Here is a 288,358-nt window from a genome sequence, read left to right on the forward strand (position 1 = left end):
GTATAACAATACAGCACCCAGGAGGGAGAAAACTTGTGTGTGACCTCAGCTATCACCTTTGCCTGCACCAGGAGGCTAACCAGGAGGTCCTGAGTCTGTCCATATGACCAGTTCATCACATCTACAACTGGCATTTGAGAAAGCCAACACATCAAGGTTATCTATAACAAAGGAATCTCACAGAGTCTATGTCACTCCCCTGCCACCCCCAACAGAGCTGGTGCTGGTATCTGCTGCTGGGAGACTTGAGGACAGGTCACATCTCTGGGTCCCTTGCAGACATTCCCCAGCACCAGCCTGTAATGTGGCAGCCCCACTGGGTGGCTGGACCTAGAAGAGCAACAACATTCATAGTAATCTGGTTCTCAGGGACTCCCACACCTAGGGGAAGGGAGAGGGTATCACATCAAGGAAATACCCCATGGGACAAAATAACCTGGATGGCAGGACTTATGTCCCAGATCTTTCTGCTTCTGGGAAGTTTCTTTCAGTAGAAGCACAGTTTCAGTGCTGGGTTTAACAGGGAAAGTCTGACAGTCTACCCCAACACTCAGGCAGCCCTGGTGCTCATTAAGGATCTTGGAGAAGGAAACTTCTTTCCCCCCTCATCCACCACTGCAGACAGAGCTAGGGCTTTTCCTAGAGGAGACTGGTATGTGTACCTAGAGGCAGCCCTTCTGGAATACTTCAGGGTAACTGCATCCCCACAGGAGGAGCATCCTCCAAGTACAGGTTTACATGAGAGGTAGAGTCACAATTCTTTTCTACTTGAAACATCAACATTCCTGCAGATGCAAAAAGGTGTCTTTCTGATCTGAATAGTTGAAATACTGGGTCGGGTGTGTGTCTGGGTGTGGGATGGCATTCCTGCTGGCCTAGTAGGGGAGCTGAGGTAGATCCAATCCTTCCTTATGATAAGACTTCAGTTTGTTTCACTGAAAGCTCCCCCAGCTATCTCTGTCAAGGCTAGGACCTCTTCCCACCATTGAATTTACCCACCTGCTTTAACTACAGCTAGTTTTTAATCCATGGACACCTCCCCTATTGGCATAAAGCCTGAACTGTTCAACCCAGTAAATAAAACACTGGGGGAAAAATAAATAGATAAGAAAGTACACACCACAGGGGAATGAGATAAGCTTCAAGTGACCTCTGCCATTCCAGTGCTATAGGAGATAGTGAACTTGCTCACACACTGATCACATTGCTACTACAACCAGCATCTGAGGAAGACTCTCCATAACCAAGGAACAAAGACTCTTTATAGCCAAGGAACTCATACAGAGTCTTCACCCCTAAAAGCACCAAGATCTGAATTAGGCTACAATAAACTATAAACATTAAAGTCACATCCTTAAGGGGAAAAAAGAAATAAAAAAAAGTCAAATCAAAATTAAACTCAAAAATAATTATTAGAAATAGACTACCTAAATGAGAAGGAACCAGAAAAATAATTCTAGTAACATGACATAACACAGTTCTATAACACCCCCAAAAGATCACACTAGCCCTCTAGCAATGGATCTAAACCAAGATGAAATATTTGAAATACCAGATAAATAATTCAAAAGATTGATTATTAAGCTACTCAAGGAGATACCAGAGAAATGTGAAAACCAACACAAAGAAATTTAAAAAACAATTCAGGATATGAACGAAAAATTTCTAAAGAGATGGATATCATAAAAAATAGTTAGAACTTCTGGAAATGAAAGACACACTTAGGGAATTACAAAATGCAGTGGAACATTTCAACAATAGACTAGAACAAGTAGAAGAAAGAATTTCAGAGTTTGAAGACAAGGCTTTCAAATTAATCCAACTAGACAAAAAAAAAAAAAAAAAAAAAAAAAGCAAAAAGAATCAAAATAAATGAACAGTCTCCAAAAAAATATGGGATTATGTAAAACACTTAAACCTAAGAATAATTGGTGTTCCTAAGGGAGAAGAGAAAGCAAAAGGTTTGGAAAACCTATTTGAGGGAGTAACTGAGGAAAACTTTCCTGGCCTTGCTAGAGATTTAGATATCCAAATACAAGTAGCTCAAAGAACTTCTGGGAGATTCACTGTAAAAGATCATTACAAAGACATATAGTCATCAGGCTATCTAAACTCAATATGAAGGAAAGAATTCTAAGATCAATGAGACAAAAGCATTAGGTAACCTATAAAGGGAAACCCATCAGGCTAAGAGCAGACTTCTCATCAGAAACCTTTCAAGGCAGAAGAGATTGAGGTCCTATCTTTGGCCTCCTTAAACAGAATAACTCAACCAAGAATTTTGTATCCAGCAAAAATAAGTTTCATAAATGAAGGCAAAATAAAGTCATTTTCAGATAAACAAATGCTAAGGGAATTTGTTACTACCAGACCAGCCCTATAAAGAAATGATAAAAGGAGTTCTAAATCTTGGAGCAAAAGCTTGATATGCACAAAAGTAGAACCTCTTGAAAACATAAAATTCACAGGGCCTATAAAACAATAACATAATGCGAAAAAAAAAAAAAAAAAGAAAACCCAAAGTAGGTAACAATTAACATGATGAATTGAATAGTACCTTATGTCTCAATATTAATATTGAATAAAAATAGCCTAAATACTTCACTTAAAAGATACAGATTGACAGAATGGATAAAGAATAACATACCAAATATCTACTGTCTTCAAGAGACTTATCTAACATGTAAGGATTCCTATAAACTCAAGGTAAAGGTGTGGAAAATGATATCCCATGCAAATGGAAACTAAAAGTGAGGAAGAGTAGCTATTCTTATATCAAATAAAACAGACTTTAAAGCAACAACAATAAAAGAAGGTCATTATATAATGATAAAAGGCTCAATTCAGCAAGAAGATAGTACAATCCTAAATATATATGCACCTAACCCTTGAGCTGCCAGATTCATAAACCAATTACTAGTAGACCTAAGAAATGAGTTAGATAGCAACAAAATAATAGAGGGGGACTTCTATACTCCACTGGCAAGCACTAGACAGATCATTGAGACAGAAAGTCAACAAAGAAACAATGGGCTTAGACTACATGCTAAGACAAATAGACCTAAGATATTTCCAGAACATTCTGCCCAAGAACTACAGAATATACATTCTTCTCACCAGCACATGAGACATTCTCCAAGATAGGCCACAAGTCTCAATAAATTTTTAAAAATTGAAATCATATCAAGTGTCTTCTCAGTGTCATTACAAGTGTCTTCCAACATAGTGGAATAAAACTAGTAGTCAACTCCAAAAGGAAACCCTAAAACTATACAAATACATGAAAATTAAATAATTTGCTCCTGAATGATGTTTAGATTAACAATGAAATCAAGATGGAAATGAAAACATTCTTTGAAATGAATGATAATAGTGATACAAGTTATCAAAACCTCTGGACTACAGCAAAAGTAGTGCTAAGAGGAAAGTTTATAGTGCTAAATGCCAATATAAAAAAGTCTGAAAGATCACAAATTGACAATCTAATGTCACACCTCAAGGAACTAGAGAAATAAGAACAAACTGAACCCAAAGCTAGCAGAAGAAAAGAAATAGTAAAGATCGGAGCAGAACTAAATGAAATTGAAACACAAAATACAAAAGATCAATGAAACAAAAAGTGGTTCTTTGAAGAGATTAGCAAAACTGATAGACCATGAGCTAGATTAACTAAGAAGAGGGAAAGTTCAAATAAGCTCAATTAGAAATGAAACTGGATACATTACAACTGACACCACAGAAACACAAAAGATCATTTGAGAGCACTATGAACCCCTCTATGCACACAAACTAGAAAACCCAGAGGAAATGGATTCATTCCTGGAAACATACAACTCTCTTAGATTAAATCAGGAAGAAACAGAAACCCCAAACAGACAACAAGCAGTGAGATTAAATTAGTAATAATAAAATAAATTCCAACTAAAAATTAAAAAAAAGTCCAGACTAAATAGATTTATAGCTGAATTCTACTGGACATTCAAAGAAGAATTGGTACCAATCCTATTTAAACTACTCCTAAAGACTGAGAAAGAGGGAATCCTCCCTAAATCATTCTATGAAACCAGTATCACCCTGATACCAAAACCAGGAAGTGATGTAACAGCAGCAACAACAACAACAAAAAAACTACAGACCAATTTCTGATGAACATAGACGCAAAAATTCTCAACAAAATACTAGCTAACCAAATCCAACAACATATTACAAAAGATAATACACCATGATTAAGTGGGTTTCATACCAGGGATGCAGGAATGGTTTCATCTCAGGGATGGTTTAACATACACAAGTCAATAAATGTAATATATCACATAAACAGAAATAAAAATAAAAACCATATGATCATCTCAATAGATGCAGAAAAAGCATTCAATAAAATCCAGCAGGCCTTTATTACAAAAAGTCTCTCAACAAACTAGGCATAGAAGGGACTTACCTCAAATTAATGAAAACCATGTATGACAAACCCACAGCCAACTTCATACTGAATGGAGAAAAGGGGAAAGCATTCCCTGTGAGAACTAGAACAAGATGAGGATGCCCACTTTCACCACTTCTATCCAACATGGTACTGGAAGTCCTAGCCAGAATAATCAGGCAAGAGAAAGAAAGGGAATCCATAATGGAAAAGAGGAAGTCAAATTTTCACTGTTCACTGGTGATACGATTATATGCCTAGAAACTCCTAAAGAGTCCACCAAAAGACTTCTAGATTTGATAAATGAATTCAGTAAAGTCTCAGGTTATAAAATCAAGGTACACAAATCAGTAACACTGCTATACACCAACAACCACCAAGCTGAGAATCAAATAAAAAACTTAATCCCTTTTACAACAGCTGCAAAATAAAATAAAATGTCTAGGAATATATTTAATCAAAGAGGTGGAAGACAGCAACAAGGAGAACTACAAAACACCACTGAAAGAAATCACAGATGACAAAAACAAATGAAAACACATCCCATACTCATGGAATGGAAGAATCAATATTGTGAAAATGACCATACTGCCCAAAGCAATCTACAGATTCAATGCAATTCCCATCAAAATACTCACATTGTTTTTCACAGAACTAGAAAAAAAAATCGTAAAATTCATATGGAGCCAAAAAAGAGCTCAAGTAGCCAAAAAGAATCCTAAGCAAAACAAAAACAAAAACAGACAAACAAACAAACAAAATCTGGAGGCATCACATTGCTGGACTTCAAGTTACACCACAAGGCTATAGTTACCAAATGGCATAGCGCTGGTATAAAAGTAGGCACACAGACCAATGGAACAGAATAGAGAACCCAGAAAGAAAGTCAAATACTTACAACCAACTAATCTTCAGCAAAGCATACAAAAACATAAATTGGGAAAGGAACACTCTACTTAATATATGGTGCTGGGAAAACTGGCTAGCCGCCTGCTGAAGAATGAAACTAGATTTCTATCTCTCACCCTGTACAAAAATCGACTTAAGATGGATCAAAAACTGTAAGAACTGAAACCATGAAAAATCTAGAAGATAACCTTGGAAAAAGTCTCCTGGCCATTGGCCAAGGCAAAGATTCATGACTAATACCCCAAAAGAAAATGGAACAAAAACAAAAATAAATAAATGGTACCTGATTAAAAAGTTTCTGCATAGCAAAAGAAATAATCATCAGAGTAAACAGACAACTCACAAAATGGGAGAAAATATTTACAAACTATGCATCCAACAAAGGACTATTATCCAGAATCTATAAGAAACTCAAATCATCAAAAAAAAAACTCATTTGCAAGTGTGCAAATGATATGAATAGACATTTCTCAAGAGAAGATACACAAATGGGAAAGAAAAATGTGACAAAAAATGCTCAACATCACTAATCACCAGAGAAATGTAAATTAAAACTATAATGAGATGCCACCTTACTCCTGCCAAGAATAGCCATTATTAAAAAGTCAAAAAACAATAGATGTTGGTGTGGATGTGGGTGAAAGGAGAATGCTTATACACTGCTGGTGGGAATGTAAATTAGTATAACCTCTATGAAAAGCAGTATGAAGATGCCATAAAGAACTAAAAGTAGATCTATCATTCAATCCAGCAATTGCACTAAATCCACTCAAAGGAACAGAAGTCATTATACATGCACATGTATGTTTATGGCAGCACAATTCACAATTGCAAAGACAGGGGACCAACTTAAGTGCACCAACACCAATAAGGGGATGAAGAAAATGTAGTATAGGTCAGGCGCGGCGGCTCATGCCTGTAATCCCAGCACTTTGGGAGACTGAGGCAGGCTGATCACGAGATCAGAAGATTGAGATCATCCTGACAAACATGGTGAAACCTCATCTCTACTAAAAATACAAAAAATTAGTCGGGCATGGTGGCAGGCACTGTAGTCCCAGCTACTTACTTGAGAGGCTGAGGCAGGAGAATGGCGTGCACCCAGGAGGCGGAGGTTGCAGTGAGCCGAGAACACACCACTGCACTCCAGCCTGGGCGACAGAGCGAGACTCCGTCTTAAAAAAAAAAAAAACCAAAAATGTATTATATATACACCACGGGATACTACTCTGTCATAAAAAGGGGCAAATAATGTCTTTTGCAGCAATTTGGAAGGAGCTGGAGGCAATTATTCTAAGTGAAGTAACTCAGAAATGGAAAACCAAATACCATATGTTCTCACTTATAAGTGGGAGCTAAGCTATCAATACACAAAGTACACAAAGATATACAGCGTGAAATAATGAACTTTGGAGACTCAGAAGGGGGACAGTGGGAGAGGGGTGTGGGATTTAAAAACTCCATACTGGAGTACAACGTACACTCCTTTGGTGACAGGTGTACTAAAATTTCAGAATTCATCACTATATAATTCATCCATGTAACCAAAAATCACTTGTACCCCAAAAGCTATTGGAGTTTAAAAAAAAAAAACAAAAAACCAATTAAGAAAAGAACAAAACCAGCCAGGTGCAATGGCTCATGCCTGTAATCCCTGCACTTTGGGAGGCCAAGGTGGTAGGATTGCTTGAGGTCAGGAGTTCAAGACAGGACTGTACAAGCAAGAGCCCATGTCTACAAAATTTTTTTTTAAAAAATAGCCAGGTATGGTGGTATGTGCTTGTAGTCTCAGCTACTCAGGAGGCTGAGGCAGAGAGATCATTTAAGCCCAGGAGTTCGAGGCTGCAGTGAGCTATGATCACACCAATGCATCCCAGCCTAGATGACAGAGTACAAAAATTCACATGATCCTCTCAGTAGATGTTTCTGTTTTCTATTCACATTGGACCAAAGGTGCAACACTATACTTATGTCACAAATGGCAAGTGCATACAAATTGGAAGACTGAGAGCCAATTATCTGTAATGATAAAGTGAAGATGGGATATGTTTTATAGTAGGTAGATATGGGTTCTGCCAAAACCCATTAATATTCCCTAATTTGGAAAGAGAGGGTAGGATCCAGCCAGAGGAGAGGCATTTCACCTCTCTCAATTCATAGTTCATAGTTGTTGGCCACCAGCCTTAGAAGTTGTTGCACTGGAAATTCCTAGATGAGAGAAAGCCCAGACAGACAGTGATCCTTCTAGAACTGGGAAGAAGAAATTAGTAAGAACCTATATGTAGCCACATCAACCATTGGTATGGCAGCCAGGCCAAATAGAAAATTATGTTCTGCAAACCAGAGCCTGGTTCAGAAGCTTCTTTGAGCATGGAGGAGATGAAGTTCCCCTGCTGACACAGCCTGCAGCCCCAGCCCTGCACCCACTCCCTTCAAGTCCTGGGACATTGAATTAGTCAGGTAAACTTCTATCAACAATCTACCCAAGTTAAAATCCAGGGAATAAGACTCTTAATATTCCAGGTGAGGGGTTTCAACAAGAATCCGACAAATTTTCTTGGAAACATTAGGGTTGGGTTTGTCATTTTGGTTCACAAATTAGTTAACAATTAACATGAAATTATGAAAATATTATATACCCTAAAAACATGGAGGAAAAAACTTCATTCAAAAGGTGGAGCATGAGGATACTTATGAAAGATTTACTCTAAGAAAGATTTAGGCAGCTTCCACTTCATGGTGTATATAAAAGTCAAGAAAACATGGAACTGATTAAATTGACAGTGAATGATAACATTCTAAGGTAACAAAGAGAAACTTGGCTGAACTGAGCTAAACGAGTGTAAGGAAAGTAACAATAATCAAAAATGAATTTAAAGCAGAATTAAAAACAGAAAGAGAAGAATCTGTATTACTAAAATCATGTGGAAGACACACTTGAGAAACCTCTTCTAATGTAAAAGAAAAGAACAAAAATACTACAATTATGAGATGATGAATATGAAGAACATCAAATGGAGGCCTAGCAGAGAAAACTGCTGCAACAAACAGAGTAGAATCAATACTTATTTCAATAAGTAATAGAAGAAGGCTTTCTTCAGTTAAAAAAGACCTGAATCCACTGAATGATGACTTACATGTTCCATACAACATAAATGAAGAGACAATACTAGTTAGACATGTCCAAGCAATTCTTTAACATTCAAATGATAAGCAAAGAATTTTACAAATATGCAGGATGGAGAAAAATAAATAACCTGAAAAGGAACATAAATTGGGCTGGCCTCAGTCTTCTCTATGGCAGTAAGCGATAGCCTATAATTATGTAAGTTGACAAAATTTTAGGAAAAATTGGTCTTTTGCATTTGTGAAGACAGCAAATATATTATCAGCTATAAGAATTCAGAAAGCATATAACTATATACCCATCCTCCAAATTTTACTCAAATTCATGATGAGACAACTGGATTTCCACATGTAAAAGAATGAAGTTGGACCCCTACACCATCTACAAAAATTAACTCAAAATGAAAGAATGACTTAAACATATGTACTAACACCACAGAACTCTTAGCAGAAAACATAGGGGCAAAGCTTCATGACACTGGATTTGGCAATGATTTCTTGGATATGACATCAAAAGCACAGGCAACAAAAGTCAAAATAGATAAACCGGACTACATCAAAATTAAAAATTTGTGTATCAAAAGACGTTATCAAGAAAGTAAAAAGACAATCTACAGAATGGGAGAAAACATTTGTAAATCATATAACTGATAGGGCATTAAAATACAAAATATATAAAGAACTCTACAACTCACCAATTAAAAAATGGGGAAAGGTCTTGAATAGACATGTCTCTAAAGAAGATCTATAAATAGCCAATAAGCACATGAAAAGATGCTCAACATCACTAATCATTAGGGAAATGCAAATCAAAACCACAATGAAATACCACTTCACACCTGTTAGGATTGCTATAATTAAAAAATTGGAAACTAACAAGTGTTGGGGAAGATGTGGGAAAATTTGAACACTTGTGCACTGCTAGGAGGAATGTAAAATGGTGGCGCCAACGTGGAAACTGGTGTGGCAATTCCTCAAAAATATTTAAACATAATTATCATATGATCCAGCAATTCCACTTAGATATCTGTACACCCATGTTTATAGCAGCATTATTCACAATATACAAAAGGTGGGAGTGACCATGTCTGTTGAAGATGAGTGAAGAAATAAAATGTGATATATACATATAATGAAACATTACGTAGCCTTAAAAAGGAAGGAAATTCTAACACATGCTATAATATGAGTGAAACTTGAAAGACATTATACAAGTGAAATCAGCCAGTCACAAAAGGACAAATATTGTATGATTTCACTTATATTAGGTATTTAGAGTAGTCAAATTCAGAGTCAGAACATAGAATGGTGGTTCCCAAGAGCTGTGGGGAGGGAAAATGGGGATTTAGTGTTATATAGGCACAGAGGCCGGGCATTGTGGCTCACACCTGTATTCCCAGCACTTTGGGAGGCCGAGGCTGGTGGATCATGAAGTCAAGAGATCGAGACCATCCTGGCCAACATGGTGAAACCCTGTCTCTACTAAAAATACAAAGAATTAGCTGGGCCTGGTGGCGCACGCCTGTAGTTCCAGGTACACAGGATGCTGAAGCAGGAGAATCGCTTGAACCCAGGAGGTGGAGGTTGCAGTGAGCCGAGCCGAGATGGCGCCACTGCACTCCAGCCTGGCAACAGAGCAAGACTCCATCTAAAAAAAATAAAATAAAAATAAATAAACAGGCATAGAATTTCAGTTCTGGAGAATGAAAAAGTTCTGACAATGGATGGTGGTGATGGTTGCACGACAGTGTGAATGTATTTAATGCCACAGAATTGTACACTTGAAAATGGTTAATAGGACCAATTTTGTTATGTATATTTTATCACAATAAAAAAAATCTCACAATCCATACAGAAAAAGAAAGTACATAATATGGTAAGGAAACATACAAGCCAGAAAACATAAGAGGATAGAAGCCCAAAATGTCAATCATAACAATAAAGGCCAATGGGTTAAACCCCCCATCGACTTCAAGATGGAACAAGATTATTACAATTTTCTGCTATCTATAATAAACATTATGAGGTGTATTAGTCAAGTAAAAATTTTTATGTACCATTGCTAACATTAAGAATAGTCAAAGAAGTTGGCAAGAATACAATGGTCAGAGGAGGTTTTAATACACCCCTTTCAGTCCTTGACAGATCAAGTAGGCAAAAATTATTAAAATAGAGACGTGGACAATGGTGTCAAGTGCTAATAAGTAATGTGGAAAAACCACAGCAAAGAGAACCTTATTCTTTTAAAAAAAACTGTACTCGCCATATCCTTTGGCCAGAAAGCAAAACAATTTTTAAAAATGATGATTATATATAAAATAATTCCAACTGCTTGAAAAATTTTAAAATTAATTGAAAAACAACAACAAAGACACTCAAAGACATTTTGGCTGATCTAATCAGGTAAAAAGAAAATAACAATATGCAAAATAGGTATCAAAAAGATATAGTCACAGATAGATATTACTCCGCTAAACCTTATTCTGATCTATTTAAAATCAGAATAAACTGAATGATATCCCAGAAGAAAGCTAATTAGGAAAATTGACTCAAAAGAAATAAGAATATTTTAAGGGAAACCACTACAGAAGAAATTATAAAGTTGTTAAAGTATCACCTCTTTAGAAGATTCTGGGCTCAGTTGACTGGTGATTCTTTTAAGCTCCCAGGGAATACAGTTCCCATGTATGTATACATATTGTTAAGGAGCACCAGAGAAACACAGAAAATACTCCTGGGTGGCTCAGGCCTGGAATCCCAGCACTTTGGGAGGCCAAGGCAGGCACGTTGCTTGAGCCCAGGAGTTCAAGACCAGCCTGAGCAACATGATGAAACCTCATCTCTACAAGATATACAAAAATTAGCTGGGTGTGGTGGTGTATGCTTGTATACCTAGATGCTTGGCAGGCTGAGGTAGAAGGATCACCTGAGCCCAAAGAGTTTGAGGTTGCAGTGAGCTGTCAGAGTGAAACCCTGAGAAAGAAAGAAAGAAAGGAAAGGGAAAGGGAAAGGAAAGGGAAAGGGAAAGGAAAGGGAAAGGGAAAGGAAAAAGAAAAGACTCCTGGGTTCATATGGCCAGATTTCACAAATGAAAACCTTTGTCATTTTTGCTGTTGATCTTTTTTTAAAGTAAACCACATAAAATGCTACTCATAAAGTTGAAGTCTCCTTACTGCCTCATTTCCTTCCAACCACTTCCCTTCTCCTGCCTAAACAATCATGGTCATCCCTGAATCCTTAAGGTTCTGAGATAAAGATGGCATTTTTAATTGATGGGGACCAAATAAATGATGAAGCAAATAGTGGAAAGGAAAATGCTCTGCTGGTCGGAAAAAAGTAAAGCCAGGCCCCTATGTCATTCCACGCACCAAAATAAATTCCATGTAAATTAAGAAGTTAAATATAAAAACAAATCATAAAAGAAACCAGAAGTAAAAGGAGGTGAACATTTCTCTCCACTTGTGTGCGTGAGGAACTTATGCTGAAGGTACTGAAAATGTTAGCTAAGTAAAAACTTTAAACTTCAAGATTAGAAAACATAATTTTATAACAGGATGAGCAGAGAATCTGAAAAGGCAATTCACAAAAGAAATACAAATGGCTAAGAAGGATAAAACTATTACATCTCTAGTTACCAAAAACATGCAAATGAAGTCCTAAAAATGAGATATCCCTCTTGTTCAACCCTCTGACCCCCCATATTTTGATGATTTGGCAAAGATAAGGAAAAGGACAGTGTGGGGGATCTGGTCCTATATATTAACAATGACAGTCTAAACTGATACGAAGATTTTCATTAAAATTGTCAAAATCATGCTCATTGACCCCATGAATCTGTATCTTAAAATTTAACTGAGGGAAACATGGGAAGTATGCTAACTCCCTGTATGCCTCATTTACAAGAGGGATAATTGGACATAAACTAAATATCTAATAAGTAAACATCGGGTAAATACATTATAATACAGCCATATAATACAAGGCTCTGCAGCTTTTAAAATAATATGGAAAAATAATAATATCAGGAAAATGTTTGTGACATATCAACAAATGGGAAAAAAGCAGGCCACAAAACATTACCCACAGATGGTGAAAAGGTTAGGCGTGGTTATCGTGGGGTGGCAGAATTGCATTTAAGTTTTCTTTTCCATGTTAGTCTTTCATGTATTGTCTTTTTTTTTTTCCTACAACTGATGCAGTATTATTTTTATAATAAAAAATAAATAATATACAAACAATAAAGCTCAATATTCAGAGCAGATAGCATTAAAGTTGCTCAGGGAAAATATATAAAGTAGAAAGGAAAGAGGGCAAAGGATAGAATCTTTATGTGAACAACTAGGTAGAACTGAGTCTGGTAATATTTATCTGTTCTTAAAACAATGAGACTTTTCCATCCACCTTAAGAGTGGTGTATATAATGTGCAATTCAATTTGCTTTCTGGTCATTCATCTAAGGCTTCCTTAGGTTTCCATAATTTAAACACAAATGTCACTCTAGACAGATCGCACTCTTTCCCTGAGGGCACCCTTAGCCAGAATCTTCAGGATCCTTCTCTCCCTAGAGAATGGTGCAGCCAGCGCTCCTGGTTTCTCTCCTAGGTTCCCTTGTAGAGCTCCAGACGGAATACACACACACACACACACACACACACACACACACACACACACACACACAACACACACACACTCCCCAGTTACCTTTCTCCCATACTCACCCTTCCAAAACAATTCCAAAAACAGAAGAGAGAAGGTCTTTTGTCTAGGGTCAGAAAGTCGTTTTATCATGTAGTCTCTCCAACTCCTCCCACAAGGAGGCTACGGCCTCCTCCCCGATTTTGCTCCAGGGATTCTTCAGAAAAGTGGGAGGAGAAAGCAGATTACAGGCATTCCTCTATAGGAAATGAAAGATTGAAAGATCTTCAAGGACAGTAAGGAGGGAAATAATCTTACAAAAGTCACATTTCTTCAGTTATATTATTAGTTGGCAAATGAACTGGATCAAGTGAAAATATTTTCTTGAAACATTTCATATCGATTTCATTTTCTGGAAAAGGTATAGCAATATGAGATATCTCTTGAAAAAACACTTAAAATTTTTTTTTAAATAAAAGGGACCTCTCATGTTGCTATTTAAAAATACATAAATGCTACGCTTTTTCCAAATACATAAATGTGCATTAAATTCTTATTTTAAAATCTTCGACAGTTCCTAAGTGGTATAATTTATTGAAGCTCTATTACATAGCAGTTGGCATTTTATATACATGTCACTTAGTAATCATCACAGCAATTACAATAAAGATGGTATTATTAACATTTCATCTGACATATGAGGAAAATGAGAATGTTTCTGATTCTAAAACTACAATTTACATGATATTGATAAAACTTCAGAGGGTACTTACAATATATTTGGGGAATATTTTGAACTATTTCAAAGCTAAAAGTTATTAAGCATCAAATAAATTTAATGAGGAATGCAAAAGAAAATTGGTGGTGGTTGGGAAGCCCTGGTTGTTTACTCTGGGCTTTGAAACCTGGCTGATCTGATATGGGCCTACTGTGTGCCAGGCAAGAGGATATGTATATGCATCCCTTTACTGACAGCAGCAAGCCTACTCTCTTCAGGTAACAGGCTTTAGCCAGTGGCATAATTAAAGCATGGGGTGAAGAAGAGTTTAGAAGTTGTGACTTGAATTTCCATGAAACTCTAGCAGAAATCCTAGCCTGAGCTATCATTCTTAAGAAATTCTTCCATAAAATAAATCATTTTCTGTTACTAGGTAGTTTCCAAAACTTGGATATCTGAGGTTCTCTCTAATTTCACTAAGGGCTTTTACCTTTGACTTCAAACCCCTCCCCTAATCCCTCCTACTTCCCATCACCTATATCCCATTCAGGCCAGACTCTGGAAAGGCTCAGGCTTGAGGAACCCAGTTCACTGATCTTCGACAGCCCCAAGCCTACTATGGTGCCTGAGCCACAGGAGGCCCTCAGTGAGTATTTCTTGAATGTACTTGGCAGAATGTCAGGGTAATACTTTCCCCAAAGCAAGTGATCTCAAAGGGCACCCTAGAGATATGGAGAAGAATTTTGCCACCTTCTTTATGAGATCTTAACTGAACTGAGCCCATTAATGAATCTTGACAAACTTCTCAGTCAATTCATATTATTGACTGGCAAATATATTCCTGCACTAATTCTGGAGAAAACAATCTCAAATGTTTATAAAATATAGGGAGAATCCTTAATTAATTAGAATCCTTCTAAAGGCCTTCCTCCAGATGGGGCCTAATCAAAATGTCTGAGCCTTGGCTTCCAGTGTCTGTTCTCAATTTGCATTCTTGTCCTGAAAACCAGGGAGGTGTTGGAACAATTTCTAACTATCTGTGAAAAAGAAGTGACACTTTTTCTCTTGAATTAACTCTCACAGGAAGCAGGGCAGAAGGGGCAATTAAATGCTAGGCTTTGACACATGAAAGATAGGGTCTAGACCTAGCACTGCCACTTACTGTAACCTTGAGAAAGTTATGTAATGTCTCTTAGCTTCATTGTTTTCATCAATAAAGTAGGGATTATAAAACTACCTAATAGAGTTGTGAGAATTAAATGATGTAATAACCATGGAATGCATTTAACATGGTGACACGGTGCATGTACTCAATGGATGGCAGTGATGACCATCATGTCATCATCACCACCATTAAACAGAGCCTGAAGAAAAATAAGACATGCTATCTATTTTATTATTGTACTTTTAACTTTTTTTGAGAGAGAGTCTCACTCTGTCGCCAAGGCTGGAGTGCAGTGACACGATCTCAGCTCACTGCATTCTCCACATCCCAGGTTCAGGTGATTTCCGGCTAATTTTTGTATTTTTAGTAGAGACAGGGTTTCACCATATTGGCCAGGCTGGTCTCAAACTTCTGACCTCAAGTGATCTGCCCACCTCAGCCTCCCAAAGTGCTAGGATTACAGGCGTGAGCCATTTATCTCTTTTAATCGAGCACCTAGAATACTTACCAAAATAACTGATGAATAAATAAATGTGATTTTTCCGTGAAATAATCTCTTGAATACTAGAAAGTAGCTGAAGAAACCTTTTGTGCACATCTACCTAAGGATAAATTTGAAGCTATTTGGGGAGGTTTGAAATGCTTGAAAGGAAATTGAAGATATACAAAGTCTAGGTTAGCATCTGTTTCTCAATGGTGTGATTTTATTACCTCCTTGCTAATCAATTTTATTAGTGATTTTATTCTTCTACTTAATTCACTCTAATATTCCACATAACCAAAATAACACTAACTTTACTCTTTAGTGAAATTTCTTTTTCAAAATTCTTTGCTGCTGCTCTGGGTCTTCAATCTTGCAATTCTTCTCCTCCTTATCAGCTAAATCCTTATCGAGCCCTTCCCTCTCCTGGGTACTGGATTGGGAAGATCATAAATTGTTTCATGATGACATTAGTAAATCAATAACTAAGGAATTCAACAGCCCAGTGGCATCCAAGGCATTTTCTGGTCTTGAAGATGTTTTGGAACCTACTTAACAATAAATACCTTTTTCGAGGATGTGGCAGGATGAATACATAAATACAACCAGCCTGTCAAACTTTCCCCTTAGGCTTTACTCTCTGTTGTTTTCAGCCATTTATGCATTCCTCCAGCATAGCATTCCTCTGACAAATCAAAGGTAACCTATATTTAGTCAACATATGAGAGACACCTTCTGAGTTATCTAGCAAACAGAAAAACCTAAACATTGATCAAACACCTAATGATCTTTTTTCTTAATGTGTTTGATGATCCTCAAATGCCTAGAACCAAATAGACATCATTTCTCAACCTTTTATATGGTGTTTCCATTAGATGAATTATTTTAAAAGACCTGAAGACTACAATATTGGTGACTATGTCAAAAATTTGTCCAAAGAATACCATCATAGGATAGACTGCCTCTCTATTGAGACAGGGAGATATCTCAATTTTTTAAAATCACCAAATTCATTCATTCTACAAATCAGTAGGCTGAACAGTACCATAGTAATAAGTCTATAGGTACATGGACAAGATTATTATTTAATTAATCTTTCTTTGCCTACCTCCTTTCTCAAGGTAGACATCTTTAACCCTATAAAAAAGGGATCAGTGCTCTCTTAAATATATTCTCATCCTAACTACAACTTTACACAAAATGGTGAGATTAGATAATGAGAAGGTTAAGGTGAAATGAAGGTTTTTCTAGTATCTATACACAGCTTTCTCAGACATAAATAATCAAAAGTCCTTTTCTCAAATTGATTTTGTGGAAGAGTATCCCTCTTGAGTACATTACTGAATAGACTAAACTAATCATGACTGCCTTGTGTCTGGGCATCCATTCATTCAGAAATGTAGTAAGTGACTACTGTGTCCCAGATACCATGCTAGTTTTTAGGGTAAATAAGATGAATAAGATATGGTCCCTGCTTGCCTTTGAGTTCAGTGTAACAATAGAGCTCATATGAAAGAGTAATCTGAATGCCCATGACACACTAGGCCCAGTGCTATGGATTGGAAAAAAGAAAGACATGTACTCTGTTGTTGTAGAGCTTATGGCCTAGTAGGGAAGACATCATCATTTATTAAATGACACAATAAGACTTTCACAGAAGGCTGGGGGTGATAGCTCACACCTGTAATCTCAGTACTTTGGGAGGCTGAGGCTGGAAGATCTCTTGAGCTCAGGAGTTCAAGACCAGCCTGGGCAACATGGCAAAACCTCACCTCTACAAAAAAATTAGCCCTGCATGGTGATGCATGCTTTCAGTTCCAGCTGCTTGGGAGGTTGAGGCAGAAGGATCACTTGAGCCTGGGAGGCGGAGGTTGCAGTCAGCCAGGGTCACGCCACTGTTCTCCAGCCTGGGCAACAGAGCGAGACCCTGTCTCAAAACAAACAAAACAGAGTTTGATGGAAAAGTATAGGTTGATTACAGAGAACATAACAAAAGTATAAGTAATAACAGAAGTGACTGGCTGATTTTGATAATTGCTAAAAAAACTGTTAAGATACAGCAACAAATGAAACTCAAAAACAAAGACTTGTGAGTTTTAAATTATTTTGTAAGCAGGGTATTCTTTCAAACAACAAGTGACAAAATGTCTCAGTGGGAGACCTCAGGCTTAGTTAAATAGTTAGAAAAGATCAACAATAAATGGAGATTTGGAGCTGCTACCCATGATTTCTGTCTGGCTTCTCCAGGTGATGACTGAATTATTCATTAAATTAATAACATACACTGATGACTCTACCAGATCTTGTCTACCTAGGATCTTTTGACACACACTTTGAGACACCTGTGACAGGCTGAATAATGTTCTCCCCCAAAGCTATCCATATTTAAATCCCCAGAACCTGTGGATGTTACCTTTTATTGCAGAAAAGGAATCCAGAAACCAGCACTGCTGACATCTTCATTCAGGCCCCTTAGGACTCATTTCGTAGTCTGACTTCAGAGCTGTCATAAAATAAATTCATCTTGTCCAAAGCCACTAAGTTTGTGGTAATTTGTTATAGCATCAATAGAAAACCAATGCAAGACCCCATTACTTATGAAAACTAAGAAGGCCTTTGGGAGTATTTTTTAAAGAAAAGTTGGTTTGATTGGCATTTCCTAACCACTGGTCTTTCTGGCTGCCATTCTTCCTGTAAAAGCAAAATACTCTTCATTTTCTTGCTCTTCCTTGGTTATAGTATCCGCTCAGAGGAAACTATCAAGAAAAAATTAATTACAACAAATAATTTGGAAAGAATATTATTTGGAAGTAAATTGCTGCCTTTGCCAATTTTCTTCCCTGTCAACTTCAGAATTAAGTTTTCCAGTCTAACCATGCTGCATCAGAGACAGGCATATTATAGATATTACAATTCATTTCAGGTCACTGTTTTGCTATTTTATATTATCAAGGAAATGGGGTGGTGTGTGTGTAAGTGTGAGGCCTTAAGGCATCTGCTGATCATAGTTGATCTTTGTTTTCCTCAAAAAGAATCACCAGTGTGGTGAGATGTAGTATTTGATGTAGTCCTCAGGTCATTCAGTACCCACTGAAAGCATTAGAGGGCAAAGGGAGTTGTTTGGCAAATCACATCCTAGTTGTAGACAGTGTAAGGCATGTTGTAGTCCTTCTTTTTTTTTTTTTTTTTTTTTTTTTTGAGACGGAGTCTTGCTCTATCGCCCAGGCTGGAGTGCAGTGATGAGATCTCAGCTCACTGCAAGCTCTGCCTCCCAGGTTCAAGCCATTCTCCTGCCTCAGCCTCCCGAGTAGCTGGGACTATAGGCGCCCGCCACCATGCCTGGCTAATTTTTTTTTTTTTGTATTTTTAATGGAGACGGGGTTTCACCGTGTTAGCCAGGATGGTCTCAATCTCCTGACCTTGTGATCCAACCGCCTCAGCCTCCCAAAGTGCTGGGATTATAGGCGTGAGCCACCGTGCCTGGCCAAGTCCTTCTTCTTTTACATTGATGTGGTGACATACAACTATAAGAATAAAAGTGACTCCAGGAAGCAAATTAATCTGTTGTATTATCACCACCAAGAACTGCTTAGCTTGAATGCTTCTAAAGCCGTAATCATCGGATGTGACAGATATTCACCAGTTTTTATGGGTCTCCCAGTGGTGAGCGAATATCTTGTTTGCCTCTGCCCCTCTGGATCCACTCCTCCTGTGGTGCTGTGCTCCACAAGGCTCACCTTTACAGACTCTATTAATGGCTTCCTTTTGCATAATGCTTTATCTTACATGGTTTCTAGAAGCTCTGCACACATACTGGTAAATCACTCATTAATTAAAGTCCTCCAAGTTGACTGTGTGCTTTTACATTCATACACCATCATTTCATTCCATTTCTTAAAGTTATATTTTGAAGCAAAGCAACTGTATCAATCAATTCTATTCAAAATCAATTGTTCTTCAGGGTCTAGACTGAAGTTCTTTTAATACTAATTTAGCTACATCTGCCCTTCACATTTTTTAATAAATATGTAATCTTTTCTAAGCTTCATAAGATAGCTCAAGAGTCTTGGCTGAAAAGTTGTCTAAATGTTTCCACAAATGCAAAGCTCTTTTTGAAGATAAATTGAGACTTGCAGGTGGGCAAGTTTATAGACTTTCTCCATGGGGAAAAGGGATAATTCTTCATCTGGGTGGGATTAAGAGATTTCTATATTTTTGTAACAGAATATCAATAGTCTTCACTTTAAAGTATGACATGAAAAGCATTTAAATCCCTTTAATTAGCAAGTACTCCAATCATTCACTGGAAAATTTAAACATGAAAGGACTTTGATCCAGTAAAAATTTGCCAACATTTTGTTCAACATTATTGAGATCCAATCACCTCAATCATAGAACTATGTTTTTACTTCGTCCTATGCATATGAAATTATATATATACATTTCCCTACTGAAGGTATTTACCTCCATTGTTTTATTACAACTAATAATGCTGCAATGAACATTCTATACGCATGTATATCAGGCAAGTACCAAGGCAAATATTAAGGGCAGTATGTTTCACTTTTTCCAACTGCATGTTTTGATCCATTCAAAACTGTGAAATCATTTTAGTGTGTCTTCACTAGTGTTCTTTATGAAATGAAATAAAACAAAATATAATGCAGTGCAGATATTAAGGGTAGTAGGTATTGTTTTATAACACCATTTCAATTATATATCTATGTGTGTATATATATATACACACACACACATATATGGGTATGTGTGCAGGTGTGTGTACTGTGTGTCACAGTATAAAACTTTTTACAGTGGGTTATAGTAAAAATTTCTGAAAACACTCTTCCATGAGATATACATAGAAGCAGAATTTCTGAATCCTAGACTATGTACATTTTCATCCCCACTCGCTGACAACCTAGTTGATGAATAAATTTATGCTTCTATCAGGATGTCACTAAATTCCTTTTCTTCATAGCTTCAACATTTGATATTCTGACTCTTATTTTCCCAATCTAATGGATTTTTAAAGATATCTTCATGTAGTTTCAGTTTGCACTTCCCTGATCCTGTAGTGAGGTTGAGCATCTTTTCATCTATGAATTATAAATTGCCTAATCATAGTTTTTGTAAACTTTATTGCTTTTATCTCTGATTTGCAGTAACTCTTCATATAGTCTGGATATTAATCCTTATTGCTTATAAATGTTGCCCTAATCTATTGCTTTCTTTTTTTTTTTTAAGTCGGAGTCTTGCTTTGTTGCCCAGGCTATAGTGCAGCGGCGTGATCTTGGCTCACTGCAACCTCCCCGTTCTGGGTTGAAGCGATTCTCTGGCCTCAGCCTCTTGAGTAGCTGGGATTATAGGTACATGCCACCATGCCTGGCTAACTTTTTTTTTGTATTTTAGTGGAGATGGGGTTTCACCACGTTAGCCAGGCTGGTCTCGAACTCCTGGCCTCAGGTGATTCGCCCACTTTGGCCTCCCAAAGTGCTGGGATTACAGGCGTGCGCCACTGCACCCAGGCTGCTTTCCCATTAACTCTGTAGAATGTTCAGTCATATAGAAACAAGTTTTAAATTTAGATCAAGTCACATATATCGATTAAAAAATAATTTATGATTTTTAGTTCTTGTCTGATACATCTATCCATTTTCCAAGGTCATAAGAATATTCTATAACTTTCAAATAGTTTTAAAGTTTTGCTGTTTTTCATTGAGGCCTTCAATCTATTTGGAATTTATTTTTGTTATGGTGAGAAGACTTAGTATCAATAATTGTTCACTCTAATGTGTCATGCTATCTTTAACAAATCTCTGTTATGTTCTATTGATCTATTTGTCTACTGCTGACCAACAATACAGATTCGTAAGTTTTTATATCTAGAAAGTCAAGTACCTTCTGTGTGCTCTTCTTTATCAGAGTTGTCTTGAATATTTTTGGATCTTTGTTTTTCCATTTGAATACTAGAAGTATTACTCCAGGTTTATCAAAACATCTTAAGATCTTATTGCTCAACTGACAACATCTCTGGCTGATACTGCCTCAAAAAAACCAAATGGCTCCACCACTGTGAAGAAAAAAGCAGACTCATCAAAAGTATGGCCTCCACCTTGTTTCTACCTTCCAAGTTCCATTTGTATCTGATTGAAGGAAACCAAACTTCACCTGGCTGCAAGGGGTAAACTTATCTGCAAGAAATTCAGAAAATGTACATTTTAGCTTCAAAGCTTCTGTAGTACAAGAAGATAGAGTAGAACAGTGGATTTCAAACTATGGGTTGGAATCTATTAGCGGGTCATGATATCCATTTATTGAGTCATAAATGGCATTTTAAAAAGTGAAATAGAACATAAGTTATTAGTGTGCCTAGCAAGATTAAGTATTATTGCATAAAATATATACATGTTTATGATTCATAGATATTTTATATGTACATATATATTTATAAGTGGGGAAGTATGACAGGATGAATATATAAAACACATTTCTTACTGTGGGTTATGATAAAAAAAAAAAAAAGGCTAAAGGCCAAGGTACCAGGAAGGTGAAGAGATGCTGTGTGCCAATTTACCATATCTACTATAGTATCTCTTATTTTATTAAGGAAGCATCCTTTTATTCCTACTCTACTAATAGCTTTTATTTTGAATGTATGTTGAATGTTGTCAAATAATGTTTATTTTTCTATTGAGGCAATCATAAGCTCTTTCTCCTTTGATATTCTACATTGATGGATTTTCCACAATGCAGTGTCTTTGCATTTTCCTCATTCTAGAAGTATTTGGATAGTTAACTTTTGTGTCCATCAGTCTACAACTTTGCTACAACCCCTGTCCACATATTACTTAACTCATTAGCAGGTTCTGCATTTGCCCAACTTGTCAAAGCTACTACTGTAGATTTTGAGACATTCTGGGAGAACAAAAAAAAGGCCTATGTTTTATGATTCTTTATTAAATTCACAAGAAGCCAAAATATCTGCATTTTATTTAGTTAAAAAATGTAATCATTTATAGGTACTTTTCCAATTTAAGAACCAATGATAAAGAATTTGTATGGAGAAGTCCTAATGCGAGGCTGTTTCTTAATTCTGATACAGTAGTGACATTATTTCAATATGTATTTGTTATGAATATAAATCGCCTACTAAAAGTATCTTCATCAATTTGCCCACCATAAAAATATGTGTCTGATTTATGGTCACTTAAGCAGTGCCTCAGAAACTCATTTTCTTCATTTATTTGCCTCATTTTGTTTATTTGCTCATTTTTAAATACTAAAGAATATCTGCATTGCTTGGAAGTAGCCAAATAACAAGTATTGGTTTTACTGGGCTGTGGTTATAACTCATAAACTCAGAAAATTTCAACATGGTTCCTTTCAAAATATCTGTGTGATGTAAATGTTTTGAACAAGCTGCTAATGAGAACTTTCACCCTGGAAACTCTGGGGTTTCTTATATATCTTACATTTACTTTTCTTGCTTTATTTTAGGAGAAAAAAAATTTAATTTTGAATAGAATAAAAAAAGGATACTTTCTACAAACCATCTGCACAATCAAAATACATTACCTATCAATGAAAAGTTTTCCAATAATTTAATCAATGCAAATATACACATGTACACATTCTCTACATCAATAGTATTCAACAGTTATTATCAAAAGGAGGAAATTTTGATTTTATAAAGGCAGTGGAAATAAAAAAAAGTAATTACTAAGTTTTGCTCAAGGACCATCTAGAAAAAAAATTTAATGACACATCTGACATAAGGAACTGATGGCCAGCTGAGCCTTATTAAGTAACACGTATTCAAATTGTAGATCTCTCCCTCCTACCTTTCACCCCACAGCTAAGAAAGGAAACCCAGGGATAGAACTAATTGAACTCTATTAGCCAGAGGCAATCGAACCCAGTGCCAATAGAGAGATGCACTTCCAATTGATCTTCAAATGGAACAAAGCCGTAACACTGGTTTTCTCTCAATGCTGGACGTATGGGTGATACATTTTTTAATTTCTAGTTTCCAAATTTTCTGTAATGAGATATATTACTCTTATAATACAAAGAAAGCACCAACTAATCAAAAATTATGTATATGTTAGTTCAGTGTTTTAAATGCCCAACCACCATTTAAGAAGAACGTTTAAATGTCCTTGTAAGTTCTTCCTCTCTTCCTATTCTGATGTTGAGAAGGTGTCTATTTTCCAGAGAAAGTGAAGCAGGATTTGACAATTTGGGAGTTTGGGTCAGATTTGCCTGGAGTTTGCAAAAGTTATACTGGGAGGAGTTCCGCAATCTCCCTGATGGCTAGAAACAGTAATATTTACTAGGTCTTACTGTGTCTAGGCCAATGTTCTGGGCACAGCAGAGAAAAATAAACAGTAGCAGAGATGGCCTCTGTTTATGAAGAGCCCAATTAATAATCAAGGGCATAAAAGACATAAAAATAACAATTACAAAGGTACATACTGATACAGTGGAAACCAGAAGTCAATGTGCAAGAAAACATGACAGTATTTGGAGTCAATTGGGGTGATGCTTCCAGCACTTCCAGAAGCAGCCACAGTGACGTCTTCTATTTACCTCTAATTCAATTTCTTTTTCTCCAAGAGGTTAGTAGAAATGGAAATTCTGAAAACACAGAAATTTTCCTCATTGGGAAAGTGACCTAAATCAGTGCTACCTAAGCTTGTTGACTCTAGGTTTATATTCCTATTTGAGATAGTATTCACGTTTCATGGGAAAACATGTTTTCAAGACATGATTTTAGGAAATCAAATGTAACATTCACTTGAAAGTTGGTAGCACTTAATGAAAAACCAACATTTCCTGTGAAATTACTGAACCTTCCATTCTGATTAAACAGGTCGGGGCTGATCTAGGACAAGTTCTTAAATATTGTCCAAATCCCTCATGGTACAATACTGAAAGCAAAACAAATAAAAATTTATCAAAGATAATTTCATTTTCTCCATTATTAAAAACTGCACCTTTTTTTTCCCTCCAGGTGCTCAACATGTCACTGTTTAACTGCCCTCTACTTAAGGCTTTCTCATTTACTATGCATGATTTTGAAGTACTAGAATCTCAGATGGAAATTTTTCTGGATGTGCATATTAGTGGGAAAGGAAGAAATCACACACTGTAGTATCCAAGGGAGCTGATAGGCAGCCAGAGCTACACTCCTGACTCTGAGTAAACCGCTTTGGTACATCTGGCTTTTCCTAATGAATCATCAGTGGGACTCAAGGCATGAGGAGCCCAAGTCAACCAGCAGGCTGGGAACCAAGCTGAGGACTCTTATTTCATCAGCTGAGAAAAAGCTGGAGGGTCTCGGGACACATAGATGACCTCTGGGTGCTTTTTCCTGGACACAAAATTAAAATGCTGATGTTAACCTGTACCAGAAGATTCCTGAGTAGCAACTGATAGGGGCAAATGTCCAACGTGGTGTAAAGATTAAATCTTAAGGATAGCTTATCTTACCCCATCAAAATAGTGAGAAGTTTTACATATCTGCCTTTATTTAGATCATGATGAAGGAAAAGCGACATTATGAAACCTCTAGAAACAAATGAGCCTACCACTCTGGCATGTGGGTTTGGGCTGTTCGGCCAGATGTTATGATTCTGAGCAGAACTTAAATTCTAAACAAATTAACAACTATTCTCTCAATGCAGTGATGTTGTCTCTCATGAAATCTCTTCTCCAACTTCTGTGCCTAAAAACATCAGTCCACGCCGGGTACCATCTATGTACGTTCAAGCCAAGCCTCTCTTTTTACAACTCTCTTAATATTCATGGAAGAACCTGCCTTAGCCAGAGGCATAAAAGATGATCCTTTGCTTCTTAGGGGGAATCTGGGGCTCTTCACTTGATCATCTGAGTCTCTTCATCTGCATCGTAAAATTCTTCCTCTTCCTCACTCTCGCTCCCTAAAGAACTCTCCTTGTCCACACACTGAAACAGGAGAGAAGAAAAGGGCAGGGAAATGATGTCATGACATTTCTGAAACGGAAACTACCATCTAGCTATTCAACTGACAAATGTATTTATATGACATCTATTTCCCCAATAAATAGCCCCTAAAATATTCTAGGAAAGCTCATGAATCATCGATCATCTTTATTTCTCTGAAAATCAGCTGCTGTTAGATCCCACCTTTGTTTTCCAGCAGTTTTGCTCAGTTCTATTTAACGCAAACCTTCCTTTTTTCAATAACTGCCACCATCCGAGTGGTATAATAATTAAGAAAAATATCACACCTGTGGGGGGTCCAAGGCCTGTAAAGATAATGCTTCTTCTCCCAGCCTGCGATACGAATACACCTGAAGGTCGGAGAATGTTTCGAGCAGCGGACTGTTAACGGTTTCTGGCAATAACAAACTCAGGAGGCCGGAGATCAGGCCAGTGGCTCCGAAGACAATGAATGGTAAAGACCATTGCACATATTTCTGCAGAGGTGGGTAGTGGAATGAAAACAAACCAGAGCATTAGTTTCCTTTGCAAGTAACGCAAGCAGTCTCATGACTGAAAAACTGTCATGTTTACCACCCAGTTCATGACCTCCCAGTAGACTACACTATAAACCACTTCTTTCCACATGAAGAATTATCCTGGGAAATCAGAGAATGATTCCTCAGGCATATAGATATGGGAGTGAGTAAATAAAAGAACAGTACTGGTTTGCAGATCAGAAGCAGTAATTTCATGCCTGGGGTGGGTACTGCAGGAGAAGAGGCCAGGCTGCCTCTGAGCAGGCAGGCCTATATGGCCAGAGTTGACAGGACATCTCGTAGTTCAGCTTCCATTCCAGGTGAGCCCACTTTGCACAGAGGCACCCCAAAATACTTGCTGATGATGAACTTTAAAGTTCTCAATCCTGGAATTGGCCAAACCATCCCATATACCTTAACACCATAACTGAGAATTCCAGGGATTAAAGGTGTAAAAACTCTTTTAAAAACCCAACCCTACCATATACATATGGCTTATAAGCTTCTAAATTGAGCATGGTAGAGGGCTGGTGAAACAAGCAATTGTTTCAGAGATCCAAAACATATTCTCAGGAAAACAGAAGCATTTCATCACAAACAGGTTCAAAGAAAACATGAAAAACAATTGCTTCCAGGGTGCTTCTCTGGGGCTTTTCGGAGCTGATCAACATTCTAGAATTCCAGCTAAGCTTTATGATCTTCTGGTTTAGGCTTCCAAATTCTGTGGGTAGGTTCACTACTAATTAGGATTTCCCCTCAGGCAATTTTTTCCTGATTTTTTAAAGTGAAGAGGGCCGGGCGCGGTGGCTCAAGCCTGTAATCCCAGCACTTTGGGAGGCCGAGACGGGCGGATCACGAGGTCAGGAGATCGAGACCATCCTGGCGAACACGGTGAAACCCCGTCTCTACTAAAAAAAACAAAAAACTAGACGGGCGCCGTGGTGGGCGCCTGTTGTCCCAGCTACTCGGGAGGCTGAGGCAGGAGAATGGCGTGAACCCGGGAGGCGGAGCTTGCAGTGAGCTGAGATCCGGCCACTGCACTCCAGCCTGGGCGACAGAGCGAGACTCAGTCTCAAAAAAAATAAATAAATAAATAAAAAAAAATAAAGTGAAGAGATAATGGAGGAGGTAGAAAAGGGAGAAGGTGGAGGAGAAGGGAGAGATGGAGAGAACCAAGCAGAAGATGGGGATGAGGAGGAAGAGGGAGGAGGAGAATCTTTCATCTCTAGCCATCTACATGCAAACATATGTCCAGCACTGTGGGCCTGTTTTTGAAACAAGGGGAACACACACTTTCCCTTCTTCTAACCTTATAGGAAGCAACAGAGACACAGTGCTGGGTATTATAATGTTCTAGGATAGCTATCCAAAGTCAGATATCTTTAACAGTACCTATATTTTGCAGAATAAAACACAGACCTAACATGACTCCTTCAAGAAGGGTCTTGTGACCTAAAATTAACCATGAGACATGGAGATACTCAGAGAAGGGAAATGTACTGCACCTCAGAAAATGAAAAGGTTACAATGGCATTTCAGAGACCTGCCTAAGTAATGAACAGTTGTCTACAGAACAGGTCAACAAGTCCCACATCAAATCTAGTTGCTTTCAAAATGTCTCAGCTGGGGAAAGTCACAAATCAAACCAAGGAGAGACTTGCATAAGGGTCCTCTGGGTTCTTTCACAGAATCTGAGCATTTTAAGATGAAGGATTTTAGGGCTGTCATTTAATCTGATTCCCTTTCTTTGACTATAACAGTTGGAAAGTTTCAAAAAACATATTAACAGACACAGTGCGAGACATATTTCTCCTCTAATATTTTCCAAGAGGTGTGTTCTTGGGGGAAGGTATTTAACCTCTTTCTGTAGCATTTCTCATATTTAATACAAGGGTAACAACAATGCCTACCTTTTATGGTTACTATGAGGACTGCATGTGATGATATGTAGAAAGTGCTCAGCATAGAGCCCAGCACACAGCAGAAGTGTCATACATACTTATTAGTTGACTAACTTTTTCATGGGGACAGGAATGGGGTACACTGGCAATAGCAGGCCCTCCAACGAATTCAGATGAACAAAAAATCAGACCCACTGGAGGCAAATGAATCCTCGATAAGAGTCCGTCTGCCCTGACGGAGTACTATCTAAAAGGGACAAGGTTCACATTTGTGTCAGCAGATCTTAAATGACATCTGTTCATCACCTCTTTCTACTCAAAAGCATAAGCATTTCCAAAGCAGAGAATCAAGAAAAACAAAACTAGAAGGTACAAACCAACCAGTGAGGGGATGAAGGGAGCAATAATCCCACCAACTCGGGAGAACATGGAACAAGTTCCAAGCCCAACATTCCTGAAAAGCATAAGGAAAAATACATCAGTAAGTTCTAGCGGGGGAATTAAGAGACCCTTGGGGGGCAGCAGTGGGCATGGAATAACATGTCCTGAAGTGGAAGCACAGGATCATAGAGAACAGTGGGTTCTAGAGCTGCCTACTAGACATTCCTGAGATGTTACGAATGTTCTGTAATTACCCGGTTCCATGTGGAAGCCACTAGACACATGCACTACTGTGTGCTTGAAATGCGGCCAGGAAGGATGAAGAACTGAATGTCTAATTTATTTAATTTTAATTAATTTACACTTAAACAGTTACACAAAGCTAGTAACTACCATATGGGACAGTGGATCCACAAAGGATGATATAGAAAAGAGCATTTGAATATTTTTAAATTAAAAGTTCTCATGGGTTTTTACGCCTTAGGTCTCTTACAAAGAGCCAGGGTTTTATGATCTGAAAAGGCTGCTCATTTATTTAAACTCAACTAATTAACAATTAACGGGTCAAGCATATAAACAGAAATTGACTAAGTGTGTACTGTCAGGAAACCAAGAACACCTTTATAGTGAGTGCAGTCATAAAAAAGGTAGGAAGGAGAGACGGAAGGAGAGAGAATGATAATTAATGGTTTTGGGTAGAGGGATACAGCACTCTGTAATCCCAGCTGAAAAGTTCATACTCACATTTGCTCTCAAAATTGTCCCAGTTTGGACAAAATCATCATGCTAGTTTTATAGCCAGTAGCCACGTAAAGTAGGTTACAGGACCAACTAGGAAATTACTAGCCAATGCAGACACTCTGATCTCTTACTGGGAAAAATAATTTTAAATTAACAGGCAGAAACAACCATGAGGCTTCTTGCACGGATAAGGGAAGGAGGATTGTTTGGAAAGATCCTCTAAAAGACTGAGAAAGAGCCAGCTGAGAGAATACCTGCCCAGACCACAGAAGCAGTTCTGCAAAGCCTCAGCTGCACCCCCATCCTTCAAATTTGGGTGTGTTTCTTGCTTTCAGACTTATTTTATAAAGGAAAATTTAGGCTGGATATTTATCCTTTTCAATATAAACGCATCCTATTCATTAAGAACCCAGCTTTAACAATTGCTGTTTAACTCTGATATTCACTTGTTACTATATGAAATTATCATTTTAAAATGTGTCTATTTTGTGTTAAAATGGAGGCTCTGTGAGAATAGGGAGCTTGTCCCCTTGTCTGTGATGTGTGATACAGGATGAGTGACTGAATAAATAAAATTCACCAAAAGAATAACAGCATCTGCGCACTGTTTGGGTGATAGAATATGCCTAGCATAGAGTACTTCTCTTACAACTTACACGAAGGAATTCAGTCTACCATAAAGTGACATTTTCCTAGCAGAGCAGGCAGAGAGCAGTCTGCAAAGGCAGGCTCTTAGCCTAAACTGCTTGCTGAATTACTGCTGCCCCACACTAACTCCAGAAGCAGATGAAATAAGTACCACACCTCTGTTGGTGCAAGAATGGACGACAAAGTGTAGAATGTGTGAAGAATGAGGCTATGTGAGACACATACCTGATGACTGTAGGGTAAAGTTCAGAGGTGTAGATATAAACAATGTTAAAGGCAGCACTGATGGTCAGCTTCCCCAGCAAGGACAAGGAATGGCTGTTCACCACTGCAAACACACCTGTGTCTGAGGAGGACAAGAGAAATGCCTGTGAGACCCACAGTTAAAATAATTCCTCTAAATGGCACATTTCCTTTTGATGGAGCAGGCGGCATTCATGTTGATCTCAAAGAGCAAAGAGGTAGTATAACCACATACACATTCAGAAGGTTTAGTAATCACACAAACACACACAACTATTTTTTCAGTGTTTTGGCTCTACCCTTGAAAACTTACATACTGGTGTCATTAAGTGTGATAAACTTTCACTCACTCCTGAATGACAGAGTACCCTGAAAACTTCTGTACTGTCATAAAGTAAGCTTCATGGAAATTATAAGTTTCATCTTCCAAGGGTATAACTTGACTCTCCTTTCTTCCCTCTTACTCACATAATCAATGATGTAAAACAGTGGTCTGCACAACAAGCCCTGATAAATACATGAGACAGAGGTAAGCTACAGAAAAGCTCTTACATGCAGTTTGTATCCCCTAGTGTTTCACTGAGAAGGTAAGGAACAATGCCTTTCAATTACTATCAGAAGATCAAAGACATTAATGTTCTTTCTTTCTTTTTTTTGAGACAGAGTCTTGCTCTTGTCTCCCAGGCTGGAGTGCCATGGCGCCATCTCTGCTCACTGCAACCTCCACCTCCTAGGCTCAAGCGATTCTCCTGCCTCAGCCTCCTGAGTAGCTGGAATTACAGTCAACTGCCACTACACACAGCTAATTTTTGTATTTTTAGTAGAGACAGTGTTTCACCATGTTGGCCAGGCTGGTCTTGACCTCCTGAACTCAGGTGATCCACCTGCCTCGGTCTTCTAAAGTGCTAGGATTACAGGTGTGAGCCACTACGCCCGACCAATGTTCTGTAAATAACAAGAATCTAAATATGAAATTACTTTTACTCAACTTCTCACTTGAATTACTAATCAATAGTAATATTTTAGTTTCTTAATGTAATGCTTTTATTTAAAATGCAAAAAATGTATTTTATGTCAGTTCATTTCTTTACCAAAAATGCTAACAATTATCTTATTTTTTTTCCTTTATTAACATTATACTTTCTGGGATTCTACAGTTTAATGATTTTTTTTAATAAAAGTTTAACCTCTCCCCTTCAATAATCATTTGCCTCTACCTTCAAAATAACAATTTACTCCTTATGAGGCAAAAAAGTTCTCATTGACTCTGTTGTACTTCCTATCGTTCCCTATCAAACGTCCCAGTGAGTGACCACCACTCCACTTCCTCCAATGCACCTGCCCTGGCAACTTACAATGTGGCTTCCAATACCATCCTCTCCTTAAATTCCTACTCTTGAAGGTCAGCAGCAATGTCCTCATCACCAAATGTAATTGTGTCTCATTCTCCTTGACATTTCTGCCAGAGAGAACACTCTCGCTCCTTCCTTAGGAATGTATGGCTCACAGAAACCACTCTACCCCTAAACAGCTGAAATGAAATATGCTTTCTTTCATTTGACCTCCACTGCCCCTACTTTCCAATTCATTCAACTGGTGTGCCTCAGACACTGCCTTGTGGCTGCTTACTTTTCCATCTTGCCTGTCCATATTGGGATTTTGAGTTCTTTCAGACCCAGGTTGGTATCTTCCTTATATTTGTGTTCCTAACTGCACCTCCCATAGCACTATGTACACTGGTGCTCACTAAATATCTGCTGAATTAATACATGGAAGGACTACAAGAGGGATTAATTTAGTGAATAGAACCTGTGTTCATGGTCTCTCAACTTGAAAGGAGGGAGGCATAGATATGCCCCAGTCCAAAAAATAAGTTTCACCTTCCCTGCTTAACTATAAAATCATCTTCTTTAAAGAGTATGCCCTCAACAGAGTAGTCCAGACTCTGCCAAACTCCACCTTCTGGGGCAGCTTTCTCGAACTCTTCTACCAGGTTATTTGGAAGAAGGTGTTAGCTCTTCTAAGTCCTGGATATGTATTTTTAAGCCACAAGGTGCTTCTGATAAAGAATCATGTCTTTCAGCATTTACCCTGATATACGTTTCTCAACTTTTGAGATCTAACAACATTTTCACTTAAACCAATAATAAGGGCAAATTAAATTCATCAATTATTTTCCAGAAAACAGAATGAGTTGGGAAAACCTATTGGATAGCATTGAACCAAACAGAAATATGCACATTTGCTTGATTGTAAATGATCTCTGGGACTGTTTTCAACCCATACAGAATGGCATCTTTCAGAACTGTATGGAGGCACTACACATCTTTAACAACAGGCTAAAGAACTGCCATCCTTGAAATCTGGATTCCAAGGGTGTGTCACAGAAAGTCTATCTTCTTAATATCCACAAGATCCAAAGCTAGATGAAGTTTTCCATGACAGGGTCAGGATAGCTCTAGCTGTAGTCCATTTGGGAAGCCTGGCTCCAGGTACATGTCCACAGAATGCGTGCATTAGTCCAATGCCCCATCTGATGCTTAAAACTTCTCTCATATGTGCCTGCCAACGGGGTCTGCAGTTGCCACTTAAACCAGGGAAATTCACTTTTTCCTCAAGATAGCCCATGTCCATTTCAGACACGTTTGATTATGAGAAAATTATTTCTTATTCTTTTTGGGACTTCTGCCTGTGTGGCTGCTGAGCTGCTGGTCCTGGCAAATGCTCAGGAAGGCTTTGCAGCCATTAGACTGGCTCCCTGGATTCTTTATCTGAAAATCAGGTATTATTGGCTGTTACCAACGAATGTCCAAAGTGATGGTCTAAAAAAAGAGCGATTTAAAAGACATAAGCAAAACTAAACTATCTTTTTAAAAAAGGAAATCTCAAAACACTTGTATTCTTCAAATTCTGAACTCAAGGAGGCTATAAATTTATTCCAATGAAGAAACTACTAAGGACACAATTTTCAGAACTATTTTTCTGGAAGGTTTTTCAGAGACCATTTGGGATCACCAGAAAAAAATGTCTTAGTATGACACAGTCACACTTCACCGACCCAAAATAGCAAAAATTCAACTTTGTCATCCACTTCATTCACTGTGTGATTGCAAGCAAATTGTTCATTTTGATCGTTCACATGTTAAAAATCTTTAAGACAGGTACAGGTCCTCTACTATGATACATAAATGGGGTAAGAATTACAATTCATTTTGCTTCCCTTTGACTTTTTATAAAAAGCATATACACACAAACTTCTGTCACCATAGTTTCACCTTTTCTAGAATTTCACAATAATATAATACTGTTTGTAGACTTTTGTGTGTGGTTTCTTTCACTTAGCATAGCAGGACATAGTTCATTCCTTTTTTTTGTTGACTAATATTCCATTGTATTGATATACCACAATTTGTTTATCCATTCATCAGCTGAAGGGCATTTGAGTTCCTTCCGGTTTGGGGATATTATTAACAAATTCACTATGAACATTTGCATCAAAGTCTTTGTGTGGATCTAGGTTTCCACTTCTCATGAATAAAACTGGGTCATATAGTAAGCACTTTAAAATAAGCTGCTAAATATTTTCCAGAGTGTCTTTACCATTTTGTATTTTTACTAGTAGTGTATATGAGTTACAGGTCCTCTTTATCACCAACACTTGTGATCTCTGTAATTTTTGTCATTTTAATCAGTGTGCTGTGGTATCTCACTGTGGTTTCATTTTTATTTTTTAGTTTCCATAAGTTATTGAGGTACAGGTGGTATTTGGTTACATGTGTAAGTTCTTTAATGGTGATTTATGAGATTCTGTTGCACCCATCACCTGAGCAATATACAGTTTTTGTAGTCTTTTATCCTTTTTGTAGTCTTTTATCCCTTGCCCCTTCCCACGCTTCCTTCCAAGTCCCCAAAGTCCATTGTATCATTCTTATGCCTATGTGTCCTCACAGCTTAGCTCCCACATATCAGTGAGAACATATGATGTTTGGTTTTCCATTCCTGAGTTAATTCACTTAGAATAATAGTCTCCAGTCTCATCCAGGTTGCTGCAAATGCCATTAATTCATTCCTTTTTATGGCTGAGTAGTATTCCATTGAATATATACCACAGTTTCTTTATCTGCTCATTGACTAATAAGCATTTGGGTTGGTTCCATGATTTTGCAATTGGGAATTGTGCTGCTATAAACATGCATGTGCAAGTATATTTTTTGAATAATGACTTCTTTTCCTCTGGGTAGATATTCAGTAGTAGGACTGCTGGATCAAATGGTAGTTCTACTTTTAGTTCTTTAAGGAATCTTCACACTGTTTTCCATAGTGGCTGTACTAGTTTACATTTCCACCAGCAGTGTAGAAGTGTTCCCTGATCACCCACATCCATGCCAACATCTACTGTTTTTTGATTTTTTGATTATGGCCAGTCTTGCAGGAGTAAGATGGTATTGCATTGTGGCCTTGATTTGCATTTCCCTGATCATTAGTGATGTTGAGCATTTTTTCATATTTTTTTGGCCATTTGTATATCTTCTTTTGAGAATTGTCTATTCTTCTTCTTGGCCCACTTTTTGATGGGATTGTTTGTTTTTTCTTACTGATTTGTTTGAGTTTGTTGTAGATTCTGAATATTAGTCCTTTGTCAGATGTATAGATTGTGAAGATTTTTTCCCACTCTGTGTGTTGTCTGTTTACTCTGCTGACTGTTCCTTTTGCTATGCAAAAGCTCTTTATTTTAATTAAGTCCCAACTATTTATCTTTGTTTTAATTGCATTTGTTTTTGAGTTCTTGGTCATGAAATCCTTGCTTAAGCCAATATCTAGAAGGGTTTTTCCAGGGTTATCTTCTAGTATTTTTATAGTTTCAGATCTTAGATTTAAGTCCTTAATCCATCTTGAGTTGATTTCTGTATAAGGTGAGGAATGAGGATCCAATTTCATTCTTCTACATGTGGCTAGCCAATTATCCCAACACCATTTGTTGAAAAGGTTGTCCTTTCCCCACTATGTTTTTGTTTTTTTTTTTTTTTTTGCTTTCTTGAAGATCAGTTGGCTGTAAGTATTTGGCTTTATTTCTGCGTTCTCTATTCCATTCCATTGGTCTATGTGCCTATTTTTATACCAGTACCATGCTGTTATGGTGACTATGGCCCTATAGTATAATTTGAAATCAGGTAGTGTGATGACTCCAGATTCGTTTTGTTTTGCTTAGTCTTGCTTTGCCTATGTGGGTTCTTTTTTGGTTCCATATGAATTTTAGAATTGTTTTTTTCTAATTCTGTGAAGAATGATGGTGGTATTTTAATAAGGATTGCACTGAACTTGTAGATTGCTTTTGGCAATTTTCACAACATTGATTCTACCCATCCATGAGCATGGAATGTTTCTCCATTTACTTGTGAGATCTATGATTTCTTTCAGCAGAGTTCTGTAGTTTTCCTTGTAGAGGTCTTTCGACTCTTTGGTTAGGTATATTTCTAAGTATTTCATTTTTTGGCAGCTACTATAAAGGGGTTGAGTTCTTGATTTGATTCGCTGCTTGGTTGCCATTGGTGTATAGAAGAGCTACTGATTTGTGTACATTAATCTTGTATCCAGAAACTATGCTGAATTATTTTATCAGTTCCAGGAGCTTTCTGGAGGAGTCTTTAGGGTTTCTGAGGTAAACAATTATATCATCAGCAAACAGTGACAGTTTGACTTCCTCTTTACTGATTTGGTTGCCCTTTATTTCTTTCTCTTGTCTGATTGCTCTGGCTAGGACTTCCAGTACTATGTTGAAGAGAAGTGGTGAGAGTGGGCATTCTTATCTTGTTCCAGTTCTCAGAGGGAATGTTTTCAACTTTTCAGTATTATGTTGTTTGTGGGTTTGTTATAGATGGCTTTTATTACATTGAGGTATGTCCCTCGTATGCTGAGTTATAATCATAAAAAGATGCTGGGTTTTGTCTAATGCTTTTTCTGTATCTATTGAGATGATCATGTGATTTTTGTTTTTAACTATATGGTGTATCACATTGACGTGCATATGTTAAACCATCCTTGCTTACCTGGTATGAAACCCACTTGATCGTAGTGGGTTATCTTTTTGATATGTTGTTGGATTCGGTTAGCTGGTATTCTGTTAAGGATTTTAGCAACTATGTTCATCAAGGATATCAGTGTGTAGTTTTCTTTTTTGGTTATGTCCTTTCCTGGTTTTGGTATTAGGGTGATGCTGGCTTCAAAGAATGAATTAGGGAAGGTTCCTTCTTTCTCTATCTTGTGGAATAGTGTCAAAAGGATTGGTACCAATTCGTTAAATGTCTGGTAGAGTTCTGCTGTAAATTCGTCTGGTCCTGGACATTTTTTTGTTGGTAATTTTTAAATTACCTTTTCAATCTCGCTGCTTGTTATTGGTCTGTTCAGGGTATCTAATTATTCCTGATTTAAGCTAGGAGGGTTGTTATTTTTCCATGAACTTATCCATCTCTTCCTAGGTTTTCTAGTTTATGTGTGTGAAGGTGTTCACAGTAGCCTTGAATGATCTTTTGTATTTCAGTGGTGTCAGTTGTAATATCTCCTGTATCATTTCTTAATGAGGTTATTTGGATTTTCTCTCTTCTTTTCTTAGTTAATCTTGCTAATGATCTATCAATTATATTTATCTTTTCAAAGAACCACCTTTTCGTTTCATTTATCTTTTTTATTTGTTTGTTCTATTTCATTTAGTTCTGCTCTGATCTTGGTTATTTCCTTTCTCCTGCTGGGTTTGGATTTGGTTTGTTCTTGTTTCTCTAGTTCCTTGAGGTATGACCTTAGAATGTCACTTTGTACTCTTTGGGTCTTTTTGATGTAGGCGTTTAGGGGTATGAACTTTCCTCTTAGCACTGCCTTTGCTATATCCCAGAGGTTTTGATAGGTTGTGTCATTACTGTCATTCAGTTCGAAGAATTTTTTAATTTCCATCTTGATTTTGGTTGTGACCCATTGCTCATTCAGGAGCAGGTTATTTAATTTCCATGTATTTGCGTGGTTTTGAAGGTTCCTTTTGGAGTTGATTTCCAGTTTTATTCCACTGTGGTCTAAGAGAGTGCTTGATACAATTTCAAATTTCTTAAATTTACTGAGGCTCGTTTTAGGGCTTATCATATGGTCTATCTTGGAGAAAGTTCCATGTGCTGTTGAATAGAATGTGTATTCTGTGGCTGTCACATGAAATACTCTGTATATATCTGTTAAGTCCATTTGTTCCAAGGTATAGTTTAAATCCATTGTTTCTTTGTTGACTTTGTCTTGATGACCTGTCTAGTGCTGTCAGTGGAGTAATGAAGTCCCCCATTATTAATATGTTGCTGTCTATCTCATTTCCTAGGTATATTATTATTCTAGGTATATTATTATTTGTTTTATAAATTTGAGAGCTCTAGTGTTAGGTGCATATATGTTTAGGATTGTGATATTTTCCTGTTGGACAAGGTCTTTCACAGTTACATAATGTCCCTCTTTGTCTCTTTTAACCGCTGTTGCTTTGTTTTATCTGATATAAGAATAGCTACCCCTGCTCACTTTTTGTGTCCATTTGTATGAAATGCCTTTTCCACCCCTTTACCTTAAGTTTATGTGAGTCCTTAATGTGTTAGGTGAGTCTCCTAAGGCAGCAGATAGTTGCTTGGTGAGTTCTTATCCATTTTGCAGTTCTGTAAGTTTTAAGTGGGGCAGTTAGGCCATTTATATTCAATGTTAGTATTGAGACCTGAAGTACCCTTGCATTCATTGTGCTATGTTTGCCTGTGTACCTTGGGTTTTTTGTTGTTTTTGCTTTTTAACTTGTATTTTGTTTTATAGGTCCTGTGATTTATGCTTTAAAGAGTTTCTGTTTTGATGTGTTTCCAGGATTTGTTTCAAGATTTAGAGTTCCTTTTAGCAGTTCTTGTAGTGGTGGCTTGTTAGTGGTGAATTCTCTCAGCATTTGTTTGTCTGAAAAATACTATATTTCCTTCAAAAATGATGCTTAATTTCACTGGATACAAAATTCCTGGTTGATAATTGTTCTGTTTGAGGAGGCTGAAGATAGGGCCCCAATCCCTTCTGGCTTGTAGGGTTCTGCTAAGAAATCTGCTGTTAATCTGAGAAGTTTTCCTTCATGGGTTACCTGCTGCTTCTGTCTCACAGTTTCTTAAGATTGTTTCCTTCGTCTTAACTTTACATAACCTGATGACAATGGGCCTAAGCGATGACCTTTTTGTGATGAATTTCCCAGGTGTTCTTTGTGCTTCTTGTATTTGGAACATCTAGGTCTCTAGCAAGGCCAGGGAAGTTTTCCTCGATTAATCCCCCATATATGTTTTCCAAACTTTTACATTTCTCTTCTTACTCAGGAATACCAATTATTCTTTGGTTTGGTCATTTAACATAATCCCAGACTTCTTGGAGGCTTTCTTCATATTTTCTCATTCTTTTTTCTTTGTCTTTGTTGCATTGGGTTAATTCAAAAACCTTGTCTTAGAGCTTTGAATTTCTTTCTTCTACTTGTTCAATTCTATAGCTGAGACTTTCCTGAGCCTTTTGCATTTCTATAAGTATGTCCAATGTTTCCTGAGGTTTGCATTGTTTTTTATTTAAGCTGTCTATTTCCTTGAATATTTCTCCCTTCATTTCCTGTATCATTTTTTGGAGTTCCTCGCATTGGACTTTGCCTTTCTCTGGTGCCTCAGTTTAATAAATAACCTTTTTTCTGTCAGAGGGAAGATCTAGGCTGAAGGCTGCTGTTTAGATTCTTTTGTCTCATGGGGTATTCCCTTGATGTAGTACTCTCCCCCTTTTCCTATGGATGTGGCTTCATGTGAACCAAACTGCAGTGATTGCTGTCTCTCTTTTGGGTGTAGCCACCCATCAAGTCTACCTGGCTCTGGGCTGGTACTGGGGGTTGTCTGCACAGAGTCCTGTGATGTGAACTGTCTACGGATCTCTAAGCCGTGGATAACAGTGTCTGTTCCAGTGCAGGTGCCAGGAGGGTGCAATGGACTCTATGAGGATTCTTAGCTTTTGTGGGGTTTTTGTTTGTTTGTTTTTTGAGATGGAGTCTTGCTCTGTCGCCCAGGCTGGAGGCTGGAGTGCAGTGGCACAATCTTGGCTCACAGCAATCTCCGCCTCCCGGGTTCAAGCGATTCTTCTGCCTCAGCCTCCCGAGTAGCTGGGAGGTACAGCCACATGCCACCATACTCAGCTGATTTTTATATTTTTAGTATAGACGGTGTTTCACCATCTTGGCCAGGCTGGTCTCGAACTCCTGACCTCGTGATCTGCCCACCTTGGCCTCCCATAATGCCAGGATTACAGGCGTGAGCCACCGTACCCAGTCAGTTTTTGTGGCTTAATGCTCTATTTTTGTGCTAGTTGGCTTCCTGCTGGGAGGTGGCACTTTTCCAGAAAGCATCAGCTATGGTAGTATGGAGAGGAACCAGTGGTGGGTGGGGCCCTAGAACTCCCAAGATTATTTGCCTTTTGTCTTCAGCTACCAGGGTGGGGAGAGAAGGCTGTCAGGTGGGGGCAGGGCTAGGCCACCCTCACAAGGGATCCCTGTGGCCTCCTTAGGGACCCAGCGAGCTCCCAGGGCCTTTCCCGCTGCTTCCTCTACCCCTATATTTTTCTGGCTGTCTTAATTGACTCAGCTCCAGGTAAAGTGTGAAACTTCTCCTGCAAACAGGCCTTCAGTTTCTCCAGTGGGGGTGTGTGTTCAGGAGAAGAGGATCTCCTTTTCCCACTTCTGCAATTGGGGCACTCAGTATTTGGAATGTCTCCAGGTCCTGCAGGAGCATTCCTTCAGAGGGACTGTGGGTCCTCTTGGGATTGCTGGTTTCTTCTTGTTGTCAATCTGGAGCTAAAGTTCATGATGCGAGCCTCTACACAGTGCTCTGTCCATCTGAGTCAGAGCTGCAATCTAGTCCTGCCTTTCGTCTGCCATGATGATCCTGATATTGTGGTTTCAATTTCTATTTCCCTAATGTCTGAAGATGTTGAACAACTTTCCCCATATTTATTTGTCATTTTTATATCTTTTTGGAGAAGCATCCATTCAAATCTTTTGCTCATTTTTTCCTTATTATTAAAGTCCTTTCTATATTCTGGATACAAGTCTTTTATCAGATATATGTTTTACATATATTTTCTCCCAGTTTGTGTCTTACTTTTCATTTCTGTAATAGTGCCTTTTAAAAATCAAAAGTTTTTAATTTTATGAAGTCTAGTTCATGAATTTTTTTTCTTTTCATGCTTTTTGTGTCCTAGTTAAGAAATCTTTGCCTAACTCAAAGTCACTAAGGTTTTTCTCCAATGTTCTCTTCTACTAGTTGTATAATACAGTTTTAGCATTTACATTTCAGTTTAACAACCATTTCAAGTTTATTGCTGCATATAATGTGATTTATAAGTTGAAGTTATATTTTTTGTATATGGAGATCCAATTATTTCAGCACCATTTTTTAAAAAGGTTATCTTTTCCTCATTGAATTAACATGTCATTTTCATCAAAAATTAATTGACCATGAGCACTTTTCTGTATGTACATTATGACTGAGCAAAATATTTTTATTTTTAAAAAGTAAACGAAATCTCAGCTCTGTCAAAAAAAAAAAAATCAACTGACCATATATGTGGTTCTATTTCACACTCAGTTCTGTTCCATTATCTGTACAGACATTCCTATGCCAATATTGTACTGTCTTGATTAATGTAACTTTATTATAAGTCTTTTTTTTTTTTTGAGATAGAATCTTACTCTGTAGCCCAGGCTAGAGTGCAGTGGCATGATCTCAGCTCACTGCAACCTCCACTTCCCGGGTTCAAGCAATTCTCCTGCCTCAGCCTCCAGAGTAGCTGGGATTACAGATGTGCACCACCACGCCCAGATAATTTTTGTATTTTTAGTAGAGATGGGGTTACATCATGTTGGCCAAGCTGGTCTCGAACTCCTGACCTCAGGTGATCCACCCGCCTCAGCCTCCCAAAGTGCTGGGATTATAGGCATAAGCCACCATGCCCAGCCTGTTGTAACTCTTATAATCAGGTAGTTAAGTTCTTCAACTTTGTTTTTCCATGATAAAATTATTCTGGATAATCCAGATCCTTTGAATTTCCATATAAATTTTAGTATTGGCCGGATGCAGTGGCTCACACCTGTAATCCCAGCACTTTGGGAAGCTGAGGCAGGCGGATCACCTGAGGTCAGGAGTTCAAGACTAGCCTGACCAACATGGTGAAACTCTGTCTCTACTAAAAAATACAAAAAATTAGCCGGGCGTGATGGCGGGCGCCTGTAATCCCAGCTACTCGGGAGGCTGAGACATGAGAACCCCTTGAACCCAGAAGGCAGACGTTGCAGTGAGCCGAGATCACACCACTGCGCTCCAGCCTGGCCGTGACAGAGCAAGACTCCATCTAAAAAAAAAAAAATTAGTATTAACTTGTCAATTTATATCACCAAAAGAAGACTGCTGGAAATTTTATTGATATCACACTGAATGAAGATAAATCAATTTGGGGAGAGCTGATATCTTAATGGCTTCTGGTCCATGAGCATGATAATCTATTTATTTATTATTACGATTACCAATTCATTTAGTTCATCTTCTTTAATTTTTCTCATCAGCATTTTAAAGTTTTTTGTAGTCATATACATATTTCATAAAATTTATCCCTACATTTTTCATATTTTAATTTTATTATAAATGGCATTGGTTTATTTCAGTTTTTAACTATTTGTTGCTAATATGTAGAAAGAAAATTGTTTATCACATGACTCTGCTAAGCTCATCAATTAATTCTTACAGATTTTTTTTTTAATTTATTTATTATTATTATACTTTAAGTTGTAGGGTACATGTGCATAACGTGCAGGTTTGTTACATATGTATACTTGTGCCATGTTGGTGTGCTGCACCCATCAACTCGTCATTTACATCAGGTATAACTCCCAATGCAATCCCTCCCCCCGCCCCCCTCCCCATGATAGGCCCCGGTGTGTGATGTTCCCCTTCCTGAGTCCAAGTGATCTCATTGTTCAGTTCCCACCTATGAGTGAGAACATGCGGTGTTTGGTTTTCTGTTCTTGTGATAGTTTGCTAAGAATGATGGTTTCCAGCTGCATCCATGTTCCTACAAAGGACACAAACTCATCCTTTTTGATGGCTGCATAGTATTCCATGGTGTATATGTGCCACATTTTCTTAATCCAATCTGTCACTGATGGACATTTGGGTTGATTCCAAGTCTTTGCTATTGTGAATAGTGCTGCAATAAACATACATGTGCATGTGTCTTTGTAGCAGCATAATTTATAATCCTTTGGGTATATACCCAGTAATGGGATGGCTGGGTCATATGGTACATCTAGTTCTAGATCCTTGAGGAATCGCCATACTGTTTTCCATAATGGTTGAACTAGTTTACAATCCCACCAACAGTGTAAAAGTGTTCCTATTTCTCCACATCCTCTCCAGCACCTGTTGTTTCCTGACTTTTTAATGATTGCCATTCTAACTGGTGTGAGATGGTATCTCATTGTGGTTTTGATTTGCATTTCTCTGATGGCCAGTGATGATGAGCATTTTTTCATGTGTCTGTTGGCTATATGAATGTCTTCTTTTGAGAAATGTCTGTTCATATCCTTTGCCCACTTTTTGATGGGGTTGTTTGTTTTTTTCTTGTAAATTTGTTTGAGTTCTTTATAGGTTCTGGATATTAGTCCTTTGTCAGATGAGTAGATTGCAAAAATTTTCTCCCATTCTGTAGGTTGCCTGTTCACTCTGATGGTAGTTTCTTTTGCTGTGCAGAAGCTCTTTAGTTTAATGAGATCCCATTTGTCAATTTTGGCTTTTGCTGCCGTTGCTTTTGGTGTTGTAGACATGAAGTCTTTGCCCATGCCTATGTCCTGAATGGTACTACCTAGGTTTTCCTCTAGGATTTTTGTGGTATTAGGTCTAACATTTAAGTCTCTAATCCATCTTGAATTAATTTTCGTATAAGGAGTAAGGAAAGGATCCAGTTTCAGCTTTCTACTTATGGCTAGCCAATTTTCCCAGCACCATTTATTAAATAGGGAATCCTTTCCCCATTTCTTGTTTCTCTCAGGTTTGTCAAAGATCAGATGGCTGTAGATGTGTGGTATTATTTCTGAGGACTCTGTTCTGTTCCATTGGTCTATATCTCTGTTTTGGTACCAGTACCATGCTGTTTTGGTTACTGTAGCCTTGTAGTATAGTTTGAAGTCAGGTAGCGTGATGCCTCCAGCTTTGTGCTTTTGACTTAGGATTGTCTTGGAGATGCGGGCTCTTTTTTGGTTCCATATGAACTTTAAAGCAGTTTTTTCCAATTCTGTGAAGAAACTCATTGGTAGCTTGATGGGGATGGCATTGAATCTATAAATTACCTTGGGCAGTATGGCCATTTTCACTATATTGATTCTTCCTAACCATGAGCATGGTATGTTCTTCCATTTGTTTGTGTCCTCTTTTATTTCACTAAGCAGTGGTTTGTAGTTCTCCTTGAAGAGGTCCTTTACATCCCTTGTAAGTTGGATTCCTAGGTATTTGATTCTCTTTGAAGCAATTGTGAATGGAAGTTCATTCATGATTTGGCTCTCTGTTTGTCTGTTACTGGTGTATAAGAATGCTTGTGATTTTTGCACATTAATTTTGTATCCTGAGACTTTGCTGAAGTTGCTTATCAGCTTAAGGAGATTTTGGGCTGAGACAATGGGGTTTTCTAAATATACAACCATGTCATCTGCAAACAGGGACAATTTGACTTCTTCTTTTCCTAACTGAATACCCTTGATTTCTTTCTCTTGCCTAATTGCCCTAGCCAGAACTTCCAACACTATGTTGAATAGGAGTGGTGAGAGAGGGCATCTCTGTCTTGTGCCAGTTTTCAAAGGGAATTTTTCGAGTTTTTGCCCATTCAGTATGATATTGGCTGTGGGTTTGTCATAAATAGCTCTTATTATTTTGAGGTACGTTCCATCAATACCGAATTTATTGAGCGTTTTTAGCATGAAGGGCTGTTGAATTTTGTCAAAAGCCTTTTCTGCATCTATTGAGATAATCATGTGGTTCTTGTCTTTGGTTCTGTTTATATGCTGGATTATGTTTATTGATTTGCGAATGTTGAACCAGCCTTGCATCCCAGGGATGAAGCCCACTTGATCATGGTGGATAAGCTTTTTAATGTGTTGCTGAATCCGGTTTGCCAGTATTTTATTGAGGATTTTTGCATCAATGTTCATCAGGGATATTGGCCTAAAATTCTCTTTTTTTGTTGTGTCTCTGCCAGGCTTTGGTATCAGGATGATGTTGGCCTCATAAAATGAGTTAGGGAGGATTCCCTCTTTTTCTATCGATTGGAATAGTTTCAGAAGGAATGGTACCAACTCCTCCTTATACCTCTGGTAGAATTCAGCTGTGAATCCATCTGGTCCTGGACTTTTTTTGGTTGGTAGGCTATTAATTATTGCCTCAATTTCAGAGCCTGCTATTGGTCTATTCAGGGATTCAACTTCTTCCTGGTTTAGTCTTGGAAGAGTGTAAGTGTCCAGGAAATTATCCATTTCTTCTAGATTTTCCAGTTTATTTGCATAGAGGTGTTTATAGTATTCTCTGATGGTACTTTGTATTTCTGTGGGGTCGGTGGTGATATCCCCTTTATCATTTTTAATTGCGTCGATTTGATTCTTCTCTCTTTTCTTCTTTATTAGTCTTGCTAGTGGTCTGTCAATTTTGTTGATCTTTTCAAAAAACCAACTCCTGGATTCATTGATTTTTTTGGAGAGTTTTTTGTGTCTCTATCTCCTTCAGTTCTGCTCTGATCTTAGTTATTTCTTGCCTTCTGCTAGCTTTCGAATGTGTTTGCTCTTGCTTCTCTAGTTCTTTTAATTGCGATGTTAGAGTGTCAATTTTAGATCTTTCCTGCTTTCTCTTGTGGGCATTTAGTGCTATAAATTTCCCTCTACACACTGCTTTAAATGTGTCCCAGAGATTCTGGTACGTTGTATCTTTGTTCTCATTGGTTTCAAAGAACATCTTTATTTCTGCCTTCATTTCGTTATGTACCCAGTAGTCATTCAGGAGCAGGTTGTTCAGTTTCCATGTAGTTGAGCGGTTTTGATTGAGTTTCTTAGTCCTGAGTTCTAGTTTGATTGCACTGTGGTCTGAGAGACAGTTTGTTATAATTTCTGTTCTTGTACATTTGCTGAGGAGTGCTTTACTTCCAATTACGTGGTCGATTTTGGAGTAAGTACGATGTGGTGCTGAGAAGAATGTATATTCTGTTGATTTGGGGTGGAGAGTTCTGTAGATGTCTATTAGGTCTGCTTGCTGCAGAGATGAGTTCAATTCCTGGATATCCTTGTTAACTTTCTGTCTCGTTGATCTGTCTAATGTTGACAGTGGAGTGTTGAAGTCTCCCATTATTATTGTATGGGAGTCTAAGTCTCTTTGTAAGTCTCTAAGGACTTGCTTTATGAATCTGGGTGCTCCTGTGTTGGGTGCATATATATTTAGGATAGTTAGCTCTTCCTGTTGAATTGATCCCTTTACCATTATGTAATGGCCTTCTTTGTCTCTTTTGATCTTTGATGGTTTAAAGTCTGTTTTATCAGAGACTAGTACTGCAACCCCCGCTTTTTTTTGTTCTCCATTTGCTTGGTAAATCTTCCTCCATCCCTTTATTTTGAGCCTATGTATGTCTCTGCGTGTGAGATGGGTCTCCTGAATACAGCAGACTGATGGGTCTTGACTCTTTATCCAGTTTGCCAGTCTGTGTCTCTTAATTGGAGCATTTAGTCCATTTACATTTAAGGTTAAGATTGTTATGTGTGAACTTGATCCTGCCATTATGATATTAACTGGTTATTTTGCTCGTTAGTTGATGCAGTTTCTTCCTAGCCTCGATGGTCTTTACATTTTGGCATGTTTTTGCAATGGCTGGTACCGGTTGTTCCTTTCCATGTTTAGTGCTTCCTTCAGGGTCTCTTGTAAGGCAGGCCTGGTGGTGACAAAATCTCTAAGCATTTGCTTATCTGTAAAGGATTTTATTTCTCCTTCACTTATGAAACTTAGTTTGGCTGGATATGAAATTCTGGGTTTAAAATTCTTTTCTTTAAGAATGTTGAATATTGGCCCCCACTCTCTTCTGGCTTGGAGAGTTTCTGCCGAGAGATCTGCTGTTAGTCTGATGGGCTTCCCTTTGTGGGTAACCCGACCTTTCTCTCTGGCTGCCCTTAAGATTTTTTCCTTCATTTCAACTTTGGTGAATCTGGCAATTATGTGTCTTGGAGTTGCTCTTCTCGAGGAGTATCTTTGTGGCGTTCTCTGTATTTCCTGGATTTGAATGTTGGCCTGCCCTACTAGGTTGGGGAAGTTCTCCTGGATGATATCCTGAAGAGTGTTTTCCAACTTGGTTCCATTTTCCCCCTCACTTTCAGGCACCCCAATCAGACGTAGATTTCGTCTTTTTACATAATCCCATACTTCTTGCAGGCTTTGTTCATTTCTTTTTCTTCTTTTTTCTTTTGGTTTCTCTTCTCGCTTCATTTCATTCATTTGATCCTCAATCGCAGATACTCTTTCTTCCAGTTGATCGAGTCGGTTACTGAAGCTTGTGCATTTGTCACGTATTTCTCGTGTCATGGTTTTCATCTCTTTCATTTCATTTATGACCTTCTCTGCATTAATTACTCTAGCCATCAATTCTTCCACTTTTTTTTCAAGATTTTTAGTTTCTTTGCGCTGGGTACGTAATTCCTCCTTTAGCTCTGAGAAATTTGATGGACTGAAGCCTTCTTCTCTCATCTCATCAAAGTCATTCTCCGTCCAGCTTTGATCCGTTGCTGGCGATGAGCTGCGCTCCTTTGCCGGGGGAGATGCGCTCTTATTTTTTGAATTTCCAGCTTTTCTGCCCTGCTTTTTCCCCATCTTTGTGGTTTTATCTGCCTCTCGTCTTTGATGATGGTGATGTACTGATGGGGTTTTGGTGTAGGTGTCCTTCCTGTTTGATAGTTTTCCTTCTAACAGTCAGGACCCTCAGCTGTAGGTCTGTTGGAGATTGCTTGAGGTCCACTCTGGACCCTGTTTGCCTGGGTATCAGCAGCAGAGGCTGCAGAAGATAGAATATTTCTGAACAGCGAGTGTACCTGTCTGATTCTTGCTTTGGAAGCTTCCTCTCAGGGGTGTACTCCACCCTGTGAGGTGTGGGGTGTCAGACTGCCCCTAGTGGGGGATGTCTCCCAGTTAGGCTACTCAGGGGTCAGGGACCCACTTGAGCAGGGATTCTGTCCCTTCTCAGATCTCAACCTTCGTGTTGGGAGATCCACTGCTCTCTTCAAAGCTGTCAGACAGAGTCGTTTGCGTCTGCAGAGGTTTCGGCTGTGTTTGCTATTGCCCTGTCCCCAGAGGTGGAGTCTACAGAGACAGGCAGGTTTCCTTGAGCTGCTGTGAGCTCCACCCAGTTCCCAGATTTTTTTTTTGTATGGATTTTCTATGAAGGTGATCATGATGTAGTCTGGTGAATAAAGACAGTTTTGCTTCTGTTCCAGTTGAAATCCCTTTAATTTCTTTTTATTGCTTTATTATATTCACTAGTACTTTTTGTACAATGTTCCATAGAAGTGCTAAGAATGGACATCCTGGACTTTTTCCTGATCTTAGATAAGTATTCAGTCTTTCACCAGTAAATGTGATGTTTACTGTAGGTATTCCCTTAATACTTTTTATCAAGTTAAGAAAGTTCCTGACCTCGTGATCCACCCCCCTCGGCCTCCCAAAGTGCTAGGATTACAAGCATGAGCCACCATGCCTGGCCACTAATTGGCTTTTGAATGTTAAACCAACCTCGTATTTGTGGGATAAAACTTGCTATAGTCATTGGGTACTGCCTCTTTTATGCAGTGCTGGACTCAATTTGCTAATACTTTGTTTAAGATTTTTACATTTATATTAATGAGAGATATTGATCTGTAGTTTTCTCTTCTTATAATGCCTTTATTTTGTTTGGTTTAGGTACCAAAGTAATTGCTGGCCCTTAGAGGCTAAGTTGGGAGAGTTATTCTCTCCTCTTTCTTTTCTGGAAAAGTGTGTACAATTGATGCTCTTTCTTCTGTGTTTCATAGAATTTACCAGTAAAGCCATCTGGGCCTAGAATTCTCTTTGTGGAAATGTTTTTAACTACAAATTCAATTTTTTTTTAGTGGTGCTATTCAGGTTATCTATATGTTTTTAAGTAAGCTTTGGTAGTTTGCAATCTTTCAAGAAATTTGCCCATTTTACCTAAGCTGAATTTATTGACATAAAAATGTTCGTAATATTCCCTTATTAATGCCTATAGGTTCTATAATGTTGTCCCCTCTTTCATTCCACATATTGGTAATGTGTGTCTTCTTTCTTTCTTCTTTATTGTCCTGGTTAGAGGTTTAATCATTGTATTGGTCTTAAACAACCAGCTTTTGGTTTCATTGACTTTTCTCCATTGTTTTGCTTTTCATTCCATTGATTTTTTTGCTTTTATATTTATTATTTTCTTCCTGTGCTTGCATTGTGCTTAATTAGCTCTTCTTTTTAAAAATTTGTTATCTACTTTCCTAAGTTGGAAGCTCAGATCATTAATTTGAAAACTTCCTTTTTTTTCTGATACTTAAAAGAATTATATAAATTTCCCATTAAGCATTACTTTATCTGCCTCCCATAAACTCTGATACAGTATACTTTATATTTTTTTGAGACACAGTCTCACTCCGTCACCCAGGCTAGAGTGCAGTGGCGCAATCTCGGCTCACTGCAACCTCTGCTTCCCGGGTTCAAGCCATTCTCCTGCCTCAGCCTCCTGAGTAGCTGGGATTACAGGTGTGCACCACCATGACTGGCTAATATTTTTGTACTTTTAGTAGAGACAGGGTTTCATCATGTTGGCCAGGTTGATCTTGAACTCCTGACCTCAAGTGACCCACCCACCTCGGCCTCCCAAAGTGCTGAGATTATAGGCATGAGCCACTGTGCCGGGCCGATACAGTATATTTTATTGTTCAGTTAAAAATATTTTCCAGTTTTCCTTGTGATTTTTTTCTTCAATCCACATGTTTTTAGAAGGGTGTTGTTCCATATCCATGTATTTGAGGATCTTCCAGATACCTTTCTGCTGGTGATTTTTAGTTTAATTCTACTCGGGTCAACTAACTTGTTTTTGTAAATTTTCAATTCTTCTAAACTTATTGAAACTTGTTTTACGGCCTAGAATAAGGTCTTTCTTGGCAAACGCTCTGTGTGCACTTCAAATGGAATACATATTCTATTGGTTTAGGGTAGAGTGACCTATAGATTAGGTCATATTGGTTGTTCAAGTCTATATTTTCTGTTTACCTTTCTATCATTGAGAAAGTGATACTGAAGTATCTGTGTTTCTTAGATTTGTCTATTTCGCCTTTCAATTCTATATGTTTTTGCTTTGTGTACTATAAATTTATTACAAGTATACAGTTAAGACTGTTGTATCCTCTTGATGAACTTACCACTTTCTTATTATGTGTTTATAGTTTTCATCAAATTTGCAAAGTGTTTGAGCATTTCTGTAAATACTTTTTCTTTATCCCATCCTTCTAAGACTAATATTACATGTATGTAGGCCACTTAATATTGTCCCACAACTCACTGATGTTTTGTTAGTTTTTTATTCAATTTTTTTGTTTCATGTTGTATAGTTTTTTAATGTCTTTAACTGATCTTTTCTGTTTAGTGTTTAACCTGTTGTTAATCTCATCTTCTGTATTTTTTTCATACATTATATGTTTCATCTCTAGATGAAAGTGTGTCTTTTCTTTCCTTTGACTTCTCTGCTTGTATTCTGCTTGTATTCTTGAGCACATGGAGTACATTTATAATAGCTGTTTTAATATTCTTGTCTCTTAATTCTATCATCTGTGCATTTTTGGTTTTGTTTCTATTGATTTTTCTTCTACTTGTGGGAGGTATTTTCCTGCTTATTTGCATGCCTGGTGATTTTGACTGGAGGCTACACAGTCAATTTTTTTTTTTTTTTGGTTAATGTTATTTTTTGGGGTGCTGAACTTTATTGTTCCTTTAAGTCTTTTTGGTCTTTGTTCTGTGATGCAGTTAAGTTACTTGGAATCAGTTGATCTTTCTGAGTTTCGTTTTTAAGCACATTTATGGCAAAAAAAAAAAAAAAAAAAAAAAGCCTTTTCCTAAAATGACTCTGACCTAGGAGGTCTCTATCCAATGCTCTGCGACCGACTGAAGAGAACACAAACCATTCCTGTACTCAACAATCCAAGAATTGTTCTGCCTGCCACTTTCTGGTGATCTCCCCTTGGCCTCAGTAGTTTCTTCAAATGCATGCTCAAATCAGTAAGCAGTCAAAGACTAGGAGGTTTCTTCTGCAGACCTCTGGAGTTCTTCCTCTGTGTATCTTACTACTCTCCAGTATTTTGCTCAGCAAATTCCAGACATCTTGGCTTCCCCAGGCTTCAATTTCTGTTTCTTCAATTTAGTAAGAATGCTATGATTTATTGGGCTTCCCTTCCCTGCACTGTGGTTTGGCAACCATGAGCTAGGGCATTTTCAGAGCCTACTTTGTTTATTTTCTCCACTCAGGGATCACTGCCTGTCCTATGCAGTCTGTTGTCCAATGTCTGCAAATCAACATTTCTTATGTATATATTTTTTCTGGTTCTATTGTTGTTTAAAGCAAGTCAGCTGGTCTCCATCACTATCATGGCCTGAGTTTAAAGTTCCCACAGCATTTTGCTGTCAATTCTCATATAGTACTTTTATTATTATTTTTGAATCCCTAATTACTCTCATTAGATTGTAAACTCTTTGAGACTAGGAACTAAATTTTGTTTATGAATAGTATCCTTTGTATCATAGACACTAGAGAAGTCAAATAAAGAAATGTGCAGACCAACGTTAGAAAAAGAAATGAGATACGAAGGTGCCACTAGGGCTGAGTCTAAGAACACTGCCTCACTAAGAACCGTGTTTATCACGCCATGACCTCCTACTGTTCAGATTCTCTGGCAGGACCACAACTGCCATAAACCTCATCAATGAGAGCCCAGTGCCACTCTGACAACCCAGGTTCTTCAACACTGGCCAATTCCCATCAGGCCTGCACACCAAAGAGTTAAGAACTGGCTTTAATCAGGCAGCATTAATCCTCTGACTTTAGCTTCATTATTTACAATGAATACCTTGGTTCTAAAACTCTTATCTGGCCAGGTGCGATGGTTATGCCTATAATCCCAGCACTTTGGGAGGCTAAGGCAGGGGAATCACTTGAGACTAGGAGTTCCAGACTAGCCTACAAAAAAATGTTTTTTTAATTTTAAAAATTAGCCTGACATGGCTGGCACATGCCTGTAGTCCCAGCTACTCAGGAGACTGAGGTGGTAGGACTGCTTGAGCCCAAGAGGTCAAGGCTGCAGTGAGCTATGACCACACTATTGCAGTCCAGCCTGGGAAACAGAGCGACACCCTGTCTCAAAACAAACCATACAAAAAAACCTCTCTTATCTAAGAGGAGAAAACAGCATTCCCAAAAGAGGACTGACTTTAGAGTTAGAAGGAATCTGAATCCCAGATGTGCTACTTACTTGCTATGCAACCTTGGATGTGTTGCTTGACCAATCTGGGCTTTTGTTTCTTTATAAAAATGGGGATAATATATAATACCTTCTGTATATAAAGAGAATCTAGCACTTGATTAACACTTAATAAATGGTAGCAAGTGTTCTAAGGTTAATTAGAATCCTCCACACAAGCACAGAATTCAGGTAAAATGTCTGATTACTAATCTGGGAAAAACATTAGTGGCCACCTGCTAATATTACTCCCAGAGGAGAACATTTACTTCAAGGCCAACCAGCATGCAAATATGTACTGGGCAGGACACTTATGTCTAATAATTATAAACCAAAGGCTGAGGAATGCCAAACAATTTATTTTCTGGCTTCCTGGCTATCTCTTCTAGAGATACATTATCACAGTCTCCACAAATGCTTCTGACACAGAGACCCACATCAAGTAGAGGTGCTAAAAAATAATGATGGGTAGAGGGTCACCTGCGTTAGCAGAAAGGCAAGACTGAAGGCATGTTTGGTAAGGAAAAGTGAGGACAAAGGAACACAAAATGCAAACAGAAAATGAGTACTCTCCAAACTAACACAAGATGCTACAGAATTTTTCAAACTGCTAGGTCATTTTCTTTATATGTACTTATTAGAACTTTTACAAATGTAGCCTAAACCTTTGAAAAACTTGAGATTAAAAAAAAGTCATCAAAATATTTTAAAGAGTAAATGCAAAAGGTTTAAAGAAAGTTTAAAGAACAAATACTATTTATCTGAAAGAAGAGAAAATTCAGGCATAGCTGGAAGTCTTTGCAAGCATAGAAAGGATTATACAAAAAAGGTGACCATATATTCTCTCTCTAGTGATGAATTAAATGAAAGACAATGGGCTCAATGGTAGTGGAAGACGATAAATTTAATAGTAATGGTTATTAAATATAGAAATTATTTATTAAAATTAAGTAGTAGAAATATTAAAAACAGAAATAATTTCCCTGGAAGTCTTTTTTTTTTTTTTTTTTTTTTTAATTGAGACAGAATTTTGCTCTTGTTGCTCAGGCTGGAAAGCAATGGCACCATCTGGGCTCACTGCAACCTCCACCTCCTGGGTTGTAGCCATTCTCCTGCCTCAGCCTCCCTAGTAGCTAGGATTACAGGCACCCGCCACCATGCCTGACTAATTTTTGTATTTTTAGTAGAGATGGGGTTTCACCATGTTGGCCAGGCTAGTCTCGAACTCCTGACATTAGGTGATCTGCCCCCCTCAGCCTCCAAAGTGCTGGGATTACAGGCATGAGCCACCATGCCCAGCTAAGAAATCGTTACAAACAGACAATACATCTATGTTTTCTAAGTATAACAGAGGTAACATATTCCTGAGGCACATTCGTGGAGTGTCAAAGACACTCTGCTATGCTGTTTCTTATCCAGTGTCCACCAAGGGAACAATCAACAAAGGGTCCAAGCTGCTCTCTTAAAACGGATTATAATCAAATAGAGTGGTACTTGCTGGTCTGGAGGGGAGACCATACATCTGCCTTTACCATAGATTTTTGTCTTGTTATTTATAAGAAGAGATCATTTCAAGAAAGGGCCACATGTAGAGTCCTAGGGGATGGGTTACCTGGAGTGTGCAAATAAGTGGGAGGGGAGGAAACACATTAATTGGCCTGGCTTATGAAGATGTGACAGGTTACAGGTGTGTTTACACGACTAGTGAAAAGTTTTTCTCTATGAGGCAATAAACAGAATGTTGGACTATTGCAGGCAAAAAAAAAAAAAAGAAAAAAAAAACAACGAATTCTCAAGGTGCCTCTGCAAAATAAAATCTGCTGAATATAAAACTACAACAATTTGAAGTCCATCACTGTCTTACCAGAAGACAAACAAAACTGACCACCTGGTTCTACAAGTCTATGGTAGGGCAATAGCTGGGGAGCTCCTCCTCTACTTCGCATTAGCAGGGGCACCCATTTGCTTAGAGAATAAAAAATGGGCAAATTTACTCAGTTCTCTAGTTTCCATGATTCTATGAAAATCACTTTAAAGCTGTTCTAAGTATTGGGTAAACTCTAAGTAGTGAGCAATTTACACTAGAGACTCAAGGTATAGAACCTCACGTGGCAATCAATAGCAAAGTAGACATACTGGAGGGTTATAAAACAGGGAGAACACACGGCCTTGGGGTCTTTAATGCAACATGCACAAATGAATCACAAGGAGAAGCAATTTACCAAAGGAGTATTTAATACCTGATATACTCTGACATAAAATGAATTCTTCATGCATTTCCAGTAGTTATCAAAACTTTACATCAAATCGTCTCATAAGGATTGCCACCTGGAATGCAAGCTTCATAACAGAACCCTATCAAAATCCAAAAGCCCCTAAGACAGGGCTCTTGTTATATCACATGCTCCAGCTTCAGAGAGTTGTTGTGACTCACTCCTCCTTCTAGAAAATCACGACCAAAAACACAGTTCCCAAAGCAATCGCTGACATACCTCAGGTGTGCTAGTGAAAAAAGAGATTGAAAACCAGCAATAGCTACAGAATGTCTACACAGGGGCAGCAATCAGGTTACATTAGAATGCTAAAGGGATCCTTCTTGAAGCTGTGTTTGCATAGCAAAGCTACACATATATAAAAATGCCAGTTTCCTAACTAGGTGTTTTCACATTTATATAGGACTAAGAGACTATCCATTGTCACCAAGAGTGAATACCATTGTTCTTGTTGTTGTTGGAGTTCCTTGAGAGTCATGCTGGAGATGTTGAGGGGCACCAAAGCCACCTTTGAGAACCAGGGGCTCTGCTCTCCAATCTTGTGGTTGGCTGTAATGACGAGTGCAATTTACAACCTTGGATGAAGTTTCTTTCTGTGAAGAACTAATCTGTCTTCCTCATCATCAAATAAACAACTCTAACATCACCAATACTACATCTCAGTTACCCCAGATGGTAGCTTAATAGCCTTAAAGAATTAATAGTGCACCTCTAAGCACATTATTCACCCAGAGAATAGCTGAAGCAATGGAAGGAATCTGGCCCATTATATCCCACACAATTGCTAAACAATAAGCAATCACAGAAATGAAGCATGCCATATGGTCATCTCTCCACTATATTATGATTCATTGTAATAAAAGTACTGTTCAAAACCCTTGTAGAAATTTGAAAGGCATACCTTTCTTTTCTGGAAGAAACATTACAATAAGACAAGCCAGTCCTCCTAGGCACAGAAATGCTGATAATGTTCGCTTCCGACCAAACCTAAACAATAGAAAGAAATTACACAGTTCTCTTAAGAACCTTATAAATTAATCTGTTTCTTCCCAACCTTCTTATTTAAAAATCTTCAGTTTCATTATATATGTTCATCTCCTTTTAAGGCATAAGGGGCAAATGTGACTGATAGGAAACTGACCAGGACTCAAAATAAATAACCACTACAAAACAAAGGGAAAGTTGCCGGATGGCAGGATTAAGTGATTTGTGTGGGAAAAGAGCATACATAGTATCATTCTATCTATTTCCATGAGTGCTAAGTTTCAGACACTGTTTTAAATGTTTACCATCTATTACCTTATTTAATGCTAATAAAAATCCTGTAGGCATGTACTATTATATTCTCCATCTTTTAGAGAATGAAACTGAAACAAGGAGAATAGTCTTACAACTTCCTTTATTTTCTGGTTACCTTTTCTGGTTTTATGCAGTTTAAAGTTTTGGCATTTTTTTTAAAGTCAATCTCTCTTAAAAATACACACAGAAAAAAAAAATTTGTTAGTGGGTTACAAATAAGTGAAATGTTATTTCATACTTATTGAGAGAAGCGATTTTGAAATAAAAGCCCTAGTCTTGGAAGAAATATATTAACATTAATAAGTCTCCCTTTTCTAGGGGCTTACAACATGCCAGGCACTTTTACTAGGAACCTCAATAATTTTGATAATTTTGCCAGTGAATTTTACAATCCCTGGTTTGAGAGTAAGTACGAAGGGAGGCTTAGTGAAGAAACTTGTCAAAGTCATACAACGAACACATGGCAAAGACTAGATCTGAATTCAGGTCTGCCAGATCACAAAGGTAGCCTTCCTTCCCTCTGCTTCAGATTTCAATCCTAACTCTGGGTGGTGCTAAGAAGGTCTTAAGTCTTCTTTTCCAGGTCATTTTGCTTAATTTAACAGTCAATATGGAAGGCCTTTCAAGTAACACACACCATGCTAGGCAAGTACCAGGGATGCAAAGACACATAAAATACCCCATGAACAGCTTCCTTGTAACACTTTTAAATGGCCCCAGAGGTATGCACAGGGTGCTAGAGCAGCACAAAGGAGAGGCATCTGGCACAACTGGGGGTACTGGGAAAGACTTCTGAATATAATACATGATCCAGCTCTTGTATCATGATGAGAGTAAGCTGTAGCCTCTACCATAGGGATCAGCAGAGGCAACTGGGAACACTGCCTGGGAGACAAGCCTTCAATTTAACAGAATCCAAACCTACCCTTCAAAACACTCTCGGCTAAAACATCATGACAATAGCATTAAGCACAATGCCAAAGGAATTCTGAGTTTGGTTGGAATGATTATTTCTGGAGAAAAAGAAATGGCATAATTCAACTGATTCCCAGCTCATGCAGAATGGGATTTTTAGGTGGCCTGGTCAGGGGCTAAGTAACAGAAGCAATCCCAAAAATTGAGGAAAGGGGGCTCTATAAAATAATGTTTAAAATCTATCTCAAAACTGTGCCCACTGACAATGAGTAAAACAGTATATCTTCTGCCTCCTCAACAAAGTAAGGTGGGCCATAGAAGATAAGAAAAGTCTTTCTAGTTCCTTCAATTATTTGTCTTCTTGTAAGAACTTCAAAATATTTATTGTTAATTGGGTTTATAGAGTTTCATCTACATAGAGCTAATAATCTCATCTCTGGCGACTAACAAATTACATACAGACTACTCACAAACCCTCTGATGGTAATATTCAATACTATCTTGGATTTTGATATTCAATATTGAATTGAAACCTATATAAAAACTCGTAAACATGAAACTCAAGAAATCCTGCACTAAGAAATGAATTCTAACTGTTTTTAGATGGAAAGAAACTAATCACCACAGAGCAATCAGCTGATACTGCATACAAAGACAACACCATGTAGATATGCATGTGTATCAGAGGGCATATGTGTGTGTGTGTGTTCTCTGTGGTGCACTTCATATTCATCCACACTTACTCACCATTTTTGGTTAATCAAGTAGATACAGAGAGGGTAAGATGGAATCTCTATGAGGCCAGACAGGGCCAGGTTGGCATAAATACTTCCACCTAGATCACCCGCACTCAGAGTTAGGCCATAATACACCAAGCTGCACACAAACCTGCAATTGGGAGTCAAAGGACCAGGAGGTAAAAGACAAGAAGGACAATAGAAAACTACATAAGAATTTGCCAGAGAAGATTCAAATAGTGGTTCAATATGGTGGCTTGATCTGCTGCAAGCAATAAGCTTGTCTCTCCTACTAATTTTTCTATTATAATCTAAATTTCAACACTAGTTAAAAACAAAAAATTATGGGGGCTTGGAAATAATTTGAGCTATGTCTACATGTTATATAAATCAAATGGATGGCCAGCCCCTTAAAGAGGAAAGACATTGCATGTGCTTTCAGCAAGCATTTTTGCAATTAATAGAACACAATGACCCTATTCTTTATTTAAGGCAACAATTTATGGAACACTTGTTATAATATTATTGTTGTAATATTATTGAAATGATTCCAGAAAAGAACTCCCATTGAGAAAGCCAACTATGGTCTTAAGAACATGAGCTGAGAAGTGACTGGATCTTCAGTGGGTCACCTGAAGGCCCGAAATGACTGGCACTCCAATCCCCAATGATCCAGACACTTCCCATTGCAGGTTTTAACCCCATCCTGCACTCAGTAGGTGTATATGACACAGACTCCCAGAACAGGAAAGAAAAATTAAAGGTCACAGCAAAGGCAGGATCTTCTAGGAGGAACAACTGAGGAAGGGTCACTTAAAAAGCCATTAATTTATTGATGTACACCATTCCTGAAACAAACAGGGAGCTCCTCTTGGGTGGCAGGCATTGTGCAGGGCACCAAGCCTCTCTCCTACAATCCAGGAACTAAAGAGCTGAGGAAGCCAAGTGCCAACCTAAAGATCCAAATCAGGGCTTCCTCAAATACAGTAATGGTGGTAGTAGGAACTTCTATGCCTAGGACACTGCATTATTAAAATAAAACAAAACAAAATAGAATAGAATGAACAAAAACAAAACCCTGAAACTGGGCTTTATAAGAATATGAATATGTTTGGTAAACCACAAATTTCTATACAAGCAGTAAAATACCGAAGCTTTGTTAAGTTCATCAGTTTTTATGCTTTTGCAATGCAGTTTGATCAGTGTTTATTAAGGGGACGTTCTCATTTGCTTCCCTTTAGCTTTCCTTAGAGAAAGTCTAATGAGCTGTGGCTATAATGAGATCAATCAGGAAAGTGAGTTTTATTTCCATCTCTGCTTAATCTCAGAAGTGGGCCAAGTACTCCAGACTGTGGTAATGTAAGGAGAGAGAGATGTAAGGAAGTGGGACCCCCAAGCTGGAGTGGTTAGTAGTCCAGCCCTCCCTAGCAAATGAGCCAGAAGTATTATGCATGACTTCTTGCTGAGATGAAGTGTTATTCATATACCAAGGGCAACAGGCAGGATCGTAGCCAGGACATCACATGTAAGGATGCAAGGTGACACTGCATTGTCTATTCTCACTGTCTTCCAGGTATCTTGCATGAAAGCAGAGGGCAAAATAAATTTAAATCCATGTAGTTTTCTAAAATGTTTTTAAAATCCTTTATACCTGCAGAAGAGACTTTCCTCTTACATAATGCTGTTTCCCAGTTAGTTTTCTGTGTGTCTGTTCTGCATTTACAATAGAAATTCCAGACACACACACACACACACACACACACACACACACACACACACCTATTTAAATCAAGCTGTGACAGTATCAAGTCAAGGCAAGAATAGACAAGCCAGTTCAGGACAATAGTGGAATTTAGTTCCCAGCTGGTGATGAGAGAGAATGGGGAGAGCATGAAGCATGGAAGGCCCATTGTCCCCAGGGCTGGGCCTCTGCTCTGCAAGTTGCCTTCATCACAGAGTTGGTCATTGGGATCCATAATTACAACTATTAAAATCATTTCAATCCTCTTTATGTCCCCCAAACAAAATTTAAAATGCTTGTGTAATATTTAACAGTATATTTAGAGCATCAAAGAACTACTTAAAAAGGCACTATTGTGGAAAATAACCAAAGAAACAGATGTTTAACACAGAGATATAACTTGAATCCCCAGTTAAGGCTTTCTTGAATGACAGATCCACAGAGAAGATTTTAGAATTTTATAGCATCTTCAAAAAGAATGGCAATATGTGGAGTGACTGTCTCTATTATCACATGTTTTAACATTCTCAGCCTCAGGGAAGAAGTTTATTTGGCTGTGTAAGAAATAAAATGAACAGGGACAGTCTCCCCAGCCCTAAGTCTAGGGTTTGTTTGTTTATCCATTGAAGGCCAGAACCCAGAAGTTAATATACATGGGGAAAAAGATAAAAATAGTGAATAATCTGCAACAAGTAAGTGGTTCCTCCAAGGCAGAGATTGACTAACTGTCTATGTGATACGCAAACATAAAGTTTTATGGAGCCCTAAGTACCTGAACATACTTTGTATTTGTTTTTGAATAGTAGAACCTCAAATCAGCAGCTCCTATGCTGTGTTCTCAGGTTTGGCTTTCAGCGGTTTTCTTAATCTCCATGCCTCCAAGCCTCAACATTTATTATGCATCTGTGATATTCCTAGCACTGTGATGGTTTTGTGGGGAAAAGTAGCAGCTGGTTAACATGGCCCCCAACCATACAGGTGGCAGCCACTGCTTGGGTAGAAAAAGAGAATATGATATAGAAAAACATCTTTGCAGCTTCTTATTCTAAAGCTACTATTCTTTGTAACTTTATACATAAGATCCCTTTCATATAAAATCACTTTCCTTTATCCCTGCATGAAATGTAGGGTTCCACGCAGGCTTCGTGGCAAATACATATAAGCCACAGCACAACTGTCCTTTAGGCTAGTAGGTATGATTTTGCCCAGATAACACTTATGGCACATTAGCAGTATGTACAATATCAAAACACATGTGCAATCCACAAATTGTATGCACCCATCCATTTCTCCTCTTTCTACAACTTCATTCTTTAAATGAACCCATCTTGAACCACTGAATGCAACTTACACTCATGCTGCGAGCATTTTGAGAGGCAGGTGGGAATAAGCTAAACGACCAGAAAAATCAGGTTCAGAAAGTGCTCATCAGTTCAATCACTGATTTACATATGTGGCTTAGGGTTCCTCACTTCAAACTCCTGGGGTCCCATCTGTACAAGGGATCATATTTAGCCCACCTCAGTGAGTTAGTGAGTGGGAGTGCCACAGAACATGCAGCATGAAGCACCACAATCAGAATGTGCTAGCAAACTGCGTGATGCCAACGCCAAAGGTAAGTATTTTTAAAGTCCTATTTAAAAACTCTTCTATTTCTAGCATGCTTATTTGCCTTCTTTCCTTTTTTGCAGCGGAAGGGGCAGGAAGGCTTAAATATTTATGATAAATACCTCAACAGCAAAGACATGCTTCTGATGTCTACTTACTTAAGCTCAGTGGACCTGCCCATCAGGCACCATCATCTGCTGCTTGAGAAAGACAGGGCTGCGCAAGAAGAAAACCAGGCACTAAGAATTAGGGGCCTTGCTTTTAAGAAACAACCTCAAGCTAACAAAAGAGGTAAAATTCTCTGTACCCTGAAGAAGGAGCAGGATATCAAGAGAACCTTGAGCAACCTTAGTTAAAGAGCAACAGAATACGCCTTAGTATAATTACCAGATGAACATCAGGATCAAAGTGTGTCCTAAGAGGACCCGGTAACGAAACAGATCCAGGAAACTTCCAGTCTCCCTGCAGCTCCTGTTGGCGGGGTGTGTTAGTGAGAATGTGCACTTGAGCTTGCGGTTCCTCTTGGCAATGAGGTACAGAGCCTCTTCAGCCTCACTCAGTCGACCCTGGGAGTATAACCAACGAGGTGATTCAGGAATGAATCTGAAAGAGATGTCATTAAAGGCTGTATATTCATATAGGCACACGTGCACAGGAAGGAGACAAATCACCTACTCAGTACGTGGATTCCTGCACCACAAATGGATTCCGTGTTAAGACTTAAAGTTTGACTCTCCCAATGACATATGAAAGGGCTACTTTCAACAGCATGGTAATGTTAAATGGTAGTCTACCGCTGAAAACCAAGAACATGCTTTTACAATTGCAGTTTAAAAAGCAAACAGTATGTATTTATTTTTAAATAAATTTTAATATGTGAATTTTAATATGTTAAATATTAACATTATTCAGTCTATAGGACTGAATAATGAAAATTCTTCATAAAGCACAGGTCAAAGATATGGCTCTAAATCCTAGCCAAGTGTTGTTTGAATAATACTGTAGAGACAAAGGGTTTTTTTAAGTTCTAAAAAAGCCTCACAAAGAAGATGGAAATCTTTATTATCTCATCAGAAAAAAAAATTTAAACTAAAGTGTTTTTAACATAGTGACATGTAGGAGGTAGAGATTATCTTAAGACTACACATAAAGATGAAACCAAGTTTAGCAAAGCTACTTTTGAGTGTTTACTGCTTCAAAATACTCAAATCACCTGACACACTGGCTTTAAAACGTCCTGAGGATATTTCCTGATCCCCCAAGACCTTAAAGAATAAAAGTTATTTCCTGATCAACTTCTAGTTACAACACAACAGTTATTTTCTAATGTAACTACAAAGTGTTGGACAATTATATTGCCACTGATATATTCGAAGAGTTTCAAAACTTAAATGTTACGTATCTTTTTCCTCTTCCCCATTTTGCCTACACTTTTAGAGGTCTTTCCAAAGACAAAACCAAGGCAGGAATATGGAAGCCTTGTTTACAAGACACAAATCAAGGGTTTTTTTAAAATCTTATTTGACATTATCTGCCTAAAATGAAACTTCGATGAATAAAACTGGCTATTTAAGGTGCTTTATAGAATTCACTGCGCCTTCTAATAAAGATAGTGAATTAGCAACAAACTCTACAGGATTTGGAAACTTAATGGACAGCCAGTCTGTCAACAACCATTTATTGAGCATTTCAATTTTGTACAGAGCAATGTAATGGTGCTGAAAGGAAAGACGCTGGAAACCAAAAGGCAGGAGTTTTACCAGGAGCTTTGCTACTGGGGAAAAGAATATTCATGCACGATAAAAAAGCAGGAACAAAGGCCATCTACAATATCCTGAAAAATCCTTCCATTTACTTCTTCATTGTCATTTGATTGTTATTACTGACAAACAAATAAATAATCAAGTAACATTGTTCTGTTGAAGTTAGGTGTGCAGGTTATGAATGAGATTTATTGGCCCTATCTATAGGGCCAGATAGGAGCTATTATGTAAAACCACTTGATTATGCCTAAATGAAAGAGGACTACTATGATAAATATTGAGAGAAAATATACGACAATAAAAGTTAATTATTTGGGGGAGGATTGTGAGGAATAAAAAAGAACAGAAAATATGCCAAAATATTCACAGTCATTATCTTTGGGTTATATGTCATTTTCCCCTACCCTTAGCCTCTCTGTGTTTTCAAAATTGTTTATGAGCAATAAAAATTACTTTTAAAACTTTATAAATCATTTTAAAGATGGTATTTGAGAGACACGAAGGCTTTAGAAATTTGGCTCTGAGTTAATAAAACTATTTCTACCTGGCAAAGCGTTTATCTTGATCATGAAAATCTTAGGACCTTATATTTCTCTGCATTTTGCAAGGCCAATAAGCTTGCTTATAAAGAGGGTCACCTAGTTGCCAGTGGACAGATTTGGAAACAGAGTTCCAACACATGGAGACTATACATGCAAAACAGTAAAACACGTTTTTAAAAGAGCGAGCAGGCCTTTGAACATGCCGTCCTCTACAGAGCAGCAGGGTCATCTGTGCCGTGGGCTCCTCTGAAAGCTAAAATGCTAATTTAACGATGTTGCCCCACTCAAAAATGCTCCTTGAATATTAAAGGTGGCAAACCTTTGTAAATTAAGGGGATCCTGGTTTTCAGGAAAAAAAAGTAAATCTACTGATATTGAAGTATTGTGAAAATGAGGAATTTTTCAGCTAGGTAAAAATGTTTCTGATAAACAAATAAGGTATATAATGTGGCTTCTTATGTTGCTGATGAAAAATTCTGAAGGTGATTCCAGATGTTTTTGTACCAACATTTGAGCAATGTCCGAGGATCTACTGTGTGGAAACCCCTGGCTTTGGTACTGGGGAAAATGTAATCATGGAGTAAAGAGCCTGCTACTATTGGAGAGCTCTCAGTTTAGAGAGAATGTCGCTCCAGTATGAGGCAGAAACACAAGGACCACTCAGAGGGTATGGGTGAATGCCGTGGAATTCAGAAAAGAAAGAGAATGACTTGTAGCTGAGGCTATGAGCAGGAAAAGATGGGGTGGACGGCATTTGAGCAAATCAGGACAGTGGCGTACTTATCAAATAAGAGGATCTGGGCAGGTTGTTGAAAAAGCAGGCACAGCACTGAGTAGCAGCATGGAGCAGAAAAGCATCAGGAACAAGTAGTGCAGTGTGCCTGAACATGGGATGGGAATAAATTAGGAAAGATAAATTGGAGGCTGGCTGTGGGAAGCCTTACGTTCCAGGCTCAGTGGAGTAAGTAAATATTTTAGTCTCATGAGTTCTTTTCTCTCTGCTTTCTATTTTTCATGACCAGAACTCACTTCCCAGTGAGGAGATGTCTCCCCCTAGCACTAAGCAGTAACTAATTCAGACTATATATTCAAAAAAAGAGCAGCTCAGAACATCTAGTGAAGTGGTGCTACTGTTAAAGGGGAGATGAGAGCCCGACAAGATGGAGAAGTAGGAAATTTACTAAACGTTTTTTAAAAAATTTATTTATTCATCAATATTTACATAAATGTTTATTAATTCAAAGTACTATAGTAGGCATCCATTTATTACTTTCAAAAATTGACAATATATAAGTTAATAAAATCAATTAGTTTCTTCTAATAAAATTATCTCACTCGAATTTATGTAACTAAAATACATTTAATAATTTTTATTTTTAAAATACAGGGTACTTCTACTTTACTCATTTTTGCACTTGACATTCTCTTGCTTTCAAAAATGTATGAAAAATTTCAATTTAGTCCCCACCAAATCTCAATTTAGAACTCGGATAAAGAGCAAATAAATTAAAGAGTTGTCTGAATTAAAACACTACTACAGGTCTCCTTCACTTTATGGAATAGATGAAGGAAGGAAACACTGGCTGAAAATTTTGTTTATGTTAAACATTTTGATGATCACCATCAGAGATCTGATATCTCAGGGAAGAAAAGCCTTTCATATACCACATAAAAACTTCTGCCGGGCGCAGTGGCTCATGCCTGTAATCCCAGCACTTTGGGAGGCTGAGGCAGGCAGATCACCTGAGATCAGGAGTTCAAGACCAGTCTGCTGACCAACATGGAGAAACCCCATCTCTACTAAAAATACAAAATCAGCCAGGTATGGTGGCGCATGCCTGTAATCCCAGCTACTCGGGAGGCAGGAGATTCGCTTGAACCCGGGAGGCGGAGGTTGCGGTGAGCCGAGATTGCGCCATCGCACTCCAGCCTGGGCAACAAGGGTGAAACTCCAGCTCAAAAAAAAAAAACAAAAAAAAAACTTCTGGTGAAATGGGCTTACTAAGTTGGTGGCTTGCCTGTAACATCTGGGCGTCTTAGAGGGCCATGGTATGACACCTTGGGCAGTCATTTACAGAGTCCTTCCCTGACCAGGGAATCATCCTGCCACTGTTATGAGGTCCTGCACTCTAAGGATTTCTTCTGTATCTAAGACTCTTCCAGAGTCAAAATTTAGAGCCCCTGAAATGACACTAATCTGTAAGATGAACAGTTGTCACTACATATCCAATATGAGTACACTGTTCTACAAAATCATACCTCAGTCACACACCTAGTACATAATGTGATCCAGCCTGAAGACCTTTAAGGTTGAGGCGTTAGGTTAAAAAAGCAATTGGTTACCTATGCCAACAAGGTGAAGGTTACAATGCAGTCTATTGAGAGGTTATTTTAAACAAGGGATACCTGCATTCTGAATTAATTAAGCATCTCTCTTCCCAGGAGCTGCCAAGAATTGGAGCACTTGCAGAATTTAGTTCTTCACCAAAGTCAGTGCAGGCAAGCTCCTGAAAGGGAATAATGCTGCTCATTGACCCACATCTTCTTAAGACATTGCTTTGGCTTTTTAAATTAAAACGCCAAGAGGAAAAACTACTTACAAAGATAAGAGAAAGACCACTGTTCCCTGCAGGTTAACCAGAACGGCTAGCGTCCTCCAGGAGCGGATGAAGTATCCTAACAGGGCATATTGGGCAATGCCAACTGCAAAGAAGAGGCCGCCAATCGATCCTAATTCAGGGAAAAGAGAACTGTCACTGGAGAAAGCACCATCTGCGGCACCATTTCCAACCCCAAGTCACAGAGCCAATTTCTTCCTGGTGAGATGTCAGCCCTATGCTGGCAAGTGTAAGAGGCACACCAGAAAAGAAGAAAAGTCTACACTAAGTTGAACATCAGTGAATGAAAGTATTATAGAGGTCAGAAAATTAGTGGAAATAAAGGGAGGACAGACGAAAAATACAAACTATATGGGGACATACACATTTTAAGAATTTGTCCAAAATGCTTTCTGCATTGCCTGTTGTACTGACATTTGCCTGAACCTGTGGGTAAGGCTTGGAAATACTTTTGCCATAGGGGTAATACAGTTTTTAGGTCATGAGGTTATTGCAATACCAAAACTTAATCTTTATCACACAGGCTGTCCTTTAACTTTCTTTCTTTTTCTTTTTTTTTTTTTTTTTGTTTTTTGTTTTTTTGAGACAGAATCTCGCTCTGTCACCCAGGCTGGAGTGCAGTGGTGAGATCTCTGCTCACTGCAACCTCCATCTCCCGGGCTCCCGGGTTCAAGCAATTCTCTGCCTCAACCTCCCGAGTAGCTGGGTTTATAGGCACCCACCACCACACCTGTCTATTTTTTTTTTTCTTTTTGTATTTTTATTAGAGATGGGGTTTCACCATCTTGGCCAAGCTAGCCTTTAACTCCTGACCTTGTGATCTACCCGCCTCAGCCTCCCAAAGTGCTGGGATTACAGGCGTGAGACACCTTGCCCAGCCGAAGTTTCTTAAATCACAACTCACTCTCCCAATTCTCCCTACTGCTTTCTCTACTTAATGTATTACTATAGGATACATGACATTTTGTATTTATCTGTTTCCTGTCTGTCTTTCCCAAGTAGAAAATAAGCTCCCTTAAGCATGGATTTTTGTCAGCGTGATGATGGAAAAATATCAACCATGGAATTATAAAGAACCTTTTACACTTTTTGAAATAAATATTGAGATGGGTATTAAACCCACAGGCTTGCCCAATATTCTTGCAAATTCTGTACCTCTAACCCACTTTCCATAACTGCCACTATTGCTATTAGTGGTAGTAATAGCTATTATTTATTAAGCATATTGGTTTTGCATACATTGTCCTATGAAGTAGGTACCATTATCAACCATATACTAAAGTGAAAAATAGCTCAGAGTGCTTAAGTGAAGCTGCTTAAGGACACAGAGCTGTAAGCAGCAGGGCCAGGATTTGTGCCCAGGCCTGTCTGAGGGGGAGGCCTGTATTCTATACCATTCCTCTCTTCTATCTCCCCTCTATGGGAAGGCAATTTCTGTGGGCATTCTGCAGTGACAAAACTTTGTTGATCTTGTTACAAAATAATAATCTTGTAATACATGTGTTTCCTTTGATTCCTATCCATAGCTTATTACTTTATAACAAATAAGTAATGGCTTGTATACTGTTTGACCTAGTGAGGAAAGGGAGAGCTAGAAAGGGAAGCTGATGTGACAGCATATTCAGAATATGTGGTCCAATGAGTCGTGGGATGAGGACAGTGCGAGTTTCCTGGAAATTTAAGACAGTCAATAGCTACTACGTGTTCACTGCTGTAGATCAAACAGCACCTGGCTTCCAAGAATAAGACTTCTTGTCTGTCGTTGCTCAGAATAGTCCTGAGCACTCAGTATCCCTTGACAACAATGTAGGCAAAAACAAGAAAGCCCAGAGGATGGGATGGTTTCAGAGGGACCAAGTTCAGATGCCAGTTCTGCTACATACTACTCTGACCTTGGGCAAATCACTAAATGTCCTTGAGCCTCAGTTTTCTTATTGGTGAAATAGAAATAATAGTGCCTACCTCAAAGGGTAGTTTTTATTAGTTTCAGATGAAATAATGCATGTTATACAAATGTTGGTTATATTGTCCTAATGTAATCTGGATTTAGCCCTTCTATTTATTAACCTCAAAAAAAAAAACAAACAAACAAACAAAAAAAGGCCATCTAAACCCCCCTGTTGAATCTATCACAGAATATTTTCTACCTGGTTCTCATTCCTAATTCCAAGAATGCCCCACCTGCTGTGGGAGAACTGACTTCCCTGACTTCATCTCTGTGGTTCAAATGGGGCCTGCCAATTATAGTTCCTTTAACTGCAGGGTGACTTTAATCAGCTGAGCTGATCAGAGGCCTTACCCAAGATTTTAAATACTAGACTTGGAGCTGCTGGGCCCTGCCTCTGACTACACAGAGGAAGCTTCTCAGAGAGGATAGGGAGCTGAAATGAGAAGCATCTGACTTCTGGTTCTGGGCATCTTCAATGCCTGGCTCTTCATGGTCTAGTTATCTTAACCAAATGATTTCCCCTTATATATGAGCTCATTAGAGTTGAGTCTCTCTCACAATCAGTAAGATCTGGCATCAACTGGACATGATGGACAAGAAGAAATGATTCAAAGTTATCTAGTTTGGTGACCTTAAATTCTGTGATGACATAGGCAGAGGTCTCAAAAAATAATGTAGCTTTTAGGTGGAAAGAAAGTAATAATTTTTTATTTAAGGAGTCAATAATATTCACATCTAATGTCTAGCAAGAAGCTGCACATATACGCCTGTAAATGACAACAGGGAGAAGGCGTAGAGATGAATATAATAAGGCTCTATGCTATTTGGTTTAAAAAAATTAATAAAAAAATAAACATTTCAAGTCATCTCTTCTGGAGTATCATAGGTGGCTTTATAACCATGTACATGCCTTTACGTACTAGGCCTATTTTAAAATTTATTCCCTGCTTATTTTTAATTAATTTCAATTCTGCTATTCCTGCTCAGTTTGCACTAGTAAAAGCTAAATTTCAGCAGGCTAGAAAAGAGTATATAGTTATGACTTCATTTTTGTAAATGGTACCAGTAATCCATCTGGTTTTCAAATAAAGACCATAAAGTCTCCTTGAGTTCTTTTGCTCTCCCCATCGCTGCTTGTCCTTTAGCAAGTCACTTTCCCACCAAAATCCAGCTCAAACACATCCTCTTTCTTCTCCACTGCTTCCATCTTGTCTAAGTCACCACTGGTTTCATGTGGCCAACTATAGCAGCCTACTAAATGATCCCTCAATTTCTGTACCTACCAGAGTAATCTTTCTGTATATGAGACCCTATCACTCCTGTATTTAATATGCCCCACTGGCTTCCCACTGTACTTCAAGTAAAAAAACAAATTCCTCATTTGGCCCATCACAGGCCCTGCATCATCTGGTCCCTCCCAACCTCTTACTTCACTCTTTCCCTAACTCTCTACCCTGTAGTCATGAGAACCTTTTCAAAGAAGTTCCTTCCTGCTTCAAGTCCTGGGTTTTTGCCATTCCATCTAGCTAGAATATTCTTCTCCCAGAATTTCACAGGTCTTCCTAATCATTCATATCTTAGATCAAATGCCCACACTGAGGTTTTCTCTAACTATCCTATTTAATGTAGCTACTCCCTATAATTACTATCTAGCCCATTACCTTCCTTCATTTTCTTCATTGTACTTCTAACTTCCAGAAATTATTAATTTGTTCCACCTTTCCTAAGTACAGCATAAGCTCCATGAGAGCAAGAACCTCCCTCAAACCATCCTTATCTTTTCCACCTTTTTATCTAAAAAAAGCAGTGTTTGGCACATGGCAGAATCCATTTAATAAATGAATGCTGTGGAACAGACATGCAAAGGAAAAGCTCTGGAAGCATACACAGCAATATGTTAACCACGGTTGTCTCTAGGGGAATAGGACTATATGTATTCTTTAGTTTGATGAAGTGTGCATATATTTCTTATTTTTTACAATGAGCATTGTTATAGGAAGACATTAATATAAGAAAACAAATAATAAATATATTAATACGGAATTTTTCACAGCTTCAGTATTTTTTTTCACTTCTTAATCATTTTTAGTCAATTAGCTGAAAATCCTTTTTGTTAAGTACTACACTGCAAACAGGTCAAAAATGGATGCTTGCAGTTTGTACTTGTGCTTTTTTGTATATGTTTACATATTGTTTTTTACACATTGCAAATATTATTTTGTAATAAGCATAATTTTTCAAACTAATTTTCATTGCCAAATAATCAGGCTATTTCCAGCAAATCCCCTATTGCTGAACATTTATGCTTTTCTCTGACTTCTTGCAATTCATAAGCATATTTGAAGCCACAGGTGTAGATAAAATCATTCTGGAAAGAAACCAGCTTGCAAAGAAAGACCAAGGACAAAACCCTGGGGAAGACCTCGGGTTCATGAGAGAGGGAAGGAAGCTACTCAAAAAGAGTTCCAGGAGCTATCAGAGCCTTACTTTTGCCCTGGGTGCAGGGCTGTATACTGGTCTTCAGGGAACTCTCACACTTGCTCTGAATTTCACATTGAATTTGGCAACCAACTGGTTTCACTGTTACAGTTTTTCTTCCTCTCTCCCTTTTCACTTTGCTACAGAAATTTTGATAGTCTCATCTTAACCCAGCATCAAGGATAAGAATGAGAGGTCAAAACACTTCAAGGGGACTCTTTTCAGTGGCTTTAGGCAACTAGCAAAAGAGCAGGAGACCAGGGTTGGTCCTTTCGCCTAACACATGCAACAGGACAGGAAAAATACTTAGATAATCTGGCAGGATGGGAGTGTATACATCTGTTATAAAACAGCATCTTCATGAACAACTAAAATCAAATATAAATACTTTAATAGAGAAATGTAAGAGGTACAAGAAAAATATGTATTCATGGTGCTCTACATGAGCACAACTTTGGACCTCAGAAAAACTGAAATCAAAGGAGAGAGTGCCTTTATCCCTTCCCCGGATACAGGGAGCAGGCATGATCACCATCATTACCAACTTTTTAGAAAGTCCCAGGAAATTGGCCATACTATTTAGAAAAATGACCCTAAAGTCTCAATGCAAATTGAAGACTCAGAGGAAGCTCTTTCACTCATCCTAGGTTACAACCAGTTCCAAAAAGGCTTTAGAAGTTGCTACAGACAAGGTGAATCCTAAGGCAACACTGTAAGACCAGAAGGAAGCCTGTCTGGAGAGGCGTGTGAAGGAAGCTTGTGTCTCTTCCTCCCCAGCCTAGTTCTAACTGGTCCTACCCTATGGATCCTTCCACTCGACAGCAGTTTAGTGGAGATGCAAACAGAGCACAAGTCTACTTTATTTAGCCTGTGTCTTCCAGTTTGATAAAATAGCCCATACAACTTCAAAAACAATACCAATTAGAAATAACAGGTTGACCAGGCCAGCACTCACATGAGGTGACATGCTGAAGTTCCAAGAGGAGAGTCTTTGGGAAACAGCAGAAGATGACCTTGGTGTCATCAAGACCCAGGATGTGGTTCTGGCCCTGTCAGTTATCAGCTGCTGAAAACGGGCATGTCACCTCACCTCTCAAAGGCTCAATTTCCTCATCCATAAAATGAAGGTAGGAATCCTTAACTTGTAAACTCTGGGAATATTACAGATAGATGTCAAATGCCTAGCATGGTAGCTGGTACATAAGAGATGGCTGGCACTGTGCATCAGGTTCTAAGGAATGGCATTCTCATATAGATCCTCCTGCAGACACATTTCTATCAGTCACACAGTCAACCTGTTTCCCATATCCATATAAGAACATCCATGGGAAACATTCAATCATTGTCAAGTGAATGAAAGTAAAAGAAACAAAAAGTTATCATTGCAAACCTAAGTCTATAAAGTCTTACACACAATATTTGAAGTCAAACAACCTTTTAATTAAAATCATTTATTTTATTATCTATGTAGTTCTTCAGAAAATAATGGGATGGTCAAAAATAATTCAGAATACAGTCTCAATTTTGGAAATTAAGTATCAATAAAGAAATGCTACAACAGTACTATGTTGACTTGAGAGCAGTAAAAACAAAAAAGGGTGGTGAAACAAAGATTTAATAAACTAGAATAAGAAGGCTGTAAGAAAGGAGTTTCTAGTATTTCCTATGTCTGAACTATTTTTCAGTTTAAGTTGTAAAAAGCTGCTAGTGTCCTTCTGAGGAAATCAATACTCTCCACAGTAATCTGTATGCAGTCCATGAGGCGGGTGGCAAGCTCACATGTGAAGCAGGCCCCCAGGGAGAGTGTCTGCAGAGGAATATTAATAAAGTGACTTGTTCAGGGTCATACAGAACAAACTCTGAAAAGCAAATCTAATAGTTGGACAAAGTACCTGAAGTCCAAATGCATTTCCAGACTCTAGGATTAAACTGGGTCCCTATAAGATTTTCTGGAGCTGCTCACCCAGTCCAGAGCTGCATGATTTAAGCAGTACCTGCAAGTGCCCAGTAGGCGGTGCCCACACATTCATTAAGCAAGACAAAGGCCACCAGCGACATCCCTCCATTCATCATGCCCACCAGGAAGCGAGTTATTGCAAAGAACTCATATGAGGGGGAAAATCCATTTGCAATTGCAAATAAGATGTCAAGAGCAAAACCTAGAAAGAGAGAACAATATTCAATAATCCAGAGGCAAAATAGCATTTGATCAAAGTAATAAATTACATTCATTAGCTTATAAAATAAACGTTTGTAAACTTAAATTTTCTGAGCTGGTTTTTGTTTTGTTTTGTTTTGTTTGAGATGGAGACTCGCTCTGTCACCCAGGCTGGCGTGCAGTGGTGCGATCTTGGCTCACTGCAAGGTCCGCCTCATGGATTCACACCATTCTCCTGCCTCAGCCTCCCGAGTAGCTGGGACTACAGGCATCCGCCACCACGCCTGGTTAATTTTTTTTTTTTTTTTTGTATTTTTTAGTAGAGATGGGGTTTCACCGTGTTAGCCAGGATGGTCTCGATCTCCTGACCTCGTGATCTAACCACCTCGGTCTCCCAAAGTACTGGGATTACAGGCATGAGCCACCATGCCTGGCCAGCTGGGTTTTTTTTGTTTGTTTGTTTTGTTTTTTTTTAATAGCTTCTCTTGGAAACTATTTTTTTAAAAAAACATAAGGTTTACCTTATTACATGATTTCTGTCAATCACAGACAGTTTTCAATTATTCACAATAATGCTGGAAAATGAAAAATCCTTGCTCATACTCAGCTTGTCAAGAGCACTAGGCCAAGTTCTGTAGGGCTCATTTGAAATGAATCAACACAGAGAGATATAAGGAAATGGGCCTAGTACACTGTCACAGTCTCTTACTTCTCTCCTTAGCAACATGGCATAAACTAAAATTGGGGGTTTGCAGAAAGCACCATCACCTATGAAAGATTTATACCACAAATATCTGACTTTAACTAGGTGGGCTAGTAACTTAAAAGTGCCTGGCCAGAAGCAACTCGAGCTGCAGTTTGGCCTCTTGCCAGGGAAATAAAGATCAGTTCTGTGTCCATATCCCAATTCCTGGAGAACCTTAAGGAAATAGTCCCCTTATTATTTCCCTAAGAATCTTAGAGAAATAAACCCTCTCATCCAGTTTACGAATACTCTAATAAATTACCTGTGAGATAGACTTTTTTCCTTCCGAAGCGATCTGAAAGCTGACCAAAAGAGATAACTCCAACAAATACACCACTGAAGAAAAAAGAGCTTGCTGCACTGACTTTGTAGGATCTGTTGGCAATTAAAAACCACTAGAGGAAGATAAAACAAAAGAGAGACATGTAGGATTGAGTTAGCTATTAAAAAACCAAATGTGCAACAAAAACTTGTGCACCAGAATTTCTATACTGCATGATCCACTATTAACCAGAATCCGGCAGAATTTGTCTATCTCAGATAACATCCAATGATATTTTATCTTCAGAAACACTAGAAATCACTATTATTATGATGCACTCCCATAGTACTCTATACATACCTTATTACAGAATTGAACACAGTGTATAATAGCTAATTACTTATGCATCTATTGACTATGTCCCTCATCCCAAGGCTCTGTGTTTCTTGAGAGGAGCCTTGTCCCATTTATTTCCATTCTCTGATGCCTAATACACTATATGACATATATGAAGCAATAAATACATGAACTTTTTGTCCAATAGGCTTGTGAGTTTAAAATCCCTTGAGTATTTTTCCTCAAAAAGATTAAACACAGAATTACCATATGATCTGGCATTTCCATTTCCAGGCATATTCCCACAAGAACTAAAAGCAGGGACATGAAGAGATATTTGTACACCCATGTTCATAGCAGCTGTATTTGCAATAGCTAAAGGTGGAAATAACCTGTGTCTATTGACGGATGAATGAATAAACAAAATGTGTTATACACGTACAGTGGAATATTCCTCAGCTTTAAGAAGGAATGAGAGAACAGGCAGAGATTTGTTAAAGGATACAAAATTACAGCTAGATAGAAGGAATAGGTTCTAGTGTCCATATCACTGTAGGATGACTATAGCTAACAACAATATATAGCTTCAAATAGCTAGAAGGAGGATATCAAATGTTCCCAATACAAACAAATGATAAATATTTGAGATGATAGAAATGCTAATTACCCTGATTTGATCACTATACATTGTATGTATTAAAACATCACCATGTAGCTCATAAATATAATTATTATGTCAATAAAATTTAAAAAATAAAAAGGAACAAAATTCTGATTCATGCTACAACCTAAACTCTGAAGACATTATGCTGTATGAAATAAGGCAGACACAGAAACACAAATATAGTATGATTCTATTTACATGAGGTACCTGGAATAGTCAACTTCATACAGACAGAAAACAGAATGGTGGTTACCAGGGGCCAGAAGGAGCGAGGAACAGGGAATTATTGTGTAATGGAACAGAGTTTCAGCTTGGAATGTTGAAAACATCCTGCAGATGAATAGTGGTAATGGTTACACAACTATGTGAATGTATGTAAGGCATCTGAAACTATACACTTAAATGTGATTAAAATGGTAAATTTTATATCACGTATATTTATGACAAAAGAAACTCCTTTAGTGTCTTCTACTTTAGGGAAACCTAGGAACTTAAAGAGAAAGTGACCATTCTCTGCTTAAAACACCACTATCTCAAGTCTTGTCTAGTGATGTGTTAAAGATGATATTTGGTTATAAGAATAAAAGTGAACCCATGTCACAGAATAACCTCAGAGAACCGAGACCACTCATCCTTCCTCTTCCCAGTCCCCTTCGCTACAGTCAGTGATGATAGGTGTGTGAAGGGCCCCTCCTCCTCAAGAACTTGCAAGAAAGAATCCTCAGTTGCTCTCTCCACTTTTCAGATCACTCCCTTCTGATGCTTCCACAACCAGTCCTCATGGCTCAAAGTACATCTAACTTCTCTCCTTCCTCCTAGTCTTGTAAGACTAGATTGATAAAGGTCTTGACAAGACAACTTGTGGACATCTCTATTCAAAACCACCCACCAAAAAGACTCAGGAATTGGGAAAAACCGATGAGAATAATGTCCCCTCACTAATGTGTGCTTTACTTCTGAATTCCATTCTTCACGTGCAATTCTTAACAAGGTAGATTAGCTAGCTTTCCTAGCCCTTCTTGGATTTACTTTTTCTTTCTTTTTTTTCTTTTCTTTTCTTTTTTGGCAGGGTTTCACTCTGTTGCTCAGGCTGGAGTGCTGTGGTGCCATCACAGCTCATTGCAGCCTTGACCCCCCAGCCTCAAGCAATCTTCTTGCCTCAGCCTCCCAAGTAGCTGGGACTGGAGGGAGTCACTTTAAATAGGTGGTTCAGGAGAGGATTCTTGCGGGAGGTGACATTTGCGACCTGGATGATGACAAGTAACCAACTACAAAAAAACTCTTTGGGGAATATGATAATAATTGCAGTGGCCCCAGGTGAAAACACACCAGTGTATCTCTAGTGGAGGTGGCATGAAATTAGGCCAGCGAAGCAGGTGGGCATCAGGTCATGCAGGGTCAGGCCAAGGCAAGGAGCTGAGAGATTTTATTCTAGTGCAAAGAACGAATATTGAATTACCGGGTTTATGTTTCTAAAGATCACTCTGGCCACTTTATGAGAATGCAATATGATAGGAAAGAGTGGAAGCAGGGGAGTTACAGTAATCGTTTAGGAGATAATGATGGCTTGGATGAAGGTGGAAACTAGTGATGGAGAGAACTGAATGGACTTGGGATGTATTTTGAAGGCAGGACTGTCAGATGTTGTGATGATGTGTTGTAGTAGGAGTAGAAAGGAAAGGAAGAGTCACCTAAGTTGTTCATTTTAGCCACTCTCTGGGTGGTTGTGACATTTATCGAGATAGAGAAGGGTGCAAGAGGTGTTAGGTACATGGTAGGAATTCAAGAGTTCTGTGTGAACAAGCTCAGACAGAACATGCCTATAAAACATCTAAGTAGAGATGTCAAGCAGGCATCTGGCTGGGAGTGGAGCTCATGAGAGAGGTTATGAAGGTTTATGAAATTACAGATACAGGCTGGGTGCAGAGGCTATGCCTGTATCCCAGCACTTTGGGAAGCTGAGGCCGGTGGATTGCTTGAGCCCAGGGGTTCAAGAGCAGCCCGGGCAACATGGTGAAACCAGGTCTATACAAAACACACAAAAATTAGCTGGGTGTGGTGGTGCACACCTGTAGTCCCAGCTACTCTGGAGGCTGAGGTGGGAGAACTGATTGAGCCTGGGAGGTTGAGGCTACAGTGAGCCATTATCGTGGCACTGCACTCCAGCCTGGACAACAGAGTGAGACCCTGTCAAAAGAGATGAGAGAAGAGGGGAGGGGAGGGGAGGGGAGGGGAGGGGAGGGGAGGGGAGGGGAGGGGAGGGATGGAAGGGGAGGGGAGAGAAGAAAAGGAAAGAAGCAAAGAGAGAAGAAAAGAGAGAAAGAAGGAGAGAGAGAGAGAAAGAAAAGAAAAAGAAGAAAAAGAAAAGAGAAAGAAAGTTTCATATAAAAGACTACAAGAGCTGCAGTATTTGAAGAAAAAATTTTGTTTTGTAAAAAAAAAGAATTTATTTTGTAACATGGATAGTTCTGTGGTAGAATTTTCGACTCATGAGGAATGCCTACAGTAACATTTCACCAGGTCTAAAAACAGATCAGTATGAGATATCAGGTTGTCCTAGAAAAGACAGGACTGTATCTGTCACAGGGAGATTCCTTCTTTTACAATGGCCAATATACACAGCTTAATTGTACTTGTTCTTAATACTTTGAAATTCAAACACTAGCTTTTTTTTTTTTTATGTTCTTAGTGTTTGTTTTGGTGTTTTCATGCTTTTAAAATCTGGCCTGCAACTTTAGTCTTCATTAACCTGCACCTCAAGTTTTGCTAGTCTGTTTACATGGCCAAGATATTGATCTTGGCCTATTTTATTGATTAAACACAAAACTGATCTGTTTTGTGTTTAATCACTAAAAAATGGCCAATTTGAAAACTCCATAATCAACTATTCTGTTGCCTCATTTGCTGAACTTCTCAAATCCATGGAAAAGGGTACAATACTATTCTTATAAGTGGATAGCTGTCAACTTTTGTGGAAGTTTAGGAGGAAGTAGCCCAAGGGATGTTTGAGCAGCAAATTCCAAATTCTGATTCTCAGGCTGCCATTTCCAAGTGTCAAAGTAACTGCTAGTAATTTTTCTTCATGTCAATGCTAGTTGGGCTCATGCATCTCTCTATTACTCTTGAAATACATGCAGGAACTGACAGAAAAATAGAAAGACAGATTTTTCAAAAGCAAATTAGAGAATATGAAGCTGGAACCCAGATCTCCCTGACAGATCCTGGTGAACTGGGGATGGCTGACACAGGGATGCCAACTCACAGATTCAGAACAATGGGTTGACAACCAGCCCTCCACATCCTTCATCTCCCAACATGTGAGATCTTGGTTTAAATGTTTTGTTTTGCCCAATTTTAAAAACTTTTCAAGTATTGTTGATATATTGATCACATGCCTACTGTGTGATCTAAGGAGTTTTATTTTGTCAAAGCCCAGACAAGATAAACTAGGATATGGATCCCTACAGTATTTAGAAAATGTATTGGCGTAATCTATACTTAAAGTTTTCGAAGGAGCTCACTCACCAGACTAGACTCAATTGCTAGCTCATTTTCTTCCCCCTTTGGTCAATACTTAGTACTACGGTAAAACCCAAACCAGGATATTACCAGGCCATTTTAAACTAAACTGTAATAAACCTAAATATGATAAGTGTGAATCTCAAGAAATGTGTTTTTATGAGTCTTTAGATTTTAAAAATCACTGATTTATAAGTCATTCAAACCCTGTTGACTAGAGATTATTAAGGTGATGAATTTCCTATTATTTTTTGTTAATAACAAGCTACATTCTAAAGCCAAAGAAAGAATTTTTTTTTTATGTTAAGGTACTTCAAATTGAAAAATCATTTGCAAATTGAAAAAAGCAGGAAATCTACTTTTCTTTTCCCATACATTAACAGAAAAGGAAGACTATAAAGACAAAATATTTTCAGTCTCTCAAGTTGACTTACATCTACTTCTGTTTTATAACCAGCATCTGTATTTTTGTTCTTATGCACTAAATTGAGTTGAGCATTCAATATACTCTATTTTCAAAAAGGATTTGAGGGGCACAGCACTACAGGCACTCGTATAATCATTCACTCATCTAAAGAAAGAGGACCTGAGAGAAAATCAGGCACAACTGAGGGCAGAACCAATAGTAGGTGCCTCTAATATAAAAGATGAAAGGAACATAAATATGGCAAATACAGGCATGAGCACAGAGCCAGGGCTATGGGGTGCCTTCCAGTTCCTAAAGAGGAAAAAAGCTAGGTGAACAGAAGTGAAGGGGGTTGAGACAGAGACACTCTTGGCTGGGTACTAATGAAACATTTGGAGGTTTCTTTTTTTGGTATTTATATTCTTACTGCTTAGATGCTGAGAATAAATGGCACGTCCTGAAAAGGGATAAAGTACTGGCGTACATCAAGAAAAGTTGCTTTAGCTGCAACACAGAGGATGGAATGGAGGTAGCAAGCATGGGAGTGGGAAGATCCATCAAAGGCCATTATAACCATGCAGGCCGGAACGGCAGACTTCCAGAAGAGAAAGGATTCATGCAGGATATAGATGCCTGGAATTCAGAGGTAAGATCTGGTGTGAGTCATCCATGAACAGGTATTATTGAAGCCACTAGGATGTATTAGGTCAACCACAGACTGAGTGAAGCTTAAAGATAAATTTCAAAGGAAGCAATCAAATGTATCTTTAGCACTTCTCTTAAAATCGTAAAACCTTAAACTTTATGGACATGTCACAAATCAAATAAATCATTTTCCTGAAATGCAAATATAATCTGAAAAAATAAAATATTGCCTTAAAATGGACCATATGCTTATGTAATCCCCAAAACAAAATTAACATCTGTGTAATGAAACAATGTATATCAAAGCTATGTCAAAGAGGAAGGCTGCCATACCTTATAACCACATAATTAATAACCAACCAACTTTCACATAATACTCTCTCCTCATCCTCAACAGCCAGCCTGTGGTATGTAAATTACAATATATTGGCTAAAGACTTTCTATTTTTTCACCCTCAGCATGTGTTCCATTCAGGAAGCTATGGAAAAATTCAACTGAGTACTAGACGGAATACTAGAAATAAGGGGTCCTTTTGACTTAGACAGGGTAACAGAATCAGATGTCACTAGAAAGGAGGGGAAAGGAAGAAAAGGAAGGTTGCATGTCGAGCATGAAGTGAGGGTTATGCCCTGTGTGCTTGGGTAACAACAGGGAGAAGGCTGGGGGTGAGGAAGAAGAGAATATAGATGCCCCTTGACTTAAGATAGGGCTGCCCAGCCCCCATGGTAAGTTGAAAATACTGTAAGTTGAAAATGCATTTAATGCATCTAACCTACTGAACATCATACTCATAGCCTACATTAAATGTGCTCCAAACACATTATCCTACAGTTGGACCAAGTCATCTAACACAAAGCTGACTTTATAATAAAGTGCTGACTACCTCACGTAATTTATTGAATACAGGAGAGCACTGCAGAGAATAATATCTTGTTTGCCCTCAAGGTCACGTGGCTGACTGGGAGCTGCTGCTGATGGGGCGCTGCCCAGCATCATGAAAGAGGATCCTCCCACACTTGTTACTAGCCCAGGAAATGATCAAAATTTAAAACCGGAAGTACAGTTTCCACTGAACACTTATCACTTTTGCACTATCATAAAGTCAAAAAATCACAGGTCGAGCCACCCTAAGTTGAGGACCACCTATAATGTGTTTTAAAATCAACTGCCAAAGTGGTATTTTCACATTTGGCTGATCTGTTGTCTCAGGGTGCATCTTACTCCACAGTGTGCGTTTTAAATATAAATACCTAATAGGTTTCCATTTTTCAATTGACTTGTATCATTTACACTTACTGCCTGGCATCCTGGTATACCCATATGACACAAACAAGCCATCTCCAGATTTCTTTCTTTTCCTTCCTCCACTGAATAGTCCCGTGCTGTTATTATTATCCTTCCCTACTGTATTAGAGCACAGCGATCAGGAGATGTTTCTTTTTTTTTCTTTTTAAGAGACAGGGTCTTGTTTTGTTGCCCAGGCTAATCCATGAACTAGGAGATGTTTCTTAAGTTGATCATGAATATTAGGAAGACCAAAGAGCAAGAAGGACCTCTATCATACTGACTCCGAGAACTGAGACACATATGCAGCTTCTACTCTGAGCAACTTCTCCTAGGCTCTACAAATGTGATACATTTGTCTGCTTCAGTTTTCTCCTGTGACCTAAATAGCCCATTGTAGGTTTTTTATTTCTTCTTCTAATTTATAGCGACATTTCATGGAATAATAGTTGAAAAACATGCTATAACCACAAATCACTCTAATGAAGGGAGAAGTGAATGGTAAATAAAAAATCATTTACACCAAGCTTTTACAAGCAGTGGGTCATTTCCCTCCCCCAAGTGGGCTTTGCCCTTTCTTGCCCTCCTTGTTTTGGCTCAGGGCGGGTGACTGACTCTGCATCACCCACAGATGAATAATGTAGGACCACTGTCTTGCATAAGTCTAGGTAAGGGTATGGTTACCCAAAGAAAAGCAAACAGATTTTTCATTCCACTTTTGCCATGAAGCATGACACCTGCCAAAAAGATCTCTCTCAGTACGCACTGTGCCCTCCTCTCCCCACTCCCCACTTGCACCTCTACCTCCTCCCCCGTGAACTATTCATTCTCCATGACACACCTTAAGTCTCATCTGACTTACCCTAGTGGAGCTTACCACTCTCTCCTTTCTGCCACATCACCCTATTTTTGCTTTACGATAATGCATGGTGAAGTGTGTCCATTTGTCTCTCCCCTATGATGCTGTGAGCTTCTTAAGGGTACATTTGTATCCCCCGTGGTAACCTTACAGTGTCTGTCAGCACTAATTAAATATTTGCTGAATTATTTATGTAAGAAGAGTAAGTGCCATCGTCTTATAGGCATCTTCACACACAATATCTCCAGGTCATGACTTCAAGCATTAGGTTGTGAGTTTATGGGCATACAGGAAACTACATAATTGGTAATCATTTCCTTGGAGTCACCGAATGCCATTCTCTTGAAAAGAAGTGTAGACAGATTTAGAACTTGAGGGGTTTCCCTTCTTCTTATAGCCAATCTGAGAGGAGCTAGAATACTTTGGTTTTATCTTTAGTCCCTGAAAGCACTTTATTTGGTCCACAAATATCCCCACTGAGAGGAGCATATACGATCATGCAAGGATAAGAAATGTGCCATGGATGATTCACAGCCTATCAAGGAACCTGCAAGACAGGCAGGGGCTGTGGTAGGTTAGAGAGCGGTACCTAGCCCCTCAGCTGGCTGCTGTATCCCTTTTAAAAGGCAGACTTGTTCAGGGCCCCACATAATTCACTAGTCTCAACACAGCCTTCTCTGAAAGGAGGACACACCACATGACTGTTCGGGGCATAGCCCACCTAATCATAAAGAAAAGGAAGACAAAGGGCAGGTCACCCTGGCTGTCCAGGCAGGTCAACCAAAATGGGCAAACAAGACTGGGCACGTGCCTCTTGATTGAGCCTCTTGTTGCTGGAGGTCGTGCTTTGATGAAAACCAAGTCATATTATAACTGCCACGGCCCTACCCAGACTCCCAGCTTGTCAGTATTTCAAGGCTGCAGGGACGAAGCCAACAGCAGCTTCCTAGGACCCCTGCAGCAAATCCATGAAGGCTCTACACAATCAGAGAACTGCTATGGTCTCCTGTGAAAAATTCTGAACGGCTCTGATAACAATTCCAACCAAACTTCGGCCCTTCCCTGGCCCATATTTAAAATAAAAATAATTACAACTCTCTACATGAAAATCTAACTTCAGGAGAAAATCAGGTAATCAGAGGCCTCCTGTGACTAGGGAGTACTTGGACAGGGTATTTCAGGAACAGTTTCATGGTGATTAACTAACTTGCTTCATCTCAATGTAGTTGTCACTCTGAATTACCACTTAATGGGTGAAGTGTGCAGGCTATAACAATCAGTAGTACAGGTGTAAGGAAGCAAGACATTAAAAAAAATTAGCCCCTAAAGCAATTAATTGCAGTGAATTTTTCAAATAGTTTTAATACTCTGTCTTTTGACCCCAGGGTATGGCTTGGGGAAAATATATTAATCTCAAGATAATAGCCAGTCAATTTCAGCTCTTCAATATCCACAGTGATATTAAGAATTCCAGCCTTACACTTTTTGGTTGCAAACATTAATTAAGCATGATAATTGTGTGTCTCCGTGATATTTGGTGCTTTCTGAATGAGTCAGAGCTCAGGGAATAATCTGAATACAGCAGACAGCAAATTGCTACATAAATTTGCTCCAATAGCTATTAGCTCATTTTAGAATAGTCAAGACTCCTAGATTAGAGTTTTGCATTAAATACCAAGTTAATCACATCTACCTAACCTTTTATTTGCCCTTCCCAAAAACCCTTCTAAAGAAACTTCTGCAAGGCCTGACGCAAGTGTAATAAGGTGCAGGGTGGACGTTAAAAAATGTGTGTTTTTAACACAGTATCTTTAAACTATAGAGTTTCGTAGAATCTCTCTTAATAATTATCTTCCAAAATTTTATGTGATGGGTCAAGAGGACTTCTTATTTGTTCTTTAACTTTGATTTCAGACAAGAGTATTTCAATATGAACCAAATATTACCTATACACGACAGATTATATATTAAGGATATTCACCAACTTAGTGACATGTTTAGGTGCCAGTTTCAGTACTCCTTTAGAGATTTGCAGGGGCAAGTGAGAGTCTAGTGGGGTCATTGAAATTGATTTAATGCTAAGAAATTAAGTGGAAGGTTTAGTTTGGCACTGCACTTCACCATAATAAGGATGAACTCAACGCAGTGCAGAGCCTAGTGGCTCCTCAAGGACACCAGCTAAAGAGTGACTGATGCCAACATGCTGCCTGGTGCTGCTGGCCTTGGCTGCCCCTTGATCACCATTCACGTTATTCTCCATTCTGCTGCTGTCTCTCCATTGACTCTTATGATTTTGTTTGAAAGCAGCAGCAGGAAACTTTCAAGCCACCTATACCACACCAGCATTCAGAACAGCACCCAGACCAGGCTCTAAAGCACAAAGCAGAAGTACAGTGCGTGAACTCACAAATAATTCACACTCTGAACGGTGGGATGGGGGCACACAGCACAGACACTTCATTGGTACCTCAATATAAAGGACTTCAGGAAAAACAAGAGATTCTGTGTTAAACATGTGAAACAGAAGAGGCCTTTGTTAGGTCTCCCTGAATCTATTCAGAGAGGAGAGACATGGTGAATGTCACTGGGGCAGGTGGTTGCGGGGCTCTGAGACTACAGTGAACTGCTGAGAGCATGAGACTTAACTATTGTCCATTCTATTTAATTCTCCTTTGTTATTTTTTGTTCTATTAGAAAACATGTACATTTCTTTGAGCTTGACCAGCAATAAAGCTTAATGTAATCATTACTACTTCTACTGTACTTGAGCGGGTTTTGTGGGGGTGGAACACTGGTCAGGCTCCTCATGAGTCTGACACACATGCCTCAGGTCACATCGCCTTGTAGAAGGCAGATGCCGACACCACTCACAGATGGGCTGCCTGCCTGGCCTCCTTCCTGCTGCTGGCCCATGCCACAGTGGCCAGGCTTGTTTACTAACTGTGGGGCACTGAGGACGTCACCCAGCTACTCTGAGCCCATGTCTTCTTCCCTTTTTAAATAGCAGGCTAATATTGCTTTCCCTTCTCCCCTAGAATTCACTCTGTCCAAAGCACTCTCAAGCAGTGACTGCGAGCATCTTATTTAGCTTTCAGTCCAATGTGTTGGGAAAGAAATGAAACTTTTTATATGAGGAATGTGAGCCCTCCCTAAATTATCGGGCCCAGAGAGGCACTGGAATGAAGCAGCAGTCATGTCCCCATCTCCCCTTGAGCCAAGTATCATCTCTTGAAGCTGCTTGCTATGTGGACTCTAGATTGACGGCACCGGTAGCTATACACTAACCTCACAATGCTGCACACTGGACACCATAACCCCTACTCCATAGTTCAACAATATACAGCCAATTGCTGATCAATGTTATTTATGCAAACTAATGAAAACTCCCGACAAACAACCTTGTATCCACCCACTCCTTTTTCCTCTTTTTGCCTTTAAAAGATTACTTGCAACAAAGATCGAAAAGGGTACTTCCGACCATAAGCGGGAAGTGTTTCCTGGGCAGCTGTCCCCACCTTGGCTCAAAGAAACTCTTTAAAATTATATTTTGTGCCTCAGTTTCTTCCTTTAGGTTGACATTTCGTGCCCCATACACTATCTCCCCATGGTCACTGTGCTAACCTCAAATCCTATTTCATGCCCCATACACTATCTCCCCAGGGTCACTGTGCTAACTGTTCTCAAATCTGCCAAGGCATACTCCTATTGGCTCTTCCTGTCCTTTCACTGCCAGTGAGCCACATGGCCCAGGCAGAGTCGATCTTCACCCTGTTCTCATGGACATGTTTCTGGGGCTGCCACAAATGGCTGGTGGTGGCAGAGGTGCTGAGGCCCTGGACCCTACTCCTCAGGAATGACAACAGCAAAGTATCTAGGTCTTCTAAATACTGAAATGCCAACTAAGATACCATTTAAAACTAAAGGCTTCTATTCTTTTTTGTTTATTAAGAAAGCTTGAAAATCACTGAAGTGGAAAGAATATGAGCTCATCAAATTCCAGACTAGCAGCTTATTAGGTGTATGATTTAAGGAACATTCTTTAAATTCTCTTCATCTGTTATTTCACTAACAGAGTGGGGTTGTTGGTAGGACTAAATACACAGCATCTATGGAAGGCCTCTGGCAGAGAGACTCCCATCCCAGAGTGCATTTTTAAAAAGTGGATAGCTGCCTCTTCCCTCTCTCCTATACCTACCAGACCTTGTATAAACTTATCTTCTCACCCACAAACTCAGTACAAAGTATGGAATGATCTTGTCGTAGCTGAGGATAGCAAGCCTTCTCTAACATAAGGCAGGTAGTACTTGCTCAGTTAACACTTGTTAATAATGGTATCCCTCTGGAAATATCTAAAAGGGTTCCTAATTATAGATTAGGATACATACAGTGTGATATTCTGCATAAATGTTGCTTAGGTCAAGCTCTCACCCTGGTACCACAAGCATTCTCATCAAGATTGCATTGTCCAGTGGTGGTCAGCTGTCCTCTTCAGAAAGCCCATTCTCCAGAAGCAGCTACTAAAAGGGGTTGTCAAAAATGGGTGCTCTGCTTATTCTTGATGAAAATAGCAGCCTATTGACTAGAAATAACGAATACCAAAAGTGGGCTAACACTGGTGAAATTAAAGGCATTCAAGATACCTGGATTATGTCAATATATTAAGGGTACTCCCCACCCTTGCAGGAATTTGTGAGATAATCCAATGTGTAGGTACTCTACCTACAGGGCCATGCTCTCAGTTAAAACCCCTCCTTGGTCCTGAGCCAATATGAACTCTGGAAGCTTCTTTCTCCCCAATGCTGGCTGAGGAGTGGAGGTTGGGAGTAGGAGTGGTGGTATCAGTACCATGCCTATGGAAAATTACACTACAGGTAACTATAGGTTACCTATAGTGACCTATCATGGAAGCAGTGTTCAAAACATCTAGGAGACTAAAGAGCTAGGACTTCTCAAGCCTGCAAGACAGTTTTTTATGTGATACTTTGATTATAAGAATTTAGTTAATAAATGTATATATTGTATATGCAGAATTTGGTCTGGGATTTGCTTTCATTATAATGTAGTAATAGATTTATTGGAGAGCAGACCTATAGTTCTCACCCATTTCAAAATCCTATGGAGATTCTAAGTAAAACTAGGGCTTTTTGCAGAAATGACTAATTTCATGTTTCAGGGGTGCGAGGTACAAGATGAACTTGGAATATCTTGTTATGCCAAAAATTTCTGATAGGCATATCAGAAATGATAGGCATATCAGAAATGATAGGCATATCAAAAGGATACAAGAGGACTCCCATTTCCAAGAAGACTAAGGAGGCATGTTTTTCCTTATTCCTCCCACTAAAGATAAGAACAGAAACCAATAAAATTTAAAACTGAAAAACAATAGAGAAAAATCAATGAAACAAAATACTGGTTCTTTTAAAAGATCAATAATATTGACAAATCTCTGTAATGACTGAGAAGTAATTAAACAAGAAAAAAAGACACAAGTGTCCAATATCAGGTAATAAAAGAAGGTATATCATTTCAGACCCTGAAAATATCAAAACAATGATAAGGTAATACTATGAACAATTCTACACACATAGATTTGACAACTTAGATAAAATGGACCAATTCCTGGAAAAGTACAAACTACCACAACTCATTCAATACAAAATAGACCATTTGACAAAATAGCCCTATAACTATTAAGAAAATTGAATTCATAATTTTAAAACTCCCCAAAAGGAAATCTACAGACCCAGATAATTTCACTGGAGAATTCTACCAAAGGCTTAAGGAATTAATACTAACTCTACACAATCTCTTCCATGAAATATAAAAGAAGGGAACACTTTTCAATTCATTTTATAAAGCTAGTATTACTCTGATACCAAAACCAAAGATAGTCCCAAAAGAGAAAACTACAGAGCAATACTCCTCACAAATACAGAAGCAATAATCCTTATCAAAACATTAGCAAATAGAAATCAGCAATATATAAAAAGAACCATGTACTACCCAGAGATGCAAGGCTGGTTCAATATTTGAAAAAAATCTCTGCAATCCATCATATTACAAGAAAAAGAAGAAAAATTACACAGTCATTGCAATTGATATTTGACAAAGTATCAATTTGAAAAAGTATTTGACAAAATTCAATATACATTCATAATAAAAATTCTCAAAAATATTGGAATGGGGAGGAAGAAGAGCAAGATGGCCAACTAGAACCCTCCAGCAATCATCCTCCCCACAGGAACACCAAATTGAACAACTATCCACACAAGAAAGTGTTACCGAAACACCAGGGTCTTTCTCTAGGTCCTGCTGGTTACCACACAGAAAGCCAATCACTGAGACAACAAGCATTGCCAGGGAAGAAGGCTTTATTTGGGTGCTGCAGCCAAAGAGACGGGAGATCAGTCTCGAATCTGTCTCCCTGACCAACTGAAACTGGTGACTTATATAACAAGGAAGTAATGTAGCTACATGCAGGAAAACAGAAATTAGGGAGAGGTAATTGAGGGTCCTGGCCTTTCACTGTCCAGATGCAGTGACCTGCTGAGTCTCAGTTCCTTAATAATATCTGGGAGGCCTAAAGTTCAGTTACCCGAGGAAGGAACTCCAATAAGACAGACATAACTTTCTCAAGTTTTAAGAATAGAAGGGTCAATTTCTATGTTTATTCAAAAGAAACCATAAACATCAGCTCTTTGGGACAATTGGGTGAGTTTCAAAAGGACCTTCTTAAGAAACAAAAATCAGGACTGATCACAGTACCTGGTTTTAACATCGCATCAAGGAAAGAGGCACCGAAGAAGGTAGGAAAGACAATCTTGAATTGCTGACACTACCCTTCCCCCATCCCACAGAAATACCACATGGCACAGGAAGAGAGAATCTGTGTGCTTGGGAAGCAGACAGCACAGTGATAATGGAACTTTGCCTTAGAACTCAGTGAGGCCCTTCACACCCAAAGCAACACAGGGCAGAATTCAGCTGGTGCCCACAGAAGAAGCATTTAGATGAGCCCTAGCCAAAGAAGAATTGCCCATCCCAGTGGCCAGAACCTGAGTTCTGGCTAGCCTCACCACTGCAAGCTAAAGAGCTCTGGGGTCTTCAATGAACTAGTCCTTGTGGCCTAGACTGTACTTCCTGGGCAAGTCCTAGTGCTAGGATGGGCTCAGAGTCAGTGGACTTGGGATGCACATGATCCAGTGAGACACCAGGTTGGGTAGCCAAGGGAGTGCCTGTACTGCCCCTTCTTCAATCCCAGGCAGCACAGCTCACAGCTCCAGGAAGAGAGGGAAGAGTGAGTAAAGAGGGCTTTGTCTTGCAATTTGCATACCAGCTCAGCCACAGTAAAATAAAGCATCAAGCAGAGCCCTGATGTCCCCGTTCCAGGCCATAACTCCTGGATGACATTTCTAGACCAATCCTACGCCAGAAGGGAACCTGCTGCCCTGAAAGGAAGGACCCAATCCTGGCAGAATTTACTACCTGCTGATTAAACAGCCCTTAGGCCTTGAATAGAATAAATATCAGTGGTAGGCAGGCAGCAGTCACCATGAGCCTTGGACAAAACCCAGTTTTATGTTGGCTTCAGGTGTGATCCAGCACATTCCCAGCTGTGGTTGCCATGGGGAGAGACTCCTTTGCTAGAAGAAAGGAGAGGCAAAGGACTTTATCTTATAACTTGGGGTTATAAGATATAAAATATTCAAAAGCTCAGCCACAGTAAAATAAAGAACCAAGCCAACTCTTAAAGTCCCTGACTACAGGCCTTGGCTCCTACATGGCATTTCTAGACCCATCCTGGGACAGAAGGGAACCCACTCCCCTGAAAGAAAAGACCCATGCCTGTTAGCTCACCACTTGCTAAGTAAAGAGCCCCTGGGCCTTGAATAAACAACAGTGGTAGCCAGGCAATAGTTGCCACAGACCTGGGGCAGTGTTGGCCATGGGCAAAGGCTCCTTCTGCTTGAGGAAAGGAGAGGAAAAAGTAAAGGGGACTTTGTCTTGCAACCTGGGCACCAGCTCAGCCCCAGTAAAACAAAGCGTGAAGTAGATTTTTAAAGGCCCTGATCTCAGTCCCTACCGCCTGGGCGGCATTTCCAGATCCACCCTGGTCCAGAAGGGAACCTGCTGCTCTTAAGGGATAAGATCAAGTCCTAGTAGGAGTAATCACCCACCGACTAAAGAGCCCTTGGGCCTTGAATAAACATCAGCAGTAGCCAGGAAATAGTTGTCACAGGCCTTGGGTGGGAACTAGTACTATGCTGACTTCATGTGTGACCCAGTACAGTCCCAGTGGTAGTGGCCAAAAGAGTGCTTATGTCACCCCTCCCCTAACTCCAGGGAGCTCAGCATGGAGAGAGGCTGTCTGTTTGGAAAACAGTAAGGGAAAAGAACAAGAGGCTCTGCCTGGTAATCCAGGAAATTCTCCCAGATCTTAACCAAGACCACCAAGGTGGTATTTCTACGAGTTTGTAAGAGTAACAGTGCTACTAGGCTTGAGGTGCTGTCTAAATGTACTTATGGCTGCAGTGACCAAAAACTTAGATTTTCAAAGCCTTCTCAAGAAAGATGAGTACAAACAAGCCCAGACTATGAAGATTAGAATAAGTACCTAACTCTTCAATGTGCATCAACAAACATCCACAGGCATCAAGACCATCCAGGAAGACATGACTTCATCAAACAAACTAAATAAGGCACCAGTGACCAATTCTGGAGTGACAGAGATACGTGACCTTTCAGAAAGAATTCAAAAATAGCTGTTTTGAGAAAGCTCAATGAAATCCAAGATAACTCAGAAAAAGAATTCAGAATCCTATCAGATGAATCGAACAAAGAGATTGAAATAAAAAGAATCAAGCAGAAATTCTGGAACTGAAAATTTTTACTGACAAAATGAAGAATGCACCAGAATCTCTCAAGAGCAGAACTGATCGAGCAGAAGAAAGAATTAATGAGCTTAAAGACAGGCCATTGAAAATACATAGTCAGAGGAGTCAAAAGAAAAAAGAATTAAAAAATAATAAAGCATGCCTACAGGATCTAGAAAATAGCTTCAAAAGGGCAAATATAAAGAGTTATTGCCCTTAAAGAAGAAGAAGAGAAAGACCTCAGGATAGAAAGTTTATTCAAAGAGATAATAACAGAACTTTCCAAACCTAGAGAGAAGGATATCTATAGTCAAGTACGAGAAGGTTACAGAACACCAAACACATTTAACTCAAATAAGACTACTTCAAGACATTTAATAATCAAACTCTCAAAGGTCAAGGATAAAGAAATGATTCTAAAAGCAGCAAGAGAAAAGAAAAAAAATTACATACAAAGGAGCTCCAATATGTCTGGCAGCAAATTTCTCAGTAGAAACCTAACAGACCAGGAGAGAAAGATATGATATATTTAAACTGCTGAGGGAAAAAGACTTTTATCCTAGACTAGTATATCCAGTAAAAGTATCCTTGAAACATAAAAGACAAATAATGACATTCCCAGACAAAAGCTGAGGGATTTTGTCAACACCAGACCTGTCCTACAAGAAATGCTAAAGGGAGTTCTTCAGTCTGAAAAAAAAGGACATTAATGAGCAATAAGAAATTACATGAAGGTACAAAACTCACTGGTAATACACAGACAGATACAGAATATTATAACATTGTAATTGTGGTGTATAAACTTGCTTCCCTTGAGTAGGAATACTAAGAGATGAACCAATCAAAAATAGTAACTACAACAACTTTGTAAGAGATAGAAAGTATAAGAAGTTATAAATAGAATCAACAAAAAGTCAAAAAGCAAGGGGATGAAGCTGAAGTGTTGACTTTTTATTAGTTTTCTCTTTGTTTGCTTGTTTTTGCAGAGTTAAGTTGTCATCGATTTAGGATAATGGGTTATAAGATGTCATTTGTAAGCTTCATGGTAACCTAAAATAAAAAAGCCTACAACAGATACACGAAAAATTTCAGCAAGAAATTAAAATATACCACCAGAGAAAATCACTTTCACAAAAAAGAAAAAGGGAAGGAAGAGAAAACCACAATACAACCAGAAAACAAATAACAAAAGGGCAGTAGCAAGTCCTTAATTATCAACAATAACATTGAATGTAAATTGACTAAACTCCAATCAAAAGATACAGAATGGCTGAATGGACTAAAAAACCAAGACCCAATGATCTGTTGCCTATAAGAAAAACACTTCACCTATAAAGATACACATAGACTGAAAATAAAGTGATGGAAAAAGATATTCCATGCCAATGAAAACCAAAAAAGGGCAGGAGTAGCTATATGTATGTCAGACAAAATAGGTTTCAAGACAAAAATTATAAAAAGAAACAAAGAAGATAATTATATAATAACAAAGGGGTCAATTCAGCACGTGGATATATGAATTAATAATATAGGCCACATGCAATGGTACATGCCTGTAATCCTAGCACTTTGGGGAGTGGAGGCGGGCAGACTGCCTGAACTCAAGAGTTCAAGACTAGCCTGAGCAACCCCGTGAAACACCACTTCTACTAAAATACAAAAAATGAGCTGGGCATGGTAGCACACACCTGTAGTCCCAGCTACTCGGAAGGCTGAGGCGTGAGAATGAATTGAACCAAGGAAGTAGAGGATGCAGTAAGATGAGATCATGCCACTGTACTCCAGCCTGGGTGACAGAGCACGACTCTGTCTCCAGGAGAAAAAAAAAAAAGAACTAAAAATGTAATGCACCCAACACTGGAGCACCCAAATATATGAAACAAATATTATTAGGGCTAAAAAGAGAGATAAACCCCAATACAATAGTTGCTGGAGGCTTCAGCATGTCACTTTCAGCACTGGACAGGTCATCCAGAGAGAAAAATCAACAAACATTAGACTTAATCTGCACTATAGACCAAATGGACCTGCATTATAGACCAAATAAATATTCACAAAATATTTCATCCAATAGCTGCAGAATATACATTCTTCCGTTCTTCTCCTCAGCAAATGGATCATGTTCAAAGATAGGCCATATGTTAGCCACAAAACAAGTCTTAAAAATTTCAAAAATAGCCGGGTGCGGTGGCTCATGCCTGTAATCCCAACACTTTGGGAGGCCAAGGCGGGTGGATCACGAGGTCAGGAGATCAAGACCATCCTGGCTAACATGGTGAAACCCTGTCTCTACTAAAAAATAGAAAAAATTAGCTGGGCATGGTGGCACGTGCCTGTAGTCCCAGCTACTCAGGAGGCTGAGGCAGGAGAATTGCTTGGACCCAGGAGGCGGAGGTTGCAATGAGCTGAGATTGCACCACTGCCCTCCAGCCTGGGCAATGGAGCGAGACTCCATCTCAAAAAAGAAAGGAAAAAAAAATTTCAAAAATATTAAAATCATTTCAAATATCTTATCCAACCACAATGGAACAAAACTAGAAATCAATAACAGGTGGGACTTTGAAAACGATACAAACATAAGGAAATGAAACAATATGCTTCTGAATTGACCAGTGGGTCAAAGAAGAAATTAAGAAGAAAATTTAAAAATTTCTTGAAACAAATGAAAATGGAAATACAATATACCAAAACCCATGGAATATAGCAGTACTAAGAGGAAAGTTTATTGCAATAAGCATCTACATCAAAACAGTAGAAAAACTTCAAATAAATAACCTAATGACGCAGATTAAAGAATTAGAAAGCAAGAGCAAACCAAACCCAAAATTAGTAGAAGAAAAGAAATAATAAAGATCAGAGAAGAAATAAATGAACTTGAAATTTTTTAAAAAGTACAGAAGATCAACAAAATGAAAAAATTGTTTTTTTGAAAAGATAAAATCAATAAACCTTTAGCTAAACTAAGAAAAAAAGAGAGAAGACCCAAATAAATAAAATCAGAGATGAAAAAGGGGACATTACAACTGATATGACAGAAATTCAAAGGATCATTACAGGCTACTATGACCAACTATATGCCAATATGTTGGAAAATCTAGAAGAAATGTATAAATTCCTAGACATATACAACCTTTCAAGATTGAGCCATGAAGAACTCCAAAACCTAAATAGATCAACAAGTAACAAGATCAAAGTCATAATAAAAAGTCTCCCAGAAAAGAAATGCCAGAGACCCATTGGCTTTACTGTTGAATTCTACCAAATATTTAAAGAAGAACTAATACCAATCCTACTCAAACTACTCCAAAAAATAGAGGAGGAGAGCTGATTCTACTTCCAAAATGATTCTTCGAGGCCAGTATTACCCTGATACCAAAACCAGACAAAGACACATCAAAAAAAGAAAACCTACAGGCCAATATCTCTGATGAATTTTGATGCAAAAATTCTCAACAAAATACTAGAAAACCAAATTCAGCAACACATTAAAACATCCATCATGACCAAGTGGGATTCATCCCAGGAATGCAAGGATGGTTCAACATATGCAAATCAATGTGATACATCATATCAACAGAATGAAGAACAAAAAACATACAATCATTTCCATTGATGCTGAAAAAGCATTTGATAAAATTCAACATCCTTCATAAAAATCTGCAAAAATCTAGGTATAGAAGGAACATGCCTCAAAATAATAAAAGCCATATACGACAGACCCACAGCTAGTATCATACTGGACAGAGAAAAACTGAAAGTCTTTCCTCTAAGATCTAGAACAAGACAAGGATGTGCATTTTCACCCCTATTATTCAACTTAGTACTGTTAGTCCTAGCTAGAGCAATCAGACAAGAGAAAGAAATAAAGGGCATCCAAATTGGAAAGGAAGAAGTCAAACTACCCTTGTTTGCAGATGATATGATCTGAAAAAATCTAAAGACTCCACCAAAGAATTATTAGAATAGAAACAAATTCAGTAAACTTGCAGGATACAAAGTGAACATATAAAATCAGGGGCATTTCTATATGCTAACAGTGAACAATCTGAAAAAGAAATCAAGAAAGTAATCCCATCTTCAAAAGCTACAAATAAAATAAAATACTTAAAAATAAACCTCACCAAAGAAGTGAAAGATCTCTACAGTGAAAACTACAAAATATTGATGCAAGAAATTGAAGAGGACACAAAAAAATGGATAGATATTTCATGTTAATGGACTGGAAGAATCAATATTGTTAAAATGTTCATACTACCCAAAACAATCTACAGATTCAATGCTATTTCTATCAAAATACCAATGACATCTCCATAGAAAGAGAAAAAAAATCATTCTAAAATTTATATGGAATCACCAAAGACCCAGAATAGCCAAAGCCATCCTGAGCAACAACAACAACAACAAAAAACCTGGAGTAATCACATTATTTGAATTCAAATTCTGCTACAGAGCTATAGTAACCAAAACAGCATGGTATTGGCATAAAAAATATTGGAATTATGGGAAGCTTCCTTGATTTGATAAAGAGCATCTATAAAAACCTACAGCTAACACTGCACTTAATGGTGAAAGATTGAGTGCATCCCTCCTAAGACCAGAATCAAGGCAAGGATGTCCACTCCTACCATTTTATTCAACACAGTGCTAGACATTCTAGCCAGAGCAATAAGGAAACAAAAGGCATACAGATTGGAAACAGAAAAAAAAATAAAACTGTCCTTACTTTTTATATGACTGTCAAGAAAATCCCAAAGAATCTTCAAAAAGCACCTAGAATTAATAAGTAACAACTTAGATGAAATGGACTAACTCCTTGAAAAGCACAAAGTACACAACTCATACAATACAAAATATATCATTTGAATCACTCTATAACTATTAAAGAAATTAAATTCATAATTTAAAAATTTCCCAAAAAGAAATAACACAAGATTAAGATCAAAGGATACAAGATTAACATACAAAAATTACTTGTATAATATTAATCTATACTAGCAATAAACATGTAGAAACAGAAATTTAAAATACAATACCATTTACAATCCCTCAAAAAAAAGAAAAAGAAATATTTAGATGGGAATCTAATAAAACATGTTCACGGTTTGCATACTAAAGATATGAAACATTGACGAAAGAAATCAAAGACACTTAAAATAACACATAGTATTGATGTATTGGAAGACTCAGCATAGTAAAGACATTGATTCTCCCCAAATTTATATGCAGGTTTAACACAACTTCTATCGAAATCTCAAAAATATTTGTTGGTAGATATAGACAAAATTATTCTAAAATTTATATGGAAAGGCAAAGGAACTGAAATAATGAAAATACTTTTTGAACAAGATAAAGTGGTAATCTATCCCTTTCCAAATCTGCTTATATAACCACAGTAATAAAACTAAGCCTAGATGAATCTGCAGATAATTATGCTGAATAAAAAAAGCCAATTTCAAAAGGCTTCTACAACATGATTCCATTTTTACAACATCCTTAAAATGAAAAACTCATAGTATAAGAGGGCAGATTAGTGGTTACTAGTGATTAAGAAAAGGGTAAGGGATGGGAGGAAAGTGGGTGTGGCTCTAAAAGGCCATGAAGGATCCTTGTGGTGATGGAAATGTTTTGTGTCTTAGCAGTGTCAGTGTCAATATTTCAGTTATGATATTATACTATGGTTTTCCCCATTGGGGGAAACTAGGTAAAGGGTACACAAAATTTCTCTGTATTATTTCTTGCAACTGCATGTAAACCCACAATTATTTCAAAATGAAAATTTTTATTAAAAATAAAAGGACACAAGAGGCAGCTTGAAGAGGTTCCCATTGGTAAACTAGGAAAAATTTTAGTTCCAAAACAATTCAGAGCTGTAATAAATTACAAATCATTGAAAAGAATAGGAATCCAAGAGTATATACATATGGTTGATAAATATATAGGCAAATAGGCACAGAGACAGACAAGGGAGAAGAAAGGGCTCTTGCTTACAGTAGAAAGTACGAAAGCTAGTAAATGTGATGAAAGTGCTGGAGTTAAGAAATAACCATTTTGGGCCAGGTACAGTAGCTCACACCTATAATCCCAGCACTTTGGGAGGCTAAGGAGGGGAGATCACCTGAGGTCAGGAATTCGAGACCAGCCTGGCCAATATGGTGAAACCCTGTCTCTATTAAAAGACAAAAATTAGCAGGGCACGGTGGCAGGTGCCTGTAATCCCAGCTACTTGGGAGGGTGAGGCAGGAGAATTGCTTGAACATAGGAGACAGAGGTTGCAGCAATAAGAAACAGCAAATTTATATAACCTGAAAGTGATTCCCCATAGTTCTCTATTCCTGGAAATGAAAAAAAGATAGTAACTGGCAGGGACGGGGAGAATATCAGACAATACCTGGAATGGCTAATCAAAATTAACATCACCACTAAGGGCAGATGGATATAGTGTGTCTTTTGATGTGATACCCTGAGAGGGATACATTATTTATGTACTATTCTGACTTGGGATGCAAGACCAACCCAAATGAGGAATCATCAGACAGATCCAAAATGAAGAACATTCTTATTTTGAAAAAGAGAAGAGGTATAGATGCTTTAATAATATGAGTGTTATAAAAGAAAAAAAAAGGCTGAAGGTCAAAAGATACTAAAGAACTATAAGACTAAATGTCATATGTGATTCTGAATCGGATTCAATACATGAGAGGAAAATACAATGCTATCAAGGATGTCATTGGGTTAACTGACAAATTAGGTACGGATGGCATACAACTAGGTATAGTTTAAATAAAACTATAGTATCAATGTTGAATGTCTTGACATTGATAACTGTAGTGTGGTTATGAAGAGAATATCCTATTTTTAGGAAATACACGCTGAAGTATCTGGGCATAAAAGAACACTAATATATGCAACTTTCAAATGGCTTAGGAAAAAACAGACAATAATAATGCTAATGAGGCAAACTAGTAACAATAGATGAAACTAAAAGAGATAAGGGGATTCTTTGCACTATTCTCACAATTTCTTTCATTTGAAATTATTGCCAAATAAAAAATGTTTTAAAAATTATTTGGCTATAATTACTCACCAAAAAGAACCTAAGAAATGTACATGCCAATTTGGATAAGATACACTCCTAAAAAGCACAATAATTAAGAGCACAGGCTTCTGAGTGAAGACAAATTTAGCTTCAAATCTCAGCTCTGCCATTATTAGCTAACACTGACCTCAAGGGATCTCCATTTTTTTAATCTGTAAAATGGGGGAAATGATTCCTATCTCATAGAATTACTTTGATAATTAAATTTTACGTATATCACAATCTCTGGCATATCATAATCATTAAACAAAGCTGCTTGTTATTTTAACAGGTTAGGAGTGGTGGCAATGGTGGTGGTGGTGGTGGTGGTGGTGGTGGTGGTGGTGCTGGTGGCTGCTATAGGCCATGGAGATACAAAGATGACCAAAACATGGTTTCTGACCTCAAAGAACTCTTAGAGCTGAACCACAAACAACAGTCTGTAACATAAGTGAAAATAAATTGGTACTGGAACAGAAACAAAAGCATATTTACTCCTGGGGAGTTGGCTGGGAAGACTCACAGGGAAGGTGACACTGAAAGTGAGCCTTAGAGGGTAGGTAAGGATTTCACCAGGTGGAAGTCAGGGCAAGTGGTGAGGGTTTTTCTGACAGTAACAGGTTATGCTGAGAGCTCGGGGCACGTGTGGGAAATAGTAAATATTTCCACTGGGGTGAGAGCGGGGGAAAGTGCAGAGTGGGGCTGGAAAAGTACACCTAGACCAAGCTATGAAGTGTGAGGGGTCCTGAATGTAACTCATAGGGTCTCTAATGTGTTCTGTGTGCTGTGGGAGCATCACTGGAGGTTTCTAAGTGAAGAGTAACATCAGGAATTGCAGTCAGAAATGCTGCTTTGGTGGTCACTCAAAAAGTTAGTCTCGTAACTTTTAGGAGTGGGGCACTCCACTGGGGACTCCTAAAAAAAGGCCAAGAAAACATCATCCTTGGCATGTCTCCCCTTTTTTTAGTATGCCGCATCCAAAGCAGGATTATCAAAATAGTCAACAACAGGTAAGGCTGGCTAGGCCATGGTGCAGACATACAGACAGGCGGACACACACACACATACTCTCACACACTCAGACACACAGGAGAGTGGCTTCCAGGAAGGAGTGGTCAAGGGATTTTGGGAGAGCTAACTAGCATGGCAACCAGAACTGAGAGCTGGCAAGGGTCCCAGAGGCCCCCTGTTGTACCAGGCATTTACCCCATTAACCGGATCATAGGGTCCAAGGATGGGGCCAGGATGCCAACAGACACATGGGTAGCTCAAGGGGACCAGGCAAAGGAAAGGGGAGTATTTCTACATTTTAACAACCAACACCAGTGCCTTCCAGCTGACCATGAGATCTGCCCCCACCCAGGGTTTCTCTTCACCAGACCATCTACCCTCAGATTCTTTAACTCTGGCTGGCTCAGAAGGACCAGAAACGTCTCTCTGGCCAGCAAAGCCCCCTTGAAAGTAAGGCTTCCTGACCACACTAGGCGGTACTATCTGTGTTTTACATTGTACAGGCAAGGTGCTCCATATGGTCTACACACAGGACTGGACTTAAAAATGAGCTATGGGTCAGGCACGGTGGTTCATGCCTGTAATCCCAGCACTCTGGGAGGCCAAGGTGGGTGGATCACCTGAGGTCAAGAGTTCAAGAGCAGCCTGGTCAACACAGTGAAACACCTTCTCTACTAAAACTCCAAAAAAATAATTAGCCAGGCATGGTGGTGGGCGCCTGTAATCCCAGCTACTTGGGAGCTGAGGCAGAAGAATTGCTTGAACCCAGAAGGCAGAGGTTGCAGTAAACCGAGATTGTGCCACTGCACTCCAGCCTGGGCCACAAAACAAGACTCTGTCTCAAAAAAAAAAAAAGAACTATGGATGCTATATATGAATTGTTACATTTCTCTGTGTTAATTTTTGCACATTTAATAAAGAGAGATTAAAGATTTAATTCACTTTTTAAAAGGACAACATAATTAATATATTGTTCTTTTGGAGCTTGTATCTTTTCATCTAACTAGTTTGGAAAGATTCACACTTCTCCCATGTGTAGTAAGAGGAAAGGAATGTGTTCTCATAGAATATTCTCCTTTGATACATTAAAACCTTTAACTTTTCAATTTACTGGAAAGTTATTTGAAAATATGGCTGATATTTAAATCAGCAAGACAAAAAGAGTAGCTCCATCTGGACAAAGAGAGACATTTATTTAGCGATTGGAACAGCCTGTTGTTACCTCTGAGGCAATGGAGGTGAAGCTGCTGCTGAAATGCACATGCTTATGGATCTCACTGCCGTTGGCTGTCAGGAGCCAGTCCCCAAAGGCCTGTTCTTCACCAGCTGACTGGTTACCGTGGCTCTGATTTGGCAGGAGCTCTGCCAGGTCCCAGTGGTATGATGGCGTGGCCCCAACCAGTGCAATGAGGATGGCCTCCGTGGCAACGTAGAGCTGAAAGAGCAAACACACAGAACCAAACACTGCAGACATTTGCCATCAATGTTGAAGACACTTAGCAGGCTTGCAAACCTTGAAAGATCAGTTTCTTGCTTTTGTATTTTTATGAGCTACAGATATAAGCCACATCAGAAACAAAGGAGAAAAACATAAAAAAGAACCTTTATGATCTACCACAAACAGAATCATTGGCAATCCCACTTGTAAAATGCTTTATACTTTTTCAGAGGGTTTTCTTTCTTTTGAGATATTTCTGATGCTAAAGACACTGTTTATATGCTTATATGGTTCAAAAGCAGAAGGGCAGGGAAAACATTATTTGCTCTGATTTAAAAGAGTAACATTCCAGCTATTATCTCTTCAACACCATATCTTCAGATCAGATAAGCATTCACCAGGGGGCTAGGAGTATCTTGGCCTTGGATTCATGATCTAAACAAGAGACTTTCTGTAGTATAATTGTCTCAGAAAACAATATATATTATATTGTTTTACTAAAGCAGGTAAGCATAGTATGCACTAGAGTAGGCACTATTTTAAAATATGATATACAGCTCATAATAAGATTTTAAGAAATTCAAAGTCCCAGCTATAGATACTCATTTTGTAATGTTGAGTTGTACTTAGTCTTGGTTTGATCTAGCCATAGTTGTCCTCCTGCAAAGAAAATATATTTCATGCATTCGTTCAAGAAATATACTTCACACGTTCATTCAAGAAATATTTATTAAACACATATGCCATTGTCACTAATTGTTCTGGGCTTTACAGCTACTTGAAATTGGGTTTATGTCAAGCCCTATTGCAACCTTTTTGTGCTATGGATTTTCAGTATTAACTCCCATTGTTGGATGATTATTTCAAGTTTAACATTTATTAAGAAAACACATAATCAGTCTGCTCCAGAGCAAGACAATCTAAAGAAACTATCCCTATTAACTTAGAACTTGATGTCTTAAGATACCTTTAATCATCACTGCTGCAGTCCCAGCATTTTGGGAGGCTGAGGCAGGTGGATCACTTGAGGTCAGGAGTTAGAGACCAGCCTGGCCAACATGGTGAAACCCCATCTCTACTAAAAATACATAAATTTTCCAGGTGTGGTGGCGGGCACCTGTAATTCCAGCTACTCGGGAGGCTCAGGCAGGAGAATCGCTTGAACCCAGGAGGTGGAAGTTGCAGTGAGCTGAGATCACACCACTGCATTCCAGTCTGGGTGACAGAGTGAGACAAAAAACAAAAAACAAAAAAACAGATGTGATGTTTCCATTCTGGGTAAGGCTGAGAGGATCTAAGGCATTCTCAATCTACTTTGAGTCCATCGACGATGGCACTCTCTGGAGAGGTACAAAGCTGCCATGGGTCAGGATGCTGGGTGATTTCTTATACACTGCAAGGGAAAGTAAGTTCCTAGACCGGCTCCTATTTGCATACTATTACAGAAGTTTTCAAATAGGAGGTAATCAGCTTATAAATATAAAAACCTTAATAATTATATGAACAGACAGATTACACATTTAGCAGCAGCTATAATTACAAAGCCACTTACACCCATTTAGGAACTGCCCCTGATTATTATAATCTGCTGAAATTTAATTGATGGGTATAAAGCAATGAAAAACATGGGGCAAGGGAACTCGGGAGGAGAGGACTCAAAACACACATTTTAGTGAATGCACAGCCTTCAATTAGGAAAGCAAACTAGTTATGTTTTCTAAATATACTCTTTCCTACCTTTGTTCACACCATTCGCTTCACCTGGAAGGCACTTTCTCCTGCTGCAAATGTTTGAACTTTCCCCATCCTCCAAGATGCAACACAGATATCACCTCCTCCATGAAGCCTTCCTTACTGTCTTGCTTGTATCTCCAACCCCTCCAGAAGTCCTCTCCTGTTTCTTGCTGCTCACTCCTAAAGCTCCATCTAGACTTTTGAGAGCATGAACCATTTCCTTCACTGTATTATATTTATGTATTTGCTTGTCTTATTTTGTCTGATTGAAATATACTCTCCTTAAAGGCAGGATCTATGTCTGATTCACCTTTGGTCTTCCAAAGCAAATAACCCAGGGCCTGCACACTCAACAGGTGAATGAATAAATGACCAGGATGGAATACCAATAACAGCACATGCCTTTATAATGCTAATTATGTGCCAGGCACTATTCAAAGTTTCTTTTGAATATATGTTAACATATCTTTTTTTTTTTTTTTTTTTTGAGACTGAGTTTCGCTCTTGTCACCCAGGCTAGAGTGTAATGGTGCGATCTTGGCTCACTGCAATCTCTGCCTCCCAGATTCAAGTGATTCTCATGCCTCAGCCTCCTGAGTAGCTGGGATTACAGGTACCTGCCAACACGCCCAGCTAATTTTTGTATTTTTAGTAGAGATGGGGTTTCACCATGTTGGCCAGGTTGTTCTTGAACTCCTGACCTCCAGTGATCCACCCGCCTCAGCCTACCAAAGTGCTGGGATTACAGGCGTGAGCCACCATGCCTGGCCAACATATATTTTTATCTGGATTGTTCTAGGATAAGCAATCTTCTAGGTAGAAGAAGAAATGCTCCAAAGGGTCCTCTAATCTGAGGCATCGTCCATTATGAAGGATACCATTCTCAATAAAGCCAGTTTGGAGAAAACAACTCAAAAACAAAGTGATGTTGCTATATACCCTTATTCATAATATAGGGAATAGTGAAATCTACCTAAGCAGTATTATCTGTATTCATCAGTATTAACCGGTTTTCTTTCTAGCAACCTGCAAGCAGAATAAGCACTTTCCACTTCTCTCATCTTCTCTGTTCTCCTCCCACTCTTCACAATGTCTTCCTCATCCACCTCCTATGCATGCACACACACCCACACAAACACACACACACACACATACATCCAAGGCCCTCACAGAACACACAGGTCCACAGCTTTATGCCACCAGAAGAGTCAGAAACTTGCAACTCTTCTATGCAGTGCCAGCCTCAATAAAACGGTGTTAGCCTTTTTGTCTCCTCCAGTACCCATGGTCATGCTTACTTTTGCTAACCATAAGGGAGACAGAAGAAGCAGGCAGTAATGATACTGTTTCATAAATGCTATGAAAGGGGTACTGTGAGAAATTATGTCAGAGAGGCAATGCTTAAACACTGCATTCAGATTAATACTGGTCCTCGGCCAGGTGCGGTGACTCATACCTGTAATCCCAGGACTGTTGGAGGTCAAGGTGGGTGGATCATTTGAGGTCAGGAGTTTGAGACCAGCCTAACCAACATGATGAAACCCTGTCTCTACCAAAAATACAAAAAAAAAAAAAAAAAGTAGCTGGGCATGGTGGCACATGCCTGTAGTCCCAGCTACTTGGGAGGCTGAGGCAGAAGAACTGCTTGAACCCGGGAGGTGGAGGTTGCAGTGAGCTGAGATTGCGCCAGTGCACTCCAGCCTGGGTGACAGAGCGAGCCCCCCCACAAAAAACAAACAAACAAACAAACAAAAAACAACTAGGTCCTCTATTCTACAGTCACTTACAGGGTCATATGGTCATAGAAAGTCAAAGATGGCTTAGCATTAACTAGCCATGGGGATGTATCACCTACACACAGAATATGGGGGTGGTTCTCTTTGGTTTGCTATCTTTGGCTATGACAAATTCACACAGCTCACATCCTATTCCTTTCCCCTAAAAAAACAAAAATATTCTCTCATTCTTCTCTCTACTATTATCTACAACTACCATGGACACATTCACCCACATAGTTTTGCCTAATAAAATTGCACCCATCAGCAGATGGGCCTTAAAGCCACAAAGAGCAACCACCATCCATTGTCTACCAGAGTGAGAATAACAACATCTCAAATAAATCATTATCTTCTCTAGCTCTACCTCTAGGGAAGGAGAACAAGTGCCACAGATGGCTGGATTTTTTCCCCCCTTTCAATGTAATTATAATTAGAAAAATGACTAAAATGCACTAGGGTATTGAAATTTTTAAAGTTTCAAGAAGTGAAGGTTTTTAAAGTAATTTTATATTAACACCATTATGAGCTCTTACAATACTTCTCAGGAAACCAAAAAAGTCTCCTATAAATTGTCTCATCACAATACCTTGTGCTATGAAGTCATGGTTCAGTATGATGTTTATTTTTTAAGTAGGAAAAATGAGACACAGAACGATTAAGTAAACTGTTCAATTTATATATAACACTAATTGCAAAAGCAGGATGAGAACAAGAACCACTTAACTTTGGGGCCAGAGCTTTTTCCGGAGAAAATAGAGGGAGGAGGGAAATCAAAGATTATTTTATTGTTGCCATTACCTTTTTTTTTTTTTTTTTTTTTTTGAGACGGAGTCTCACTCTGTCGCTGAGGCTGGAGTGCAGTGGCCGGATCTCCGCCTACCAGGTTTACGCCATTCTCCTGCCTCAGCCTCCCGAGTAGCTGGGACTACAGGCGCCTGCCACCTCGCCCGGCTATTTTTTTTTTTTTTGTATTTTTAGTAGAGACGGGGTTTCACCGTGTTAGCCAGGATGGTCTCGATCTCCTGACCTCGTGATCTGCCCATCTCGGCCTCCCAAAGTGCTGGGATTACAGGCTTGAGCCACCGCGCCCGGCCACCTTTAGTTTTTTTTAATGCATTTAGTACTCAGTTACCTAACCAACTCAATCCAAAGCATTACATAAGCCAGACCTTAATCATGAAGACAGGATTATATGCCCATTGTCCAGCACAGAGTGGGTATTCAATCAATATTTGTTGGCTGACTTACTAATACTAGCTATTTTTCGTGTGTAAAATTTGAGACACACTAACACACCCGGAGTAACTGGTGCCTCTAAATACTGTTTTTTCCCCATTTTAATCTGTCTACATTATGACACCAGATCAATCTCCCTGAAACTCCTCCTGAAACTCTTCCAGTCAAAACATATTAATGGATAAATAATAAGTTTTCTAGCATTCCAGATCCTCCACCACATGGTCCATGTGCTAACTAATCTGCATTCAAGCTTCCTCTACCAGCCTATTCAATTCCCCCAACATGACTTATTCATTGTGTGGTGTGAAGGCAGTAGAATCTGTTATCCCGAGTCTGAATCCCAGCTCCAATTAAACCTTGAGCAAATCCAAACCTCTCTAAGTTTCGTTTTCTTCCAGTTAAGACCAGACACTAATGGTACATCTTTATCCAAGTCATTAATATCGAATTAACCTATCTTCAGTGTCAAGTGCGATTCTTCCATAGTCAACAGTGAATGGCACAGCACTGTACAAATAGTATACAATAGTGCTTCCTAAATTTAATGTGACTCCCTAAGTCTGGGTGGGGCTAAGAGTCTGCATTTCCAACAAGCTGCAACAACCAACAACCACACTCTGTGTAGCAAGGGCATAAGTTATTCCCTCTTCCACACTTATTCCAATTTTATGTTTTTCTACCTGAAATGACCTTCCCATTTCTCCCTAAATCCAAGCTTCAAAGTTCAGCTCAAGTTCAGATATCTCTCTGACGGCTTCAACAAATCACTCTAGACTACACCATCTCCTCTCTTAATTCCTAAAGCATTAGTTGGCTGTACTATTTACTGGGGAAATACTGCTCTGTATCATTATATAATGTGTAGATATAGTTCAACTCTAACTTTCAATGATGTGTCATCTCCTGAAGGAAAGAAACTCTAACTTATACTGCAATTTCCCTCTAAAGAACCCAACACACTGCTATATACATAAAAGTCTATCTCATATATATAACATATATAGTCTATCAAATACATTTTTTAACTAACTCCTTGCATAATGGTATAACCAAAAAAAAAAAAAAGATGAAAAACAACTAGTAACTCTGTTACCTAATTTTTGTTCCAATCACTAATTAAGACTAGGCCAGGTGCAGTGGCTCATGCCTATAATCCCAGCACTTTAGAGAGCCAAGGCAGGAGGATCACTTGAGTCCAGGAGTTCAAGACCACCCTGGGCAACATAGTAAGACTCCACCTCGATTTAAAAATAAATTTAAAAAAAAATTCTGGACAAATTATTTAATCTGCATCTGTTTCTCTCTCGCTCTCTTTTTTTTTTTTTTTTTTTTTTTTTTTTTTAGATGGAGTCTCACTCTATCACCCAGACTGGAGTACAGTGGTGCAATCTTGGCTCACTACAACCTCTGCCTCCCAAGTTCAAGCAATTCTCTGCCTCAGCCTCCCAAGCAGTTGGGATTACAGACGCCCATCACCACAGCCAGCTAATTTTTGTATTTTTAGTAGAGACAGGGTTTCACCATCTTGGCCAGACTGGTCTTGAACTCCTGGCCTCGTGATCCACCTGCCTCAGCCTCCCAAAGTGCTGGGATTACAGGCGCAAGCCATCGCGCCCAGCCTTCTCTCTCTTTTTCAAGTAAAATGGTAACACTACCAGCTAACCATCCCTTCTTCTTCAATGGTTTAATTTTTAAAAAACAAACTTGTAACAAGCACCAGAACTTTGCAACACAGTATGTTATACACCTCAGATGATAAAATGGATAAAAAGTAGTCCTTTCCTTCAAGGCACATACATTCAAGTGAGGACAACAAACAGTCATGTGTCAATACATCACTCAACAACTGGGATACGTTCTGAGAAATGTGTCGTTAGGCAAGTCCATCATTGTGCAAACATCAGAGTGCACTTACCCAAACCTATCTATAACCTCCCACACACCTAGGCTATATGGCATAGCCTATTCCTCCTAGGCTACAAATCTGTAAGGCATGTTACTGTACTGAATATTGTTGGCAACTACAACACAGTGGTGAATATTTGTATTTCTAAACATACCTAACATAGAAAATACACAATTAAAGATTTTTTAAATGGTACACCTGTATGGGACACTTACCATGAATGGAGACTGCAGGACTGGAAGTTGCCCTGTGTGAATCAGTGAATGAGGAGTGAATGGATGTGAAGGCCTAGGACACTACTGTAGACTTTATAAACAATGTACAATTAGGCTACATTCATTTTTTAAATTATTTCTTCAATAATAATTAAACTTACTGTAGCTTTTCTACATTTTAAACTTAAAATTTTTTTAACTTTTGACTCTTGTAGTAACACAGCTAAAAACACAAACACATTATATAGCTGTACAAAAATATTTTTTCTTTATATCCTTATTCTATAAGCTTATTTCTATTTTTTTTTAATTTTTTGAACTTATTTGTTAAAACCTAAGACACACACACATTAGCCTAGACCTACGCAGAGTCAAGATCAATACCACTGTCTCTACCTCCACATCTTGTCCCAATGGAAGGTCTTCAGGAAAACAACATCTGAAGACATGGAACCCTCATCGCCTATCACACCATGCCTTCTTCTGGACTGTCTCCCGAAGAATCTGCCTGACGCTGGTTTACAGTTAACTTTTTTTTTTTTTTATAGGTAGGAGGAGTACACTCTAAAATAACAATTAAAAACATAGCATAGGAAATACTAGGCGATAGGAATTTTTCAGCTCCATTATGCTTTTATGGGCCCAGTGTTGCATACGCTGTCATTGACAGAAACATCGTTATGTGGTGCATGACTGTATATCCAAAGCTATGAATGCAAGGCGGACTGTGAGGAATGCTGTATTAGCCATAGTGGAAATGAAGTTCATGAGAGCACAAAGAATGGAGATGTGAATTCCACCTAGGAGAATCAGGAAAAGGTTGTTAATGTGATACTTGAGCAGGTAGTAAAGGCTGCTAAGGAGTTAATGAAAACAGAACTCAGGAAAAGAAATTATTTGGTAAAAGCAATAGCCTGATCAGAGTCAGGAAAGTAAAGAATATATCTTTACATAACTGGGAAGAATTACATGGCTAGCTCAGCTTTTCCCTAACTTCAGTCATCTGAGTACCCCTTGCAAGTTTTCACATGCCCATTTTCTGTCTGCTACTATTTACTCAATAGTCTTCTTTAAAATCAATTCAAATGTTTTAATTTCAGTAAATTAACATAAAATAGAATTTTATATCAATACAGACATCACTTGGCAGGTGGAACTACAAAAATATGCACAATGTTAGAACGTCAAGTGTTAGCTAGTGTGTTTTTATTTAAGGTGGGCCACAAGAGATATTTTCAGGCTAGATTTAGGAGAGGGGTGAAAGTGAAGGAGCAGCTGTTTTTGCATTTTATGCCCAGGCTGGGGCAGGTGCCTTCGTGCCTCACACAGCTTACCACTTATGTGCTCGTCCACCTCATTGGCGTGGCACAGTCACGAAGCTGCAACCGCTCCACCTTCCCGTGGATCCTCCTTCAGCTGCTCTGACTCCTTGCCCAGGTACATGTTTAATTCTATGAGGAAAGGCAGCCACTTCATCAAGGTTGGAGGCAGGGAGAATGACACAGATTCCAGTCACTTCTGATGGGCTCCAGATCATATCTTCCTTTCTTGACCGCCTGCCCTGCAGACTTCAAGCTCCAACATCACACACAAAGACAACAGCCTTACAGAGACTGCTGTACCAGCTCCCGCAACAGTATACAGTCAAATCTCCATAATGAATGATGCATCGATTATACATATATAACCCTACATAAACACACATACACACACATGCACACACACACACATCTCCATCCTAGGGATCCTGCTTCTCCAGTAGAACTATGACTGACACAACATTAAACAAATATGGCAAAATATCTGCATTTATTAAATCTGGAAGTAAGTACATGTGTGTTTGTGCTATTACTCTGTATTTTTCCATCAGAAATGTCTCATAATTTTAAAAGAAGTTTTAAAAGAAAATGAATAAATACAATAAAACAGAATAATGTTAAGTTCCAACTAGATAATGTTTGAAGCTCCTCTAATTCTTTCATTCTAGCTCATTCCCTTTGTTAAAACAGAAATATATGGAAATGTTTTTAGAAGTGCTAACAGCAAATGAGACTTTCTCCTTAGATAAACAGGACTAAAGAAGGCTTGAGAAGGGCATAACTCTCTCATTTTATTAATAGTTAATGGTATTTAATACAATTTCCATATATCTACCATGCAGGGTATTCTGCAGAGAATGCAGAAAGAGAGGATGAGAAATAACTGATGGATTACACAGAATCAAAAATAAAAGTGAAAAGATATCCCTAGAAAGAGGGCAGAAACATGTCTTCCTCTTGGACATGTTCCCTAACAGAGAAGGTATTTAAGATAGGTGAGGATGAAAACAATTTTTGAAGTAAAAGGAAACGATGTTTAGAAAATTTACACCAACTAACCTCTATTTTATCCATGAAGTTGGGACAAAAAGCATCTAGGTAGAACTAGACGAATGGAGTCAGGAGAAGTCTGGTCTTGAGAAGAGTGATAAACAATCATCTGGCAAGAAGTAAAGGTCAGAACAGAAGAAAGAACCAATACCATGGGCTGTGTGGGTTTGTGAACTTGAAAAAGAGGAAGCATAACATATGCAACACAAGAGAACGGAATAGCAAATTACAGTATGGCCATATATTGAAATACCATGTTACAGCCACTAAAAAATACATAGCTATTCCTTTATGTGCATAACAAGGCATTCACAACATTGCTGAGAGACAAAAATCCACTTACAATACACATTTCTGCAAAAAAGATGGATATACAGTATTTATATAATAAAGAGTCTGGAAGGCTATACACCAAAATGTGAGCATGCTTTACTTTAGGGTGGTAGAATCACTAGTGATTTGTATTAATTTCTATATTTTCTCTTTATTCTACAATCACCATATGCCATTTGTTGAGTACTGTATTGTGTCCGATGAAGGCAGATATCAGTTCACATGAGTGTTTGGTCAAAGAAGTCAGAGAGGAGAGTCCTGAGCTGTGAGCATCTTCGGATTTGAGAGTCTTTTTCTTCTAAGGCAACTTCTACCTGTGGTGATGAACTAAGCCAGTATTCTGAAACCTAGGGTCAACACTGCCACAAGGCCAATTAATTGCCGGGCATTGGGAAACTCTGAGAAATCCTAAACTTGCAAAACAAATTAAACTTTCGTGATCCAGTCATTTCCAAGCGCACAGTAGAGACTGAGGGGTCATTTGCCTAATAACAATTGCCTAATAATGCCATCTTGCAGCAGAGTAGCACAGCATTCAAGCCTAGTGTTCTTTCTGCCATATTCACATTGCCCATCTTCGTGACTTTAATGACTTTTTTTGTGCTATCTTGGGAAATAATACCTTCACTGTCAAGGCACAAGTCAAACAGCCATGGATGGCCTTGGAAGGCATTCGGCGGGGGGGTTGGGTGCTGCAGAGGCATCAGGCTAGTTGCTTCCCATGGAATGTCCTAATTCTTGAGACATCCAGGCCCAAAGGAGCTCCTTAACCCTTCTGGAGGCCCCTGTATCTCTACAACCTCCCTGGATGAAAATCTGTCTGACAGATCAGCAACTTTATCTGCTTTACACTAGGGGGCAGTGTCTGTCTATGGACAACAACAGTTTTCCTGAGGGTGTGGGGGCCAGTGTGGCTTTGGTTTCTTTGATCAAACTACTGTTTGTCTCTTTGCCCCACCCACCTAAACTGGTGAAAGGCAAAAGTTCCCAGATCACCATAAACCCTCAGGAGACCCAACCTCCAGGCCACTGTGTGAGGGCTGATAGAAATAAAATTTGACAGTAGGAGCAGCATAAAACTTGCTCAAACTGGCAGAGAGCCCTGGTAAATGGCCACATGTTTTGGAGTCATGAGAGGGTCTTACTAAGACCATAGGTTCTCACCATGGCTGAAACCTCAGTGATGGTGAGAACACCCTGGGGATGACAGCTGGTCTTTATAACTGAACAAGGGCTTCACTAATGCTTACGGTGTGAACTTCATCACTTGCTTATGCCAGGGAGGTTAGAAGAACCAGCTATGATCTCAGTCATATCTCACCAAACCTAAGAATTTCTCGTGGAGGGAGGGACATGGTGCCACGTATAAGCAGACAGGGGAGGTAAGTTGTGATAGCATTCTACATGAAGTTTAACAAAACAGGCTGAATAAAACTCACTCTACCCCACCCTCCTGTGCTTAAAGGACCACAATTCACAGCCATAATTGATCAAAGGAATATTGATTTTAAAAAAAGAATGAACCGTTATTCTCATACAGCAAACTATAGTATTCTCTCCTAGATATGCATATCTTCTTCCCTTTACCATCTTTTCACTTAAAAATATTTAATATGGAAAAGCAAAAACCAAGATTCGTGAAACTACTATCACAATCAACAAATGATAACAGATGCAATCTCCTTTGTACCCTCCCCTAAGCCCACCCCTTCCCTTCCTTCCCAAGAGGCAACCAATCTCATGAATTGGGTGTGGATCTTTCTACTCCATGTTCTTATATTTCTACACTGTTTATATATATTTATGAAACAAATATAGTATTGGTTTGTGTGTTTTTTAAATTTGTATTAAGAATATGTGTCACATGGTATGTACTGTTCTGCTTTTTTTCACTTAACATTGTGTTTTAGAAATTCCTCCATACAGTCGTATACAGATCTAGTTCATTTATTTCAGATGTTGTATTCTATTAGATTTATACCACATCGTATCCAGTCCTGTTTTGAAAGTCAGGTGGTTCTAACTTTTGTTATAATAGACAGTGTTGCAGTAAACATCTTACACATATCTCCCTATGCACATGCTCAAGGGACGATGTAGGATATGTACCTACGAGTTCAATGCTATGTTTTAATTCTACTAGATGGTGCCAACTTGTTCTCTAAATGGGGTATAGTTTCTATTTCTCATTTCATCACACTCGTACTGTTAGATTGTTTAATGTTTGCTAATATGGTAAGTGTGAAATGGTATTTCATAGCCATTTTAATATGCCTGGCCCAGATGACCACTGAACTTAAAACATCTTTTCATGTGTTAACCATTACAGTTTCCTCTTCTGCAATCATTCCACTTTCTAAAATGCCGTGAAAAGCTATTTATTGCATGGATAATGTAACTGGTCATTCCAGGATCTAAAAAATAAGGTTATTAAGAGTTTATATAAAAATAATGCATTCTTGAACACCAGAATCTAAGATGAGATTCATAGCACAGCATCACAATTTTGCTGGCGAATGCTTGTTATAGATTACATGTTCCTGATAGTAAATGGGGGTTTTAAATTCTGCACAAATTATACTACAATGTATGATTCATGATTTTGAGGAAAATGACAAAGCAGGAGCCTCTGGCTTAGAACAAAGAAGTAAGGTCCATTTTCATTTCACGTCTAAAGAAATCAAGAAACAATGAATTGTATTTCAACCTTCCTCCTCCAGAGAGCCTAGACAACAAGCAAACACATACACAAACACAAAATAGTGATGATGGCAGCAACTCGGAATGACCATCAGAAGAGAAACAGTAATACACTAAATAGAATTATTCCTATTTAAATATCACGGCTAGCTCTGATCCTAGGAACAGCAAGTACATTTTGATAGTAAGAATGTTTCTAACTGTAAAGCTTATTGCTTATTCATAAATCAACCATTTTTACATAGGCAATCTTTTTCCCTTCACTTTTTGTTTACGTACATTAATACCACATATCACCATTTTCAGGGCATTTGCATCTTATGCTGAGGAAAAATCTGCAAAATCTGCATCTGTTCTTTAGTTATCTCCTAGTTGAACGCTATTGAGATTCCAAAAATTATGTTTGCGAGGAGTATGAAGGCAAGTCTCCTAGTCAAAGGAAACTGGATAGTGAGGTAACTTTTAATGATGTACATGATGGTACCAATAATTCAAGAAAACAGTTAACCAAAAACCCTTTAGAATTGGCATTGCCATGTGGTTTTGTCCTCCTAGTTTGAACATGGATGTGTTTGGAGTAAACGGAAAATCATTTTTAAAAATAATAATAATGGTCCCAGAAGAAGGAAAATGTTAAAAGGCCTGTAAAGTTTCCACCTCTGTCCTTCTGGTTTTGTGCCTCTCAACTGGCGTTAATCATTACCAAATAGCAGATAGGGAGAAGGCTCCCACTGGAGCAGAGGCTCCCTCTCTCTGGTCTTCTTGCTGTGTTGTTGGTCTGCCCCTTGCTTGGGCAATGGTACAAAAACTCCTTTGATTTTAAAAGCAGACAAACCCCCTTTCATTTAAGGTAACTGTGTAAAAAGGGCTTCTTACTCTGCTGGGGGAAGCAAAACCTCACCCCCAAGAATGATGAAATCACCTGTGATACAACTGAGCAATGGGACTCCACAGTACTCCTACCCCACAGACCAGCTGCCCTAACCCAAAACATCTCCAACAACAGACCTGGTAGAGAGGTCTTTAGGGATATCCACTCTCATACCCAGGATAGCCCTGCGTGGCTCTACAACCACCTGGATCGTGTATCTCAACGGGGTAACTGAGTCCTTAAAAACATGTAGCATGTGAAGGATTCACTTTTGCCTAGGCTGGCATCTCCTCCACCGGTATAGGCACAGCTACAGGGCATCTCCCCACCCACAGCTACGAGACAAACAACCAGTCACTCATCCCCAACACTCTGAGACCTGGTCCTTGTACAGCAAATACTGACCATAAATCAGCCAAGGTCTAGTGAACAGTCATGGACATGGGTTTGGAACTTTTTGATAGCAAACTGTAACTGGGTCAACCATAAATAAGTCAGAGAAACTTAACATGTCCTAAACCCAGAACACTGGCCTTTTTAGAACCTCACTCCACTGAAGACAAACTTACTCCAAGTTAGTGGATACTTGGCTAGGCAAATAAGAAAATGATAACAGGAAGTGAAGGGTAGGGATAGAGAATTGGGGAACTGGGATTGTTCAAGAAAGGAATTAGGTTCCTGGAATTCATGGCCGGAACAGAAAATGGGTTTTCTCAAAGAAAGTTATAAATAAAGATCAGGCATCATGGTTGCAATTCTACTTTCTCTGTATTAAATACTCTTATCTAGCTTGAACGTTTTTTCTCCCTGGGGAAAGCTTGTTTAAAGCTAGAACAACGAGCTTAAAAGAACTTCAGAATACTGCATATTCGTCAGCTGGGAACTGTTCTGCTAGACAAAGAACTGACTCCATCATTTGAACCGTTCGTTTCTGGCTGATGATGAAATCAACTGAACTTCCAAACATTTTAATCAAGAAGTCAACCCCTTCCTTCCCCCATCTTCCTGTTGAACCACTGCCATATGCGAGCTTTAAGCAACTTGTGGACTGGTGGCTATCTCCATGACCACTCTGCACTTCCTGCAGAATAACTATCATCACATGTTAACTAAATTACTTAACTGTCTGCCTGCCCTACCCGCAGCCACTGGAATGCAAGCTCCGGAAGGCAGTGAATGATTTGTCCACCATGGCATCCCTATGTTCAGCACATCCTAGCCCGTATTAAACGTGTTGACTGAAGGAAAGAGTAAAATGGCTGGCTCACAGCAAATACTAAGAAAGGATTTGTGAATGAAATGCCTTTGGCATATTGAGAGAAGCGGACTAATGTCAAATGAGCCATTTAAGTTGGTGAAGGACTAACCCTTGCCTGGCGCAGTTAATCTGTAGTGACCTTTCGCATATGGAATCGATATTTTCAGGCTGGGGTGTACAGCAGGTTCTCAGAATTCTTTATAATGAAGAAGTGATTCCATTTGATAACCACACATGGTAGATGGCACTATTCGGCTTACAGGAGTCTCAGCCCAAGGCTGGCGCAGGGCCGAACGAGCCAGCAGAACTTAAATCAGAGGGAAATAAATTCTAGGCTTTGAAAGCCCCTGGAAGAGTAAGTCCCCTCAAGCCCAGGAAAAGAGGAAGAGGATACCCAGCGCAGAGGGAGGCGATCCTGGACACAACCTTTTGTCTGCAGGTTATCAAGACTGTGTCTTAGATTCCAAGGTGACAGTGCCACAGGTAGGGTAACAATTCCCTTCATATTTGCAGCATGTTACAGGCAACAGCGTAGGGCAGGTAACACAATTTTGCATCCCTCTTTAACCAGCATAGCAGCTGAGGAACCTCCCCCAACACGCTCCTTCCAGCACTCAAGGCGGCGGGGTGGAGGGCCCGGCTGAACCCAAGAGACTCTGAGGCCGGCCGGCGACCTTGACGCTGCGGGCCGGGCCCAGGCCACCGCGCGGCGCCTCGCCCCTGCCCCACCCCGACGCTCGCCACACCTCGGTGTTTGCAGAGCCTCGGCTTCGGCCCCGGCGGTCCGGGAGCGGACGCCTAGCCCTGGGCCGGGCGGCCCTGAAGAGGGAAGTGCAGCTGCGGGGCCGCGGGGACTTACCTGCAGCAGCACGGCCAGCAGGAAGCACAAGTACATCTGGTAGATGCCCATCTCCCCCACCGCCTGGAACGCCTCCTCCACCTCCATGGCGGGCCGCGCGCAGGAACCCCGCCACCCCGCCGCCCGCTCAGGCGCGGCCCTCCCGCCCGGCGCGGCAACCCCTGGGCGCCCGGCACCGGCTCTGACCCGCCGGGGCGGGGACGGGAGCGCGGGCTGCGGGGCCGGGGCGGGCCGGGGCGGGGCGCCTGCGCGGATGGCGGGGCTGTCAGGCTCCAGCGGTGGACGCGGGGTGGGGAGCGGAGCCGGGAGCGGAGCCGGGCGACGCGGGGCGAGGGGCGAGGAGGGCGTTCGAGATCCGGGACTGGATGCCCTGGACCCGGGCCTCTGGACTTCCTGTTTAAAAAAAAAAAAAAAAAAAAAAAATGGTGTTTTGGTGTGTGTTTTGTTTTGAGAGGGATCGCTGTATTCCCTCTAAAGTGAGGAAAGAGGAAGTGGGCCGGGCTGAGGGCCTGAGAAGAAACGCCCGGACCGCGTCCGCGTGTGACTCAGGGCTCTGCCTACAGGGGACCCCGCAGCTGGCCGGCGGCCTTGCGGCTCTCAGCGATGCCTGTCCTTTTGCCCAAACCAGTTTAATGCAGGGGCTCGGGGAGCCCTAGAGCCTTCAGGGAAAAGTGCTGTCTGTGCAGCATTTCTTTCCAGTCCTACTCTGTGCTAGCCATGGGTTAAGTACACTGGTAGGTAAGCAAATTCTTGTAAAACCGCCGGATACATTTGCTTATAGAAGTACGCACGAGGCACAAAGGAAGTGCAAAAGACGAAGGATTAATCTGTGGGGCAGCAGGTGATGCCTGCCAAGGTATTTAAAGGATAAATGGCAGTTTGTCAGGTGGAAGTTAAAAAAAAAAAAAAAAGGGTAGCAGGGCCAAGGGACGCTGGTGTCCCCTCATGGGGGACGCGTTAGTCCCCTCATGCCCACACTCCCTAACCTCATTTTCTTTTTTGTTTATTATGTGTTGTCTTTTTTAACAGCTGCATAGTATTCCATTGTCTAGACCATGACTCCTAGTTTAACATTGAATAGAAATGGCGACCAACTAATGTCCTTGACCTGCCGGCATCCTTCTTATGCTTCCAAAAATTTCCGTTAATTGTGATGTCTGTTGCAGCGTATTGGTAGCTAGGCTTTACTGGTCAACTGCTTTCTTATTTTAGCAATTAAATGAATGCTCACTGTAACTGAATTTATCAGTGGGTTGGAAACTGTAAACTATAAACTCAAAGATTTTTTCCTCTCTTAAGGAAACGTTTTCTGTGTAGGTACTACTAATAGTTAAAAAGTTTCCTTCTTTGGCTGTTTCCTACGAATCCTCATTGTTAATAAATGCTGAAGTTTGACAAGTGCTTTTTGCATTTATTGACATGATCCTATTGTTTTTCTTCTTGAATGTGATAATGGGTACATTATGGTAATAGTTTTTTTGATATTGAACTTTACTGGAATAAATCCTATTAATACTTGCTCATGATATTGCTATTTATTGCCAAATTTAATTTGCTAGTGTTTTGTCTAGGGACTTTACATCTGTGACTAGCGAACTAGGCCTATAATTTTCTTTTCTTCCTGATGCTCATGTCTGGATTTGGCAGTAAGATTTTATAGCGCTTTCATAACATGAGTGTGAGTGTTTGGTAAAACTCTCCAGCAACCATCTAGACTTAGCTTGTTTTGCAGGGGGAACCTGTTTATTACAGATGTATACATACGGGTCAAGATAGATGTGTATAACTAGATATATTTTTATGGCTTTGTGTTGCTTCTTGAACCTTTTTTTCTAGAAATTATTCTTTTTTATCTAGTTTAGAAATTGTTTTTGGAATAAACTTGTTCACATTGTTCTCTTGGGGTTTTTAAAAATAAGGGTCTAACTGTGTTTAGGTCCCATTTTTCATTCTGAATAGTGTTCATCTTTATTGTTCCAATCTTATCAGTCTTGCCAGAGGTTTGTCTACTTTATTATTTTTTTAAAGAATTAGTTTTGTGAATTATTTTATTTCTTTTTTGTTTCATAGATTATATGAATTCTTTCCTTTTTTTTTTTTTTTTACTTTTGTTACTCTGTAATTCTTTCACTAGCCACATGACTTGAAAGTTTAGCTTCTTTGCTTCTAATGTTTCTTTTTTTTTAAGAATAATTATATGGGGCTGGGCGCAGTGGCTCACGCCTGTAATCCTACCACTTTGGGAGGCTAAGGCAGGCGGATCACCTGAGGTTAGGAGTTCAAGTCCAGCCTGGCAAACATGGTGAAACTCTGTCTCTACTACAAATACAAAAATTAGTGGGACATGGTGGCACAGGCCTATAGTCCCAGGTACTCAGGAGACTGAGGCAGGAGAATCGCTTGAACCTGGGAGGCAGAGGTTGCAGTGAGCCGAGATTGTGCCATTGCACTCCAGCCTGGGCAACAGAGCAAGACTCCATCTCAAAAATAAATAAATAAATAAAGTAATTATATTTAAGGCTGTACTTACCTTTCTATAGGACTTTGCTCCATCTGACAAGTTTTGTCATGTGGTACTTTTGTTGTCTTTACTTTAAAATATTTAATGACATTGTAATTTCCTCTTTAACCAATGAGCTATTTTTAGTGCATTTTTTGTTTCCAATTAAAGGTTGCTTTTTTTTTTTTTTTTTTTTACCATCTTTTTAGTGTTGTTTGTAATTTATATGCTTTGTAGATAGAGATTATATTAAATCTTGGAAATTGTTGTAATTTTCGTGTGACCTAGTATGTGTTTTTTCTTTTTTCTTTTTTTTTTTTTTTTTTTTGCAGTGTCTTTCTCTGTCGCCCAGGCTGGAGTGCAGTGACTTGATTACATCTCACTGCAGCCTTAACCTCCCCTGCTCAGATGATCCTTCCACCTCAGCCTCCCAGGTAGACAGAACTATAGGCACACACCACCAAGGCTAATTTTTACTTTTTGTAGAGATGGGTTTTTGCCATATTGTCCAAGTTGATCTCAAACTCCTGACCTCAAGTGATCCACCTGCCTCAGCCTCTCAGGGTGCTGGGATTACAGGTGTAAGTCACCATGCCAAGCCCTGGCCTTTTTTTTTTTTTTTTTAAATGTTCCACGCATATTGAAAATAACATATATTCTCCACTTGTTGTGTGCAAGGTTCTCTATTAATCAAACTTGTTGATCTAATTTTATTCAAGTAGTTATATTATTACTTAATTTTTCTCTGCTGAATATATAATTTTTAATAAATATATCAAAATTTTCCAAAATTAATATCATTTTTGAGTGTATCAAGTTTTCTGTCTCTGTGTGCTCATAAAGGTACCAATTGAATCTTTTTTTATCATGATGAAATAGCTCTTTTTAGTGCTTTTGGCCTTTTTAATTTTGTCTCATATCAATATTGTTGCATCACCTTTTCTGTTGTTTGTGTTTTCCTTGTAATCTTTTTATTCTTATATCGTCTTTTTACGTTCATCCTTTAAGTTTCTCTCTGCTTAAGGCATGTGTCTTAGCCTATTTTGGCTCCTATAACAAAATACCTTAGATTGGGTAATTCATAAACAGTATAAATTGATTGCTCACATTTCTGGGGGCTGGGCAGTCTAAAATCAAGGCACCAGTAGATTTGGTATCTAATGAAGGACTGCTCTCTGCTTCAAAGATGTCACCTTGTCACATCCTTACAGCAGGAGGACAAGAGAGCTCTCCGGAGTCTTTTATGAGGGCACTAATCCCATTCATGAGGATGGAGCCCTCATGATTTAATCACTTCTCAAGGGCCCTACCTCTTAATACTATCACATTTGATATTACGTTCCAACAGTAATTTAGGGGGACACTGCTGTCATTTGAATGTTTCCCCGCCAAAATTCAGATGCTCTCAATGCACGAGTATTGGGAGGTGTGTAGTGACCCTCGCCAGTGAGAATTGAAGTGGGGACTGCTCCTAGCAAAGCAACCAGGCAGGGTTGTCCTGTTGGGTTTTAGACTTACTGAGGACCTGTTACCCCTTTCTTCTTTCCTATTTCTCCCTTTTGGAATAGCAGTGTCTATCCTATGCCTGTACACTATTGTGTTTTGGAAGCACATAACTTGTTTGATTTCACAGGTTTACAGCTGGGGAGGAATTTGTCTCAGGATGAACCATGCATTGGTTCCCATATCTCTTGACTTTATACTTTATAAAGTTGGTGCTGGAATGAGTTCAGATTTTGGGCGCTATTGACATGAAATATTTTTATGTGACATACATTTGGGTGAGGGGGGCAGGGGCAGAATGCTATCGTTTGAATATGTTCCTCTCCAGAATTCAGATGTTTCCAATGCAACAGTATTGGGAAGTGTGGCCTTTGGGAAGTAAATTACTCATGAGGGTTCTGCCCTCATAAATGGGATTAGGTGCCTGTATAAAATGGCATGACAAGGGAATTTGTCGCATTTGCCCTTCCACCTTCTGCCATGTGAGGATATAATATTCCTCCTCTTTGGACAGTGCAGCCCCCACCAGACAAAAAACCTGCTAGCACCTTAGTCTTAGGCTTCCCAGCCTCTAGAACTGTGATAAATAAATTTATTTTCTTTGTAAATTACCAAGTCAGTGATACTCGGTCAGAGTAGCACAAACAGACTAAGACAGACACTAACATTCAGACCATAGCAGCATGTTTATGAAAGGAGGACTTCTTTTTTCCATCCAGTTTGATAGTGTCTGTCTTTTATTTTATTTTTATTTTTATTTTTTATTTATTTATTGTTTTGAGACGGAGTCTCACTCTGTTACCAGGCTGAAGTGCAGTGGCATGATCTCGGCTTACTGCAACCTCCGACTCCCTGGTTCAAGCAATTCTCCTGCCTCAACCTCCTGAGTAGCTGGGATTACAGGCACATGCCACCACGCTCAGCTAATTTTTGTGTTTTTAATAAAGACGGGGTTTCACCATGTTGGCCAGGATGGTCTTGATCTCCTGACCTTATGATCCACCTGCCTTGGTCTCCCAAAGCACTGGGATTACAAGTACGAGCCACTGCACCCGGCCATCTCTGTCTTTTAATAGATGAATTAAATCCATTTATATTTATTGGGAGCGTTATATCAGAAATTCTTTCTACCAACTTATTTTGTTTTCTGTTTATCATCTTCTTTTTCCTTTCTGGCCATCTGTTAGATTGTTAAAGTTATTTTTATACTGCCTCTCTCTCTTTTGCTCTTTTGAAGAGCTACAGATTATTATTATTTTGATAGTTATTCCTACATTTTTAACATCCACAGAACTATGCACTTTTCCAGTGTTTGTAATTATCTAATATATCTCTCTCCTTTTCAAACTGGATAAAAACCTACACAAGATTCCAAGGGTACTACTGTATCTGAGAAAACTTAGAAGGACCTAAAGATGTTGCATTCTGGAAAACTTTGTTGACCCAAGAAGAGACGATCAGGAAGCCAAAAACACTGACGTAGAAGATTCATGTGAAGTTTTACTTTCATTGTTAAGAAAAATTATCCTAAACTTGGAAATAATAAAAAAGCAAGAAGAGGTGGGTGTGGGTTTTTTGTTTGTTTGTTTGTTTGTTTGTTTTCTTGAGATGGAGCCTCACTCTGTCACCCAGGCTGGAGTGCAGTGGTGCGATCTCAGCTCACTGCAACCTCCGCCTCCCAGGTTCAAGCGATTCTCATGCCTCAACCTCCCAAGTAGCTGGGATTACAGGCACCCACCACCATGCCTGGCTAATTTTTTATTTTTAGTAGAGACCATGTTGACCAGGCTGGTCTCGAACTCCTGACCTCAGGTGATCTACCTGCCTCGGCCTCCCAAAGTGCTGGGATTACAGGCATGAGCCACTGCGCCCAGCCGTGGGTGTGTTTTTTAATGTAGTAATGGAGCATTGTTTAACCAGTTGGCCCCAGGATTATTTAATTCTATAGGAGAGTGTTCCTGCATTTGACTTTACTATTTACTATATTAATAAGAGCTCAGGCACTGTGCAGTGAGTTGTCAACTTATAGATTTTTTTAGTATGTGGTAGAGATGTGATTATGTTCAATAAGAAGGATAATCTATGATTTCATTACCCTGTAGGACATTAACGGGTTTTGTATCTAATCTAGCAATCCTACTCTAGCATTCATTTTGTGTGTAAATAATAATTTCTTCAAATGTTCTTAGAACCAGCTTATCCTGCTGGTTCCCTCATCAATTATTGAATGGAATAAAAGCTTTGACATAGATTCATTCTATATTGGTAAGAGAGTCATGTTTTTAACTTTTGAGGATTTTTTTTTTTGACACCATGATGTGTTTGAGTGAAAAATATATATAAATTAATATTTTATATGACATACAATTAATAAATTGTTAATTAGATGTTAGATTAGTTCATCTTACTCCCTAAAAGTATATATTTTAAGTGCATCAAAAACTCTTCTATATATTCAGTGTTTATTTACCTTGTATTGGGATCCACATGCCAGAAGTAATTGATGATTGTGAGAACAGAAAGTACAATCTGGGGAGTGTCTGAAATGATGTCGGATGCATTGACAGAGACCAGGAAGGGGCTGGAACTTTTTCCTACAGGTGATGGGAACCACTGAAGTGTTTTAAGTTGGAGTGATGTGAGTTTTAAAAGATGATTTGACAGCAGTGGAAAATGCATATAACACCAGTTAAGACATTATTGTAATGGCCCAAACAAGACCCAATGAGGGCTTAAAACAGAACAATGATAACAGGAATGGAAAAGTGAAGTCAAATTTAAGGTAAAAATCAGCAAAATTGACATTTTGCAGGTGCAAAAAAAGGGAGAAATCATGAACAACTCCCATGTTTAGTCATTGTAGCCATACTTGGAGAGTGGAGGTGCTATTAACTGAGACAGGGAACACAGAAGGTGGATTAGTTTGTGGTGACAGGTTCAGGAGCCTACAATAAGAACAGTGAGACTGACAGGCATTGCTCCTTTAAATGGTCATTGCCCCTTTAAGATTCTGCCCTTCCCCCTTAACCCACCCAGGCCCCTGCTGGATTTCCTTGCCCTAATTTACAGACAGCACCAAAGCTTCTGAGCATGCGCCCAAGGAAGAGCTGGACTAATTAAAGCTCTCCTGAGGTTCAAGGTATTGCATCTGTGCCTCTTAGCAAAGAGTTCCATTTTTGAGAGCATATTCTCTCCAGCTAACCATTTTTTCTCATTTTTCTTTTTAAATCTTTTTCTTCCACAACTTTATAGTATCTGTATCTTTTTTTTTTTTTTTTTTTTTTTTGGTATCACTGAAGAATAATTAACATCTGGGTTTTTTTTTTTAATAATAATAAATTAAAATAATGTTTGCAATATAGCATCTATCAAAGATACTGTTTGATCCATGAGAGAAAAAAAGACTAACTTAATTTGATCAGTTACATAAATCTTGGGAGCAAATATAATCAATCATGATCATGTTCTTTTTTTTTAATTACAAAACCTGTGCACCTTACTACTGTGTCATGTCTGTTGTTTCATTGGTAATTTGGTGTCCCAGATGGCTACTGAAATTTCATGTGTAAGATAATAGACTTTCTAGATGTCACATATTGTTAGAAATCCTTGGAAATCAGTGTTCTATCCCAGCCTAAATGCACTGCCTTTTTTTAAAAAAAAAAAACCTGAAGAACATTCCTCCCTCTTCATAAGCCTTCTTTCATGCTAAGAGAACACTTTACAGTTAGAATGTCACAGCACCATACCTTAATAAAGATAGCTAAAGTACATATACCTCTGTCAACATTAAGTTGATATAAACATAGCAAATATGATGAGAAGAAACAAACCACTAGGGAGTCAGGAGATTTTGTGGGTAGATGCCTGGGGAGAAGGAGCAAAAGACAAAGGGAAGAGAAGCAAAAAGAAAATGGAGTTAGCAGTGAGGTGAACGTCATCTGGTCTTCCAAACCCACAATGGTCATTCAAAAAGATTGTTAAGTGGGTAAAAAACATATTAAAATAGATCTACATTTCATATGGAGAAATTGGCCATTTCCATGTCTCAAACCTTAGCAATAAAACAAAAGAGTATAAATAGAGTTAGGTATAAAATTCAGGAGGTTAAGGTAGAGAGATATGAAATATAAGGAAAATTAACCATTAATTATATTTGAATTTAGATACTGCTTGCTAAGAGTCCAATTTTACATGTTTTCCAAGAGGCACTAAGCTTAGATAATAGTGCATTCATTTAATTCAGCAGATTCGTTTCTGAGTGCCCATATGTAATGAAAACGTCAGTGTTGTTACTGTTTTTGTTGCTGTTACCGATGCTATTTCTTACACGGGAAGAGTTATATAACTAGGGAATACTGAATGACATGATGAATTTGCTATATTCATGGAGTCAATAAATAGAGTGATTCAGTAGAATGGATGAAAAACTTGGCCTATGCAGGGACAAATGCCTCACAGTTTCCCAGGATTAAAATATAGATGCTTATTGGAACTTCCAGAACCACTTCTATTGGTTGAGTATTACACAAGGATGACAATGACCTATATCAAAAATCTCAAAGCCAACTGGGCTTTTTAAATTAAAACCAGCAATTTGCATTGCTTTTATTTTTTTCCATTTTTATTTATTCTTATTTCTGGGTTTTTTTCCCATAAGTTATTGGGGTACAGGTGATATTTGGTTACATAAGTTCTTTAGTCGTAATTTGTGAGATTTTGGTGCACCCATCACCCAAGCAGTATACATTGCACCCCATTTGTAGTCTTCTATCCCTCGACCCCCTCCCACTCTTTTACCCCAAGTCCCCAAAGTCCATTGTATCATTTTTATGCCTTTGCGTCCTCATAGCTTAGCTCCCACATATCAGTGAGAACATACGATGTTTGGTTTTCCATTCCTGAGTTACTTCACTTAGAATAATAGTCTCCAATCTCATCCAGGTTGCTGCAAATGCAGTTAATTCATTTCTTTTTATGGCTCAGTAGTATTACATCATATATATATACACCACAGTTTCTTTATTCACTCATTGATTGATGGGCATTTGCGCTGGTTCCATGATTTTGCAATTGTGCTGCTATAAACCTGAGGGTGCAAATATCTTTTTCATGTAATGACTCCTTTTCCACTGGGTAGATACCCAGTAGTGGTATTGCTGGATCAAATGGTAGTTCTACTTTTAGTTCTTTAAGGAGTCTCCACACTGTTTTCCATATGTAGGTGGGGATGTACTAGTTTACATCCCCACCAGCAATGTAGAAGTGTTCGCTGATCGCTGCACCCACGCCAACATCTACTGTTTTTTGATTTTTTGATTATGGTCATTCTTGCAGGAGTAAGGTGGTATCACATTGCGGTCTTGATTTGCATTTCCCTGATCATTAGTGATGTTGAACATTTTTTTTTTCTTTTTTTCTTTTTTTTTTTTTGGAGACGGAGTCTTGCTCTGTTGCTCTGTTGCCCAGACTGGAGTGCGGTGGCGTAATCTCAGCTCACTGCAAGCTCTGCCTCCCGGGTTCACCCCATTCTCCTGCCTCAGCCTCCCTAGTAACTGGGACTACAGGTGCCCACCAACACACCCAGCTAATTTTTTTGTGTTTTTAGTAGAAATGGGGTTTCACCATGTTAGCCAGGATGGTCTCGATCTCCTGACCTTATGATCCACCCGCCTCAGCCTCCCAAAGTGCTGGGGAGCATTTTTTCATGTTTGTTGGCCATTTGTATATCTTCTTGAGAATTGTCTATTCATGTCCTTAGCCCACTTTTTGATGGGATTGTTTGCTTTTTCCTACTGATTCGTTTGAGTTCATTGTAGATTCTGGATATTAGTCCTTTGTCAGATGTACAGATTGTGAAGATTTTCTCCCACTTCGTGGATTGTCTGTTTACTCTGCTGACTGTTCCTTTTGCTGTGCAAAAGATCCTTAGTTTAATTAAGTTTCAACTATTTATCTTTGTTTTTATTGCATTTGCTTTTGGATTCTTGGTCATGAAATCCTTGCCTAAGCTACTGTCTAGAAGGGTTTTTCCAGTATTGTCTTCTAGAATTTTTATAGTTTCAGGTATTAGATTTAAGTCCTTAATCCATCTTGAGTTGATTTTTGTATAAAGTGAGAGATGAGGATCCAGTTTCATTCCCCTACAGGTGGCTAGCCAATTATCCCAGCCCCATTTGTTGAAAAGGGTGTCCTTTCCCCACTTTATGTTTTTGTTTGCTTTCTTGGAGATCAGTTTGCTGTAAGTATTTGGGTTTATTTCTGGGTTCTCTATTCTGTTCCATTGGTCTATGTACCTATTTTTATACCAGTACCATGCTGTCTTGTTGACTATGGCCCTATAGTATAGTTTGTAATCAGGTGGTGTGATGCCTCCAGATTTATTCTTTTTGCTTAGACTTGCTTTGGGTATGCGGGCTCTTTTTTGGTTCCATATGAATTTTAGAATTGTTTTTTCTAATTTTGTGAAGAATGATGGTGGTATTTTGATGGGGATTGCACTGAATGTGTAGATTGCTTTTGGCAGTATGGTCATTTTCACAATATTGATTCTACTTATCCATGAGCATGGGATGTGTTTCCAGTTGTATCGTCTATGATCTCTTTCAGCAGTGTTTTGTAGTTTTCCTTGTAGAGATTTTTTGACTCCTTCGTTAGGTATATTCCTAAATATTTTAATTTTTTGGCAGCTATTGGAAAAGGGGCTGAGTTCTTGATTTGATTCTCTGCTTGGTCGCTGTTGTTGTATCGAAAAGCTGCTGATTTGTGTACATTAATCTTGTATCCAGAAACTTTGCTGAATTTTTTTATCATTTCTAGGAGCTTTCTGGAGGAGTCTTTAGGGTTTTCGAGGTAAATGATCACATGGTCAACAAACACTGACAGTTTGACTTCCTCTTTACTGATTTGGATGTCCTTTATTTCCCTCTCTTGTCTGACTGCTCTGGCTAGGACTTCCAGTACTATGTTGAAGAGGAGTGGTGAAAGTGGGCATTCTTACCTTGTTCCGGTTCTCAGAGGGAATGCTTTCAACTTTTCCCCATTCGGTATTATGTTGGCTGTGGGTTTGTTGTAGATGGCTTTTATTACATTGAGATTATGTCCCTCATATGCCAATTTTGCCAAGAGCTTTAATCATAAAGGGATGCTGGATTTTGTTAAATGCTTTTTCTGCATCTATTGAGATGATAGTGTGATTTTTGTTTTTAATTCTGTTTATGTTGTGTATCACATTTATTGACTTGCATATGTTAAACCATCACCGCATCCCTGGTATGAGACCCACTTGATTGTGGTGGATTATCTTTTTGATATGTTGTTGGATTTGCTTAGCTAGTTTTTTGTTTTTTGTTTTGTTTTGTTTTGTTTTGTTTTTTGGAGTCTTGCTCTGTCGCCCAGGCCAGGAGTGCAGTGGCACCCTCTCAGCTCATTGCAAGCTCCACCTCCTGGGTTCATGCCATTCCCAGTCTCAGGCTCCAGAGTAGCTGGGTCTACAGGCGCCCGCCACCACGCCCAGCTAATTTTTTGTATTTTTAGTAGAGACGGGGTTTCACCGTCTTAGCCAGGATGGATATTTTGTTAAGGATTTTAGCATCTATGTTCATCAAGGATATTGGTCTGTAGTTTTCTTTTTTGGTTTTGTCCTTTCTGGTTTTGGTATTAGGGTAATGCAAGCTTCATAGAATGAATTAGGGAGGGTTTGTTCTTTCTCTGTCTTGTGGAATAGTGTCAAAAGGATTGGTACCGATTCTTCCTTGAATATCTGCTAGAATTCTGCTGTGAATCCGTCTGGTCCCAGACACTTTTTGTTGGTAACCTTTTTTTTTTTTTTTGAGACAGTTTCGCTCTTGTTGCCCAGGCTGGAGTGCAATGGTGCGAACTCAGCTCACTGCAACCTCCATCTCCCGGGTTCAAGCGATTCTCCTGCCTCAGCCTCCCAAGTAGCTGGGATTACAGGCATGCACCACCACACCCAGCTGAATTTGCATTTTTAGTAGAGATGGGGTTTCACCATGTTGGTCAGGCTGGTCACAAACAGTAATTTTTTAATTACCATATCAATCTCACTGCTTGTTATTGGTCTGTTCAGAGTATCTAATTTTTCCTAATTTAAGCTAGGAGGGTTATATTTTTCCAGGAATTTATCCATCTCTTCTAGGTTTTCTAGTTTATGTGTGTGAAGGTGTTTATAGTATCCTTGAATGATCTTTTGTATTTCAGTGGTGTCCGTTATAATATCTCCTGCATCATTTCTTAATGAGGTTATTTGGATTTTCTTCTTTTCTTGGTTAATCTTGCTAACGGTCTATCAATTTTATTTATCTTTTCAAAGAACCAGCTTTTCGTTTCATTTACCTTTTGTATTTTTTTGTGTGTTTCAGTTTCATTTAGTTCTGGTCTGATCATGTTTTTTTTTTTGTTTTTTTTTTTTTTCTGCTGTTGGGTTTGGGTTTGGTTTGTTCTTGTTTCTTTAGTTCCTTGAGGTGTGAGCTTAGAATGTCAGTTAGTGCTCTTTCAGTCTTTTTGATATAGGCATTTGGTGTTACGAACTTTCCTCTTAGCACCGCCTTTGCTGTATCCCAGAGATTTTGATAGATTTTGTGTCATTACTGTCATTCAGTTTGAAGAATTTTTTAATTTCCACGTTGATTTTGTTTTTGACCCAATGCTCATTCAGAAGCAGGTTATTTAATTTCTATGTAGTTGCATGGTTTTGAAGGTTCCTTTTGGAGTTGATTTCCTTTTTTATTCCACTGTGGTCTGAGAGAGTGCTTGATATAATTTCAATTTTCTTAAATGTTTTGAGACTCTTATGGCCTATCGTATGGTCTATCCTGGAGAAAGTTCCATGAGTTGTTGAATAGAATGTGTATTCTGTGGTTGTTGGATGAAATGTTCTGTATATATCTATTAAGTCCATTCGTTCCAAGGTGTCATTTAAATCCATTGTTTCTTTGTTGATTTTCTTTCTTGATGACCTGTCAAGTGCTGTCAGTGGAGTACTGAAGTCCCACACTATTATTATGTTGCTGTCTATCTCATTTCTTAAGCCTATTAGTAATTGTTTTATAAATTTGGTAGCTCCAGTGTTAGGCACATATATGTTTAGGATTGTGATAATTTCCTCTTGGACAAGGCCTTTTACTGTTATATAATGTCCCTCTTTGTCTCTTTTAACTGCTGTTGCTTTAAAGTTTGTTTTGTTAGATATGAGAATAGCTACCCCACTCACATTTGGTGTCTATTTGCATGAAATGCCTTTCCCCCTGCTCTTTACTTTAAGTTAATATGAGTCCTTATGTGTTAGTTTAGTCTCCGGAAGGCAGCAGGTAGTTGGCTGGTGAGTTCTTATCCATTCTGAGGTTCTGTATCTTTTACATGGAGCATTTAGGCCATTTACATTCAATGTTAGTATTGAGATGTGAGTTACTATTGCATTCATTGTGCTATTTTTTGCCTGTGTACCTTGGATTTTTTGATGTTTTTGCCTTTTAACTTGTTTTTTTGTTTTATAGGTCCTGTGTGATTTATGCTTTAAAGAGTTTCTGTTTTGATGTGTTTCCAGGATTTGTTTAAAGATTTTGAGCTTCTTTTAGCAGTTCTTGTAGTGGTGGCTTGGTAGTATCAAATTCTCTCACCAATTGTTTGTCTGAAAAAGACCGTATCTTTCCTTCATATATGATGCTTAGTTTCACTGGATACAAAATTCTTGGCTGATAATTGTTTTGTTTGAGGAGGCTGAAGATAGGGCCCCAATCCCTTCTAGCTTATAGGGTTTCTGCTGAGAAATCTGCTGTTAATCTGATAGATTTTCCTTTGTAAGTTACCTGGTGCTTCTTTCACCGCTCTTAAGATTCTTTTCTTCGTCTTAACTTTAGATAACCTGATGACAATGTGCCTAGGCAATGAGCTTTTTGTGACGAATTTCCCTGGTGTTCTTTGTGCTTCTTGTATTTGGTTGTCTAGGTCTCTAGCAAGGTGGGGGAAGTTTTCCTCGATTATTCCCCCAAAATGTTTTCCAAGCTTCTAGAATTCTCTTCTTCCTCAGGAACACCAATTATTCTTAGGTTTGGTTACTTAACATAATCCCAGACTTTTTTTGGAGGCTTTGTTCATATTTTCTTATTCTTTTTTATTTGCCTTTGTTGGATTGGGTTAATTCGAAGACCTGGTCTTCAAACTCTGAATTTCCTTCTTCTACTTGTTCAATTCTGTTGCTGAGACTTCCCAGAGCATTTTGCATTTCTATAAGTGTCTCCAGTGTTCCCTGAATTTTTTATTGTTTTTTTCTTTAAGCTATTTTCCTTGAATATTTTTCCCTTCAATTCTTGTATCATTTTTTGGATTTCCTTGCATTGGGCTTTGTCTTTCCCTGTTGCCTCCCTAATTAGGTTAATAATTAACCTTCTGAATTCTTTTTCAGGTAAATCAAGGATTTCTTCTTGGTTTGGATTCATTGCTGGTGAACTGGTGTGATTTCTGGGGGGTGTGAAAGAGCCTTGTAACTAGAGTTGATTTTCTGGTTCCTTCTCATTTGGGTAGGCTCTGTCAGAGGGAATGTCTAGGGCTGAAGGCTGTTGTTCAGATTCTTTTGTCCCACGATGTGTTCCCTTGATGTAGTACTCTCCCCCTTTTCCTATGGATGTAGCTTCCTGTGAGCCAAACTGCAGTGATAGTTGTCTCTCTTCTGTGTCTAGCCACCCAGGGAGACCTGGCTCCGGGCTGGTACTGGGGGTTGTCTGCACAGAGTCCTGTGATGTAAACTGTCTCTGGGTCTCTTAGCCGTGGATACCAGAGCCTGTTCCAGTGAGGGTGCAATGAACTCCATGAAGGTTCTTAGCTTTGGTGGTTTAATGCTCTATTTCTGTGCTGGTTGGCCTCCTCCAGAGAGAATCAGCTATGGTAGTATGGAGAGGAATGGATGGTGGGTGGGGCCCTAGAACTCCCAAGATTATATGACCTTTGTCTTCAGCTACCAGGGTGGGTAGGGAAGGACCATCAGGTGGAGTCAGGGCTAGGCCTGTCTGAGTTCAGACTCTCCTTGTGGGGGTCTTGCTGTGGCTGAGTATTTGGGGTATCTCCTGGGTCCTGCAGGAGCAGTCAGCTTCCTTCAGAGGGTCTGTGGGTCCTTTCGGGATTGCTGGCTTGTGCTAGCAGTCGATCTGGAGCTGAAATTCACAATGCAAGCCTCCGCACACTGCTCTGTCCATCTGAATAATCTAGTTCTGCCTCCCGTCTGCCATAATGATCTCTCTCCCTCTCCATTGCTTTTAGAAAATAGGAAACCTAAGTAGATTACAGAGAATCAAGTTTGATACACTTAATCTACTCAGGCTCAGAAAGGAGAGGTCACAAATCCTAAACCATTCTGAAAATCATCAGTATTGGAATGCATTCAACACATGGTTGCTGAGGACCTACTCTGTACTGAGCACTGTTCTAGAGATAATACAGTGTTAAACCTGACAAAAATTCTCGCTTGTGGAGCTTGCATTCCAGTGAAGACTTTTCCTTCTTGGCAGCAGTTCTAGGTGGGATGGGTGGGGTGATGGCAAGGAGAAAGAGAATGAAGTTGTAGATTGTGGAAATTGCACACTTGCTCTATTATCTGATCATGAAATAAAAACATAAGCAATGTGATATCCAGGCCTTATGACTCATGCCTGTAATCTCAACACTTTGGGAGGCTAAGGTGGAAGGATCATTTGAGTCCAGGCATTCAAGACTAGCCTGGGCAACATAATGAGACCTCATCTGTACAAAATATTTTTAAAAATTAGCCGGGCATGGTGGCATGCACCTGTAATCCCAGCTACTTGGAAAGCTGAGGTGGGAGGATCTCTTGAGCCAGGGAGGTCAACATTGCAGTGAGCCCTGACCATACCACTGCACTCCAGCCTGAGTCACAAAGCAAGACTCTGTCTCAAAATTAATAATAAAATAATAAACCAAAAAAACTGATAGCAATGTGAACCAAATAGATTTTTATAAGGATGATATCCATTAAGTCTTCTTCATTCTCATGGCTCTTGTCCCTGTGTTTAGCTGCCTTAAGAATGTAGCCAAATCTTATCTCCCTCTAGTGAAAATCACTTAGTAGAAAGTTACATTAATGCACAAATTCACAAAGAGAATTTGCATGATTTTCAGAACCAAATTAATCCCTAATTTACTGGCATACAGCTCTTTGAGCCAAAAGATCATATTGCATTTTAAACAATATAAACTCATCCTTTATCAGTCTTCATTTGCATAAGAAGCATCTTATTCTCAGCCAAACAATGCAAATCAAATCCTGAAAGTTATTTGTTCCAGCACAAGACTTTGAATATTCTGTTTCATTTTCTACTCCTACAGTTAATCTGCCAGAGCCAAGATTATTCCTTCATCTTTTCTTAGTCCCTGAACCTTTTGCAAAGCCAATGAAAGTGATGGGATTTCTCAGAAATATGAGGGTACAGGAAAATGTGCACTCATACACAAATATATTTTGAATGCCACTTTTTAAAAAAATCACCAAGTCCAACCCCCATATGATAAAAATGATAAATTAAGGCTATGGGAAGTTAAAAAATATGCTAAAGATGGTTAAGAGACATACTGAAAGTCACACAGTCAACAGAGAAGTACATGAAACCAAGTTCTCAAAAGTTTGTGTTTTGTTCTGCCAGTACCTGAGACCACTCTCAGATATATAGGTCCCCAGCTCTGAACCACTTTGTCAATATTAACATAGAACAGCATTATCTTTGTAACACATTTGCACTCTGATTCCTTTGTGAACAGGGTTAATGTGTCCTGTGACCCACAATGATTTTAGGGTTGCCACTTGAGCTGAACAGGGCCTTCCCTCCCACCTTCGAACGCAGAAACTCTGGGTGGGCATCCAGAGCAACTCAGCAACATGACTGCCATCACAAACATGTGCAGAAAGAGTTCTGACCTGTTGTGTTGGATGCCAGAGAATGGAATAGTTTTGTAGCTCTCCTTTGTGGCTTATTCCTTACTGAACAGCCATTCTGCTTTTGACCTGAAAAACTGGGCCAGGGAGATGCTGTACCATCAGGCATATTTCTTATTGGACTGTGAAAGTCTAGCATATGGCTAATTACAATTTACACCTCCTTAAGTGCTCTAACAATCCACTAAAGGCTGTTTTGTCTCTTTGGTTTACTGTTTGTAGCACTTTTTGCAGGCGAAGCAGTAAACAATTCCTTTGGAGGTACTTTTTAATTTCAAATGATGATGGAAGATGATGATCTTCTGTCTGGGTTGTTAATGATATATTCTCAGCCTGATCTGTTAAATGACTGTGTTTCTAATGATGTGTCATTTGCTTTTTACAGTGTCCTGGTGACCAGTTTTCTATTTCTTCATCTTCCTTCCATGGTGGAGACATGCCCATTGAGGATAAAATAAGAACTAAGGTAGGTGAAGGAAAAATAAAGAAGATGAGATTTTAGGAACAAAATATCTATGACATAAAATGCACTAATAGAAGTAATAACTAATAAAGATATTTGAAGTGACTTGTTTCATTTTTGTATTCTTATTTTTGTCACTGCCCTTTTCAGCTGTGTGTTTGTGAGACAAAATTGTGCTCTGTGGCAAGAAGATGGGTGTCTCTTAAAACAGCATAGAATGGAAAAATATTGCCTCAAAGTTAACGTAGTTTTTAATTTGTTAGATATTAAAATGCAAGCTGATAACTAGACATCACTTAAAAAGAGAGGTTTTCTATTTAATGAAGTGGTTTGCACGGGGAATAGACGTTCTGACAGAGCTGGTCTATTGATGTTGGATGTAGAAGGCAGGATGAATTTAGTCCCAGGGCTCTCTACTGGCACTGCCAACAGGTGACCAGCTGGCACCAAATATGAGCATGACAGCTTGGTGCACTCAACTGAGACCCACGTTTCTATTTTCCTTCATCCAGGGAGTAGCTAAAAACATGATCTCTAATTCCCCTACTGGCATGGAACAGGGCAGAAATAAATGAATTTCCAGTTAACAATTCTAAGTAAAAATGTGTCCAATAATTTATAATTTTAAAGTTTAAGCTTAGTAGTGTTTATAAAGTGATCCATGGACTAAAGTAATATAAGCCTCATGAGTTCTCCACCATATGAACATATTTAGAAAAGCTGACAATATGAGAGATTTCAAATTTGCAAATTCATCTTTGAGATCAATGTTAATGGGATGAATATCTTTAGGAAAAACTTATACCTCCTTGATGCAGATACACAGCAAGGAGAGAAGACTCAGCCCTTCTCCTTTAATCCTAAATTGTTTGATTTGACTTAAGCCCAACTTAGCTGTGATAAAGATTTTCACAAATATTTCATATGAGTTATTGAAGTTTAATGTTTTCCTTTTCATTAATATTTCTCTTTTAAAAATATATATATATATTTCTCTTTTAATTTTAAGGGTACCTTAAAAGGTGCCCTTAAAGCTCCCAAGGAAGGGTTTAAAAGAGGAAAAAAGGAGTTATGACAACCTGCTTCAGTGAGGCTCAGGATTATTACACCTCAGGGTCAGATGGGCCAATCAGACAGATGGACCTGAAACACCAAGGTGTGTCCCTTGAGCCCCAGCCAGCTGCTCTGTAGGAGACCAGGAAGTCTCAAACTTCCTACAAACAGTGGCTGTTTAGGACAGAGGGGCATCTGGAGTTCAATCACAATCATACCTACCTCCCTACTTCTCTGGCACCTTTCAAGAGAATATATATTCTTTCTTTAGGAATATATATGATATGTTCCCCAAGAAAATTTTAAAATACTTGCATACAGAGAACCAAAAGTACAAAGTTACATGAAACAAAATACTTTACAGAAAAGAGGCGAGAGGGCTGGTTATAGCATTGGTTGGAGGGGGAGTCTTATGAAAAAAGAACTTTGATATGATTGCTTGTAGTATTTTTTTAATAGCTTCCACTGCTCATTATATTCATTTTCCTTTAAATACATGAACATATTTACAATAACTAACTTTAAGTCCTTGTCCCCTCATCTGCTGTTCTATCATCTCTTCATTTCTGGATTTGTTTCTATTGACTAATTTTTCTCCTGGTTATAGGTCTCAATTTCCTACTTCTTCTCATATATAGTAATTTCTTATTGGATACTGTAAGTTTCTTATTGGATACTGAAATTTTTTTATTGAGCATTGGAATTTGTTGTCTTAAGGGGTGGTAGAGTTTTTTCTAGCAGGCAACTAATTTACTTGTGCATTAGCTTGAGTCTTTGGAAACTTGTTCTTAAGCTTTGTTGGAGTGAATTTAGAGTAACCTTTACTACAGGGCCAGTTTACTTCTCCTAGAAAGGCATGATTTCTGAAGTTTCTGTGAATGCCCCACATGTTCAAAGTAGACTCTTCGACTTGGCTTTTGCCTCTTTCATACCTTGGAACTGCTTTTTCTGAGATAACCAGTAACTTCTAAATCCAAAGGATACTTTTCAGTTTTCATCTTACTTGACTTCTTGGCATTGGCATTTAACACTGTTAACTACCCCTACGCTCTGGAAGCACTCACTTCTGTAGCTTTTGTTTCATGACATTCTCCTTGTTTTCCTCTTACCTCCATGATTATTTTGCAGGTTTTCCATCTCCTAGCCAATCCTTAAATATTACTCAGAGATATTTCCTCAATCCCTTTTCTCATTTTGTTCTATATTCTCTTTCTCCAGGGAATCCCATGATGTCTGTCCCATGGCTTCCATTACCCCCGATTTTACACTGAAAACAACACAAAACAAAACAAAACAAAACAAACAAACAAACCAAAAAAAAACCTGTGTATTCTCAACCCCAGACTTCTCATCCAAGCTTCAGATCCCTGTCCTCAATGCCAACTACTTCCTCAGTCTCTCTTTTTGGATATCTCACACATATTGTGTTCAAAAGTGACCTTATGACTCCAGCCCATGCACTACACCTGCTCCTCTTCCAAGGTTCCTGTCTCATTAAAAGATAGCATCCTGTTCCCCATACAAAAAAAAAGGCGGGGGGGGACTCATTCCTGAAACTTCACCTCTGATATATATGAATCATCAAAGATAATCCTTTTTTTCCTTCTAAATATCTCTTGAATCTGTTCCCAAGATCCAGTAAGAAACTATTGGTCCTGCACACCAGCCGGGTTCTAGAGAAGAACAGGTATACTTGGCATGTTGATGTAGCAGGGCTGAGACAGCCTCAGATGTTACCCACAGCCAGATTGTTTTAGAAGAATTAGGACATTTTCTAAGCATTTAGAGAATAGTCGAGACACGGTGTAGGGATCAGTGGACCTGAAAAAGTATCAAGATGGGACAAAAAGAGTACAGCAGAAGTCTGAGTAAATCATAGGCTCCATGGGACCAAGGGTGTGTCAGTGGATTCCAGAGTAGATGCACGAGCAAGGAGACCAGAGTATCCACCCACACCCACCTTGTACAAGATCCAAACAGACTTCCCTCTTCTAATTAAGCTGTAATACTGAGGAAGGAATGGAGAGACCTCAAATTGACTAAAAGCAAATGTTCAGCTTCCAGAAGAATGGGGGCTTGAAGTTGAAATTAGCTTCACTTATATAAAAAATAAAATTCTGCTTCTTGAAAAGGAATGAAAATCATACCCAATATGTGAATAATACGAAATACCATTGCTAAATACTTTATATTTAACCTGAATTGTGAATAAGCATAGATGCAAAGATCAAGTAGGTTCTGCAATTAGGAATCTCCACTGCCATCATTCTCTTCTAAGCCACCATCGTCTCTTGCCTAGATGTCAGTAATCATCTCCTGAATGTTCTCTCAAGTTCATTCTTCTTTACCTCCAGTCCCCTTCTCCACACCAATATGTAATGATTTTTTTTTTGAGACGGAGACTCACTCTGTCGCCCAGTCTGGAGTGCAGTGGCATGGTCTCAGCTCACTGCAACCTCCACCTCCCAGGTTCAAGCAGTTCTCCTGTTTCAGCCTCCCAAGTTGCTGGGACTACAGGCACGTGCCACGTCTGGGTAATTTTTTGTATTTTTAGTAGAGATCGCGTTTCACCATGTTAGCCAGGATGGTCTTGATCACCTGATCACATGATCCACCCACCTCGGCCTCCCAAAGTGCTGGGATTACAGGTGTGAGCCACCGCGCCCGGCCTGTGATTGTTTTTTTGTTTTTTTGTTTTTGTTTTTTTTAATGCAGACTTGATCCTATCACTCATCTGCTTATAACCTGTTAACACTTTCTCTGTTCCTAGAGTCCAAATGCATTTACCAGCACCTCCAAAATCCTGCACTCCACTGCAGTTACCCCTCAGGTTCCCTTTCCTCCATTCTCTCCTTCACTCTCCCCACTCCAGGGGTAGTGCATTGGACTTCTTGAAGCTTCTCTAGTATGCTGAACCTATAGGACCCTTTCTTCCTGGAATACCCCTCTTCCTTCTCCCTCTATACCCACACCAACCTGTTAACCAGCCTGGCATCATTCACTTCCCTGCGTAAGTGCTACTTCTGCCTTGAAGCCTTCTTCCTTTGCTCAGGTCAGGCCAGAACCTGTGACACACTTTTATTGGCTCCCTGTCATTTTACCTCATAGCACTTTACCATACCTGGGCTCCATGAGAGGAGAGATGGGGCGTGCCAATCCTCAACACCCAGAACACATATAGCACCCCAAACGGTTGTCTGGCACAAAGAGGGCATGCAATGAATGTTGAATACATAAAAAGAGTCCAGAAAACTAATTCTCACCAAAATGTTAATTGATAGTGGTTTAAAGGACTTCTTAAAGGGTAGAGGATATCGAGGTAAACTTTGCAAACTTTAAGGAGTGCACCTCTACCGGCAAAGATTCAATTATTAGCATATTTCTTGCTAGAGGCTTCCTAGTTCCTGACATTTCAGTCTGTTCACTAAGAGAGAAGGGAACAGAGATATTCCTTAAATCCCTGTGTCATCTGTCCCCTGCCTGCCTCTCTCACTTCATCTTGTCCCACAGCTCCTCCCCTCTCCTGTGCTCTGCCCAGATGGGATTTGTTGCAGTTTCTTGACTGGTAAGTTCTTTCCCTGCCGGTCTCTGGTCCCTCCATGTGGGATGCTCTCTCCACCCCCATCTTGCTCTTTACAAGGAGAGCATCTTTACAACACAAATGCCACTGCCCAAGAGAGGCCAGCTCTGTTATTCCCTGTTGTTGCACTCTCTTTGTGCCTGTCAGAGCATTTAACCACAGTTGGTAATTTCATGCATTTATTTATTTACTTACTTTAGTCTATCTCCTTTACTAATCTGTAAATAAAGGCAGGGACAACATCTACTTTGTTCACTATTGTTTGCCCAGAATCTAGCACAGGGCCTAGGACATAGTTGGTAAATCCTATTTATTGAATAAATGAATATTTACAATAAAGCAGAGCTGATAATATTGACTGTCACACCATATGTATCTTAAAGGGAAACTGGAATGTTTGTGTTAACATTACGGAGGTTTGGCAAGCCAGACATAAAAGTAAATCTAAAGTTGCATCTGAAAGATTACTTAGCTAAAGGTGGAGGGAAAGGGAAGGAAAGAGGAAAGAAAGGAATGGGAAGGCTAGAGAATGGTATAAAAAATAAGCAAAAGTAAAGGAGCAAATGCAGATTGGAACATTTTCTCTGACGTGTTCTCCCAAGAACTTTGTCTTAGAGATTTCTTTTTTCTATGCTTTAAGTCTATACAAATTAACGTGAAGGAAAAAAGTATTCAGCCTGTAGATTAATTTTGCCAAGTAAGTCATTGGGCTCCTGTATTCATTTCCTATTGCTGCTATATGTAACAAGTCGCCACAAATGTTGTGGCTAAAAACAACAGACGTTTACTCTTCTTACAGTTCTAGAAGTCAGAGGTTTGAAATGAGTCTTACAGGGCAAAAATCAAGGGGTCTGCAGGAATGGTTCCTCCTGGAAGCTCCAGGGGAGAATTCTTCCCTGCCTCTTCCAGCTTCTGGGGCTGCCAGCATTTCTTGGCTTATGTTACTTCACTCCGCTCTCTGCTTCTGCGGTCCCATTACCTTCTCTGTGTGTGCTTTCTCCACTTGTGTGGTCAAATCTCTTTCTGCTTCCTTTTGATTATGCAATTACATTTAGGGCCCACCTGAATAAGCCATGCTCATCTCCTGCTATCAGGATCCTTAATTTAACACATCCGCAAGGCCCCTTGTGTGGCTGTGTACTCACAGGTTCCAGGGATTAAGTTATGTATGGCTTCGAGGCCCATTACTGAGCCTACTGCAGGTCTATTGCAAATGTGAATTTCTATCTCACTGCCTCCTCAAACCAACATGTGTTTGTTTGTTTGGGGTATTGGCTTTGTTTGTTTTTTAGAATTCTAATAACTACTTTTTTTTTTTTTTTTTTTGCCTTCAGAGCTCTAGCAATTTTCAATGCTAATCAAACTTCAACTGTCGGTATAATGCCTCATATTTCTCCTAGATCCAAAACTTGAGTTTTAGAAGGGAGAGAAAGTATATCGTAAGCCAACTTCAACTTTGTTTCCTCTCAGGCACCTGTAAAGAACTACCTGAGACTGGGTAATTTATAAAGAAAACAGGTTTAATTGACTCACAGTTCTGCAGGCTTAACAGGAAATATAACTGGGAGGCCTCAGGAAACAAACAATCAGGAAGACAGAGGGTAATGAGGCACATTTTCCCATGGTGGAGCAGGAGAGAGAGAAGGAGCAAATGGGGAGGGGCCACACACTGTTAAATGCCACCAGATCTCATGAGAATTCTGTCGTGAGACAGCACTAGGGGGATGGTACTGAACTGTTAAAAACCATCCCCATGATCCAGTCACCTCCCACGCCCCACCTTCAACATGTAGAGATCACAATTCGACATGAGACTTGGGTGGGGACACAGAACAAACCATAGCAGCATCTCTTTCGAAAGGGGTCTCCAGTGAAACTAAACATAAATTAAGTCTTTACCTGATTAAAAATCTGTTTTAGAGATGTCAGGAAATAAAACTTTCAGAGATTTCTATTTGGCAAAGTTCTGAGCAACACCCTTTAATTTGTTTTGGGTCTTATAAGATCTAGTTCTGTTTGTCTAGAGGCAGTAGAAATTCACTGCAGGGAGTGTTGTGTTTTTCTACTTCCACTCCACAGAACTGGAACTTGAAAATCAATTTGAATGGTGTTTTCTCATTAAGCTGTTATTTAATAACCCTGAAAACCAGCCAAACTGCATAACCCCAGGTAAAAGTCAAGTTACGCTTAAGGAAATAACTGTAATGACCACTCCCTGAAGGTACATAAGTGTCTGGCCTTCATTGAAAGCCTGAGTGCGGAGCCTGGAGCTGCTCTTTGAAGGAGACCTTAGTCTGTGGCCAGGCAGGTAGGAAGCTGTTTCTGTAATGAGCCCCGGCCTTCTCAGCTCAGTTGTTATGGACATATATTAGTTACTCTCAGACCAGTGCTGTCCAACAGAAATATAATATAAGCATTATATTTAAGCATGTAATTGAAATTTTTCTAGTAAAAACAAAAAAGCAAGTGAAATTAATTTTAGTAATATGGCTTGTTTAATTCTGTATGTTCAAAATACTGTCATTTCAACATGAATCAATAAAATGAATAATTATTGAGGGTGGGCGCAGTGGCTCACACCTATAATCCCAGCACTTTGGGAGGCTGAGGCGGGTGGATCACCTGAGGTTAGGAGTTCAAGACCAGCCTAGCCAACATGGTGAAACCCCATCTCTACTAAAAATACAAAAAATTAGCCAGGCGTGGTGGCAGGTTCCTGTAATCCCAGCTACTCAGGAGACTGAGGCAGAAGAATCACTTGAACCCAGGAGGCAGAGGTTGCAGAGAGCCGAGATGGTGCCATTGTACTCAAGCCTGGGCAACAAGAGCAAGATTCCATCTCAAACAAACAAAAAAGAATAATTATTGAGAGCGTTTATATTATTTTATTTTTTCATATTAAGTCGTAATTCTGGTGTGCATTGTATGCTTCTATGACATCAATTTGGACCAGCCATCTTTCGTGTGTGCAGTAGTCCCAAGTGGGTAGTGGCTACCATATCAGACAGTGCAGTTACAGCCTTTATGGTTGATTAATAAAATTATATTTGGTCATTAGTTATTCTGCCATCATAAATAAACTCTTTTACTCCTGTATATACTTTCTGGTTTTGTTGTATTTTTTGCTTATTAGGTTTCTTTTTAGATATTTTTATTTTCCTCATTGGGAAACAGGAAGTTGAAACAGGAAGTTCCACCCCTTAAGAGAAGAGAACACCCCTTTCTGTTAAGGGGTGGAAGTTGGAGGGTAACCCATGTAATAAAAATGAGATAAAATGATTTTTATTCCCCTAGTTAGCATCACAGATGCCCTCTGAGCCCTTCAAAAAGATATCCTCCAAGTTCCAGAATGTGGCCTTGGCCTGAAAAACAGCACATGGGAACAGGTGATGAAACTATACTTCAACTGCTCTAGCAAAACCCAAATGCCTCCCAAGATAGCAGCAACACCTGTCAACATGAGATCGGGACAGCTCAGTCTCTGCATGAAGAAATAGTCTTGAACTGGGATGGGATTCTGGAAATCTGGCTTTACTAGCTAGTTGGGAGACCTTGGGTAATTTATTTATTTAAATTATTTGAACCTCAGAGCACTCTTTACTAAAATGAGAAGTTAGAATAGATCAGTGGTTTTCTAACATTAAGCTGTGAACTCATTTTTCAAACAAAACTACAGAGAATCCCAGTACTTCAAATAGATCCAAGTAGAGCTTCTCTGATACCAGTAATGACAGGAAGTTATAAGGATTGGACCAGCAATCTACTGCCTCTGTCTTCCTTTTGCATCTGAGGCACAGTTTGAAAACGTGGATAGAGAGTCTCCACTATAGCTTTCAGCATTAAGCTTTCTAATTCTCTGCCATTCTGCATTGTGCTGTATCAGCCAATACTCCCAGTTAGCTCAAGCTGTAGGCTAAGAACAATGTAGATAGGAGATCATTTCCCCAGGAGACTTGCATAGGTTCTAAGCACATTTTCTTTGGAGCCCCACTACGCTATCCTACAGCATATCAAATACCTAATTTGCTTTGGTTGTTTTAGAGACTTTTTTTTTTTTTCAGATCTCAAGTATTTGTAAAAGTCCTTAAAAAACCCATGGGCTAATGTGCAAAATCCTCACTTTCCTTTTTGCCACTTTTTAAAGTTTGAGACAGGGTCTCACTCTGTCACCCAGAATACAGTGCAGTGGCTCCATCATGGTTCATTGCAGCCTCAACTCCTGGGCTCAAGCAATCCTCCTGCCTCAGCCTCCCTAGAAGCTGGAAATACTGGCACTTGCCACCATCCCCAGCTAATTTTTAAATTTTTTATAGAGACGAGGTATCCCTATGTTGCCCAGACTGGTCTCCAACTCCTGGCTTACACAATCCTCCTGCCTCAGCCTCCCAAAGTGCTGGGATTACAAGTATGAGCCACTGTTCCCAGCTACTTTTTGCAAATATTCTTTAATTCCTATATTACAGCTAGAATATAAAGATAACTAATCTAGGATATCAAAACCGTGAATGAATGAGCAAAGGGATATGTGTGTTGTATAAAAATTGCAGTAGAACCAGAGTTCAGTAAATATAAAAATATCTGATCTGAACCTGGATATTTTAGGATATATGTAGGATATATATTGCACATAATAAATAATATATGACTTTGATACTACTAAGAAAAAATATGTCTAATTATTGGACAAATAGCAATCATTAGAAGATAAACTTTTCTTTTTTTTTTCCTAATCTGCTGCCTGATTTTATATATATATATTTTTTTTTCTTTTTTTTTTTTTTTTTTTTGAGACAGAGTCTTGCTCTGCTGTCTAGGCTGGAGTGCAGTGGTGCAATCTTGGCTCACTGCAAGCTAAGCTCTGCCTCCCAGGTTCACGCCATTCTCCTGCCTCAGCCTCCCGAGTAGCTGGGACCACAGGCGCCCACCACCACACCCGGCTAATTTTTTGTATTTTTAGTAGAGACGGGGTCTCACTGTGTTAGCCACGATGGTCTCGATCTCCTGACCTTGTGATCCACCTGCCTCGGCCTCCCAAAGTGCTGGGATTACAGGTGTGAGCCACCACACCTGGCCCTGATAATATTATAAATTTAGGCAATATTTCACTTTGTAGCACTACCAGAGAATGAAGTATTCTACTTGAACAAAAACCCAAATAATCCTTTTACTAAAAAACCACGTAGATTCTCCATTTAATTAAGCCTTGTGGTATTTTCCTGAGGTTTTCACTGAAGACTGCTTTCTTCAAAGCATTCCCTACCTGAATATTACAGGTGAGACATGGGAGGCAAGTTTTCCTATATCTGATGAAGTGGTAAACTTTATTTCTTACCCTCAATCTCAGCTCCAGAGATGCCAAAAAGGGAAAGAGAGTGATGAATTGCCCAAACTATCAAACCAAACGGACAACAACAAAAATCAAGACAGAAAAAAACAAACATAAGCAAAGGTCTCAAGGATTTAGGAAAATAACCAGAAGAATGAAAATAGAGTGTGTAACTTTATTTATTTATTTGAGATGGAGCCTCACTCTTATTGCCCAGGCTGGAGTACAACAACGTGATCTCAGCTCACTACAACCTCTACCTCCCAGGTTCAAGCGACTCTCCTGCCTCAGCCTCCTGAGTAGCTGGGATTACAGGCATGTGCCACCACACCTGGCTAATTTTTTGTATTTTTAGTAGAGACGGGGTTTCACCATGTTGGCCAGGCTGGTCTCGAACTCCTGACCTCAGGTGATCCACCCACATCAGCCTCCCAAAGTGCTGGGATTACAGGCATGAGCCACTGTGCCCAGCCAATTTTTGACTCTTAATTATGGTTTCCATCTCTCTGCTGAAATCTCTCAACACTTCTTGCTCTAGCATGCTACTCATAGTTATTTAAAGTTCCTGCCTGATAGTTTAAACATCTGAGTCATATCTGAATCAGATCTTTGATTGTTTTATGTCTTCCCCTTGATTATTCTGTCTTATAATTTTTGAAAGAATGCTAGACATTGTATGTAGAAGAGCAGTGGAGACTGCAATAAATAACATTTATGTCCAAAAATAGGTATGCTTCTTTTTATCAATAAGGAGAGTTAAATCAATCTGGTCAGGTGTTTAACTGAGTTTGGTACCTTCAGTGCATCACAGGATTTCTGTTAAATAAAAAAAATCTAAACATTGATAATAAAAAGTGATAAAGTGGGCTGGACATGGTATCTCATGCCTGTAATCTCAGTGCTTTGGGAGGCCAAGATGGGAGGACTGCTTGAGGTCAGGTGTTTGAGATGAGCCTGGGCAATATGGCAAGACTCTATCTCTACCAAAAAGCAAAACAAAACAAAAAGCCTCTTGTGGCATCTCCAAAGTCACAAACAGAAAATTAATTAATTAATTAAAGTAAAAAGGTGGTAAATTGGGAAAAGATATTCCCAAAATCCCAATATCTAACACTAGCAAGTGCTATATATCTAAGATATACACAAAACAACTTTAAATCAACAACAACAAGAAGTCAGGAAATTCCATAGAAAAATAACATATAAGCAATAAAATAGACATATTGGCATTTCTTGGATGAGGATATTGGAATAACTAATGATATGAAGACATGCTCAATCTTTCAACAGACTTGAGAATTGAGATACTACTTTTCACCAATCAGATTCCCAATTTTTTTTTTTTTTGAGACAGAGTCTTGGTCTGTCACCGAGGCTGGAGTACGGTGATGCATTCTTGGCTCCCTGCAATCTCCACCTCCCAGGCTCAAGCAATTCTTGTGCCTCAGCCTCCTGAGTAGCTGTAATTATATGTGTGCACCACTACGCCCAGCTAATTTTTATATTTTTAGTAGAGATGGTGTTTCTCCATGTTGGCTAGGCTGGTCTCAAACTCCTAAAATCAAGTCTTCCTCAGCCTCCCAAAGTGCTAGGATTATAGGCATGAGCTACCATGCCCAGCCTAGATTGGCAAAAATTTTAAAGTCTGATAACACTGAGTGTTGATAAACATTTGGGGAAACAAGAGCTGCTAGCACACGTGTAAATTTGTGAGCAGATAGCCAGTCTATGGTGAGTAAACAACCCATTCCTGGGCATAAGCCTTGGGTAAACTCTTGCACAGGACTGAAAGAAACATTGTCCAGCAAATATTAAGCGCTGAATAAAATGTCCTTTTTTTTTTTTTTGACACAGAGTCTCACTCTGTTGCTCAGGCTGGAGTGCAATGGCGCCATCTCAGCTCACTGCAACCTCTGCCTCCCAGGTTCAAGCAATTCTCCTGCCTCAGCCTCCCAAGTAGCTGGGATTACAGACACCCACCACCATGCCCAGCTAATTTTTGTCTTTTTAGTAGAGGTACGGTTTCACCATGTTGGCCAGGCTGGTCTCAAACTCAAGTAATCCACCCTCCTCAGCCTCCCAAAGTGCTGAGATTACAGGTGTGAGCTACTGCGCGCAGCCTGTATAAAATGCATATTAAATGAATGCATGAAAGTATTCATCACAGCATTGTTTGTAGTGAGTGGACTTGAGGCAACCCAATCGTCTAATCCTAGAAGCGCAAGAAGATAAAACAGATGTGAGGAATGTATTTGACAATAGCTAACACTGGTGGAAATACTGCAGTGTGCCAGGCAGTCTTCTAAGTGCCTCATGTGTATTAACACAATTATCCTCACAACAATGCTATAAGGTGTTTCTTTTAGATAGAAGAGATTAAGTTAGATTAAGCTGGGGGTCATGCAAACAGTAAGAGTCAGAGTTGAGTTTGAACCCAGGCACCTGGCTTCCACAGCCAAGCTCTGAATCCCCCATGCTGAGGGGCTGCCTACCTTCTGTACTGCATGTCCCTGCAAGAAGGTGGTCTGATCTGTTCAGGAGTTGAGCTGAGTTTAGTACCTTCAGTGCACCACAGTGCATCTGTTCAACAAATAAAATCTAAACATTGTTAATAAAAATGTTTCTACCTAGCCCTTTCTATTACTTACCTTCTTTTCCTCTTCAAAGGGAAACAGTTTCAACTTGTCCTCCAGGAGCTAGGAGCACACCTCAGCTAGCTTGCAAATGTTTCTTCCTCTATATAGTCAGTACAACCGTATCCTTCCAGGCCCTTCAAATCTCTGAAGATCTTGTAAGAAGCTGGGACCTCAAGCAGCCTCTCTTTCGCTCCTAGTCTTCTTGAAGTTCATTTCCAAATAACCTGACGTATTCTGGTGCTTTCCTCCAAGCCCCTTTCTCCTGGGGTGCAAGCACATTCCACCCTACCAGGATCTTTCAGACTTGAGTCTGAATGATATCTTAGTGCCCAACAGACTTGGGATCATGTGAATGCCAATCATTGCACCGGGCTGTGATGTAGTAGTCCTTCAGAGGAGAGCATGGTCTACACTAAAAGACCCCAAACTATTAAACTGTGGATTTGTTTTGTCTTATTTTTACAAAATGTTCTACCTTCTCTTTCTTTACATAATTATTGTCTCTTTTAGTCCTGTCCCCTTTATCACTTGCTAGTCGGTGTGTTTTTCCTTGCAGTGTTCTTGAACTGCCCATCATCTCAGCCAGTTGTGGGAAACCAGATGACCCAGCTTGGTAGAAGTGTGCCTAAAGAACTTGTTGGGTCCTCAGCCAAACTCTGAAGGACTCTGTGTAGGAGCTTGGTGGAAACTGTTTTCAAATGTAAATTCTAACATTTGTTGAGTCATTGAATGCATAGCCTGTAGCCCCTACTGTACCAGGTTATCTTACTTCATCCTCAGGACCTCCTTGGGAGATAGGTACAAGTGTCCCCGTTTTGCAGATACTGAAGCTCAGCGGGGCAGTAAGGGCCTTGCCAGAGGTAAAATAGTTAAAAGGCTGCAGAGCTGGAATTCAGCCCAGGTCTTTTGGCACAACTACCTTGAACTCTTTCATTCTCTTTTATTTTTGCTGATTTCCATGCCCAAAATTGCCAGTTAATTAAACTATATTTAAACAGTACATTTCTGGTTTTAATTTTTCTTTTTTCCAAAACCACATTACCTATTATTTGAAATACCTCTTACTTTAGAATATTCAGTGGCATAGTATAGATTAATTATGAAATGGAAATTTACTGCAAAGAAAACAAATCACTATAGCAAGAAGCACAATTCATTTCTTTTCAAAGAAAGCTCTATTTCCACCAGCCTGGGTCTTCTTTTGTGGAGGAGTCTCCTTTCCTTGGAGCAGATTTGTTGATTTTGCAAGTACTTACTATAGTGCACTATGTACTAGACATTATCCCGGACCCCTTACAAATAGTACCCCGCTTAGTCCTACAGGTAGAAAGTAATAATATCCGTGGTTTTACAGATGAGGAAACTGAAGCTCAGAGAGATCAATCTATTTGTAAGTGGCGCAGGCAAGGTTTGAACCCTAGAGGTTTGTCTCTATAGAGTCCAGAGGCTTAAGCTTTGCACCACAGTTTCTTCATTACTAACCTATATTCAGTGCAATGCTGAGCAAGGGAAAATAGCAAATAGGAGATAAAAACAGAGGAATCCGGGAGACCCTTCTCTGCAGGTTGGTGGAAGGAGCTTTGAAAGCCAAACAGCCTGAGACGAAACTCTTCTCAGAGCCTCCATCAACTCTTCAGCTGCTATAGGGGATGATTATCATTGGGCCACAAAGGGAGGGAGGTCTTCCCTTTCTTTGCTTTGGTGTGAAGTAGGGGTGTTAGTCTTTTAGCTAACCTATGCAAACACGACTGCCCCGTCTGGCTTTTCCCACTCAAACCATCTGCCTGGCATTTTAGAGGTGAGATCCAGGTGTGTGTTTAGAACACCTTAGACTTAAGAGGGGGAGGCTGTTGAATCAGGAAAAAAAAAAAGCACATTTTTTATCAGGAAGTACACTGATGTTTTCATTTCATAGTCATGAAAAAAAATCATAGAAAAGAATTTCATTTTGCTTCTGCTTTTGGATTTTATAGAATGAAAAATCCTCTCAATTCTGCCTTTATCCACAGAGGGGAGCAGAGGGGTTATAAAAACCTCGGGTTTAGCACAAAATAATCAAGTTTTACCCTTCAGTGTCTGGTTTTTATGTTTGTGGATTATCCAGACTTGCTTTCTATTTCACTTTTCTCTTGGTTCTAGTTGTTGGATTAGTTAGGTCACAGGAGGAAGAATGAGGGAAAACTAAAAAGATGAAACACAAATTAGTTCACAAGTTTCCTTTTTAAAGGTTGATGAGAAAGAGAGTTTCAAAAAGTATAGTGGGTTTAAGGAACAGGGATCCACTAAAGTTTCCTGGAAAATTCAGAAAATCCAGGAAGCCCCAGGTCGTTCTCTCCCTCCCTTTGCTGTTTTTCCTCCCTCTCTCAGAATATCACTATGTCTCTCTGCCCATGTTTTGCATCCTCTTCTCTCCACCAAACAGCTTCCTCACCCTCTGTTTCAGAGAGCATAAACTTTACGTCCTCCTAGCATTAGCTTTCATGTGACTTTTGAATCAATTTTACATCAAAGCATCCTTTTACCTTCACCTCTACTGCTAACACCCTCTCTTTCTCAGTTTCCCAATTCCTAACTTAGATAAGACCTATCTGAATAACCCATCTTTCTAAGACAGGCTGCATAAGCCACAGGCCAGTCGATAAATTGATGACCTTCAGGCAAGTAGTTCCTTGCTCATTAATTATGGAAATTAGTATAAAACATGCCTGCTTCAGCTATAGGGACTGGATGGAGGTGTGAAGTTTCTCTTAAATGGGGTATATGGGTGATCCAGCATGATAAACAAGTCCAGCGCAAGGCAGTTCCAGCTTAGGTAACTCCAAGCCACACTTTAAAGGTAACCTCAGGGTTTGTGCCACTGACCTTACCATACATTAAAAAGTGATCAATGTCTTTATGGTCCTTTGGATAGACAAAATCCTGTGAATAGATTCCAAGATAGATGTCTTTGATATCAACTTCAACTTCAGTTGGCTGAGCAGTATTATGGAGACTTTGGAAGGGCACAATCTGTTGCTTTAATTTCTGAGAATGTAAGTAAATGAAAATAATGATCTAGTACACTGGAAAGATCCCAGGCCCTTGCAGTCGAGTAGCACAGGGTCATTTGCTATTGTACCCTATGTTACTGATCCACATACCAGCTTCCTTATCTGTAAAATGTAGATAACACAATGAGAATTAAATACATATTAAATTACTTTTCATAGTACCCGGCTCATAGTCCTCAATAAATGGGAAAGCAGGTATGCCTCTTTCCCAAAATATTTTTCAGGACTTTTGCGGCCTGAATTTCACTGACAGGAAGCCATTAAAATGAACTAGAGACTTGGTAAAGCCTACATTCTAGTAAAGGTGTATTTGCCCTCTGGCAATCTTTTGAAACCCAATGAAAACACCAAAAAGAGGCAGGGTATAGTGGTTCATGCCTGTAATCCCAGAACTTTGGGAGGCCAAAGTGGGAGGATCACTTGAGGCCAGGAGTTCAAGACCAACCTGGCCAACATAGCAAGACCCCCATCTATAAAAAAAAATACATCAATAAATAATTTTTAAAAATTTTTTAAACACCGAAAAGAAAGCAAACCTCACTTTCAACACATCAATTAAACAGCCATGTTATCCATCAGATTTCTTAGCTACAACATCAGAAATTGATTCTTGCTTATATAAGCAGGGAAAAGAGAACCAAAGAGATCCCAGGTAGCTCACTGACTCACTGGGAGGGCTTAGAGAATCAGGGTCAGAAAATGACTAGGAACAAATGGAGGTGAGGAAGTGAGAGCCACAACCAAAATCACACCAATGGGACTACCTGGTGAGAAGACTGCTGCACAGCTGAGTCGTGGACATCCTGGCGGCACCACCACCAGCGCTGGAAGGTTGATGCTGCCACAGGGAACTGTTGGCCTGGAAACTGCAGGAACCAGTCACTGAAATAGATTCTCCACTGTCCCCAGTTCTTTGCTTCACTCACACATTCACTCATTTCAGGTTCTGTGGCAGCCATCTTGGCACTGTTAGCAGAGGCATCACCAAGCAGTCAAGGAAGGAGGGTGCTAGGAAGAACCTGGTTCTTGGATGATTTTTTTTTTTTTTTTTTTTTTGAGATGGAGTCTCACTCTGTCACCCAGACTGGAGTGCAGTAGCACAATCTCAGCTCACCACAACCTCCGCCTCCTGGGTTCAAGTGATTGTCCTGCGTCAGCCTCCTGAGTAACTGGGAGTACAGTACACACCACCATGCCTAGCTAATTTTTGTATTTTTTAGTAGAGGTGGGGTTTCACCATATTGATCAGGCTGGTCTTGAACTCCTGACCTTGTGATCCACCTGCCTCGGCCTCCCGACGTGCTGGGATTACAGGCGTGAGCCACCGCGCCTGGCCTGGATGATATCTTTGAGCCACTGAATCCACCTGTGGACTGCCTTCCTCCAGACCTCAATGATTTAGGTTGTTATGATTGGGTTATTTTTAAATGTATTGCTGGCATCGTTACTTAAAGTCAGTTGCACCCTAACTAATATATTGCCTTGAAATAGTTGAGCTCAAGCAGCCTGATCTATTCCAGAGCTCCCCTTTTTCACCACTGTCATGAGAAGTCTAAAATGGGCCAATAATTCAGCTGCTAATTCAGTGGAGCCATTACTTTATTCCCCGTGATGATTCCTCCTTTGATTCTAAATGCTGTCTATCAGTGGAGCCCTGAGTTATGGAGAACATAAGCAAAACCTCCCACATGGAAATGGGTCATAACTCCAGCTTCCACCCTCTTGATCCACAGATGAGTATATTCTTGCTATGGCAGAAATGGCACCAGGAATTGACAACTTGTTCAAAAACTAAACTTCACCCCCTAGAACCACACTGTAACTCACCTGCCTTTCTTTCTAATAAGACACTATAACGGTTGCTTTGAAGGGCAGTTCCATTCCTCTGTTGTAGGCAGTGTGGTTATGGGTAGTAGTGGTTATGAGTAGTAGCAGTTACGAGCACAGGCTCTGGAGCCGAACTGTCTGGGTTCAAGTCTCAGACCCCACTTACTTACTGAGTGACAAGAGTCAGTCTATTAACCATACTTGCTTTAGTGTCCTCTTCTTAGAAATTAATATAATTATGGTAATTATCTCAAAAGGCTGTTTTAAGGGTTAAATAAGTTGTCACATGGGAAGTTCTTAGAGGAGTGCCCAGTGTATAAATGTGAGTTGTCATTACTGTTCTGTAAGGCCAGCAGCTTCGCATGATGAGGAGCAAGTCCTATAAATTCCATTTATTGCCTTACTTCTTTCAGAGAACAGTCAGTTCTTTGGCCAGAACCAGGTTGGTGGGACGCCTGTTGGTGTCCTCGGCATCCGTTGCTTCTACAGATCATGAGGGCAGAACCATGAAGCATGGTGAACAGGGATGGCAACTCTGAGCCCAGGGCATAGATTTGTTCCAGAGAGGATGGACTGCTGCCTTCCCGCTTGCAGTAGGAGTCCAGTGTTACTGAGGACTGGCTGGGTGCCTAGGGAATATGGTTGCATATTCAAACCCCAGGATTAGTTAACACTGAGAACAAGTTGGTCGCTCAGAAGTGGCGATAGCCAGCGACAGTAGCACCTCTTCCCCAAGGACAGAAGCAAAGTCCATGATGGTAAGCCTATGAATATACTTGCTCTATCACTGGGGCCCATGATGGTTATTCATGAACCTATTGAACAAGCCTTGGGAGACAGAAACATTTACTTGGATGACTGAGTAAAGAAGATCTGTCCTCACCAATATGAGTAGGCATCACCCAATTCACTGAGGGCCCAAATAGCACAAAAAGGTGGAGGAAAGATTGATTCTCTTTCTGAATTGGTACATCTATCTTCAGCCCTTGGACATCTGCGCTCTTGGTTCTTGGGCCTTCAGTCCTGGACTAAATTATACCACCAGCTAAGAAATGGCAGATCATGAGACTTCTTGGCCTCCATAATAGCATGAACCAGTTCCCATAATCTCTCTCTCTCCTCATATGTGTGTGTGTGTGTGTGTGTGTGTGTGTGTGTGTGTGTGTGTATCCTATACTGGGATATATAGAGATATACCTTGATATAGTTTGGGTATTCATCCCCATTCAAATCTCATGTTGAATTGTGATTCCCCAGTGCTGGAGGTGGGGCCTGGTGGGAGGTGTTTAGGTCATGGGGGTGGATCCCTCATGGTTTGGTGCTGCCTTCGAGATAGCAAGTTCTCACAAGACCTGGTCATTTAAAAGTGTGTGGCACCTCCTCACACCCTCTCACTTGCTCCTGCCTTTGCCATGCGGTGTGCCTGTTCTCCCTTTGCCTTCTTCCATGATTGAAAGCTCCCTGAGGCTTCATGAGAAGCTGAGCAGACATATCAGCACCATGCTTCCTGTAAAACCTGCAGAACTGTGACCCAATTAAACCTCTTTTCTTTATAAATTACCCAGCCTCACGTACTTTTTATAGCAATGCAAGAACAGTCTAACGTATATCTCCTGCTGGTTCTATTTCTCTGGAAAACCTAGATTTACACACTTATATAAAGCAGGGGTTGACAAATATTTTCTCTGAAGGGCAAGACTGAAAATATTTTATGGGCCATACTCAACTTTAACATGGTGGTGGTAAGATATAAGATAAGCTATAGATAATATGTAAACAAGTGAACATTTATACTCATTCATTTGGACACTGAAATTTGAATTTTATATAATTTTCACATCATAATATATCCTTCTTCTCAACCATTTAAAAATGTGAAACCTATTCTTAGCTTGTAGACCATACAAAAACACGCAGTGAGACAGATTTGACCTGTGGGCCAGAGTTTGCCAACTACTGGTGTAAAGAATTATAATTATATTCCTGAAAGGTTTTCTCATGCCCAAATGTTCCTCACTTGTTTCTGAGATTAACCTGCTAAGGCAGGTAGAGCAGAAATTATTAGCTCCATTATTAGCCCCATTTTGCAGAGAAGCAAAAAGTCTCAGTAAACTATAACAACATTCTAAGAATCATAGTTTATAAGAATCAGAGATGAGCTCTAACCTTGTCTCTAGGATTTTGGTACTCTTATCATACCATGCTCTCAGCGAGATATTCATCTTTATGACAAATTTTTTAAAAGCTATCAGCTCTTGGCCATGTAAACCCAGGGAAGGAACTGCTCCTGTTCCCACGCATAAAGCAAGAGCTCTCATAACTAGGGATTTAATTAGCACTCTGTCTATCCGATGCTTAGGGTTGATTTGTATTTACTATGAGAGAGAAATCCAGCTCTGAAGTTGCCAGCAAGGCCCTGTCCCCAGAAACAGTCCCCGAGGACTTTGAATCTCCACTGAAAGCCCTTACGGCTCCCCGATATTGCATCTAGCACACCCCAGGTCGTGGCCACTAGCCTCTGATTAGTTTTCTATCATTATGTGTCCCAAGGAAGAAATAAAGAGAGAGACAAATGAAAGTGCACTATGAAGTATGGGTTTGTGCCCCGCCTATACTCAAGAGACCTGGATTCCTCCCTTGATATGCTGCTTACAGGTTGGCTATTATAGCACCATCTTAACTGAGGGGCCCTAGGTATGGCCCCATGATTTGAATACCAACTGCTTCTTGGATGTAGTCCTCTAAGTCATAGGAAATAGTACAATTTTCATTCAATTGGTAAGTTACTTTACAGTCAAAAGTAACTATTTTTTTAGAAATTAAAATGACCAATATTTATATGTACATATATTTGCAATATATAATCTATGTACTATTCTATAATTGTATGTGTACCCAAGTAGCACAAGCTTTAAAGATATATGAAGACTTAGGTATAGGTATGATCTTAGCCTGTGTGGGCTGCCATAACAAAATACCACAGGCTGAGTGGTTTAAACAACAGAAATTAATTTTTTTTTTTTTTTTTTGAGACAGAGTCTCACTCTTGTTGCCCAGGCTGGAGTGCAGTGGTGCTATCTCAGCTCACTGCAATCTCTGCCTCCCAGGTTCAAGCAATTCTCCTGCCTCAGCCTCCTGAGTAGCTGGGATTACAGGCGCCCACCACTGTGCCCAGCTAATTTTTGTACTTTTAGTGGAGATGGGGTTTCGCCATGTTGGCCAGGCTGAGAAATTAATTTCTAACAGTTCTGGAGACTGAGAAATACAAGATCAAGGTGCTGGCCCATTCAGTTCCTGGCATGGGCTCTCCATCTGACTTGCTGTGTCCTCACATGGCTCTTCCTCAGTTTGTATGCGTAGAGTAAGAGACAGAACAAACTCTCTTGTGTCTCTTCTTATAATGGCCCTACTTCCATCAGAGCAGGGCCCCACCCTGATAACCTCATCTAATCCTAAATATCTTCCACAGGCCCCATCTTCAAAGACCATCACACTGAGGGCTAGGGATTCAACATCTGAGTTTGGGGGTAACATAAACATTTAGTCTATAATAGGTACTATCTTCAATAATATTTACAAATATCAAACTTCCTCTTTTGTTAAACTTAGGGGAAAAAGCCATCCATCCATTCATCCATTAGCTGGTTATTTTAATGATGTTTGAGCACCTACTGTGTGCTACACCTGTGACCTTTCAGAGATTAAAAGCCTCAAGGCTCAGAGTTCCTGAAACCCAGATTAAATATCCCCTTACCACTTTTCTTACTGGCTTTCATTATCACCCATCTTTTTTTCATGCTTGGTTATTAAATAAATTTCCCAAGGTGTTTTAAATACTTTTTCCTTAGATCTCTACCTTTCCTTTTAATGTGGCTCAGCAAATGGAAAATGACAACTGCTGTGTGCACTCCATGCCTCCCAGTGTGACTTCTCAGCATGTCTGCTATTGCAATTAGTTTTCACCTCCTCAAAGGAGAGGGCCTCTCTGCCCACAGGTGCTGTATTTGGCTGTTAGGTGCTTAATAATTAATTGCTTAGATTTATACTTTTTTCTTATTAAATCTAATAGGCATCTAGTTCATTTATAAGACTGATTCAGATTTTAAAAGGGCTGTATTTTTTTTCCCAAAAAACCCATAAATTGTAAACTAATGTCTATACAACATGGAAAGTTATGTTTAAGGGCCAGATGCAGTAGCTCATGCCTGTAATCCCAGTATTTTGGGAGGCTGAGGCGGGTGGATCACGAGGTCAGGAGTTCAGGACCAGCCTGGCCAAAATGGTGAAACCCCATCTCTACTAAAAATACAAAAATTAGCCGGGCCTACTGGCAGACACCTGTAATCCCAGCCACTTGGGAGGCTGAGGCAGAGACTTGCTTGAACCTGGGAGGCGAAGGTTGCAGTGAGCCGAAATTGTGCCACTGCACGCCAGCCTGGGCGACAGAGCAAGACTCCATCACAAAAAAAAAAAAAAAAAAAAAAGATAGTAAGTTATGTTTAAAAGGAATATATAAAGTGGTTTCCCATAATCACCGCCACCCTAATAGAAATAGGATCAGAAATTCTGTAGCTCTAGCAGGAAAATAATAAAGGTTGTTATGTTATTCAGAAGTAGCTTAAAAATAAACAAATTAATTAATTAAAAAGGTTATTATGGTCTTCACACACACACAAAAAAAAAAAAAAAGAAAGAAAGAAAGAAAAAGGGGAGTGTGTGTTCATACCAAAGATTTTCTTTTTTTCTTTTTCTTTTTGAGACAGTTTCGCTCTGTCACCCAGGCTGGAGTGCAGTGGCACGATCTTGGCTCACTACAACCTCCACCTCCTGTGCTCAAGTGATTCTTATACTTCGACCTTCAGAATAGCTGGGACTATAGGGGCATACCACCACATCTGGTTTTATTTTTAGTAGAGAAGGGGTTTCACCATGTTGGCCAGCCTGATCTCAAACTCCTGGCCTCAAGTGATCCGCCCACCTCAGCCTTCCAAAGTGGTAGGATTACAGGCATGAGCCACTGTAACCGGCTTCATACCATGGCTTTTCTTACCTACACATTCTTTCCCTCTATTTGTACTCATTAGTCTCTGTGTGAGTGGTTCTCAGGCGTGGAGTGGTGGCACACTCATGGGCAGAATCAGTTGTGGGGGAGTGCCATAAGTACTTTGTTACTTATACAGCTTTTAAATATGCAAACAAATTACTTTGTCCATAAATTAAAGCAGAGTCAAGATTTTTCCTTCAATATCATCACTATAAGGAGACAGGAGGCAATAAGGCATGGCAGGTGAAAACACTGTGGTTTACATACTGCTGAGGTTCACAGTCCAGCTCCACTAGTGGAGCTGAATAATTTTAGTCAAGACACACTTAGGCCAGGCTCAGTGGCTCATGCCTGTAATCCCAGCACTTTGGGAGACTGAGGCGGGTGTATGACTTGAGCCTGTTAGTTTGAAGCCTGGGCAACATGATGAAACCTTGCTTATACCAAAAAATAGACAAAACTTAGCCAGGCATGTTGGTGCACCCCTGTAGTCCTAGCTAGTTGGGAGGCCGAGGTGGGAGGATGCTTGAGTCTGGGAGGCAGAGGGCAGAGATTGCAGTGAGCCGGGACCATGCCACTGTACTCCAGGCTGGATAACAGGGTGAGACCCTGTCTCAAAAAAAAAAAGAAAAGAAAAGAAAAAAAAAAGACACACTTAAAATTAACAAGCTTCAATTTTTTTCATTTATAAAATGGAGGTTATAATAGAGTTTAAGCTATAGATTATGAGAATTCAGATATGAATAAGTCAGCAGAGTACTTGGCATATAGCAAGCACTCAATAAAGGTTGGCTAAAATAATACTATTTTCAATACTACTACTACTTAGTATTGTTATTAAGAAGTCATCTAATGTAGTTGTTAAGAAACTTTCAGTTCAAATACACCTAGTCAAGATCTAACTCTGCCACTTGGTAATTCCGTGACCTTGGATAACTTGCTTAACTTCTTTCAGCCTTAGTCTCATCATATCAAAAAAGTGTATGGGGTGTTGTGGAAGTTAAATTGGCAATAAGTCATGCAAACAAGAAAATATAAGGGCTCAACAGATAGCAATTGTGTAATAAAAGTTATCAATGATAATGATGACAGTGCTTGCTTAAGTGTTAGAAGCGGGAGAGGAATTACGTTTAGGAGTGTTGGATCCATATTCGTTTGGTCAGGAAAATATATTATTATCGATAAAAGAGCTAAAACATTCTTTATTGAGAGGGAGTGGTTATCCTAGCTTACTTGAGAACTAACAAGTTCATAAAGACACTGGGTCAACTCTTTTTACGCAATTTCAGACCTCTAGCAAAGCCTAGAAACCGGTGATAAACTTTGACTGCATATATGTAGGCCAGCAGTGGGAGGTAATTGCTTAGTGCTTTAAAGAACACACAGTTTTGAAGCAAGGAAGGAAGGAAGAAGTCTTAGAAATTATGTAAATCCAACTCCTTTACTTGATAAATGAGGACACTGAGGCCCTTAATGAAGAAATTGAGGCAGTAAAATGCTTTGCCCAAGGTTAAGATCAGGCACTTAATCTCAAAACATGATCATAGTCTTTGTTAAAAGGTGATTAAGAATAGGATGTATTTTGCATCTCTGAATCTATTTCCATGTTTGTATATTAGTGTGACTGGAAGTTTTTGTTTAAAGATTGTGTTTGCATGCCAACTAAACACTAAGAGAGAGTCAGAATCTTTAAAAACATCTGGAGGTTTCATCTGTTATTTTGTATATAAAAATTATAAGAGAAGGAACATTAGTATTTACTAAATAAGCACTTCCCAAGCATGAATCAATTTTACATAAAGTGTCTCTAGTAAACTTCACAACAATATTGGAAAGCAACCTGTCCATAAGGGCTGAGTCCAGAAAGCAGAAACTACTCTCGGCACCTTAAGCAGAAAGGGAATTTGATGCCTACAGAAGCGCTGAAAGGTCTAAATGGAGCGGCTTTAGACAAGACCTCCAGGAATGGCTCCCAGTTCACTACCATAGAACTAGCCTGCCCAGGGACCAGGCGTGGTGGCTCACGCCTGTAATCCCAGCACTTTGGTAGGCAGAGGCAGGCGGATCACCTGATGTTTGAGACCAGCCTGACCGACATGGCAAAACCCAGTCTCTACTAAAAATACAAAATTAGCTGTGCGTGGTATTGGGCACCTGTAATCCCAGCTACTCGGGAGGCTGAGGCAGAAGAATCGCTTGAACCTGGGAGGCGGAGGCTGTGGTGAACTGAGATGGTGCCATTGCACTCCAGCCTGGGCAACAAGAGCAAAACTCCATCTCAAAAAAAAAAAAAAAAAAAAAAAAGAATTAGCCTGCCCAGGGGACTGCTCTCTCTACTATAGGTGGAACACTAGGCATCCAGAAGGTGCCATGCCTACTGCAGACTCATAGGTTGTGATGTCAAAGCCATGTAACTGGAACATGACTCTCACCAGCACTGTTGGCCCCTGAGTTATGCTACAGCTGCTAGATCCTTCCAGCAAAAGTTGATGCCCTTCACTGCCCTTCAAGCCGCTTCATATTTTCCCGTTTGATTCAGTTTCAAAGTCAGTTCTCATAGTACATATTTAATCGCTTGATCCAAGTCACATCAAGAGCTTTAGCTGCAAAGAAGTCTGATAAACACAGGTTTTAGCTTTTCAAGCCTCTGTAGAACAGTATGTCATATTGGAAGGAAGTTTCGACAAATACCAAGTAGGCCTTATACCTATTTTTAGAATTATAAAGCCACTATTTTGACAGATTAAGTAACTTAGCTAAAGTCACACAGCAATTAATAAAAGGAGAGAGGTTCAAAATAAGACCTCCTGGCTCTAATGCTGTCTATACCTATATCCTAAGCAGTTTGTTGTTATCTCTGGCATAACATTTATTACAGAACGTTAGCTGTATACTCACTCATCTGCTTTGATTAGGACAAGCTTATCCAACCCGCAGTCTGTGAGCCACTTGTGGCCTAGGATGGCTTTGAATGAGGCCCAACACAAATCAGTAAACTTTCTTCAAACATTATGAGGTTATTTTGCGATTTTTTTTTTTTTTTTTTGAGACAGAGTCTTACTCTGTCACCTCAGCCTCCCGAGTAGCTAGGACTACAGGCGTGCCACCACGTCCAGCTAATTTTTTTATTTTTAGTTGAGGTGGGTTTCCGCCATGTTGGCCAGGATGGTCTCAATCTCTTGACCTTGTGATCTGCCCACCTCCATCTCCCAAAGGGCTGGGATTACAGGCGTGAGCCACAGTGCCCGGCCTTTTTTGTGATTTTTTTTAAAGCTCATCAGCTATTGTATTAGTGTTTTTTATGTGTGACCCAAGACAATTCTAATGTGGCCCAGGGAAGCCAAACAACTGAACACCCCTGGATTAAGAAATCCCTTAAGGTAGAGACATTTGTGATTCATTATTACACACAGGGTCTCCCAAATACAGTGTTCATGCCCATGTGTAATTTCTTCCCACATTTATTCTAGGCTTGGCTAAATGATTTGCTTTGGCCTAAGAGACGTCAGCAAACATGATGTAAGTTCAGTGTCTGCACATTGGCACATTGCTCTCATCACGTTAAGAAGTCCAAAGAGCCAACCTGAAGATGAAAGACATACGGAGAGGAAGGTCCAGATCCTCAGTTGTCTCAACTGAGCTCAATCCCCGGGAAATCCCCCAACTGAATGCAGTACCATAAGTGAGCTCAGGTGAAACAGCAGAAGAGCTTTCCAGGCAACTCACAGAATCATGAGAAATAGTAAATTATTGTTATTAGTCTCTAAGTTTTTGAGCTTTTTGTCATACAGTCATAAATAATTAAAACACATGCCTTATTTATTTTTATCCATGTACTAATATGTTTGTTTATTCATTTATTTATTTGGCAATTATTTAAATATCATAGGCACTGGGATATATAATGCCTGTGATAATGCTAAGCACTGGGAAATATAATGATAGACAAGACAGAGACTGTGCTGTGAAGAAGCATCCAATAAGGAGTAGGAACAAATAAAGATATGATTATAGTACCATGAGGTACAGGCTATGAGAAGAGTAAACACGGGGGGCTATGGAAGAATCTAATAGTGACACCTTACTCAATTTGGGGAGCGGTGTCACAGGAAAATGCCTGATGTCGATATTCTGTGCATATTTCTTTTCTGTTGTAACACAGGAAAGAGAAATTCAGCAATTTGGTCAATGTCACTCAATTATTGGACTGATATAATTTCTCCTGAATCTCATTTAACAACTCTGTATGTAAAGGTTGTTTCTTTCCATAGCTGGTGGGTTTTTTTGTTTTGTTTTGTTTTTTTGAGACAGAGTCTCGCTCTGTCACCCAGGCTAGAGTGCAGTGGTGCAATCTTGGCTCACTGCAACCTTCGCCTCCCGGGTTCAAGCGATTTTCCTGCCTCAGCCTCCCAAGTAGCTGGGACTACAGATGCCCGCCACCACGCTCGGCTAATATTTGTATTTTTAGTAGAGATGGGATTTCGTCATGTTGGCCAGGCTGGTCTCGAACTCCTGACCTTGTGATCTGCCTGCCTTGGCCTCCCAAAGTGCTGGGATTACAGGCGTGAACCACCATGCCTGGCCTTTCATAGGTATTTTTATTTTTGTTTATTTAGTTGGTTTTGTTTTGTCCACAGTGGAAATTCATTCTCATCAATAAAAGCTAGGGTCTTGTGATCCAAACCACTAGGTTTTCTGCAAGCATAATTTTTAACAATAAATTAACCTGCTTTCCCACCCAATAATTCTTTACTAAAAATTAAATAGTAAAATAATGATTAAATAATTTTAAAGTAGCTAGGTTTAAATATAAAAAATTATACTGGAAAGATATATTCATTTATATAGCAAGATTTACCTTATTTATTTATTTATTTATTTTTTGAGATGGAGTTTCGCTCTTGTTGCCCAGGCCAGAGTGCAATGGCATGATCTTGGCTCACCGCAACCTCCGCCTCCTGGGTTCAAGCGATTCTCATGCCTCAGCCTCCCAAGTAGCTGGGATTACAGGCATGTGCCACCACGCCTGGCTAATTTGTTTATTATTAGTAGAGACGGGGTTTCTCCATGTTGGTCAGGCTGGTCTCGAGCTCCCAACCTCAGGTGATCCGCCCATCTCGGCCTCCAAAAGTGCTGGGATTACAGGTGTGAACCACTGCACCTGGCCTAGAACAAGACTTTAAAACACCAAATATTGAGGTACAATTTGGTACCTTTTCACTTTAATTATTGCCAGTCACTGTGTCATCCAACTGTTTTCTTCCCATCAAAATCTGAAGAAGCTCACAAATAAGGTCATGTGCTGCACAACATGGTTTCAGTCACCAACAGACCACAGCTCTCATGGTGGTCCCATAAGATTATAATGCTGTATTTTTACTGCACTTTTTCTATATTTAGATACTTTTAGATACACAAATACTTACCATTGTGTTACAATCGCCTACAGTAGTCAGTGCTATAACATACTGTACAGGTTTGTAGCCCAGGAGGAATGAGCTAAACTGTATAGCCTAGGTGTGTAGTAGGCTGTGCCATCTAGGTTTGTATAAGCACACTGTATGATGTCACACAGTGACAAAATCACCTAATGATGCATTTCACAAAACATATTCACGTCATTAAGCAACATATGGCTATACTGGGACAAAAGTGATTTGGCCCAATAAAATGGCTGCTTAGAGATTGTAACTGCCCTCACAGTTGTTCCTGCCTGTTGCACAGTTGCACAGACAGAGCCAATTTACTAAGACAGCATTATTACAATAGAGAAATAGTTTAATAAATGCAAAGCTGGCTAAACAGAAAATCAGAGTTTTATTACTTAAATCGGCCTCCCAAAACATTTGAAGACTAGGGCTTTTTAAGGTTAATCTGGTGGGCAGGGGGCTAGGGAGCGGAGGAATGCTTTGGTTGGGTGGGGGCTGAAATCATAGAGGGGTCGAAGCAGGTTCTTCTTGCTGTCTTCAGTTTCTGGGTGGGATCGCAGAACTAGTTGGGCCAGTTTACCAGTCTGGGTGGTGCCAGTTTGTTCATCAAAATGCAGGATCTGAAAAATATCTCAAACGCCAATCTTAGGTTTTACAATAGTGATGTTATTTGTTGGAGCAGTTGTGGAGTATATTAGTCTGTTCTTGGATTGCTCTAAAGAAATACCTGAGACTGGGTAATTTATAAAGAAAAGAGATTTAATTGGCTCGTGGTTCTGCAGGCTGTACAGGAAGCGTTATGGTTTCTGCTCTTGGGGAGGCCTCAGAAAGCTCACAATCATGGCTGAAGGGCAAAAGGGGACCAGGCATCTAATATGGCAGAATCAGGAGCAAGAGAGTGCAGGTATGAGTAGGGGCAGGTAACACACACTTTTAAACAACCACATCTCACGAGACTCACCGTCATAAGAACAGCACCAAGGGAGATCGTGCTAAATCATTCATGAGAAATCCACCCCCATGATCCAATCACCTTCCACCAAGCTTCACCTCCAACACTGGGGATTACAATTTGACAGGAGATTTGGGTGGAAACACAGATACAAAGCATATCAGGAAATTTAGAATTGTGTGGCTTCTGGCTGCATGACTCCTGAGCCATAATTTCTAATCTCGTGGCTAATTTGTTAGTTTTACAAAGGTGGTCTGGTTCCCAGGCAAAAAGGGGGTTTGTTTTGGGAAGGGACAATTACCATCTTTGTTTCAAAGTTAAACTATAAACGAAATTCCTTTTATGGTTAGCCTGGCCTACGCCCTGGAATGAACAAGGACAGCATGGATGTTAAAAACAAGATGGAGTAGGTTGAGACAGATTTCTTTTGCTGTCATAATTTTCCTATGTCACAGTTTTCTCACCGTTATAATTTGTGCAAAGATAGTTTCAAGATGGTTCTAGGACCTTGAGGAGTCCTAAGTATCACAGATGGAAAAATCAGTATGTTAAGAAAAGTACAGTCATAATCACTAACCCTTATTTTAGTTAAAATACAAGCTTATACATAGAAACAAGGCTGCAGTCTAGAAGAAAGTCCGCAAATAGGCAGTGCAGTTTTAATTAGTTGAGTATGGAGACTAATTAATATGCAAATGAGGAGCTTACCAATATTAATCATCTGTTTTACTAGGCAGCTTTTACTAAAGAGTTTCTAACGAGTTTGCAAATTAAGTTTCTTTGACATTAAAAATCAGCTAAACGCCTGTCTGAGAATAATCTCTTCTAACTCAAGGGCGGGAAGGGAGAATTTTTTTCTGGATGAAAAACAGCAGTGTTTAAAACCAATTCCCATGTTGGCAAGCACTGTGCAAGAGTTCTGTATCAACCCTTTCCAGGCTCTAATTGAAACCATTTCAGCAAGAGAGACACCAGAAAACAGTTGGAACAGAGACAAATATGAGTCATGGTGATTTAAAGATACATGACCTAGAAAGTTGCGTCAAAAAACTTGCTTAAGTTGGTGACTGGCATTGTTAAAACACAAAAGAGGTTAGAAATATTTGCTTAAACTCCCTTTTATGGCCTTTAACATACCCCTGTGGTTCTCTTTACTTGGAAATATTGAAGATTGGGTTGAATGCTGACTTATCAGGGGTGATCTGAGTATGAGGATAGATTACAAAGTGGTCACTTTCATTTTGGGATTCATTTTCATTCAAGTTTGTGAAAAAGTATATGGGCTTCAGTTCAATTATGTTCATCCTATTTTCAATGTCAATTGATTCCATTATCATGCCACTTGGCTGTTAATACAAAATTATACACTACAAATTAATACAATATTTTTATGTTTCCTACTTCCAGGCAGAATGTCAGCAAAGAAATTCTTTTGAAAGACAATAGATTGGATGCAACTCTTCTCTGATCCTCTGCTCCAGTAATTGAAATTCACAGTTGCCCTTGAAAATATTTTCTCTTTCATCATATCCCTATGGAGATTCAAAGGAAACTTTGAAATGATACCTTTTCAATGAGCTCACAATCTATGTTTCTTCTCAAATTTTGCACCTCTCCCCCCACCCCCTACTCTTCTATACCTATCAGCCAAAACTTACCATAATTAGGCTAGACAAATTTGTTACCAGGGATCTCCTTTATGCATTCATTCATTCATTTGTTCAATGAATATTGATGAGGTTGAACCAAGGTACGGAGCACCTCCCGCTGTATAAGGTACTTTGGGATGCAAATATGTATAATTAGAAGTTTCAAGGGATTTACAATCTACCAAGAAAATAAAACATGTGCCCAATAAGGCCACTTTGAAGAATTATGTGATAAAAGCAATGAAAGTTGTATATCTCATGTGCTTGCTGCAAATGACTTTGAGCAATCTTGTGAAAACATTCTGCCTCAATCTCTTTCTTAATATAGCCGAGTCCTAGTACATCGGAAAACAGAAGATGATTGGTGATTTATTACTTTTCAATTTTTACAAGTTTAAAGTGGCTAATATGACAAATACCGAAGAACGGTCCCACCTTTCCCAGAGTAGGGAGAGACCTTACTTTAGTCTGTGGATGTTTACTTGCTGATTGTCAATGAGAATGAGCCAATGACATTCACTTGAAGTGTTCAGCGGGGAGCTCTGGACTATATTTTTCAGTTTTGTTATGATTCTTGCTTGTCTGTAGCCTTATTTCTTTTGGTCAATACCTGTGCTAAATGTTCTGGTTGGTGGAAAATACTGTTAAGTTCAGATTCATTAAAATTCATGGCAAAAATGAAAGAAAGTCCTTAATCAAAGGCACAAGATAGATTTTGCAAAGAAATTACGGCCAGAGAATTAATCCAAAATGTGCTTTGGTTTGGGCTTCTTTACAAGCACGTCTTGGCGGCAGGTCTGGACTTGAGGTTGTGGGAGCTGCAGGAGTGGAAAATGGAAATGGCTCATCTGCACCTGCCCTTTCTCCAGAGATTTGTCTCATCATCCTCTCCCATGACACACAGGGCCAGTCCACACTGCAGAGAAGTCTGCAGACCGTCCTTCCTTGATGCCCAAGCCCCAGCAGGATGGTGCTCCAAGTCACTGTCACTAAATTGTATATGGTGTTTTACAAACAACTATATGACTGGATATAGAATGTATTTCTGTGGTATGTGTGAATTCCAATTGTTTGCTCTAGAACAGCACTGTTCAATAGAACATTCTGCAGTGACAAAAATATTCTGTAAATCTCCATGGTCCAATACAATAGCCACTAACCACATGGCTATTGAGGATTTAAAATATGGAACTGGATTTTTAATTTTATTTAATTTTGATTACATAATTTTAATTTAAATAGCCACATATGTCTAGTAGCTTACCATAATGGACAGTGCAGTCCTAGAAAATAACTTCATCCATTTTGATTTTATAAATGGAAATGGAAAATAACCACCCTATGATAATGACACAGTTCTGACTTAGGCGCATGAATTAATTCTCTTAATTTTGACATAAATATAATGAATGAAATTTCAACCCTTCTGCTATTGATGAAAAAGTAAGGCTTTGACTTCAGTTGTCTAGATTGAATATATAACTGGCCAACTGCTCACTTTGATTTTTTTCCATTTATTATACATCTTGCATCCCACAGCCAGCCATAGATAGGTAAGATTAAATTAGTCTTCTATCTTAGGAACACATAATAGGACCTTCTACTTAGGACACAAAATTATAAAAACATAAATAAAATAAATGCAAATAATATTAATAAATTCTGTAGATAATTCAAAATGCTGTTTGAATTGAGAATTCTGAACAACTTGGTGGCATGGCTACACTGGAGCTAAATTTGCTATTATTTGAAAATTCTGAAATCAAGTACTATAAATGATGTGTTCTAATAAGAAATAATCACCTCTTGAGAGTATGGTAACGTGTATGAGACTAAGCACAACTAATACAAAACAGCATATAACCTGAATTTTATGTATAGCTCATTTCTGGGAGGAAGTGTTCCCAATGTTTGCACCAGAATTAGAAGCAACCAGAGACTCAATTGGTCTGATGCTAATAACTATGCAGGAGCTTTCCTAAGATGCTGAATGTGCACTTCTGAGCCCCCTTCCACTCACCAGTCTGTGTTGATGAGCCCAGATACATACAACTGACTAGAATTTCATCACTTTTAAACAGGCACTATTGAGTTGATGCCACATCCGTGAATATGATTGATTTAGACAAGACTGAAAAATATAGCATTTTAGATAACCAGGGGGTTCAGCCGAATTCTAAGGAGTGGCTTGAGAGCACCTGCTCCTCTAGTTGCATTAATACGGCTCCTGGAGGCCAGGCATGGTGGCTCACACCTGTAATCCTAGCACTTTGGGAGGCCAAGGCGGGCGGATCACGAGGTCAAGAGACCAAGACTATCCTGGCCAACGTGGTGAAACCCCGTCTCTACTAAAAATACAAAAATTAGCTGGGCATAGTGGTGTGTGCCTGTAGTCCCAGCTACTCAGGAGGCTGAGGCAGGAGAATCGCTTGAACCTGGGAGGCGGAGGTTGCAGTGAGCCGAGATTGCGCCACTGCACTCCAGCCTGGGCAACAGAGTGAGACTCCATCTCAAAAAAAAAAAGACTCCTGGAAAAATCGACCCACTTGTTTATACAGCCTCTCTTACTTCATAGGATTCTTGTGAGAATTAAATGAGATCCTGGGAGGGTTAGATGACTACAGTAGAAAGAGCAGTCAGATGATAAAAAAATATCTGAATTTTAATCCTGAGACTTTACTTAATGTCTTTGAGTTTTAGCTTTCTTATCTGCAGGATGAGGGTAGGAATGTCAGCTCCATATATCTCACAGAGTTTCTGCAGGGATCACATGAGACACTCTGCACGCTTTTTTTTTTTTTTTTTTTTTTTTTTTTTTTTAATTCTGAGTTTGTTATAGGCACAGAGATTTCTGATTTCTGGTCACTGTTTTTTAGATTCATTTACTTTTATCTAGTCCCTTAGTCACCAGTTGCACATATCTACAAAATGATTGGCTGGGATTAGTGGCGTGGTCTATGAAGGTAAAATTGAGTGAAACAAGAAAAACCATAAAAGGTCCCAAATCCATGGCCTTGACTTCATTAAGCAGGCGCAATATTCATCCGTGCGATCCATCTTCAGTGAAATGTAGCCTCCTGACCTTTTGCCAGCTTAGCCCTGCTGTCAGCAGCTGGGGGCCCTGCCACAGGGCTGGGGAGGGAGCCCCGGGTTGCCCACATTGCAGATCATCTCAGGAATATTCAAGAGGGACTGTAAAATAAACCCCCAGTCTTGTAATTTTATTTCAAAAAGCAAAAAATCTCCCAGATAATGAGCATTTTGCTCTAATAAGAACTGTAGGATTGATTAGGTTCAAACTGTTAACAGACATCCTTATGGTTAATGAAGCAGCATTGAAAATGCCTCTGGATTTTTTGGAAACTTAAATCATACAAAAGGAAGCAAAGAACTGGAGGTAGGGTGGATTAAACTGTCTGTTAATTAATATACTCAAAATAATGGACACAAAATGTTCTTTGAAAAGTTCATATGTATCAAGAGTTATTTCCCCAATGGGCAAGCAATAAACTTTGATGATTATTGTTGGAACATTCTTTGGATAACATATTTTTCTGTGAATCTTGAGTGGGGGACGGAAGCTTCTGCCATTTTAATTCCTTTGTTAATGTCTTTATGAATGCAATTAACACTTCATTCACGCTTCTTTGTTTCTGGATCCCATTAGGATGTGGTTTATGCCAGTTTCTCTCTCCCAGGAGACAGCCCACATCACACAACATTTCACTCAGCTGTGTCGCTGAGCACTGACAAACTCAATTTACGAAAGGCAAGAGTGAGTTGACACCATGCTGTGGCAGTTGTCCTGATGGGAGGAAACGACTCATTTCCTTCCAAGGTAGAACCCACCTTCTCTGAGAAGCAAGCTTGTGCATAAGAGTGTTGAAGACAAGGAGGTAAGGAAAGCCTCTTGGCTGACACAAAGTAAAATCCCTGCAGTTGAAGAAATGCTAAGAATCAAATTTGGTTCCTGGTCTTCAAAGAAAAAACAGCTATCGCTGGCCCCGTAGGCACAACAGGCTGCTGTTATCTTTATCAAACATTTAGTAAGAGCTAACTAGGTACAAAGTAAGGGAGAAGCCCAGAAGCAGAGGAAATGGTCTCTCCCTTCTGGAGCTTACAGTGTAAACAAGAGGCAAGAGATAAACATGACAAATACATAAGCCGGGCGAAAGGCAGCACAGCTAAGTCCTGAATGAGAGGCACAGACCAAAAGAACACTAGGAGTTCAGAAGTCTGTGATGGGGAATCTGGGGAAAGCTTTTCTGGGGAGGTGAGACTTAAATAAAAGCAGTTCCCCTGGCCATTCAATGATTGCACTCACCAGGAAAGAGGGAGAGAATAGGAGGAACTGCAGAGAGGGAAGGAGAGGCAGGCATTAGCTAAGATGCAAAGGTGCAAAATGAGTAAGAGGGTTTTTGTTCTTGATACATTATTTTCCCTTTATATTAAAGTCTCTCCTCCAATTGATGGGATCATTTCTATTTCAAATATCAGTGTGCTATTTGCTTAACAGCCAAAGGCACTGCAAATGAATATATCTGAATCTTACTAGGAACTATACAGAAGAAGATGCAGGAGGTCCAAAGGGAAGTCAGAGACAAAAGAAGGAAGGAAGGAAGCAAGCACTGCTCATGGTTTGACATTACATTTTTTCTTTAAATGAAAAAAAAAAAAAATCACCTATAGATAGGCCTTGTACCTGTGCTATAATTTTAAGTTTGGTTTTCTCTGACAAAGACAAAAAAAGAGGAGAATTTCTAATAAGTGTTAAGAAGCATGCCATATTTCCAGAAAAGGAAGTAAAGCAGCTTATAGTCCAAGTCATCTGTGCCTAATGTTAAAGATGTTTTAATAAGCAAAGGGTAGTATTCCTTGTGCAGTTTTAACATGATTTAATGGCATGATAATTGGTTATTTTCTTGTTTCTGAGTTACTCCAGAAATCTAGCCCTTTTCCCGTTAGCTATATATCCTTATTACCAAGATCTTTCTCATGTCTCTTTCAACCAGATCTGGGCTGTCAATGCCATCATATTCTATTAGAATAAGGCCTGGATGTATTTCTGCCAGATTGGCCAGCCCCTAGGCATTAAAGCATTACAGACCACAGTCATGCCTGAGCACTTTTTGCATTAACAATAAGGGTCATTTTGTTTACATTTTATCACATGAAACTGCTCTTTGCGGGAAAAATGGCTTCCCATATGACAAATAATGCTTGGCCAAAGAACAACTAACATTAACATTAACACTGATTCTAATCAAAAGTTCAAGTGTTGGTAATTTTATGAGGGTTGTTTCTTTCCCTAAAGCAAATAGCTGTCAATTGTCAGTTTTAAAACTACCATGATTTATTGGAAGAATAACAGCTCAGTAGAATTACTGAATTAATTCCCAAACATTCAAAGGGGAAAGAAAAAAAATGATAAAATGGATGGTCTGTATGGAGCAGGGAGGGGAGGGGATGGTTCTGAGGCTAAAAAAACAAAAAACAAAAACCCTTTACTTCTGTCCTTGTGCATTTTTTTAAATAGAAAAAAGCCACTCTGCATTCCCTGGCCTCAAGCCACTAGGTCACTATGTAAAACATAAACAGGGTCTGTGTTTTGCTGCAGTTGAGAAAGATGTAAAGGTGTACATATGATGGAAGAGGTTTTGTTTCCTTTCCCCTCTCAGGAATGGTCTGACAGCCCCAGGCTCGAGAATGTGTCTCTCCCAAGTACTCTGTCACCCTGGTAACCATGGAGACCATGACGATCGATTAGATGCCATCTGATCTCAACCTCATAAAAAAAAAGGCAGCAGATGGCAACCAGGCCACTAGACCTGTCTCAAGAGAGACGAAGAGGAAGAGCGAGAAAGGGAAGGAAGGAGGGAGAAAGGGGAGGAGGTGGGGGTGGGTTGGCGCAGGGAGAAGAGAGCCCAGAAGCAGCTCTGGAAATGAAAATTTTAGAAAAGAATGAAAATAGAAAACAAGGAAAGCAATGGAAAAAAAAGAAACTAAAACCCACTGTGCGATAGACCCCCATAGTGAGTTGATAATTCTGTGAGGAAGATAATTCTATAGAGAAAGCGGATCAGCTATCTCCTAACTTTCCACTTTATACAGAATGGTGTGGAACCTGGGCCCCAAGGCTTCTCCGAGGGATACACACAAAGTTGGCTGTCAGAATCAGTTGGACTTTGATGCATCCAAAAGAGAATCTGAGACCTGGTTCTCAGAATGAATGTCCCTAATCAGATGAGACCTTTCAGGGGACTGGATGCGTCAATACTGGTATGTTTGTCAGCCCATCCCCAGCAGTGTTCTAATATTCCTTAAAGGAAGAAGCGATAACCAGGTCAGTAGATACCTAAGGTGAAAAGAAGACAAGAGCAGTTAAGTCAATTCTGGTAACCTAGGAGTTTTAGCCAGTGTCTCAGAGTAATGTAATGGCTAATATTTATGAAGTGTTTATGATATGTCAGACACTGCTAAGCACTACATACAGAATATTTTATTTATTCCAGATAACAATACCATAAGATAGGTGCAATAATGATTCCCATTTTACAGAGAGGACCTGAGGCTTAGAGAGGTTAACTACCTTCATCAAGGGCATACCTAGAATGCAATATGTAAATGTACAGAACAGCTTACTTATATAGAGAGTTGACTTGCTCACTCTTGTGCTTTGTTTTTCAATCCCCTCCCCCACCTTTTTTTTGAGACAGAGTTTCACTCTGTCCCCCAGGATGGAGTGCAGTGGTGCTAATTCAGCTCACTGCAACCTTCGCCTCCTGGGTTCAGGTGATTCTCCTGCTTTAGCCTCTGGAGTAGCTGAGGTTACAGGTGTGCACCACCATATCTGGCTAATTTTTGTATTTTTAGTAGAGACAGGGTTTCACTATGTTGCCCAGGCTGGTCTCCAGCTCCCAACCTCAGGTGATCCACCCACCTTGGTCTCCCAAAGTGCTGAGATTACAGGTGTGAGCCATTGCTCCTGGCCTTCTCCTCCTTTTTATTTATTTATTTTCATTTTTTATTTTTTGAGATGGGGTCTTGTTATATCAGTCAGGCTGGTCTCAAACTCCTGGGCTCAAGTGATCCTCCTGCCTCAACCTCCCTAGTAGCTGGGACTATAGGCATGCACTACCACACCTAGCATTTTTCCCTTTTACATTTTATTTCAGATTTTTGCAGATTACAAAATAGGACATGTCCAATATAGAAAACTGCTTAAAACAAGAGAAAGAAAGGGAAAATTATCTACAATCCCATTAGTCAGAGATACGTGTGATAAGCATGTGGATTATGTAATATACATATATATATAGAGAGAGAGAGGGAGGCAGACATGTATATTTTAAGCAAATATAGTATTAAATCTTAAATACTGTTTCGTTAACATATTTTTTGGAACATTATATTATGAAAAACTTTCCATAGTTTTGACTCTTCTATTTTATCTGATTTAATGATTACAGCATTCTACTATCTGATGTATCATAATTTTATTTAACTACTTCTTTATTATTGGATTTTATTTCCAGATTTTTTCTACTATAAATAATGCTATGGTGATCATTGTTGCATATAAACCTTTTTTGTACTACTCTGACTTTTTTCTTTAGAATGAAAACATATTGGCTAAGTCAAAGTGTATGTTTTCTCAAAACTTCTAAATTGAGGTATAGCATATATACAACAAGGTGAATAAATCTTAAGTGTACTGCGAGTTGAATTCTACATGTGTATAGACAACGGTTATAACCACCACCCAGATCAATGGATTAAACATTTGCAGTGCTCCAGAATGCTCTTCATGCCTCTTCCCAGTCAGTAGCTATCCCCTGTCCTTGAACTTCATATAAATGGAATCATAGGGTGTGTATTCTTTGGTTTCTGGCCTCCTTCACTCAACATAACGTCTGCGAGATTCATCCATGCTGTAGAGGATAGCAGTAATCCATCTTTTTATTGCTGCATAGTATCCTTTAAAAAAAAATACTGCAATTTATTGATTTATTTTTTTCTGATAGACATTTAGGCTATTCTGAATAAAGTTGTTATGTATATTCTTATATATGTCTTTTGGAAGACATTTTTATACTTCAAAAAATATAAACTAGAAGAGGCATAACTAAATCATAGAGTGAGGCAAACTTTTAGCTTTAAATGCAGGGTAAACATTTTTAAAGTTTCATTTTGTTTTTAGAAAGGGGGCCTACTTTCAAATTGCTCTCCAAAACATCTGTACCAATTTGAACTCCAACTATCCAATGTCAAGAGTGTACCCTTCCCCTTCCCTCCTCACCACCAGCTAGTGGGCATTTTCATTCTTCTTAATCTTTGCCAGTGTGAGAAACAAAATGGTATCTGATTGTTTATATTGTGTTTGATGACCAAGAAGATGTTAAAAAATTCTTGCTATGTTACCAGATATTCTTGTTTCTTCTTTTGTAAATTGCCCATATACATCATTGCCCTATTTGTTATTAGCTTTAGGATGAGGCAAAAAGCTGAAATATAATCCATATAGTATGTACAGACCATTGGCATTGTAAGAAAAATTCATTGGTATTTATAACCAAAAAATATTTACATTCTTTCCATAAGTTGACATTCTGGTCTATATATTTCAGAACGAAGCTAACATTTACAGAACACCAATTACTGAGCACATTTACTCTTTAAAACAGCCCTATTTATTTAATTCTTATATCTTCATTTCACTTCAGAGGTAGCATTTAATTTTCATGAAAATTCTGAAGTTATTTAATATTCTGCCTATTTTTACAAGTGCAGAAATCAAGGCTCCACGGGGCTCAGGGTCACAAATGATTTAAGTGGTGGGACTGGGATTTAAACCCAAGACACCCCAAGTCAAAAGTAAATTATTTTTCTCTTTTCTCTAGATGCCATTGCCTAGGTCAGTGCTCTGGCCTATCATCTGAATGTTTGTATCCTCCTAAAATTTATATGTTGAAATCCTCACTCCCATATGTGATGCTGTTAGGAACTGGGAGCCCTTGGGAGGTGATTGGGTCGTGAAGGCAGGCCCTCGTGAATGATCAGCGTTCTTATGAGAGCTGCCCCCAAAAGCTCCCTCACCTCTTCCGCTATGTGAGGACACAGCAAGAAGGCACCATTTATGAACAAGGAAGTTGCCTTTACCAGACACCAAATCTGCTAGCACTTTGATCTTGGACTTCCCAGTCTCCAGAAATGTGAGGAATAACATTGCTATTACCTGTAAGTCACCCAGTTGTGGTATTTTGTTACAGCTGCCTGAACAGACTAAAGTAAGCAGTGATTCTCTCTTTTTTTCCCCCCACATTTCAAACCTAAGAGGGCGTCTGAATTCTGGAACCCTATCCTTAACTCCCTTCCCTTCCATTCTCAACAAACATCTACCATTCCACTTCCAAAATCCAAAGAGTATCAGGATCTCTGGGCTATCAAGAAGATTGAGAATATGACAAAATCCATGTTAGCTCATTTATTTTAGAAACTTTTCTTTGTGTGTGGTGTGTTTTAAAATCTGAGTAATGGTTTAATAAATCCAGAATTGGAATAAGTAGAAGCGTAAGCAAATCTAGGATGTTTTCCTCTTAATAAGTTACTCCTTTGGGGTCTGAAGCTTATATAATTTTAGAAGCTTTTTAAAATAAAAAGAAGACAAGAATATTTATCAAAATTAGGTTTGAGTGAGTGCTGATTTAAAGTGAGAAAAGAAATTGCTACCAATTACACATTTTAAAAATATTTAACTGCCACAAGAATCACAAAATTAAAAAATATATATATATTTTTGGTACTTAATTGCCCTGACACCCCTATAGAATTATGCCTTCATTTTTTTGGCTCTGTATTCTTGGGTCACGACTTCATATAACAAAGATTTTTGTAGTATTTTCTATCAAGAGGGTACATATAAAGATAGATTAGTCTTTCCAGTAGCATGGTTGATCAAACTTGTTTTTCATTAAGAATTTGGAAAAGTTTCTGTGAGCTTCATAACTCGTTATTTGTACTATCACATAAATGCTTGGGATTATAGTCAGTTTTAGGAGATTTCCATCAAATTTTTATCATATGTGAACTCTAAGATTTCAGAGTATTTCTAATTTGTTTTCTTTGTTGTTACTGTTCAATGACTAATCTTTTTTTCTCTTTGAATTTAATGAATTTACATCAAAAAATTAGGTAGTCATTTTGCATTTAAGGAATAAAAATCTTTAAAAAAAAATACAAAGAATGAAAGGATTTTAGCCAAGTTTACACTTCTTTTTGCTATAATTTTTAACAACAATTCATCTCATCATAACTTAATGCAATGTGCAAGTGCAGCGCCCATTACAATCATTTAACTAAATTTAAGGAAGTACGTTGTTAATAGTGGCCCTCAGAGGAAACAGATTTATCTTCTTTTAAAAACTCTATGGTATATAAACATTACATAATAATGCTACTCAACCACCTCTTGCCTCAAGAATCATTACCCGGCCAGGCCCAGTGGCTCACGCCTGTAATCCCAGCACTTTGGGAGGCTGAGGCGGGCAGATCACAAGGTCAGCAGTTCGAGACCAGCCTGACCAACATGGTGAAACCCCGTCTCTACTAAAAATACAAAAATTAGCCAGATGTGGTTGTGGATGCCTGTAATCCCAGCTACTGGGGAGGCTGAGGCAGGAGAATCACTTGAACCTGGGAGGTGGAGGTTGCAGTGAGCTGAGATCCAGCCTGGGCAACAGAGCAAGACTCCAGTCTCAAAAAAGAACAAAACAAAACAATAAAACACAAATACTTTAATGGTTTTAAAGCAAAGTCTGTTAGACTCTAGATAGCTAAAACTATACTCGTGAGTTCAAACTTACAGAAAAGTACCTCTTAATAAAATATCTTTTGATATAGGTAGGTTTTTGTTTTTTTGGGTTTTTTTGTTTTTGTTTTTTGTTTTTTTTTGTTTTTTGAGAGGGAGTCTGGCTCTGTTGCCCAGGCTGGAGTGCAATGGCACTATCTCGGCTCACTGCAAGCTCCACCTCCCGGGTTCATGCCATTCTCCTGCCTCAGCTTCCCAAGTAGCTGGACTACAGGCACCTGCCACTATGCCCGGCTAATTCTTTGTATTTTTTAGTAGGTACAGGTTTCACCGTGTTAGCCAGGATGGTCTCGATCTCCTGACCTTGTGATCCCCCCGCCTCAGCCTCCCAAAGTGCAGGATTACAGGTGTTAGCCACTGCGCCCGGCCTCTTTTTTTTTTTTTTTTTTTTTGAGACAGTCTCACTCTGTCACCCAGGCTGGAGTGCAGTGATGTGATCTCGGCTCCACCTCCAGGTTAACACCCATTCTCCTGCCTCAGCCTCCTGAGTAGCTGGGACTACAGGCGCCCATCACCACGCCCGGTTAATTTTTTTTGTATTTTTAGTAGAGACAGGGTTTCACCATGTTAGCCAGGATGGTCTGGAGCTCCTGACCTCGTGATCCACCCGCCTTGGCCTTCCAAAGTGCTGGGATTACAGGTGTGAGGCACCGCGCCCGGCAAGTAGTTCTTTTAAGTAGTTCTTAATATCCTCCCTCCCCATGCCCCTATCCTAAATCTTATATTGTTCTTACAAAACTTTGGTCAAGAGTAAAAATATATCCAGGCAGATGTATATGTCATACAATAGCAAGAACAGTAAAACCCAACTAATGACTTTGGGTTTTAAAAATAGAAGACGATTAAAATGTACTCAAAGGTACATTAAGAAAAGCTTTCATGGGGGTAATATTGAAACAGTCACAAAGGTTAAGAAAATAGTGATATTGCCCAGGCGCGGTGGCTCACGCCTGTAATCCCAGCACTTTGGGAGACCAAGGTGGGAGGATCACCTGAGGTTGGGAGTTCGATACCAGCCTGACCAACGTAGAGAAACCCCATCTTTACTAAAAATACAAAATTAGCTGGGTGTGGTGGCACATGACTGTAATCCCAGCTACTAGGGAGGCTGAGGCAGGAGAATCGCTTGAACCTGGGAGGCGGAGGTTGTGGTGAGCCGAGATCGCATCATTGCACTCCACACTGGGTAACAAGAATGAAATCCGTCTCAAAAAGAAGAAAGAAAATAGTGATATCAAAGTACAAATGGCTTCAATGTTAAAATAGACAAAACTACTATGCAAAAGCTTCTTTTAAAATGAAAAATAAAGAACACAACACATGAGTCAGGGTGGTTTTCCTGTTCTACTCATGAATTTTAGTCTTTATATAAGGTTGCTTAGGTTGACATCTAGAAGGGTTTCTTATCGGATCTGATGGTCTCATTCTAACTTCGTAGGGTGGGTCTTCCCCAGGGAACTTCTGATCTTGGTTATTGTACAATTTCAAAGTAGTGCAATATCGCCATGATGTGCTGGGGCATGAAGATGTATCCTGAGTACCAATGGAAACCAGCGTGGAATTGAACACCGTCTGCTCCCCAGGCTGCAGCACGTAGAGCATTGTGACCAGCAGGTATTGATAGTAGAACCAGGACATCTACTTCCAGGCTCACACCAGCACCATCCCTGCCAGGTGCCTCCTGCGATGAGGTGGCATTTCAGTCTCTCAATGACTAATCTTAAATATGCTTTGAATTGATGGCACTCACTATTAACTAATTTGTGGTCAACGTCCTCTTTCTAATGGTGTATTATGGTTTTTATATTATCTTTGTCAATATAAACATTCCTGTCTAATTACAAATTTAAATATTTAAAAAATATATTCATATAACGCATTCTTTTTATTGATTAGATCATTAAATAATATAAAAGTCTATTATTTCTATTAGCAATTTCTCTTCCTTTTAATGATTTACTAATTTTGAATGATCCTTTTTTTTTTTTTTTTTTTTTTGGAGACAGAGTCTCACTCTGTCGCCCAGGCTGGAGTGCAATGGTGTGATCTTGGCTCACTGCAACCTCTGCCTTCCAGGTTCAAGCAATTCTCCTGCCTCGGCCTCCTGTGTAGCTGGGATTATAGGTGTGTGGCACCATACCCAGCTAATTTTTGTATTTTTAGTAGAGAGGAGATTTCACCATATTGGTTAGGCTGATCTCGAACTCCTGACCTCGTGACCTGTCCCCCTCGGCCTCCCAAAGTGCTGGGATTAGAGGCCTGAGCCACTGCGCCCAGCTGGAAATGATACTTTTTTTAAAAAATATTTTTTAGAGACAGGGTCTCACTCTGTTGCCCAAGCTGGAGAACAGTAGAAAAATCATAGCTCACTCTAGTTTTAAATTCACAGGCTCAAGTGATCCTCCTGTCTCAGCCTCCTGAGTAGCTGAGACTATAGGCACACACCACAGTGCCAGGCTAATTTTGAAATTTTTGGTAGAGATAGAATCTCACTATGTTGCCCAGGCTGGTCTCAAACTCCTGGCCTCAAGCAATCCTCCTGCCTCAGCCTCCCAAAGTGTAAGAATTACAGGCATGAGCCACCACACCTAACTGTTTTTTTGTTACAGTTTACTTCTAAATATCAGAATTATTTCTTTTTCTTTTTTTTATTTTTGAGATGGAGTTTCACTCTTATTGCCCAGGCTGGAGTGCAATGGTGTGATCTCGGCTCCCCGCAACCTCCGCCTCCCAGGTTCAAGTGATTCTCCTGCCTCAGCCTCCTGAGTAGCTGGGATTACAGGCATGCACCACCACGCCCGGCTTATTTTGTATTTTTAGTAGAGATGGGGTTTCTCCATGTTGAGGCTTGTCTCAAACTTCTGACCTCAGGTGATCTGCCCACGTTGGCCTCCCAAAGTGCTGGGATTACAGGCATGAGCCACTGCGACTGGCCTTAGATATCAAAATTATTTCTATTGACTTTATATGTAAATCTATGAAAAATAGTTTTATTGTATAGCACAAAAACATAGCCGCGTACACTGCATCTGTATGTGCATTCCCAGTAGGAGAGAACTTCCTTTCAATTAGGTGTCAGTAGAAACTAAATCCTCTGCCACAATTGATTGGAAAGAATTTTCCACAGACAGCTTCTGGTTCCAATCCATTTCCAACCTTGCAATTCCTCTACTAGGGTCTCGATGTATTCATATTGTGATTTAACCTGTAGATCTGCCCCTTTATGTTATGACACCTGGTGAGTTTCCACAGTGGGCTGTTGGTATCTTCCTGAAAGCCATTCCTATAACAGCATTCAACCTGAAAGAATGTATCTCCAATTCTACTTGCCTTAGCTGCCCCCCTCCCCAAAATGCCTGCAGCCCCTCGAATGCCACTTGATATAAGGAGAAGTTGGAGTACAAAGAGACAGCAGTCTCACCTATTGTGACTACAATATCCCACTTGTACAAGTTTTGCCAAAACATATGGCAAGTAAATACATTGCTAGGGTTCCTCCTAGCAAATTGAGGGGCGGTGAAGCTTGAGCTTCATGATAAATCCACCTCTAGAGTTTGGGGAGGGAATTACTACTTGGAGAACAAGAGACAGGTGGGCCAGTGGAGAGTGAAGATGCAATCTGGTTCTGCTATGTGGCTCAAATACTGTGACTCTCTACCCTTAGAACATCAGAGTCTTCCAACTCCTTGACATGGGATCTAGTGTGGGAACTCAATCAGGGCCTGTCTTAGACTAAATGAAGTAAGAAAAAAAAAATCTTTCCCATCATTTGTTCATTTTCTTGCCCCTTTCACTTCTTTAGGGTTCACTTTTCCTTTTATCTCTTTCAGTTGTATAGTGCCCTCTGGAGATTTTCCTTCCTTCCTATAAAAGTTTGCTCTTGGTAAAGGCTCAGATATTTGCCATTCATTCATTCATTCATTCATTCACAAATGTTTATTTTGCCTATACAAAAGATTAGGCACCATTTTAGGCACTTAGTCATTTACTAGGGATAAAGCAGTGAAAAAGACAAAAACATCTCTGCCCCACAAAAGTTATAGTCTGGAGATATTGCGACAGAAAGTAAGCCAGTGTTCATGTTAGCATGGCCAAGGTTTTAGTACCATATTAGTGTTCCCATGGAAATTTGCATTTGAGGTCATTTATCTCTTGTTAAAGGAGTGTCTTTATTTCAGAATTAACATAATTTCAGTCAGCAGGCATTTGGGGAAGTATTTCAGATGGGGAAGGAATACTTTCCCAATTCCTTGGAGCTTTCCATTTTTATTATGTACAAAACTGGTTTTGGTGTACACAAATTAGGCTGGCCATCCTCCAGCCCCCGCCGCTCCATTTGAAACTGTATTATTATTGTTAGAACCTCTAGAACAGTCTCTAGTCTCTTGACCAGGGCACCTTGAGGACTGTTTTAAACTGTACACTATGTTGTATCTACTTATTTTCTTCAAAAGGTCCCATGTTAAGGTTAAGTATGACCATGGTAGATCTCTGTTTCTAATAATTTAGATCATTTTTCTTGGTCTTATTCAAACTACTCCACATGATGACAGTGTCTTAGGCTTAGTGCTAAACATTTCATAATACAGTCATTCACACTTTAGAGGAAGTCCTCTTACTTCTATTACAATGCAGTTGCTCATCTTTTCACCCATTTGTCAATATTATGTTCTTTCTTTGTAAAGGCAATTTTTAAAATTTTCATTATTAGCACTAGGTGGAAGTTCTTCATTATTGGCAACTTGTATTAGTTACGATTTCTTGATGTGTATGCAACAGAAAATTTAAACTGGCTTCTAAAGTAAGATAATAGATGGCTCACAAAGCTGAAGTCCAGAGGCATTTCAGGCTTTAAGGTTGATGGAGTCATGTGCTGTGGCTCCATTTCCTGGCAGTTCTCTTAGCTCATCCCTTTCCCAACTCACAGCTTCATCCTCAGCCAGGCAGCTGTAGTAAATGGCCTCACATCCATGGATGGCAATTTTCAGGCTGTTCCCACAGCAGTCCCTGATGAACAAGGACACTTTCCCCAGAGGCTCCTAGAAAACCTTTCCTTTTGCCTCATTGGCCCAAAGTATCACATATCACATGATCATTTCTGTTCTTTTTCTTTTCTTTTTTTCACATGATCATTTCCGAACCAACCACTGACAAAGCATTGAGATGACCAAATTAGGCCATCCCCTGGAATACAGTCTAGGTGGGAAGAAGGGCTCGAGACAGATTCTCCTGAGGCACGTGGGCTTCCTGGGGGAGTAAAATGACAGACACAATCAGACTCCTCATAAGAAGGAGTAATGGAAACAGATCCTAGGCATCCTTTTACTTTAGAAGTCATTCTAGTTGCCTCAGTGATATTTTGTTAATTTCTGAACTTATTTCTGCAGCCTCCAGGTAATAAGACAAGTCTCATGCCAATCAATAACCATAAAAAAGAAGTTAAAATTATGTTCAGTATCTTCTGCCTAAGAAAATGAGCCTGAATGTTGTATGTAGGTGACTAAATGAATAATTTGTTTAAGCTAAGGGAGTTAAATTTTAGTTACTGAAAACATTCCACAGGCCTTAGCTGCCAAACTTCCCGCTGAAAGGCCTGAGTGATTTTACTGCGTATACTTTCCATACAGAAGGAGCCTTTGCCAATCCCGTCCCAAGGTGTACATGAGAGGGTCACAGTTATTGGGTTTAACATGCATCTTGAGGTGTTTTGGACAGCTGAGGTGCTTGGTCATACTGTCATTCTCTGCTCTCTGCCTTCAGAGGCATTTTCTTTCTTGAGGTAAACCTCAGAGGGCTCTTAAAGTTTCAAGGAGATTTGGTGTTCCCCCTCTCTTTTCTTTGAGAGGGAGGACAGAAATAGGGTATACAGAAATCCTTAACTTTATGTAAATGACCCACCTTTCTTTCTTTCCCTGGAGTGTTATGAAAATAAGAGTTCTAAAAACGTTTTTCAAACTGCTCCCTTGAGATGTGAAGAAAAGTGCTATCAGTCCCGTGGGTTTTCTACAAAAGCTTTTAAATCGGAGGAGGGAGGAAGGAAAAGCAAAACACATGCCTCCAGCATTTTTCAGATAGCTTGGAATTTAAAAAATATATATCGTTATAGCAATTGTTTTGGTTTTTCACCATCAGCTAGTTCACAGACTGGGCCTGTTGCTGGCTGTTGACTTAAGAGGAGCATCTCCTGGGAAAAGGTTAGCACAGCAGAGTGGTGTTTGTTAAAACTGACAGCTTGATAAACTAGGTTTGTATTTACTCTGTCATTACCGAGGATACTTTTAACATCCTTTTGATGTGCTAATAGTCCTTCCTGTGGAAAATTATGCAAACAAACAAACTATTAATTAGATCAAGAGCAGCAGTCTCTGTAGAACTACAACATGCAGATTTGCTGATGTGGATGGACTTGAGCCAGGCAGTGGCCTTTAGCTGCAAGGGATGCTCTCAGAGGCCAGCTCTCTGTGCTCGTCTGTACACCTCCCGGTAAGGACTACAGGTCCACTCACCCATTACAGATTTCAGAGACCTCCATCCTTCAGGGTGGGGCCAAGGGAGGGGTGCTCTGGATACATTGTTCCAATTCACCCGGGAAGATCAACTGCAGATGGCACTTGAGGAACATGAGGGACTTAGGAAGGCAATGTAGAATTTTCCAAAGATCTTATGAATTCCTAAATGGTCATAAGAGCTTTTGTATGGGTTACAGCTTTCTACAGAGGTCAAAAAAGTTTTATTGGAATGAAAAACCAAGAGCCACAAAGATTATGTGGCATGCTGCAGCCCAAGTCTTGGCTGGCTGAGTGCACTTCACTGGTCAACATCTTATGGTCATATGAGCTACCATCTGTAAGGGTAGAGTAACCATTACTGTTACTGGGTGACTGACGCTAATTTTGGCCCAAGTTGGGCCCAACAGTATGTATGCTGATGCTCGAGTCACACTGGGAGGGACTATGCTAGTCCTTGGTCCCAGGTGTGCTCCAGTTTTATCCACAGCCCCAGTCAGCCCTGACTCTCACTGATGCTTTATTGCACTGGCAGTTTCCATCTCGCTGGCTGCCTGCTCTTCCTGTTGGGTGACTTTCAGCAGCACAGCTGCTGACAAACATTGTGTCACATGCTTTTTTTTTTTTTCTCTTTAGCTCTAGGTTTTATTCTCCCTCCCAAGTCATCCCTGCTTGCTTTTTCTTCTGCCCAAGCTTTCAATTGTTCAGGTAAGTCTTCTTCTCTCTTTGCAAAGTTAACATTGTAATGTGTAGAGTCACACTTAGTGAAATTTTAGGGAGGAAAGGGAGAAAAAGTGCTTTCCCACAGAAAACCTTACGACTCCCAAGTCTGGAGCGGTCTGACCCCCGGGTAAAGTTCTGTCTCCTTCTCTTTCTACTCCATTCCAAGTATGATCCAGCTATATATATTGATGGAAAAAGGCTCCTTTCTCTTTCCATGGGGTATGATTATAAAAATGCCATGGAGACTTTCTCTCCAACCCCAAGCCATCTTGTTACCTTGAGAAAGTCTTAAAATGCCACCACTTGAGATGCATTCCTTTGGCCTAAATAAGACTTTTATCTGGTTAAAATGAATTTTGTAAAGATGGGTCACTTTGGTGTGAGTGAGTCATCTGGGTCCCACAAGAAGAAAGCGCTGAAGAAGTAAAGGATGTCAGGAGAGCACATTTTGAATAAGTTCTGGAGTGTGGCAAGAGTGGGGATGAGGCTGGGGGAAGTGGACGGCACAGGAGGGAAGGATGTGTTCTCTGTTGATAAGTCTCATCTGCCTCCCACCTTTGCCGAGAGTCCACCCTTGATACATTGGCTTCCAAGACCAAGCAGGGCCCTGAGACTCACAGGAGGGGCAGGACTCACCCTGGGTCCTGATGACCTCAAGACCTCAGTAGGATTCTTGGATTCTGCAAAGTAATTAGTTAACTCAATGAAAACATACTGGGCTCTCTGCTTTGGGGATTTTATTTTATTTTTTAAATTTTAGTTCTTTGTTGAACTGACAATTATTTCTTGGAACCGGCTAAGTATGTCACTGAGCAGCCTGGCTGCTTTGCTGAAGAATCACAAATGAATGACATGACCAGTTCTTTTGTTTGCGTGTAACCACAGCCTTGAAAAACCAGGCTCTCTTAATGTATCAGCAGGGCCTCTGAGAATATGGCCTAGTCCTAATTTTTTCATCTGCAAATGAAGATCATAGTAACTGCTACCTTGTAAAGTTCTTTTTTTTGTTGTTGAGACAAGGTCTTACTCTGTCATCTCGGCTACAGCACAGTGGTACGAACATGGCTAAATGCAGCTTCAACCTCCCATGCTCAATCAGCCCTCCCACCTCAGCCTCCTGAGTAACTGGGACCATAGGCATGTGCCACCACATCTGACTAATTTTTTTTTTTTTTTTTGAGACAGCGTTTCACTCTTGTAGCCCAGGTTGGAGTGCAATGGCACAATCTCGGCTCACTGAAATCTCTGCCTTCCAAGTTCAAGCAATTCTCCTGCTTCAGCCTCCCAAGGAGCTGGGATTACAGGCACCCACCACCATGTATTTTTAGTAGAGATGGGGTTTCACCATGTTCGCCAGGCTGGTCTTGAACACCTAACCTCAGGTGATCCACCCACCTCGGCCTCCCAAAGTCCTGGGATTACAGTAGTGAGCCTCCATGCCCAGCCCATCCGACTAATTTTTAATTTTTTGTAGAGATAGGGTCTCCCTATTTTGCCCAGGCTGGTCTCAAATGCCTGGGTTCCATCCTCCCACCTCAGCCTTCCAAAGTTGGGATGACAGGGGCAAGCCGCTGTGCCCGTTCATAAAGTTCTTTAAGGATGAATGATAGTGCATATGAAGGGCCTACACAATGCCCAATGCCTGGCAAATACTGAGCACCGGATAGATGCCAGTTGTTATATTTAATATTAGCGTAAGACCAACATACCAGTTATTTAATAACTAGTATCTTGACAATCAGGAAGACTTACAGCATCTTCCCAAGAAGCCTAATTTATTCCCAGAGAGTAGTATCTAGGGAGGAAGACACATCTGCGGCCTTTGTTACCCCACTAGATATAAGAGTAAGGGAAAGAGGAGAAAGTTCCTTTCCCCAGTGTCCTGCAAACTACCATTGTACATGCAGAAAGCTGCATCCACACTGAGCATGGCCGTCTAGGGGAAGGAGCAAGGACTGGGGACTTTGGAGAAGTCTGAGCCTGATTGAATTCTAGTCCACTGCTCTCAGGAACATGATTTGTGTCCTCAGTGCACACATAAGCGTATGGCTTCAGCACATGCACACTCACACACACACCCACTTACAGGTTCGAACATCATTGCACTGGGTGTATTTTTCCTTGTCTTCCTTCTCGTCTCTTGCATCCTTTTCAGTCCATTCGGGCATAATTATTATTGCTCTGCTGGCTTGGTTCTGCAGCTCTCTAGAGTGGAGCAGATGTCGACAGCTCTGAAAGATTCCATGCTATTACACAGCAGAACAAATGAGTATGTCAGAAAAGGCTCTTCAGTCTAACAAGAAAACAGAGGAAAGAGACAAAAGGAATAAAGCCTTTGGAGACCAGCAGACTCGGTCTGATTAGATCTTATGCTAACATGATGCCCACTCTGCGTACTAAGAGTGATTTAATATGTTTAAATGATACAGGGGAAATATGTCTAGGGGAAAAGAAAACACAGAGAAAAGAGAATTTCCTCCCTGGCAGGCATGATTAAGATGGTGTGGGCTTCCTTGAAAATGCGACTGCAGCATGAGACTGTTGAGTGCAGGCCCAAGCATATTTACTTACAATGCCTGACATTGTCTCATTATACTGGGCAGTGCCGGCTTTCTCCACCACTGGGTGAGTGATAGGAGCTGTTCAGATGGATTAGCTGGCTAGGTGCATAACAGAATGTCAGCCTCACTGCCAGGTCATTGTTTCTTCCCTTAATGTGGGAAACTATAATTTATAAACATCTTATATATGGGGCCACAAGTCCACAAATCCTAATTATCCTAAACAAAGATTTAAATATTCTAGAATTTTGAAAGAGAGAAGACGGAGGTCTTTCAGCAATCAAAGTGGATGAACCGAAGTCCATGTATTATGGATCACGTAAAGTAATTCCTGATTGAATATGTTCTCAGCTCCTTGCTTTTAACCTATTTACTCTACTATCTTCTCCTTATAATTCCAACTATTAATGTTATAGGTCTCTCTTTCACTAGACCACTGCAAAATAGAAAAAATAATTTAGAAAGGCCATCTTTGGGATAAGGAGGATGGAGTGAAAGACTGTTACATACATATAAAGTCCTGACAGTATCAAAATGTGATATCTGTTAACAGTGAGAGGACACAGATACTACAATGAAGTAGAAAACATATGTGCTTGTTTCTTTTTCTTCTTTGTTCCTTTAATCCTGGCACAGTGGGTCTGAGGCAGCTTTCTAGGGATTTTTGTTATATGGGTAAAGGATAGCACATAAGTCAAAAATCCCTAATGAATAAAAATTAAAAACCAAATAAACAACTCTATGAAGAAAGCAGGTTATTAAAGCTCATTGTTGAAATGCAATAAATGGAAAACCTCCTGGGAATTTCCCTCATACCTAAAAATGCCCAGACTTTGCACTCCAGATGTTAGGATCTGTCTAGAAGCTCAACAGCCCTTAGTAGGAAGAGAACTCAACAGTTACCTGGTCCAGTGTTTGTTGCTGACACGTGATCAATCTGCCTATATTTAAGGCCATCTCTTGACAGGGCCTCATTCCCTGTGAGACACCAGTCCATTGTCAGAGTGCTCTCATTATTAGAAAGTTCAGTCTTGTTGGAACCCAAATATACCTCCTTGTCTCTTCACCTCACTGGCAATGGCTCTGCCCTCCAGGACGGAGCATCTACACGCAGTCAGAACAGCTGTGTCCATATCCTCGCTCTAGTCATGTGACTTTGGACAGGTAACTTAATCTCTCTGAGCTCCAGTTTCCTATTCAAAGGCCAGAAGTGAGAATAACTGAGAGAATCCATATGAAGGTATTTGCCATACAGAACTCACTCTGTAAATATGAGCCGTTATTTTGGACTACGAAAGGATTGCTGCCTTCTTATAGTGTACTCTACATTTCTATTACAGCCTGAGCTTATAGTGCACTAGTGATTCATTTTGGGCTTATAATCAGCTGAAACATCTCTATTATTTTCACACAGGCTCCTATCAAACCACATCCTTCCCATCTGCTGCTTATTCCATCTTATTTGCTTGTTTATTTTAACCAAATGTTAAGACTTTACATTTATCCCCATTAAACATAATCTTGTTAGATCTGGTCCATTGTTTCAGCCTGTCAAATCTTTTTTGCATTGCAGTTCTACTGTCCAATGTATTAGCTATCCCTTCCAGCTTTGTGTCACCCACAAATTTTATCACTGGGCCATCAATGTCTTCATCCAAGACATTAATAAAAATGCCTAACAAGGTAAGACGGAGGCCAGAAAACTGTGGTGTGAAAGATCCTTTCTCTAGATCCACATCAACTCATTCATTAGTACTCTGAGTCCAATCAGTTACTCATCTACCTGACTTGGTTGCCATCAGCCCTTGTCCATGGGTGTATCTCATTTTCAAAGATAGAGGCTTTATCTGTCAAATGCATGCTGCAATCCAAATGCACTTCATCCACACAATACCTGGAAAACCAGTCTAGCAAGTCTCTCAGAAAGAAACATGGCAGGTCTGTGACAATTCACTCCTTGCCTCTCACCTGGGAACAGTATCCAGCTCACCAGAAAAAGATCATCCAAACTGCCTGACCTTTATTTAAAAGGTCAAAAACTTCCACCTTTTCCCATGGCTGGGCTTCCAGCACCTTTCCTCAAAGTCTCAGTGCTTCAAGGCAGACAGCAAGTCTCCTGGAATACAACTTGTCTGGCCAGGCCCCTGGGCCCCAAGCATTCATTTAGCACCTTCTCTCTTGGGCTTCCATTATCTGTTGACAGTATCTGTGGGAACCTTTTCCAACATGAAGTTGCTTTCCTTGATAGGAACTATGGAAGGGATATAAATACTGAAAAAATCTGTTTTCTGCCATCTGTTAATATTGTGCCAATTACAATATTGATCTCAAGCAATGGACATATTTTTCATCCTGTGCAAAGATAATTTAAAGTCCCTTTATGTTTTGCCTTAAAAGTACAGGTGCCTTTTAGAAGTCCTGGGAGCAGTATCAACAAAGGGTTAGATGGATCAATATCAGCCAGCCTGCAATGGCAGTGGCTGAACGAGGGGAATCGGTCCCGGTCACTAGGTTCCTTTCCTAACTGTCCCCCACCCCCATGTCCCATTTTTGGGTCCTGGTCTCTAATATCCAACCACCATTGGAGAGAAACAGTGTTTAAGATCTTGGAATTATAAGTTTACCTAATCCCACTACATCCTATATATGTGACCTTGGGCTAATCTCTCGGAGGGGGACAACGTTAATTATCTCATGAGTGGTTGTGAGTATCACATGATATAATAGCTCTACAAGTGCCATGCACAGTGCCTGGCACATGCTTAGGGCAGAATACTGGTGGTCTGTTATCACCTTCCGGTTTCTGCCTTGGTCGTATCCCCATTTGGTTCTGCTCTTCTCACTAGTCCCTTGTCCATCCCCTCTCAGTTCATGTTAGCTCTATCTCCAACTTCAATTTTCAGTTTGCCCTTTGAAAACTGACTGCTCCCTGACCCACCCCAACACATACACATACTGGTATTTGACAGTATATTGTGTACATGGAAAAATCCCTTACTGACTCTACTTCTGGAAAAACAGGCAAAATATGAGTATAAAGCCCATCTCTTACCTGTCAGGGCGCAGACCCCCATCTATGACAAGTTCCAGTGAATAAGGAACACTCCTCAATTTTTTCACAAATCCAATCCTAACTTCTTTACTTTCTAACTTCATAATCTTGGGCAAGTCAACTAACCTCTCTAAGTCTCAGTTTCCTCCTCCATGAGGTAAGCATAACAATGTAAGGTTGTTGGGAGCATAAGCTGCTTAACGCCATGCCTACAAAACCTTAAATACTCAATAAATGGTAGGTATTATTATCAGCACCATTATCATCATCCTTCCCCACTTCACCTTTCCCGATGGCATTCATTTTCTTAATAGATTCTTTAATATTTCCTCTTGGTTATGCACCCATCTTTCCTTCTTTTGTTTAAGTTAGTTCAATTTGTGAACTCAATAGTGGGGTTCCTAAAAATCACATGGATCATTCTATATTATGCCTTCCCTTCCTTAAGAAAAGGCTTGTAAGTTATAAACTGTAAAGCACAATGAAAATGATAGTTACTATATCACTACAAATTGGGATACATTTCAATCATACTGTTCAGATTCCATTTTTAGATTTCATACCCTTCTTCTGCCTTTCTAAAGTTTCTTTAAAAATGGTAAGGAAACATGTGTTTACACATTGCCTTCATCTTACACCATGAAATACTTGAGGGCAAGTCCATGTTTTAGTCATAAGCCTCCTTTTGTTCAATTTTCAGCATAAAAAATACATTCTTACATTTATTGAATTTCTGTTATGTGGCAAGCACTGCCATAAACTAGTAAGATATCATTCCTGCCTTGGAGAAGCTAAGTTAGTTGGAGTAAAGGGAGTAGAAAAGCTGTTTCTGGTTAGCAAGTAAAAGATTCTAGTAGACCTTCATTCCCATGGTAACACCAAGAAAACTTTGGGTAACATAAAAACCATACAGATTATATTTTCTGGCCACATTAGAATTGAATTATAAAACAATAACAAAAAGATATCTAGAAAATATTTAAACATTTGGAAATTAAGCAATATGCTTCTGAAGAAAAAACTCTAGGAAAATTAGTTACCTTTTACTGAATGATAAGTATAGCATATGAAAATTTGTGAGATGCAGCTTGTGTGATGCTAAGAATACAATTTAGAGTTTAAGTGCTTGTATTAGAAAATAAGAAAGTGCTGAAATCAATGAGCTAAGCTTCCACATTAAGAAGCTAGAAAAAGGCTGGGCGTGGTGGCTCATGCCTATAATCCCAGCACTTTGGGAGGCCAAGGCTGGCGGATCACCTGAGGTCTGAGGTCGGGAGTTCGAGACCAGCCTGACCAACATGGAGAAACCCTGTCTCTACTAAAAATACGAAATTAACCAGGCATGGTGGTGCATGCCTGTAATCCCAGCTACTTGGGAGACTGAGGCAGGAGAATCACTTGAACCCAGGAGGCGGAGGTTGCAGTAAGCCAAGATCACGCCACTGTACTCCAGCCTGGGTGACAGAGTGAGACTGTCTCAAAAAAAAAAAAAAAAGAAAAAGAAAAAAAAAAAAAGCTAGAACAGTATAGTAAGCCCAAAGTAGAAGGAAGGAAATAAAGACAAGAGTGGAAATCAATTCAATAGAAGACAGACAATAATAGAGAAAATCAACACAGCCAGAAACCGATTTTTGAAAAGATCAATAAAATTGATAAGCTCCTCGCCGGGCGCGGTGGCTCACGCTTGTAATCCCAGCACTTTGGGAGGCCGAGGTGGGTGGATCACGAGGTCAGGAGATCGAGACCATCCTGGCTAACACGGTGAAACCCCCTCTCTACCGAAAACACAAAAAATTAGCCGGGCGTGGTGGCGGTGCCTGTAGTCCCAGCTACTCGGGAGGCTGAGGCAGAAGAATGGCGTGAACCCGGGAGGCGTAGCTTGCAGTGAGCTGAGATCCGGCCACTGCACTCCAGCCTGGGCGACAGAGCGAGACTCTGTCTCAAAAAAAAAAAAAAAAAAAAAAAAATTGATAAGCTCCTAAACTGAAGAAGGAAAAACCAAAAAAAGAGAGAAAATGTGAATTACCAATATAAAGAGAAAAGAAAGGATATTCCCACAAATCCTACAGACATTAAAAGGGTGATGAGAGGGTATTGTAAACAAATTTATGCCAACATGTTTGACCACGTAAATGGATAAATCCTTTGAAAAGCAGGACTTTTCATAACTGGACAAAAGAAGAAATAAGTAACCTGAATATGTGTTAAAGAAGTTAAATTCACAATTACATTTTTTTTTCACAAAGAACGTATCTGGCCCAGATAGCTTTAACGGTGAAGTCTATCAAACACTTAGGAAAGGAATAATACCAATCTTAAACAATCTCTTATAGAAACGGAGGAGGAAGGACCACTTCTCAACCCTTTTTAGGAAGCTGACATATTCATAATACCAAAACCTGACAAATACACTACAAGAAACGAAAATTACAGACCAATATTTCTCATGAATAGAGATGCAAAAATTTTTAACAAAATATTAGCAAATTGGAGCCATCTATATATTAAAAATATAACACATCATGGCTAAGTAGGTTTTATCACAAAAAATGCAAGATCAATTAAAATATGAGAAAAATAATCAGTGTAATTCATCTCATTAACAGAATAAAAAAGAAAAATACGAACATTTTCAGTAGATCCAGGAAAAGATTTTGAAAATTTCAACACTATTCCGTGATAAAACCTCTAGACAAACAAGTAACAGAACAGAATCTCCTCAATTTGATAAAATGCATCTATAAAAACTTATACCTAACATCCTATTTAATGATAAAATATGGAACACTTTCTCTCTAAGGTCAAAAACAAGGTAAGGATGTCCACTCTCATGCTGCTATTCAACATTGTACTTGAGGTCTTGCAATTAGGCATAAAAAGATAGAAGTCATAAAGACTGAGAAAGAAGCAAAATTATCTTTCTCTACAATGACAGGATTTTGCAGGTAGAAACTTCAAAGGAATCTACTCTGAAATCCTACTAAATCTAATAAGTAAACTCAGCAAGGTTTAAGATACAAAGTTAATACAGAAAATTTTTATTTTATTTTTATATACTATCAACATACAATTGGAAAAAAATTAAAAATCGTTATTTATGACAGTATCACAAATACCTTCAAATTTTTTAAAAAAAAGATGTACAAGACTTCTACACTTGAAACCATAAAACATTGTTGAGAGTGATTAAGACCTAATAGAGAGATGCCATGCTTATGGGATGGTTAGAATTGGTATTGTACAGATGCTGATTCTCAGAAAATCGATCCATAGATTAAATGCAATTGCAATCAAATTCCCAGCAGTTTTTTTTTTTTTTTTTGGTAGAAATTGATTTTTTGTTAAAAATAAAATAGTTGGAGGATTTACATGACCCAATTTTAAGTCTCACTGTAAGTTTCATCTTTTTTTTTTTTTTGAGACAGAGTCTCGCTCTGTCGCCAGGCTGGAGTGCAGTGATGCGATCTCGGCTCACTGCAACCTCTGTCTCCTGGGTTCAAGTGATTCTCCTGCCTCAGCCTCCTGAGTAGCTGGGATTACAAGTGCACCACCACACTCAGCTAATTTTTGTGTGTTTTTAGTAGAAACGGGGTTTCACCATTTTGACCAGGCTGGTCTCGAACTCCTGATGGCAAGTGATCCACCCACCTTGGCCTCCCGAGGTGCTGTGATTAGAGGCATGAGCCACCGTCCCCCTGCCAGTTTTATAATATTTTTAAAGACTGTTTTGGTCTTTTACATTTCCATATAAATGTTAGTATTAATTTATCAGTTTCTAAGACAATGTCTTATTGGTGTTAAAATACACAAATATATCAATAGGACAGAAAAAAAATTACAATCAAATGTTTTCTGACAAAGGTGCCAAGGCAAATTGATGAGAAAAGGACAATCTATTCAGCAAATAGTGCTGAAATCTACTCAGCAACAACAAGGAATAGACATGAATGAATGTCTGAAATATTATAAAGTTAATGAAGGAATTAAGAGGCAAAGGAATATATACTTTAAAATTCAATTACTATGAAATTCAAGAACAACCAAAACATGTCTGTGGGTTCTGTGGGTACAGAAATTGGAATAGTGGCTACCTCAGGACTGGGCACGGGGTGATGACTACAACGGGCACAAGAAATTTTCTAGAATAATGGCAACATTTTATGTCATGCTTGAGGTGTGTGTTAAATGAGTTTTCACATTTATCAAATGAAGGTATAATAACATTTAGTAAACTGCATAGAGTTACTTAAGTGTATTTTTTTTCAAATGAGAAAATTAGTTACTATCCATTAATAATTTTTTTAAAGCAAGGAGCAGGATAGAGGAAAAGAAAAAGACACATAACACAAAATTAGAATATGGTGTTGTAATGTGCTGGAGACATGCAGGGAGTGCTGTGGGAGAATATGCAGGGAGTGCAAGTGGCACAAACAGCTGGGTGGCCAACAAGACCAATCTATCTGACAGTTGTACCTCCTGTCCCTTCTGGCATCCCTTGTCAACTCGATCTGTGAATATCTCATTTTCTGGTGGTTGATTGAGGCCTTGACACCAAGAAACAATTCTGGGTCTGCTGTGACTTTTGGCTACTTAAATTTAGGACAGTTCATTTTGGTAAAGGGAGTCTCCTTAATTATGGAGAAGGGGAAAGGGGGCACAGTTTGGAACCTTCCCAGTGGCTGTTGAATACTTGTCTATCCTGACAACTTTCCTGGTACTCACCCAACAATTCGTCAGTGTTCTGAATACGCCAGGCTTATGAATGAATTTCTCCAGCACCAAATCCTCTCATTGCCTTTTTAAAAAGTGTTGTCCAATTTAACATCAAGACATAGTACATGCAAATCTGTTGAAAAATCTGGCTATTTGCAAACAAAGAAAAAATGTATAGCCTCACACACTATATATCAAAATAAACCCATGTGTATAAAAGGGAAAATTTTAAGTGAAACCAAAACTTGAAAATACTGAGATGAATATTTGTTAGAGCTTTGAGTAGGAAAGGGTTTTTTGAACAGATAACCAACAGCGGAAGTCAGAAAACAGTAATCATTTCCTTAATGAAAATACAAAAAAGTACTTCAAAAAAGTCATTACAATACTTAAAAACCTTACAACAATCATGTGGAAAGTGTTTATTACAAATAATTCAGAAAAAGGATTATATCCCTAATAACTAAAGAAGTGAAGAAGAATGCTAAGATCACATTTTTAAAAAAGTGGCTAAAGGATTATATAAATGACTAACAGACCTGAGAAAAAAAGCTAACCTCACAAGTATTCAACCAGATAAAATAACCTCGAGATACCACTTAAAAACCTATTGAAATAACAAAGTGTTTGAAAAATGGCAAGACTCAAAATCTGGTAAGAGTAGCATTTTTCCCCATTGTGGAGGGAGTGTAAATTGGTGTCGTCTTTCTGAAAAGCAGTTAGGCAATCCTGTATCAAAAATCTTCAAAGTGTTCTTACTCTTTGATGAAGAATTCCACACGTGTGAATCCTAAAACAATTAAAAGGATGAACATATTTTTATGCACAAAGATGTTTAACCAAAGGAAAACAACCTAAATGACTGACGATGTGCAACTGTGTGGATAAATTGCTGTATATCAAAATGATGAAATAGTTTGCAGCTTTTAAAAGGCAGTTTTGAAAAAACTTTACAGACCTCAAAAATGTCCAAAATATATTAATTGAAAAGGATACAAAACTTTATTATTTCACTAGGTAATGAAACAGAATACAGTTGATCCTTGAACAACGCTGGTTTGAACTGCTCTGGTCCACTTACATTCAGATTTTTTTCTTTTTCTTTTTTTTTTGAGATGAAGTCTTGCTCTGTCGCCCAGGCTGGAGGACAGTGGCGCCATTTTGGCTCACTACAACCTGCGCATCCCAGGTTCAAGCAATTCTCCTGCCTCAGCCTCCCAAGTAGCTGGAATTACAGGTGCCTGCCACCACATCCAGCTAAGTTTTGTATTTTTAGTAGAGATGGAGTTTCACCATGTTGACCAGGCTGGTCTCGAACTCCTGCCCTCAAGTGATCCACCTGCCTTGACCTCCCAAAGTGCTGGGATTACAGGCATCAGCCAGGTGCAGTGGTTCACGCCTCCCTTCCTGGCTAACACGGTGAAACCCCATCTCTACTAAAAATATAAAAAATTAGCCAAGAGTGGTGGTACATGCCTGTAGTTCCAGCTACTCGGGAGGCTGAGGCACGAGAATTGCTTGAACCCAGGAGGCAGAGGTTGCAGTGAGCTGAGATCACACCACTGCACTCCAGCCTGGGCAACAGAGCAAGACTCAATCTCAAAAAGAAAAAGAAAAAGTTATGTCATGAATGCAGAAAATACGTGTAGATACTAGTCTATTTTGTAATTTACCACCATAAAATATACACAGGTCTATTATAGAAGTTAAAATGTATCAAAATGTGTGTACAAACACTTAGAGATAGTACATGGCATCATTCCCAGTTGAGAAAAATGTAAGCAAACATGAAGATGCAGTATTAAATCATAACTCATAAAATTAACTTAGTAATACTGTACTACCATAATAATTTAATAGCCACTTTCTGTTGCTGTTGCCATGAGCTCAAGTGTTGTGAGTATCCACTAAAAACGCAGTATGACCCTAAAAATCTCCACATGAGCAGTTGGTCTTTCTGGTAAATTGCATATGGCAGTAAAAAGTGATCTCTTGTGGCTTGGTTCTTACATATTTTTCATCATGTTTAGTCAATATTATAAACCTTGAATAACACCATGGGACCCATATGAAGTGTCACTAGTGATGCTGGAAGTACTCCCAAGAAGCAGAGAAAAGTCATAACATTACAAGAAAAAGTTGAATTGCTTGATATGTACCTGTAGATTGAGGTATGCAGCTGCGATTGCCACCCTTTCAGAGAGATGATTCAGCTTGTAAACAGATGACTTAAACTTAATGGTATCGATAAATAAGTATTGTAAATGTATTTTCCTTATGATTTTCCTAATAACATTTTCTTTTCTCTAGCTTGCTTTATTATAACAATACAGTAGATAATATGTATAACATACAAAATGTGTATTAATCACTGGTTTTGTGTTTGGTAAGGGTTCTGGTACACAGTAGGCTATAGTAGTTACATTTTTAGAGAATCAAAAGTTATAGCAGACCAGCTGTGGTGGCTCACACCCATAATCCCAGCACTTTGGAAGGCCGAGGCAAGTGGATCACCTGAGGTCAGGAGTTCAAGACCAGTCTGGCCAACATGGTGAAACCCCATCTCTACTAAAAATACAAAAATTAGCCAGGCATGTGGCATGCACCTGTATTCCCAGCTACTAGGGAGGCTGAGGCAGGAGGATGGCTTGAAGGCTTGAAGCTGGGAGATGAAGGTTGTAGGGAGCAGAGATCGCACCACTGCAGTCCAGCCTGGGTGACAGAGTGAGACTCTGCCTACAAAAAAAAAAAAAGTAATAGCATATTTTTTACTCTGTGGGAGGTTGGCACCCCTAACTCCTTCATTGTCCAAGAGTCAAATGGACATACATACACACATGGAAAAATACTGAAATAAAATATACATGTTTACTGAATCCTGCCTCGAGAGAGCTAGAGGTCCTGGATTAGGACGCATCTGAGCAGCTGATTCCACACTGCTGTGGGTTGACATAGAAGCGAAGGCTGTTTATCACTACGGCGTGCAGAAGGTCTGGTGATGGAGCAAGGAGGAGCATCTCACTCACAAATCCAGAAGGCACTTAGGACCACTCAGGGACAAGTGCACTTCCAGGTTTTTTCCCAGAGCCAGAGGATGCTAAAGGCATTCCTACATGACACTCCTCTTTCTAAATACAGTAGAAAGAACCCTGGTCTTAGGAAGACCAGGTGGAATTCTGCCACTTTAGAGCTGTTGGATTCAAATAGTGCTTGTAAAGTAGAAATCTGAATTTAAACTGAGCAAGAAAATGTTACGGCCAATGGCTATCAGGATTCTGATGGTGGGGGTATCTCATCCATTCAGTTGCTTCTCTGCTTTAATAGGAAATGAACCCTCTTTTGGAGCAGCAACTCTGAGAAGAAGTCAGGGAGTGCCTTTCCCTGGGTGCCTTGGAATGTCAGAGCTTCAAGGTAGGAAACAAGAAGAGGTGAAGACAGCTCCGGACTGAAAATTCGTCTCCACGGACCTAGTTGTAGCTCTTATTTCTCAACTGCACTGTGACCTTGGACAAGTCACTGTCTCTGCATCTCATCTTCATTTATAAAATGGGCATAGTAGCACCTACTCCGTTTGCTTCCCAAGGTTATGGAAGATTAAATTAGCTAGTTATGCACTGCGAAATTGTTTTGCAATGCAAGTCTCGGGGATGATTATGTGTCTACTATGCTGGCTTATTATTATGGGAGGATTTAAATCTTGTGTGACCTTGTGTTTCCTCCGCTATGTAGTTTTGGGTTGGAGGGCATATCACACTCACAAATAAAAGCTTTCCCTTGCTAATCACGAAGCAGGCTGAATTGTGTGTGCCACATTTAACATATGATCAGTAAAACCACATAAAAATAAACAAAGCAGAACAACGCTCTCTGAGAAGAAATCAGACTCTGGAAGTTACAGCCCTCTCCTTCACCCCTCTTAAATCATGGGATCTTGATTATAACAGGGACAGCCTGCAATATATGGAGGCTGTAGCCAGTGAAGAATGCAAGGACTGATCTATTAAACAGACATTGGAGACCAAACTCTTAGAGAACCAGTTTTTCACACCTTTTATAGATGGTCAATGTAAACCACATTTAAGATGTCATCTGTATATGGAAGCTCTAATTGGGAGAACGGAAAATGCTGAGAAATGATGGAGTGGTCGATGTTTGTTTTGTTATTATTGTTTCTCCTTAAAGCTAAGGACACTGTCATAATCTGCATAAATTAAGAGTGAACGCTTTAAAGTCAGAATAGTTTAATATTAAATCCTAGTTACTAAACAGTCTAATTGTATGATGTTAGATAAGTGCTTCATTTCTCTGTACCTTGGTTTTCTAATCTGCTAGTTATTTTCAAACTCATAGGCCTGTGTTGAGAATAAAGGAGGAAAATGTATGTAAGCGCTTGGCATCGTGGCTGACAGAGAATATGTACTGAGTGAATGATAGCTGAAACACTGAATAGACAGTTGTTATCATGATCATTATTTTCACCACAATTGTTTTAATACAAAGTCAGCTGCATTATTATATAGTAACAAGTAATACCTAGAAAATGTAATCTAAAAGAGGGTTTAAAAAGTTACATGGAAGAATAAAAGGATCAAAATTAGCCAAGAAATTTGAAGGAATAAGAATGAGAAAGATGGACTTATACTACCAGATATCAAGACTTATAAGAAGCTATATTAAGATAGTGTGTTACTAGTGTAGAGACAAACTGGTCAACGGAATAGAATAGAGATCCCAGAAAGAGACCCTTGAATATATAGAACTTTGATATTTGAGAGAGCTGGTATGGAAGGTCAGTAGGGAAAAAAGACTATTTAATAAATTAATCTAGGGGAGGGGGGAAAGAATAGCTACGGGAAAAAGTGAAATTAGTTCTGAAGTACATACCACACACAAAAATAATTACAGATTGCTCAGGAATAAATAACAAAAGCTAAGCTTCTATCTTTTTTTAAGGAGCAAAGATAAGTAAATATCCTTCTAACCTTGAGATAAGAAAAAATTTTACCAACAAAAATGCTAACCATAAAATTAACAACCTATAAATGTCATTCTATTAAAAACTTCTGTTCATCAACAGAAACCCTATGAATGTGAAAGACCATTTTACAAATTGGATTAGAAAAAGATATTTTCAGTACATGTAACTGATGATGAATTCATAGGATCATATTAAAAACTCCTTCAAAGCTGTCGGAAACAACAGGCATTCCAAAAGAAAAATAGCAAAAGACATACATAGGCATTTTACAGAAGAGGAAATAAACATAAAAAGATGTTCGGTCAGAGGGAATTACCAGTCAAGTCCACAGTGAGATATATTTTATATCCATTTAATTAGCTAAAATAAAAAAGCCCAACTATATTAAAGTATTGGAAAGGATATGGAACCACAAAATCTCTACTTTGCTGGTAGAAATACAAATGTGTACAAGCTCTTTAAAAAGCAGTAGTTTCGTGGCCAGGCGCAGTGACTCACATCTGTAATCCCAGCACTTTGGGAGGGCGAGGTGGGCAGATCATAAGGTCAGGAGTTCGAGACCAGGCTTGCCAACATGGTGAAACCCTGTCTCTACTAAAAAATACAAAAATTAGCCAGGTGTGGTGGCGTGCACCTGTAATCCCAGCTACTCGGGAGGCTAAGGCAGGAGAATTGCTTGATCCCAGGAGGTGGAGACTGCAGTGAGCTGAGATCACGCCATGCACCCCAGCTTGGGCAACAGAATGAAAAAAAAAAGCAGTAGTTTCCAGATGTATATATCTGGGTATTTCTCTTACATATATATTTAGATATATTTAAGATATATAAATAGATATATCTTAGATATATATCTGGATATATATCTTATATCTAAGCATATCATACATATGAGATATATATCTGGAAATATATTTATATTTTAAATGTATGTAATATTATATATCAAATATTTATCTAATCTATAAAAGATATATCTGGAAATGTATACATATATGATATATTAAATACATGCATATATTTCCAGATATATAACTAAGACAACTTGTTGCACATGTACAAGGATGTTAATAGCAGCACTCTTCAAAATGGTAAAATCTGGAAGCAACCTAAATATTTAATTACAGTCATGCATTTCTTGACAGGAATATTTTTTGAAAAATGCATAGTCAGGCAATTTGGTCATTGTGTGAACATCGTAGAGTGTACTTACACAAAGCTAAATGCCATAGCCTGCTACACATCTACCTACATGATATAGCCTATTGCTCCTAGGTTACAAACCTATATGCATGTTACTGTGTTGAATCCTGTAGATAACCCTAACACAATGGTAAGTATTAATACTTGTGTATCTAAACATAAAAATGCTACAGTGAAAATATGGTCTAAAAGAGAAAAAATGGTATACCTATATAGAACACTTACCATGAATAGAGCTTGCAGAAAGGAATAGAAGTTGCCCTGGGTGAGTAAGTGAGTGAGTGGTGAGTGAATGTGAAGGCCTAGGACATTATTGTGCACTACTGTAAACTTTATGAATACTGTACTCTTAGGCTACACTAAATTTATAAAAAATACATTTATTTCTTCAACAATAAATTAACCTTAGCTTACTGTAATTTTTTTTTACTTTATAAACTTTTAAATTTAAAAAAAACTTTTGGACTCTTGTAATAACACTTAGCTTGAAACACAAATACATGAAAAATATTATCTTTCTTTATATCATTATACTATAATTTTTTCTATTTTTAAAATTTTTACTTTTATTTTTTACTTCTTAAATGTTTTGTTTTTTTAAAAAATTGGAAGTTTTGTTTTTAAACTAAAACAGAAACACACACATTAGTGTAGGACTCACAGAGTCAGGATCATCAATATCACTGTCTTCCATCACATCTCGTCCCACTGGCAGGTCTTCAGGGGCAATAATATGCATGGAGCTGTCATCTCTTATGGTAACAGTCTCTTCTTTTGGAATACCTCCTGAAGGACTTGCCTGAGGCTGTTTTACAGCTAACATTTTTTTAATAAGTAGAAAGAGTATATTATAATATGCAGATTAAAAATATAGTGTAGTAAATACATAAACCAGTAACAGTCATTTATTATCAAGTAATACATGCCATACATAATTGTATGTGTTATACTTTTATATTTTTATTTGTATTAAAAAATTTTTTTTGAGACAGGATCTCACTCTGTCGCCCAGGCTGGAGTGCAGTGGCATGATCACAGCTCACTGTAGCCTCTACTTCCTAGGCTCAAGCGATCCTCCCACATCAGCCTCCTGAGCAGCTGGGACTACAGGGACACATGACCATGCCCAGCTAGTTTTTGCATTTTTGATAGAGATGAGGTTTCACTACGTTGCCCAGGCTGGTCTCAAACTCCTGAGCTCAAGCTATTCGCCTGCCTTGGCCACCCAAAGTGCTGGGATTCCAGGAATGAGCCAGGGTGCCTGGCCTGTGCAACACTTTTACATGACTGGCAGCGCAGTAGGTTTGTTTACACCAGCATCACCAGAAACACGAGTAATACGTTGTGCTATAGCGTTACCATGGCTACCACACATCACTATGTAATAGGAATTTTTGAGCTCCATTATAACCTTACGGGACCACTGTTGTATATGAGGTTTATTGTTAACCAAAATGTCGTTATGCAGTACATGACTATATATGAGTATACCACAATGTATTTATCCATTTTATTGGTATATTCACATCATTAAATATTATGCAGCAGTCAAAACAATGCATTTCAGTTACAGGCAACGTATGAATGTTGCTTTTGTCCAGGTTTCTGAGAGGAAGATGCCAAGGTGAGATTAAACATAGGAAGATTTTTTTAAGGGCAATGACTAGGAGAGAAAATGGAGAAGGAGCCTGGGAAGGGTGGGGGAGCCATCAGACTACCATGCAAGTCGACCCGATTTAGGCAAGAGGAAAAGAAGGTGGGATGAAAGTGAACTACATTGCTATTAGGTCTAAGGAAGACTTGGCAAGGCCACCCAGGTGTCCTTAAGCCATCAGGTGTCAGGGAGCCCCATGTCTCCCAGGAATGGGGCTGCCCTGTGCCTCTGCCACACTCAGTCATTGGCTGAGAGCAGGGCCCCAGGAGCAGTGGGGAGTGTGGCCTTAGGGCAACTCAGCGATGGGGGACACACCATAGAAGTGGGGCTCTTGTCAATTACACTCCCAGTGGTTAGAGATCTGTGAGGAATTCCAGTGGCCACAGCAGATGTCTTAGCAACAGAACATTGAGTAGGAAAAAATAAGAAGAATGCATTCGGGATAACATTTTTTGTATGAGGTTAAAAATAGCTAAGCACAAAAAACCTAAAACATCTTTCAGGAATATAGATGGTGAAATTACATGTTGAAAAGTGAGTAAGTGATAGACACTTGAATCAGGAGAGTGGGTGGGATTCGCTAAAGGACAGGATGCAGAAGGGGCACATAAGCACATGTAAGCTACTGCCAATATTTTAATTATGTTATTTAAGAAAATTGAGTCAATAAATATACACTTTCATACATACCTATAAGCAACAGGGCCAAACATGGGTCAAAAATGACAGTATTTTATGAGAAAAAAGGATTATGATTAATGTAATTCTGTGACTCTAAGGCCAAAAATGCATTGTTTCTCTCCTATGCGCCTATGTGTTTATCTCTAGTTGTTAGTGATTGAGCTATTGATGGACAAAAAATTGCCCCTGTGTCGCTGATTAAATAATAAGTTGGTTAGGGTTTGTCTCAATCTGGTAAACTGGAATTTGGATGTCCTGTTATAGAATCTTAGATGGAGTATTCAAACTCCAAGTGCTCAGGTAGGAGAAAGAGAGGACAGTTGATGTACATGAACCTTCTCCAAGGAGTATTCGGTTGTCTCCTTCTTAGGCAAGGTAGGAGCCTAGAGTTCAGAGCTCTAGGAATGAAGATAGGTCATTTGCGGCATCAAGTCCAAGGGAGCAGGAAGACAGCAAAAGATAGCAGGCCAGAGGGTTATCAAGGGGCACAAGAGCATCATGGTCATAACTATAGGCTCTGAAGCCAAACTCTCTAGGTTTGAATCCCAGCTCTATTACATTTTAGATTTTTCATCTAATCTCTTTATGCCTCAGTTGTTTTGTTTGTTTGTTTGTTTGTTTTTTGAGACAGGGTGTCACTCTGTCACCCAGGCTGAAGTGCACTGGCATAATCACGGCTCACTGCAGCTTCAGCCTCCTGGGCCCAAGCTATCCTCCCACCTCCGACTCCTGAATAGCTGGGACCACAGGCATGCACCATTATGCCAAGCTAATTTTTTAATTTTTTGTACAGACAAGGTTCTCACTATGTTGCCCAGGCTGGTCTCAAACTCCTAAGCTCAAATGATCCTCCTGCCTTGGCCTCCCAATGTGCTGATGTTATAGGTGTGAGCCACTTTTTCCAGCCTGTGCCTTGGTTTTCACATATATCGAATGGAGATAATAGTACCTTCTCTGCAGTGTCTTTGTAAAAAGTAAATGACTCCATATACCTAAGATGCTTAAATCAGACCCTGAGACATAGTGTATCAATCAAGATGGGCTAGTATATGTTTCAAAAACGGGCTACCCCCAAATACTTGTGTCTCCTAAGGAAAAGTTGTATTCTCCATGCATACAAGGTCAAGTAGCACAAGGCTATTGATCATGAGCTCTTACACTGAGATCCATAAAGCCGGGGGGAAGAAAGTGATGATACTCACTAACAGCTTTGTCCACCCAACACCAAGAACCCTGCCATGTGTTTTTTGCTGCTCAGCTATAAAGCGTCAGCACAGGGCTCTGTCCTATATCTCCTCACCGCAGGATTTAGGTGGATGGAAGTTCTACTGTTTGGATAATTGTCTATTGCAGTGGCAATGAAGGAGACAAGACAAAATGTACACTGGTCTTAAAGGTTTCTTCTCAGATGTCATTTCTTCCAGCCTTTTGTTGACTGAAGCAAGGCTCATGATTACACCTTACCTTAAGTGGGCAAGGAATTGCAAGTTTTCACCTTCCTGGATGTAGAAGAAGCAGAATATCTGTAAACAATCAACTTCTGGGGAATGTCCCCAAGGTGACTTTGCCTGGGCTACTTCCAAGATTACTAGTTGAGGCCCCCACATGAGTTTTCAGGGCATCACTTAACGATGTACTTTCTGATGTCAGAGTCCCAAAAGGAATAACCACCTCAGTCACCATTTCTGCTATGTGAATCAGTTGTCTTGGGCTCTGTGCTGCTGCTAACAATAACACAGCCAAATGAAATAGCTCCAGTGGAGTAAGGGAAGTACATATGAAGGAGATAAAAGAATAGACTTCCTTCGGATCACCAGCAAATCTACAAGATCAATGGCATGAGCACGACACATGGCTCCAGTCCATTATCCCATTGACCTGTGGCTACTCTGAGCTGAGTTACTGGACTGCTTCAAGCCTACAAGGTTCTTTCTGTTGACTGTGAATTAATCATTCAGAAGCCAACAGACACCATTTGTTCACATTTAGTAAACATTGCTAATGGTGACAATGTATAATGGTGACTGACTAATAACATATTCTGTGTTCTCATGGAGCTTTCAAACCAGTGCAGGGGTGGGGAGAGAACTGATATTAAACAAACACATAAATAAGCCTATAATTAAAATGAAGATGTGTGCTTTGAAGGGAGGGAATGTACCTGGGATTCAGGGGAGGCTTTCTGGAGTTAATATTGGAGCTGATACCTAGAGAATAACTTGGCATCGATCAAATCAAGTTTGAGGAAACGAGGATTGTATTTTCTGGCAAAAAGAAATATGGGGGTTAAGAAAGGATCTGGAGTGAGAGGGTGTATAATGAATATATAATTTTTTTAAAAGTAAAATTTTGACTGTAGTGTAGAGATAGAGCAGGGAGAGTAGTCAAGACAAAGCTATGCTTTAGGTCATATTAAGAACATTAGTTTTTTTTTTTTTTTTTTTGAGACAGAGTCTCACTGTCTCCCAGGCTGGAGTGCAGTGGCGTGATTTCGGCTCACTGCAAGCTCTGCCTCCCGGGTTCACGCCATTCTGCTGCCTCAGCCTCCCAAGTAGCTGGGACTACAGGCACCTGCCACCATGCCTGGCTAATTTTTTGTATTTTTAGTAGAGATGGGGTTTCACCGTGTTATCCAGGATGGTCTCCATCTCCTGACCTCGTGATCCACCCACCTCTGCCTCCCAAAGTGCTGGGATTACAGGTGTGAGCCACCGCGCCCGGCCAAGAATATTAGTTTTATGGCTAGACACAGTGACTTACACCTGTAATCCCAGCACTTTGGGAGGCTGAGGCAGGTGGATCACCTGAGGTCGGGAGTTTGAGACCAGCCTGACCAACATGGAGAAACCCCATCTCTACTAAAAATACAAAATTAGCCAGATGTGGTGGCACATGCCTGTAATTCCAGCTACTCAGGAGGCTGAGGTAGGAGAATCGCTTGAACCTGGGAGGCAGAGGTTATGGTGAGCCAAGATAGTGCCATTGCACTCCAGCCTGAGCAACAAGAGCAAAACTCTGTCTCAAAAAAAAGAAAAAAAAAAAGAATATTACTTTTATTTCAAGAGTAATAAGAAGCCATAGATGAAGGAGCCTTTCCTAATTTCCTAATATTGTGTGAATCATTGAATGGGGTCCAAGAAGGGGCAGCGTGTACATGAAAGGACAGCAATGACCTTCAGTAACTTTGGAGGACACAGTTCCTGATGTACTCTGCTAATGGGAAGGAGAAACAGTTGAGACCACTGTTTCCTAAAGAGAGTTCCTCTAAACACAAGTCTCTCAAGACGTCCCTTTCAAAAAGCATTGTGTTCAAAAATATATATGCGGCAGTTGTACAATGTCTAGAACACTAGGGGAGCCACAGTACATGAGCTATATTCAAGGTTAAGTTCTACAGGAAAGAGGAAAATTGCTTAGCTTAATATTTCTTTTTTTTTTTTTTTTTTTTTTGAGACGTAGTCTCACTCTGTCGCCCAGGCTGGAGTGCAGTGGCGGGATCTCAGCTCACTGCAAGCTCCGCCTCCCGGGTTCACGCCATTCTCCTGCCTCAGCCTCCCAAGTAGCTGGGACTACAGGCGCCCGCCACCTCGCCTGGCTAGTTTTTTGTATTTTTTAGTAGAGACGGAGTTTCACCGTGTTAGCCAGGATGGTCTCGATCTCCTGACCTCGTGATCCACCCGTCTCGGCCTCCCAAAGTGCTGGGATTACAGGCTTGACCCACCGCGCCCGGCGCTTAATATTTCTAAAACTTTCTGTGATTGTGAAGGCATTTTATTTTCAAATAAACCCTGTTTCCAACCTGTGGCGCTAATGTCTGGTACTTTCAGACTTGTGTAGACAATCTGGACTTATACATAGTCATATGGAAGTTTAAAAAATGAAAAGAAAACATTTTGTATACACAAGATTTTAAATATGGATAGTAACAGGTAATCAGCCAGAAAAACCAAAATTGGCTCCAGAACACCAATGTGTCAAAATCCCACATTTAAGAACCACCGAATCTAAGGCCGATAAAAAGGACAGTGCTGAAAGATTCTGGCTGGGGAACAGCTTAGAAATTCAGGGAACCTGTGGGGATATGCTCTGATGATTCCAGGCTGTTATCTGACAAGTGTGTCAGGAGAAATCGTCCAAAGTGGTAAAGTTCCACATTGTAAAGCTTCAAGAGAATGGACTTTGACAGTCAACCTCATGGTGGCCTGTATCCCTGAATTGTAGGTGTGACTGCACAGTTTGCTTAGACTAAACCTCCTTTGCCATTACTAAGTTCATGAAGAAAATGAAAATCAAGATTCTTAACAGAAGAAGAAGAGTTAAAGCTTGTCATTCAAAGAAGAGAGATTCAAGAATTGCATGATGGCCTCATGTTGGGGGGTACAGAGAGTTGGAGCAGAGGGCAAATCTCATAGATCTTGAGGCAAACAGTGTACAAGAGGAAAGGAGCAGAGTGTGTCCCAGGCTGGAGAGAGGAGGTGATGTTAACATCAGGCTTACCAAGCGTTGGGGGGTAGAATGGGAAGACTGCAGGAAAACTTAGGGACTATCTAGTCCGAGTCATTTGTGCTGTCGACAGAGCTTTGAGTTACTAAAGAATTTTTCCAAGGTCACACAGCGCAGAGAGTTGCTGAGCCAGAACTATAATGCCATGCTCTTACCCTCATTCCAGGCTATCTGTGCCAAGTGGAAAGAGCAGTGGTAACTCTGGCAGTGCAATTTTAATCATTTAAATAAAATATAAAATTAATATCCCTGAGCCTAAATTATAGATAGATTTTTTATCTTTAAGAGACAAGAAGAAAGGCTAAAGTTTTTTAGATATACATAGGCCTGGGAATTAAAAATGGGCAGTTCTCCAAAAAGTTAGATATTATGATAGATATCAAGCATTTTCTTTTCACCCATTCATCTTTTTTTTTTTTTTTTTTTTTTTTTTTTTGAGACAGAGTCTCACTCTGTCACTCAGGCTGGAGTGTGTAGTGATGTGATCTTGGCTCACTGCAACCTCTGCCTCCCAGGTTCAAGTGATTCTCCTGTCTCCCTCCCAAGTAGTTGGGATTACAGACATGCATCACCATACCAGGCTCATCTTTTTGTATTTTTAGTAGAGACAGGGTTTCACCATGTTGGCCAGGCTGGTCTCGAGCTCCTGACCTCAAGTGATCTGCCCGCCTCAGCCTCCCAAAGTGCTGGGATTACAGGCATGAGCCACCGTGCCTAGCCTCATTCATAAAAATCTATATGAACTTTTGGTTCCAGGCAAGAACAGGTAAGCACACTCAGCCATATCTCTCCTGGTAACTACAACTAAAAACTCTAGATCAATACACATAATCCAACTATCAAAAGGCTCTGAAAAGTGGGTGAAAGCAGTCAGAGTGGGTAAGGATAACTGGACTCCAGGCATGATTGGGTGGTGATTTCTCTAAAGACATTTTTGTTGTGTCTTTTTTTGGCGTCTCATAGATTTTGTTCTGGGTGCTGAAGCAGCCTGAAAAACTGGACACAGACAGAAAGAAGCCCTTAGGAAAGCCAGAGTCTCTGGAAAGGGAGGACCCTAAATCCTTTTGACTTTATCGGCTCTACTCCAGGCAAACACCAGCAAAGAATTGGTCCCCCTTCCACTCTCACTGGTAGCTGAGGTGATCCCTGAGGGGCAGAGCCCTGTTGAGTCTCTCTGCTCTACACCAGGCAAATGCCAGCAAGAAGCAGAGCTTCTTCCCTTCCTCACCAGTACAGCAGACCCTATAGGTACGATAATGCCTCAGCTTTCTAGCTAGACATCAGGAAGGGGAAACCCTAAAGGCCAGAGACTGCAGGACAGAGTGGATAATTATGAAGAAGGTGCTGAAGAAAAGGATCCTTTAAAGCTGTGTATAAGGAAGTGTTGAGCTTACTCCTGAACTGAGCATGTGTGAAGCTGAGTGGAATCAGCACAGTAAGGACTTTAAGCCCTGAACTATGGAGTAGATCATTGCCCAGGTTTCAGACTGGCAGCAGGGTGATGTATAGGCAGAGTGGACCAGAACATCACTATAAATGCTTTAGAAAGTTGGCCAGGTTGTGAGTCTAAACCTGAGTTGCCTGACTGATTTTAAAAACAAGTCAATGCTTTTCAGAAGATTTAAATAGGACTCAGAGTTTTATCACATTATATTCAAAATATCCTAGATGCAACCCCAAATTATTTGACATGCAAAGGACTATAAAAACTTAAGCAAGTGTCAAGAGAAAGGGCAATCAACAGAAGCCAGCATGGAGCTACTTAAATATTGAAATAGATAAAGACTTTAAAGTAGCTATTATAATTATGCATTAATAAATGAAGGTAAATATTTTTTAAATAAGTGGACAGAAGTTCTCAGCAAAGAAAGAAAAGCTATATAAAAAAACAAAATGGAAATTTTAGAATTGAAAAATTCACTGGAGAGACTCAATAGCAAATTGGAGATGTCCTCAAACTATACCTCACACCATATACAAAACTTGACTCAAAATGGATCATAGAATTAAATGTAAAACTATAAAACTCATCAAAGGAAATATCTTAAAAACTTTATGATTGGGTTAAGCAAAGAGACTTTAGATACAAGAAAATAAAGACAATCCATAAAAGAAAATATGGTAAAATTTGACTTCATAGGAATAAAAAAGCCTTTATCACTCTGCAAAATATACTGGTTTTTGTTGTTGTTGTTGTTGTTTTGTTTTGTTTTTTGAGATGGAGTCTCACTCTTGCCCAGGCTGGAGTGCAGTGGCACTATCTTGGCTCACTGCAAGCTCCGCCTCCCGGGTTCACACCATTCTCCTGCTCAGCCTCCCAAGTAGCTGAGACTACAGGCTCCCGCCACCACTTTTTTGTATTTTAGTAGAAACGGGGTTTCACCATGTTAGCCAGGATGGTCTCGATCTCCTGACCTTGTGATCCACCCGCCTTGGCCTTCCAAAGTGCTGGGATTACAGGTGTGAGCCACCATGCCCAGCCTCAAAATATACTGTTAAAGCAATGGAAAGACAGGTTATAAGCAAGGAGAAAATATTTATAATCACATATCAAATGAGGGACTTGTATCCAGAATATATGAAGGACTCCAAATTCAGTGATTAGAATTAACCTATTTTAAAATAGGCAAAAGATTTTGACAGACACTTCACCAAAGAAGATATATGGATAGCAAATACAATGCTTAAGATTAATAAAATTAATAAGATGAATGAAAAGATGCTTCAATATAATCAATTAGTGAAATGCAAATTAAATGACAATTTGAAGGGTGCTGGTGAGAATGTAAATCAACAAGAACCCTCCTATGTTGCTGACGGGAATGTGAAATGGTACAGCCACTCTGGAAAATTGCTTGGGAGATTTTTATGAAGTTTGATGTATATTTACCAGATGACCCAGCAATCCTACTTTTAGGTATTTATCCTAGAGAAATAAAAACATGTTTACACAAAAATCTGTGCACAAATGTTTATAGCAGCATTATTCATAATCACCAAAACACAGGAAACAACCAAATTAGCATTAATGTCTGAATGGATAAACAAACCGTGTTCCATTTACGCAATGGAATACAACTTAGCAATAAAAATGATTAATTACAAATACAGACAACAACATAGGTGAATCTCAAATGCATTATGCTGAGTGAAATCTCAGTATCTAAAGGTTACAGATTTATTCCATTTAGGAATCATTCTGGAAAAGGCAAAAGCAGACAGATGAGTGGTTTCCAGGAGTTAGGAATACAGAAAGGGTTTAACTAAAAAAAGGCAGCTGGAGGGAGATCTTTGGGGTATTCAAATTGTTCTCTATCCTGACTGTGATGCTGGTTATAGGAATCTATGCATGTGTGAAAATTCATAGACTTGTACATAAAAAAATGAACTTCACTCTTTGTAATTTGTATAACTAAAGAAATGTTTAGGTCAGGCACACTGGCTCACGCCTGTAATCCCAGCACTTTGGGAGGCCAAGGCAGCTGGATCATCTGAGGTCAGGAGTTCAAGACCAGCCTGGCCAACATGGTGAAACCCTGTCTCTACTAAAAATACAAAAATTAGCTGTGTGTGGTGGCAGGTGCCTGTAATCCCAGCTACTCGAGAGGCTGAGGCAGGAGAATCGCTTGAACCTGGGAAGTGGAGGTTGCAGTGAGCTGAGATCATGCCACTGCACCCTAGCCTGGGCAACAGAGTGAGACTCTGTCTCAAGAGACAAAATAAAAAATAACAGCATTCCTATTGTATACCATAAACTCTAAAAATAAAAAGATGATTTAATGCTTGAAAGGGGACTTAAACTGCGTAATGTAAAAATGTAACTTTTAAGATTTCCTTGAGTCTAGTTTTCATTCCCAAATGGCCTCTCTTTCTAACAGATTTATTCTAAAACTTTCTATATCTGCTGGCAAGGGAAAAGAAGGATGTGACTTGTGATGCTAATGGGAGTAAGAAGTAGGTGAGGACTTGAGAAAAGGTGTTTGATTAGAACATTTAAAAATATCTCTTTCACCCAAGCTTGGTGCTGAGAACTAACTTGACACCACTGAGCAGATGCTGTGACAGGGAACAGCTGGGGTCCACACACCGTCCTGTCCCAGAGCAATCGGGGCAGAGTTTCCTAATCCTGTGGTTGCTGACCTCCCTGCATAGCAGTTCCCGCTGGCCACTCATCTGGGGGTGGAAGAAGGATGGGAGTGGTGGGAATAAAAATTTATATTCTAACATGTTAAGTAAAAATGATAAAGATTTTTTTTTTTTTTTTTTGGAGACAGAGTCTTGCTCTGTTACCCAGGCTGGAGTGCAGTGGCACCATCTCGGCTCACTGCAGCCTCTGCCTCCCAGGTTCAAGCAATTCTCATGCCTCAGCCTCCGTGGTAGCTGGTATTACGGGCACCTGCCACCACGCCCAACTAATTTTTGTATTTTTAGTAGAGATGGGGTTTCACCATGTTGGCCAGGCTGGTCTCGAACTCCTGAGCTCAGGTGATCAGCCCACCTCGGTCTCCTAAAGTGCTGGGATTACAGGTATGAGCCACTGCACCTGGCCAAGATTCTTTATGTCTAGAATGACCAAAAGGGGACAAATTGGTGGTACTGATGAGCTAAAAGATAATAGATGGATATAAAATAACTGAGTAATAACTAATTTATGGAACTTAACACCCTAGTATACATTCCTTTCTCTCAAAGGTGCTCAGACTGCAGGGCAGAACTCCATGAAGAAGAGTTTCCTACCTGGAAACCCAGGTGCGGCCAGGTGGGCTGAACGCAGAATGTCTTGCTTTCACCTAGAGTCAGACCAACGCATTCACCGAGAAAAATTCGCTCGGAAAGTACAAGTGTGCCTTCCAAACAACGCACAAACAGCCCTCTCCCTCCCACAATGAGGGGAAGCAAAGTCCCAAATGACGAAAGAGATTAACACTGCTGTGATTATTTTCATTTCAAAAAGGGCCCACTTAAAATATTTACTTCGGCAGTTCCTTCAAGTGTGGACCACCTCTGGGCCGTTCAGATTTCCTTCGTAAATCATTAATCACTGAGTCAGGGCTTGCAGGGAGGGAGAGTTCGCAGTTCTTGCCAATTGAAGATCAATAGAAGTAAAGGTAAATCATCTCGGAAGTGATGATGTGAGCCAATGGGGGAGATGTGATTGCGATTTACGCCCAGTGCTTCAGGAAACGCGTCTTTAGAAAGAAGGGAGCTGTCCCTCGAGTGTGGAGGTGGGAGACTGCTCTTCCCAAAGCCGACTGCAGGTGCCACAGAGAATTGGGAATGTGCCCATGTGTCCTCTCTCCACTGGAAGGGCCTGAGACTGGACGTGGCAGGTACCAGGCAAGCTCAATCCATCCTGCCTTCTGGGCCGCACTCGCTCATTACAGAAGGCTGCAATTTCATTTCAGATCGGCAGTGTAAAACCTGTTGTCATATTTTATGAGATGATGTTAACTCTGCTATGAAATTATACCCTGAGAATACCCCAGAGCCAGCTCAGTACATATAAATAGCCATTTATCAGATGCAACCCATAATCTTCCCGCTGCTGTGACCCATTCTGTAATTTTCCCTCGGCTGACAAGCTACAAATGAAGAGTGTACTTAGATTTCAGTTGTGAGGTTTAAAATGTGGATGTGGATATAAAAAGCTAAGCGCTTCAAGAAGAAACCAGGGAATTTTCCCATTAAATTCTAAGGACTTTCGTCCATCTGCTTTATCATCATGTAAGAATCCCGTGATCCCTGCATTGACCTCCCACACAATCTTTTACCCACTGATTCCCTGTCATGCCTCTGTCAGCTAATGCTTTCCTAACTGGCCCTTTATGTGCCATTCCTCTCCCATTACCAACACAGGCACTTCTCTTCTACATGCTTATAAAACGTGTGTGTACGCTGAGAACCACATTATGTTTGTGGACATGATGATGTGAGCTTTAACCACTGAAACTTTTTTTTTTCTCACGAAAAACATGTCATGAACTATTACTATGTGCCAAACACTACATACTAGACATCTTACACATATACTTTCATTTTATATACCTTTGGCCCTCTGTATCTGTGGGATGCATGTCCGAGGATTCAACCAACCTCAAAAAGAAAATATTCAGGAAAATATATAAAAAATACAATATCACAATAAAAAAAATTACAAATTTTAAAATCTAGTATAATAACTATTTGCACAGCATTTACATTCTGTGAGATATCATAAGTAATCTAGAGATGATTTAAACTACACAGAAGGATTTATATAGGTTATATGCAAATACTACCATCTTTGATATCAGGGACTTGAGCATTCTCAGATTTTAGTGTCCACAGGTGGTCCTGGAACCAATCCACCCACGAATACTGAGGGACAACTGTATGAAGAAACTGTGGTTCAGAACATACTAAGATCATGAGTAGTTAACAGTTGGAACCACGATTGGAACCTAGACTATTAGTTTCCTGTGGCTGCTGTAACAAATAATCAAAAACTGGGTGGCTTAGAAAAACAGAGATGTATTCTCCCACAGCTCTGGAGGCCAGAAGTCCAAAATCAAGGTGTTGGCAGGGCTGCACTCCTTCCACAGTCTCTAGGGGAGTATCCATTCCTTGCCTCTCCCAGCTTCTGGTGATTGTTAACATCCTTCAGCCTATGGCCACGTCTGTCTCTGCTCTGTCTTCTCTGTGTGTGTGTGTCTCTCTCTCAAAACTCCTTTCACCTCAGTCCCACGAGGACACATGCTACACTGTATTTAGGGCCCACTTGGAAAATCCAAGGTAAGTGCCTTCTCTCAAGATTTTTTACTTAATCACATTTATTTGCCATGTAAGGTAGCATTCACAAGTTCCAGGGATTTGAAGAGGATATCTTTTGGGGAGCCGTTTTTCAGCCTACCACAGACTTTAAAGCCATCAAAGTCTCCAGGGGTCCCCATCCCCAATCATGCATAAGAAATCTTTGGACTGCGGGGAACTAGAGGTAGTGGCTGCCTAGTTCATGAAGTCAAGTTGCACCTTTGCCAATCTCCACTTACATGAAGTTTCCAGGGACCGAAAATTCACAAATTCATTTCATTTGAATCACTAAAAAACCAAGATACTTGAATATAATAATAATCACCTTCATACAGGTCAGTTTATCACATTAACTCTAGTTACTCACAGCCCTGCAGAAACAAGACAAAAGCAAATCAAGTCTGATGGACAACATGAGCTATTCACATTTTATTCAGGTACATTATGCTGACATAAACAATGACTTTGAAATGCCCCTTGAGCTATTTTTTTTTTTGAGGCTTTATCTGCTGGGCACTGAAACATATGGATGAAAAAATGCAGTACGTAATTATGTGTAAGTTTTATTGATGTAACAACTTTGATATGCTTGATTATAACAGAAGTTATGCAGTGATCTCTTTATATGTTGAAATTGTTTGCCAAATTGGCACTTCTTGACCCATTTGTTTGTTGTCTTCATGACCCCATGGCTGGGAACTCTCCAAAATATTCTGTTTCTTCCTGGAAAGACCTTTTCATAACCTTTTTTAAAATGCTTATTTTAAAAGGAATTTTATATCAACATTAAGAACAATTTTGAAAGAATAATAAAAACCACCCATAATCCCACCTGCCTAACAAACAAGAGTTTTCATGAGTAGCGTGTTCTAACCTTAATGAACATCACAGCGCTACTCCATCAACCCTTGAGACTATATGCAAAAGAGAAACAGGAACTATTTGGTTTTCAATTGTGAGGCATAGAACTATCACATGATTTGATTAAAGCATGTAGGCCCCCCCACAACAGTCTTATGAATAAATAGACACTCATCATGCCCCAGCACTTATGAATAAATAGACACTCATCATGCCCCAGCACCTGAACATGTTAACAGTGTTATAAAATCAGTAGGCAGTAGCCTGGCAAATTCAAAATTACTAGAAATTTTCATTGTGATTTATTGGTGGACCAGTGCTAGAACTTTATCATAAACAATCAGACTGGGTCCTTGCAGAGATTTTGGATTTTCCCATGGAAAATGCTCATTTTTGGTTTCTCATCAACTTTCCAGCCATCTCTTCCTACCATCTGTTGAGCCCAAGGAATGCACACTTTCTTTTAGAACTACTAGTAAATACTAGGAAAACACTAACATGGAATATAGCTCAAATCCAAATGATTGATTTTGTTTGTTTGTTTTTTGAGACAGAGTCTCGCTCTGTTGCCCAGGCTGGAGTGCAATAGCATGATCTCGGCTGACTGCAACCTCTGCTTGCCAGGTTCAGGCAATTCTCCTCCCTCAGCCTCCCAAGTAGCTGGGACTACAGGTGTGTGCCACCATGCCCGGCTAATTTTTTGTATTTTTGGTAGAGATGGGGTTTCACCACGCTGGCCAGGCTGGTCTCGAACTCCTCACCTCATGATCCGCCTGTCTTGGCCTCCCAAAGTGCTAGGATTATAGGCGTTAGCCTCTGTGCCTGGCCCCAGATGATTGTTGAATGCTTTATTAAGGATGATCTTGAGAACATGAATGAAGATAATGATGAGTTAACTGCAGGGAAAAAATTGTAAGGTTGGTGAAATCTGCTTAGTTGACCATAATATTTCATCCTTTCTACTTCCTGAAATACAGCCCCCACCACACACTCCTGTGGTACTCTCATGGTACACTTGGCTGTCACAAAGAAGACTGGCAGCTCACAACTTAAATTAGTTGTTCAGACTTCAGAGGAACTCCCCCAGGACTCTCTGGGGAGCCAGCAGGAGGCACTCAAGGGATGATTCATGAATGGTGGTGTTGGATCTTCTGACAAAGTGGTTTTATAAGATCAGGAGAGGGGTAGTTGCTTTCCTTGGACACCTCAACCCTCAAATCACACTATAAAGGTGGCTCCTTCCTTTGTTTAAGTAAAAATTAGATCTCCTTGTTGGAATCACTGTGCTCAGGTGTGTGTGTGTGTGTGTCTGTGTGTGTCTGTGTGTGTGTCTGTGTCTGTGTATGTGTGTGTGTGTCTGTGTCTGTGTGTGTGTGTGCATGTAAGTGCATGTGTATGCAGGCAGAAAAAAAGAGGCTGAGGCCAGGTGCGGTGGCTCACGCCTGTAATCCCAGCACTTTGGGAGGCCAATGTGGGAGGATTGCTGAGCCCAGGAGTTCGAGACCAGCCTAGGCAACATAACAGGAACCCCATCTCAAAAAATAAAAATAAAAGAGGCTGAAAGGCGGAATATAAGTAAATCCATAAATAATTGTACTGAAGGAAATTACCATCAAATGAGTCTTGTAGTAAATACAATGAAAAGAAAGCTGCTTTATTTCTCTGTTTTTGTTTTGTGAAGCTGAGTAAGACAGAGTGTTTAATGGAAAATAGACTGGACTAAACAGGCAACAATTTCCCTGTAGGTCCGAGAAGCCTGCGCAACTGCAAGCAAGGCAGTGAGCCCCTCTCCACCGCACTTGCCTCATCTATAAAATGGGTGCCATAGCCGACCAGCGAAAAGGTGGTTTGTAGCTCTAAAAATCTGATTTAACTTAGATTTTGTAGAAGTTGTAGAATTTCAGAAGTTGTAGAAGTTCAGAATTTCTTAAAACTGGGCTCTACTTTATAACTCCATGAAGTAAAAATCCTAAAAATAGGATTCTATCACCAAATATCACCTGAGCACCAGCTTTGTATTAGATGCTGTGCTGGCTAACATGCTGCTGTTAACACATAGGAAGATTGGATTGTGTTTTCATGAACATTATGATTCTGAGAGTTTATTTTCAGAGTCAGAGACTCATGCAATTTGGAAGAGGTCTTGGAGATTTGGTCAGCCCATCCTCCCAGAGCTGACATATCCTGACACAGTCCTCCTGGTCTCTGTCTGAACACCTGGATGCTCAGTTTCTCATCCAGCCATCTAGTCCATTGGTACACAGTTCTTATTTAGAATTTTTTTCTGTATAACTAAACCAATGCTGTTTCTCCTTAAGTCTTGTAATACCTCTTATACCTCTCTCCTCTTCTTTCAGATATTTGAAGTTCTTTGTACTACAAATATCTGTTAAAAAAGGAATGAAAACACAATGATTATGGATTTATTTGTGTCTCTATTATAGCAGCTGTTGATTTACCCCCTGTATTACTTCTCTCCGGGTCAGACAACCCCTCTCTATTAAGAAACTTCTTGAGGTCAGATAGCATTCTTTCTCGTTTTTCAGGCTCTCACAGCACACAGTGCTCCTCCTTTCATGTGGCAGGTACTCAGTAAATGTTTCTTGATTTATGAATAGCATCCCTTTAAATACTTGCAGGCTGCTATCAGTTTTCCCCAAGCCTCTTCAGGCTAAAAATTCCAAATTCTCCACTGCTCAGTGTACAATAAACACCCTTCTTTTAACACCTTCCCCATGTCAGAGGACTGCCCCCAGCCCTGGCACTTTGGTCCCCTAGACAGAGTTAAATGATCAGTGTGAGGTTGTTTAATCCAGCCCTGTATTCCTTGACCTCCCCAATCATCTCACCACCTGGGGACTCAAGAAAGCTGGTGGAGACCAAATATCCTGTGCTTTCACAGGAACTTTGGTGAATCAGGTCTCTCTCACCCTATTCTTGTGGAAACTGACTGTTTAAAACTGAATTCAGAGCTTCACATTTATTTCTGTTAAAATTCATTTTGTGATAGTTTCATCCCTGCTCCCCAAACTGTAACGACCTTTCTGTATCGCAATTATCTCATTAGGTATCAATCCCAACTATGTGTCATCTGATAATGGTCCAACAAGCACTATACATGTCCAGGTAAAAGAACATGAAAAAGTATTAGGCAAGAGAGGATAAAGTATTAGGCTGGAACACATAAAACTACCATTTGTATAGGTCAAAAGTGCTCACATATCACCAGTATTTAATGGTGCAGCCTAAGGCATTGTTACATGACTTCCAAAATGGCAGGGAGGTTTCACTCGAGCTTCTCTTGCTGCAACTGCTTAAACGTGTGCTACTGTGCCTCACTGCAGCCTGTGCAGCCTACATTTCCTCCTGTTGTCCTGAAAGGCATGTTGATGCTCATTATCCATTGCTTTGCTGAAAGCCTCTTAGAGTCAAGGGGAAGAGCAAAAGCTCCAGAGCCAGCCTGCCTGTTGAGCTATGGCTCTGTTACACTGGCTGTGTGACCTCTGACAAGTTCATTGACTCCCCTGTGCCTCTGTTTCCTCATCTGGAAATAGAGATAATGGTAGTACTGTTACTGAATTTTGCTCCTTAGTTCAGCTAAGACCTGGCTTCTTGTCACACAACCAGGAAAATTTAGGCACGTGGACATATCAAAGAGTGCGTAGAGCAGGATTTTATTGGGTGAAAGGTGAAAAAATGAAAAAAGAGACCAGGCGCAGTGGCTCACAACTGTAATCCCAACACTTTGGGAGGCCAAGGTGGGCGGATCACCTGAGGTAAGGAATTTGAGACCAGCCTGCCCAACATGGCGAAACCCTGTCTCTACTAAAAATACAAAAAATTAGCCGGGCATGGTGGTGGGCACCTGTAATCCCAGCTACTCGGGAGGCTGAGGCAGGAGAATCACTTGAACCCAGGAGGCGGAGGTTGCAGTGAGCTGAGATCACACCACTGCACTCCAGCCTGGGTAACAAGAGCAAAACTCCATCTCAAAAAAAAAAAAAAGAAAAAAGAAAAAAGATCTCAGCAATGTGTGATGGACCCCTGCTAACAGGCCCTCTACCTCACTGATTGATTGCCAGGTCACCGCTGGAGCTGAAGAGAGCAGGCTCTTCCTCTGCATAATGTGTGAATTTCCTGTGGCTCCACCCACTTCCCACAGTGCACATGCCAGGGTCTAGTCAGCTGTGGGCATGCACAGACAAGCCCTGGGCATCTAGCCCTCATCTGCACAAAAGCATCTGATGTAAACACTTGTGAAGCGGGTCAGAGATTCTCTGGGGACTCCTTTTTATCTGCCTAGGATTTGACTGTCTCAGGACCTGCCTCACAGGATTCTTTGAGGCCCAAAGAAATGGAGTGCTTGGAGACACACTGGCAGGTTGTGCTCAGTAATGTTGACGATTATTAGTATAACATCTTTCCCTGGAAAATCAGGCTGAGTGCAGGGCTTTTCGCTCCTTTATTCCACAAAGTGCTGATGAACTGCCTAATGTAATTAAATCAACCCAGAATTTTCCCAGGGATCAGCATCAAGCCCATGGGGTGGCAGATTCTGAAATATGTATTTTCCCACTTTAAAGATAAGCACACTGGTCCTTCTCTCAGCTTTCAGGCAGGTTCTTGTGCCCTGTTGCCCAAGGTTGAGGTAAGGGTTTCCCAATCGCATCTGCACATTTTTTCATCCAGCAGCAGATTTGAGCCCATGAAAAACAAGGAAGGGGCTCTTACTATTTATTCAACTAGTTAGTGCTCAAATCCTTTCCTAGCCAATATCATGCTTTCCATTATCATTAGAAGATCATTTTCCTTGATCGAGAAAATTTAAAAAATTATGAAATGAATTGTTCTGCCTTCTCTGTGCTGCTGTTAACACTAAATTGAGCAATGGCCATTTGCTTCCTTGTCCTTCTTCCAGTTCCAAGCATAGCTAAAAAGCTTTTTCAATTGTCGTTGGCATGCTTCATAAACCTTGCCTAGTTCTGACCTTTACCATGCAGGCATAATACCTACTTGTGTCATTCTTTGTGTTAGCCCCCAACTCAGTGTTCTTCATTCACCTACGCAGATCCTTTAAAGACCTGAGATCATCCGGGAGCTCCCTCTATGGCCACACTAACTGTTTCCCATTTTTCTCCCTTATCACGATAATTTATGACTAAAGGGTTAGAATTTCTGTTTAGAACCTGCCATTCCTCTTAAGTCACTCGGTCTTTTGGAAATCAGACTACATGGTCACAGCTATTTTTTCTCCAAACGTTTTTGAATTCTATTTTCTTAAAACCTAAATTAGATGTTGGTGCTTTGACAAACATTTTCTTCCTATACTATAATATGATGGTCCCTTGTATATGAGGTTGCTGTCAATTTCTCCTCTTTCTTCCCAGTTCCTCAATTTTGGTCGGTGGAGAGCAAACTGGTCAGTGGAGAGTAACCGTCCTTCATTGCATCTTTCAACTTCTGAGAAACTGAATCACTGGCAAGGAAAGTCAAGAATTTATTAGATATTGTGGGACTTTTTGAGGGCAGGCAGAATGAGACTCCTATTAATTATTTTAAGTAAGCTTTTAAAAAATTATAATATGGCCGGGCGCGGTGGCTCAAGCCTGTAATCCCAGCACTTTGGGAGGCCGAGACGGGCGGATCACAAGGTCAGGAGATCGAGACCATCCTGGCTAACCTGGTGAAACCCCGTCTCTACTAAAAAATACAAAAAACTAGCCGGGCGAGGTGGCAGGCGCCTGTAGTCCCAGCTACTTGGGAGGCTGAGGCAGGAGAATGACGTAAACCCAGGAGGTGAAGCTTGCAGTGAGCTGAGATCCGGCCACTGCACTCCAGCCTGGGCGACAGAGCGAGACTCCGTCTCAAAAAAAAAAAAAAAATTATAATATATGTACAGAAAAGGTCCAAAATCATAAGTGTAGAGCTAGATCTCAATTTATATATGTATGTATGTATTTATTTATTTTTGCAACAAGGTCTCACTCTGTCACCCAGGCTGGAGTGCAGTGATGTCATCATGACTCACTTCAGCCTCAACCTCCCAAGCTCAAGTGATACTCCCACCTCAGCCTCCTGAGTAGCTGAGACTACAGGTGCACTCCACCTTGCCTGTCTAATTTTTGTATATTTTTTGTAGAGATGGGGTTTCACCGTGTTGCCCAGGCTGGTCTCCAACTCCTGGGCTCAAGCGATCCATCCGTCTTGACCTCCCAGAGTGCTGGGGTTACAGGCATGAGCCACCGCGTCCTGCAAGCTCAGTGAATTTCTACGAAGTGAACACACCCATCTAACCACCTAATTACAAAACCTTTCAGCTCCGCTGAAACTTTCCTCTTGCCTCATAAATTAGTTTTAATGGAATTATAATCTGTACTGGGAAGGTGACAATGACCACAATAGGAGTAACCATTTCTTGAGAACTTAACTATGTGCCAAGCACTGTGCTAAACAATCTGTAAGTATATAAGCTCCACAGTTCTGTGAGGTGGGTCTCATTGTTATCCCCAGTTTAAAGATAAGAAACTGAAGCTGGGAGGAAATAGGGAGATGCTGGTTAATGTCAGAGGCCATAAGTCTGTGAGATCTATTGCAGAGCAGGGTGACTACAGCTAACCATATATTGTTTATTTCAAACTTGCTAAGAGAATAAATTTCAAATGTCTCACCATGAGAAATGATAAGTGAGGTGATAGATATGTTAATTAGATTGATTTAATCATCCCACATTGTATAAGTATATCAAAACATCACATTATACCCTATAAACATACATAATTATCTTTCAATTAAAATAATATTAATTTTAGAATAATAAATTAAAATCACACAAAGAAATCACTCTCACAAAAGGCTCTGGCTGTTGAATGGTCAGCCAATAGTGGCTGCCTCAGCTACTGGGAATGTGAAAGTTGTTTCCCAGGATCCAGTAAATTTTATAAAAGCCACAATAAGTAACAATAACAGAGAAGGAGCAAGAGAGTTATTTCCACATATATTATGAGACAGGAATGAACACCAGTTTTCAACCAGAAATGTCCATGACCCAGAATGCCCTGTTTCCTTGGAGTTCTAGTTAACTTAAATGTTATTGTGACCATTTGTACTTGCTCACCACATAGTGTGATGTGGCATAAGGGGGTGCTCAATAGATCTTGCTTGAAAGCTGAAAAGAACATGAAACTGAAGCTTAGAGAGGTTAGATTACTTGCCCAACATCACTAGCTGGAATTCAAACTCAGGTCTAGCTAATTCCAGAGACTGCATTCTTAACCATTATAGTAGACACATGGTCCACAGCTTCCACTTGGCTAGCCAGGCCGTAGATCAGGGCTTCTCAGCTTCCACACTATTGACATTTGGGGCTGAAAGGTTCTTTGGGGCTGTCTTCTGCATTTTAGGACGTTTATCAGCCTTCCTGGCCTCAACCCACTAGATGCCAGAAGCATCTCCATCTCCTACCAGTCATGATGTCAGAGGTGCTTGAGCCAGAGCGACTCCATCTTGAATAGGAGCTGGGTGAAATAAGGCTGAGACCTGCTGGGGTGCATTCCCAGTAGCTTAGGACTTCTTAGTCACAGGATGAGATAGCAGGTTGGAACCAAATACAGGTCATAAGGACCTTGCTGATAAAACAACAAGAAAGAAGCTGGCAAAAACCCACCAAAACCAAGATGGCAAAGAAAGTGACTGCTGGTCATCCTCATTGCTCATTATATGCTAATTCTAATACATTAGCTTGTTAAAAGACACTCTCATCAGCACCAGGACAGTTTACAAATGTCATGGCAACATCCAGAAGTTACCCTGTATGGTCTAAAAAAGAGAGGAACCCCCAGTTCTGGGAATTGCCCACCACTTCCCTGAAAAACTCACGAATAATCCACCCCTTGCTTAGCATACAATGAAGAAGTAACTATAAGTATACTCAGTTGAGCAGCCCATGCTGCTGCTCTGCCTACAGAGTAGCCATTCTTTTTTTTTTTTTTTTTTTTTAATGGAGTCTTGCTCTGTCGCCCAGGCTGGAGTGCAGTGGCGTTATCTCGGCTCACCGCAACCTCTGTTTCTTTCCTGTCTCAGCCTCCCAAGTAGCTGCGATTACAGGTGTTCGCCACTGCGGCCAGCTAATGTTTGTATTTTTAGTAGAGACAGGGTTTCACCATGGTGGCCAGGCTGGTCTCGAACTCCTGACCTCAGGCGATCCACCCGCCTTGGCCTCCCAAAGTGCTGGGATTACAGAAATGAGCCACCGTGCCCGGCCTGCCATTCTTTTATTCCTTTACTTTCTTAATAAACCTTGCTTTCACTTTACTCTGTGGAGTCGCCCTGAATTCTTTCTTGTGCAAGGTCCAATAACCCTCTCTTGGCGTCTGGATTGGGACCCCTTTCTGGTAACAATGATAATCAAAAACATCTCCCAACATTGCCACATGTTTCATGAGGGGTACAACTGCCCCCCGTTGGGAAGCACTAGTATAGATAGTCCAATACTTTCATGCCTCCCTTCTCCCTCCTCTTTCATTAGCTGAGTCCATCCTCAGTCAAATGGTTACTAAGATAGGTGTGCACCTTCCTGACAGCCGGTGCTATTCCAAACCCCTAGGATTCATCAGTTTCCTTTGAACTCCCGCCCTGCAGTGACAAGCTTCACTGCTTGGGTTGTATTTAACAATCTGAATTAAAAGTTCTGCTTCATTTCATCATCCAAATACATTCATGGCTGTGCAGTCTTCTGTAGCCACAGATATCAGTGCTCTTGCCAACAACTGGCACAACTCCTGTCTTGTTTCCTTTTCACCTTGCTATAGAAAATCACCAGAAACTTCCTCCCATACACTTCCTTCTTTTCCCTTGCACTCACCATCCTCCATATAGATAACTAGAATATCTATCAGAGTCATGGAAGAAACAGCTGGTATACTTAAGGACAATTTGAGAAGCAGTTTTTAAAGATCTTACTTACAAAGTGTAGAGATGATTAGGAGAAACTGAGGCTGGATAATGTAGCAGCTTTAGTGGCAACCACATAGAGTTGTTACAACTCCTTGGTCTGAAGGGGAAAGAGGAAGGTGTGGTTACTTGAACCCAGAGTTTCTCCATGGTGGCTCTCATTGGTACAAGCCAAAGAAAAGGGATGGGAGCCTCATGATGCGGTGCTTCCATGAGCTTCCCAGGCATGGAGCCGGGGGAGAAGGGCAGAGAGCAGACCTGAATAGCAGTATCTTCAGAGCATTATATAAGCACATTTCCCTGCTCCTTGTCCTAAATTTCATGTTGAAGTCCTCTTTATCAGATCATACAGCTTCTTGCCAAACATGTTTATCCTGGTTTTTGAGAGATGCCTTCTTCTTCTTGCCAGGAGCCTATCATTCTAATATCATCAGCCCTGTTTAGAAGTCCAAATCCTGTTTTTGGATACCATCTATGTAGCCAGCTGCTCATTTCTTCTCTCCTCTCATCTGTTCCAAAATTACAAACCTCAAGTGGAAGCAGAAATGAGAAAACCTGATTTGCCTTGGGAGATCTGGGTGGGTTCCTTCATCCGATTCAGGAAGGAGGGAACCATTTTCCAGTCATTTCTCTGTCTGATGTTCAGGTCAGAATTTCTTACGCCTGTCAATACCTGGATATTCTCTTGATTATTCTTAAGGGCAGTGATGTTGTGTTTTCCTCAGAAGATCTAGATTCATCCTAAGCGGGAGGGGTCATCAGGGCTGGGGGAGCCAGCTCCAAGGCTGAAAATTTCTTCCTTTACTTTTGACTCTAAGCCATACAATTGTTAAGATGTTACCCTGCCTTCACAAAAACTTCCCCCCCACTTTTACTACATTCTGGGTTATTTTTTCCTGGAATCCTTTTGTCCTCTCTGGTAAAGACAGCAGTAAGTTTTTCCTCAAGCCCTTCGTCTTCTCCAGGGAGACCAGTGGCATTTACGGCATATCTGAGAGAGACAGAGAGCAAGTGAACACACTCCAGAATGCTTCCTTGATGCTCCTACCACCTGAAAATCAAGTTCAAAACAACCTTCTCTAGTTACTCTCCATTTCTGCTCCTGTTTGCTTCTGAGTTTCTGGTCTCTTGGGGACTCTTGACAAGAGTGCCATTAAGTTGACATGGCTGTTTTCCACCCCATCTCACCTAACTTCTGCTAATCTGCAAGATATTGGTAATTAACAGTAAGTTGCACTAGCTGTGAACAAAGTACAGTCTCTTTTGTTTAACACGGTAAGGCAGGAACAGCTATCTTTCCACACACTCACAGTGGCAATTCTTCATCCTTGTCTTTCTACCTTTTGCTTTGCATGGTATTTTGTTGCTGGGCTCCTAATCATAATTGTAGATTATATTATGCCTATGTTAAGACTTTTATTCTTGGTGTAGTAGTAAATTTAATTAGTGGAGGTGTATATATATATATATATATATATATATATATATATATGCACACATACACACACATATATGTGTACACACACATATATGTATGTTTTTAAAATTAAAATAGCCTAACACTTTAAAACAGTGCTTAAAATAATTATATTTAAGAGCAACCACCTTCTTACACATCAACAATAAAATTGATAGAAAATGATTATGACAATATTTAACTTATGCAACATTTTTGTTTTCCAAAGTACTTTCAGCATTTCCTTAATGTTCATAGCACTTTTGTTGGGTATGTAAAGCAGATGTTAGTTTCTGTATTACAGATGAGACAATTCAGGTAAATATATTGGACTTATTCTTAGTTTTTACCTCAGTTTTACATTTATTATCTGATCAGATTAAGTCAAGATCTTCAAATTCTGCTGTCAAAATCAACATTAACTTCTCTGATTTGATAACTGTACTATGGCTATGTCCATGTTCTTAGGAAATATACATGGAAATATTTAGGAATAAAGGAAAACAATCTGCTACTCATTCTCAATGGTTTAAAAAGATTATATGCATATGTGTATACATGTGTATGTTTGTATGGATACATACACATAGAAAGAGGGAGAAAGCAAATAAAATCTCATTGGTCACCTTTAGAGGTAGATAGAACACAAATCTATTAGTCTGGAAATCAGGAAATGAAAGGAAATAATTTTTAAAAGTCTGCTAGCCAAGTATTAATGGTGAAAAATTCATTTGCAAAGTATAATCTTTAGAAGGTGTTTTTCAGACATCTCGGTCACATATCACAATCAGTTAAAAATTGAACACACTCCCTCAGCATATGCTTATTTATTTATCATTTACATATAAGTACTAATATACGGATACATTATATGTATTATAAGGCATCCATGTTCCTGAAATGGGAATACGTAAATAGTAAATGAATCATGTTTTAAAATAATATTCATTTTGTTTAATAATTATTTAAAATATATTTCCATTTATTTTTATTTTTGAGACAGTCTCACTTTGTCACCCAGGCTGGAGTATAGTGGCACGATCTCAGCTTACTACAACTTCTGCTTCCTGAGTTCAAGTAATTCTCCTGCCTCAGCCTCCCAAGTAGCTGGGACTACAATTGCACACCACCACCATACCTGGCTACTTTTTGTATTTTTAGTAGAGATGGGGTTTCACTATGTTAACCAGGCTGGTCTCGAACTCTCAACCTCAAGTGATCCACCTGCCTTGGTCTCCCAAAGTGCTGGGATTACAGTCTTCAGTCACTGTTTCCGCCCTTAAAATCCCTTTTTAATCTTACTAAAATTAATGTTAACAAATGACAAAGTAATGTAATTGAATAGGCCTAGTTAAATTTTTTAAATCTTGGCTTAACACCTTGTGATTTAACAATCCAAAGTTCTGGTTCCCAGCTTAGATTATCCTGATTCTTGGTTTTAAAGAGTGCTACAAATGAGAAGATACCTTGCAATATGTCTAATCCAAATGGAAGAGGGGTATCATTGCCTGCACATGCTGGTTTTCATTGAAATTTGGCCAATAAAGTTCTATTTTCCCCAGCTCTGACCACTTTTCCTTGCAAACTGATCAGAAAACATTGACTTTTTACTTTAAAACATCTGAGTTTAAAACTCATTAAAAGCCTTTGTTTTGGAAAAATTTTAAGGAGACTAAACAATTATTTCTAAATTATTTTAAGGAAGGGCACAGATATAAGGGTATTTTAAAAAATAGATGGCACACTTTTTTTTTCTGATGACCAAATCATATTTCTATCCTTCTAAATGATTTCTCAAAGCATTAATTTCTTTTGAAATATTGTTACTTTCTCATTCTTTTTTACTTTGAAGAAGCAGGTTGTGGGGTTTTTTGAAAATATAAAATATATGCTTGATTATGAACTACTTAATGTCATACGTTATTAGAGAAAGGTTGGTAACTTCGGAGCACTTCCTTTCTTATAACAGAAGAATGTTAAATTCCATCTCTAAGTTAACAACTCTTCAAAGTAATTTTCTATGCGCTTTCCAGCAAATTTCTCTGAGGTACAAAAGATGTTCATAGTCACTCCTCATGTCGTTAAAAATGCACTGTAAAGATTCTTCTATGTTTTAAGTCTTGCTTTAATGAATCCAGCCATACCAGTGACATCCTATAGCACTTAGACTATGGTACATTGCAATTCATTGAAAGCAAAATGACACATGAAGTTTTCACGGCCAGCCCGTCCTTGCTGCAGAGTATACACATGGCTTGTGACCAACAGACACTGGTACAGTGAGGTCACCACTGTCAGCCTGTGTATTAAATAATCATAACACATCTCATTTTTAGCTAAAACTTAAACATAAAATAAAGTTTGAATATTTTCTTTTTTCTTTTCTTTTTTTTTTTGAGACGGAGTTTCACTCTTGTCACCCAGGCTGGAGTGCAATTGAGCGATCTTGGCTCACTGCAACCTCTGCCTCCCAGGTTCAAGCGATTCTCCTGACACAAGCTCCCAAGTAGCTAGGATTACAGACACATGTCACCATGCCTGGCTAATTCTTGTGTTTTTAGTAGAGACAGGGTTTCACCATGTTGGCCAGCCTGGTCTCGAACTCCTGACCTCGGCCTCTCAAAAGTGCTAAGATTATAGGCATGAGCCACCACACCTGGCCTGAATATTTTCTTTCTGTACCCTAAAGGATTAACTTGTACTTCCCTTGAAGTACATATCCTCCTGATGGACCACTGACTAAGAAAATATATTGCAATTCATCTGCCTTTCTTTTCATGCTGTACCCACTGTAACGTAGGCTGATTTTCCCCAAAGTGTGGGTTTTCCATCACTAAGTTTGAATTGCACACTGCTGCCCATTCCCCAATGTCTTCTATGCCTTTCAACATTTTCCCTCTCTGGACCTCAAGATTTATAACTCTACTAAGAAAAGTATGAAATGAGAGCACCATTTTATTTTTTTAACTTGACATTGCTTAAGATATTGCATATAATTGCAAGATACTGGAAACAATCTAAATACCCCTTCACCGGGGACTGATTGAGTAAACTGTGGGACATCTGCATAATGGAGTACTATGCGACTATAGAAAAGAATGAAGAGGAGCTCTATGAACTGGGGTAGAGTGATTTCCAGGATTTATTGTTAAGAAAAAGGTATCTATATTATGCTCTTTTATGTAAGAAGTAAGGGAACATAAGAAATATACATATATCTGCTCATTTGTGTCACATGAAAGAAATAGAGAAAGTGTATACCAGAAACTATTGGAACTGATTTCTTACAGAAAGTGGATGGAAATAGAGTAGATAGAATAAGGGGATGGGAATGAAGCAGAAGGGAAGAAAGTTGAGTGACTTTTCTGGGTATACATTTTTGTCTAGTTCTGATCTTTAAACCCATGTTTTTAATATACTCAAAAATTAGATAAATAATTAAAATCAGTCACGATATAGGGGAAGCCAAAATGGAACCCAAACACTGACAAATGAACCTAACTGAATTATAAATGAGTAATATAATTACACTGAAGGGATTGGGTAAAAACTCAGTCATTTTGGAAAGCAGAAAACATTATTATTATTATTATTATTATTTGAAAACATTGTTTTGACTGGCTAATACTTCAGTCAGGATTCACCCAGACAGGTCAATAGGACATGTACACTAAGGGATTTACTGCAAGAAATGGGCTTGCAATATTGTAGGGGCTGTCTAGGCAAGTTAGAAATCCACAGGGCAGGCCATCAGGAGGGCAGACTGGAACTCTAAGGTGTGAGCTGAAGCTGCTGTTCACAGACAGAATTCTTCTTCTTAGGAAAGCCTCAGTTTCACTCTTAAGGCCTTTCAAGTGATTGAATCAGGTCTATCCCAGATTATCCGGGATAATCTCCCTTACTTACGCAGGGAAGTAATGAGTGCAGTCAAGGAAGCAACAGAACAATGACGACAACAACAAAGTGGACCAAGAACCAGTAGAGTGGTAGTTTTAGGGACTGCTTAGTAACCACAGTATACAGGCTGCTACTAGTCTGTCTCAAAAGACCCTGAGCATCAACATATTATAACAGGACATTAATTGACATCAATAATGATGACCATAGTCACCATCATTCACTTAGTTATGCGCTACCTCTTTTCAAAACAGACACAAGGCCCCTTAATCATTACCAAAAAGAAAAAAAAAATAGTGTTTAAAATTGTCCTTTTCACAAACAATGCCTATTACAATTTTTTTAATCAGAATTGATGATTTTTAAAAATTTTCGTTTCCGCTTTCTCCTTCTTTCTTTCTCTCTCTTTCTTTCTTTCCTTCCTTCCTTCCTTTCTTTCTTCCTTCCTTTCTTTCCCTCCTTCCCTCCCTTCCTTCCTTCTCCCTCCTTCCCTCCCTCCCTCCCTCCCTCCCTCCCTTCCTTCCTTCCTTCCTTCCTTCCTTCCTTCCTTCCTTCCTTCCTTCCTTCCTTCCTTCCTTCCTTCCTTCCCTCTTTCTCTCTCTTTCTCTCTCTTTTTTTGAGACAGAGTCTCACTTTATTACCCAGGCTGGAGTGCAGTGGCATGATCTTGGCTCACTTCAACCTCCGCCTCTCGGGCTTAAGCAATCCTCCCACCTCAGCCTCCCAAGTAGCTAGGACTACAGGCATGTACTACCCCACCCAGCTAATTTTGTTATTTTTATAGAGACGGGGTTTCACCATGTTGGCCAGGCTGGTCTCGAACTCCTCACCTCAAATTGATCCACCCGCCTCGACCTCCCAAACTGCTGAGATTACAGGCATGAGACACTGTGCCTGGCCAACTTGGCCAATTTCTATCAAGAAATTTTAAAATATGAAATTGGTTCTCAGAAGACTGAGTTTCTATCATCTGGAAAATGGGCTTACATAGAGACTCGTTTTTCCCTTGGTAGTGCCAGTGCTACAAAGTGCCATGGCCCCAGATTGGGGATATACAGAAGGTTGGGGGACAGGTAAAAAGAAAAATCAGTTTGGCACCGTGGAGGCTGAGAAGGCTTGGGGGCTAGGATAGCAGCATGCAGTCAACCTCCTGGCCTCTTGCAATAGCCTCAGTTCCTATGGCCCTGGGGCTGCAGCTGAAGCCTGTGCTTCCCACAGGAGGAGCTTCCCCAGCCACAGACTCCCGCTCCCTGGCTTGTTGAGGCCTCTGGTCTCATCTTAGGGACCTCGGATCACTTCCTCACTCACGAAAGCAGCTCTTAGTCCAGCCGAGCCCCTTGGACCACTGACTCCAGCATCCTGCCCCCAGCTTCAGCTCCTAGCCATCTTCCTGTTATAGCCTCTCCCACACTCTTCCCAAACTGCTCTGTGCTTTCTCTTCTTAGATTTGACCTCCACTGTCCCTCTTCTCAGACCTTCTCACTGAGTGTCCTGAGAAATTCTTGCTCATGGTAGGCATATGCAAGTTCATGTCCCAGTTTTCCTGGCCTTAAGGGAAATCTGTCTCTTCCCTGAGGACATTGAGGTCTTCCCCTGGGGCCCTCCTTCAGGGAGGCTGCTTATTCTCCACATCCCCAAACCTTCACCTGTCTTCGTTTCCAAGGCAGCTTCAGACTACTTTCTTCTACTCTCAGGTAAATATCCTGGCTTCTCTGAGGTGGGTGTCATGGTGTTCTGCCATCTTCCTCCCCTCTTATCTCCGTCACTTACTGACTTCCTGTCCCTCCCCAAACACATTGAAAACTGACCAGCCTCCCAGTCTCCCTGCTCATTTTCTAGTGGCTTCAGTTTCCATGTGGACAGCTAGTCCAGCTCCCAGCCTGACTGCTCCCTGACGTCCTCAATGTCACCACAGTCCTCTCTGGTCACCCTTCCCATGGGGCAGGGGGAACGCACTGGAGCAGCCCCGCTGTCTGGACACAGCCCTGCCTCTCCTTCCCACTCTCCTGCCAAACCTTCTCCTGAGTCGCAGAGCAGCCGCAATGCCTGAGAGTTGTTGGGAATCCTTCTTCCTTTCGGCAACCTGGACCTGAGAGAGTCCAGATCCTGTTTCCACCACTGAGATTGCTGGTCACCTTGACATTGCTGAACCCAAGGAACATCTTTCTCTTTCTGAAATTCTTTGCTACACTTGACACCAGGATCACGCTCTCCTCCTTTTTGTTTTTGTTTTTTTTCAGAGACACAGTCTCCCTTTGTCACCCAAGCTGGAGTGCAGTGGTACAATCTTGGCTCACTGAAGCCTTGAACTCCTGAGCTCAAATGATCCTCCCACCTTGGCCTCCCGAGTAGGATTATAGGTGCAAGCCACCATGCCTGGCCTACTGCCTCCTTCTTAAAATGTTTTACCTTCTTGGCTTCTGTGATCCCACCCTCTCCTGCTCCTCTTTATTTTTCTCAAAACTTCCTTTCCTGATTCTTTGTGGACTTTTGTCCTCTGAGCCTATTTTAAATGTTGCAGGTCCTTCGGGGATATGTCCTTGGCTCTTGTCAGGATTCCTGGGTCACTCACTGGAATATGGCTCATTTATCCAGTTGTACTTGCCCTACTGCTTTTAACCGTGCACATGGTTCTGGAGATGATCTCATCCACATCTCATGGTTTCAGTTATTACACATGTATTGAGGATTATTTCCAGCCTAGCCTACTCACCTAATATCCGGGCTTTGTGGTCCAACTGCCTGATGGAAACTTTCGCCTGGGTGTCCCACTGGTCCCTTAAACTCATTATTCTCAAAACCAAATGCATTATCTACCTATAAATCTTTTCTCCTTTTGATTATTTCCAACTTGTTTCAAGGTAGAGATTTCAGATTCGTGTGGTTTCATATCCAAGTAGTCATGCGCTGCTGTCACCATTGCTATATTTTTGTATCTGTCCCCTCTTCTTTACTCTAACTCATGTCACTATCGTCTCTCAGCGAAATCACTACTGTTATTTTAACATGTTGTTAAAAGATACTTCAATGCACAGGTCCCTGCTTAACTCTCTAGACTAATTTTTCTCTACTATCTGCCTTTTATTAATACTTTTTAATCTAGTAACATTTATTTTTCTTCTGCTTCAAGTGGCTCCCTTATTCCCTCATTACCTAAATAACTCCTACTCAACCCTTAAGACTCAGGTTTCTTGTTCCTTTCTCTAATAAATTATCTCTAGTGCACAATTTCTCTTCATCCCATCTCCCTTTCCCCCAGAACTGGATTACTTATCCCTCCTCTGATCTCCTGTAATGTGTTGTGTAAACTCTATGTTGGTACTTAGCGCATGACATTTTAAATATTCACTCTATGTCAATGTCTCTTCCATAAGACTCAGTTCCTTAAAGGCAAGAATTACATCTTATTCTTCATTAACTTTGATGCCATGTATAGTACTTGACTCATTTTAATCACTAAATAAATATTTGTTTTTTAAGGTAAGCAAGCTAAGCAAGGACAAATACATGCAGCAGGGAGTGATATGGAGGGAGAAGAGGTCATGGTGATATCCGTTTCTGCTTAGGCTTCTGTGGTTCTGTGGCTGCCCCAGTGCATTGGCTTCTGCTGAACCAGCTAGAAGGCACTGAAGACCAGAAGTGACAATCACAGTTAGGGCCAGTGAGTGTGTCTCTGCCTGAATAAACTCCGCAGCCCTCCCAACTCCCATGGTGCTGGTGTGGTCAAATTGCAGGGACCACTGCTCCCACCCCTTATGATCTGAACTCATCCAGACCCTGCTCATGCTCTACTTTGCTTGTGTTGTTCTCTTTGATGGAAAAGGACATTTTTTATCTCTGACTACTGCAATGCTCCCCAATGTCAAGGCTCAGCCCAAGTGGACTTTTGCTATATACTTTTCTCCAAGACATCAATTTGTATTTAACTCCCTTTATAAAAATCAAATGGATGTCATCAGTCTGGTACAATTTAGTTATAATATATTATCTTAGATAGGTTTCTATTTTTTTCACATGTTCGTCATAATTGACCCAATCCATTTGGTGAATGACAAGGCTTCCTGATGTCAGGGACCATGTGTTCATTTATGTGACAAGTAAGTATGCATTGCCTTCGTATAAAGTATCAGGCCTACACAAGGCATCGGGAGGAACAAACAGCGATTGAGACAGAAGTTCTACTCTATAGAAACAGATAGGCAAGTGCAGCATTGTTTAAGTCGGGGATATGCAAGCCAGGGAGTACATAAGAAGATCTATTAAAGTGAGAAAATATTTGAATTCCTAATATTTCTAATTTTTGTTTCTAATAGTCTAATATTGCTAATATTCTAGCAAACTTTTTATCTAAGGAAAGAAATTAAGCTTTATAAATATTTAATATGTGAATTGATCCTGATTCCCTCAGTTGGTATCTATGTCATATAGTCATATATCATGTATGATACAAAAGGATCTTCGAGGCAGAGTGGGAGTTCTCAAACTCACGGGGGTTGACAGCACAAACCTCGGCCATTTAATCACTTTCAGTATACTGTGATGTATTGCAGTTTGAGTGTGCTTGGTTAAGAGGTTTGCTATTATCTAGCTTTAAGAAAATTAGCCCTCAAAAAGAGACCAGTGGCCTAAAAAAATAATTCATTTAAAGATACCATCACTTAAAGGTAATACTACTAATGCAAGCACAAGCAAACAAGAAAGTGTCAGCTGACATCCTCTCCACTCAATAATGAACATTTCAGCCATATTTCAGTAGAAAACAATGTTTATCTAAACAGATCTAACAAGAACTTGTCCAAAATTTTAAATGATCTAGAATACTAATTAATTAGGAAACTCAACCTAAGAACACTTTTTACCTTGAGATACACCTAGTAATAGTTCGATGTAATCATCATAATAAAAAATTTTAACAATTAAGCATGAGTTTTCACTTCTGCTTTGTATGTAAAAAGCTGCAAAGACTATTGTTCTCATCACAACAATGAGAAAAGTCCAGAAAAAAACAAAATCATAACTTTATTGAACCAATCAGAAAGCTGAGGAAAATAGAGTTATCTGAGCTTGAAAGAGAGATAGATAAAAGATACAAACTCTCTCATCTATAGCAAACCACATGAGAAAAAGCTGTAGGCCACAATACAAGTGGGGAAGAAGAAGTCAGTCACATTTTAAAGGAATTTCCGAAGGCTAAGTGTGGGTTAGTGTGCCAGTCCAGAATAGTGAGGGCACCAACTAAAGGAGTTAATACTCATTCACAAACTCCTATCTGTGGATTCTACTGAGTGCTCATGAAAAAGACAGTGAGTGGGCCTGCACCCACTGTGCAGGGCTTTGGGGATAAGCCCACCCTGTGTGCTGCCCCCAGTGTATGTGAACGCTGTCTAGCAGTATAAGGACAGGCCCACCCCACGTGCTGCTTGTGCCCATATGCACCTCCCTCCCAAAAGCAGGGGGACTTACCTGTCTACACTGACATTGCTGCCACCAGCTCCTGCCCACATGCACCACCCAGGAGACTGTGATCCAGCACACCCAGCCTGCCAGCATCACTGCTGGTGCCTGTTTGCACTGCTTGGTGCTCTGAGGGTTGGCTTGCTGCTGTTGCCACCACCACCAACATCACACACACTGTCTGGGCACCAGAGGACCTACCCTTCAGGATCTGCCACTGCCGGCACCATGCACAACACCTGGGGGCCCAAGGCTCTGCCCTCCTGAACTTGTCACTGCTGATGCCCACATATATTACCTTGGCACCTGAGCACTGGCATCCTCAGCACACCCCCACCACTATCACCACTGTTGCTCGAGGACTGGCCCATCTGGTCATTAGCATCATCAGGAAAGTGTCACCACAGCCTCCACTAACAACTGCAGCCTAAGCCACTGAGGAACTCACAGATGCCACTGATGAGTTCATTACAGCTGAAGAAATCATGCAAAGGCTACACTACTACACCCACCAAGAATCAATGCCAAAGTGCCTTTCCCAACCAATACTATAGAGACATCTACAGGAAAAAGTATTTCCCTGCAAAAGCCAATCGACAAAATTGGAAGCAGCAACTGTTACGATAGATGTGTGGATATTAAGGTAAGGACACAAAAACATGAAAAAGCAAGAAAACATGACACCTCCAAAGGAACATTATAATTACCAGTAATAGAGCCCAAAGAAAAGGAAATCTATGAAATGCCTGGAAAAAATTTCAAAATAATGACATTTAGAAAGTCAGTGAGATAGGACAACCCAAATGAACAATACAAAGAAATCAAGGAAAGAATTCATGATTTGAATGACAAATTCAACAAAATAAATGCTGAGGAGCTTAAGGAAGTCCTACATCTGGAAGCAAAAGAACTACATCTACATATATATGGAAACACACAAAAAATAAAACTCATTGATAAAGCAGACACACAAATGAGAAAAAAAGGAGTCAACTGATATTACTATAAAACAGACCAAATTGTAGAAGTAAACAATAAAACAAAAAATACAAAGCAATCAGAAAACAATGCACAAGATGACAATAACATGTCCTCACCTATCAAAAACTATCTTCAATGTAAACAGCTTAAATTCCTCAATTAAGAGCTATAGACTGGCTGCATAGATCAAAAAACAAAAAAAGACACAACTATATGCTGCCTAAAAAACTTACTTCACATGTAAAGACACACATAGATTGAAAGAAAAGGAATAGACAAAATTATTCCACACAAACAGAAGCCAAAAACATGCTTCTGTAGCTATACTTATATCAGACAAAATAGACTTAAAGTCAAAAAACATAAAAAGGGACAAAAAAGGTCATTATAAAATGATAAAGGGATCAATTAAGCAAGAGGATATAACAATTGTAAATATATATGTACCTAACACTGGAGTACCCAGGTATATAAAACCAATATTGTTAGAGCTAAAGAGAGAGACTCCAATATACTAATAGTTGGGGACTTCAACATCTCACTTTCATCATTGCACAGATCTAGACAGAAAAGCAGCAAAGAAACGTCATACTCAATCTGCACTAGAGACTAACTGAACCTAACAGGCATTTACAAGACATTTCATCCAATAGCTGCAGAATGCACATCCTACTCATCAACACATGGAACATTCTCCAGGATAGACCATATATTAGACCACAAGACAAGTCTTTTTTTTTTTTTTTTGAGACGGAGTCTCGCTCTGTCGCCTGGGCTGGAGTGCAGTGGCCGGATCTCGGCTCACTGCAAGCTCCGCCTCCCGGGTTCACGCCATTCTCCTGCCTCAGCCTCCCGAGTAGCTGTGACTACAGGCGCCTGCCACCTCGCCCGGCTAGTTTTTTTTTGTATTTTTTAGTAGAGACGGGGTTTCACCGTGTTAGCCAGGATGGTCTTGATCTCCTGACCTCGTGATCCGCCCGTCTCGGCCTCCCAAAGTGCTGGGATTACAGGCTTGAGCCACCACGCCCGGCCCACAAGACAAGTCTTAACAAAGTTTTAAAAATCAGAATCCTAACAAGTATCTTCTCAGCCCACAATGGAAAAAAACTGAAAATCAGTAACAAGAGGAACTCTGGAAACTGCACAAATACATGGAAATTAAACAACATGCTCCTAACAATTAAGTCAATAAAGATATTCAGAAGGAAATATAAAAATTTTGTGAGGCAAATGAAAATGGAAACATGTCCTTTCTGCCCATGGATGCCGCCGAGGAAGCATTGTTAAAGTCTCTCATTCCCCTGCTGTCATGTCTAAGTCAGAGTCTCCTAACAAGTCCTAACAGCTGAGGAAACTCTTCATTGGAGGGTTGAGCTTTGAAACAACCAACCAGAGCCTGAGGAGCCATTTTGAGCAATGGGAAATTCAAGGGCCAAGTGTTAATGAAAGATCCAAACACCAAGCGCTCCAGGGGCTTTGGGTTTGTCACATATGCCACTGTGGAGGAGGTGGATGCAGCCATGAATGTGAGGCCACACAAGGTGGATGGAAGAGTTGTGGAACCAAAGAGAGCTGTCTCAAGAGAAGATTCTCAAAGACCAGGTGCCCACTTAACTGTGAAAAAGGTATTGGTTCATGGCATTAAAGAACACACTGAAGAACATCGCCTAAGAGATTATTTTGAACAGTGTGGAAAAATGGAAGTGATTGAAATAATGACTGACTGAGGCAGTGGCAAGAAAAGGGGCTTTGCCTTTGTAACCTTTGACGACCATGACTCTGTGGATAACACTGTCATTCAGAAATACTGGCCACAACTGTGAAGTTCGGAAAGCTCTGTCAAAGCAAGAGATGGCTAGTGTTTCATTCAGCCAAAGAGGTTGAAGTGATTCTGGAAACTTTGGTGGTGGTCATGGAGGTGGTTTTTGGAATGACGACTTTGGTCACGGAGGAAACTTCAGTGGTTGTGGTGGCAGCAGTGGGGATGGCTGTAATGGATTTGGTAATGATGGAAGCAATTTTGAAGGTGGTGGAAGCTATAATGATTTTGGCAATTACAACAATCATTCTTCAGATTTTGGATCCATGAAGGGAGGAGACTTTGGAGGCGGAAGCTCTGGCCCCTATGGTGGTGGAGGCCAATACTTTGCCAAACCGTGAAACCAAGTTGGCTATGGTGGTTCCAGTAGCAGCAGCAGCTATGGCAGAGGCGGAAGATTTTAATTACTGCCAGGAAACAAATCTTAGCAGGACAGGAGCGGCAGAGAAGTGACAGGGAAGCTACAGGTTACAACAGATTTGTGAACTCAGCCAAGCATAGTGGTGGCAGGGTCTAGCTGCTATAAAGAAGACGTGTTTGAGACAAATACTCATGTGTATGGGCAAAAAACTTGAGGAGGACTGTATTTATGATTAATTGTATAACAGGTTATTTTCGTTTCTGTTTTGTGTAAAGTGTAAAGCATTCCAACAAAGGGTTTTAATGTAGTTTTTATTTTTTATTTTATTTTATTTTTTTGAGACGGAGTCTCTGTCACTTGGACTGGAGCACAGTGGCACGATCTTGGCTCACTGCAAGCTCCGCCGCCCGGGTTCACGCCATTCTCCTGCCTCAGCCTCCCGAGTAGCTGGAACTACAGGTGCCTGCCACCAGGCTCGGCTAATTTTTTGTATTTTTAGTAGAGACAGGGTTTCACTGTGTTAGCCAGGATGGTCTCCATCTCCTGACCTCGTGATCAACAGAATAAAAGACAAAAACCATATGATCATCTCAATAGATGCAAAAAATCATTTTATAAAATTCAGCATGTCTTCATGGTTAAAAATTCTCAACAATTAGGCACTGAAGGAACATACTTCATCACAATAAGGCCATATATGACAAACCCACAGCTAACATCATATTAAATGAGGAAAAGCTAAAAGCCTATTCTCTAAGAACTGGAACAAAAGAAGGATGTCCACCTTTCACCATTCTTATTCAGCATAGTACTGGAAGTCCTAGTCAAACCAATCAAAAAACAGAAAAATAAAAGGCATCTAAGTTAGAAAAGAGGAAGTCAAATTATCTTCCTTTGCAAATGACATAATCTTATATCACGAAAAATCTGAAGACTCCACCAAAAAACTCTTAGAACTGATAAACAGATTCAGTAAAGTTGTAGGATACAAAATCAACATACAAAAATCAGTAGTGTTTCTATACACCAATAACAAGCTAGCCAAAAAAGAAATCAAAAAAGCAAACCCACTTACAATAGCTGCAAAAAATAAAATACCTAGGAATGAATTTAATGAAGGATATGAAAGACCTCTACAACAAAAACCACTGATGAAAGAGATTGAACAAACAAATGGAAAGACATCCCATGCTCCTAGATCAGAAGAATTACTATTGTTAAAATGGACATACTACCTAAAACAATCTATAGATTTAATGCATTCCCTATCAAAATACCAGTGACATTCTTCACATACATAGAAAAGAATTCTAAAATTCTAAAATTCTAAAAACAAAAGACCTCTAATAGCCAAAGCAATCCTAAGCAAAAAGAACAAAGCTGGAAGCATCATATTACCTTACTTCAAAATATACTACAAAGCTATAGTAACCCAAACAACAAAGTATTAGTATAAAAATCAATACATAGGCCAATGGAACAGAACAGAGAACCCAGAAATAAATCCACATATTTACAGCCAATTGATTTTCGATTAATGTGCCAAGAACATACACTGGGGAAAGAACACCTTCTTCAATAAATGATGCTGGGGAAACTGGATATCCATATGCAGAAGGATGAAACTAGACCCTATCTCTCACCATATACAAAAGTCAACTTAAAATGGATTAAAGACTTAAAGATAAGATCCGAAAGAAAAAACAGGGGAAATTCTATAGGACATTGAACTAGGTGAAGATTTTATGGATGAGCCTTTATTTTTAAATTTTTTTAATTTTTTAAACCTGAGGTCTCCTCTGTTGTCCAGGCTGGAGTGCAGTGGCATGATCATGGCTCACTGCAGCCTTAAGTTCCTGGGCTCAGGTGATCCTTCCACCTCAGACTCCTGAGTAGATGAGACTACAGGTGTACACCACCATGCTCAGCTAATTTTTTTTATTTTTTTAGAGACAGGGTCTCACTATGTTGCACAGGCTGGTCTCAAACTCCTGTCCTCAAGTGATCTTCCCACTTCAGGCTCCTGAGCCACTAAGATAACAGGCATGAGCCACTATGCCCTGCTGTAAGTAAGACTTTAAAAGCACAGGTAACAAAAACAAAAATAGACAAATAAGACTATATTAAGCTAAAAACGTTCTGCACTGCAAAGGAAACAATTGATAAAGAGACAATCTGTACAATGGGAGAAAATATTTGCAAACTATTCATCTGACAAGGAACTGATATCCAGAATATACAAGGAACTCAAACAACTCAACAGCAACAAAACAAAACAAAACAAAACAAAACAAAACAAAAGCCAGTACTCTCATTAAAAAGCAGGCAACAGGTGTGAATAGACATTTCTCATAAGAAGAAATATAAATGGCCTACAGGCATGTGAAAAAATGTTCAACGTTGCTAATCATTAGGGAAATGCAAATCAAAACCACAATTAGATATCATCTCACCCCAGTTAGAGCGGTTATTGTAAAAAAAGACAAAAAATAACAAGTACTAGTGATGATGTGGAAAAAAGGGAATCTTATATGCTGTTGGTAAAAATGTCAATTAGTACAGCCATTATGGAAAACAGCATGGAGGTTTCTCAAAATATTAAAAATTGAACTACCATATGATCCAGTAATGCCACTACTGGGAATGTATTCAAAAGAAAAGAAATCAGTATATCAAAGGAATACCTGCACCTCCATGTTTATTTCAGCACTATTCAGAATAGCCAAGATATGGAATCATCCTAAGTGTCCATGAATAAATAAAGAAAATGCGGTATATATATACAATGGAATACTATCCAACCACAAAAAGAATAAAAGCTTGTAATTTGCGGTAACATGGATGGAACTGGAGGACATTATGTTAAGAGAAACAAACCAGGCACAGAAAGACAGTTATTGCATGTTCTCACTGCATATGTGGGAACTAAGAGTTGATCTCATGGAGGTAGAGATTAGAATAATGGTTACCAGAGGCTGGGAAAAGGTAGAGGCATGAAAAGAGGTTGGTTGATGGATAAAAACATACAGTTAGAGAGAAGGAATAAGTGCTAGCATTTGATAGCACAGTAGGGCGACTATAGTTACTAATAACTTATTGCCTATTTCAAAACATCTGGCAGAGAAGATTTGAAATGTTACCAACACAAAGAAATGATAAATATTTGAAGTGATGGATATTCTAAACACCCTGACTTGATCATTACACATTATATGCATGTATCAAAGTATCACATGTACCCCATGAATATGTACAGTTATTGTGTATCAATTAGGAAGAAAAGACTATGGGTGTAGCAGGTATACAGAAAGTAACTGGTAGGTCTTTGTGGCCAGACACAAAACACCATACACTTCCCTCCCCAGACTCTTTTCTCATGTGAAGCAAAAGCTTTAAACTTCTGGAAGAGTGGCAGCAAAGACTGTTGCCTAAAGCCCAGGAAAAGATGCATTATGGAGAGGGGTTAGGGGTATAAGAAAAGGCTATCTCTGGGGAGACGCACAAAATCATCTTGGACCTAACATCTCAAACTGATATAAGGCAGAGGTTTTTCTACCACTAGGAAAGGTGAAGAAAACTCTTGTTCAAGATCGACTACTATTAATACAAAGCAGAATTTGGCTGCCACAAGACGGAGCAGCAGGAATGCAGAGAGAAGCCCAATTTCAGAGGCCCTCCCTAAGACATAGACTGGAGTAGAACAACAGATAAATCCATTTACCCTGAACACAAACCTGGCAAAAAGTAACAAGCAAAAGTAATCTAAGACTGGGGATGGGGAAAATCCGTGGTGAAAGATCTTGCCTGTGGTACAGGCATTCAGGAAAGCTGAAAGCTGATGGTAGAGCAATAAACCTGAGAGAAGACTCTGGCATATCAGTGTCCACTCTAAGCACAAGGCAAAGGCAGCCCACCAGTGGAAGAATTAGGAGCCTGTGGTGCGATCATGGTAACCATAGCAACAACAAAACCTAAACCCAGCTCAACTCCTGACAGATTGAGTCAATTCTCCACATTAATGGCCTTACAGAAGAAGAGTCATTCTCATTTTCCACTGTTAACAATATTTACCCCATTCTCTACTATTCATGCAAGGTCTGGCATTTGCTCAAAAATTACATCACACACACGCGTGCGCGCGCGCGCACACACACACACACACATATATACAGTACCTACTATCAAGAAACAATGATGTCAACATCCAATACCCAGATGTTGAAACTAGCATACAGGAACTTTACAATAACTATGATTAATATGTGAAAGGATATAGTAGAAAAGGTAGCATTTATAAAAGATGGGGAATTTCTCCCATCTTTTTGAGAAGAAGAAACATGTATAAAAGGTAAGGAATTTCTCCCATCTTTTTCAGATAAGAAGCATGTATAAAAGATAGGGAATTTCTCCCATCTTTTTCAGAAGAAGACATCTTTCATCTGAAATTCCCCATCTTTTATACATGCTACCTTTTTTACTATATCCTTTCACATATTAATCATAGTTATTGTAAAGTTCCTGTATGCTAGTTTCAACATCTGGGTATTGCTAGAAATTAAAAACCTAATATTGGCTAGGCACGGTGGCTCATGCCTGTAATCTCAGCACTTTGGGAGGCCGAGGAAGGAGAAGCATCTGAGGTCAGGAGTTCAAGACCAGCCTGGCCAACATGGTGAAACCCCTTCTCAACTAAAAATACAAAATTAGCTTGGTGTGGTGGCAGGTGACTGTAATACCAGCTACCTGGGAGGCTGAGGCACAGGTGCTTGAACCCAGGAGGTAGAGGTTGCAGTGAGCCAATTGCGCCATTGCACTCCCTCCTGGGCAACAAGAATGAAACTCCATCTCAAAAAACAAGCAAACAAACAAATAAGCAAACAAAAACAAAACTAACAGTGGAGATAAAAAATGCTTTCAACATACTCCTTAGTAGACGTATGAACCCAGCTGGAAAGAATCAGTTAACTTGAAGATCTGTCAACAGAAATTACCCAAACAAAAATACAAAAAGAAAGAAGAAGAGTGGGAGAATAAAATCAGAATAGGGCGTTCATATCAAATATAATAATGTACATACAACTGGAGTCCCAGAAGGATAAGAGAAATAAAATGGGGAAGAAGAGATATTTGGAGACATAATGAATGGGCAAGAATTGTCCAAAAATAGTGAATGACAGTAAATCACAGATCCAAGCTCAAACAACCCCAAAAGGATATACACCAAACAAACAAAGAAAACCTTACATATACTTAGATACATCATAATCAACCTGCTAAAAATCTAAAATAAACAGAAAATTTTGAAGGCAGCTGGGGAAAAATGATGGTGAACACATTATATACAGCAAAACGAAAAGAATACTTAGTGTAGACTTTTCATCAGAAACCATACAAGCCAAAAAAGAAATGAAATGACATTTTTAAGGCACTGAAGGAAAAAATAAAAATAACTGTCAACTTAGAGTTCTACACACAAAGAAAATTTTTTGAAAATGAAAGCAAAGACACTTTCATAAAAACAATAGGTGAGAAAATTCAGTAACAGCTTACTTGCTTTGTAATAATTGTTAAAGTTCTTCAGGCAGAAGGATTACGTTACCAGATAGAAATTTGGATCTACACAATCGAATGAAGAGTTCTGGGAAGGATAAATGAATACTACTTAGCAATAAAAAGGAACAGCTAACTAATATATAACAACATGGATGAATTTCAACATAACAACTGACTAAAAAAAGGCAGACAAAGCCAAAGCATATTGTATCGTCAATATATAAAATTCTAAAAACACGAAATAATGTCTAGTGACAGAAAGTAGATCAGTGGTTTCCTATGGGCTTAGGAAACATACACTCACCATACAACCCAACAATTTTATTCTTGGTTATTTACCCAGGAGAATTGAATGCACGTGCCCTCATAATACCTGTATAAGGACTGTTATACCAAATTTATTAGCTGTATTCTTAATATCCAAAAACTAGAAACCGCCCAAATGTCTATTAGTTTGTGAATGGATAAACAAACTGTGCTACATCTATACAATGGAATACTACTCAGTAATAAAAAATAATAAAGTACTGATACATGCAACAACATGGATGAATAGTAAAAAAAACTTTATACTAAGTAAAAGAAACCAGGCTTGAAAGTCTATACTTTCTATACTAAGCAATTCTATTTTTATGACATTCTGGAAAAGGCAAAACTATAGGAACAGAAATCAGATCTGTGGTTGTCTGAGGTTGGATATAGATAAAAGGATTGGCTACTAACAGGAAACTTTTCAGGGGAATGGAAATGTTCTATATTTTGAGTGTGTTGTTTACATGAGTGTATACGTTTGTGAAATTTGTAAAACAGGACATCTCTTGAAGGATGAGTTTTACTGTATATAAATTATACTTCAGCAAACTGATTTTAAAAATTAGGCACCCAAAATAGGAAAGCAAATCTCTCAAATTTTTCAGTGATGTTTAAAATCATAGCACACTTAAGCCAGTACCTTTAGACATTTTACTAAATATAAAGATAAATGTTTAGAAACCTCTTTTAAAGTTTCTTATTTTATAGCAAAAGCCAAACTGTTGGGGAAATAACTGAAATAATACTCAGAACCCAGTAGAGTGATAAACTAAAATCCTTTCTCATATTGACAGATTCCATTGATGGACACTTGGGAAACATTTCTGAACATTCCTGAAATTTTGAAGAAATAAGCATTAGATCAATTTATGCAGTGTTGTAATTATGTCAGTTTGTTGTTTATGTGGATTAAAAAACAGCAGCTATTTCTAACGTGTTTGAGCATGTGGTACTTTACAGATTCTATCTCAGAATCTTCTGAAATACATAAAGAACTCTTTTTAAGGGGGTATAAATGGAAAAACGTATGGGAGCAGATACATTCACAACTGAAAGGATCTTTAATAGAAAGAATAATTTATGGAAAAATTATGGAAGTGTAACCACCGAGGAAAAGGCTGCTTTAACTCAAATATATATAAACAGCCTGGAGTCAGAGAGACCATCACAAACAAAATTTATTCACTAAGTAATTGCTATGCAAGAAATATGCATAATTTGAAGCCAAAGTATACAAGATGTACCCATGTAGTTAGTTTTAGAAATAGGAGTCTTTCAAAATATTATAGAATCTTTGCAATAAATGAAACGGGAAAATAACATAAAATTCTAGTGTTCCACAATGAAAAATGCTGTTTGGCAAGTGGTAAAGTACGTAAAGAGTACTTAAAGAGTTGCTCAAATTTAAGATAAGTGTTCCAAAGTTATTTTTTATGACAATGTCAATGGTATGCTACCAGCAGATTAAAAAAAAAAAGAATGCACACGCAGTGTGTCTCTTTATGTGCATATTTTTAAATGAATTAAATGATAACTTTAAAAAACATTGTACAATGGTGTAGGCATTTTGAAGAGATCTAATTTAGAAATTTTTCCATTGTTATGTGATTTTTGCTACCCCAAATAATGCAAATGTTAAAATTTATTATATCTGAACACTTGAAACACTTGGAAGCATAGATTTCTAGGTTGTTAAAAATTTTTCTAAATCAAGAGTTTTATGCATTTTAAACACATTGTTAAAAGAAAAACTAATTCACATTAGAAAGAGACTTACTGTCCAAATTTCAATAAAACTTTGGAAAATTTCATAGATAAGAAAGAAAAATGAGAATGATAATTTAGTTAACACAATCAGTGATTAACTTCTGTTAGACTTTTGATTTTTTTCTTATAGCACATACTTTACTGTTTCATAAGAAAATAAATGATCTACCACAACAATGTGTATATGTCTGAATGGATTGGGGGATTGGAAATATTCTTTTATTAATATATGTTTAGTGAAAATAAATAGCTCTCAAATTATGTCCTATCACTTATGGTGTTTATATCGATACTAAAATATTTTTGTCACAAAAGAGTTTCTATTTTGTCCCCTGTAATTATTACTAATGAGATAATATTGGCTTATATAAAATAAATTGATTTTTTAAAGTTTTAATTTTTAAAAGTTGGGAATGGTTATCCACCACAGATATCAGCTCACCAGCACAAGGAGTGGACCATAGATTAATACAGAGCAAACTAGGGATACCATTGTCTATCTTTAACCTCTGATTGTGTTGACTCCCACCACGGTTCAGGTCACATAGATGGCAAGTTTTCAAAAGTACTACTACAACTGGTGGTAGTCTCTTCTATTCCTTTAAAGAAAGCAAACAAATAAAAAATTATAAAAACCCTTACCATTTAAGATAAAATCAATGACAATAAGAAAAATATTTACTAGATAGAATAATAAATAGAGTAATACAGTGAAAATAGGAATTGTTGGGGCTCAGAAAATAACTCAGAGTATGGCACTTTGGCATCCTGAGTACTTTGAACAAAAGGTGATTGAAAATCCCTTAAAAGCAAGTCTCTCTCTGAACTTCTCATGCCCTCCTTTCTCCTTGCTCCCTTTTCTCCCCCAAAGGCAAGCCATGGAAACTAGAATTTCCCTTCCCCAAGGTGGATCATAGAAGCTAGAACCTGTCTCTCCAAAGCCAGCCATACAACCTAGAAATAGTATTCTAACATTCTCCCATTTTTTTTGTATAAGAGCTGGCCATAAAGAAATTCTCTGACTTACTCTGTCTGCAAGTAGACTATAAGACCCTCATTCTAGAAGGGGTCTTGCCCTATCCCTGGAAAAAGGAATGCCACACAGAGAGGCCAAGAAGAATCTTAACACGCAGGCTTTCCTGGGTTCCCTCATTCAGTCTGTTGCTGTAAGATCACTCCCTTTTTGTCCAGTCACATTTCTGCACGGCTATCCACTCTGCATCAAATCTAGGCATAAAAATGGACAGTTTTCCTTTGGATCTTTGGGTCTTCATTCTGAAGACTCCTGTGTTGTGTAAAACTCTGATTACATAAATATGTTGTGTTTTCATGTTAACCTGTCTTTTGTTAAAGGAGTGTCAGCTGTGATCATTATGATGGGTGAGAAAAGACATCATGCCCTTTACCCACTACAGTGATATACATATCACGTGATATGTCTTCTGAATTTCCTAATAGCTTTATTGAGATACACTTAACATACCATAGTTAAGGTATACAGCTCAATTTTTTTTAGTATATTTACAGAGTCGTGAAATCATCACCAAAATCTAATTTTAGAATATTTCCATCATCCCAAGATGAAACTCTGCGCTGATTAGCAGTCACTCCCTGGCCCCTTTCTTTACCCCATCTTATCTGTGTACAGCCATTAATCTACTCTCTGTTTCTATAGATTTGCTTATTTTGCACCTTTCCATATGAATGGAGTCATGCAATATGTGGTCTTTGTGTCTGGCTTCTTTCACTCAGCATAATGTTATTGAGGTTCATCCATGTTGTCTCACGTACTAGTACTTTGTTTCTTTTTCTTGCCGAATAGTAGTCTATTGTATGGTTATATCACATTCTGTTTATCCATCTATCAGTTGGTGGACTTTTGGGTTGTTTCCACTTTTTCTTATTTGTTTTTAAAATTGACAGACAAAAATTGTATACATTTATGATGTACCATATGATGTGTCGATATGTGTTTACATTGTGGAATGATTAAATCAAGCAAATTCACATATCCATCACTTCACATGCTTATCATATTTTGTGATAACATCTGAATTTTTGTATTACATCTTTTTCTGCTATATCAGCCAAAAACCAGATTCTAAATAAATTGAGCTTAAAACCAGATGATCAAATCATTATCTCAACGGGTTAAATAATGAGTCTCACAAAATTAAGCTTATTGCTCTCAGAAGTTCTACATTATCAATAATACCTTATGCTGTTAATTGGTTTTTGTGCTGTTAATACATAAAATTATTTTACAAATATTATTTTTGTTTATCATATATTTTATAAATATTTAAATTTATAAATATATTGATAAATATTTATAAATTTTAAAATAAATATTATTTTTATCATATCTTTACATATATCTTTTTGTGTATCTTTACAAGTATATGATATACTAGTACATGTGCAAAGTAGTACATGTACAAAGCTTATACATGTACTACTGTACTAGTATATTATATAGTTATAATTGGGTATATACATATACTCAATATGTATGCCCCAAATTTTTATCTATGGGGTACAAAATTTTAAAAAATAGACTGGAAACAGCTGTCTAATGAAATTAACAAATAATATAAAGCCTCTGTAGTCCAACAGTATCTGGCAAAGTACTAGATGAGCAGTAAGTATTTAAACTACACTGATACCGTATTAGTCCATTCTCAGGCTGATATAAGAACATACCTGAGACTGGGTAATTTATAAACGAAAGATGTTTAATTGACTCACAGTTCCTCAGGGCTAAGGAGGCCTCAGGAAACTTATAATCACAATGGAAGGGGAAGCAAACATGTCCTTCTTCACAAGGCAGCAGGAGAGAGAATGAGAGCTGAGCAAAAGGGGAAGCCCCCTATAAAACCATCAGATCTCGTGATAACTTACTCTTTATCACGAGAATAGCATTCAATTACCTCCCACCTGGGAATTATGGGAAATACAATTCCAGTTAAGATTTGGATGGACACACAGCCAAACCATATCACTCACTAACCACCCCTGAATGCAAAGGTGGCAATTTATCTAAGTTTTGTGTGTATGTATGTTTCTCCCTTGCCATATGCATTTTGGTGAATAGTTCTGTGTGAGTATATCTGTGTATGATACAATGACCACAGAAACGTAGTACTTTGTGTTTGAGAGTGTCGTTTTTGAATTTAGACCACCTGAATCTCTATCTTAGCTCCATAATTTATTAGCTATATGACCTTGAGTAGATTGCCATCTATTCCATGTCCTAGTTTTCTTATACACAAAATTGGGACAACAGTACCTATCTACTCATAGGTTTGTGGTGAAGGTTAAATAAGTTAATATGAGCAGAGTCACTGTACCTAGGTCTGACACATGGAAAATGCTCATTGTAGTTTGGCCACCAGAGCTATGGACACATACACACACACACACACACACACACACACACACACACACACACACGTGGATGAGTATATCTGGATATGTTTATTTTTCTATGTCAATCTATATCTGGTCCTCAATATGTATTTATACTGAATAATAACAATAATAATGATAGCTGATACTTACTGAACATGAGTTCTAGGCATTAGTTTAAGCACTTTACATAGATTATCTTGTTCACCTTCAGAAAAAAAAATATGACATAACAACATTACATAGCATACTTTGATTATTCCCATTTTACAGATTAGAAAACTAAGGTCCAAAAAGTTTAAGTAACTTAAAACTAAATTCACACAGGTAGCATACGACAGAGCCACAAAGTCTGACTTTTTAAGCCACTACTTATCACCTCCCCATTCATTTAATAATATTATTTAATATTACTCTTATAGTCTATAGTATCATAATTTGTATGGTGCTTAGTATTTTATGAAATATTTTCAAATACATTGGGTCTCATAGCAAGCCTGTGAAATGAGAAGTGAAGTATTATTATTCTCATTTTTATAAGAAAGCAAACTGATAGAACTGAACCATGGGTGTCCTTTGGTGGAAGAGTTTCCATGTTACAAATATCCAGGGTACCTCTGTACATAAGGAGTCACAGCATGAATGAACTGAGTACCTATAACGTGTCAAGCTCAGACACTAGTGCTGGGGATATAAACTACAGACCTCCCCTGGAAGCATCATAGCCTAGGGAGAGACCAGTGTGGTAACCAAGAACCAAGAATCACGGTACACAATATGTAGTCTCTAAGGGAGACATGAAAGGAGTGTTTATGGAGCACAGAAGGAGGGGCCATCTGTGCCAGGGAGGTCTTAGAAAAGGCAAAGGGATGGGGGAGGGGGAGGCTTTCCTGGAAGAAAGAATGCATGGGTGTGAATGTGAATCCATGTTTGTGTCTATGACAGTGTGGCTAGGCATAATGAAGTATGGATCTGAGTATGTACCTGTTTATACAGGCTTACTCCTATAAGTATTAATTTTTGTGTATGCTGGCTGCTGGTGTAGAATGAGTAAGCCTGAACATAAAAGAGAATTTGTCTGGTATAACACACACCATAGCAGAATTGGACCTGCCCTGATATGCACAACCCATCATGACCCCCCAACACCAGGGGAACCAGAGATGCTGGTCCTTTCCCACTGTAGCAGCTGCCCACTCTAGAGCTATGGTGATTAGACTCACACGTTTTTTCAATTCATCAGTCTGGGTGTGTGGTGGTCTAATAGAGCCAGCCAGCTTGTATGAGTAAGGGTGGGGGAAAGAGGGAGGAGGTACAGGTATCTGTGGGTGTGCATCTGTGTGCACACTTCTGGTTGTGTGTGAATGCTTAGCATTGGCTGTTCCTAATTAGAGTGAGGAAACCTCCCTTCTCCCTTCGTCATCACCACCTTGGGGTGTTTATCCACTCACCTGTTTCCATTGCCACCTGTATGGGGCCGGCTTCTGTCTTCACTTTAACGTTCTGGGGATATCTAAAATATATCTCTGTGCTGGGGTTAGGCAGAAGCAAGGCTGGGAAGTGTTGGTGCCCTTATTTGGTGGAGGCACTCCCTCCTTTCCCCCACCCCTGCCCCATTCTGGTCCAGGAATCTCTCAAAGGAGCGAAAATGTGGGCAAAGGCAAGTAGTACTTGTGGAAGCCATGAAAAACCCGGAGGGTCACTTCCAGGGGTGGGCTGCTCCATGTGCCTCCCCTGGTGATAAAATCTGCTTTTAGGGCAAAATTAAGGAAGGCAAGTGAGGACTCCTCTCTCCACAAATGTTCCCCTAGGAACTGGGAAGGTGGGAATAAGGCTATAACGCTCTTTATTTCTTTAAGCTTGTATGAGCAAAACAAGCCCAAATAATCACAAATAATATGTAGTTGATATTAACTATGAGTATCTTTATAAAATGGCAAAATAATTGAACTAGATTTTATTTTTTATTATAAAGTATATAAATTCAGGGCCATGGGATCATGTAAGGCAAAGGCATTATGTACTGGAATACACTGGTAATTTGTGTTTACACCTTAGCACAAGCACTGCCACACAGTTAAAATATTAGCACGTTAAGATGGGCAAGAATGAAGTGCAATAATCAACACATGTAGCATGTCATATTTCAGCTTGAAAGAATAAGTGGGTGGAGAGAAAAACAAACATGTACAGAAAAGTAGAATGATCTCACATTCATGGTCCTTGAATATGTGGATTCTCTTTCTAGTTCCATCAATGACTTAATCTAGTGAAAGCTTCTTACCATCTATTGATAAGTTAGTCTATAGCAGATCATTTCTCAAAAATATTAATATGCTTAATCAAACCTTACTGAAGTATTTTTTTAAATGTAAATGATCTCTAATAAATGTTAGCTGTTGCATGTCTAAATACTTTATGTTTATTGCAGCATCTTATATAGTATATATTTCCTTGTTCTGGACACAAATATTTTTCTAAATATTAAGGGAAAGTGATGGCTTTGTAATATGCCAGGGGAATTTTTTCATAGTCAATATATTGTTTATTTGCACTTAAATATTTCGTCAATAATCTGGAAAAGAGAAATAGCCTGACTATGGCTAGAGACTGTTTAGAGGCTAAGATTTCTATCATGAACTGCTTTCAACTGTTATATTTTATGGCACAGATTCAGTGGGAATCTGATCTGCTAAAATATTTGGGCTGTGAAAACTCCCACACTGTGACAGATGTCAAGTCCAATTAAGTGACTCATGTCCAGGTTTCTGTCCAATAGGATTTCCCATTAAATATCAATTTAGGGGAAAAAAATTCCATCCCCCTTCCTAAGCCTTTATCTCTTCCACCATCTCCAGGCTGAATCAATTGGTACCAGGAGAGCCCAGAAGCCACACACGCATCTCTGCCTCTTTGCCCTGGCTCTCCCACCCTCTTCCCGTCTTTCTCTGCTTCCTTGTCACTGTTACTCCAGGAGACGTTTACTTTTCACCAACCTTTCTCCAAGCATCTCCAAGCCACTGACTATATATATTTTGCTACAAGGTAAAGAGAGGAGGGGGTGGGGATGGGGGATACAACCAAACCTTGAAAGACTTTGAAACTGGAAAATAGGTGTCTATTTATACAACATACAAGTAAATGAGGGAAGAGGAAGAGGCAACCTTAGCTCCGAGTTACAGTATTGTGTTCCTGGGAACTGGGGAGATATCAACTGAACAAAGCCTTATCTCAAAAAAAAAAAAAAAAAAAAAAATCACTTCTGAGCAAGATCACATCTCTGTCCTGCACTTCCCAGTTTCTGCTCAGCCGTATTAAGGGAAGGAAAGGCGTCTGATAAGAGAGGAATCTTATCTTAACCATCTTTCTTATTGATTATTCGCGCTATTAGAAAGTGGAGGAATCAGCCTTTCGATGTGATTGTGTTTATCTCTGTATCTCTTTTGTTATTTTTAGAGACCTAGAAGAGGAAAAAAGGCACGAGACTTTTCAACACATCGTTTAAAAAAAATCAACAACGAATTTCTTGAAATGTTTGAGAACAATTAAAAGGAAAACGCGTTTTAAAAAAAATCTATCAACTAAGTGAACAATCATTCATATCGTCTACATCCTGAGATATTATCGTCCCTCGCTGCGGACACCAGCGAGATGACAGCTGCTTTTTCATTTTTGAATGTAATAAATATTTGCTGCTTTTAATATTTTCTGGAATCTCCCCTCGCTATTCCCTGGCATTTTAACTCTAAAGATTGGAGAACAGATTATCAAAAAGGCTTTTGCAAGGTAAGACTCCTTTAAATAATTTTTTTCAGCTTGAAATAAGTTAGATTATTCATACTGCATTTATAGATGCAGGTCATTCCATAGTTAAAGAGATAAAGCGCATACACGACATACTATTTATGAATATTTTTAAAGATCTGGAGGAGAATTTAACATGCTTTGAGGGCAACCCAGGAACTTTTTACCAGAACTACAACTATTTAGTGCTTATTGTGATTTTCCATTACTCGTCTATTTATTTCTGCCCTTTCAAGCTGACTGTGTAGATGCAAGTTGTTCTACTCATAAACGTACCCGAGAAAAGCCCGTAGGGAGTCACAGGCAGTTCACTGGGATCATTTGTTTTTATTTTGCCGTAGAGGACCTGATTTCCTCGCAGGGAAATTAAAGCTGTGTTGGCCCAATTCGCTCCTCAGCAAGTGAGGTGCTGGGAACCGATCACGCATCCCCTTGCTTTTGTTTCTCTAGAAGCAAACGCTCCTATATGTCGCCGACGCGATTTCCCTCGCGCCGAGCGTCGCTGTGGCTGCCCACGCCAGGGCCCCGAGTTCGCAGCCGGGTCCTCACTCTCGACGCCCGGGGGACGGTGCGTGCAGCCCCCGCAGGGGCCTTTCTCCTCCTACCGCGCCCCTTCTTGAAGCCCGAATTCCCCCGAAGCCCAGCGGTTCCGAGTGGCCCCCTCCCAGAAGGCGCGCAGTCGGGGCCGATGCTCCAGGCGCCCCAGAGAAGCCTGGCCAGGTGGCGTTTCCAAGAGGGCACAGTTAGAGGAAGGCTAAGCACCGACATGCCCGGACTTGGCCAGGCCACCCGGCGACAGCTGCGGGCTACCGAGCTCCGGTTCCGGGAGCGCCCGAACTTTGCCAGCAGAGATGCAGCTCCCACCGGGACAACACGCTCGGCACCCGCTCGTCCCCGTCCGCCCCGCCCCGGACCCTTCCCTTCTCTTCCCTTTCCTCTGCATCCTCTCCTCCCTCAGCGGCCCGGCTGCCGGCATTTTCCCGCAAGGTGGTCGCCAGACTGCCGGGCGCATTGTCTGATCCCACGTCGCCGTGTCCCTAGGTCCCCTATGTGTGTGGCTGTCTGCGTGACAGATGGTGCTCCAGGAGCCTGCAAGGCCATCGGAGTCAATTTTCTTTTGAAAGGCTCCGCCACGTTTGTTTAGTCATTTCTTTATGATTTCGGAGAAGCGCGAGGGGTCCAAGAAGGCTTCCCGCCCCCAGCCGCTGGCTCTCTGCTTGCGCTCCGGGATGGAGGTTCCTGACAGCCCGCATCCCAGTGCCGGGCGCCCCCGGCGCAGCCCCAGACCAGCGCCAGGCCCTCGGGCGCCGCGGCTGCCCGGTTGCTTCGCCGGAGGCCCTCGGGGCGAGAAGCGCACTCCGCGTCACACCGCCCCCATGAAAACCCAGATGTATTCGTTGTTCGGAATCACTCGTTTGTCTGGGAAGGGGACGAAGGGAGGGAGACGGAATAGCGCGGTTGGCATTTGGCCGGAAGAGGCACAAAAACCCAGTCGCGACCCTATAGGCCTGCGGTCGTCCCCCAGGCCCCGGGCCACAGGCCCGCCGTGGCCGTCGGCAAGTCGAGGTGTCGGGTCCAGAATGCGGCCTGGGTCAACTGCGTCCCCACTGGCTCCCGCGCCATGGGGACGCGCGGGGCTCGCGCCCTCGGGCCAGATCCTCTCGGCGCCCTCCAGCGTCGCGCGCCGGCCTGCTGTGGGGAGGGGGCCCGGGCCGCGCGTCCGCTGGGAGGGCCGGTGTGGTAGGCCTCGGCCGCCATCCTTCCAGCAAAAGACCCTGATTTCTTTTACTGATTAATTTTCCGACCCCTCCTCAGCCTCCAAAATGATGCTGAGTCCGGACCAAGCCGCAGATTCGGACCATCCCAGCTCGGCGCACTCGGATCCGGAGTCCCTGGGCGGCACGGACACCAAGGTGCTGGGCAGCGTGTCGGACCTGGAGCCGGTGGAGGAGGCCGAGGGCGACGGCAAGGGCGGCAGCCGGGCCGCGCTCTACCCGCATCCGCAGCAGCTGAGCCGCGAGGAGAAGCGCCGCCGCCGGCGCGCCACCGCCAAGTACCGCTCGGCCCACGCCACCCGCGAGCGCATCCGCGTGGAAGCCTTCAACTTGGCCTTCGCCGAGCTCCGCAAATTGCTGCCCACGCTGCCCCCGGACAAGAAGCTCTCCAAGATCGAGATCCTGCGCCTGGCCATCTGCTACATCTCCTATCTCAACCATGTCCTGGACGTGTAGGGCGGGGTGCGCCGCAGGGGGCCGCCTGTCCCGGTGTCCGCGAAACGCGACGGATCCGGGTGGCCGCCGCTGGGGTGGCGGAGGCTGCGGTGGTCCAGCGAGACGGCCACCTCGAGAGACTCGGGCCGGGGAAGAAGCTCGCTACCTGTTCTCTCTGGTCAGCAGGGCAACAAGAGAAGGTTTCCGATGCAGGCAGGTGGGGTTGTCTGGCGAGCCCGGGGGCTCGCAGGGGGGATTTTTCAGGCCAGGAGAACCTCGTGGAGACACTCGAGATGAGCCACCTCTGGGGGTCCCCAAGGGTTGTTGCTTTAACCCACTGGAGACTTTGAGTTCTCCTACGTTCATCCGCCACAAATCTTAATGTGTTGAAAGAATGAGGGCAGAAGTTCAGAGTATGCAGGCTCATAACTTTAGGCTATCTGGAATTTTTCTAATGGACAAATGACCAAACACTGGGGAGGAGGAGAGAGGAGGGATCTCGCCCGTAGAGATGGAAGGCACAGAAAGGTGCGACAGGAAACTTTCCTTTCTGTTGTGAAAATAAAGATTATATTAGAATCCAAATAAACCCTGAGTATTTAGTAAGGTTAAAAAGACAAATTGAGAACAATTAGACACACTGTGTGAGGATTTGAGCTTGGTGAGATTTTATCTCCAAGATATGACACCAAGGTAGACAGGAAAATCCATATTTAAATGGAAAAATTTAATATCTGATTGCTTTTGCAGGCGAAGTGCCCCTTTATATATCCAAAAACATCTATTTGTGACCTTAAACATGTGGACCCATAGGTGCAGTTAGAAAAAGACAACCTATTTTTATTTATGTTAGAAGGAGTAGAGTATTTTTTTCAAGACATTTATTTTTCAGAGTGGTGATACTTTTACTTTGGATACTCTGTGCCAATTTATTTATAGTCAAGTGTTTACACTTTTTCCTGTGGAATAATTATGTCTAACTTTTTACGTGTTTGTTGAGATTATACTGTGGTCTTTCTTTCTGCTCTAATTATATTGCACTTATATAACAAATTTCCCACTTCTCCCTGTTTCTAAACATATTTTATATATTAAGATGTTTGTTCTTGAAAGGTTCTTTTGTTGTGAGATCAGCAACACTAGCACTTCACTATTATAGTTTTTTAAAAAGTGTGTTATTCTTATCTGTAGTTATGTCTGAGAAGTCCTTTACAAGCTGTTTATAAGGAGAGTAGCTTCTTTGTGTGTGTGATGTTTGTGCGTGTGATGAATTTAGGAAATTAAGTTATTTTCCTAAGAAAAAAAAGAAAAAAAGAATTCAGAACTACTTTCCTCTGTGACACCAAAAAGAAAAGTCTATAACCTGAAAATGTTTCATGTTCTCTGCTGTGAAACTCTTAAAACAAGGAGTGTATTTTAGAGACAAGGGAAAAAAAACCACATCTGCTATCCAAAGATTTTAGTCTTTTTCAGGGTTTTTTTGTGTCTCTGTTGCTTTATATAATGCAATATTTTGTAGTGAAAATAGATATAATCTGGTTTCTATCTGACGAGTTTTTCATATCTCATGAATGGTGCGCTGTTTTGCATATAAATAAAGGTATCAACTAAAGTCCTCTCTTTTATTTTAAGCACACTGTCTAAAAATAATGGACATGTTAGCCGAGCATGAAATATCTTAATGGACTCAATTCCTTAGAAAGAAACTGGTAAACACAACAAAATCTTAACATCAACATATTTATGTAGTGAAATATTTGATGGTCAAATTTGGACGTGGATCAGTCCCATAAATAGATGCCCTACATATGATGGTGACATAGATCATTCTACTCTCAATGAGGAAAATAAGTATAGTGTTTATATAAAATACTACTTGAATTGTGGATTCTTTGCCTCTAAAAGAAAACTTAATAACTGTCTAACCCTGCCTCTTCAAATTAGAGTTGGGAAACTGAGGCCCAAGGAGTGACCTGCATTAAGACACATAGCTATTTAATGGCAGTGAGAAGATCCCTGATACGATGACTCTCAATCCTCATGGCACTTATTAAGAACAAGGTGTCTATTACTGTTGTAATACTCAAACATCTAATCAGTACACAGATTCAAGACAGGGCACCTGCAAACAATAAAAAAAAAAAATTGAGCCCCGGACCAACCTTGAGATACGAAGAATAACATCTGCAAAAACCTGTGGCTAGTATAAAAATGCGAAATATATTGCTTACAAACAGAAGACATAAATGACTTAAAAACTATATGTACATATGCATATATAGAATATTATGAACTGTGAGTCTATATCACACCAAGTTTCAGAATAAATGCAGTTAGATGGATGCTAGGCCTTATGCATATAAAATGTCTGTGGGATTGCTGGTATTCTTCGCTTTTCACCCAGGTGTCTTGTTGTCAGCTTCACAGATACCTACTAGGTAGGACCTCATCCTCTCCCTTACATGAAGGTGTGTAGTAGGAAAGTACTTCCTAGTGTGTGAAAAAGAACAGCACCTTCCGTTGCCTTGTATCTGGACAATGTCCTGGTCACTAGAGCAATGGCTGGTTACTTTGTGACCTGCAAAACACATGAGCGCCTGTAGGCCTTCTCACCTCTAGGCAGTGTGGAGGGATAACTACTCCTAGTTCTTATAGCACCTCTCTATTATACAAGAGAATAATTAGCCCTGCTCCTGTGCCAAGGGTATGAAATCAACTTCTAACCTCTGGAAACCTTCCAAGTGCCTCTCTTTCCCAGTTTAGGGGCCCAACTTCCAACTGACCAACACAGTCCTCCCATTCACCTGTAGGAGGAACCTATTGATACACTCCCCTAGACAAAAGGCCCTTGCTTTGGAATTTGGACAAAGGGCAGCATCCCTTCCTAGCTACACAGTCCATGTGATTCCAGGAGAGGATCTTCACAAAGTCATTTCAAATCCAAAGCTGCTGAACACCCTCCAAGAGAGACAAGCATGGTGGCAGTCTGCTAGACCAGAGGGTGACTGACACATCCCCTGAGTATAGCGCAGACACAGTGATTATTCTTTGAATGACGTGAGGTCTCATCCATGAGGTCTCAATTCTTCTTTGAATGACGATGGTGAGCATTCATTCTTACATTCAACCGTTGTTTATTGAGGACCCACTGTGTGCCAGGCATTGTTCTAAATGCTGAAAATAGAGTAACACATGAGACAAAGTCTACTGGAGAAAAGCAGTACACTGAAGCAAAAAAAATTAATTTTAGATAATGCTAAATGCTATGAAGAAAAATAAAGCAGGGTAAAGAATAGAGAATGGGGGCTGGACATGCTGGTGCTGGGTAGCATTTTAGAGAGGGCTGTTGGAGAAAGCCTCTCTGAGGAGATACATTGGTACCCTTGGCCCAGAGACTTAGGCCTGCTGGACCAGCTTCTACAGTTGCTGCTACTAGCGCTGCCTTTTCTTTTCTCATCCTGTTAAAATGTTCTGAGTGCTCATGCTACCAAAACAACCTGCGCAGGTCACTCACCTTTCCGCAGCTGGCCCCAACCTGTCCTTTACCTGAGCTTGGTCTTTCCCCAAACAGACCCAGAACCACATGTCTTTCTGCTGTCCCTTCACCTTCTTCTCTCTGCCTGCAGCCACTCAACAACTTGCCAGGCCATTGCTGCTCCCCAGAAAGCAGAGCCCCAGCTGGCCCAGCAGACAAGGCTGCCTGTGCTGAATATTTCTCCACCCAGATGGCCTTCCCCTCACTTCTACCACTGCCCAGAAACTTCCAGAGAACAAGGGCAAAAGTACTGGGCAAAACAACCTTCCTCTTGAGGGAGAGGGGAAGAGGAGGGGCAGTGTATGACGGGATGGAATGGTAAAGGAAGGGCCAACTGAGGAGAGAGGACTGGGTAAGGAGGGAAATGAGACTGGGTGGGGGTGGGGAACTCTGGAGGGAATACCCGCTTCCCATAGGAATGCCGTTTGGGGAGGCTCCCTCCAGTGGCCCTGCCCCATGAACACATGTCACCAGACCACTATGATGAGGTGAGTAGGCAGAGCCAACCTCTGTGATGCTGTGATTTATCCATCTCTCCTCACTGCTGTCTCTGGCTGCCAGTTTTCTTACTGATGTTTGGGGTGGAGAGAATTTAGGGGGAGAAGAGGGTCAACTTAAGAGCATGCACAGCCAATACCCTTTTCCATACTTTGATGTGCTATCTCATTTATCAGTATTAGTAGTAGAAATAATAACTAATGTGGGTTGAGTGTGTACTATATGCTTACTAAAGTGCTTTGCATGCATTATCTCCTGTAATTCTCACAACCACCCAGTGAGGTAGGTACTTTTACTGTCTCCATTTAACAGATGAGGAATTTCAGGCTGAAAGAAATTAGATGGCTTGCCCAGTGCCAAGAAGCCATGTTTATCAGTTTATCAAAGTGCCTGCCCCTGCCCATCATACTCTAGAGCTGTCCTTTTATAGATGGGTAGCTGTGCCATGCACACATCTCCCCTTTGGCCCCTGCACTGCATCTCTCCGTCCGTGTGCCTAGGGAAAGCTTCGGCTCACGCGATGCCTAAGGAGTGCTGCGTCTGCAGTGCACACGGCTGCCCAACCAAGGGGACCAGTAGGGGGCAAAACCAAGCCTGTGCTCTGTATGCCAAGTCAAGCATGTGCCCTGGCTTGAAGCTGAACTATCTGGAGGAAGGGCAGCATTTTTCTACTTTGCAAGAAAACACTATAGGTTAATGGTGGCCCTGTGACAGCTCCCCCGCCAGGGCACTGTCATTCACCACCACATGGGTGAGGCTGGCTCTATCCACACTCCTCTGCATCTTCCAGCCCATTCTCACGCTGCTTCTAGACCTATCTTTAAAAATTAGTGTGCCATTCTCCTTTGTGAATGTCCATTTTATTTTTTAATAAAATTCAAGTTCCTAATCTGGGCATAGAAATGTTCCACAGTCTTGTTCCAGACCCTCACTAGTGACATCTTCAGCCACTCTCCAGAGATTAAATATTCCTGCCAAATTGGGTTTCCTCACTTCCCCAGAGAGGCCAAGTCTTTTTCTTTTATGATCTGGGCCTTTGCACTTACTTCCCCTTTACTCACAATGCTCTCCCTTAACCTATTTTTTACCCAGAAAATTCCGATGATTCCACCGTGACCCAACTCAGACCGCATGTAACCACATGTAACGTCACAAAGCTTTCCTGTTTCTTTCCGAAGCATTAGCTGCTCCGTTCTCTGAGTCCCAGATACGTACATCATTATACCTGAATTCACCTGTTTTTCCCATTTCTGTGTTTGTGACCCAAGACTCTGGAGCCAAGTTCAGGCCCTGGCTCCAATTATTCTAAGTGTATGACATTGAACATGTTACTATGTCTCCTCAAGACTCCACTTTCATCCATAAGATGGGACAATATATGTACCAATCTCAAATGCATGTTATGAGGTTTCCATGGGATAATGTATAGTGCTTATCAGAATAGGAAAACATGGGAAGTGCTCAATAAATGTGAGCTCTTTTTATTACATTTGTGTTTATGATATGCATAGGAATTAATATAGGATAAGCTAAAACCAGTTTTAATTCATTAATATATTAATGATTTGTGGTTTCCACCAACTGTATCCATCTGCATATGATATAATACTCAACAGTCAGCCAGAAATCATCCGTCTTGTAAGACAGGAAACCTAGGTAAGTTAATAGTGATCCATGGAATACACCACATGCACACATGTAGAGTTATCTACAGATCTGAAAGACCCACTTGACTCATGATAAAAGCCCAGTCTATGCCTTTTCTCTTTTACCTTGGTTTTTCTCATAGCAAGAATGCTGTGATAAGCGCTATAGCAGACTGGTCAGGAGCACCGACTCTGACAAAGCATGCCCTGTGTTCAATTCTCCACTCTCCTACTAACTGGCTGTGGCCTTGAACCAATTACTTAATTTTGTGCCTCAGTTTTTCCACCTGTAAAATAGGGAAAATATAGTACCTATCCAGTAGCATTGTTAGGAGGATTAATTAAGTTCATTCATGTAAAGTACTTAGAACACGTCTTGTGCTTGTAAAGAGCTCAATAGCGCTCACTATATTAGCATTTATGGCAGGCAACCTTTTTAACAATGAATTAAACAGTTTAATTATTCTTGAGATAATGGAGACAGAAACTGTGGGAATTTCCTGCTTCATTTCGATAAGTATTTCCAGGTCAGGAGGGAGTTCTTCGTCTCCTTGCTGATCATTCCAGCAAGATATCAGAAAAAGGGAAGATTTCAGGAGCCTCTTGAATCAGGAGAAAGGTGGTGTGATTGGTAGATATGTATATGCGGGCAGGTCCTCTTAGGGTCCCCTGGGGTTAGGATGGAATAACTGAAAATAAAAGGCCACTGGAGTCAGTCTTCCAGAGAGGGACAGAGGATCATTGACCAAAGACAAAGAAAAAAACTTTCTCCAGAGATGTCTCTGTAGAGCAATAGCTGGTGCATTGACAAAAAGGAACCAGGGCTGGAGATGGTTCTCTGAGGGACATGAGGTGACCTGTGCTAGAGGGTGGAGCTCTGCAAAAGGGGGTGGTGGCCTTAGTTCAGGTGGGATTCGACTTCCTGGTGAGTAAAAATCAATTGGCACAAATTTTCTGAGCAATTACAGTTTAGAAAACACTCTTATGGAAAACTGTTAAAACATCTCCAAAAGCCAAGAGAGTAGTGAGATGGATTCAAGTATACACACCACCAATAAGTACATTTCATTTATTTTCTTACCCTGTCTTTCTCACTACCCCTTAAGACTTTTTGAAGCAAATACCAAACATCGCATCATTCCATCCCTGAAGACATCAGTAAGTATCTCTTAAAAGATAAGTACTCTTTTTTCTTTTAACAACAAATATACCATTATCACAGTAAAACAAACAGTATTTCCTGAAAATCACCTGTGAGCACTTGCATATTTGAGGGGACTTTCACAGCTGATCTAACCCACTTTCTCTGATGACTCTTTTCCTTCTATCTTAAAATTTTACCCCTTGTCCTCCTTAATTTTGGCAATTGCTCGTACACACACGTTGGATGTGAGTGCCTGCTCATACCACTCCGCCTGACCCATCATGGGTGAGCAGGCCTGAAAACTGGCCCTCTGAGCACAGAAGCCTTTCCACCGCCCAAAGCTGCCCTGCAGGGTGTGCTGGGGTAGCTGACAGCTGGGTGCTGGCTAAATACAGCCACAGGTAAAGGGGAAGCTATAAGGGACTGCTGGAACATTTAGAGTGGATATGTTGCCAGAGCCCAATTTAGACAGATTTTAAGATTAAATACAAATCAGGTGGACTCTTTCAGCCATTGGTCAGGCACTAAAGTCAGGAGGGAACTTCGGAGTGAGGACCTCCTAGACCTCCCTGGCAGCAGCAGCCTGGAGGCCTGAGGGTCATTTACAACTGGCCGGTGCCCCTCTTTGAGGTCTGTTGTGTATTCTGTGTCTGTGAGTCCCTCAGGCCCCTGGCAGAGAGGGCTCAGCTGACCTGAGTGGTTAAGTGACTTGCCCACAGTTTCAACATCCTGCAGGGCAGAGCCACCTAGAAGCCTTTCACACGAATCCTGTGCGCCTTCCACACAAAGACCCCACACTGTCTACCCTGGGCTGCAGCTTAGGGACTAATAATAACATCAGCAAAAACTGAACAGGCATAGCATTTACCCTGTGCGAGGTACTGTCCATTATTAACTCACTTAATCCTCTAAAAATTCAGTGAAGTAGAAGGTGTTACTATTCCTAAATTACAGATGAGGACACTGAGACACAAAGTTAGGTGATATGCCCTAGGTCACATTGCTAGTTAGGATTGAGATGGGAAAATGAGTCTCTAAGGCAATACAATTAAAAAGCAAATACTTTGATAAAAGGAAAAAATATGTAAGTTTTCTTTGGTGTGAAAAGAAAAATAAACGACAGCAATTGAAAATGAGAACAGCTTTTCCCTTAAGCAGCGTGGGCCCTGGACTAGAGATTGGCCCTTCTCAGTGGACTTGTCCTCTGACGCCACTCGGAGAGTCCGAAACTTCACAGAGACTGCAAAGGAGCAGGAGAGGGAGGCCTCCGTGTGGGCTGGTTCTGCGTGTGTCCGGAGAAGGCTCTGTGCTGACATCACGCCTTATATAAGCTCTGGATCAAGCTTCCGGGACATCTAGATGAGTCACTTTTACCAGAGGATCCTGACCAGGATGCTTAGACTTCGGGAGATACTCAGAAAGGCTTAGCGGTTAGTGCCCTTGCATAATTCCTACTAAATGGAGAAAGAAATGAGTGTCCTTCTTAATTTAGGCTAGATATGGGCACTAAAGGCCTTACACAAAGAAAGTGATGCCCTCCGGGATCGCACACCCATCTTCGACCCGGCAGCCGTCTACACAGCCGCACACCTCCATCGCGGCCTTCTTTATACCTGGTTCTGGTTCCTAACCTCGCTGTCAACACAGCCTAACGCCAGGCACTTGGTGTTATTGTGAGGTGGTGTGGTGGAAGGAACTATCACTTGCTGCAATAGTAGCTAACTCTTAATTTTTTAAAAAACTGTAAATCTGAGACTGAAAGTTGTGGGTGACGTTTAGTGTGAAGTTCGGGCGTCCCTGGATGGGCTGCGTGTGTGGTGGGCAGCGTCTGCCTCGCCGGCCGCGCTCCTCTCTGCGTCGGATCTGCATGTGGGCCGGGATTTGTCTTTGGCTTCTTGTCTCGTTTGGGATGAGACCCTCGCGTCCCAGGGGAGGGGGGCAGGTGTTGCTCCAGTCGAGCGAATGGAACCAAATTACAGGCCCGTCTGTCACCTCCTCTGGGAGAAGGTGGGGGAGGCGGGGCGGACGCGGGGTGGGCGGGGGAGGGGCGAGGCGGGCCCGCGCGGAGAGCAGAGAGCCCCGCCCCGCGCCCGCCGGCGCCCGTGCAGCCTACAAGCCAGGCCCAGGGGCTTCGGCCGCAGCTCCCGGGCCACGCCACCGGCTCGGGAGGCGCCTCAGACCCGGCCGCGTCTAAGCGGCGCCGTCGAACGCCTCACACTGGAAGGGGTTTCCACTGAATTGACTGACATGTCTTCTGACGGCACTGACTCGGGGGCTGCGTCTGTTCTGCTGAAAACAGAAACATCCTCCACACAGATCTGTTTCCCTGGGTCTTCAGTCTAGGATAAGCGGCTCGCTCGCTCGCGCACTCACCCTCAGGACGCCCCAGCAGTGGGCGTCTGTGGACACAATGATCCCTGCCCCGGGTTGGCGCGCGCGCCGCTCCTCTCAGGGTGCGGCTCTCAGAGAGAGCCGGCGGACGCGGACGCCGCAGGTGGGATCGCGGCCACGGGACCTTGGAAGTCCCTCGGAGGCTGCCGGATGTAACCGGCGATAACGATGACACCTGGCTGTCTGCGGCAGTCTAGGGAGAGCGTCCCACCACCGAAGGCCCCAGTGGGGCGTGGCAGTGTCAGTCTGGGCTACCTGAAAAAACAGGAACAGATAACGCCGGCCCTTTGTGGACAGCAGTGGACAGGAATAATAAATTGCCGTCATTTTGTTTGCTCTTATAGAGCAACAAAGACTATAGGAGAGAATGAGGGGAAAACAAGATCTCAAACCAGACAGAGCGTTTCTAATAAGAAACAAGTTCTTGTCAAATTCTCCAGACTTGAATGGAGAAAACAGTGTTTCATATGCCTTGTTGTTGCTCCTTGCCTCTGGGGTAGGAAAGGCTAAAGAAATTGTCAGTTCCTGGGAGCTCTTTCAGTAAGAAAAGAGCTGAGGCAGAGAGGGCGGATGTACTGCGGGCCCAGGAAGACACACATTCCTTCCTCTTTTCTTTGACAATAAAGTGATTGACAGAGATAATTTCCCATGTGAGAGGATAAAAGAATTGCTAGCAGATAATGGCCCGTGTTTAGATTGTGGCTGATAAGACTCTGTCCATCCCATGTCAAGAGATGACTGAAAAGTGAAAAATTAATTCCATTATCCAGCTGTTGCTGCTGTTAAGTGCCAAAATACCCAGATGTTTCCAAACATCTGAGTATTTGACAGCACGTTTTTACTATAGACCCAGATGTTTGGTATTGTGTAGACAAAGACCAAACCTAAACACGGAAAAGAAAAATAACTAACTGGGAAGAAGGCAGCCAAGAGGTGGTTAAGAGGACAGCAAGAAGGGGAATTGAGTGGTGATGGGGAAGAAAAGGAGAAATTAAAGACAAAAAATGCAAAGAAAGGTAAAAAATAAAAAAAAACAGTCAATTTTTAAACAAAGAACAACATTCTGTTTCTTCATAGCCCACACCTTGACCTCATTCTTACCTGGCTCCGTGAAAATCATTTCTGCTTGTCCAGGTCTGGGTTATATGGGGGAGGGTGCAGAGGGGAAAGGTTTAAGAGAATGACTGGGAAGAGAAATCATGAGGAGACCTAGGGAAGCAAGCTTGGCCCTAATGCCTGGGCATTAGGCTTACCCTGGGAGGGCAACTGTATGAAGAGGAGAGGCTACAAAATGGAAACGTGATTCATATACTGGGGTGGGGGTGGGGGTGATTGTCACACTCAGAAATGAAAAGCCAAAATTCCAGTCAAGGATATTCACATTAAGCAAAGCACTGAAATGTCTTGATTAGTCAACTTTGTTTGCAGTTATCAGTCAGGATGTTGAGCTCGGTCTAGACAGAGCCAATGATAGTGTAACAGAAGGAAAAGGGTAATTGAGTGGGGGAAGGTTGTGCAGTTTGGTGACAGATTTAGAGGAGGGGACATCATGTGATTGAGGTGATGGTGGGAGTGTTAGGCTTTCAGCACAGCTCACAAAGGCTTCTGTAATTCCCAAGCTGTCTGTTATCTATGAAATGCAAATCAGGAGGGGAGTGACATCATGTCGGATTGTGGCCACAGGGAGTAATTATTTAGACATTAAAGGCTATTGGAGGGAGTGGCTGACAATATTAATGATGTCCAGATGGACAGAATGTGATGCTAAAATTATTTTCTAGTACAAAGAACAAGAGAATTTTTATCAGGTTTACTCTTCTATTGGACAGTCTATCTTTTGGAGGTTTGCCCCTCAAAGAGATGGTGATACTAAGAGATGGTCTCTGGAATCAAAGCACGGAGGGGATTGTGGAAGGAGCTACGTTCTCCTGCTACTCAAAAGAAAGGCACAGTCAATATGTGAAATGTTCACACAATATTTATGATGGTTAGAAAAGGAAATTATCTAAGGATAGTGTATGTAACAAGTCCCTCCATCTCATTCTTACTCTCTTATCCAAATATAGCAGCACACAGGAACTTGTTGCTTTTCAAGGTATTGTTCCCTCTCCATCTCCTGCAGTACAAACACTAGTACGGACACCTTGGTCCTTAATGCTGGTGTCAGCTGTATAACCACAGATAACAGTATTATCAGCCATTGATTTTAAAAAATGGTCTACATGAGGCGAAATGCAGCCTAGCTAACACCGTAGCATAAACATAAAAAGGAGGAAGTCACAAACCAGGACTCAAATTGGGAAAGATTCACAGGCAATGGGAAGATCCAGAGGTCACATATGCTGATTTGGGTTGTAGACCTGACAATGCCAATGGGAGTTCTGCTCTCTTCCCAGAGCAGATAGCCAATATTTGAGTGGGAACTCACAGGGGGCTCCAAACCAGCTGCCTATCTTTCTGAATTATGTGAGAATGAATGATGCGGCCAAAATAAACAAAAATGTGCCTCTGATGTATGTGGATTCTTGCATGAAATTAAAGGGACCGGGGCACAGGTAATGTTTTTTAGCTTTAACATTTAAAAGTTATGAAATTGGTAAAGAAAGGAGGATTTGGAAAATGAATAGAAACACCCAAAGATAGTTTCAATGATTTCCCTCACCGCTGTCCTTCTCAGGTTGTGGCTTACAATACCAACATGCAAGGCTTTTGGCAAGGGTCAATTTAACGTGATTCCTCTAAGCTAGGAGCCTTCTAAATGTCGTAACCCCTTGTACCAGCCTCCGTCATAACACTGATATCACTGCACTATACTGGCTTATTTATTTGTCTCACTTCTCTCCTAGGTTATGAGCTTTTCAAAGGCAGGTAATCTGACTTATTGGCCACTGAATCATCAGCACATACAAATAAAATTGTATATTCCTTTTACAGTTATTCATACTGTATATTATACACAATTTTACAGCAAGAAGATAAATATTTTATAGAAAGTACTTAACATTTTGGTGTTTGGGGACACATGAATAGAAAAAGTCACTAGTTCAAGTGGAAAGCAGTACAGTATCATGGTTTACATTGAGGGTTGACAATACTCACAATATGAAAACGGCATAACATTCAAATTTCAATGTAGGTAAATAAAGTTTTATTGGAACATAGCAACACTTTATTTATGTGTTGTTTATGACTGTCCTTGAGCTGACAATGGCAGAGTTGAATAGTTGTAAGAGAGACTTTATGGGCCACAAAATCTATTACTATTTGGTCCCTTACAGAAAGTTTACCAACTCCTGGTATAGAGGAAGAGCCCTAGAATTAGAATGCCGGGTTTCAAATCCCAGTGCTGACACTACTTGCTAGTCACAAGATTGGAGTAAGTTACTTTTCTGTTCTTTGATTTCATCATCTATAAAATGGGCATAATAATAGTACCTTCTTCAGGGGATTTTGAAGGAAAAAAGTGTTCAAAATGGTGTTTAGAGTGTGTCTAGAAAGCATAAAAGTTCTCAAACCTCAACAATAAGGTTACACACAATTCAATTAAAAACCAGGCACAAGATTTAAACAACCACTTCACTAAAGAAAAGATATGAGGCTAGCCATAAGTAGAAAGCTGAAACTGGATCCTTTCCTTACCCCTTATACGAAAATTAATTCAAGATGGATTAGAGACTTAAATGTTAGACCTAATACCATAAAAATCCTAGAGGAAAACCTAGGTAGTACCATTCAGGACATAGGCATGGGCAAAGACTTCATGTCTAAAACACCAAAAGCAACGGCAGCAAAAGCCAAAATTGACAAATGGGATCTCATTAAATTAAAGAGCTTCTGCACAGCAAAAGAAACTACCATCAGAGTGAACAGGCAACCTACAGAATGGGAGAAAATTTTTGCAATCTACTCATCTGACAAAGGGCTAATATCCAGAACCTACAAAGAACTCAAACAAATTTACAAGAAAAAAACAAACAACCCCATCAAAAAGTGGGCAAAGGATATGAACAGACATTTCTCAAAAGAAGACATTCATACAGCCAACAGACACATGAAAAAATGCTCATCATCACTGGCCATCAGAGAAATGCAAATCAAAACCACAATGAGATACCATCTCACACCAGTTAGAATGGCGATCATTAAAAAGTCAGGAAACAACAGGTGCTGGAGAGGATGTGGAGAAATAGGAACACTTTTACACTGTTGGTGGGATTGTAAACTGGTTCAACCATTATGGAAAACAGTATGGCGATTCCTCAAGGATCTAGAACTAGATGTACCATATGACCCAGCCATCCCATTACTGGGTATATACCCAAAGGATTATAAATTATGCTGCTATAAAGACACATGCACTCGTATGTTTATTGCAGCACTATTCACAATAGCAAAGACTTGGAATCAACCCAAAGGTCCATCAGTGACAGATTGGATTAAGAAAATGTGGCACATATACACCATGGAATACTATGCAGCCATCAAAAAGGATGAGTTTGCGTCCTTTGTAGGGACATGGATGCAGCTGGAAACCATCATTCTTAGCAAACTATCACAAGAACAGAAAACCAAACACCGCATGTTCTCACTCATAGGTGGGAACTGAACAATGAGATCACTTGGACTCAGGAAGGGGAACATCACACACAGGGGCCTATCATGGGGAGGGGGGAGGGGAGAGGGTTTGCATTGGGAGTTATACCTGATGTAAATGATGAGTTGATGGGTGCAGCACACCAACATGGCACAAGTATACATATGTAACAAACCTGCACGTCATGCACATGTACCCTACAACTTAAAGTATAATAATAATAAATAAATAAATAAATAAATAAAAAGGAAAAAAAAAAGAAAAGATATGAATGGCAAATAGCACATGCAGAGTTGCTCAATATTATTAGTAATAGAGAAAGGCAAATTAAATCCATGATAAGAAATTACTATACTACTATTAGATTAACTTAAAAAAAACCCAAAACTTACAATACCAAGGTCTGGCAAAGATGTTGAACAACTGGAACTCATACATTGCTGGTGGGAATGGAAAATGGCCCAGCTATTTTGGAAAATAATTTGGCATTGTCCTTCCTACTCTTATCAATGAGTCTTTACTTTGTGCTTCACTTAGGTGCTGTAGTCACTTACCTGGATTCCTTAGCTCTTATTAGGGTATTTTTGTGCATGAATAGTTGTTCAAATTGATGTTTTTGTGAGGAGATGAGCACTGAAAAGTCCTATTATGCCTTCTTGCTGATGTCAGTCTTAAGTACATTAGACACTAGAATTAAGAAAGATAATTCAGAAAATAGAAAACTATTAAAATAGCTGAGTAGCATCCTCAGGAGATTATATTAGTAAATATATTGTATTATTATTATTGTTTTTTAGAGACAGAGTCTCACTCCATTGCCCAGGCTAGAGTGTAGTGGTGCAAGCTCGGCTCACTGCAACCCCTGCCTCCCAGGTTCAAGCAATTCTCCTGCCTCAGCCTCCTGTGTAGCTGGGGTTACAGACGTGTGCCACCACACCTGGCTATTTTTTTTTTTTTTTTTTTTTTTGTATTTTTAGTAGAGACGGGATTTCACCATGTTGTCCAGGCTGGTCTGGAACTCCTGATCTCAGGCGATCCCCCTGCCTCTGCTTCCCAAAGTGCTGGGATTACAGGCGTGAGCCACTGCGTCCAGCCTCAGATACTGTATTCTTAAAAGAACAAGATAAGAGAAAGTAAAATCAGAGATCAATATAACTTTTTACAGTTAAACAATATGATTCATGCAGAAAAAATAGAAGAGTTAGAAGACAAGGACTGGAAAATCTTTCACAACATTAAACAAAAATATGAAAAATATAGGAGAAAACATAAATCATGGATATTAACATCTGATGATCAAAAATATCTGAAGATCAAAAATAGTAATTCTAGAAAGAGAAAATGAAATCAATGGAGGGGAAAATATTATAAAGAAGTAACACAATAAAAATTTCTATAAAGAAAAGCATACACCAGTATGCACATTATTAGGAAATTTTAGATCTTCAAAGATACACAGAAAATTCTGAGTTTTCAGGAGGAAAAAGAAAAGGTATCCTATAAAAGAACATGATTTGTATTGCTATCAGCAACATTTTATGCCAAAAGAAAATGAAGCAGTATCTTCAAAGGGTTGAGAGAAAAATGATTTTGAAATTGGAATTGTATACCCAGCAAAGTTATCAATTGGGAAGACAAAAATAAAACCTTTTCTAAACATGCAAAGCCTCAAGCAGTTTGCCTTTCACATGCCCTTTCTTAGTAAATTATTTGAATACATACTGCAAGAAAAATAAGGGCTTAAACAACAACAGCAAAACCAGGATAATATGAAAGCCAAAAAAGAGTGAATGCTGTTTAGGAGAGCAAAGAAGCAAAGTCCCAAGATGATAATGGTACAAGTAACCTAGAAAGAAAATAGTCCAGTTTGGAGCAGAGAGAGAAGGTATTAGCATGGAGGTCCCTCATTATCAAAGGGATTCTATATACTTGAGATCTGTGGAAAAATAAACTTGAGGGTATGCAAAAGAAATTGGAAAGGCCATTAGAAACATCAGAAAAAATACAAAGCTTCATACAAACGTTAAAATTAAAAATATAAAGCAGTCATCCAAATATGATAAGTTAGTGGGCTTCAAGTAGAAAACTGGAATCTATTCTCAAAGGTAAAATGTGTTAAAAAGGCATGGTCCAGATGTGAAACACCAAAATGTAACAAAATATTTAGCAATTAGAATATTGCAAGAAAGGAATGAGTGTTTAGCTCTGATGTTACAAACGTGTCTTTTGAGAGGCACAGAGATTGGGACTTTGGGACCATAGTACACTATGCCACTTTGCATTGAATATTTGCACGATCATAAACTGTAAATATGGTTTGTAGTTTGTTTTTCACTTTTCATTATGAAAAATTTTGAACACATATAAATGTATTGTACAGTACAATGAACTCCTTATGCCTATTACCCAGCCTCAGTGCTGATCCATCTCATGGTCAATTTTCTTTCATTTATACTCCCCACTCCCTATATTGTTTGGAAATATATTCTAAGTCATTATATCATGAAATCCATACATAGTTTAGTATTTAGCGCTAAATGATAGTTTTTCAGACAAACTATATACATTGCTTGATATGCCCCATAAATCTCTTTTAATCTGTAGGATGTTTCTTCTTCCTTGCATTTATTTTTATTTATGTATTTTTTTTGGTAGAAACCAAATAATTTTCTCTATTGAGTTTCTCACAGTCTGGATTTTTCTAATTAAATCCCCATTGTGGGGATTTTGCATTTTCTATAAACTGGTAAGTAGATCTAGAAGCTTGACCAGATTCAGTTTTCAATTGTTGGCAAATCTGCTTCATAGGCAGTGGTATGTGTTTCTATCAGAAGGCTCATGGTGTCTAGTTAGTTCTCTTTTTTTGATATTAGCAGCCACTGATGACCATGGCTTAGGTTCATTAATTCATTAGCAGTTGTAAATTGTTTTTCTAATTCTATCATTCTTTCTTCATCTATTATTTGGGACACTTCATGAAGATAAACTTCCTGTCATCAGCCATTTGGTTAACCTTAGGTACAGCTCATCAAATAAGAAAGACAGGATCAGTTGTCATTTCTTTACCTAATTTACCAGTTTTCATTAATGAGTTGATTCTCTAGCATCTTCCAAAGGTGACTAATAAGATTTTAAAATATGTTTTCTATGTGTTAAAAAATTGTGGTTTTAAAGTGGATGATGTGTTTCTATCCGTTGCAGTTGTTATCCTTATTAATACTCAAATTGCCCCATTCTTGGCCAATGAGAGCCTTTTCAGGTTGTCTTCCAGCTCTTTTCAACATGATCTCAGTAGTATTTAATAATATCCTTGCTTTTGATATGACAAGATGTTCCAAGATTATCTTATACATTTCCTTCCTCAGATCGTGAATCAGCCGTTTCTTCAAGGTACTCTAGTTCTTTTTAGTGCACAGTGGTGCTTATAAACCACAATCTGTGAATAGGGGTCCTCGTTGCTACTAGCTTGGCTGTTGCTACCAAATCTTTTCAATGTAAAGAGCTACAAAATATTTTTGTTTCCTTGCTCTGTTTTAGGATAAATTATAACTTTCAATTCATATTCAAGACTACAGGGCTTTTGGTTGCCTTCTTTTGATTTTATATCTCTATCTCCTTTCTTTCACGCAGAATGTATCAGTTCTCAATGACACCAGTATAATTCCTTTTTTAATTGTCTTATCCTATATAAAAACAGTCTTAAGAATAACAGAACCAATATTACTGTAAAAAAAATGATAACTGAAACAGTCTAAAGTTTTTTTTTCCTGACAGCCCTTTTTGTCTTAGAGTATATACTACTAGATAAAATTGTCATTTTTATTTTATTTTATTTTATTTTATTTTATTTTATTTTATTTATTTTGGTGACAGGTTCTTGCTCTGTGTCCCAGGTTGGAGAACAGTGGTGCCATTACAGCTCACTGCAGCTTTGACTTCCCCGGACTCAGATGATCCTCCCACCTCAGCCTCCTGAGTGGCTGGGACTACAGGCACATGCCACCACATCCAGCTAATTTTTTCTATATTTTATAAAGATGAAGTTTCATTATGTTGCATAGGCTGGTCTTTAACTCCAAGGCTCAAGCGTTCTGCCTTCCTTGGCCTCCCAAAGTTCTGGGATTATAGGTGTTAGTCACTGCACCCAGCCTATTGTATTTTACAGTTACTTCAAATAGTCTTATGGTTTGGATCATTTGTTTCATTTTTGCTTTTTAAAATTTAGTTTTATTTTATAATTATGTTAGAATATAGAATTTATTTTAGAATTATTTTAGAATATAGTTCAAAGGCCATATCTATAGAATTAAGTATATTTTAAGAATTTATATTCCCATGACCCATTCCACTCTGTTTCCTCTCTGTCTGTAGAAACTTGTTTTTATAGTTTGTTCTTTTTTTATTCTGCAAATAAGTGTGTGTATATGTATACACACATATCTGCACATATATATGTATGTGCATATGTACATATGTATGTGTATATATACAGATATATATGCACTTGTGTATATGAATATCTCTTACTTTCTTAGATAAATGGTGGCATACTATATGTATTTATCTTCATGCTGTGTTTTCATTTAGTATATCCTGAAAATCACTCCATAACAACAGGTAGAAATATTCAGATTCCTTTTAAAAATATTTTTTGCCCAAGTCTAATGAGGTGTAACTGAAAGACTACAGGTGTGTAATAAACTACAGGTATTTAAAATATACAATTTGATCTCTTTTGACATATGCATACACCAAAACTAAGATGACAAACATTTCTATTACTTCCAGAAATTTCCTTGTGCTTCTTTATGATTTATTTCTCCATCTACCCATTTCCAATCTCTGATCAGCTTACTGTCACCATAGATTAAATTTCATAATCTAAAATTTTATGTAAATGGAAAAATAGGATGTGCTCTTTTATTTCTGGCTTCTTTCATTGAGCACAATGATTTTAAGATTTATCTATGTATCAGTAGTTTGTTTCATTTTATTCCTGAGTAGTACCGTGTTGAATGGATATACCACAATTAGTTACTCATTCACCAATTTTTGATATTTGGATTGTCTCCGGCTTTTGACTCTAACACATGAAGCTGCTATAAACATTCATGTGCCAGTACTTGTATAGACATATCATTTTATTTAAAAGTTAAATATATATGTACCACACAAGTCAATCATTCCATTCCCAGGTAATTACCTTTTTTGTAGCTGCATAGTACTCTGTTGTGTAGATGTATCATAGTTTATAAGACAAGTTCCCTATGGATGGACGTTTAGGGTGTTATTAGTCTTTTACTATTATAAATAGTACTGTAATATAAAATCTTGTGCATATGTCTTTTGGTATTTTTGCTAGCGCATATGTAGGGCAAATTCCTAGAAGTAGGAAACTCCAGATTTTTCTGATAAAATAACAGTAGAGGAGGGGCTAATAAGCAGAGAAATCATGTAGTTCCATGCCTTCTCATAGTGATTGGATTTTGGACACTTGTCAGAGTGAAATTCAAAGGTGAACCAAAAATATCTGAAATTGTATTCAACCCTCTCGTAGCCCAAATTATGAGAAAATCAAAGATAGATGCACTTTGAATTCAAATTCCCAATAGGCTACAGTAAAAGGATGAAAAAAGATATATCATGCACACAGTAATCATAAAAAAATCTGATGTGGCTGTATTAATATCAGACAAAGTAGACTTTAAGGCAAGAAGTAGTGCCAGAGATAAAGAGGAATATTTTATAATACTAAGGGGATCAATTTCTCAAGAAGATGTAGCAATCTTGAAATAACAGAACTTTTCCCTTAATCATATACTACATTTTCTTTCTTTTCTTTTGTGTTTTGTTTTGTTTTCTTTTTTTTTTTTTTGAGACGGAATCTCACTCTGTCGCCCAGGCTGGAGTGCAGTGGAATGATCTCGGCTCACTGCAACCCCTGCCTCCAGGGTTCAAGCGATTCTCTTGCCTCAGCTTCCCAAGTAGCTGGGACTACAGGCGCGTGCCACCATGCCCAGCTAATTTTTTATTTTTAGTAGAGATGGGGTTTCAATATGTTGGCCAGGTTGGTCTCGAGCTCCTGACCTCAGGTGATCTGCCCACCTCGGTCTCCCAAAGTGCTGGGATTACAGGCCACCTCACCCGGCCCATATACCAAATTTTCATATGCAATTGAGTATTCCTACATTTTTAGAAATTTTGTTTCATTGTTCTGTCTGTCTAGTCATGGGCAAATGCCACCCTGTTTTCATTATGGCTCAGAGAAGCTTTGTAATATGCCTTAATATCTGGTAGGTCTAGACTGTGGCCCCACTACTGCTCTCAAAGTTTTTCTGTCAATTATTGTTTCTTCCCCCTCCAAATGGACTTTATAATCAACTTGTGTAGACACAGAAATAGAAAAAAAAAATCCTGATGGTATTTTTTATTGTATTACATTGGATTTATAAATTTAGGAAGAAAAGATGTTCAGTCTTTCTTTTCAGGAGCATGTATTTTCTTCATTTATTTATCTCTTTCGTTTATTAGTTTTTAACTTTTAGAATAAAGCTATAGACAAATAGCACAATTAACAGTAGTTACAAAACAGAATGTTATCAATCTTATTAAGGTTAAAAAAAAGTATAGCTGATTGCAGTTGAGGGATAGAAGGAGAGGAGAAGGAGTGGAAAGAAGTACAGGGATTTTAATATCCTCAACTTACAAATAAAGAAATCAGAGTTTACAAAACAAAAAAGAGGGGTTTAGGTATTTTTACTAAAGGTAGAGAAATAAAAAAATAGTTATATAACTATATTGTAGGAAGGAAGAAAGACCAGGAAGGTGTATAGAGCTAAAGCACTGTCCACCTTGACAGAAATTAACAGGTAACATCTAATGTGATAATCCTATAATTTAGAAATATGGAAGGAACCGCTCTAAGAATTCAACACAAAAACAATGAAAAGTAGTTGCCCCTCAGAGAGCAGACTTGGGTAGCCAGGTAAGAGCTTGTGATATTTTATTATAAACACCCTTTTGGACTATCCGATTTCTTAGCTATTTGCATATAACATCTAGGTAAAAAATTTTAGTAACTATAGTATATCATAAATTGAAAGATAGCTGTATATTGCTCAACTTCAAGATAAATATTTTATTTATTAACTTATTTCCTTAAGTAGGAGAAAGTAATCGAGTAGTAATCAGACATCTCTTCTGCCTGGATGTTAGAAAATGACACCCGATTAATGGTCAGCCTCCTACTTCTGATATAATAGCCTTGGGGAAGCCAGACCATAGTAATATGATTATTTAATGCACAATTGTGGGAAGTAGGCACCCTTAAAGATCTGAGCCCTGTCCTCAAACTTGGGCTGCTGCCACTTAAATTGCCTTCACTGGACCAGCACCTTTAAACTCAACCTTGTTTTGAAGGTTTTTCCCCTGAACAGCAGACAGGAAGTTGCACACCAATTAATGTGCAATAATTCCCCACCCTAGGGGGAACAGGACTGATTGATGGTGGAGAAACAAGAACTAGACAATGAGTGTCTTTCTTTTTCATCTTATCCCTGTACTCCAATGACTTTTTTTCTTTTTATTAAGTTACAGGAGTTAATTGGATTGCTTATGCATAATAGGGGGAAATAAGTAGGCTGTAAATTTCTGAAGTGAGTTTACGGAATTCAGTCTACAATCACAGGTGGTGATTTGGGGATTTATTTAATAGATGGTGGTGTAAAAGGATGGGGCTCCCTCAGTTAGTGTTTAGAAAAGGCCCCAGCCTCAATTACACAACCAGCACCTAAATCCTTCCATGACCTCCCAGCAAAGCCTCTCCCCACTTCCACCTGCTTCCCTCTGGCCACAGGTTGCCCTTTTATGACTTTTCTTTTTTATCCATTAGGGCTGTCCCTTTATTTATTTGGATTAAAAATATGTGGTGTAGTGAATAGAGGTGGGGTTTGGGGAATGAGTAATAGAGTGCAGAGTGTGATCTCTAGTCTTTTATCATTTCCCCCATTTCTCCCAAGTTACATTCCAAGTTTTAAATTTACCACAAGAAAGATGATTATTAAGGGTGGGCACGGTGGCTCATGCCTTTGTGACCGCAGCACTTTGGGAATCTGAGACCAGCAAATCGCTTGAGCCCAGGAGTTTGAGACCAGCCTGGGCAACATGGTGAAATCCCGTTTTTACAAAAAATACAAAAATTAGCCAGGCATAGTGGTGTGCACCTGTAGTCCCAGGTACTTGGGAGGCTGAGGTGGGAGGATTGCTTGAGCCTGGGAAGTCAAAGCTTTAGTGAGCTGACATGGCGCCACTGTACTCAGGCCTGGGCAACAGAGCAAGACTTTGTCTCAAAACAAAAAATAAAAATAAAAATAAAATAAAATAAAATAAAATATTATTAAGTAGACTGGATTCTCAGCTTTCCTGGCCTGCATATCTTCTTCCTATGGTGAGCCTACAAGTGAACTGTTATTTGAAGAGTGCTTGGTGATTATGATGATTGTGAAATGAAAGTAAAAAGAGGTGGAGAGAACAGAAGGACAGCCTTTCCTATGAATATAGGAAAATCGCAATATGACAAGCACCATCGTATCTCCCAGCCTCTCACCCCGGCCCTCATGGAGCATCTTGGGTATTAGCTTTCCAGGAAGGTGTTCACCAAAGGCTAAATAGAGTGCTACTTTCTTTTGGAGATTATTCAAAGCCAAACTACTGAAATGGTACACTTGCATGTTTCTATTCCACTCATGATAATAGAGTGTGGAGGCAGTTAGCACAAAGTCCCAAAGCCTTCATTCCTGAATGCTGTGATTTGAAAAACACCCCACCCTACCTAACTTTTCTGATATTTGTCATTGAGAATTACTGCGTGGTTATTCCGGGAAAATGAATCATGGTTGTAAACATTAGCCTGGAACCAAGAGGCTGTCAGTCTGGGGACTGGAAGAGTTACTAAGGACAAGATGACCCAGATATAGGAGGGGAGGGGAAGACAAAGAGGAGAAAAAGAATAACAAGAAGAGGAAGGGAAAAACCAGCAGCAATGATGGAAAACTAGAGAATTTTGTGTCTAAGAAGGAATTATGACAGAATCCAAGTTGGGGGACAAGTTTGCCGTTGCCTCAAGCTCTACCCTCCCTTGCCCTTCACAGTCTAAAGGACCAGACTACCCTCAGAACCACCTACAGAAGGACCCCATTCCCTCCCATGCTAAGTTTCTGGGTGCATAGTTAGAGGTCTTGCCTCTCTCTAACCCTCTTTTTCACCTGGCTTGGGATAATGCAGAGTTGGAGCCTGTGCTCAGCTCTGTTAACCACTTGTGAGAGGTGGACACAAGCACAGGCATGAACTGCCTTTCTTTTCTTGTGTCCCTGAGACAATATGATCCATAAAGAGGTGGTACCAGTTAATCTTAGGTCAGTCTCCATTCAAATAAAGTCCACATTCTCTTTGGAGAGCAGACATCTTTGCAAGATTACTGACTACAAGACATCTCCAGCCCTTAGCTTAGGCTTGATCAGTCTGACTCTGATAAGCTTCTCCTTGGCATACTAGCCTCACACACTCTCTCTAAGTCTACTCCAACAGGCTTTCTGGCAGCTCTATTTTGTAGGCTTGGTCTGTCCCACCCACATATTTTCTATTGCTGATTGCCAAGATGCCTGTAGCCAACATTTGTTTGCACCATGAAATCATTTTCTAGTAGGAGGAGGGCTAAGAAGTTCAATAGCAGAATTAATATACAAAAAGGGCACAAAGAGGTAGGGTGGAAATATAAATTAAACTCTGTGGGATCCCAAGAGAAAAGATGATTAATTAGAACTAAGTGAATCAGGAAATGCTTCATGGAAATGGTATTGACACTGGGCCTCTGTGGGCAGGTTTCAACAGGCAAGGTGGGAAAAAGGCATTCCAAGTAAGAACAATGTAAGACAGGGACAGAGCTGGAAAAGTTCGGTGTAGGTGGAGTTCTGATCATCAAGGGCCTTCAATGCTCTGCTCAGGAATTTGAACTTCATTCCATAGACAGTGGTGGACCAGTGGAAGCTTCTAAGCAGAGGAATGATATCAGACTGATGATAGTGGCCATTTATTGAGTACTCACTATAATCTAGGCATTGTGCTAACCACTTCACAGGCATTCACTTAGCCTTCGTAATCACCCCATGAGGATGGTGGACTTGGACAGTAGTTTGAGAATGGGCTAGAAGCAGAATGAATGGTTAGGGACAATATAGTAGGAGAGGTCATGATCTCAGTGATTTAGTCCCTTGTCCCTAAATTGTAAAGTTTACTAACAATGGCAATGAAAACTGGAGTTAGAAATCTGAGATGGCAGAAGCAGAGGACCTGGTGGCCAGTTGGCTCCTGGGGTCAAAGGAAGCAAATGATTAGGGGATCTAGTAAACAATGCCAGCTGACCCTTGTCTTGGGAACTTAGCTCCCCTACCTTCCACCAAAATCCCAGTCTCGGGAGAAAGGGCCATTTTGCTATCCACTGAATATGAGACTTGAAGATTCAAGAGATTATAGCAATGAAGGCTTTTCCAGTTGGTCCAGGTGGAGACCAGACAAGATATAGAAGCAAATCATTAGGGGCAATGAAAACACTTCCCTATATGAAGCACTAACCTTGTGGCAGACACTGCATTAGGCACTTCATAGACCTCATCTCACTGAATATTAACAATGACCTCATGATTATGGTCCCTGTTGTACTCTAAGATAACCAAGATTTAGACAGATTAGGTAACTAGCCTGGGCTCACATACTAAGCAGCAGAACTGAGATACACACCCACAGCCTATGCTTATGACGGTGCAAGAAACTGCTTAAGAGGAAGACAGACTTCTCAAAAGGCAGGCAAGACAAGTCTGGCTCAAACTGGATTCATTCTCATGTCTACTAATGCATTTATTAATTTACCCTTTGATTTATTCATACACTAAGCAATTGCTGAGCACCTGCTATGTGCAGGCATGGTGCTAGCTATTTGAGATTTTAAAAAACTAATAATCCACCATGTCTGTCCACAAGGAGAATTTTCAAGAAGTGAAGGCTGGCAAGTGAACAGATAATTATAATGCACAGAGGAGGAAAGCAGCTAACCTGGCTTGTGGGGCTAAGGAAGGGAGTTGGAGAAGACTTTCTAAGGTGATACCTGAGCTCAGTCCAGGAGCAGAGGGTAGCTAGGCTAAGGGGAGGAAGTGAGAAGAGAGCAATGTTCCAGGCAGTAGGACTGGTGCAAAGGCGTTTGGATTGTAATCCTGAGACACATGATCCAAAATGCCATAATCCTGAATGTTGGAATCCCAAAAGATTTAAACCCCTAAAGTCTAAATTACAATCACAGTGTAGATGTATCATTTTAGGCAGAACTATTACCTTGTTGTCTTTATTGGAAATGAAGTATGGTTTAAGGAGATGTGTGCGAGTGCCAAGTTGACAAGGGTTGAACTTGTGGACTTAATTTTAAATGTCAACTTGATTGGATTAAAGAATACCTAGAAATCGGCCGGGCGCGGTGGCTCAAGCCTGTAATCCCAGCACTTTGGGAGGCCAAGACGGGCGGATCACGAGGTCAGGAGATCGAGACCATCCTGGCTAACAGGGTGAAACCCCGTCTCTACTAAAAAATACAAAAAGCTAGCCGGGCGACGTGGCGGGCGCCTGTAGTCCCAGCTACTCGGGAGGCTGAGGCAGGAGAATGGCGTAAACCCGGGAGGCGGAGCTTGCAGTGAGCTGAGATCTGGCCACTGCACTCCAGCCCGGGGACAGAGCGAGACTCCGTCTCAAAAAAAAAAAAAAAAAAAAAAAAAGAATACCTAGAAATCTGGTAAAGCATTATTTTGGGTGTGTTTGTGAGGGTGTTTCCAGAGGAGATTGTGCCTGGGACTGAGTGGATTAGCTGGGAAAGATCTTCCCCCAGTATTGGAGGACACCATCCAATCGGCTAGGGTCCTAGAGAGAACAAATGCAGAAGGCTATTGGTATCTGAGAGCTGGAACAGACTTTCCTTCTGCTGCCTTGGACATTAGAAAACACTGAAACTTCCTCAACAAATGAAGAGATGTCCTTTTTGTTGCACCTGTATTTGTGAAAGATAAGATTTCTCGAGATATTGGCTCTTTGAGCAAGTGCATATGAGGAGTTGGTGACCCACTGCATTTTTTGATCCTTTTCATCAAAAGACTTAGGTTGTTCATCACAGTATTTCAGATGATTGCAGTTATAAGGCTGGGTGTATACAATTACCAACCATAATGATATTCATAAGTACATTTCCCTTTTGACCTATTTCTTTATGAATACAGTTGTCTGCTCATCACTATGTGACTATCAGTATACCTGGGTAGTTATACTTGCAAAAATGTATTACTTTTATCTATTTTGTGGTATAAAGTGGCCTGTGAGTGTTCTGTCTTTTTATATGTTTCTCAAATAAGATATCTTTAAACTAATTTTAAAATTACTTTTCCCAGAATTGTATTTTTGTGATTTTGATTTTTGGGGATTTCAACATGTGGCATAATCGCATTTGAGATTGTGTCTTTTGGGATTACGATTGGCTCTTGGTGCAAAGAAAGAACAGACAGAAACAACGAGCTCTATACTGAGATCTATAAGCAATTTGGATTGTCAAAGGCAATGATGAGAGGCAGGGGAGACAAGAGGCTGGAGTGGGGGCAAGAGAATGTTCCATTCAGAGTCATGGAGCTTGGATTTCATCCTACAGGTCATGGGGAGCCACTGAAGGGGAGACTTAGCTTTGTTAAAGCTCACTCTGACTGCAGTGGGATGACAGTGGGCCAGGAGGCTGAGGAAGAGCCTGCTGCAATGGTGCAACTGAGGGATGATGTTGATCTGGACTAGGGAATGGTGGCAGAGGCTCAGAGGAGGGGCAGGTCTGAGTAATGTTTAAGGGTGAAATGGGCAGCACTTAGGAGTGATGCTGGGTGGGGACAAAGGGTTGAGGCCCCCTTGAGGATGACTCATCCTTGAAGGAATCCTCCAGCAGGTTTCCCACTCTCAGCAGTAGCATAGGTAGTGTGGACACTATCAATCCTTATGCCTAGCACATATGGTCTGACCAAATGTGCGTGGTTACCAAGACACTGCTATTGTGGGGAGCTGAGTCTCTATGCAGAAAGGCTTCAGTCCTGAGGCCGCTGACCAGGAAGAGTCCCTCCCGCTCCAAACTTCCTCTTCTTGCTGGGAAGGAAAGTGTTAGCTCAAGAGATCTGAGTTGCTCAAACTCTATACATTCCCAAGAAAGGCCTGATTTCCGCAACAGCCCTTGGCCAGTTTCTGGGAGATGAGCTCTGAGTCCCTGGATATTCTGCCTGACAAGGGTCATTTTGTTTGCTTGAGGCCTTGGGTCACATGTTACCAGTTGGATCAGATTGTGCTGACGATGTGACTTGTGGCAAACACTTGCTTTTGGTCTAGGACTGCTGGAGTCTGAGTAGCTAAAACCAATCACACAGGTACAGCATGCCTACATGACAGATCTCCAATAAAAACTCTAGACACCAAGGCTTGGGTGAGCTTCCTTGGTTGGCAACACTTTATATGTGTTATCACACACTGAGGCTGAGAGAACTAAATACATCCTGTGCAGTTCTATTGGGAGGGGACACCTGGAAGCTTGTACCTGGTTTCTCCTGGACTTTGCCCCATGTGTCTTTTCCCTTTGATAATTTTAATCTATATCCTTTTGCTGGAATAACCTGTAATCATCAGTATGACAGTTTTTCTGAGTCCTGTGAATCTCTCTAATTAATTGTCAATGAAGCCTGAGCACTTGGGGACCCCTGACACACACCCAACTCTGGAGTGACAGAAGAAGGGACTGTTGGGAAAACATGCAGCCAGAACCTGGCGTTTCACCACAGAGTAGGTTCTGTGCAAACAACGTAAGTGGGGCACTTGTGTATTGCACAGAACAGATGGGCAGGAAGGAACACTTGCAGAAAACACGGAGGATGTTTCCCAGCTTATCCAGAGTCCAAGGCCACTCTGCTCTTCTCCAAGTGGCCTTGGGGGTCTTGCTTTGTTTCTGAACTTTTATCCAACACAGCACTTCACCTTTTAATCTTCAGCTTTTCCAAAAAGTCTAATTGTCCTCCTTCAACTCTCCAGCTTATTTCTTTTGCCAGATAGTCGTGTCCAAACTGGGACCAGAATTGTAGGCAATTTTCAGATACTTTAAAGCAGAATTTATACTGAACAACAGTTGCAAGAATCTACAGTATGCCCTAGAAATGCAATACATTGCTGTGCCGGCAACTTATAGATTATTTGAATAACATGATGTGAACAACTGGTAAATTAAACTTCTCAGCAATGGGTATAATCCACAGCCAGAAAACCAGAGGTTTGATGTTACGCAAATACAAGCTTTTTGTGCACAATCTTACTTCTTACTTTTATCACTTTGTCAGCTGGTTTATAAAACATAAGATACATTTAATAAGTGGTGCCCACCTCCTCTACACTTTATCCAGACGAGGACTTAGATTAATAGGTATTTCTGCTCACCATGTCGTCCAAGCCCATTCTTGTTTTTAACGACAAGCCTAGGCACTGTGAATGTTTTACATTCCAGTTAACATGACAACATCCTTGCATATCTTTGGAAAGCCTCTCTGAGGTCTCCCCACAACCAAGTGTAACAGCACACATAATAGCACGCCCCCTTCCCCTGGCCCTGCCACTTCCTGGCTTGGCTTTTCCCTTCATTATCTCCCACTCTCCGTGGCTGTTGGAGCCCTCAGTTCTGCACCTAGGTTAGTAACAAGCAAGATAGGAATTTCTTCATGGTTTATGACCTCGTAGACGCAGCGTTCTATGCAGAATACAGAAATTTGGTTATTATAAGCACACAGAAATGCAATACAGAAAATGAAGTACTACAAAATGATTGAAAGGGTAGGAGGAGGGGATTCTAGGATGGGCCTCCAGAAAGCCACCACTGGAACTGCTGAGTTCAAAGACACACTGCCATGCCTGCTACCCCAGGATACACATCCTCTGCTGCTTCCACCACTTCTTGATGCCAGGAAGCTAGGGACGGACACTACCACAGGACATGCCCTGTGTCCTCAACCCTGCATACCAGCAACAGCAGCAAATGGGACAGGAAGGCAGCCTCTGCCTTGCTTCCACTATTCAAACCTCGCTTGTGCATGTAAATGGCAGAACCTAAGTTGTACGTAAGACCTTGCTTGCAAGGAAAGCTTGAGAAATGAAATGTTGAACTTTCCAGCACCCACATTCCAGGAAGCAGACCAGGAGGTGAGAGGATGGAGGTTGAGTCAAGCCATTTGCTATATTCACCACAGGCTGGTAAGGTCCCTTTAAGATCTAACATTCCATGTCTGATCCTCAGGATCCTGAGGAAGAAAAAGCAGGAATTTTAAGGAAATAATATAGAGAGGGAAGTATGTCTTCTATTACCATCACCTCTCCCACTACCATCTATAGGAAGAAATAGTTGCCAGATCACATGCTAGAGTGAAGAAAAACCCAAAGAAACTTGAATCTGAAGCTTTGCCTTAATAGTTTGGAGGCTTTCATGGGAAGAGTACATAGTTTATTAAAACTGTGATTTCAAACTTAGGAGGTGTTTCATGTCTTGTAAGAGGTGGAGGTGGATATATAACAAAATTTAGATATGTAAGTAGAAAGTAGGGTCCATAATTGGAAAATGAGATATTGGAGACCCCTTAACTGGAAGGAGAGAAATGTAAAAAAGCAGAAAAAAGTTATCCAGGTTTTAGGCAGAGCTGTGTCTCTGTAGACCCTACTTATTTGGGGAAAATATTTATTTCCTAAAAAGATACTTAGGCTCCACTGCTGCTTGTTTACACAAACCTCTCTATCTTTCTCTCTTTGTGTGTGTGTGTGTTTTCTTGGTCAGAGAGCTGCATCAGAAGCAAGCACTGTGTTTCCAAAAGTCTTCATTCAACTCTGAGCAAATCTTTGAGGGGCAGCTGCAAATGGACAGAGATGAGGAAAAGATATTTCCCCACTCTGTCAAGAAGCTCATCGCAGCTCTGGCATTTTAAAACCTGGTGGTGACTGGGAGCATGTGGAATGAATCATGGCTTCCTGGGGGTTGGGAGGAGCACACCATCTAAAGTAGCAATACTACCACTCCTTTCAGAGGCTTCCTGATCAGCAGACATCAATTAGAGGGGGAGAACAAGAGGGAAAAGGTGACAGATGGCAGGTAGTGACCAGAGTGGGCAGACTGTTTTTTGAGTGTATGCAGGGCCCCTCTTTGGTGACTATCAAAACTATTGGGGTGGGGAAGGGAAGACTTGAAGAATCTAGGCAGGTGGGCACAGGTGGGGGCAAAAACAGAAATGCCAGTCAATTGATAATAATATAATTTCATTTATATCCATAGACTGAGAAAGCAGAAAATTTAGATGGTATATAGTTCTAAGAGGTGACAGGAAAGAAATATGAAAGGTAGGGAACCTACCATATGACATTTACTATTATGGACCTCACTGGGCGGTGAGGCTGAGCTTGTCAGCTTTCTGTGGTGGATGCTGATCTGTCTCCTTGGGCACTCAAGGACCCACGATCAGGTTTTGCTATTTCAGAAATTCTCTCCTTTCCATTTTATTCCCATCCTAGATTTTTCATATATGTATATATAGCCATTTGTCTTCTGCCTACCCTTGAGGAAATTGTTTACATTCTATGGTACTTCAAAAATTATTTTGAAGATTGAGAATTAGTAGATAAAGCATCAGCCCTTACTCATGGTGGTGATGATGATGATGATGATGATGATGATGATGATTTAAGGAGACCATAACACTCCTAGGAAAAGGCATGAGGGGATGTGGCAAACCTACTAAACCTTTTCCTATTTTCAACCCAACTTGTCCTGCCTGCTGAGCATGCAGGTTTTCTGACTACTTTCAAAAATAATCTTTCAGTTTAGCCCCTTGAGAGGGGGCCCTGACTCCGAGTCTGAAGCTGGAAGAGATCCTGAGACAATCATTTATTTTATGGAGAAAGAGCTAGGGCTTGAGGGTTCTAGTAACTGTCCAATTCTATCACTTGGGTTCTCTACAACCTTCATCCAAATATTTAAGGGTACTCAACAATGACAAAGATGCCATAGCTTTCCATTTTCAAATTCAGCAAAATTAAAACCTCCTAGACTTTTCTGTCAGGTACAAATCTCTTAATTTCGAATGCAGGTGGGCCCCAAAAGTGCCCTAGTTAATTGGACCTAGGGGTCCAGTTAGGGAATTATATTCCCTAATTCTGAAATAGGAAGCATAAGGAGTATTCATAGAGAATGAACATGTTTAACCAGAGACGTTTTCATTTGTTTCATTAGCTGGTTTCCATATTTCTGTTCTCTCTTTCAAAAAATATGAGGTGTGAAAAGCAGACTTTAAAAAACAACATGAGAGAAAGAAGAAAGAGAGAGAGAGAGAGAGAAAGAGAGAGAGAGAAAGAAAGAAAGAAAGAAAGAAAGGAAGAAAGAAAGAAAGAAAGAAAGAAAAAGAGAGAGAGAAAGAGAAGGTACTTGGGATAGGTGGTGACGGGGTGGAGACTTGTCTAGTGAGAGAAATACATCTGGGGCATGTGATTTTGAAGGATATAACAGAGCTATTTACAGGATAACTCTGAACGAAGAGTTCAAGAAACTTGAGAGTGTGATTTTAGGAATTCAGATGAAAGACAGAAGAATGATGAGAAACTAAGAGTTGGAGAGTTTGTATAATTCAATATCATTAACACTTGCAAACGAACAAGATTGTTTTAAGGCAGGATTTATTAACCTCAGCACTATTGACATTTTGGGCCAGATAATTCTTTGTAGTGCAAGTGTCTGATCACCAGCAATGTCTCCAGACACATAAATGTGTGCTGAGAATAAGGGGTGGGGGGTTGGGGGGTAGAGGGTAGTTGGGAGCAAAATTGCCTCCAGGTAAGAACCACTGTTTTACAGTTTAGGCTTGGGTATCAGTGTGTAGACTCACATTAGCAATGTGAATAATAGGGAAGAGAACAAAGTTGCTAGAATTTGGAACTTGGAAAGTTAGCAGTTTCCACATATTTGTTTTAAGGGTGTCTTCAGGACCTCAGCAAACACTTCCTCCTAGCATTTCCTGTTCATTCCAACATCCCAGAGGCATCTTCATTGATAAGGGCTCCCCCTACTGGGCATGATGTCCTTAAGCCTTCAGTTTCCAAAAGCTAAGCTCTTAGCTAGGCTATTGGAGCAAACACCCCCTTTCTCCCCTGTCACTGATGTACTGAAGAAGTTCAGAGGCCATCTACTATCCCATTAGATGAATGGTTCCACATAATTGCCTTTTAAAGCCCTAGTTAGATTCAAAGACTTCCTGGAAGAGAGGGCAAAGTTCAGTGCAAGCATCAGTGACACCTCTACTCTGAAATGAGATATCAGGGTTCAAGTCAGCCAAGTGTCGTACAAAACATTGTTACCTGGAGTATCTCCTTGCTTCATTCTCAAAGTATGTGCTTATCTGTGTTCTCAGTAAGTCTCTGCCTGTGACCATGTGTCTGACCCTGAGATGTGTTTTCTTAATTCAACAACTGGAAAAGGCTCTATAAAAGTATACCTTCCTTTTATCTCCTTATCTGCTCGTTGGCACCATGGACTTGGGAAACCCAGTCATGGCTAAAATACTACCTTGTTTCTGAAGTCCATACTGAGTCCAACAGGGTGGCAGAATTTCTGAAAGGAATGCCTTTGATATTAGCAGGGCTTTAAAAGCCCCTGAAACATCCTAGACATATGTAACCTAAGAACAAATTTATGGCATGCATCCATTGGTTTCAGGAGATGTTAGGGGCAGAATTCATTCGTTCAATAACTATCGAATACCAACTATATGTCAGATAACGGGTTAGGTGCTGAAGACAGGAAGAGACATGACCCTGCCTTGAGGGAATTTACCATAAAGTAGAGAAAATTGAGGAATAAACTGTTACACTAGGGAAGCACAGCATGCCAGAGAAATACTTTCAAGAGTGCAAATGGGTTATCCATGACATCTAAAACCACTAAGTGAAAGGTTGATGGAAGACTTTAAAATAGATAGTTCAGCTAAATGCATCAGAACCCAATGATCAATTCCAATATCTCTAAAAGTGAAACAACCACTAATAATGTTCCCTGCAATGTGATGGAGATACAAAGCACACAGCACCATTTAGAGTATTACTGGAAAAAAAAGGTACAGAATCTAGTTAAGTCTCTGTATTTAACTACTCATTTACAGCAAATACAGGGAATAAAGGAACATGTTAAATGACACCATGTGGATACAATCAGGCAAATTCAGAATGAGAGAAATTCTACAGGGCAAATAACCTAGTTTTCTCAACAAATAAATTGAATGAAATAACAAAAGAAAGAAAGAAATAAGAGAAACTGTTAGAGATTAAAAGAGATTTAAGAGTCAAATCAATCAAATGCAATGTGTAGCTGTGATTTAGATCTTGATTTAGACAAATCAACTATAAAAAGACATATTTGGGACAATCATTTAAAATTGAACATAGACTAGATATTAAACAACACAAAGGAATTATTATTAGCTTTGTTGAGAATAGTAATAGTATTGTGTGTGCGGTTTTTTAAGAGTCTTTATGTTGAAGATAGATAAAAAAGAACTCACAAATTAAATGATATGATGTTTGGGTTGGCTGAAATATTCCAGATATATTCATGTATTACTGGTGCAGTTAAAAAGTAAGTGAAAAGCAAAAGAGAAAAAAAGGAACCTGGACTTTCTTATTCGTGATTAACATACATTAGCATGCCAGAGGGACCTCATTTAATCTATTGAATTGGAGTGGAAGGCAGGGCTACAGAAACCAGGTTTCAACAGGTGAAACCTTCAAGAGGGAAGCAGGGAACCAGGTGGGATGTGTTCTAAGACCTTGCATCTAAGAGTGGTTCATGGCCCAGCAGCATTGGCATCTCCTGAGTTGTTATAAATGCAAAATCTCAGGCCCACCTCAGACACACTGAATCCAAAGCCATTTTAACAAGATCTCTAGTTGATTCACATGCACATTAAAGTTTGAGAAACACTGCTCTAAGTGCATGCTCATATTTTAATAAAGTTGTTCCATTTTCTACCTCTGAAAGCTCTTAGTGACCCAATCTAAGATTTCATGCAGGATCCCCTGAGAGCAAAGGTTTGTGTATTAATCTGCTGCAACACCTACACTAGTTCCCTTACTAATGGCTGATCCACCATCTATTCCTGGCCCCCAGCCACACAACATCCTCCCTGCCATGCTTCCTAATTGGTAATCTGCCACCCATGACCTTGGCCAGATGGTGTATTGCCTTGGGACCCCTGGCCTCATCAGCTGATTCCATACTCAGGCAGAACCACATTACAAAGGGAGGCTAGTGCCCAGAGCATCCATAGAGATAGATGGGCCCCCAAAGATTGTGGCATGCAATTAAAGGGAAAGAACTCTATTAAGTATTTTTATGAGAGGTTAAGGCTCTTTACAGATAGGGGTCATCAGACCTGCCATTAATCTAGTCTTGCTCTGTCCTCCAAATAGAAAATACTTTACATATGAAGAGATATGAGGAGGGCATAGGGGCAGCTGTGGAGTGCTTCAAATCCATTCAGATAAGTGGGACTTTTTTCTACCCTCCCTCTTCTCAAGACAGGAAGGAAGGTTTGTCTCCATTAGTGTTACCTCTCCTTTTGGGCAGAACCAACATGGGAGTAGCATCTTTGTCTTCTTTGTGATTAGCTTTTGTTCATACACAAGGCTGTTTAATGAATATTGATTCTGGTGATGGGTCTGATTAATAGGGTCTGAGGTATTTCACACTTAATATCTGAGTGGAGGTGAGTTATGTGGCATATTTCAATTCTCAGGGAACTGGCAACCATATCACAGCCTGTTTTATGAAGTGTCTCAGAAGCAATCTCTTCCATATTTCTGAACATTTGCCATCAGTATGCCCAGAATTTTCAAGTCTGACTTTTTCGGTGTTGCTTCAGCTGCCTGAGGATCAAGAAGACAGGGCTGAGTAGTAGGACTGTGTGTGGGTAGTGGTTTAAGATATGGGTTTAAATCCAGTTTTGTCAGCTGTATAACACTGAAATTACTCCCTCTATGCCTCAGTTTCCTACATGTAAAATGAGGATGATAATGACATCTATCTCATTGTTTTGTTGTGAAGATTAGATGAGGTGATACATATCAAGCATCCAGAACAGTACCTGGCATAGAATGAGTACTCATTAATGTGATTTATTATGACCTTACTTACTTACTAAGGAAAATACTTACTACTTTCTAACCCCAATTCTCCAACACCAAGTGGATATCTTAGAATTCAATTCAATTTTGACACTACCCACAGTTACAGCAGACTCTACAAGTTAAGGGCAAAGTTATTTGATTTTGACACTAACTACCTGAAGTTAACATTAGATACCACAAGTTAGAGGACAAGGTCTCCAATAAGACTGCCCTTACTTCAGATGTCAGTTGAAAGTGGTGTCCTTGGATACCTGCAATTCTGTCTGAGTTGGCTACAAATTTAGGAGTTCTCATGACCCCATTCTTGTCATTTACTAAAATGACTCACAGAATTTACTGAAAGTACACTAAAATTAAGATTTTTAGGCTGGGCGCAGTGGTTCATGCCTGTAATCCCAGCACTTTGGGAGGCCGAGGCAGGCGGATCACAAGGTCAGGAGATTGAGACCATCCTGGTTAACACAGTGAAACTCCATCTCTACTAAAAATACAAAAAATTAGCTGGGCGTGGTGGTGGGTGCCTGTTGTCCCAGCTACTCGGGAGGCTGAGGCAGGAGAATGGCGGGAACCCGGGAGGCGGAGCTTGCAGTGAGTCGGGATCACACCACTGCACTCCAACCTGGGTGACAGAGCGAGACTCCCTCTCAAAAAAAAAAAAAAAATTAAAGTTTTATTATGAAAGCTACAATTGGAGAACACCCCAATGGAAGAGAAGGTCTGGGAGAAAGGCTTGGAGCTTCCTTGTCCTCTCTGGGTGTGTCAGCCTCCTAGCATATCAACCTCTTCACCAACAAGGAAACTCCCCTGAACTATGGTGTTCAGAGTTTTTATCTTGGATCTCATTACGTAGGTATGATTGATTAAATGTTTGGCCAAGTGATTGAACTCAATCTCTAGCTCCTTTGCCCTCCTTGGAGCTGAGGAGGTGAGGCTGAAAATTCCAACATTCTCATTACATCTTGGTGTTTCTGTCATGGCCAGCCTCTCCCTTAAAACAAAGGTTTCACCATGAGTTACCTCATTAGCATAAACTGAGGTATGATCAAAAGGGGGTCTTATGAAAACAAAAGACACTCCTATCATTCAGAAAATTCCAAGAAATTTTGAGCCAGGAACAATGGGCAAAAATCAACTACACTCTTTATTATATCAATAAATATTCTGAACATATCTTGAGCTAGGTACTATTCTAGGCATTGGGTATATAAGAATAATAATCTATATTTTCAGTGGTTTTCTTTAAATCATAAGACAGTGCCATATTCAGATCATGAATTGGGATCACCAACCTTGCTTCACCTTCATAACTACTCATACAGGGGTTTTGAGAATCAGAACATTTTCAAGCTGCAGGGCACCTAAGAATTTATTAATGCAAATCTACTCCTTTGCAAATGGAGAAACCAAAAGTTAGCTTCAAAAGGTTACCCCCAGTCAGTGAGAAATGTCATGGCTGCCAATCTGGAACTATTTCTGCTACACCGTGATCATGGGATCAGAGACATCGGCATCTGTGACAACAGAGAGCAGTAGATATTTACAATCCTTTGGATTAAGGACCTACCCATCTTCCTCTACCTACTTACTATTGTGGCCCTCAGAGTTGGCTCGTACTATGTATAGTACATGCTAGGGAGTGTTGTGGTCTGGAAAATAGACTACCATAGCACATTCCCTTCTCTCTCTTCTTCTAAGTAAATCAGCTCTTCCACCACCAACTTCCACTGCTGGAGTAAAGATCCTAAAACTTTAGCTAGTTCATTCTACTCAGTATTTTGAGGGGCATCTACTGTGTAAAAACCATTCTACAAACTGTTGAGCACACAGAACTGAATAAGACTTTGTCTTATATAATATATGTACATAATTTGAATGCAAAACGTAATGTGAGAAATGTGGTACCAAAGGTATAATTTGCTATTAGAATATAGGGGAAAGGGAGATTAATTATGGCAAAAAGTCCTAGTGAAACACTATTTTACAAGGTACTGACCCCTCTGTTAGTCTGAAGGCCAATGAGGAAGGATGAAAAAATATGTTTAGTATCTCCTATGCCATGCAAAGATACATTGTATTTTACTCTCCTTCAATTTCCTAAATGAGAAAAGTTTTCAGTTTTTATTATGCACTCCAATTTATAAAGCATTCTGACAATGTTATAAATATATACATATTTAGTTATGTATAAAATATGAGGATGTACTGATATGTTGTGTAAAACACAAAATGTTGTATGATAATAAAAATGATAATTTTGTAA

The 288,358-nt window shown here is 39.8% G+C and overlaps 2 protein-coding genes, 2 long non-coding RNA genes and 2 pseudogenes across 28 annotated transcripts; 3 read left to right on the forward strand and 3 right to left on the reverse strand.

Annotated features, from left to right (window-relative positions):
• Window positions 1-15,801: 15,801 nt before the first annotated feature.
• Window positions 15,802-17,973, reverse strand: LOC141409281 (uncharacterized). Its single transcript, XR_012428958.1, has 2 exons — window positions 17,868-17,973; window positions 15,802-17,381 (listed from the first exon to the last, which is right to left on the reverse strand). It is a non-coding gene; the product is annotated as an uncharacterized lncRNA (long non-coding RNA).
• A 4,420-nt stretch (window positions 17,974-22,393) lies between these two features.
• SLC22A15 (solute carrier family 22 member 15) lies at window positions 22,394-114,135 on the reverse strand. 25 transcript variants are annotated; one of them, XR_012428940.1, is made up of 14 exons: window positions 113,953-114,135; window positions 106,897-107,013; window positions 98,475-98,687; window positions 93,890-93,936; window positions 72,577-72,709; window positions 71,406-71,570; window positions 64,968-65,097; window positions 60,450-60,665; window positions 56,724-56,864; window positions 54,664-54,749; window positions 29,853-29,973; window positions 28,235-28,311; window positions 25,726-25,914; window positions 22,942-25,420 (listed from the first exon to the last, which is right to left on the reverse strand). XR_012428940.1 is itself a non-coding variant. In XM_074027233.1 (14 exons), exons 7-14 carry the CDS (start codon window positions 64,777-64,779, stop codon window positions 25,331-25,333), a joined length of 885 nt encoding a protein of 294 aa, XP_073883334.1. In that variant the 5' UTR covers window positions 64,780-64,874; window positions 64,968-65,097; window positions 71,406-71,570; window positions 72,577-72,709; window positions 98,475-98,687; window positions 106,897-107,013; window positions 113,953-114,135; the 3' UTR covers window positions 22,942-25,330. The 25 variants fall into 24 exon arrangements, 15 of the variants coding, with proteins under 15 accessions (XP_073883334.1, XP_073883302.1, XP_073883330.1 ...); XM_074027233.1 differs by lacking the exon at window positions 93,890-93,936 and adding an exon at window positions 64,774-64,874 and having other exon boundaries at window positions 28,239-28,311; window positions 60,450-60,628; XM_074027201.1 differs by having other exon boundaries at window positions 28,239-28,311.
• A 5,188-nt stretch (window positions 114,136-119,323) lies between these two features.
• LOC123567486 (uncharacterized) lies at window positions 119,324-164,462 on the forward strand. The gene is made up of 3 exons (XR_006690443.3): window positions 119,324-119,515; window positions 131,302-131,382; window positions 161,684-164,462. It is a non-coding gene; the product is annotated as an uncharacterized lncRNA (long non-coding RNA).
• Window positions 164,463-174,263: 9,801 nt separating this feature from the next.
• Window positions 174,264-174,460, reverse strand: LOC107126671 (serine palmitoyltransferase small subunit A pseudogene; annotated as a pseudogene).
• Window positions 174,461-233,059: 58,599 nt separating this feature from the next.
• LOC102129368 (heterogeneous nuclear ribonucleoprotein A1-like 2) lies at window positions 233,060-233,973 on the forward strand (annotated as a pseudogene).
• A 13,863-nt stretch (window positions 233,974-247,836) lies between these two features.
• Window positions 247,837-252,596, forward strand: NHLH2 (nescient helix-loop-helix 2). Its single transcript, XM_045365014.2, has 3 exons — window positions 247,837-248,015; window positions 248,427-248,756; window positions 250,590-252,596. The coding sequence occupies exon 3, from the start codon at window positions 250,598-250,600 to the stop codon at window positions 251,003-251,005; it is 408 nt and encodes a 135-aa protein (XP_045220949.1). The 5' UTR covers window positions 247,837-248,015; window positions 248,427-248,756; window positions 250,590-250,597; the 3' UTR covers window positions 251,006-252,596.
• The last annotated feature ends 35,762 nt before the right edge of the window (window positions 252,597-288,358 follow it).

Source organism: Macaca fascicularis, chromosome 1 (genome assembly GCF_037993035.2).
Source record: "Macaca fascicularis isolate 582-1 chromosome 1, T2T-MFA8v1.1".
Taxonomy (NCBI): Eukaryota; Metazoa; Chordata; class Mammalia; order Primates; family Cercopithecidae; genus Macaca; species Macaca fascicularis.

Coding starts and splice junctions, on each gene's coding strand:
- SLC22A15 (XM_015430608.4), bottom strand. CDS start 114,039: ATGGAGGTGGAGGAGGCGTTCCAGGCGGTGGGGGAGATGGGCATCTAC. Junction 25,915..28,238: donor CTCCCTTCATCCCCTCACTG/GTTGGTTTGTAC, acceptor CCACCTCTGCAG/AAATATGTGCAATGGTCTTT. Junction 25,421..25,725: donor AGGCCTTGGACCCCCCACAG/GTGTGATATTTT, acceptor CTCCTGTTTCAG/TGTGTGGACAAGGAGAGTTC.
- NHLH2 (XM_045365014.2), top strand. CDS start 250,598: ATGATGCTGAGTCCGGACCAAGCCGCAGATTCGGACCATCCCAGCTCG.